The following is a 288,358-nucleotide window of genomic DNA, read 5'->3' as shown; positions in this document are numbered from 1 at the left end:
TCAGCCACTACCCAGGAACATCTTTGAATCAATTTTGATATACCTAGATTAGATAAGCTGTGGTAGACAGATGTGGGACATTTCTGAGGGTTAGTAATAGAAAAAGCATTTCTTCAGAACACACACCCAATCTACTCCTCATACATTTTTGACAGGAAAAACATTATTACAATCAACATGAAAAGTTTGCTAAGGTAGAATATCATGCAAAGCCTACAGATAGACATAGCCAGCAAAGCAAAATAATCAGATTTATTCACAATAATTTATGTGTTAATAACTTGATTCAGGGAAAGGACAGCACCTAAGAGGATGTTAAATTACCTCATAATATGCCTCTGTGATGGGATTTGTGGTTAAGGCTTTAGTTTCCATATTTACCTGGCTATGTGTGCATTTGCCCTTCAAACGTTGGTGCTATCTACTACTATCTATCAGTAAAAGTCTGGCCCTAATAGCAGATGCTGAGAAAGGCTCTACACCTGCTGTTTTACCAAGCCCTGGGTAATTTAAAGCATCTTTGCCTCTAGACTTCCAGATTAAGCTCTTTTGATGCCTCCTGAAGATTTTCAGGCAGGACCAATATTCACCTTGCAAACCAGAGGGAAGGAAGGAGGAGACAGATTTCTGCTGGACCCTGAGAGCTAAAATATACACCCTCAATGACCAAGGCCAATTCTTCTGCCCGCTGTACCCACGAGCAGCTAGTGACTAGGGTGAGTAAGTGGGATGTTTATGGGGAATAAAGCACAGTACTCTTTCTGTAGACTGAACTCCCCTTCCATCAGCCTCAGTGCCTGGTGATCTCCAGAACCCATCTGCAGCCTTCCACCTAATGACGCAGCGTAAATCTTTCTGAAGCAGGTGTAGGAGTTATTCCTGCAGGATGTCCAGTGACTTAATCCTCCTTTTTTTGCAATGAGCTAAACCTCGTTAAATTTTTACTGTGAGCCATCTCCAAGGATCTTCGCTCCACAGGGGCTACCTCAGTCCGGGGGGGGGGGGGTAAAGGGCGGGGGGGGGGCTTAGTGCTGCCATGGGGACCCACCGCATACCACTACAGCCTTCTCCACAGAGCAGCGGGAGCTGCTCTCCTCACGATTAATAAATTTAATATCAGCATTCACCCTGCGGGAGTCGGTAGCAGGGGACACCCCTCACCCTCCTCCGCCAGGGGCTCGCTCCCCTCAGGATGGCTCGCGCCGGAGACCCTCTTCCCCTCACGGCGGGGCGGGGCGGGTCGGGGCCCTGTCCCCCTCACAGTGAGTCTCGGCTTCCCGCCACCCTCCTCCCTCACAACCAGTCGCCCCCCTCACCCTTCGCCGCCAGCTGCCGCCGAACCGCCGCAGAAAGCCCTCCTCTTCCGGGCCAGGCCCCGCCACTTCCCCTTCGCCGCCGGGGCGGTGCCACCTCAAGCCGGCGTCCCCTCAGCGCGCCCCTGCTTAGGCGGTGCCGTCCCGGCGGCGCGGAGGAAGGAGGGTCGTCGAGCTGTAAGGATTGATTCCCTCAAATTAGGATTTGACACAAAAAAATAGTATTGAGATTTGTCGGGGTGCTTTCCTTGGCTCCGACGCGGGTTTTAAGGAGGTTGATACCTGAAATATTTGGATTTTAACAGGAAGGTGCGACTGGAAAGAGTAAAGTCAACGTGGCGCCGTAGCCCCTCTGGCTGTTGATAATGCCATTTAAGTGTATTTCAGGCATAAAAAAGCTCAGGAGTGTGTTGACTGCTGGGTGAGGAGAGTCAGATGACATGAAGCCTTTTTGGCAGCTAAATAATTCTGCGTAAACCGAAGTAATTCTGGTTTGGCGTCTCCCTCAGCTACCTATTTATGCTCCCACCTGCTGCTACAGCTGGTGGTTAGTCCTGTCGCCTTTCATACACATGAAGTTGTGCGTGAGCATCAAAACTTTTCCTAAGCGAGGTCCTGTGCAGTTAAATAGCTGGAGGCAGGGAACCCTACCTGCCCCGCTGTACTTCTACGACCCTGGCTCTTATGACTAATTTATGAAGTGCCACAGCAGTTATTAACAGCTGGCTGCCCAAAGGGTTTCGCAGTACGGGGATGCGGTGTCGTCTCTCTCCTCTGAACGACTGGTGGCATCCAGACCTTCCTGGAGCAGAATGGGTGTTGATGTGTCCCTGTTCCCCTATGCGCCTTGTTTCCACAACACTGACGTCTTTGCCTTGCTGACTGTTTCCCGCAGCACCTAAGCTGATGGGTTTTAAATGGTCTCTCATGTTGTGTATAAGAAATAGATTTTTTGCAGGACCTTTTCAGAAAGCAATGGTTTTTTATAAGCTCTACTAGAGACTCTCTCGCTCGCAGGCACGAGCAACGCATAGACACCAACGATTGAGTACGTCACTTGAAACAAAATCCCCAGTAGCAGCAATAGCAGCATCCAATTGTCCAAAAATATTAGACCAGAATAAGTGCCTTTTGTTTGATATAAACAGAAATAATTACAGTCTGCTCTCCTGCATGACCTATAGCAGTAGTGTTTTGTCACTTGCAAAACAGAAGTGATGACCTCAATCCAGACAGCGTAATGCAAATATTTTAGCCTGGGTAGCTAGTTCTAAGCCAAACAAATTGCCATTGAGGCTGAAAAATAATATATTTTAGCTTACATTTTCCCTATATAATCCTTGTTCTACTGACTGCCCTTTCAAAATGGGCAGACCTAAGTAGGATTTTATTTCTTCCCCAGACACGTTTCATTTTGACCACTGGATATTGCAGTTTCAGGTGTGTCTACAGAGGATTTCATGCATAAAATTCATGAGATGATCCTTAATAAAAGGGAGATACTTCTTTTTTTGAGGCTCTAGTCTGCCTTTTCATGGGTGACATTTTTTATTAAAAGACCAAACTTAATTTAATATTAAACTTTTAATTATAGACTAAAGTAATCCATACATTTAAGCATGTACATAATCTAAGCATATATATAAGTTCTGTTGAAAGCATGGGCCTCCTGTAAATGCTGTGAGCAGTGTACTTCACAAATTACAGTCTTGCTAAGGTGCTCTCATCAGCATATTCTGCATAGAAAAACACTTTCAGGGAATGGCTAAATCAGAGTGGCACATAATTATATATATCATGTTTATTTATATATGATGTTTATGCTTTGAATCTTTTTTCATGACATGTCTTTATGTCTGCTATGAGTTATAATGTCAAGAAGGAGATCATGATCCGGGTGGCAGTTTCCTAAAATTTCTCAGAGATGTTATATTGAAGTTCAGACTATAAAAAAGTTGAAGTGACAGGTGAATTTTAAAGGAGTAAAGGCACTTAAAAATGGATATTGTCACCGAGTAGGACTTTTAATACCCACTAAATGCCTCACACAACACATACCTACATAGTAGGTGCCCGGGTACTTAAAAGGTCTAGCTCCAAGTGTTGTCAAGACTGAGGGCTTGATAATCCACTCTTGCAATCTTTCTGCTCACTTCAAGCCTCTCTGGGTAATTAATGTGTTGTTTTTGTACAAACACAATCTCATAATCAGCATCTCTGAAGTCTACTGTAGTGTGATAAAGCCTCAAAGGGTTTGCCTTTTTTTTTTCCTGTGGATTTTATTTTGTTAAATAATGTACTGTTAGTGAAGTCTTATCTTCTAAATTGTAAACTAAGAATTGTTCCTTTTAGCCTATCCAAAATGAATGGAGCTTTTGTAGAACTGATCTTCCTGACTGAACAAAGGAATATACAGTAAAACTAGCAAAGTCTTGAAACAATGGAAAATGGCAGTTCTTTTTATAATTATTTAGTCTTGATAACTCTTACTGTTCTGTCACAAAACTTTGTATTTGATGTTTTACATAAATCCCCAGCTTCTGGACTCATGCGTTTTCATTATACTCAACTTTCATTTAAAAATTAATTTCTAGCCCTTGTTATTATGGACACTTGGGAAAAGAAGTAAGTCTGCTGTACTTGATAGCCAGCCCATACCCAGAAGCAAAAGGAAAACATTGTTCAAGTTTTATTTGTTTAAAATATTATATTTTTTACAGTTTTACATTTCGGTATGACTAGGTTCATGGCTTTATCTGAGTAGAGGTTGACAGCTGTGGCATTTTTAATGAAAAGTCATCGTGTATCTTGGTAGCAGGAAAAAAAGGAGAACTACATTTTTTGTTCATTTATTTATCTTTAAACAGGAGGGATCCTTCTACTTCAATGTTAATATCTACCTTGAGAAATCAACTAAGGAACTAACATCCCTTGTAATTGAGGGCTGTCTGATCAAGGGAATATTGGTCTATAAACGAATAAGCACAGAAACTTCCGTAGCTTGTTATGGATCCTGCTGGGTTTTTTAACAACAAAATAATATATCAGATAATATTTTAGTGAAAATTTATTTATCTTCAAAACTCTGATTTTTTTTCCCCACTTGCTGAATCTATCCAGTGATTTCCTGTCAGCCTATTTCCCTCTCCCCCCCATTCCTTTTTCAGTGGCTCAGTTACAGTGTAACTGAAAGCCTGGTTTGTTTGTACAACGAAACTCGATTTCCCCAGATAATTTATTCTAGGAAATGGTAATGTCTGGTACTGTTAGAGAGAGCAAGACTGTGTTCTGGCTAATGGCAAGTGCAAAGGGCGTTCGTGGCAGCCTTGTTATTGATTACACACTAAAGGAAAACTATGTTTCTGTGGGCACAAGAAGCCGTAAGACCACCAGGGGACATCTGAGTAACCGATGACCACAAAGTATTTGCTAGATCATTCATTGCGCTGAGAGATATGTAAGCAGAGATACTCTTTAGCCAATCTGCAGAAATATTTGGAGTCGTGCTCTTCCTCTAGGACCTCTTGTGCTCGGAAGATCATTTCTTATCATGAGATATTATTCTTTTTGCTGGAAAGGTTTATTGCCTAGATGAAGCTCACTTAAATAACAAGAAAGCCGGAGATATAACAGCTGTTACTGACAAATGCCTCTGAAGCCCGTGCAGTTATTCTATCAGATCTCTGCCTTGCCTTTGCTGTTACAATATCATCGAGCCGTACAATATCATCGAGCTTCAGAGTGTCTTTCACACACCTCCATATGGTATTGTAAAGTGAAGTCCATAAAGGAACAGACTGCACCATTTCTACCAACTTCACTAAACTTAATACAAGAAATGTTTCCTTCCCGTAACAATGACCTTTAAATGTTAACTGCCCAAAAAAATAACATTGTCCTTTTTTAAGAAGGGGAAAATGCAATTCCTGGTGCTTGATTGTGTTACAGAATAACCATTTTGGTGCTGCGGGGCCCAATTCCTTTGCATTAAGCTTACAACAGGGTAACACTTGATTAGAAGGAATTTATTCCTAATTTATGCCAGTATGAAAGAAGGCCTTTAATTTCCTTAAGAGCTATTTATGTTATCAGTCTTTTAAAACTCAGTCACATTAAATTATATTTCTAGCGTATTGTTCTTAAAATTAGTGCAGAGGTGGTGTTATCTGACTGTCATTTATACATATCTATATACATATATACAAATTAAAAATCACTACATTATAGCTGCCTTCTTTTATTTTCACCTTTTAAACTGACTAAGCCAGCTGTGCCCTTTGGGGTCTATAAGAATGAATCATTTTTATTATTTTTGCTCTCTTAGACAGTAATTACAGAGTAGTATGCTGTCTCTGTTTTTTAATATTATGGTGCCATTTTAATCCATGGTGCAACACTATTAACTTCAGCAGAGTTACACTAGAAATGAATTTGTCCCCAGGAGGCTTTTCCAAATGTTCAGTTCTTTCCTTATGATTACCCAGAGGAACAGAGAAGAAGAAGGCAAGAGAGAGGGCCCTTTGATAGGAGGAATGTAGTTCAAAGCAAAGTCTTGTTTCTGCCATTCACGGTGCTCCATATGTTCCTCATTTGGGGTGGAGGTGGGTTAGACCCCGTGGAGGCATGCATGCTGTGGCTGAAGGGCCAGCAGAGGTTTTTACATAGCACATCTGGTGCACAGGTTATGTGCTTTCCCAGACGTAGGTATTGTACAAACGGGAAAAAAAGTGTGAGGAATATTCGGATAGTTAAAGCGTGCTTCTGTAGAACTGCTTGAAAGCCAGAAAATGGAGTAGCCAAATGCTAAGATATCAAACTCATCATAATCGTCATGCTGTCTAAACTCCAACTCAGATGCTTTTTAGATGTCAAGTAATCCTGCAAGTGGGGATGTATGAATCAGTGCTACCATGGTTTGCCTATTGTAAAGATAGTTGCAAAATATAAAGGAGGTACTTGCAGAAGTTTCTAGGACTAGAGTTTATTCATACTCAATTTTCTTTTGTAGCTGGATATTTAATTTTAGTTTGGGCTCATTTCTTGTGTTCATATCCTGCCTAGTACATTCAAATCTGCTTTATCGAAACACCAACTTGTAAGTTAAATACAAATTAGTAGCACCTAGCTGAGTTTAGAAGGGGAATGTAGAGAATTTCCTCTTTGCTGCCAAGGAGCAGGGAGGGACGGGGAGCTGACAGCACGGCCGGTGGGGTAGGGGGCCCATCCCACAGCCCCGAGCAGAGCTCAGAGGGCCAGACAAGTTCACAGGGATGAAACAAGTCCAAGGCAAGTCAGAAATTCAGTCTGTGGGTCACTGCCCAGACCGACAGGGTCCATGGCCAGGCACAGCATGGCTGGATCTGAAGCCCGGCACAGCCACGGCGGTGCTAGGCAGGGACCCAGGGCTGAGCTTCCCTGAGCCCCTCAGCCCAGGGCAGGCATGTGGGGGAGGCCCCGGGGGGGTGGTCATGGCAATTAAGGCCTGTCAGTGCATTCAGGGCCCTGACGTGCACATCTGGTAACAATTTCTGTTATGTTTAAATCAGAAACTCAGATCCTTGCTAAACCTAGGGTCTAGCAGAAGGAAATGGTTATGCCTTTTTAGCAAACGTCTAGTGATTCTCCTGGGTTGGATGGTTTATGCAGTTTGCATGTTGCACGCCAGTTGGTTGCCTCGGATACAAAGTCAAATATTCAACCTCTAAAGAGGGTACCTAGGTCTCCCATTTACTCCTGGAGTCTCCCTTCTCTGGATGGTGACATTCCCCAGGCCCTGGAACGTCGCCCTGAGGCTCCTCAAATGGGACTCCCATGCCCTCTCTGGGGCCCAGGTTTGAAATCTGCCCTTGCCACCAGCCTTGCAGATGTGCAATGAAGCCCCCGCTCATGCCTCTCCTCCTGCTTCCATGTGCTAAAGCCAATGCAGATGTGTAAGCACGTGTTCAGGTACTGCTAAAGGCAATGAAATAAAACAGTATTTCAGTGTTTTGTTCCCTCTCAAGGCTCAGGTCAGTGAAACCGGTCTAAGTAATGGTCCCTCCATTAGACACTAAACGTGGCTCTCCCCAGATGGCTTTACCAAGAAGCTGTTAGTTAGCACAGGAATTTGTCTGCCTTCTTTCTCTTCTCTGCATGTAAGGAGAGTTCTTGAATGTTCTGTGCAGTTTCTCTTAAGTTTAAGAGCCATTAGAGAAAGCAAGGATTGAACTAGGCTAACTTTGTACTACTTCAACTTTGGAGTGTCTTCTTAATCTGAAGCTTTTTTTTTTTTTTTAATTGTAAGCCCAAATTTTCCAGAGATACCAATCTGTATTGAGACCACACTGTGCTAAAGTGAAATAAGGTATAAGTGAATTAGCTGAGCTGCAGAGAAGCCTGCAGGATTTTGCAAAGCTGGACTGAGCAGTCTGATCCTTATTCTGACAATGCCTTGCTACTGCCGTGCACTCCCCTGTGCATCCCTGCGTTGTCCCTTGCCCTACAGAAAATCTGGAAACTCTTTGGGCAGAGAATGTCTTTTAATTTTATGTTTGTGCTATGCTGGGTCTGGTCCTTGTCTGGGGGTCTAGGTCAGCACTACTCCTAGCAGTAATAACTCTCCCTCTGTTGCTAAATTAGGACTGGAAATCATTCTTTCCAGCAGACAAGGGTTTATAATCTTTCAGGAGATTATGCTGTGGCTGCCACCCCTCTGCGTCCCCTCCTGCCCTCCCCGACACCTCTGCTTCAGATGTCGAGGCACTGCGTCCTTGCCTGCCCCAGCGCTGCTGTAATTCCCTCTCCATCTTTGCCAGGACTCCTGCGGCAGTTTCCTTTCCTGGAACCTTTCCACAGTGCCGCTGTTCCCTTGGCCCTGCTCACGCTCCCAATCTCAGGTCTCTCTCTTCACTGCTTTCTTGAGTTGTGGCTGTTTCTTCCCCACCCATGCACCGCCTGCAGAAGCTGTGCTATGGTGGCAACTGGCTGCTTAGCGTGCTAGTGCTCAGCTGAACACTGCTTTCTAATGTTGGCTGGGAAGCAGTGGAGAAGAACATGCTGACTACTCAACAATCTAAACTTAAAAAAATATAGAGATGTTATCTTGGAAAATGCAAAGTTCTGATGGAGGCTCCGATGGAGGCTTATTGAAAACAAGCTCAGAAAATTTCACATGTAAATGAAAACCACACAGTAATTTTTGGTGATATGTTGAATGTGTTTGTTTCATATTATGCTATGGCTGCTCATTTTAAGAATAATACACAGTTATTTTCTTGGTCTTAAATGCTGCTGTGGGGGTATCACAAACTTCCCAAGTAAAAACTTTAATTAAAAAGCAAACGTTAATCTCCAAGCCATAGCATCTGCAGCATATTGCAAGATAAGACTTTGCCAACCTGAAAAACTAAGCAAGATTCTAATTAAATCAGGGGAAAAAATGATGAACTAGATATACGTTTTATTTAAGGATGGCAGTTACATAAGATACCAAAGATCTCACAGTTGCTATCTGATGGGAAAAGTGCTGCCAGATCTCACAGACTATTTCCAGGGAGAGAAATCCTTGTTCCACTGGTTCCAAGTACTATTGTGATACTGCCTTCAGCAGGGTCAGGACTTTGCAGTGGCTCTCCGTTTGACTCGGAAGTCACGTTGGTCGTGTTGAAAACTGCAGATGATCCGGTAATGAAGCAATGTGTCAGCAAGCTATGAGGAAACACCATACTTCAAGTGCTGCCATCTTTCCAGTGAGGCACAAATACAAAGTCCTGACTATTTATGGCTATTAAAGGTCCCAGCACACCTTTTGAAAATTGAGGCTCTTAATTCCTGTGTGCTGGCCAAAATCTATTTTCAGTGATGCCACTCTGGCTATCAGCATTTCCTGTATTGTTCCAGATGGAGATAGTGTTGGCTATTGCATTGTGCTCCAAACTGTGTGCTGGGCTCCTCTCTGTTTTGGAACAGCTGGCATTTTCCAGAAACAACCATGCTGCAGGGGTGTGTGAAGTGATCTCTATATATCCTTCACTTGTCTCACAGGAATGGAATGAGGATTAATCAATTATGACCGAATCATGATCCCAGTGAAGTCAAAAGAAGGGTTTTTTCCATTTGCATCATGTGGGACATGGTTGACGTCTGTGTGGATATTATTGTTTTGAAAGACACGCACAAATGAAAATGCAAAGCATTACCTTGTTGAAGGTGTCTGTGTACTGAGAATTCCTTTAGGAACATGCATTTTAAAGGCTGTTTCCTCAAGAGTCTAGTTACTTGTCACAACAGGAATTATTCTGCATGAGGAGGAAATTCCAGTTCGTTGAATGTGGCTTTAAGCATGTGGTGTTGGTTGGCTGGCATTTGTGGCTTTGCATGTCCTATGCATTCAAAACATGCTTTGTTCCGCTTTCAGGGCTGGCTTCTGCTCTTTTCCCAATGCAGCTAATGGCATGGAATTGTATCTCAGAAGCCATGTTCCTAAAAGCATCAATAATTCAGCTTTAAATATTGGAAGATAGTTGAATACTGAGTAACAATAGATGCAGGTTATTCTCTTTGACCAAATGTTAAATCTTCTGGGCAAACAGAGGATATAAAAAGAGCAACTCTGGCTAGATTTCTGAGAGACTGCAAAATATTTCCTGCTTAGATCTTCTGTAACATACCACTTACCATGTTGCATCTCAAATTGTAAATCAATTTACAAGTTGGACAAGTGATATCACTGAAAAACATTTTTGCAGGATCACCTAACTTCTTCCATGCAAATATAATAATAGTACATCTCTCATGCAAATATAGGAAAGAGTGGTCATGGACTATTTTGGGAAAAGCGTACTCACCAGGTGGACGTAGAGAGAATATTCAGGCAGCCACTGAGGAGCTGAAGAACAGTAATAAATATTATTAAAGGTGGTTATGGATGAAGATTAGCCTATTCCTGCAGGAAAACTATCAAACTAAACTTAGAAAAACGTTGGTACATTCACAACATAAATCATGTGCTCTTCTGCAAATGAACAGTAAATGAAAAATAGAGGATATGTGTCGTCCATACTTTATAGTGTTGACTTCATTTTCTCAAGTACGTAGAAAAGGTTTTGATGTGTGTATATTAATATTTCTCTATTGGCTAAAGATTAATTTAAAACAAAACATAGCTCAAAGCTTTTCTGAAAGTTGTAAGTGTTCTGCTCCACCTTTCACCAAGTCCTATGGAGTTAAACTGAATTCTGTAACAGTGTGCTTGGTGTCATCTCCCATGGTAGTGCACTGTGATCCCTTCCCTGGCTCTGAAGCCCTAACTGAACAATGGCTGAAAAACTTAATATGATATTAATGCATGGCTACTGCTGCCTGCCATCTTTTCAGTACTTTGTCAAAACCCAGGTAAGCACTCTGGATCTAGAGAGTGCTCCTTCGGGTGCCTGAGCTGCAACCACGTCCCTAAAATGTTTTTTTTTAATATTTGCAAGTGACTAAAAATTTTGCTCTGATTTTTCAAAAAATATGGATTTTATACACTCCCCCAGGACTATGAAATTTCCCCAGAAAAGGGGAATCCGTGTTTACCATTAGATATGAGCACTTTTATAATTTCTGTTAACTATAATTACACAACATTGGATTTAAGAGTGTTGACAGTAAATACTTTCTGAGAAGCAAAATATGGAGCTGAAAAAATCCAGTTGTGTTTGTTTAACTGTTTAGTAGTGTTTATGTATTTTGTCATCCAGCTATTGTTGCAGAACAAAGTTATATAATGTAGAATTCAGAATGCAGAAGCTCCAGGGGAGCTAGTTTTATCCAGGGAAGACACGCAGCCCAACTTGCCATCTAATAGATTCATTTAAAATGCATTTCCTCATCAAAGTATTTCTGGCATCTTTGTTTGTGGGAGCTGTATTCTCGTCATTCTTTTGTCAAATAATTTTTTACTTTTCCAGATTTTAATTACTAGTGTAGGAAAAAGAACAAATTCTCTTTGTGGCCTTCTGGCTTCACTTTTTTATTGATTAATTATTGCATGACTTAGACATAAGGACTGGTATAAGTCAAGGTCTTCAACTTTATTTGGAAGTGGTGTAAATTAAGTCCAGTAGGGTTTTTCGGTCTTGCTTTTTTCGAATACATTTTGGAAGCATAAAAATATTAGCCTACTTCTTAAACGAATCTTATTTGCTTTCCATAGGAGAGTCTGCAGGATGAAAAACTCAACACTTTTTTTCATAGGAATGGTGCAAAATATAGCTTTTGTGGTGACAAATTGTTTCCTTCACAAATGAAAGTTATCCCTGTCTGTGAAAGACACCCACAGTTGGGCACTTCCAACTTCATATCTCTGAGCCAGGTCTGGCTTCCCTGAACTCAAGATATTTTCCTCAACTGGAGGAGGAAATTTGTGCTGTGGTACCACTCATGTCCTTATGACCTTTAGTGAGGATGTTGGGGTGCTCACCACTATACCTCAACCATCAGTTATTGTAATTAGGCTTGAAATTCCATGTGGCTTCTTTCCCACCTGGCACTCTGTCTTTACCGCTCAGTCCTTTGAGAAACTTACCCAGGGGAGAGATCCAGATACCTCTGCCCACAGGGAAACACGTAAGCCTTTATCAAGCCATCGAGCATTTGTGTAAATTAATCAGACCTCCGCTGTACCCGTGGAAATATCTTCCTTTTCCAGTAAGGCAAGCAAGGAGTTGATTAAGGGGAAAAGTCCACTGATGAATAAGTTCTAAAGAAACACAAAGAATGAGGTATTTTGCACCAGTCTGAAGTATGCGTTCCTACAAGCAGCTAAGGCAAGCATTTCTGGAGAACTAAAATGCTCTGAAAGGTCTGGAACCAGCCTCTCTTCCTCTGTCCTATTTTATATGGGAATAGTGTATTTTTGGGGGAGTGAGGGTGCAGATGCAGTGGGGAGTTATCCTTTGGGGAGGGAGCTGGAGGATGGAGACCTTGGGGGAAGGGCGAGGGGGAGGCAGAGTGTCTTGGAGGACGATAGGCTGCAAAAAGAAAAAAAACACTTTCTCATTACAGCCCCTAGGAACATCCCATATTGCCCTCTCATCCTGTCCCTTGGGTCCCACTGCTCTGCACTTCTTTTCTTTCTGCCGTACCCGTCCTGCATCCCCACATGTCCCTGATTACACCCTGAAATTGTACCCACTGCTGTGAAAAGTCAGGTGTGGGGCAGCAAAATTCAGGTTTGCTTACGCTGCTTGAGCTGGCTCTGGTCTCACAGGCAGAATTAATTCTACACTTAACACAGGACCACAGCAGAATCCCAGGCTCGGCCATAAGCCGTTGGCCCCGCAGCCCCTTTGGAGGCCAGACCCCCTTCCTGCTGCATGAGAGCTGGCTGCAATGAGCCTGGGGGGTCTTCTCTGCCTCCCCTCTTCCCTATCCCCCCAGCTCCCTTGGCAGCACGACCCCCTCGCCTGGCTCACCAACCTGCACCCACACCAGACATTGTTCGTGCACCGTAGAGCCCAACACAGCCAGTACAGCGGAATGGGCTAATTAAAAAGGCAGCTTTTAAAATGCCAGACCGTGGTTGCTTGGAAATGTAATCCAACTTTGGTATTATTTTCGAGCTTAGATTTTTGAATCCAAAATTCCATGTGACGGAAGAGATGGGTATTTAAACAGATGTCTGCAATTTCTTTAAAAAATAGAGATTGAGTTACAGATGGTAGAAAGGGCCTGAGAATTAAAAACTCCTGAGCTACAAGGAAATCTACATGTGAGCAAAATGGTTTACTGAAATGAATGGTCGTGCAATTCTGCATGTTTGAAAATTAAGTTTCTTTCACCAAAAATGTGAATATCTTTTCCCTTCCATATTATCTGCTTCTCTACTAGTAGCCTTGGCTGTCACCATCATTGTCACAGCCAAGTTGCAATATGAGGGTCCTGTTTCTAACAGACAAGGCATACAGTTCTTTCCTTCTTCTAGCTCTTGTACAATTTGGCCTGCCAGGACCAAAAATTTTGATAAGAATTAGCTTAAAAAGAAAATTAATCTACCCCATCTGCATAACCAGTGCCTGATTGCTCTAACTTCCATTTTATAAATCACAAATAAATGGATTTTTGTGATGTAAGCCTGGAAGGAAACCAGAGTCATCATCTGTACTCGCAGATGAAATGGAATGTATTTTTTTCTTCTTTGGGGGATTTAAAAAGAAACTGACCAAAATAAACTTTGAGTGAGAAAGCTGATAACTTCTAAAATGACATATGAAATGCAAAGCACTGCATATTGGAAGGGGAAAACTGAACACATTTGATACAGTTTTGAGGAGCAATTCAGGATCCAGCTCATCAGCTGGGAGACCTGTGCATTGCTGTGAGCAGGTTTAGGAAGATCTACACTCATGCATTTGCATTCAAAGAAAAAGCAGTATTAGAATGTATATGAAACAAGTACATAGACTCAAATACAAGCTGTAAGGAGACTTTTAAATGCTCCTTACATACGTACATACATACATGCATACATACTCCTCACCTACTCTGCAGGGTCCCTGTCTGTCCAGTGCAAAACCAGTTCAAATTCACATGATTTCAGAGAAAAGCAGGAAGACCCACTAAGTGCAGAAAAAAGCTGTTATGTGAAGAGTGATCAACCTTATTTACTTTACAGTGGAGCAGACATAATCAAAGTGTCTACGTCAATGAAAAAATTAAGAAGGAGAATGGGGAGTATCTGTTTTCTCTGTCTTACCTTGTAAGTACAGAGAAATAGGTCTGTTAAAGGGAACAAGGTTTGCTCCAAGTATGGAATCACCTTTACAAGTGTTCAGGTTCAGTATGCGCTCCTGGATGTGTCCCAGGCTGGATTTCTAGTAGACCAAAGTACAGAGGATGCCTAGAGGATCTGTCCCAAATTGTTTATTAATGCTGACAGATGCTCTCTGACGATGCCAGTATTATTAGAAATCCATCAACCTCTTACAATTTCGGAGCCTTCAGCACTGAGCTGGGTACTTACATTCAGGGCTTGGAGACCTGTGGTGGCTGGTAGGGCGTTATTCTGGTTTTGCTGGCTTTCTTTATGTGTCTATGTTTTTTCTCTCTAAAATCTTATTTAATATTATTTTTTGTTAGCTGTGTATTTGTCTTCATTGAGAAGGCAGCATATACCACAGTGTGACAATGACAGGTCTTTGCATTTACATAAAAATCTGCGTTGAACTGATATTTGCATATTTTACAGGACAACTTTTTGAAAGTGAGGTAGAATGCTTGCGTACCTTCTATTACTCCACTCAGACAGGAGCTTCCTAGCACAAAGTAATTATCCATATAAGAATAAACTGCAAAGAATAATAAGAGAATGTTCAACCTACTCTTTTAAAGATGATTGACAAAACGCTTTTAAAAATGGGCTTCTCCTTTTTTACTTTTAAAAACACAGAAAGTAATCCTAAATGATTGTTCTTGGATTATTTCTGGAGGAGATTGGAGAGGAAAACTGCTTTTACCTTAGAAATCACATGAATGTCAGCTTTGGAGGTTTTTCTGTCTTGCTGGAGGACTTGTTGAAGGTCTCAGATGTTTATTGTGAGCTCTGACATTTTAATTGAAAGGACAGGAGTGTTGATCTTTTTAAACAAATAGATCCTTTGTCCAAATTGTTTATTAGATATTGGATTAAGTAGGTTTTAACAACAAAAATCTTAAATCAGAGTGTTTCAACAGTCTGTCTTAAAATCCTTTCTTTTCTCAGTTGCTCATTTTTAAAATTTTATATCCAGTGATATTATAATCACATTAATTCTCCATTTGTCAGGGGATTTTGAAAACTAATTCTCTGTTTCAAATGTAAAAATCAAGAATTCCCCAAAGCTTTTACACTTAAACTTCTGGATAACATTTAAAGCTTGAAAATGGTTAGTTATTTGTAAAAAAAAAAAGGGGGGGGGGGGGAATGGCACAGTTCTGTTGGAGTAAAAAAATGCAAATTTCATCAGTCTAGCTGGAAAAAAGAAAATCACAGTATTGAATATTTTATTTAATACTATCTGCCATGGGAAATATGGAGAAGACTGTCTAGGAGTATAACAGTTGAAAAAGACTAAACAGCAGGTTTTCTGAAATAAAATTACAACTAAAGTAAAATAGAGTGGCAAAAGATAACAATAGTGAAAGTCAAACAAAAGGAGAGAACAGAGAAACTGAGAGAGAGGAAGAGACCGGTGAGCTCTTTGCTTTTCAGAATGCAGACTGGGCACATATGCCTGATTACTAGATCAGTTTTCTAAAAAGGATATTCACCCTGTATCTAGGAATCAAAAAAAAAAAAAAATATCTTTAGGAGGGCCATGAGAATAGGAGAAATTTCTCATCTAAAGAAGTTACATCCATTTAAAGCATGTGAATATTTTTATTGCTCAGCTTGAATCATACTGAGGGATCCTGTGCCTTCAGTATTTTGAGTCTTCCTGAACCATGCCACAGTAATAAGAGCACCCTTGTGAATACTAAACAAGGACTGAATTACCATCATGTACACATCCTGCATTGGAGCCAAATCGGAAGTGAAATATCATGTCACATATGAAAGCTTAAGAACTGATTAATTTTGATAGCATATTTATAGTTCTCATTTACAGAGAACTCAAAATACTTCAAGAAAAAATTATGCTAGAATAATGTAAATCAATGGGAACTATACATGAATTAGGACTTTGTGATGGTGGAGGAGTTCAAGATGGAATCGTCTGTAGAGCGATCACTTCATTTAATATTGATAATGTTAAACAGTTTGCATGCGATCTGGGCCTCATTCATATCCATGAGACATTTAACGTTGACTTAAATTGAGGACAGGACTTCATCCTGTGTTTGGCAGAGACAAGAGGACAACAAGAGTGCGCCACTCTTCAGAAACAGGAATATCTCATCCATTTGGAAGAACAGAGGGAATTTCAGATGAAGGGAGTGCACTTACAGAAACCCAAATATGAGCAGAAAACTGGGTTAACTAGCTGTCTGCTGGACTAAATGTCTCAGGGTCCTCGAGAAACAGGACCACAACTCTGTCTTTTCTAGAAGACAGTTCTGAAAAGAGCATAAATCAAATGGGAATACCTTATGAACAAAAGCAATATACAAAATTTTGTATCATGCAAATTTCACAGCCAAATATACTTCCATAAGCTTAAGCTTTTTTATATAATTGGAGATGAAAATACACTCTTTAATTTGTGATTGGAAAAGATTAAAACATTATAAAATGCTAAAGCAACTGCAGTTCCAATTTCCAATTTTAATCTTATCATGACACATGTAGTAAGTGCATTACCCCATTTTCATTCAATTCTGTTAGGTATTTGTAAGCCACATACAGACTGGTCCGTAAAATACAGCTTTCGGATACTCACCAAAATGAGCTAATTTCTCAGAGAGGACTAAGTCAACTCCTCTCTGATGAATGGAGTATGTAAATTAATAAAATGAAGTAAATTGTGTAAAACAGTGATATAAAATCATCTGATTTCTGATGGGAGTTTTTTCCACAGGATTGCCAGACTGCCATTTTTTCCCCTCGGAGAACACTACTCATCGCTGCTTGCCCAAAAAGAGAGAAACGGTCATACCAAAGCACTATTCAAGGCTGCAGCCCATCGTGAACACGAAAGGATTGTCACTTTTGCCATGACTGTCCCGGGAACCTCACCTTCAGCTGATAGAATGGAACATGGGAAGTCTTTAGACATCACTGATTAGGTAAGGAGTTAAGTCTCTCTCCTTCAACATCCACAGTAACCATCTGACCACAGTAAAGAGAGCAGATATGTTGGAGTGGTGTTATCCCACAGCCTTTTGAAAATGTCTATGTAATTCACCCCGCTTTTTCTTTCCCCTCCTATGGCATAGACTTTATTTGAGTGTATGGGATTGAAATTCCATTTCAGTGTTCCAGATATCAAGAAATAGCTGTCTGTCAGAGTGGGAGATGGTTTCATTGTCCAAAGCTGGAGGGTGTTTGGTTGCTGGTTAAGGTTTCCTGTAAGGGTTCCCATGAGGTCCCCAGGTAATACTGGGAACAACCCCAGTTGTTACACACAAAGTTAAAGCAAGCGAACATTAAGTCTTTCCCACAACTTCCAAACTTTCTTTGAAAGAAAGGATAAATCAACACGAGATTAAAAAAAAAGATGAAAATAATCACTCTTGATGGTAGGGTATTAATTATAACTTTGTGTGGGAGAAGTTAAAATCCTCTCTTATGTGTGAACTGGGCGTTTTTTCCTCACAAAAGAATAACTGTGTCTGTGTCCTACGAATACCCGAATGGGCAGGTCGGTGGCTTTCCTATGGATTTGTGCCCTGTGCTTGCTTATCAGATGTCAGTGTCACCCCCGTGGTTGGGCAGCTGTAACACAGCTCTTCCACTCTAGTGCCATTTTTTCTTCCACAGAAAGGAATTGTCCCTCTCTTTATTTTCATGAAACAGAGAGAGAAATGACAGCTTTGGGACCGTGCCTGGCACAGATTTGTGGGGGAGGGCCAAAGAGGGCCAAAAGAGTCAGTCCTCCTGGTGCAATGTGCGCTTCTGGGTTGAGCAGCAGGGTGGTGGCCAGATCAGGACTGGCCCATTGCCCAAACGTGGCTGAAATTGCCCGGTGGCTCGAAAGCTCCTTGGGACGGCCGGGCAGGCACACACACATGGTCTGCGCTCCCTTCGTTTCCCCGGGAAAACGGATTCGAACCGTGAGAAGCCGTGGGGAGGGCTCGATGGCGGCAGAGAACCGCCTACTTGCGTTTCACAAGACATCCCTCGGCGGTGACATCGCCGAGGGGTCTGAAGGGCACCCCCGGGCTCCGCTCCCGGGCTGCAGCCGTGCCCGCGCCGCAGAGCCGGGGCTGTCGGCGGGGCGCGCTCCCGCTGCGGGACAAGCCGGTCCCGGGACAGCCGGTCCGGGAACAGCCGGTCCCGGGACAGCCGGCCTGGGAACAGCCGGTCCGGGAACAGCCGGTCCCAGGACAGCTGGTCCGGGGACGACCGGTCTCCGGGATAGCCGATCCCGGGAAGAGCATGTCCGGGACCGCCGGTCTGGGCTGACCCCACTGTTGCGACAGCGGGCGCGGCCGCTCGAGGGACACCCCCCCCCAACTTCACCCCAAGTTTTCTCGCCGTCCCGTCCCCCCCCAGGCAGGTCGCACATCCACCCCCGGCTCGGGTACCGCGGGGGGTACACGAGATGCTGGAGCCTCCTCCCGGGGCTCCTCGTTCCCCACCCGGGACACAAACCCCCGCAAGTACGACTCTCATCATCATCGCCGCCGCCGCGCCGCCTGCCGGGCCCGGGGCGGGGAGCGGAGGGGCCCCGGGGGCGCGCCCCGCCCCGCCGCCCCCGCGCTGCCGCCTGGCAGGGCGGCGGGTGCGGCGGGAGCTGCTCGGTGCCGCCGCCGCCCGGGAGGGAGGTTATGTAAGGGGGGAGGGAGGCAGCGGGAGGAGGAGCAGGACGCTTCGCCGCCGCCGCCGTCGTCGTCGTGGTGGTGGTGCAGCCGCAGCCAGCCGGGGCTGGTACCGGGGCGGCCGCATGTGCGAAGTGGGGACGCGGCCGCCGCTGGCCGCCGAGCGCGGGGAGCCGCCCGGGGGTGCCGCCGCCGAAAGGTGCCGAGACATGGGGTGAGTCCGCCGAGCCCTGGCCACGCGTGGGCGCCGACCCCAGCCTGAGCGCCACGTCCCGCCCTGGCCCCGCGTGGGCGCCGCCTCCGCTGCCCCGGCCCCGCGCCTCGACCCACGCGTGGGCGCCGCCTCCCGCCGCCCCGGACCCGCCGCAGGTGCGCCCGGCCGCCGGGAAGCGCTTGGCAGAGCCCGGCTGCCCTGTGAACGCTCCCCCAAACCGGTGGTTTATACCGTAATTAATCATTTACCGCCCGCTCGGAGCAACGGCGGGGAGGCTCCCGCCCGAGGCAGCGGCAGAAAAGCACCCCCGGCACGTTACCGGCGGCAAAACCCCCGGTGGAATAAGCGGGGAGGAGCTGGGGGTGTCGTGGCCCAGGGGAGGCTGGTGCGGGGCCGGGGGGTCCGGTCCCTCGGCGGGGAGCTGCGGGCTGTGCTCCGCGCTGAGCAGCGAGTGCATTGTCAGATGTTTCATGCTCTGCTTCAGCGAGAGCTCTCGGCTGCTGGAGGCACACAAAAAACTTGCCTGAACTGTGCCAGTTGTTCGTTGATTTGTGTAAATATTATCCCCCGATCCTTATGGCTTTTTTTGTTTTGTTTGGTTGGGTGTTTTTTTTTTTGTTTGTTTTTGGTTTTTTGTTTTTGTTTTTTTTTTTTTTTTTAACATGCCAGAAGTCTCTGATTACCCGTGATGGCTTCTTGGAAAATTCATCTTGATCTTTCCAAAAATCAGTCCTGCGTTTTTCCTATCCTCTAACTTTAATGAGGGGACAAAAGCCAAATGCTGGCATTGGAGCAGTTTGTGAACAAAGTATCATGAAACAGAGGTTAACGTTATGCTTTTGGGTTGAACTATATATAGGTTTGAGATCCTCTCGACCAGAATGTCTTGGGGGATTCCAAACCCACACATTTAATTTGCTTTATTTTTATCCTATTATGTTCTCTTACATCTTTTCTCTTCCTTGACTCTCCTCACCCCCCTGTGGCAAGGAATTGTTCTCCAGTTTCTGAGCTTTCTCATGCTGCTTCCAACTGTGCAAACTCCTACTATAGATTTGTTTATTGTTGTCAAAGTGATAAAATTTGAGACAATATGGATAAATAATGAATTAAAATGCCATGCACGTGTCTGAATTTGATACCCAGAAGTACTGAGTAGAAGTACAGGGGCAGAGGGAGAAATAAGATCTAAGTCAGTGTTTCACTTCAGGTTTACAAGGGCTTCGTCTGCTTCTTAATTATGTAAAGTTCCACTGGAAAATAAACCAGAAACTTTCCCTGGGGTTGGAGAAAGAAACATCAAAACCTGTCTCGAGCAGCGGTGCCCCGCTGAGTCCAGGATGGTCAGAAACATCCATCCAAGGGAAACTTGCCTCCATCGTTTTACCTGGGTATCTCTAAAGGCAAATATTTTTTTTGTCATAATTTTTAACTGTTTCCATACTGGTAGATCAGTGTAGCTGAAAAGTTCAGCTGTGGCTTGGAGAGAAGTGAGTGGAAGGTCACAGTGGTCCCTCACCCCCTTCTGTAAGTCAGTCGTAGCTGTGGACTTGGTGGGGTCCTGCTCTGCTTCCAGAGCTGTTCTGGCTGTGAAGGACTTGAAGGCCTTTGAGTGCTGTGGTTGTGCTCTCATCTGCGCTGCTACGTACGCTGTGTTGGGTTGTGCAGACACGTACAGGTACAAGGCACGTTCACCAGTCTAGTTCAATATCCTGATTTAATATGTCTCACTTCAAGTTAGTTATTTCTGTCTTAACACTGGTGCACGTGAGATCAAGCTCCCGGCATCATTCATTCCCAGGGTTTCGGCGTGGGTTGTACACGCTTGTACACTCTGTACAGAGTGCAGGCAAGGTGTTCTTTGGATATACATTTTGTCAGTGTCTCAGTCATTATCTTGCCATTCACCTTTCTGATACAGAGAACTTGGAAATACGTTTGTGATAGTGTTATTGCAGCCATGGCTCAGCACATGTGACACAGGAGCAACCTCCCTGGGTTCCTCCCTGCTCCATCTCTGCTTCGTCCTCCAGCTTTTCCTTCTGTGAAATGGGCAGCTCTGTACTCATCTGTGTTTGTGAAGTATGATACTATCAGAGCACAGAGCTCAGTCTTTCTTACTTGAAAGAATATATTTTGTCCCAGTTATTCCAGTGGGATTTGCTTCCTGGGCATGTTTTGGTGTCACATATGGGGCACGTTCTCACAGAAAGTGTGACAATAACTTGACATAGCTCTTAAAATATTTTTTCTTTATCCCCCCCCCCCCCCTTTTTTTTTTTTTTCCTAGGGGTAACCATTGCTAATGATTCATTTAAATGCTGCCTATGGATTTGGCAGTGACTGATGGTGCTATGAAACCTGATATAGCTACTTGAGTTCAGTAAAGCTATTTAAATTGCTTATTAGCTGTGAGCTGAGCTATTTAAACTGTTGTTTTAGTTCAACTTACTAGGCAGCAAGTCAGTGTCAAGTTTTACAGAAGTAATTTAAGTGTTTAAAAAAAAATTAATGCCTGTAATTCAGGGGATGTGAAAACAATGTTGTAAAAAAAAAAAAAAAGTGTCCAGGAAGAAAAAAAAAAAATCTGCTTCAGTGCCTATTAAAGTCAATACGAAGGCTCCTGCTGGCTGAAAACTATTGTCTTTGGGTCAAACCACTGTAAAGAACCTCACTGGAGAAATTTTTACTTTAAAGGGAGCAAATCTTTTCCTAAATCACCACTTTCTTCCACCCAGCGTATCTGATAACTGCTGTTACCTCAATTGTGTCAGAGCTTAAACTTTAGCTACTTGAAAACCACAATGTAATGCATTTCCAGCTGTAGAAATCTTTGTCTGAAAATACCACCTGATTTGTCTCTTGGTGTCACAAGCCAAGGGCTAACACAACCAAGAATGTGGCTCGCTTGTCTATGGCTCTGATTTTAGTGAGCTGTGACTACTCATCTAATAGCCGTGGTCTGATTCAATTTGACCTCAATTTAAGCGGTATAAGCTAACTTTCCAGTTATAAAGATGCTTCAGGTTTAGTTATTAGATGATTTAAGGAGGTATTGGATAGCTGCTTCATCTGTGCTTTCTTTTACTATTTTAATTTCTTTAGTATCTTTGCTTTTCCTTATCTGTCCCTTACAAAATATTTCTTGTTATGGGGTGTGTGACAAATATCCAGTTTGGATTTGACCTGTAAGTCACTTCACTGCTTCTGAAGCTGTTATTTGTATTATCTGTTGCATTAAAACTCAGCTAATTTAAATACCCTCTGGCAATAAGATTGAATTTTAAATCTGCTTTATAAACCATATCAAAATGAAAATCAGGCCTCTGAGTGTTAGAAATTGTTGCAGAAAGCTGTACAACAATGTAGAAGTGTATGCTATAAAGGTTAATGATGAACTAGCTCACAGCACACATTTCTTTTGGCTGATATGAGATGGCTTGTCTGTGCTGCTTCCACAGGTTGTAATGTGGTAAGTTAGTCCCGTCCAGCTGGGATCCATCCATACCTTCCCCAGGTGGGCTTTGAGCCCACACCTTTCTCCAGGAAGGTGAGAAAAGGTGAGTTTCCAAGCCTGGATCAAGCAATGAAGTAATCTTATTGTAAGGTTACTGGATTTGGGAACAACACTCTGCCCCTCCTGTAATATTTTTATGAAAAGGTGCAGTTGGGGGCCTGTATTTCTGAGAGCAGTCATATGTAATGTTTTCATTATGCAGTGACATTTAAGAGCATCAGGAACGTTTGCCTTGAACTCTTCCCTTCTGCTTTTAGCGATAGTAATGTCCATCGGCCAACATACAGCTTTATTTGGGGAATAAAAGGCAAACAAATGGGAAGACAAGGAAAGAAGAAGGAAGCAGGAGATGCGATGAAGCTAGTGTTATAGGAAGACGTTAATTTTGGACGTTGTTCAAGCTGGCCTTTCCTGGTACCAGCAGTACTTTAGATACCATGGTGATAAGCTTCCCTAAGAAGCTCCGTAGCGGGGAACAGCACGTTGCAGAGGAAATTCACCTTGGCTGTCATCCAGCTCCCGCTGAAATCCATGGGAGTCTTACACCAGCTCCCTCCAAAGTTTGTCCGAGCCATCTGTCCATGAGGGAAGGGGGCATCCTGGGACCATGGGAGCGGTGGGCAGATAATGGCACCTGGCTTTCACTGCAAAGCCAGTGTCCCTCAAAGTAGGGCTGGGACAAGTGTATGCCCAAACACAGCTGAGTTTGTACTGTGAGCTCAGGGACTTTTTTTTGAGGTTTTAAGGTCAGCAGCTTCATTTCAGTTCCTAGCATAGCTCAGGAGGGTAAATTCTATCAGGCGTCATCCGACTAGTGATGGTGTTCAAGGAAAGGGACTGAGATTTGATAGATGCTGAGGCTGTTAATCTCATGATTTTTGAAGCAGCTGCCTGGGTGTGCTTGATTCTTCACAGCCTTGGTTCCTTATGTAGCTATTCCCATTTTGCAGAGTGGGTATAACCGTCTGCTGTTCTGACTTGGAGAATTCAGTACCTCTTTGTACAGATACAAATGTGTCTACAAAATCCAGTGGAAAAAACAGGTCCAGAGAACTTTGAGTTCTGGAGCAGTATGTTGGGTTCACTGAAATGGATGGGAAACCCCTATCGACCTCAACAGTATGTATAAAACCTGTTATATATAGTTCCTTTCTTATATTTAACACAGTTTAAATAAGGTTAGAGAGGCAGGGAGCTTGGTGGGGTGGGGAGAAAGGAGGAAAAAAAAGCAAATAGCTAGATTGTCAAGGATATGCGTATGCTTAGGATCTTGGTGTGGTTGCATTCAAGTGGGTGAATGAACCTGTAATGTTGGAGTGTTTCATCCAAGTCTGCCATTAAGTGAGAGACCTTGTTGCCCGTCGCACAATCAGGTGAGACGTTCATAACACTGCACGTAGATGCATGTGTCTGAATTTGGGCAAAAATCTCCTGTGTGAATATGCTCCAAGGAAAACATGGGATTGGGAGAAATTATGAAACAAGCTAATAAAAGAGTAGCAGAAAGAAATGGTGAAGGAATGATTGACATGAAAGACACAGTGGGCTAAGAAAAAAAAATGTAGGGTCTGCTAGAGATAAGTTCAGCAAATTGCAATAGGAAAAATCTGCCAGTACTAGTTTGAGTGCGCTGGTGCAAATTTCACCAAAATTTGCTCACGTAGACAATGCTGTAGATAGAGTGAACAGAAAGAAAACTTCATGCGAAGAGAGTGATTGTAGTCAAGTTGCGTTCAGCTGCTAACCTAATTAATTACCACTGTTAATTCAATTATCACTTGGGAAAAAACTTATAAATAAAATATCCTCCACAAAGTTGGGGTGTCCCTCAAGCCCTTCTTTCAATTTGAAAAGAGGATGGTGAGTGGGTCTCCTGATAACAAAGGCATAATTTGAAATATTAAAAAGAATTATTTAATGTTCAGTTCCTTTAAACTGGAAATGGTTTTAGAGAGGGGCAATGAGTTTGCTGAGAACCCAAGAGCAAAGGCTTCAGCCTGGTTTTGCGTCTAGATTTTCTGCGGTGCTGTGTATTCATTGTATTCATTCATTTGGCTCTCTTAATGCAGTGCCTACGATAAATAGCCTCACCCATGAACATACATTTGGACATGTAAGCATTTTGAATCAGTTGGTTTTCCTGTTGACTTTGTGATAGGGCGTGTGCAGAGTGGGAAGGTCCTCTCGGTCCTGAAGGTCGCTACAGAGTCAGATCTCTGCCTGCTTTCCCCTTGAATGCTGTCCATCGCGTTTGTGCACATTGTGTCATGCAAATACAGCATGTGACTTGTTTATACTGTGTTTTGGTTGTGGCTCTTTAGGATGTAAATGTGCTTAGGGGAACGCATTTCAACTATGTTTCTCTGATAATTCAGCTGTACACTGTAAATAGCTGACAATCCTGTTATTAAATCTCAGAATGTGACAAGGGCACTGCCTTCAAACGAAGACAGGAAGCATTTAAGCTTGAGCATTAAAGAAGCACTTTTAATGGCAAGAGCAATTAGGCGGGGAACAGACCATTAGTATCAGGGAGGGTTACTGCTGTGCCGTAGCCACACATCACCCAGCACGGGTTAGAAATGGTGTGAGTAGGGGTTGTGTAATATGTACTCATGCAAAATGTACAATATGAGATTGGATGATGCAGTTGATCTTTGATTATATTTTTGATGACACATCTTAGCTGCTCTCTGCCTGTTTGTAAGAGAGAAATCTGCCCGCTGCTGCTGGCTTGGATGCTCTGTGCTTAGCTCATGTGTGACACGAGTAGCTGGCTGCTTACTCCTCATTGACGTAGCAACTATGAGCGGCTATTGGACCCTCTTGCATCACTTGGAAATGCTTCGTAATGGTAATTTTGCCACTGGGGTCAGGATTAAAATGAAGATATTTTAAATAATTGATGCTCAAGGCATTTTGGGACTTGTTTGGAAAAAAAAAAGATATTGCTGGATGACATCACCAAGCGGGACGGCCTGCTTAATGACTCATAGGGGAGCAGGAGGCTCTTCTGTGTAGGTGTTTCAGGATTTGTGGGCTTCTGTTGAAGGCTGGCAAGACTGGGAGCTTTAGCTGCAAAACAACTGTGGCTTTATCATCGAGAAGAGTGAGCAGGTTTGACACAGGGGAAAGAGGGCCTGGCAATGGAAGTGTGAGCAGAAGTGACTGCTGGTTACTGTGCAAAGCTTGTTCACTTCAATGGCAACGCAGCCTCCTTGCCTGCCTCCCCCACACACTAGCCTGATTTTATTTTTGACGTGGCTTATCAAAATGCAGGATTGTAAGAATTTCTGAAGTGACAAACTGTTTTCTTTCCGTCTGGAAGTTTCACTGCAGCCTACAGCATTTAGAAACTCCAACCCTGCTGCGGTTCAAAAACAAATTTTCTGTAGAAGTTGCACTTTTCTGCCTACGCATCAAGGGGCCTGAGAGAGCCCTCTGGAGCTACTAGGTGTTATTATAATGCAAATGCTAACAGGGAACAACAGAAGTCCTGCAACTGCATTCGTATCAGGCAAGGTTTAGTACATCAATGCAGCAAGACAAGAAAGGCCTCTATGGAATATGTTTAAAAATATGTAGCCAGCTTGCACAATATTTTTTCCTAAAGCTGCTTCTAGTTGTACTGAGGATCCTTCCTTGTGGACTGTGAAATGGTGTGTATGAGTACTTACTGCATAAATACTTGTTTGCCTCTGCTTAAGACTTTGCAGTAGATTCTCCTCAGATATGGAACACTGTATTTTTGGGGGGAAAAAATAAAATTTAAATCTTGCGTGGCTCTGAAGGGAGATGTTAATTTTGTTATGTGGAGGTGTGAGCATCTTATTTTCAGTATTCATTACTTATTGTTTCATCCCTGGAAGAAGGACAGGTAGTGTAGCCAGTGCTGGGAGTATTCAAGGCTTTTCCTTTTGAAAACGTAATACTTCAACATGCACACTCTCTCTCCTTCATATTAATTGCATTGCAGTGACTGACTCAAGTTCTTCGCTTTTGGTGGGTTGCTCTGTAATCTGTAACAGCAGCACTTTGTTGTTGCCTTTGTTTCATTCCCCGCTTTTATCAGGCTTTTGTATTCCAGCTTCTCCCTATAAATCCGTTGCACACATCTAAAATGTCTCTCTGCAGTTGTTGAAGTGGGAACATGTGATCTGGTTTGTGATATTAGAAATTGTCAGTGAGAGCACCTGGAAAAACTGGGAGAAATTCTCTGAGAGGAGACTTGCCCAACGTCCCCATCCAGCAATCAGGTCTGTGCTGAGGCTCCAGGCTGCTGGGAGGATGCGTGGGAAATGTGGGGAGAGTCTGACACCTTGTTATTGTTTATTTCAGAGATAGTGACGTCTGAAGACCAGGCAGGAGCTCTCTTGTGGTGGGTAGTTCAGATGCTGGCACAAAGATGGCAACAGCGTAGTTGTCCCCCTGTCCCTGTCTTGCCGTCACCCCATCTGTAACTAGGATGTACCTGTGCACTGTTCCGCCAGGTAAAGCCCCCACCTCCTATGCCAAACCCCTGGTGGCCCCAAAGCTGAAATACTCCTCCCTGACCTGCCAAGAGGTTTCTGCCTGGGCAGGGCAGTCCTGAGGTGCTCATGGGCACAACGTACGCCCAAGGGCACAACTGCTGCCCTTGATTATACAAGGAGGGGAGATAAAAGCATCTTTGGACTCTATTTATGTATACGTATAATCCAATGGTTGTCATAATAATCCCCTCTCCTCCAGCTGGGATAAGGAGAAATTTATTATTTTATGAAACAATAAAGGAGATTTAGTTGCCTAAAACTTTACAGCACACAGGTGAATGAGAGCTCTCTCTTTTCATGATTGTTTTGTGTTTGACAGATGGTTGTCACTTACATAGTCCATTACAGGAGATAGCTAATTTTCTGTTGCCTGTTGTTTATAGAGGTGGTCTTTATAAACTTTTATTTAAGGGTTCTTCTAAAAATGCTAATACATAAAAAGGAGTCTAATTTGGTTTATGATTCTATTCAAGATGAACAGAAACTGGCTTGACTGAGAACAGGGATTTGACACTTCACTACACCCACTGAAATTCAAGGAAATTAAATTAAAAGCTTGAATCTCTAATCTCAGTTAGAATGAAACACAATAGCTGTGGAGCAAGGGTCAGATCCCACATTGCAGAAAGGCAGCTGTTGGTTTGGGAGTTATTTGGGGTAGATGGAGAGGCTGCTTAGCCTCTTCCCAGGCAGATCCAGAAGTGTGTATGAGTCTGTGCTTCCTCAGGGAGCTTTCCTTTCCCCTCTGTGCCTCTCTCTTCTACCTTCCTCTGTGCGTTGGAGCAGGGGAATGGGTGTTTGTGCATAATGTGAAATTCCACTTTGCCTTTTGAGAGATCTGAAGGACAAATAATGTCTTTAAAGTTTCCATGTGATCCTCCAAGATGTTCCCTGGACAGAGAGTTCTGAGCATGTGTTTTTTGAGACCTTCAAAATTGCAGATTATGGAAGATGCATCAGCTTTCAAGGATTTAGTCATATGCAGCCTGATGCTCCCAGCAATCTCTCTTGCCCTGCTTTGCCTCCCCAGACTTCTCTGCAAAGCCTGTGGTTGTGCAGAGGGCTGTGGGGAGGGCTTCCTTCTTCGGCTGGACTGAGCTCCTCATGAAGCCCGAGGTAAAAACCTCTCCTGTGGTTGTGGTTACCTGCTTTTCCTTCTACAGAGGAGGTCTGTTCTGAATCTTTCAGTCTTGGAGCAGTAATCCTGCATACATATTGTTCAGATCTTTGCAAGAACTTTTCTCCATCGACTTAGAAATTAGCATTTCAAATTGTATGGGGGAGAAGTTGCCAGAGTTTATATTTTAAACAGAGTTTGGATTGGAATCAAAATATCTAATCCACTTTGCATTCCCTGTTTGGTCTTTCCTCCCTGCCTTGTGAATTGGTGTCCTTATCCTTACAACATAGAGCAATATTGTGTGACTTTAGAAGGCTTCTCCCGTGAAATACTGAAGTAACAGTCACTGATTTGCAACACACTTTCAAATAACTGTTAAATTAGTGTAAGTGACATGAGGCTGTACTGGAAAGTGTTTATGCTCATCAACTGCTTTACAGGATGACCTCCAAATTATTGGCCAGAAGAGAAAATAGACACATGACCACTGGGAACGATTTGGGGTGCTTCAGTGCTGCCTGTTATTCCTTAAAAGAACGGCTGATGTCCAGGAGTTAAGCAGGGTGGTCCAAACTTTGCATCTTGGATCTAAGTTACTTTTCTTCCCTTTCTTTTCTTTTTCTGTCTCCTTTTGGCACTCCTCCTTCCCCTGCAGTGACGTTGGAGCTGCCATGGCTCCCTGTGGGGAGGACAGCCCGAATGGTTCCCTGGGGCAGCAGCAGCTCCCAGCCCGGGTCAAAGCGCTGGCTGGGGAGGCACATGGAAAAACACGGGGCTGATCTGGGTTGTCTGGGGAGAAATGGGCAACTGAAATGCACTTCTGCTGCCTTTCAGGGGTAGTAAAGCTTCCTAAAAGAAAACTGTGTTTAGAGAGATCTGTAATAAAGGCCTTAAAGTCAAATTGATTTAATTCTTAGGGTGCTAAAGTGTGAACGTGCAGAAAGCATAGTAAGAATTTCTCACCAGTTGGCACCTTATCCTCAGTGGCAGAGTGAGTACTTGATCCATTCTGCATACTAACACCAGGCACTAATTTTAGACCACAGGGGCTATGAAGAGTGCAGTTTCTAGCTCTTGTCTTGCTATAATTTACTTACGGCACATAGGGGAAAGTGGTGCATAAACTTTTTTCTGCCCCCAGCAAGGGAGTTGTCTGCTTCCACTAGCAAGGAATCTCCTACCACGTGCACTCAAAAGAAATTACTGCAGAATACAAGGCATGATTTTTAATCCTATTTTAAAACAAATGTTCAAATTTTTTTTCTGAAAATTAAGGAAAAAAAAATATTTGTAATATGGGTTATTATTCTAGCATAAAAATCTGTTTAGAATCTACAAGCTGATTTTGCTCGCATCTGTTTGGTATAAATAAGCAGTAACTTAGAGCAGAAGAGGATCAGGTCTCCTGCTTGTACTCTCCTGTTGTTTTGAAGGGTGAATTCACTGCTGCGTAAATCTCATAAAAGGTTCAAAGCCCCACAGCAAAAGTATTAGTAAAGGACACAGCCATAAGCAGGTTGTGTCGTCTGGGATGCGTTATCAGCCTGACGTATTATCCATCGAGTGCTTTGTTTGCATTTGATAAATACAATGAGCTACCGGCTTTGTGCTGAAGTAGCACTGCAGAACTTAGCAATGGCTTATCCAGTCGGCAGTGAACAGGATGAGCCTCTGGTTGCCATCCAGCCGGTTTGTTTTGTTTCACAGGATTGTTCTGTCCTCTCCCAGTTGATTCCTCTTTTGGGAGCAGACATGGGGACAGCTAAATGCATATAGTGCATGTATAGTCCTACTCCAGAGACCTTCCTATCTATGGTTCGGGCAGTCCTCCACTGCATTTGCATGGGCCAGAGCTGGGTATGTGGCTACCTTTAAAAATAGGACAATAACTTCAATGTGTTTTCAACCAGAGAGCAGAGGATTTAGAAAAAAATACCAGGAAAAGAAAGTACATGTATCAGTGCTGCCAACTCACAGGGCAGCTGGCATATCAAGCAGCAAATAGTGGCAACTAAATAAGGGCAATGCAGAATAGCTAAAATGAGGCATGTTGTCCCCGGCTATCGTAATGGCGCTGTACTCCAGCTGAGGACCCAATACACAGCTGGTTTCATCAATAACTGTGTAATACCCGCAGGCCCTCAAGCCTGCACCGAACGGGAATGCTGGGGGAGAGCCCAGCCCAGGCGTGTTGGCCCATCCGAGCCTATCGTTTTTATCCCAGTTCATGGAAAAATTATTTTAGATCATCTCATCGCTTTAAACATTTTGGTAAGTGTTAATATACTCTCAGCGCAGTGGAAATAATCACCATATGGCTGTAAGATTTGCCATCTGTCCAGAGATGCTGAAATACAATTAGTCCATGTAGTCCATTTATCAATCTATAAGTGACAATATTCACAGTTCTGGCAACTTTGGCTGCTGACAGAATCAGCACTTGTATAGCCTACCTGTCTGGCCTTATTACAATCGATACATAAATGAGATGGAAAAAATCTCATCGTTCAGCTGTGTCCTTCACCCGTGACAGAAAGAAGAAAAAAGTCTATATTGGTGTAAATGAGACTGAGGAAATGTTATGCCTTAATTTTTGTAGCACTAATTGGATTTTGATGTCTAGTAGACCTTAATTTCATAAGGCAAAGCCAGATTTTCTTGCAGTCTTTCAATCAAGAAATACCAGCAGGACAGAGTATGTCACAGGGGGGGAAAAAATAAGTCCTCTCCTGTTGTATTAACTTCCAAGGCACAAAAAGCTACATGTTTGAAGCATGAGAAATGTGATCATTAGCATCATACAGGTAATATTTTATTTTTCCAAGGTTTGTTGTTTGGCTTCAGAAAAGTGAGAAGATGGCTTTTCAGCAGGGTGAATCATTTTTTGAAAAAAGGTCAAGGCCTTTTTATTTTAAAATGACTAATGATCTGACCCTGTAAAGGGTCTGACTTTTGACTGCTCCTGCAAATCTATCACCTGGCGGGTGTCCTAGCTGGGCAGCTCAGGACTCTTGCCTCCTTAAAACTTGGGTTAGATTTGTAATGACTAGTGCATATCCAGAAAATAACTTGAGCTTTTTATTTGGGTTTTACATATTACCTGGACTCATCTTGTGTGATAACTTTATAATAGAGAATGTGTGCTATGTTTTGTTTATTTTACAAATTTTCAGCCAGCCCACACTAATTTTTGAGACTCTGCTGACATGAGACTGTCATTATTTTTTTTTTCATATTTGTGTTATAGCCTGTAGTTATGGAACCTGCATCACATGAAAAAGGATGATACTTGAATTTAAATCCTCCCATAGCCCACACCTTGTATAACCTGTGCCTTGCATAACCCACAAAGTTGGAGGCATTGGCATGCAGAAATCGGAAGTGCTGAGGGAGCAGGACTGTGGGGATGAGAAATACGGGGCTGTTGAGGTTCAGGAATTTCTGGGTTAAGTTTCTCTTTATCACCTGCAAATATGCACAGTTTGCAATGTTAACAAGTTGTAAGGGTTTAGTTTTGTGTTTTTACTGGTATGGTTTGGGTTTTTTTTTGTGGCAAGGGGAGTGGTGGTTTCTTTGTTTTGTAGATACTGTGTTTCTTGTGAATAACCTGTTGGTGAAGTGTTTCAGATTCAGTAGTTTTTCTCTGTGAAACTCAGGAGATTGTCAGAGCATCTTCACTTCTGTGTGGGGTTGCTGACAGTTTTTTATACCAACAAATAATTGTATGTATCTGAGATCTGTACTGTAAATCTGATGGCAACAGATGGTGTTATATTTTTAAATATTAAAGTGAATAACGTTAGCCTCTAAATGTTTGAAATTTCCTTTGTATTTTTAACTCGAAGCAGTAGTGTGTCATTCTGTGGTCTTATTGGCTGGTAGTAAATACGTTAGTTTCAAGAACCATGTCCCCCAGATCCTTGGAGAGGTGCTGCCTGTGTGCTAGCAGCAACCAGAATGCTCTGGTTGTTGATTCTATTAGTCTATTAAAATTGCCAGAAAATGGAAATCTACTTTCTTCCAGGTAGTCTTATTTAAACTGCATTGAGTGGGGAACGATGCTGGCTTTAGCCATGCTTGTTTGTGTCCAACACCTTGCCCTTTTCCACCAGCAGCTGTGGAGTTCCTGGCTGTGCACATGAGGAATGCACTTGCACTGGAACCTCTCTTTGCTGTTCTTTATTGGTGTTCTTGACTACACTTGGTGGGTTTTGTCTTCTAGATGGTTTGCTCTAGAAGGAGGCTGGTAGCAACAAATCTGCTGAAACATGGCAGTGCTGTTGCTAGCCTGGTGCTGTTCTCAGCATGGGCAGGTTGATGCATGTACTGAAAATCCAGTGTGGGCATTGGTTTGCATCTTTCTAATCTCTTACAGAGTAAATTGCTTATTCTTTAATTGCTTTTCATTTTTACAAGCTTAAGCTTCATTAAAGGCGTGCATCCTTGTATTAAACCATCTGTTGGCAGCCTTTTTCTTGCAGTCTAATAAAGCACTCAGACCTGAGTGTTGTATTAGCCCAGGTGCTCTGGCAGCATCTCTGGTCACAGCGTGTACCAGCACAGGGCGCACGCCATGCCCTGCTTGTGGTGGTGGCCACTGGGACAAGCAAAGCCCTATCGTTTGCTTCTGACTTTATGGTTGATAGAATTCCTTGTTTGATCCTTTAGGCAGTAGATCAAAAAGAGTTATACAACTTGTTCTTTAAATTGAACTGATTGGTGCTTTTTTTTTTTCCCTAGTGTAAATGGAAGAAAAGCCTCAGGGGAGAGCATTTGAATAGGGTATGGGGAAAGCATATCGATAATTACATGCATGGATTAGTGCACAAAAGTACTCCTCTCCAAGGATCCTCTTAGTTCTGTGGTGTTTGAAATAATGGAGTGTTTAATCATACTATTTTGCAATAGTGAGGCTTTGATTATGCCACTGATTAAAATCAACTTTTTGGATTTCTTTGTGCAAAGATAACCTCATCTGCCATGCAAATTCTTACAGTATGGGAGAAGAAGTCCTAAACATCAGGATGCCTCCCTGGTGGTGTCAGTGGGTTTTACATGCACAAACACATGCCTGGTTTTTCACTTCAGTCTTCTGTTTGTAGGTATAATGCATTTTGATCATATATGCTCTGAAATTTAATCTCTTTTTAAATAAACACCAAATAGCACTCAGAACCTCACAGTCTCCCCAGCCTTCTGCCACACAGAAGACAGTGCAAAGGATTAATAATAATAATAATAATAAAGACCCCACTAGCATGCTAAAGGATTTTCCTTCTAGTTTACAAATGCAATATGAATTGCTGTCTTCCTCCAGCATTGTGTCTGCATTATTTTCTCCTCTTTGATGGTTTCTCACCAATGCTCCCTCTGGATGTGTATGGTGTCTGATGTGGGCTCAGGTGGCCCAGGAGTGACTGGGGCTGCTGGCACCTCATCTACCCCAGCAAGGCCAGTGCTGGGGGCTTCTGGGCGGCACTTGTGGGGTGGATGAGGGCTCTGAGGAGCGCTGCCTCTCCATTTTGGGTGGTGCTGGGGGAGCTTGGCGCAGTTCAGATCTGCACACTGGCTCCTTATTTCTCTTTTGTAAAACAAACCAACCAACCCCTGTGGTGTTTGACCTGTACATGGGAAAATTCATGGTGGTGCAGAGCTGTGGTTTCGTTTGGGGTCGGCTGGGCTGCTCTGGCAGCAGCAGAGGCTGATGTGTGCCCCATGGGGGTGAGCTGAATGTTTCCCCCACCTGCGGCACCCCTGGGCCAGCTCAGCCCTGCACTGCAGCGAGCTCCTGTGGGATCCATACTGCAGCAGAGGGTCTTGCCCAGAGCTTTCCAGAGCAGTCCCCAACATGCAAAACGCAAGGATAAGTGCATGCTGGTGCTTCATCCTTCCCAACATCAGCTGCCATGGGGTGGATTTTGGTGCCTGCAGGCAGGTGTGTGGGGCAGAGCCCAGGGAGTTGCCACCACCACTGGGTAGGAGCCATGGGCACCAGGCAAGGCGCAGGGGAAGGCTGTGCTCCCTCTCCTACGGGCTTCTGCTCTCCGCTCCAAGATTTACACTTCCAATTTACAATGGCAGTCTCTCGCTGAAATATTACAATGCAAACATTGTGCCACAGCGGAGGCTGTGCTAAAAGCATTAACTCTACTGGAGCTGGGGCGAACCATGAGGATGTAGTTCTTCATTGATCCAGAGAAACAGGAAGGCTTTAGGGGGGTCTGTTTGTGTGCTGGTGCAGCCTCATTGGTCAACATGGGTAGGAGAGGTGCTGGGGGTAAACAGAGTGCAAGTATTTTTTTCCAGTTTAATAGGATTTGAATTTATCCCTATGCAAATGGGAGGCCATGTAAACATTCCTGGGGGTGCAAATTTATGGATCCTCTTTCAGTGTCTTCTCAGGAAAAATCTCTGAAATAATCATAGTAACACAACCAGTTTCACACACACATGCCTCAACTTGTTCTTGTTTTTTTTTTTTTTCTAATAACTAACCTTACCTGTGGTGGATTAGCTCAGGGCCCTCTCAGTTCCTGTCACTTGTATATGAGTGTTTATTCACAGTGTCTTGAAAGGTTAATAGCTGTCTGGAGATAGCCCAAAAATAAAGTGTGAGATTTTTCACTGCCGAAGTTAAGCCTTTTAATTTGTATATTGACTTCATAAAGGCATAATGGTATTGTGAGATCTTGAAGATGTTACAATGATTTTCATACTGAGAGCTTTTGTCCTGAAGATTTATTCTTTTGGACTTACTCAGCCACAAATCAAAAATGACTTTAACATCTGTGCTTTTAACAGAAAACTCCTCTTTATCTAGCTAGTTTTTTTCTTAATTTTTTTTTTTGTCTGAGTAACTGGAACTATTGTTTCCTGCAAATATAAGAGGTACTTTTGTTAATTACATTCTGTCCGTTGAAATAATAATGCCTGTAAAAGAAGGGAGCTAAAAAGATGGGGGATTTTGTATGAAATTCATATATTTCTGCAGGTGAGTTGATATCAAACCTAGTATAAAGTGGGCAGCAGAGAATTCCAACTGTGGTTATTTGAAGGAGGACCTTGCCCTCGATGAGGATGAGCACTGCTGCTGGATTCAGCACTTCTTTTCAGCCTCATCACAGTCACTCACAGGCAGATAGGTCTGCCTACAAAACAGGAATGAAAGACTGAAAAGAAGGACTTTGAGTAAACTGTATTTTAAAAATAGCTGTTTCTTTCTTGTTTTCTCTGTTTTTTTTTTTTTTTTTTTTTTTTTTTTTTTTAAGGACGGTGTAATTTCTTCCCTACTAGTCTGGGTTTTTCGGAAGTAGTTCCCTGTACCTGCAGTTCTACCCTGCAGCAAAACAGCACCCGGCAGCGCAGCATTTGGCCAGCAGAGTACCAACAAAGACAGTTTAAGGGGTGCCTGCGTATTTAGTTTTTTACAGTAAGAAAAAAGATGACCAAAACCTGAGTGCAGTTGTCCCCTGATAGCCCAGCCTATTGCTCTGGACCAGTTCTCCCATCCCTCGTATACAACAACCGATATTAAGCCCTCCCTCTTCCCTCTACGCTCACCTTTCCTGCCCTCTATTGCTCAGAGTTGCTTCTCCATCCTTCCCAGTCATTTTTGCTGTGGAAATCCCTGCGTGAGGAGGGCTGTTTGCTCTGCAAGGACAGCGGGAGCTGCCCAGGTGTGCGGAGCTGAGCAGCTCTGGGCAGACCTGTACCCAGCCACTGGTGCTTGGCTGCCGGCAGGGGATCTGCAGGGCTGGCCTCTGGGCTCACCTGCCTCCGCACTGTGCGGGAGCAACCGGTAAAGCCACCAATAGCTTCTCCCTGGTCTGTAAAGACTGTTAATTTTTACAATAACCCCTTTTATTGAGTGGTGAATATTCAGCTGTTGATTTAGCCTTTTAAATTCGTGTAGTTAAAAACTTCCCTGTGTGGAAGATCTTGTATAAAACTGCCCTGCAATGATAGCAATAGCAATGCTACAGAGAGGAAATGAGGTGATTTAATTTTATTTCCAGGCTTGCTACTGGCTCCGTTATCCTGGGATGCCATCTTGCTCTCAATGGCTGTTTCCTCAGGTGTAAAATGGAGCTGTCACCCACCGGCTTTGCTTCACGCTGTGAGTTCTGCACCCTTGTGAGTTGGGACAGGCTCTCCACTGCTGCTGGTTGTGTGTGCTGGCAGCTGGTATCTGACCCTGCCTGTTGCAGCCGATGAGATCGGGCTGACCCAGATTAATGAGCGTATGCCAATTTGGGAAGGGAGCAAGGTGCTGGTTTGCTGCTACCATGTCTGTAAAATGTGGAGGTTTAGGGTTGGCTTCTCCCCGGCTCTGCATATTGCCCATGCTGATGGCCCAGCCTGCCATCCTGGTCCCTGACCCCAGCTGGGAATGGGACAGTGATGGATGTTGAGTTTACAGTATCTCAGGGAACTGGGCTGAGACAGATGAATTTACTTTGTGGCAAGCGCAAAAGGGATGCGCTTGTCTTGGCTGGAGTGCCTGTAGTGAGGTGAGGAGGGGTCCTCTGACTCTGTCCTCAGTCATCATTAAGAAGCTAATTTATGTGGTTTTCTGCTTCTGAAAAGATTTGGTCCAAGATGGCACAAGCCTTATACATGTAGAGGTAACAGGCTGGAGGATAGCGGAATCTCTGTTTTGCTTTGACCAAAGATCAATTCCGTGTATGCAACCGATGTGCTAATTGCCATGTGCGGCACCATGAACTGTAACTTTGGTGCACAACAGTTACCTCCTCCATCAGAGGTCTGCCTTTACTTGGATTTTGGTGTTTTGGGGAGAGGAGTTGGTTGGTTTTTAAAGTTTGAGATGAGCATGTGTGAACAAGTGAGTAGTGTTAGATGAAACAGTAATTTTCACAGGTAATTTTTAGGCATCATTACTTGCCTGGACTTTCATTGAGATGACTGTTTCAAATAGGAGAACAATCTCCATTTGTGAACTCAGGGGCCACCATGCAACAGTAAAATCTGGAGAGGTGAGGCAGCCACAGCCTGGCAGGACAGCTGTGCACCCTGAGGTGTGGGGACCCCCAATGCTGGCACTGCTCCTGGCTGAAGGGGGACATCTGGTGACTTTGGGGGTCTTGGAGTAGTGACTGGAGAGCTTGCTGCATTCAAGGGGCAGGATATATTTATTCAGTTTTGTTTGGGACCAAAGGCACAAGTTTGCCTTGCTAATGTTGCTTATTTTTGAATTATCATGAATAAATACAAGTGGCACTCCAAACTACATTATATGTGAAGATATACATAAAGGAATAGTTCTTTTTATTGCACTGTCAGGCAGTAGTAGCAATGTTTGATCCAAATAACTATTGGCACCAAGTGTATCATGTTGCACTTAGCAAATCAATTTTTTTTATCACCATGACCAGTGCTGGGGGTTTTGTCACAATCTAGGATTTTGCGTTCGCAGCTACTCTTCTTTCTTGAAAGATCCTCATTATCTAATACTTGTTATAGCAAATCACAGCAGATCTGCTGGCGCTGTCAGGTAGTATAAACCTCAGCATGTGCATGATGCTGGCCTGTAGCAGGAAGCACTGTGTTCCAAACACTCTACGCTGATGTGCTGTCTGCACGCGTGTGCATCCTCCACCAAATGGCAGCTGTATGGGGACATATCATTTTTAAAAATATATTTATTCCAATTGGTAAATTAGACAGTACAAAGCTGTCTAGTACTAGTGTGGGGAGAGCACAGATTATCCTGTCCTGTAAACTAGGAATCATCTTCATGGAGAATTTTATGTGATCTGTTATAAAAGTCTCAGCAAAATGTACAAATAGTGGGTCTGTCTCTGATGGAGTACTAGGCAAAGCTCTTGTCATGGATATGTTTGAAGTTCCAGATCTTACAAGAAGTAAAGGAGCTGCTTTTTTCTATTTACTGCTCGGTCAGCGCGTCCACCTGATGTGCACTGGACACTTTGCACATTTAAAAGAATTTGGGTGCTGATCCCACAGGCACCCACATGAGTCACTATTTTCTATTTACTACCAAAAAAAAAAAAAGATTGCCCCAATACAGAAGTGTTCACATCATCAGTGCCTGGTTCAGAGCTGGAGCTGGCTCCATGCAGCCCTGCGTGTGGCTGGGGCCCGGGGTCCTGGGCTGTCCCAGGTGCTGGCTGGCCACTAGCCAGGGCTCACTGTGCCACGGCTCCATCAGCCATCAATATCCCACAGCCCTTACAGTGCTGGCTGCCAGTCAGCAAAGTCTCTTTACAGCTGAAGTGATTTAAATCACTGGTTGTGCTCATGATTCAAATGATAAACAAGGAACTTGGAATTAAATAATTTGAATTTTTCCTAAGTGAGAGCTCATTCCCGTTGATTAGGAAGAGTAATATAAAACACATGGCTTGCAGCTAATCACACACTTGTAAAATTTGGCATGGTTGTATATTAACCAGAAACTGATATGGTATCTCACACAGCTGTGGATGCAGTTAGTTAGCTCCAGAGTCTTAGATTTTGCTTTTTAAATTCTTCAGGAAAGGTTAATGACATATTTCTACATTAATGGAGAATGATTGCTTTTTACTTGAGATTTGTCTCACATAACACAAGGATGGAAATTAAAAGTCAACTGGAATGCATAAAACCGTGAGTTGAAAATTGCAATCATATTTATAAAACATGCTGGCCATATTTAATAATAAAAAAGCTCATCAAAGTGCATTTTCTGTCTTAATCTGCATTATTAAACAAAGAACTATTAGCTATAATTTAGGTCTCCATTTGCTACCTTTCGAGCAGCTTTAAACAGTGGATGTTATTGTCAAATTGATTTTAAACAGATTTTTTTCTTAAAGAATATTTAATCAATCATTAACAACTTCAGTTAAAATTCATGAGATTATAAAGATTCATAAATTCTCTTTGTTTTCTGATTTATGAGTCTGTAGGCTGGCTGGCTGCTCCCTGCCTCCCCAGGCAAACTGGCAGTCTCCTGTAAAGACTGGCTTATGGGGGCTCTAACGATGCAGGTTGTGCTGCGGGAACTTCAAGTCAGCATTGCTGTTCTTTTAAGCGTAAGACTAGATAAATCTCTGTTAAAATGAAAAGGAGAGGAATCCTGATAAATGAAGTCATTTCTCTATCAGTAAAGTGCTTGCTTTAATGTCAAAAGTTGCAAGTGAGTAATGCAGAATAATCCTTCTCAATTTGGAGCTCTGTAATGCCGTGGTAAGTGTTGTAAAAGTGCCTAATTCAGCGTTTCATTTGAAAATTGAGTACCACAGTTTTATAGCTGCCTGTGTGTGCTTCAGTGGTCAAAGGAGTTTGGGGTGCAACAAAGGAGGATTTTTCCCCTCTGTGTTAAAAGCTGCACCGCTGGAGTTTGTCAATGCTGTTGGCTTTGCTGACCCACCATGGTACGAGGGGAAGCGCGGTGGCACTGGTGGTGCCGGCTCATGGACCCTGCTGGTGGGTTTGGGCTCCTTGGGGTGACCACCGAGCACAGACCTGCAGGTGGACTTGGCAGCAGGGAGTGTGGCAGGGCAGACACGGCCACAGAAATGCATCTTCTTAATTATTACAAGTCAACACTGGGAAATGCTTCTGGGAGGTTGTGTACTGGGGGTGCTTCATTTGCTTCAGGGGGGTCAAAAATAAGTCCTGGGTCTTTGCTGCCTTGTAGAGCCACCTGTGGCAGGAAGATCAAAGGCATTTGTAGAGAGTAACCATCTCCGCTTCCAAATTTGAGACTCAACATAAGGTCAACAGCTGACTTACAAGTTAAAATGCTTAAGTTTACACATTGCTTTTTTTTTTTTTTTTAAATAATTTACCAACTAGCACAGTGTCACTGTGAGTGATAGGGCTGCTGTTTGCACCCAGGAAGACAAAATGCACTTTTTTATGGTTTAGTAACTGTAAGGATTAGAAACATAGTCAGGTTTTGTCTTTACTTTGTAATAAAAGCTCCACGTGAATGGATAGATGGCTATCTCATGCCCTGAGCTTCATTATCCATTAATTTATTCACTTGGATGCATGTTGACAAGAGTAGCTGCTACAAGACTCCTGAAAAAATGCAGACAGATGGTTTTTCCTTTCATTCTACTTTTGCTATCTCCAGATGTACTTTATGTGCTTGCTACTGCAGAGAGGCCAGGCATAATTTTAACAATGTTTTCTGGTATTGTTAAGATGACTTACCAGAGTTAAAGTTGCTTGTGGAATGGGTTTGTGTGAAGGAAAAGCCTGAAACTTCTGAAAGTTTAGACTGCAATATACAGGTTGTATTACCATTAGCAAAATCAATTATTAGCAGAACCCACTAATAATATAGAGCTAAGTAAAAGGTGAAATAAATTCAAAGTTATTCTTCACTCAGGGAAAGTATATATTTTTAGAGTAAAAGAATAACTAGCTTGGGAGGAACTTCCCTTCCCTTCATTCCTTGTTGCAAACAAACCCCATGACCTTCATGGGCGTTACACTGCTAATCCTGTGTAACAGACGATGGAAATATTTTTAAAATATTACAGAACCCTGTCCCTTCTTTCCTCTCAGCTAAAGATGGCATCGATCTTAGCATGTGAAATGAGTCAGGTTCAGTGAGTTACTGACAAGGAACAACTGAAGCAAATGCTACTCTTTCACAGCTGTAACATGACAGTCCCATTGTAATTTCAACTTATTTTGTATAAGTATTTTACAGAGTTCAGCACAGCTGTCCATCCAGAAAACCTGCATGGCAGCTCCTGGAAAAATGTAAAACTTTGCGTATGTCTTGCAAGGAGAAAACCATTGTTTCATGTTCTCCCTCCTGAGGTCTTGCTGGGCTTTGCAAGCTCACTCCATCTTTCCTGAGCTAATTCTACAGGTAGACTGCTTCATCTGTTTGATGTTTGTTATTTTACTCCCCTCAATTTTAATTTAACTGCGGTGGTCAAGATCATGTGTGATGTTTGATACAGTTCCTACATGCAGTACCTGAAGTTGTTCTATTCTAAAAGTCTACAGGTGAATGTATATACAAGGAGCTGAAGATTATAGAAATCGTAATAAAAACATAGTTCCAAAACTATGTGATCGAAAATAATAGAAGATAATTATTTATATGCATAGCAAAGAATAGAATATGAGAGCAAGAGTTCTCTCTGGCCTTTCATCTACCTCTTTTCATTTGCTTTATGCAAAATTCAGCCTGGCATTCTTTTCAGTTTCCATGTGGTAAACATTTTTGGGTGGTAACTCTATTGCAGTACGATTGTTTTTGAATCCTGTCATAATTCTCTCAAGTGTAACTATTCATGAATAATATTTTGTATGTGATAACAATATATTGAGTGACATGCTTAATATAGACTGTTATATACTGTAGCTTTTAAGAACTCAGAGCGTAAGAATGTATATAAAAGCACCATAGAGCTTAATTTTCAGTTCGCTTTTGCTTCTAAACTTGGATTAAAGGTATAGTTGGAAGTTAATTTAGTTTCATGGCCTTTAAGTAAGTCTTAATTCTGATCTTCAACCTAGATGACTTTGCACGTATCACGTTTTGTTCTTTTGGTCCTGCATCTTCTCTGCTTTTCCATGTGATTTGCACTATCATGTGTTCAAGGTAAAACAAAGACCCTCCACTGTATGCACTATTTTCTTGATGAGTAAAAGCATCCGACGAGGGCTGGTGTTTAGGAACCGGGTGTCCAAGACAGTACGTCACCCACTGATAGTTGATCTGAAAAGCAATATATCTCAATACAGGGTTTTGGTTGTTTCTTTTCCCCCTTGTTCCGCAGGATGATTGATTGTTTTTGCATCTGATGAAATTTTCATGCACATCCACAGAACAGTGTGATTCTAAGGACAGAGATTAATATTTCAGTAATCATACCATGCCTGTAGATTGCTGGAATTATTGGTACATCTGCAGAGGAACGCTGGTTGTAGGTAGCGGTTCACAGGAATGCATGGCAGGAGGAAATCCAGCCGAGGCGACTTGTTTCTTTTGGCAAAATATATGGATGGGGAAAGAAAGAATGCATGGGAGTGTCCTTTCCTGGAAATAAATATTCTGAGGAAAAAGTGGGTACTGAGTTAATAAAACATGGGGAGAAAAAAGCCGATTGCTTCCTGAGCTACAGCAGTTAAGTTTAGCACACTGAGTGTCACTTAGCAATGCCAGGGAGAGGTACCCAAGGCTGGATCGTGGCTTAGCAGTGTCACTGCTCTGCCTTTTCACTTGGGGGATTGCCAGGTGCTCTCTGTCTTATGCTTTCAACATGCCTGGTCAAGGCTGGGCTTCTGGGACATTTCATCTTCCGCAGACTCATGCATCCATTTCTCCTGTCCCTCCCTATTCCAGAGAACAGCCCATCTTCACCACCAGAGCCCATGTCTTCCAAATTGACCCCAGCACGAAGAAGAACTGGGTTCCCGCAAGCAAGCAGGCTGTAACTGTTTCCTACTTCTATGACAGCACGAGAAACAGCTATCGGATTATCAGTGTGGATGGAGCCAAGGTAGGAGGCTGATGGTACCCCGGCATGCTTACTGTGCGGAGAGGATCGTGACTGTCAGCCCTGGCTGAAGATAGACATTAGATGGGCTACATTAAGCACTGAAGTTCATAAATACTTGCTTTATTTACATGATCCATTGCGGACACTTGTAGTGATAATTGGAAAAACACAGGGCATCTTAAAAGTGATTTTACCAAACTTAATTGATTTTACCTCTGACTAGTTTGACTTAACAGTCTTAATGAGCCAGGAACTTTAAGTGTCCAAATAGAGACTATAGGACAGTATCTAAAACCTCCACCCATACAAGGTAGATAAGGCTGAGGCCTTTTTGGTGAAAAAGTGTTATTTATAAAGGGAATGAGGAGACAGATATGTGCAGGCTAGAGCTTTTAATGTAAATGCCAACTGCATATTCACTTTTTCCTGGTTGAACTGTTTTACAGGTTAGCACTTAATTTTCTTCAGCTTTTGCACTGGAGTTCATCAGCCTCAGATGACAAATTAGGCATGAAGACTTTCTACCCCTCACTCTTTTTTTTTTTTGTCTTGTTTTGCATTACCAGATAGTTTGCTGAAGTAGTACCCGTAAGAATTCCAATCAGTTGGATTGAATGGGTTGCTCAGATGAGAGTTTTTATTACTTACTAGGTTTATCCCTCTAATTAGTTCCTCTAACTTGTAAGGTGACCGCTTTCCCCTAGGAGACGCCAGTCAGAGGTATAAGTTAAAACATTTCACTCGTACAAAAATCATCAGTCACTTCTGTCAAAGCACAAACCACAGGAAAACAGGACAAGTTTACAGCCTGTTTATCTGTGTTCCTGTTTGGATGAGTATGTTAAAATATCCCTGTCCTGGGAGAGAGAGATCGTAGAAATCATCCCTTAATAAAGCTTTTCTATTTGTCATGCTTATTTCACATGCTTGTTTTTCCAAACATCTCCTGTGCTATATTTGGTTATTTATTGGCTTATAAATCAGCCATACTGCCTGCTTAAATTGATGGTAATGTTTCATTGACATCAGTACAGCATTAATATATCACCATCATTACACTGTTTGTGCCGGTGTGTTCATTTCCACAAATGCCAGTTAACCGCCCCGGCTGCCTCAGTGTGCAGTTGGCGCATACAGCCCCTGGAACTTGCTGGGGAAAGCTGAGCCCCCCAAAATTTGCTTACACCCCACGGATGCTCCTGCTCGGGCGAAGCTGGTGGTGATGGGCTGTTGGCTTTGCAAACCCAGGCGAGCGTGACTTCCAAGCCAAAACTGCTGTACTCACAGCAGTGGGTCGCTTGATTTGTGGATGTGCATGCATGCATTAAGACCAATTAATGAAAAGAAAGTAATTACTGTATGTGGCAGGGGGAAGCTGCAGGGGCAGCATATGCCCGCAGCCAGAGGTCCTGCCCAGAACTGCAAAGTGTGTGCTGAGAACAAGGTGGGCATCCAAGCTTTGCTTTGTAATCTGCCCAAAAGCCATTGAGAAGGAACCACCTCTCCATTTTAGTGTGTCCCAGAAGAAGGTGAACTTTCCATGATTAAAATTCTCCCCTGGGGCTTCCCGAGCAAGAATCAATTGCTGGCCACATGAATTATTCCTCTTGTATTGAACCTCTGCTGATTAAGAAACAGGTTGAGAAGAGATGCTGCCTTCATGCCTCCCTCTGGAGAGTCCCCAGTTACCCTGCCTGTCTGTTTTAAGAGCGCTGATTTGGAAAAAAAAAGGGTGTTTATACCCAAATAAGGTTAAAAGTTGCTTTTCTCCCTCAAACAACTATTGTTTAGTGTTTGACCTACTTTTCTAGCCAAAAATGAAACTGGGTGGGACTGTGAGGAAGAATATAAACAGCATTGGTTGATGTTGTCCTGCTTTCTGTACATCTTTATTAGAATAAAGTCTTCTGTGTATTGGCAAATACCAGATGGATTAGCATCACTGTGGGCAAAAGTTATCCCTGTTTTAAAGACAAAAAAGCTGATGGTCAAGTAAATTAAGGGACTTGGCCCTAGAAGGAAGGTGGTGACGAAGGATATGTATCTCTTACAACTCTCCATTCTTGTCTAAACTGTCAAGGGGCTGTTCTACCAGCTAATTTTAGACAAACATATACGGTGCATACTGGCTTGCAGAGAAATCTCATTTAAATCCCACTTGTATGCAGCAGTTGGATTCGTTTGAGGATTTTTTTTTTACCTTATGTTGACATTACATGGTAACAGTAAAAATATTTTAAAGGGATCAAGAATCCAGGACACCTCACCTAAACATTGTTCATTACTTGGTTGCATAAGCTTTATTTTACTTTTAGCATTCAATGTATCGCTTTGGGCAGAGTGGAGTAGCATAGGGCTGCTGGAACCCGTTAGTGCTGCTGTCATGCAGAGCATGGGGTGGACTGCGTAATGTCCATCTGATGAATATTTAGTTTCCTCCTGATGCACCACCAACCCGATGGGCGGCTGTTCTCACGGGAGTGGCTTCCTCAGGCTGCTGCTGCTGCTGTCCCCAAAGGTCTCAACCTTCCGCAATCCCCTGTCCTTCGTCCCCATCCTCTCTTCTCCCAGCAGGTGTAGCCTGTCCCTTTTCCTTCCTGGCAGGTCCCTGTCCCTTGTCCCCAAGCCCCCTGGGTGCAGGAGGGTGAGGTGGGGTGCTGCAGGGGAGAGGGGAGAAGGATTTAGGAGTGGGCTGAAGGGGGGGATTAAGGGAACCGCTGAGCCCATGCGTTTAAAGGTGTAGATATTGAGAACTCATTTAGTGACCATGGCTGGCAGGGGGTTGCTTGGCTCCGCTGCCAGTGCAGTAGGATGCTGCTTTTGGGTCCGTACGCGTTTGCCAAGTAGTGGGGAAGGACAGAAGGGCCTGGCTAATACCTGTGGAGGTGAAGGTGAACACTGCAGCAAAGAGGAAAATAGAATGGAAAGGGGGTAGGGTAAAGGTAGGGAGCAGAGTGAAGTCAAGGGAGCTTAACTTTTCCCTTGCAGAGGGATATGCAAGAGGCTTGTGCTGAAAACCAGGAGTCCGATATGATGGAGCAAAGCCAGGAGAGAGCATATGCCTTCTGGGGGCCAGGATTTTTCCAAATCTCCTAGCCCAATGACAAAAAACCCCAATGAAGTGCCTGGGGAGTCAAGCACTGAAAAGTGGAGACCCTAGATTCAAAATAGCTTGTATCACTTTAATTTCTTGTGTTTGCAAAGCTCAAAAAACCCAGCTATTATAATTCCTGAGTCTTTCACAGAAAAACAGGTGCTGTGGACATTAGCTTACAATTTATAGCAAAAGATTTCACAGACACCATACAAGTATACACTGGATGATCTTAACCAAGATACCATTACCAAACAAGGGAATAGATTAGTATAGCTTTTAATTACATTGTAATTGACTTGTATGTTGTTGAGAAATTAATTTCAGCATGATGTTTTAAGAAGTTTCTTGCCAGAGGCTGTTTAAACATAACGAATGCTAGAGGAAATGATACAGTAAAATGCAAGGGCACACACTGATTCAGAGTTAATGAGGCAGCCAAGAGACTTCACCATATGAAGGTGCCCAGCGTTGTGGGCAAAAGTCAACCCTGTTGAAAAATGACAAAATACAGTGATGGAGCAGGGAGGACATGAACTCATAAGTGCCCAGTTGCTGTGTAATGTGTGGGGAAAGCCACACACAGGGCTCCTCATTAAAAGTGACCTACATTATTCTGCCTTTTAGAGGAGAAAAAGTTCAAAAGCATGGAAATTACTTAGACTGATATCCTCCGTTGTCATCCTCTGGAATAAGGCATGGTAGTGCCCTGGTTGGTGTGTGTGTTTATTTTTTATAAATTGGAAATATGTGTTATCCAAACAATACAGACAAGGGGAAAAGGATGTTTCTTGTTTCTGTATAGAATTTGAGAAGGAAATACAATCCCTCAGAAAAAAGCTTCTGTCCTAATTTTCAAATGTTTAGATGTTGTATTTCTACAAAACCTGTGATTGCAACAGCATCATTTTTATCTTTTGTGAAAGAAGTTGTTAATAAGGAACATAAAGCTATCTTAAAAATTCATAGCCTGCAATAAAATGTATAGTGAGACATTCTGAGATGACAGCAGCAAAGAAAGTGACACAGGAAGAGTCATCTCAGATGCTGGTCCTAAGTTGTCTGTGTGAGAGGTTTAAACAGATGACTAGAAAAAATTAAAATCGGGGCTTAAAAAGATGACTAGATTGTTAGAGTAATTTTGGTAAATATATGATACAGAAACTACTTTGTGTTTCAGAGAAAAAAAAAAGTTGTCAGCTGACACTCATTCCTAGTTTGCTAGATCACTTAAAAGAGTTTCTCACCTAACAATTACCTTGAATATTGAAGATCAGCAGCTAAGTTGGGCATAAGGGTGTGAAAGTATTGAATAGAGAACAAGAAAAATTGCTGTGCTGGGAAAGCAAAATCGGTGGTTCTAATTCTGAAGTAAATTGCAATTAGTAAGAATAAGAATATGGGCCAAATTTTGCCAATCAGTATTCACATAATGTTCCCCAAAGTGAATACGGTACATTATATAGTACGATGAAGCTGTTTGATTAAGTGGCATATAAGCCCTTATAATGGGATCTATCAGTGAGTGTCCCAGCAGGAACGGACAGTAAGATTTCCAGAGCAGAGTAAAGCTGGCAGGGATAGCGCCCCGGCAGCACACAGTAGCAGATATTTAGGGAGGTAAGAAGGGATGACATGTAGATCTGCTAATATTTGATATATTTCTGGCTTTCTCAGTTCCTGTACTAGTCCTAATTGCTACCTAATTTAATAGCTGCCCACCTCTTTATGACCACGCTTTTTGTGTTCTCACAACTGGAGGCAGGTGTCCTCGGCACACGGAGAGGAAATTCGGAGTTCTTCCAGTGCTGTATTCAGGGACTCAAAACAAATCATTTTCTTTGCCCATGGAAATGGAATTATTTTAAGACATAGCTGTTAAAAATATCCTAGGGTATTTTGCCAAAAGGTGACTCTTGAATTTAAGAAGCTTTCCTTTCACAGGAAAAAAATTGCAGGGTATGGTAGCACGGATGAAATTCCTTCATCTGGCAAGTTCTTTATGTTCTTTTTTTTCATTCATTGACGTAAATTCAGCCTTTAAACCAATAACAACTCTTTCTCAGGAAAAATCTACCAAGTAATTTAGTTATTACAATTTTTTTGGCACCGAATTAAAAAAGGCTTCTGCCAATGCGTATCTCGCCAGGGGTCTGCGTTGGTGTGGCAGCATTTACCTGTGCCTCTAAAACCTCATGGATCTGATTTGCAATAACGAGTAGCAGAACTGATCACAACATCACCTTCCCTCTTGGCATTCAGAGTATTGGTGTGTGTTTGCCTGACCCAGTGCTCAATGAATGAGGTGGAGAGATGTACCATGTTTTGTATTTTTTAAATACCTATTTTTTTAAAAAATAACTGAGTTTTTTAACTACCTAATTTTTCAGGTTTAATAGTTTTGTAGTGAAATGATAGAAGATGTTTTACAGGCTTGGGTGGGAAAAGATAAAGGGATGTAAAAGAACGTGAAAAGTGACCTTACAAAGTGGTGTGTTGCCTTTTCTTGTAATGTATATAGAGAAATTCTGAATTAAATGCTATGATTTTGAAAGGTGTGGGTGAGCATATATGTGTATTTTGTCAAAGGGATGGACGTTCTTTTATTTCCAGTTTTGCCTGCCCTAGTTTTATTTATGGCCATTGCTTGTCAGGAGTGCTGTGTGCTGTTTGCATCCCAGAGGAGCGTGGTGCTGCTGGGGTCCAAACTGGCTGCCCTGTGCCTGCTGAAATGCCAAGTTCCTCACCCTGAAGATTATTTTGTTGACTGCAGCACTGGCAGGACGACGATTTCAGAGACCCCCTGCTGGTAAAGTGTGGTTAAATTAGCAGAAAATATTTTTTTATTCCAGCTTGTCAAAGCTTTTTTCACCGCTGGGTAACTGAGATGGTTATTTCCTTTTTTCAAAACTTTTTCTGCCATGCGCTTTTTTGCCCTTCGTGCTGTTTCTTCCAGGCTGGATGGGAAATCCCTTCTTTTCTGGTCGTCCCAGAAAGAGTGCCAACCATAAAACAGGTGTGGGGAAAGCTCAATTATTATTTATCCTTCTGGCACTGAGAACCAACACGAAAAAGACCTTTCATAAAAAGGCAGCGTGTGACACATGTTACTGTTTGAAGAGCCCAAAAGACATATCCAGCTTAAGGGTGACGGCTCATTAGGGTAAACTGGTGGAAAGGTGACCAGGTTGTGACGTTTGGAGGTCCGAGCTGACTGATCCAGTATTCCTGCGTTCTTGGCCATACCTATCTAGAAAAGAAACCTTCATATGCTGTAAGAAAAGATTTCCAGTACTGGTCTCGCTGATTACTATAACACAAAATTTTAAGTATATTTGATGGCCTTCATCTTCTCTTTATCGTAGTGTTAAGTATTTTGTGAACTATTGGAGCTAATTTCAACATGATTATCAGCACTGGAAATGATACTGGAGCCATAAAAGAGTAATTCCAACAAATGGAACTAATTAACCCCCCACATAAAAAAGAACATCTTTTGAAATACAAGAACAGGGTATAAAATGTAATTTTAATGCATAATGCTGTCTTCCAGCGTGCATAGTTTGTGTGTACGTTATAATAAACATCTCATTGCTTTTACACTAGTGAGATTACTATTAAGGAAAAACATTAGTTGTGGTTTTATGGTCTTTATATATGCATCATATAATAAACAAGTACTTTACCATTGAGACAGAGCAACTGTAATAATATCAGCGTGTATATACTGTGTATCCATACTAGAGCCTTTAAAATAATTTGATGTCATTTAATCTACTCTCATCAGATGAGTTGGCTTCGTAAGGCAGCTGCAGTGTGGGCTTCTCCTCGTTCAGATTTCCACGCCCGTGCTGGAGAATGATGCTCGTCTGATGGAGACATGTTCTAGTACCAATTGTGCTCAACAAAGTATTTTGTAAAAGACACCTGAAGAGTCATTAGCTGCTTTTTGCAGTCCCTTTTGGGCTCGTTGTTGCTGTAAATAATGAAGCTGGATTGGGCTGTTCCCTGAGAGGCAGCTGCTCCTTTTGTTGTGAAGTTCTTCATTTGTATCATGAACAGACTAAGAGCAGAAGAACATTTGTCCTGCCCTCAGTCAGCGCACCAGCCTAATCGAAGCTGGAACTGGTCTCTTTCACTCAGACAGTGAAGCAACTTGCAATGAATAATTAATATTTTTACTGTGCTGATTTTAATAGCTATTTCCTGATTTCATTTAAAGGTGTTGTGGTGATGCAACTTCCAGATTTTTAGCATCCCTTTGAAGAATTCAGGGGGAACTCTGAACTTAAGGAAAAGTTGCCATCAGTGGGTGACACTGGTGCTGTCCAGGCAGAGGTTGCTGCTCCGCGTGCGGGTGCAGGAGGGCATGAGGCAGGAAGGTGTCTGCAGGGGGTGGCGGGTCAGGCACCTTGACGGTGTGGGGTGTGCTCCAAAGTAAGGGGTCCTGTGGAGACAAATCATTCAGCCTGTCAAAGAGAAATGTGAATGTTGGGGTTAGTGGAAGTTGAAGCAGGATAGATGCAAATAGAAAATGAAATGCGCATTTTAAAATGAGAATCAATATCTACGTAGGGTCAACACACCGAGGTGTGCACTGGATCCTTCTGCTATGTAGACCAGGACTTCACATTCTTCTCAAAGACATCTTTGAAATAAGAGTGAATGAAACTAAGGAAAATAACAGTTGCCAATGATCTTAAAATATTTGTGTTGTCTATGTTTGTGGTGTACTCGGCTTGACTAAAGTTACTTGAGTTTTTCACAGAATCACAGAATTTTCAGAGTTGGAAGGGACCTCTAGAGATCATCTAGTCCAACTCCCCTGCTAAAGCAGGATTGCCCAGAGCACATTACTCAGGACTGCATCCAGGCGGGTCTTGAAAATCTCCAGAGAAGGGGACTCCACAACCTCCCTGGGCAGCCTGTGCCAGTGCTCCGTCACCCGAACCGTAAAGAAGTGTTTCTGTGTATTTGAACGGAACTTCCTGTGTTCTAACTTGTGCTGTTCTAACAGCAGCCCATTTTGTTGCTCTCTAGACCTTAAAGTAACTTGAGAACATTTTCTTTGGAATTTGGTGATGAAGAGATACAGCATAGAGGAGAAGCAGAGCTGTCAGCCAAGGATGAGACTACCCACTTGCATCATCCTTTATTTGCTTAAGGTGATATCAAGTATTCAGAAATTCAGGCTGAGGGGAGGTGTAGGGTTTAATAACTGGGAGGATAGTACATTGCCTGGAGTTGTGTCTGCAGGAGAATTTCCAGCAGTTTCTAAGACTGGTTTAGATGGGTAGAGCTAGTAACGTTGGGTGTGCTTGTGTGGACAGGTCCTTGAGTGTTCAGAGAATTAAAAAAAAAATTACTGATAGGGCTTAACTGCAGTGGTAATTTCAGAATTGCTAATACTGGTGGAGATGACCTGGGAATGGAAGGAAAAATTAAAAATGTTTGCAAAAACAAGATCTGGGGCTTCAGGTGAAAGAGAGCTTGTCAAAAGCTGAGAAATGGAACAAAGTAAATGCCGGGAAATTTGGTGGGTTCCTTGCGACTGCATCAACCAGAAATCTTGATCATCTGCTGAGGATGTGTTTTAGTTCTAAAAAAAAAAGAAAAAGAAAGTCTGGAGCTGTAGAACTCATATAGCTTAAATGTTTCTATATTAATCTCTTTCCAAGTTATTAACTTTGAAATGTGAAAAGTCCTCTGTTCGTTGTCTGGATTATTTCTGGAAGTAAATCCTTCAGAAGCCAGTTAGTAAGCTTAGGAGAAAAGATAACAAAGTGCTGGAAACAGCTGTATCCTTGACAGAAGAACAGAAGCACATCTGCCACTGTTTGATCCGATCTGGCTCATTTTTCTGCCTGTGTGTACAGCGCGTTCATGTGTCACTGGCTCTGGAAGAGCCACACACAACTGAATCCAGGATATCAATGTTGTAGAATTTTTTTCAGAAATGCAATTCATTACTTTTTAAAAAGAATAAAAAAAAAAAGAGGACAAGATAAAAATCCATGCTAGAGGATTTCTTGCTGCACCGTTCATCAGCAAGTAGAGAAACTTTGGTCTGGGTAGATTTTTCCTTTTTAAAACCTCGCCATAAAATTTCTTGGAAAAGCTGTGTAGAAGAAAGTGTTTCAGCACGTAACTGCCTCACAGACAGTTGTTTCTGATCACCAGACTCGAGTATGAATGTGGCATCTGAACGTGCCAGAGAGGTTAATTAAACCGTGTGATGTTATAGTAAAGAAATCTGGAGTCAAGCAAAGGATGCCTGTTTTAGGTCATGGTCCTTGAACTTAGCAAAGCTTTTGAAGAATCTTGAACAAATTTTTGGTGAAAATAATTCATTCCTGCAGTTAGGTGAAAATTGAGAAAAAAAAAAAATCTAAGTTTTTAGTAACATCATCAAGACAGGCACAACATGGTAGAGTTTACAGATGCTTGCCCTCGTCTTTCTGATTTCATTAGCTGCTCAAAGCAAAACCTGTGGGATGAGACTCAAATAGGCAAATTTACGGATGGTAAAAACTTCCATACCTTCTCACCAGGCTCCAGGGAGCACAGTGGTTCTTGGCTTTCTTGTGGGTTTTGCATTGTGCTGCCTTTTTCTTCCAAAAGAAATTATAAGAGGGCTGAGGAACCTTGTGCCCAAAGGTGAACTAAGCACATGCTACATCCGCTCAAGCTTTCCACAGCCTCCTTCCAGGGTACTGGGGAGTTCCGTCAAGAATTGCAATAAATGCAACACTGGTTAGCTGTTGGTTTCCTAATCTGGGATTTTTACTCCCTCTCTTTTTAAGTTCAGCTACTGAAAGTAATAAAGAATAATTCCTATAAGCTGTGCTTTATGAAACTCTGAGGATTGCTTATCCACCGAAACAGCTATATAAATTATTTGTTCCCTTCTCCCCCCCTGCTGTAGTGCCAGAGGTATCTAATACTTGGAAATCCCTATTTGGAGAGTTAATGTATCAGACATGCTAATCAAGTCATGCCAGATGGAGTTTATAAATAAGCTAGACTGCATTGTGTATTCTTGAAATTTGAGCATCAAATATAATGCAAGGCAATATTCTCCTAGTTTTACAAAAAAAAAAAAACACCAAAACATCACTTCTTTCTTGATTCTGGATTGTGAAGTCACATCCAATGGCACAGTGGTTTTTAGAAGTAGAATGAGGAATAGCATAGATGACTGCCAACCATTAAATACTAGCTAAAGTCCAAAGCTGATTCTCCCTGAGGAGTGAATAAGATGATCACACGAGCCCCAGCTAACCTCCACCTAGCTTTGTTTTCTAACAGCAACATAAGGGATGAGGGATTTCTGAGGATTGGTATTTTGTGTTCTCATAGATACCTTGTATCTTCAGTTATGTTAGTGTATTGCTTCTAAGTGTTGCTAGATCCTGGTTGCCCTTAATTGTCACGTAAAAGTGACCACTTTGAGCTGCTTTAGAAGATGTCAAGTAGATCCTGTCATCTCCTAAAATAATGTGCCTGCCCTTCTTGGTCATTCCTCATGCCAAGGGACAGTTTTTCCCGGTGTTGGAGAGGACTTGGTAAGCTATCCTATTGCTGACTGCTCCCTGGGGTGTGTAGGTTGTTAAAGAGTAGAGGAGCCTTTAATGATGCCACATGGCCATGCCATTTCTGACCTCTGCAAAGGGACCTTCAGACTTAAGTGAGGCTATTTTCATACAGCTTGAAGGATGCAGAAAATGATCAGTGCTTAAATGATTCATATAGAGATATGGTTATACTCTACACAAAGACTATGCTTTTATTAAATCCTCCAAAGCATGAATGTGATATAACTCTGGGGTTTTTTTAATTGTATCTAATTGTAGATAACACAACCTTCTCCCTCACCTCAATTTTAGTCACTAGGAAAAAGTAGTCTCCAGTGTATTCTTCTCCCTGTCTCTCATAACTTAGAAATCTTATTTCTTGTATGAAAATAACACACAAGCATCTTGGTTTATATATTTTGTAAAATGTTGCATGAAATTCCTGGGTAACAGTTTGTTCCAGCATAGAGGGTTTGAAAATCCTTGCTGTAGATTTTCTTCATGAAACAGCTGCTGGTGCTTTGAATCGTGTGGGTGGGTGGATGTGTGTGCTGTGCCTAAAAGGAAAAAAAATTCTAGTCAGATGTCAAAGCAAAAATAGGAGATTTTAGAGACTTAGACTGGGTGGAGGAGGTGGGAAGCCAACGCTGCAGAGATGTTAATTACCTTGGGAAGAAAAAGAGTGCATGGAGTAGGTGTAGCAGGAGATTTACTTAATAGAATTCACATAATCATGAACCCACTTTCGTTGCATTTAGACAGGTTCTCAGTGTGGTCTTTACAACAGAAATATTTTACCAGAGGAAAAACGGTTATTAGTCTTTTTATTGGGGGGGGGGGGGGGGGCTATTTTTACATCTCTTGTCATGAAGGTGGACAAGAACTGTATGGGGTTTGTTTGATTTGTTGGCTTTTGGGGTTAAAAATGAACCTCACCATTCATTGAATTATCCTGGGGATGCAAGGTGATGCAAGACAAAAAAAATAAAGCTGCGTGCAACTGTAGAAATGGCCCCTTTTCCCATAAAGCAAGCAGCAGCAGCATGTGAGATACGTTACCCATGAAAGGTGAGCCTCCTCTCCGTAGAGGGAGCCCAGGTTGGGAAGTAAATGGTTTGGACTGCAGCAAGTCCTCTGCGGCTTGCAAGGTGTCCTGGCACCTTCCTCTTTGCAAGAGTGCAGATGAATCACTGCGGTTCCCCTTCCACTCCTGCCTTCTGCAGAAATACATGGTGTACCTATGGAAGCTTTTTGAGTCCATTGATGGGTGAAATAGCTACTGTTGTGGTTAACTGTATAGAACAGAAACTCTTGAAAAGCAGAGGCTGGCAAGGCTTACTAGCACTGTAGGGATAAAAGGATGGGTAACCAGAGCAAGAGGCGGTGGTAGATGTCCTGCCAACTGTTGCCTAGCCTGTGCTCTGCCTCCTCTGTCACACAAACGAGGGAGCAGAGCAGGAGGAACTGCAAAATGGAGAAACCCAACACTCTTCTTAACATATGTTTACAGTGCTCTCAATCTAATTAATCCACACCCTCAGCCTGTCACAGGTAGAGCACCACGTACATGTCATGTGCAGCAGATAAAGCAAAGCTAGAACAAGTGTAATTGCTACTTTCAGTTTTCCCAGGCTTTTTTCTTTTTCAGGACCTTCTACCAAGACTTATCAAGAGGGGCACGGAGAAAGATTTGATCACATTTGCTGGCCCTGATTTGTAAAACAACTGTAATTAATCCTCCTGCATTACAGGTTCACTGTTTTGGCCCAAGGCTGTTCTTTCTTTCATCTCCAAGTTCTTGTGCTGCTGTGAGCAGTCTTTGTGCTGCTCCTTCTTTACTGTTAGGTGGCCTCAGCAAGGGACTGTCTTTTTTCCCTTTAATAGTATTGTCTTGATTAACTATGTATGTGTGTGCACTGGTTTTGTAGGACTAGAAATTAGATGATCAGTTTATCACCAGTTGAAAAGATGTTAGATCTAAGTCTAGGAGCTCTCAGCAGAGATAGGAAGGACGGTAGATAGCAAAGGATAGTGCAAATCATGGAAATGTAGGTGGGTTGATTTCACAAGGGAGTTGCTGAACATTTGGGATAGAGAGAGAATTTCTCTGCAAATCCATCCCTGTCTCCTCATCTTCACATCCAGTGTCACAAGCCCTTTGATTCACATCGACTTGATGAGCTGGAAGAACCTGCTGAGCCTGTGATAGCTGTGGCCAGGGGATTAGCAGCTTTTTTCCCTTCTTCAATTCTGTTTTTAGACTGGGATACATCTTTACTGAAGATTAGCAGCCTGGTGGGTTGGGGAAATTAAATTTCACAAGGGCTGCAAACTGGAAAGCACATATTCAGAGGTGTGAAAATGAAATGGTTAGGTTTTAATGTAGTGACTTCTTAATGAGTATATCCTATGGCCTTGAGCCTTGGGGCTTTTCTGGAGGTGAGGTTATTTCAGAGTAACAGGTGATGTGAATTTAAAGGGGAAATTCCATAATAATTCCTAGTCTGACACTCTTGTCCCAGAATAAGCAGCCTTTTTCTGATTTAATTTAACACAGTTCCAAACTGTATTGGCTAATATATTCATTAGTTATTTCATAGCTGTTGTTTCGGTCTTTTCCCAGGTAGAGAAGCTTGTGACAGGGCTCGCTGAGTTGGCTCATCGTCCCCTTTGGCGGGTGTCTCATCAGAGGAGGCGTCCTGGCCAATTCCTGCTGTCGCGTTGGCCTTCCTCCTCAGGGCTGTGCCAGCAGCTCTGCCAAATGCCCACCGCAGTCACTGCTCTCCTGCCCTTGGAGCCGAGCTTGCTCTCATCTCTGCTTTTCCTTCCTGCCAATCTGGCAAGTCGGGGCCGATGCGACCAGGGCGTACGCTGTGAGCCAAGGCAGCAGACCCCCGTGTGCTGCTCCAGCTCTGCTCCCTCTGTACTCCAGCCAGCCGACACGCACCTTCACCTTATGTTAATGAAACGGTGACTTGGGAAAATGTATTTTCAGGAGCCGCATCAGCTTTTCCCCTTCGGTGCACTGTTGTGATAGGGGGGGAGCGTAGGAGGGGAACCCTTTAAATACTTGAAACGTCTCCTAAAAGAAGTGGCAGCTGTATACATGGGCATTTCTCATACATTATGAACAGCATGAGCTGCCAATACATTTTTTTTTTTCCCGTCTATGCACTCAGGTCATCTTGTGACTTCTCTCTGCCTGATTTATTTGGCAGTTTCTCTCTATGGGAAGGCAGCGGCATGGGTGTGTTACAGCCTATGAATGTTCTGCTCTACACCAGCTTATTTGCATTCACTTTTATCTGATGAATATACCTGGTGTGTTTCTAAATGTCTGGAGTCATTTCTGGTTGATGTAGCACTACCTTGTACTATGAACATTCTTCTGTGTCATCTTCAAATAAAAATTTAAATCTGTCAGGACTGTTTTTCTCCCAAAGGAAGTGAAATTAGTACGAGATTTTGTTTGGCTTATGCGGATGTACCAGGAAAGTTTGCCATCTGATATGCTTGCACGTAGATGAGAGCAAAGGCAGATTTTTTTTTAACCGCATGTAGACAACTCAGTCAGTATGATGAATGAGTTTATTATTCTGTAAGGTGCTTATTATATTATGCTCCTCTCTGCCTTTGTCTTTAGGGAGAACTCTTTAACCACTTCAGGGATTGATTGCATCTGATTAGAGAGTAGTTTGTCTTTTGAATCCATTATCCTGGATGAAAGTCCACAAGTTTATTCTGTTTTCTGATGCAGCTGGAATTGCACCATGTCTGTATTCTACAAATAAGGACCAAATGCAAAGTTATTTCATAAGAGCTTATTTGAATTGATGAGCGGCCTTTTCTTATTGAATTATAATACTGGGTTACAGGTAGGGGTGGAAAAGAGCCTGCACGCTCATCCTTCCCACAGCAGCTTTCAAATAGTGCCCTTTCCTTTCTATGCCCTTCTTCTCACATCCTTTTTCCTTTGAAACTTGAAAATTCTGGCTCATACTTTCATGAAAAAAGAAGATTTTCCCGGTTTGGTTGAACATTCCTCTTATGGTGGCCACAAATGCTTTTCCTGCCTACTGCCCTAGCTGGACACCACCTGCCCAGGAGATGGAAGAGTGGTGGGGACTACTTTCCTTCTAGTCTCATGTAGCTGAGGGTGAGCTGGCTTTGGGGGGGGGGATAGGCTGGGTTACCTGGCCGGAGTGCTTGCATTTGCTTTTCATTGTTCTTTGAAATCATAACACCCTTGCGTTCTCCTAAACACAACCAACATGACTGTTCCCTGGCCGATGTAGTGTCTCTGCTCTGAAATGATGATCAGATTTACATGGGAAGTGAATGTACAGGCTGATGGTCCCAAAGTTTAATGTTACAGTGTCTTCCTGCGAGTGTGGCGGGACAATGGGGTAAAGGTGGGGAGGAGGACCCATTGGATAAGTGTGATGTACCTGCAGCATCCAGCTCCTCTGAATGATTTCCATGAGCTCCGATTTAATCTCCAAAGCTTCCACTTAGGTTTTTCAGAACGCAGTGGTTCTGAAGTGCCTGACTGACAGAGGAGGATTTAAGGAAAAAAAAAAAAAAGGTAGAGCTGGCTTCCAGGCAGTTTCACTAATTGCAGCTTATTATAAATTTAACAGATGAACTGTCAGTTTCTTGAAGGTGTGTGATCACCACAACCTTTTCTTGGATTCTGCGCTGTCTATAGAAAAAAAAATTAACTTCTAAGGTGCTAAGCTAATGTAGTGCATTTCATCGCTCAATAAGGTGTTCCTAGGTTTACAATTTGCAGGCTTCGTTATTCTTTTTATCACGTCTTTGATAATATTGGACTGCGGTCTAAAAGATATCTTTGCTGTGTTTTTTTTGTATATTTGTATTTACTCAGTGATTATTGTAGGAGGTGTGGAAGGATTTTATTCTTCTCAGAGTCTGCTTCCAGTAAGTGAAGATTTTGCCTTTCAATAAAATGGGTCATTTTATTAGTTTTTCCCTACAGATGTCTAATTTGATAGGCACAGTAGGACTGAAATAATACTTTTTATCACTTGAAATTTCTGGGTATTTCATAGCTTCTAAAATAAATTCTGTAACTTGAGAACCTAAACATTTGTGAGTAGTTCATCTGTCTGATGTGAGATTTTTTAAAGAAGAAATATACATATAGCACCTTCTTTAAAGTTTTAGAAAGCATTCTGAATTTTCTGGGTTGATGGTAGCTTTTCCTCCTGTTCTTGTGACTCTGTAAAATCCAGTCCTCATATCGTCATACTCCCTTTGCATTGTCAAAACCCTACATAAAATCTTTGATTTTCTTTTAATTTCAATCTCTGAAATTGCACTTAGATTTTATATTGGCTGCGTTTCTGTTGTGTGACTTAGCTGGAGGAGAGCACAGCTGGGCAGCTTTGCTTATACCTCTGCCTGTCAACTGGCCATTTGGAAGGATGTTTCCACCCTGAAAGCTGATGTCTGTGTGGCATGCGATGGCCAGCGCTGGTTGCGGAGTCACCTCTCCCCCTTTCTTCCCTGATCCTTCCCATGCACAAAGCAATTGTAGGAGTATCAGCCACCTAGCCCTCATCTGCTGTGATCCTTTTGGTGAAACTTTCAGTGGTAGGAAATGGGAGAAAATCGTATGTTTATTTGAAAGTGATGGTGCAAAAAGAGAGAATCACTGAAGTTGAGCAATTTCTAAGAAAGCAAATAAAAGCGTTGGCACAGAGGTCAGAAGTTAGGGAGGGGATGGAGGCAAGTAAATATCTTTTTCTGGTAAATTTATTTCACACTTTTTGCTAAATGTAAGTGATAGCTTAGGAAAAAAAACTGCGTGGAATACATAGTAAGTGATGTTGCCAGGATACTTCCTGATCATGTTAATTAAACTGTCCCACAGATTTGGCTTAATTACTGCATAATTTGCATATTGGAAATGATGGTACGCATTACTAAAGAAAGCTCCTATTCTGTTAGCAGAAAGAACATTACACATGAATTAATTTCTAGGGGAAGGAGTCTCTAGACTCATATAATGAAGTATCTTGAAAATAAAGTTAAGGTTTTTGATAATGAACTGACATATATCTCATTCCTTTTTGGAAGATCACATTTTATGCTTGTTCCACTAAGTTCCTTAGAGACCTCATCCCAAAAGCCTTCCTCTTGTTGGCTATTTCTTTAATTACGAGAACTACTGTTGCTTTCAAGGTTGCTGAGGGGGAAGCACATATTAGTTAACTTGTGTAAAATGGCAGAACATTTGTCTCGAGGCCCACATTTGATACTGCACGTGCATTGTTGGTGATGCACTTCACCACCCTCCCAAATTAAACTCACTATTAAGCCATCAGTTTCTCCTTGTCTTGGTTTTGTTGTCTGGGGGGGGGGTGGGGTGGTTGTTTTTTTTTTTTAATTTCTGACATGTCTCTGGCATCCTGCTTGTGGAGGCCCAAGGCCAAATGGAGAAATGCAGAAATATCTCTTTGCTCTTCCAGTCTGAGGGCAAAGTGTTGCTGGTGCATACCTTGCTTGGAGGCCTCAGACCGTCCTGGGTGCCTGGCAGGGTGGTGGGAGTAGCCATGTGCCTCCATGCCTCTGCCTTTGTAATGCTGAAAAAAGTAGATTTTACATCTGTATTTCTGCCAGGGTAATTTTATAGCTCCTGTTCTTGCTGTTGCTTCGAGTTCATTGACATTCCTGCAGACATGTTTAACTGCAGGTCCGTGATAGTGCTTTGGAAAAAGAAGATAAAACGTTGAAATTTCTGCATGAAGTAAGACAAGATAGAAACTGGTTTGTTTTGGGGAAAAAAAAACTCTTCTGAATACAGCAATTTCCCAATTTAGACTGCTAATTACTTTGGATGTATCGTTGCTAGGATATGCATTTCCGATGTGGCTTCTACTTTTTAATTCTTTTTTGATCTGTTTCTAAACAGGTGATCATAAACAGCACAATCACACCTAACATGACCTTCACGAAAACATCGCAGAAGTTTGGCCAGTGGGCGGACAGCAGAGCAAATACTGTCTTTGGTTTGGGCTTTCCCTCTGAGCAGCAGCTGACGAAGGTAGGGGGGCTCATGGAATTTCTGCAAAACCTGTCTCATTTCTTATTAGTGAAGAACTGCGTATACCCATCTGACCTCTTCTGAGCTGTGTCCTTCTGCAAGTCCTCTTCATCTGTACAAGCTGCTCATCCCGTATAATTGCCCAATGTCTGTATATACAGAAGCAGTCAGTATTGCGAAGTTTTTAGTCAAAACTATAAATTAAATCTGACTGCTGACAATGGTACTAGCAAGGTGATCTTGATGGTAGCTTGCCTAGCATGGCTGAAAGTATTTGTGTTTTCAGATGTTTACAGAAACAACCTGAACTCTAGTATTTTTTGGCATCTCCCTGGGCTATGTGCTCCTTTTAGCTGAAAGCAGCACCAGAAGCAAAGGGAACCACTGATATGCCAGGACTGTTGGGTGGCATTAGGGCTGCTTAATGTCTGAAGGAAGAGAGTTGCTCTCCCAGACTCAGAAATGTGCGTTTTGATGACTTGCTGCTGTTGGTAGCTAACCGCGGTTAAGGAGTTGCCAGCCCTCAGGGCTTGCTGGTGCCCTTGTTTTGCAGATACTGCTGGTGGGGCTGTGCTCTTGGAAGGCTCAGTAAACTGATCTGGGTTAAAGCAATACTGCATTTTCTTCATTTTAGCTCAGTTGTGTGATTTGCAGCCCTGACCCAAAGCTGCTTTATCACAGACCTGAGGAGGTGGCAGTGAGTCATGGCAGTGACGGGGGGATGCGTGGCGGGGGGGTTCTGATGCCAGGTTTGCTGTCAGAGCTGCTTCTCTTGGAGGGCAAACCTGGCCGTGGGTTTGGTATTAATGCAACGCTTCCCTGGACCAGGGACTGGCTGCAACAGCAGGCTTGCAAAGTCTAGACCTGCCTCTTGTGAATAACCAGCAGTTTAAAATACGTCCTCTGTCATTAGATTAGTGGTCTTGCCAAGTGCTCATCAAGCAGCTGAGATGTTTGTTTGTCCATGTAGTAAAAACCCCTCTACTTATCTAACACACAGTTGACACCTGAAGCATGGCTACTTGGCACTGGGTTTTGTCAGTTAACTCAACGTTGTGTCCTTGGGCATGGCACAGTCTCTCGTGTTGCTGTCCTCTTGTGTGCTTTGATAAGAAAAGAATTGGGAGAACAAGATGTTTCCTGTAGTGTCTACAATAGCAAAGGCAGACCTTTGCAATAGAAGGACTTCTTCAACAACTCAATTGTTATAGGAATTTATTATACTAAGTCTGTCTTACTGGGATTTTGCAATTTCCAGAGAATTGCAGTTTTTGCAACTGTTTATTAAAGGTAAAGCATATTTTACTTTTCATGTTAAATTATTCTTGGACTTGGGATATCCATAACAGTGCCATGGCAATAATCTGCTCTTCTGGGATGCTAAGGCCACCCAACCAATCACATGCAAAACTGTTTTTAAGAATGAGGTGCTGGTTATGTTTTATGATGCTTACTCGAGTGTAGAGGACTGCTCATATCACCTATGCATATTCTTCCCTCCTGTGGCAAAGAGGTGATCGTAGTAGCTAATAAGTAGTATGAGAATATGGGAGGATTGAGGTGGATGTAGGGGAATAGTTTGTTTTGAGTAACAGGTAAGCATGATACAATGCAACTTTTGGACACCAAATGAAATAATTAGCGGCTTTGGACAGTAGTTTTTGTTATTACTGAAGTTGCACCTCTGCAATATGACAGGTGACCACATGGTACCTCGGTGCAGGTTGGGATTAAACACGCTCCATGCATGGAGCAGATGGTGCTGAGGATGGCTCAGGAGACAAGAGGTATAGCAAGGCAGGAGGTACATTTCGAAGCCCTTGCATCCTACTCAGAGAGGTTTTACCGTATTCTCCAAAACTGTCCAAACATGTACTTAGAATAAATTTAATGCTGGTATCCAAAAGCAGCTCTTTAATGTGCATGTGGCCGGACTAGAACCAATCTGAAAAACATGTTGCGTGGGCACAGGGGCCTCGGCACCAGCTGTGTTACTCTCCAGATCGGTTTGCACATCTGTTTGCACTGTACGATCTGCTGAAGTGCTCACTGCCCACAGTGTTCTACTTGCAGCAAAAGCTTTCCAAATCAGCAGAAAGACTTTTTCCTGGTCAGAATATGGAAGGGGAGCTTAAGGAGAGCACTTCTGAAAATGACTTGAGATGATCTATTTAAAAAAAATAATCTGACAGTTATCTAGCTGGAAGATGTAAGAAAAGGTGGTTTGTTACCACCATGCAAAGCGATGGGACGAGATATCCCGTATCATCTGTGCTCCTTAGTTTAATTATTGAATCATTAGTAAGAAAGATCAGAGATGGTGGAGACATTACAGATGTATAAGTGTATTGGGAATAGTAAAATCAAGTTTCATTTTATGTTGATATCATTAAACTCTTATAAAAGATATAAATTAAATCTTGCCAGTTTTAGTGGAAATAATTGAAGCTTTTAGTCAGGAATTGGAAGAACACACTAAAACGCCACTAAACCAGAGATCAATAGCCCTGGCTTAAAATAAATAAATAAATAAATAAAGCTGAAAAATGTCTGCTGAAAACAATGAATAATAATGAGGCAGGAGAAGATGTTAGCACGCCTAAAAAAGTCTGCATTTTTGAGTATATTGGTTGGCCTAATAAAAGATGTTACCTCTTTCTAATGCCTTGCTTCTCTTGAGATACTTAAGCATTAATCCATACCTATAGGGAAAAGCAATTCAAATTAAACATAAGCCATTAATGAAAACTGCATTCAGTGACCTAGTAACCTAATTACCATTCACATTCATTGGGAGAATCCCAGGGTTTAAAGTTGATGTCCTACTCAGGGTCCTTTTCCCCTCTTGCAGGACTCGCTGACCCTCCTTTCCCCCCTTCCCACCCTGTGCCTCAAGGCATTATTCAAACATTGCTACAGCCAAATCGAGACAGGAATCAGAAGAGAATTAATGGTGTGCCTGGATGTGCTGAAAAGGCAGGGCTGGTGCTGTAAAGGTAGTGATGTCTTTTGCACATGAAGCGGTTAAATAAAATTTCTGCAGTCATTCAGGATGCTTCCAGGCAGGCGTGCTCTCTGAGGAGCTGGGGTAGTCAAGGGCATAGGGACAAAGATTTATACAGGTGAGAAACCCAGTAAACCCAGACTTTGCACATCGTAAAGCAACTGTATCCAGCATCTGGGGAACACCGGACTCTATTTCTCTGCAAGCGTGCACATTATGTGTACGGTATTTGCCAGGCGCTGTGTTGCAGGGGAGGAAGCTGGGAGCAGAGCCTGCCCCTGCCCCAGTGCAGCCCCCCCCGGGTCCAACCGGCATCGCTGCTGGCAGCACACTGTGCAAATTACCGGCCGCTTTCTGGAGTAAATAGTCTTTTTTGCTGCCGATCTGCCCAGTACCGAGGGCTCATCCAGAAAAAAGCAACACGTGCACTGTGGGTCACGGCACAGCAGTGCTCCCCAATGGGAACATGGCATCGCCCAGCCTTCTGCAAACTGAGAGGGCGATGAAATATTTATGAGACTGCTTTGGGTGGGAGCAGCTGTTTCATCTATCTGACACTGGCACAATTTGTCAGTAGGAGATGTAAAATATTATGCTAGATCAGGAGCTTAAAATTTACACATACAAAATAACACTTTCTAATGTATAAAATGTTAGGAAGGTCTATTTAATTATATATATATTTCTCCAGGTGTCAAGCTGGCTGCAGATTTGAACAGCCTTTAAATAATCTGTGCAGCGCACAGTAGCATCCTTGAGTCCCCATTAAATTTCACTGGCCAAGACTCATAATCAGCCAGGGCTCATGGGCTGCAGCAGCCCGAGACTGAAAGGCTTCACAAGCATTGGTAGCAGCAAATCTTTTCCATATTGTAGCTTGGTCTCACAGCTTCCTGCGACATGGGAAGACACGTCAGGTAATCCATGATGGACTGTTGGAGTGGTCTTTAGCTGGCATTTCTCCTACTTCAGTCTTTTTTTTTTTTTTTGCTAATTTTGGGGAACTTTGCCCGAGGACAAGGGTGGAGGAAAGGGAAGATGAAGGGGGTGAAGATGGATGGAGAAGGAGTGTGATGGGTTTCTTTTAGGTTTTTTTTTAGATATTTTTAAATTCATTGTCCCTCGAGACCACATTTACCAAGTTTTCATTTGCTAAATAGAAGATTATTTCACTTTTTAACTAGAAATTTCACATTGAAGAAGCACTCCCTGTTGTTGCAATGGTTAGATAGCTCAAAGCCAACTTAGATCTTGGAGGCAGCACATGATTTTGTAGTATCAGTGATTTGTCCATTATTTGTGTTTGGGACAGAAGAAATCGGTTAGTGGAGAGAAAGCATCTCTACTTTCTGCCAATGATTAGACGCTGTGGCCATGCCGTCACTCTCGGAGATGGCCTTGGGATCTGACTAGCTTCAGAAACGCCTGGTCTGCTGCTGTAGCAATTAGCATTGGTAATGCAAGACAAGTTTGGGCTGTCACCACTGTGTTGCTGTACTCAGAAGACTAATCAAGTGAAAGGCTTTAATTCATAACAAGCCAAGTGATCCTCTGTAGCTTTCAAAAATGGACTGTTAGTAAAATCTAGCAGGTATTAATTAGCTAAGAATTAAAAAGAAGTGGCAGCAGAACTCTTTATGGACTGACTGTTTCCAAGTGTATGGGGTAAACAAAAACCAGAGACAGTCTTTCACCGCCATTTCTGTTACAGCTGTCTTTGTTTGTAATAACAATAAGAATGAAGGGTAATATTTTGACTCTTAAAGCTGAAGATCTGTCACTAAGAGGGGGAAAAAATCAGTTATTTGTACTTGTTTCTAAAAGCGAAAGCGTTAAATACATGTATTGGTAAACTAGAGGCATGGCTGAAATCTATTGTGCGATGAAATCATTATTGGTTTTATATTGAAAATTAGCTTTGCTCAGTCATGTAATTTTTTATTATGGAAATATGGAAAAATGTCCTTTTCTCAGCTCACATAATTTTTCACAGCAGCCTCCTGTGTGCTTTGTGAAGATAGCTGCAAAAATAAAATTTGATAGATCACTTCCAATTCTTTTCGTCTTTTCATGTTTCATATAGGCCATGAAGAACCCTCATAAATTTTTCATACTTGCCCATAAAGATTTATTGTAAAAGAGACTGAAAACAGCCCTTTACTATTTGCGAGAAACCCAAGTGTAGAACTTACTGTTGATACAATATTTTAGAAATAATCAGTTTGTTATAGCTGTTTTGTCACAGCAGGAGATACATTTTGTGTAAAGTTGGAGTTAAATCACTTAAAGCGAAAATGCAATGTAGTTCTTCCTAATGATCTTTATAGCGCGCTGCAAAGGTAATCAAGTCATTTGTGTGTGTAGTGACTGCACATGCCATCAGATAGCACATACTTTGCATATGCAATTTCAGCTGTTGTATAGAAAACAGCTGGATCCGAGAGCTCGATCTTCATTCATAAGCATCATCACAGATCATAGTCTACACCCGTAATTTCACTTGGCTTTGAGAACGTGCTTGTCCATGGGATTTAAGAATGATGTATGTGTGTTTGTTGGAAATTTCCATTTGTGTAGGTTATACAAAACACAGGTGCCTCCACATAAAAATCCAGATTTCTCTTAGACCAGTTGGAGAAGATTTGTTTTATCAGTCTTTATAGCCCCAGTATTTTACTGAGAGAGAGCATACTAAATACCTGCTGTAAATCTAAAAGTTAGACGATAAGATTAGTAAGTGGATAATGATTCTTCCCATTCCTTGACTATAAAATGTGATATTTTTTTAATGCTTTTATTTACAGTTTTGTCATAAGTGTTCTGAATTATCCAAGGATATAATGGCAATCCTTTTATTCGTAAACTGTGCAATAAAATACATCTATTTATATTTTTACATTTCATACGTCTTTCTAGCATTTCAAGTTTCTCAAAACACAGGCAAGCAAGACCAAGGTGCTTTAGCAGAAAGACAAAGTTACTCATTCTTATACTGGATGCATCTTAATTAAAAAAATTAATTATGTATTGTGCCTTTTCTTCCATCTTTGCAATCCTCCTTTTAAAACTTTAAACACCATTTAAAGTGTTTAAAGCCCTGCAACCGTGACTGGCTGTGATAATAGTTGTATTTCAAAAGTGCCAGTCTGGCTTTGGAGCAAATGTCCTACAGCATCTTGTAGAGATTGGGATCGTCACTTTTCATCTTTATCCTTCCTTTCCCCTGCCTCCCCCAGTTTGATGTAACCCTCTTACAGGAAGCATTCAAGTCTTTCCTTGAAGTCTTCTTCCTTTATTTTTGCCAGTAATAAGAAAATGAGACTAGAAAAGCTGTGTTTTCATTTGGCCCCATCGTACATTCAGATCTACATTCTCATTTTTTCTATGTCTTGGTAATTCCTTGCTTGCGTCCTGCAGATGAGCTCATTTGCATTCTTTAATTTAATTGACTTACTCTTAGGAACAGAAGACATTGATAATTTTTTTTATCCAGACATATGTCTTTAATACTTTCGACTTTAATAGACTGTCAACACCAAGTGAAACAGGAGGGGGAGGAAATAAACAAAACCAAATCAAAACAGGAGACACTAATAGCTCCTTTTATTCTCCATGAGTTTTTACTGTGATCGACCAGAGCTACAGAGATGTCCCTCTTTTAGAAACACCCCCGTTCCTTTTGAGAGAACCTCCCTGCCAAAGAATTAAAATGTTTTTTCTTGCCAAAAATTTAAAATTATCAGAATGAGTTGTTCACTTTTGGAGGTCTATGAACCATATAAAGACAAAAATCTGAATGGTTTAATAGGCGATAATAATTTTAATAAATATCTTTCATGCTTTTTCCAGTTTGCAGAGAAATTCCAAGAAGTAAAAGAAGCTGCCAAACTAGCAAGAGACAGATCTCAAGAGAAAACTGAGACCTCAAGCAATCATTCCCAGGTTTGTAATTTAGCTTTAATACCTACATGCATACGGGACAAATAATTTAAAGTTAAATTTTCTAATAGACTGTACCAGCTTCTGGCAGTGAGCTTAAAGTATATAAAATTAAGATTGCTGAAGGTAATTGTCAGCTGCTGGACATTAACGTTGTCAGAGGAATATTTTTCATCTGTCCATGCTCTTTGCCTTCATTTAAGTCCAATTTTTTTCAGCAATTCTTGAGCTGTTATCACTTTTTTAATAACAGGGAAAACTGTACATCCTTTGATTTGTACTGTTATGCATACTTTGGTCACTGGAAAGTAAGACAGTGTAGTGCTTCAGCAGACAGTAAATGAGATACATTGAGATACTTCTTTTTGTCATCTGTCTAATCTACTTTTGTAAGAGTTTGGTTTGCCAATGGAGAGACTGACTTTGTGGCCACAGTGTTTCATTGCCTCGGTGTGACTCATGGAAAGCTGTGGGGTGGGAACAGAGGCAGTGCTTGCGTTGCTAATTTTACAATACACTTTTCTAGACAGTGTGTATAGCCAAGTGCCTCCATGTCCGGGGAGATCCAAATTTCTCACAGATTGGGGAAATTGAGTGTTGTTCCAGTCTATCCATATGTTTGACTAATTTTGTACGCATTGTGGTAGGTAAGAATGAACCCCGTTCAGTGGGAGTTCTTGGCCTTGGCTTATGTTTGGAGGAAAGTTAGATGAATTTTGATCAGAGAGAAATTCAGCTGCATGGTCAGAAAAAAAGTTGTTGAGTGCTCTTAGTCTTGCAACTAACCCCCTTTGTGGGGTCCACAAAGATCAGTCTGAGAAGCTGACTTTGGATACTCATTTTTTGAAGACTTTGGTCATGGTCTTTATGGTACGCCTTGTTTGTTCTCTCTTGGCAAACAGCACCGAGCAGTCTACGAAAGCTATCTCTTTGGAGGAGCAGTATCTTCTTTTTTTTTTATTTATTTTTAGTTTGGACTCTGTATGCTTCCAGGTGCACTGTATTGTTTTATTACCTTAAAAAAAGCAAACAACCTTTAGAAAACACAAGCCTTGTCAGTTAAAACACTTAAAAAAAATTTTTAATGCTTTAAACTTCCATTTTATGTATCATTATCATGTTTTCATTCTTATTAAATAGACCAGGTTTGCAGCCAAGATGTAAATGGTATGTGTTTGTTACCACTATTCTGCCAGGAGAGCATACCCAGCCGAGGTCTCAGCAGGGTGGTGTGGGCTGAAGATTATAAAGAAACTGGTGGTGTGATGTTGCAGGGGATGCCCAGTGTTCATTTGTGTGTTGTGCTGCAGGAATCTGGACGTGAAACACCATCATCCACTCGAGCATCTAGTGTGAATGGGACAGATGACGAGAAAGCATCACACGGTGGTCCTGCTGAGGCACATCTCAAGTCTGAGAATGATAAATTAAAAATTGCTCTAGCCCAGAGGTGAAGTTCCTTTAATATCTAAATTGCATTGGAATAGTATGCTGTAATTATCTGATGGCTAATGTTATTAACAGAAATTATTCAAATGTAATTACACTAATTTAAAATGATGCAGCAGAATGGATGAATGAGCAGATTTTAGCAAGTACATCCCGGTATCCAGTTGGGCAATATTTAACATTTAGTTTTTACCTGATCTAATAAGAACTTTTTCACTCTGCTGATGCTGATTCTTACATCCACTTTCGTTTGTGAAGTTTTAGAGCTACAGAAATAACATTAAAGCCATGGGGGACCAATTGCTACTGATAACATGTGATGCCGATCTCTTCTTCCTCTTTGAGGTTGCTACATTTACTTTGATGAAAATAGATATGGATATTTAAAGTTATAAAAAGGAATGAACTCAATCATAGAAAGTTGAAGTGAGAAATATCATTTCACCGGACTGCTTAGAAGTCTTAGGAGGATGTTTCTAAAGCTGTGGATAACGCCCCTTGAAGTCACATTTTTTGCTATTTGCTTTGATAAATTATTTGAAAATGCCGAGAAGAGTAATTTGCAGCCGTAGTGAAAATACAGGTGTCGGAATATGCAAAGTTACAACATTAAAATAGAATCATTCTCTACTGGGATCTTGCCTTGTCTGCCTCTTGCATGTGAATATATTGGTGAATGGAAAGAAAATCTAACAGGATCAAGCTACTCGTAAAAAGCTATTTAAAAAGTAAGGCAGCAGCACCATAAGCAGAGTTACCCAGTGAGCAATTCTAATGTTGCATATATTATATTTGCAGTACATCATCTCTCTTTATTGACATTTCAATAGCGTAACCTATTTCAAATCATAACATTTGCTCGTTCCTCCTGCTGAAGACACCTCCACAGGCAAGTAGCAACTAGCATGTGGGGACCTTCAAAGCCTTCCTTCCATTCACTATCTCATCTCGTGCTCTGCGCTGCAGCTTGAAGCTTTGGGGAATGAGTAGTTTAATTCTTCAGCATTATGTAACACTTTTATATTTAATGCAGAGCATTAAAAAAAAAAAATCAAATAGAAGTAGTGTCAACCCCCTGACATCTTCTGTTCTGAATTATCATACCATCTGCAAATGTGTAGAGTCGCTTCGTTGCACGGGTACCAGGTCCCCAGGCTGTGCTCAGCAAGGCACAGTTGCCCCGCTCTGGCGGTGAGCACGGACTGTGTACAGCCCTGGAGAAAAACCCTGTTTGCAAACACTGGAGGTTACGTACATCTGAGTATGCTTGATCTTATAACAACAGACTATTGGCAAACATGCACCATGGGTGGATGAGTTTGTAGATAGGTAAAGAGTAATGATCCGCAGGATTATAAGGTGAAGCTTCCTAATGGCACCCTGGTTTTCTTAGTTCATCCAACGTGAAGAAGTGGGAGACGGAGCTGCAGACGCTGCGGGAGAGCAATGCCAGGCTGACCACGGCACTGCAGGAGTCCGCAGCCAGCATCGAGCACTGGAAGAAGCAATTCTCAGCCTGCAAGGAGGAAAATGACCAACTCAGGACCAAGGTAGCAGAGCGTACCCACAGGAGAGCCATCTCTTCCAGTTAGCCACTCCTGCCATTGATCTTTCTCTTGGATTTCTGATGCTTTATCTTCGTGTGTGTTAGGAGATGGATTTTGTCTTTGAAAGGGAGGTGGACAGGGGGTGTTGAGGCAGCTGCTTCCCTCCACACGCAGCGGGCAGGGAAGTTCCAAGGGCTGGGGATCAGCAGGAGGACCGGTGCTACCACATCACGTGAAGCTCCCTGCCTCTTGATTTGGGAGGCTTGGTGTTGGCTGGGGCTGCTGCTGGGGTGATAAAACAGAAAGGTTTTAAACGTGGGAGTACTATTTCATGCCCCTTTCAAAGCTCGTGTTAAACTGCCGGATGATGAATGAGCAGAAAGCAAGGATATGGCCTGGTTACCCATGGGAAACCAGGCTGGAAACCACTTCGAAGCAAATCTTCATGGCGGGCAGGGGAATGAGGATGGGAATTATGTCTTTGGCGCTGTGGGCTGTGAGCTGGGTCCTCCAATGCTAACGCTGGGCACATCTTGTCCAGAAACCTGCCAAGAGGCATCACCCAAAGCCTTTTCCCCTCTGTTACTGAGAACAACGTGTAAGACTGAGGGTGAGGAGCAGCTACAGTAGAGAACAAGTTTCGGTTTAGTCATTGGTATTGTCCCTCAAATAATCCCATGCTATCTGTCATGAGCTGGTAGCAGCCTCACGCAGTGCTGGCACCAACCCGGGCACAGGGGAGCCTGGTTTCCATCAGCACCACTCACGGGCATAATTTCAGGCTATTCGCCTTAAATGAATTTGAAAGAGCTGGACCCTTTCCGAGCTCACTTAGATGGATCATTGGGACGTTTAGTGTAGAGATCAGATTGTATCAGTCTGGTGAGGATTTTTGGGGGGTTTAGCGTTTGCTTTCAAAGAGGGGATGGAATTATATATCTTTTTTTTATGTCAGTATGCTGCAAATAGTATTTCAGCGTTGGAGGTGGCCTGGGTTGCCTGTTGGCACTGAAAATCCACGTGGAGCAACCTTTTTCCCAGGCAGATACTCTCTATCTATTTGCATGTATTTTAGGTGTGGGCAGTGATAATTCAGAGATCAAACCAGAGCTGTATTAACTGATGTTACATTCACAAATTAATTTTTACATGATTTGGGTTCCTATGGCCAGGCTCTTTGGGATAGGGGAGAATTGAGATCCTGGAACAGTATGTTATAAGAATATGGCATAATTTGCTATTTTATGCCTACGACTAGCTACTAATTTGTAGCTTTTTACTTTTCTGTACTGTTGCAGAGAAAAGTTGTTCTCATTAACTGATGAAACATCCCACATCTCAGTAGCTGTAGCCTAGATATGAAGAGATTATCAAAACACTGCCTTACTACAGCTGCACAGTCATCGTACTGGTGACTAGCCAGGCTGTGCAGCAACACTGTCTGTAGAATGCGCTGACTTTTCCTGTGCAGAGAGATTTTTCTGAGCTTTTCCCCCAAGTAGGTTTCTTGTCGGTGTTCACGCTGCGCCGCTGCAGCACCCTAGGAAGTTCCTTCTCCTTTATTAATTGGGTCAGAATTTTTTTGCATATTGCTCTACCTTCAAATGAGGGAAGTTATAATCCCAAAGCAACGTGAAGCTGAGAATTAAAGTACATCTTTTAATGAGCTGGCCCGCCAGCCTGTGGGAAGTGCATCTCCTGGGAGCTAAGTCCAGAGCTGGCAGGAGGAGGTGTGCAGAGAGCAAAGCACCTCCCTGGGCGAGCGAACAAAGCGGCGTACGTTACTCTGAACTGGTTCTCCCCCCAAAGTTTTGATGTTGTGTCCCTTGTACTCTAGCTAGAATAATAAGCAACCCTTGAGGGGGCAAAGCTGGGAGCGCTAGAGAGATTTCTTCTCCTTACTGCATTAAGAAAACCTATCCCTTATAGTCCTGTGTTGGTTTCATAGCAATGAAGTGTGGATTTTATCCACAGCCCCACTTATTTTAGCAGCACATTCTTGAGTAATTAGATGAGATACTGTGCAAGAGAGAATAAACACAGTCCTGGGGCTTCCTAATGGATCTGTAAATTGGCTCTTCTTAAGGAAAGAAGCAATAATTTTTTTACAGTGAATCAAGTGCTATGATCCAGAAACAGATCCATGACAAATTAAAATTGTCCGTGCTTCCCTCTGCTCAGTGGAGCAATGCCCCTTTACATCAGCTGTGGTCTGCCCCAGATTTTCAGAAATTTGAAAAAATTCACCTAATGTCTGACATTTCTTAAAGATTGAAGAACTGGAGGAACAATGCAATGAAATAAATAAAGAGAAGGAAAGAAATGCACAGCTGAGTAGACGTCTCCAGGAACTGGAAACAGAACTTCAGGACAAAGAACTGGTAAGTGCCCTGAATGCAGAAATGTCATGCTTTAGGGTTTGAGAGGGTCTGTCTGCCTCTCGCTTGGGATGTAGATTTATGGACTGGCTCACCTACAGCCAGAATGATTCAGGGTGGGACCCCTTTCTAGATATTCCGTGTACAACTCTAGCAATAGTTCAGTAGAGTTCCTCAGGTTTCAATTTCATGACGTTATGCATTGTGACAGCACACTTTAATTTGACAGTGGTTAACAAACATGATATTTCTAGGTATACCCTTTATTCCTAATAGAAGAGCTGGAGTGGTGAAACAAGTTGCCCAAAGCCAGACAGATGTATGCTGAGAACAGATTCGGTTGCCAGTCCCCATGTGCTGAATTCCTATAGACATCAGGAGTATCATTAAACAGGCATCATTTACAAAAATCGCTTGGCGTTTGTGTAACAATTCCTGTTTCTTGTTGCGGATGGCTTGTAGTCTTCAGCTTTGCCTTTTTACGATCTCCCTCTGATCTCGGGACTAATGCCAAGAGTGAGGAATTCGGATTCATTTAGAGTAACCCGGTTTGTCATTTTTGACATACAGGGTGTTCTTTTTTCTACGGAGAATGATATTGATGGCTTGGAGCCTCTGAACAGTGGGGAAAATAATGGGATCCTTGGTTTTTTCCTTCATTACAGTGACCAAATGCTCTGTGCTGGCTGAAGAGAAAAAGCTGTCAGCAGGTGCAGTAACGTTTGCCATGTGCCATTACAGCATCTCTGCTGGTGCTCTTAAAAGCAGTGCTGTTAAGGGGTTTTAAGATGGCACAAGGAAATAGTTTAGGGAGATGGATTTTGATGCACTGTTATAAATATGTTTTTCAGCCCCATATTTCAAAGGAAAATGTCATGCTTTCTTTCCAACCTTTCTGTGGTAATAGAATGTATAATAACTCTTATTCTCTGCTGGCGTTTTCCTCAAGATTCACATTTTTATGGTACCAAATGAACCAGAAAATTGATTGACTTGTGAATATTACACGCCTGTCTTCCATTTACACTGACAATATACTAAGTTGTTTTCAAACTGCATACTTACATTAGCAGGTTCTTCATTAGGTCTAAACCACCCATAAGTAACCTTTTCATGGTTTTCAATTCAAACCAGCGTGAAGCCTGCTCATGGACATTGCTGTGTAAGAGGAGCTGCTGATACCCTCTTCATGTAGGAAGCAAGGAGAGAGAAATGTAAAGGCATGGGAATCAAGACAAAGCTATCTAGTGAAATAGTTATATTTTTATATATATATATCATATGCCATATACCATATATATACACACATTGTATTATACTTTATATAGTAAGTATACAGCATAGCAGTGTATTTATATAGCAAGTATGTATGGTATAATATATTTATATTTTGAGATGTGAGCCCCCAGCATTATTTATGTATATACAGATATATATGCATGGGAGCTCTAGCTTGTATTTCAAAACAAAGGGTAAGTTATCCATTCTTTCCCCTCTATCAGCAGCTGGGACATTGCCCAGGTATAATTACTCTTACATTAGTTAAATTCTTTGGTGCAGTTTACAAAAAAATCTGTAGTATCATATGATTTGTCTTCTTACATTAATGTTAACTAATGCTGAAAAACTGGGAGGAAACAGTAAAAACAGTTAGAGTTGTTCTGGAATTACAGAATTTCTCAAAAAACCCCCAACTTATTGATGTATTGGTGCTTTTGGAAAACCTCTGGAGAAAGCAAAATGCTCTCTAGGATACACTGGATTCTTGTGACATTTGGGAGAGACTGGAAGTGCTCAATGTTGATGTACTTAAAGCAAGGGAGTGGGGAGGGCTTGAGGAAAAGCATTATTGGGGCCTTGAGGAAAAGCGTTATTGTCTGATTCTGTGGAAGAGCTTGAGTTTGGATTCTGGATTGTGCTGTAAGTTCACCTCTAGGGAAGAAATCCCCTTTTGTAGCCAGGAAATCTCCCTTTCAGATAGGGCCGGTTTTGCTGCCGTGTGTCAGTACAGCTCAGAGAGGATCTACCCCACTTTACTCTTGAGATGGTCACCTACAAGGGCAGGAGGACCTCACACTCTCTTTAAGTCGCAGAGTTTCTCTTAGACCTGCAAACATGCTTTTCAGATGCTCTGACAATCCATCTGTAAAATGTACAGGCTTTCTTTGAGCCTTTCCCTGCTACCCACGTTGGTGGTGTTCACTTGTGGTGTTAATGTCCTCAGCTCTCCCAATTCCCATCAGAGACATGGTCTTCTATCAAGTCACACTGCTCTTTTCGTGAACTCCTTTCAGCCAGTCCTCTCAATTTTGATGTGATGCCAGAATCAAATACAAATTTGGGGGGGGGGAGGGAGTGCCTTAGAGCTGTACAGTGGAGGAGAGCCCATGACGGCTGTGCTCTGTAATGATGCCTCTATATATTCAGCCCATAATGCCATTGGCCTTTTTTTGCTGCCATATATCATTGAAAATTCATGTCTAATTTGCTCTTTGCTACCATCTATAAATTGCTTGTAGCATTACAGCCCTTCAGATGTCTCTCTCTTATTGAATATATCTTTTGCATAGGTATGTGGTTTAGGTTAAGATTTCGTTAATATAATTAATGGCATTCATGCTAGAGATTGGATTACATTGTCTGTTTTAGAAATTCAAGTCAAAAATGTAGTGCAAAAATGTATTCTAGTAGAAAATTAGAATGAGTTTTGGAATACAGACATGCTATTTTGATTATTTTACATCCAAATACTGTGCAGAATACAATAAAATATGCAAAGTAATTTCATATTCTCAAATGTTCATTATGTTTTAAATTGAAGCTTGAATGCTTTTTTTTTTATGTTTTCAAAGGAACTGGAAGAGCTCCGAAAGCAGGGTGAAATTATACCACAGCTAATGTCAGAATGTGAATCTGTATCTCAACAATTACAGGTACAGTTTAGCAATGAAATTAATTTTAAAATAGTTGATACATTTACTTTCTTGTAGCTATATCCTTTTCTCTGTTCAGACTTCAGTGTTTGAAGGCAAAAGAGCTCCAGTTGGTAAAAACAAAAAATGCTAATTACATGCAAAATACACTGTGCCCTTCCCAGCACAGGAGTAATTAAATAGCTCCATTTCTTTGCCTTGCTGTTTGCAGGAATTGGTTTGCCTGGGCTTGTGTTGCATCTGTCTCCTGCAGATCCCGGGCTATCCTGTACCCCGTATTCCCACTGCTCTGGGCTTGTGGAGCCGCACCACAGACGTGTGTCGAGCAGCATTCCAAAACCTGCAGATAATTGCTGCAGTGGCACTAGGGAAAGCTTTTTGGAAAGGAGCAGATGAGCGTAGCTACACACCACCAGGGAAAAAAAGTTCACCTGAGGATGCGTTTACGTGCTGCGTCGTTCCTTCCCAGCAAAGCATGGCTGGCCGGGCTTGGCTTTGCACATGGGGCTCCTGCTGGCAGCTGGGCTCTGGGCTTTCCACTGCCATCACTTGTTAAAGTCAGGGCTTGTTTAAATGTAGGAAATTAATACATGACAGGAGAACAAATATAAGCCATCTCATCAATGGAATCAAATCCGATCCATTGAATAAGCCATCACTCTGATAATCTAAATGATCTAAAAACATTTGGAAGGCTGCTGAGGAGTGCACATGCTGAAAATGATTAAAATATGAGTTTTGTTTGAGTTTTGTTTGATTCCATATGGTAAAGTGTGTTGTCTATGGGTTTTGGTGGGAATAAGCATGTGCTTATATGCATGAAATGGAGAACAACAGAGAGGGGAGGATAGTAGAACAAACTGCAGCAAGGGGAGTGTTACATGGCTGCCCCCTTCCTTGCCTGGGTGCTCACACAAAGCGGAACTTTAAAAAAAGGACCAGTAAATCCAAAGGTGCTGAATAAAGCAATATTATTCCTCAGGCAGTATTTTCTAAGCTTGTTTTTCACCGTAGATAATTCTGTATGTAATTGGTGGCACAGTGTCTAATTCTGCAACTGTAGCAATGACAGAAATATATGCACAGTGCATGATTTAAATCCAGCTGAATTCTAAGATATCAACCCAGTGACAAAATCTGATGCAAAGTGTCTTTTCCAGTTAGTCTCTGTCATTTCCTGCATGGGCCTTCTTTCCTTTTAATTTGACTAGTACATGTCACGTGCTCTCAGAGGTGCTTGTGTTAATCAGTTTGCAAAGTTGAAGCAAACTTTTACAGCCCGGCTGCCATTTGTTGCTTTACCCTATTAAATGCTGTTCATCCTTCTTCTCTATGATTCACCTTATTTGTCTCTTTTGTCTTTAAGGCTGCTGAGGAAAAGAACAAAGATCTTGAAGAGAAAGTCAAAACGCTAAGGACAGAAGTTGAAGAGAGCAAACATAGGCAGACCAACCTTAAAACTGAATTAAAGAATTTTTTAGATGTACTAGACGGGAAGATAGATGAATTACATGATTTCCGACAAGGACTGTCTAAACTTGGGGTTGACAATTAGAAGGCAATAGATTTTTTTGTAATCTAGGGTCTAGATGTTTGATGTTTTGTTGATCCCAAACGTGTGTTTTACAAAATATAACTAGAATGTTCCACTTGTTTGCATTCTTTTTGTACATAGAGGCTGAAAATTTGCTGTGGGGGTTTTTTGGTTTTAGTTTTTTTTTGTTTATTTTCCAAACCAATCGTGCTGCTCACTGAATTCTGTTGAGATTAGAAACTTTCTCTATTGCTGCTCTGGCTTTGTGGGGTTGGGAACAGGTAGAGGGCTCTGTCTCAGGAATCTGGAACTAGATCTACCTTAAAATGAATATGCAGTTAGCTGTTGCAGGGAAATTTATATCTTTCTTAAGGGCTGTTGCAACCATAGAAACAGAAAACAAGTCTTTTTCTTGTCCGGACTATCAGCACTCCTAGCAACATCCACTTTTATTCCTTGGTGGAGCAGAGAGAAGATTAGTTGGAGCTCCTGCAGTTTGTAAAATGTGCCTGTGATGAGCTGCAGTCAAGTGAATCACTTCACACAGATACCGGTATCTGTAGGGACGATGTCAATCATGCCTGATTCACAGAAAAAAAAAAAAAAAAAACAGTGGATTTCAGATAACCTCCGATACAGGTTGTATGTGCTTGCCTGGACCCATACAGCACAAAGTTAACAATGTAGGAATGAATTTCAGCTCTTCAAGTCATGCATCTTACCTTCTTGCTTAGCAAAAGCACCTCTCTTCGGCCTTCAGTTTGGAACCTGTATAGTTCCATCGTTATGTGCATCTCTGAAAAATGCCCACCTGAGTCTTGGGACCAGATATTTATTTTGAAAAGCAATATGTTGCTGGTTTGTACGCAGGGCGCATGCACCTCTGTGCAACTTGATCGCTGTTGATTAACTTCTACAGTAGTGAGGAAGGAGATGTTGATCTGAAGAGCAGTACAAGGTTACTAGAAAGGGGGTTGCTCAGAAGCAAGTTTCTGCTGAGGAGATTGGAAGTGTCATGACCACATGAAATTAAAATCTTTTCCAATGACTTCTGCATTCTCATCTCATGTGTCTTTGACAATAGGGTGGGAATTAGTCACCAAGTTAGTCTGTCCAAAAAAAAACCCAACTCAAAAGGCAGAAGTGCTGTTGTATTCTCAAACTGATAGCTCTAAATATGTTTTGAGAAATGCCAGGTCATGTGGTGGGCTCCAACGAGAAGGGAGTTCACTTCATCACAGACAGGGATGTAAAAAGGGCCAGAGAGGAGAATTCAGCCCAAGTTTTGCTCTTGCCCTTAGGGCCGCCTTCAGCTCCTTTCTCTTCTTTCTCCATAACCTGGTTTGAGAGTCTGTTTACACGGGATCTGAATTAATTCAGGAAAGAACTTTTGTTTATGTGACATTATTATTTGCTTAATTCAGGTAAAAGCTTGGTTAAGCACCACGTTAGTGCATTCCAGCAGTCACTGATATAAAATGGCTGTGCTTTTTTTTTTTTTATTTAGGGGCTTTTTTCTTTTCTCGGCACGTCTCAATTATAAAAGTGACCTTTAAAAGAAAGGTGAGTTATAGATGAGACATGCATTTGATGCTTTTTGCATGTGGATATATAATCCCCATGCTGGAGATAATTTCTGTCTACAATTTTCTCTTGAATTTTCACTTCATCTGTTGCTGTTGCGTTACCTTCATTGCCTGTTTTTTAGACTGAACTTAAAGTAATTTTGCTTTTACTCCTTCTAAACAACGGATGTGAAGCGGGGACCTTTCATAACCATTATGACCATTTAAGTCTCTTTAAAAAAAATTGCTGTAGGCTGTCGATATTTAAAAATAAAAATAAAAATCAGGTACATAGCATGTAGGCGTGTGAAAATTAGGCTTTGCCAGTGTGGAAGATTCAACAGTTGCATAATGTGGGGTTAGATCAGACTTCTCAAAATTGAAAATGACGTCAGAAACTGTGTGGTTGTGCACAAGTAATCTCCATTTTTAGTCTTTTTATTTGATAGCAAGTCAGATAAACACCATCATTTAACAGGCAGGTTGTCCTGCTTCCCCACTCCTCCCATGCTGCTGAGTTCCCTGAACAGCAGCCGGTCCCTGCATCAGCTGGGAACCCGGGAACGACACAGCTCAGAGCTACGAGCACTCCGGGTAGTCAGGGTCCTCCTCGTCACAGTGTTTTATTGCTTTCTCACTGAGGACCCTGCTCCATCTTCTGTTTCCTTTTTGCTTTTGAGCAGTCTTAGGGCTTCCTTCTTGGTTTTAACATGATTCTGGGTAGAGGGATGCAAAAGACTCTGCGAACAAATTATTTTATTGGGGTTAATCCAGATCTTTTTTTCCACTTTAGTCAGGTCTGCCTTGGATCCAGTTCATTAGGAATGTATTAAACCACTCTTATATTGCAGGAAAAGTGTTTCTATGGGATTGCATTGAACTAACAGATGGAGTTTAATACTGGTGCATTAAACCAGTGCACATGGGCAGTTATTTCTGGGTGCTTCGTGCCCACCAGAGGAATGATGGGGGGTGTCCTCAGAGGAATGCCTGCTCTGGCTCTTCTAATCGTGCCCCAAATGTATCTTTTCCTTATCTGCTATAGCTCCGATGTTGAGTTGTTAGGGATGCCTGTGCACGGCTATATGCTATGGGAAACTCCATCCTTCAAGCGTCCAAGGTCTTGCTATAATTACCCCCTTTCTCTCTTTCTTCTTCCCAACAGCAGTGAGTTGAGAGCTTCTATGTATAATCACTTTAAAACCTCCCCTGCACTCCATCTCTTTTAAACTTTCCCTCTCACTGTATTTTTCTTCTTCAAAAGCCAAAAGTGCACCAGGAAGAGGCGGTACATGCTCACAGGAGTGTTTGGATGGCAGCGCAGCTTCTCTCTCCAGTCTCACCCCATCCCTGCCCCAGGACTGGAGCCCCATACGACCACCGAGCAGGAACCGTCGGTGTCACACAGTGCTCGGTAGTGGCCCAGCAATAACCCCTGCATGCCAAACCGAGAGCCCCGTGCTGCTCCTCAGGGCCTTGTCCTGGCGTCGAAACGGCTCCTCCTCCCGGCGGGAGCACCGCTTCCACCACTGAAATGCCTGCACCGTCCTGCGGATGCGTTTGTTCCCCCTTTTGTGCACACTGGGGATTCAGGAGCTGCACTCAGCTGGTGGCTGCCTGCTTAGGGTTGGCCCCAAGTGCTGCCATGGCCAAGAAATACTCATCCCTGTCCAAGAGAGGGTCTGCAGAACTTGTTTTTATTAGTTACTGAAATACAGTGCTGCACAAACCCTGGTTTCCCCATGCCATCGGCAATTAAGTGGGTTATCGCTCCATCTCCATCGTGGCTGAGTGGAGGTGTCTTTGTAGGAGGTTGTATCTCACCTTGGGCGATCATGGGTTCCCTTTCTGGGCACAGGTTTCTCCCTCTGAGTGGTTGATGGCAGGATCTATCCTACCTCAATTACATGGTCTTTCGTTAATAAAGGTCTTGTGCTTGGCACTTCTCGGGCCAGTAGCTGCTGGCCACACTGCCGCGGGTCCCACCACCCTGCCCTGGTGGCATCCACAAGCTGGTGGCTCTGGGAGCAAAAGTCTGTGCTGGCCTCTTGTGACACCGGGTTAGAGAGAGACTGTCTTGCTGCTTTTTGTACTGGGCTTTCCAGGGAGATGCTCCTTTGAGACGATGGTGGAGCTGCTGAATAAAGGGGGGGTGGTGGAGGGGTCTTGGTGGCCAAAATGAGAAATAAGCAGGTCCACTTTGTATTAGCACAAAACCTAAAAACATTCAGTGACATAAAAATATATGGAGAGCATTGTTTTCAAGGGGAAAGAGTGTTTCATTAGATATGTTATTTCATAATTTGGAAAATGACCGTAGCCTCATCTCGGAATAAATTATTTCAAAATGAAAAACTGAAACATTGTTTCACACCCCAAAATAAAACAGGTTAACCTTTTGCTTTTTTCCTATTTGGGTGAACCTTTATTTGCTGATTTTGACTCAAATTCACAATGAGTTTAGTTTCTCCTAAAAGTGCATTTTCAGTGAATTTGGTACTTAACAGTGTTCTTCTGTCTCTGTCTATTTGGTGTCTCCTTTACTAAGTGAGCTCCCTGAAGAAAACTGTCTTTTCTGTAAGAAATTCAGTGCCACCTCTCACTTTCTATATCCTAGTGTTCAAAAGATGTGCTTTTTAAAAACAGTTTTACCCTGGGTGCATCTGTGCCCAGAAAACAAATGGTATTTTTCGAGACAAACACCTGATTTTTTTTTTATGTGAGCAATTTAGGGTGAATAGTTTTTAAAGCTGCTTGATGAATTAAGGCGAGTGGGAAGGGTTTCTGCTGTTTCTCCTGCTGTCCCTGCCACTGCCATGGCTTTCAAAGCACGTGAGCAGAAGTGTCTGTGGCATCATGGCTGGTGCTCGCTGTGTGCTCGTCCCACCTTTGCTCGGTGGCCCCTGTCCCCCTCTCAGCAGGGCACAAATGATCCATAGGCTTCTGCGCTCTTCTGTAGTGCTGTTGTTTGTTTTTCTTCCCAAGCATTCATTTTCACCCTTATTAATTTCTTGCCACTTTTGGCTGCTTCATAAATGACTGAAGGCAAACTCCCTGTTACTGTCACCGCCTCGTAGTGGTGGGAGCTTCTCGTCTCCGAGACAGGGTCTTCCAAATAGTTATCTCTGCAAAACCCTTCAAAGCATCCGTGGCTTGTAAGGAATGTAGCGCGGTCTTCCTGAGCCTGTGGATTAGCGAAGATAAAACCGCTCTCAGGGTGAGCCACCCCGCTCAGTGTGTGCCTGATGCTGAATCCAAAGGGAAGGGGTGGACGCGGCAACCGGCAGCAGCTAATTTTGATGATTTCTTCAGCAGAAGCTTCAGTGAAAGATGTGCTCTGCCCACAAGCTGTGGCTGTGCCAAAGGTCTAGGGTGGCCACGCTGATCCATCACCTCATCCGCCTTTGTCCGGGCAGTTCTGGGCCTTGTCAAGCCTGTAAATATCCAAAAGTCCTCAGCATATCGCAGACGTGGCAATGTGAGGGATGGAAGGTGAATGTCCCCACACAGAGCTGAGCAGCACTGGTTTACGGCCAGACATTTTCAGTCAAAAATAGGAAAAGCTGTTGCCGCCCTACGCGGGCCCAGCAGTACCAGAGACCTTGTGGAAGGGCAGGCTCAGCTTTCGGGGGGCTGTGAGGCAGCGAGGACTCCCGGCTGGGCTGCCGGGCTCTCGTTGTGGGCACTAGTTAGCAAAAGTAAGGCACAGAGCTACCCTAAAGTAATTTTTCTTCCCACGGATTATGTTCAACAAGCACCTGTGTGTCGAGCAAAGCAATACGTAGCCACAAGCCGTTTAATCCAGACAGACCTCCGAGCGGAGAGCCCCAGCGAGCCGACACAGCCTGGCTGGGGATGCCGCGCCTGGAGCCCTGCGCCCGGGGAGCTCGGCAGGGCTTTAGGCTCATTATTGGAATGTAAACTTGGCAGTTGCATGGTATTCACGTCTTAAATACTGTTCTCTGCGATAAGTGCTAAGGTACCTGAAGTGGAATGCAGAGTCAGGAGGTGAATGACAAATGTGACGAAGGTGCTTCCCAAACGAAGGCTGTCCTGCAGGCTGCAGGCAGAGCTGGTCCTGGCCAGGAGGGCTTGGCTTGTGACCCTGGGGGATGTCGGGTGTCTAACCAGTTGGACTTCTCTGCTGTGTTTCTTCTTACCTCTTTTTCTTTTTCTTTTTTTTTTTTCTTTTTTTTTCCTCTTTTTCTTTTTCAACAGATAGCCTAGACATACAGTCTTCGGATGAAGGTGCCTATACCTCCAAAAAATTTTATATGCACATTTGAAATAGATTTCTTTTTCCTTTCTGGTCATTTAGTTACCTAATAATAATGGCACTTACAAGAAAGGCACTTGAGAAAAGTCTGTCTGCTGTTGTATTTTTGGGGGGGGTTGGTTTTGTTTGGTTTTATTTTAACACTGGTCAGCAATAATTATTTTAGCCATATACTAGCTAAAAGACTGATAATGTAAGATTTGTGAACTAAGCTTCTAAATTTGCAGTACGTTGGTTTACTTGGGTATGTGAAGAGGGAGCTATGCTCAATAAAAGAGTATTTTGCAGCATTTAGATGTTTTCCTTTGATTGCCTAACAGTGATCATGAACATACTGTTCTATAAAACTCATCATGAGTGACAAACAAAGCACATCATTTTTAACATGAATATACCCCTTGTAGTTGAAAGTTCTGAGAGTGTTTTAGTGTGGTCTGCTATACCAAAATATTTAGATTATTATGAGATTTTAGTACTAAAGCTAAACATACACCCTGTTTTTACTGTTTCAAGTAAAGTTTAGTGAATGACTGACAACTTGTTGATATGCAACTGTGGGAAAACACTGCAGTGTTCTAAATGTATATTTTATTTGGGTTTATTATATTTAGTATATGGTTTAATGAAAACTGAAGTGTTTACTACAGTTGGGTCATTGTAAAAACATCTCTTACCTCATCATTTTGTCTGCTGTGAAAAAGTACTTTCTCTTCCTTTTTTTCTTTTCTTTTTTTTTTTTTTTTCAACTTGACCATAGGCAGTCAATGTTAACATTTAGACTCCTAGTAGCAGTAAATGCTGGGTTTTATATATATAAAAGGAAAACTTGATTTTTTTCTTTATGAACTTATTATATAACTTTGTGATTTTTATCTGATTTTATTGTAACATAAAGTTGTTTTATGTAAAAATATATAGTTTAAGTAAAATCTCTTGTCTCGCTGTCTTCATTGACTTCAGAAAATGAACACACTTTCCCTCTTGCAGTTGCAAATCTGAACTCCAAGGTACTGCTGGCCTTTGGTAAGAGGAGTGGGATTTTGATCTATAGATGTGATATAATGCCTTAAATAAGCTTAAAATCTCCTTTTCAGGAGGAGAAGTTGTAAAACAATTGTTTTGCTTCACTTCAGTACTGTTAGATGGGAGTGCCAGATTGTGTTGGGTACATACATACTAAACTGGAAAAGCAGTATCTAGAAATATCTTGGCATGAAATTTTGGACTTACTGGACACCTGTCGCTCAGAGAAGGCTTTCTGCAGCCCTGTTTGGAGGATGCTCAGGATGGAAAACCCTCCTGTGATTCCTGTAACTGGTGTAGCAGCCCCTGGTGGTAGCTAGACCTGGAATTTTCTCTGGAGGAGCTAAATGGGACTCAGAAGTAACCCTCTGTATTGAAATTAGAGAGGTTTTGACACCAATCTCCTGCATCAGCACATCATGGTTAGTAAGAGCCCTCTCCAAGGAGGCTGTTTCCCGCGGTCCCCGCTGGTGGCTGGCAACACAGTCCACACTCGACAACGCAGCAGTGGTAGTGGATAACACTGAAATCCATCTACAGATAGCACATAATGCTGCTCTCAGCATCGTCACGGTCATCATACAGAAGCTGTGTTTGCTGTCTTTGCACCGAACCAGGATTCCCCGAAGGAAATGAGAAAGTTTGAAGACTGTTAAATGGCCGAGGCTCATCGTGCCTTTGTTACTCTGGGCTGCAAACGTCAGCTTTGGGGTGAGCGACAAACCCGCCTGCCCCCGACCTTTCACCAGAGCTCTTCTACCAGGAGCCATCAACAGTTCTGACAAGCAGTTCAGCAAATTTTGACAATCCCTGAATAACCAGTGGCTGTAAAAGCAGCTTATATGTACTCTGGTAAAATGCAAGCAATATGTTCTCTATTTCTTGGCACACACACACAAAAAAGCATTTATCTCTTTGGATTTGCATAATTATAAAGCTTAGCATAATAGACGTACCTGTCTGTACATCCCATCAGCTAGAGTTATCAGAACCAAGCCTCATCCGCTGGTACCGAGCCAGCTGATGACCCCGCGGTGGGCATTGCCGTGTAGCGCCGATAGCACCCCTCTCCAGTCACACATGGGGACGTGCCACCGGTCACGTGGGGGTGCCTGTTCGGTACAGGCACATTGGACACTTCTGTAGGCTAATTGCCTCATTAAGTCCAGGTTATATTTTTAGCGTCAAGAAAGTCACTGGTCTGTGTGAAAGGCGGTTCCTCACCGGCTGTTCATAACGCAGGTGACCAGAAGAGACAGTTGAGTGACGCTGCCGTCAGGGAAATCTGCTGCTGCCTGTCTGCGATCCTTCCATTTTCACGTTTGACTGGTTTCATACCAGCAAGCTCAGGGAACCTCCTAACTGGGGTTTGTGCTTCTGAAGTTATCCATTAAACAGCTTTTTACCTTGCTGTGTGATAGTGAGCTGTGATGTGCCACCTTGGGGTGTCTGGTGAAAATATGAGCTAAGGTGAGATGAAGTTTAAGTTTAATGTTTGACACCTAAGCAGAGGAAATACCCTGTGATTTCTCCTCCTTTTGGTTAGCTTGCATTTCTTCAACAGCATAGGAAAAGCTAATTTCCTTCCATTTGCAGAAAAAAACCCACCAGGCCACTGCAGGGGGCCCAGTATAAAAGCAGTATAGCGGATGAGCTCCCTGAGCAGGAACAGGCTTGCTCTCTCTGTAACACGGGGAGCGGGTGACAGGGCTGACCTTACATAAAATTCAACATTATTCTGTCCCACGCGCTCCAAACGCTTTTAATGTTCCGCACTTTTCATCTGAAGGCATGTCTGCACCAACAAGGGAAGAAAAGAGGATGTGTTAATTATATATTATTCTCTTAACTGCCTCCCCACTTCCTAGGAGACTTCAGCATTCGTGCACAAACCCACTGATACATAGAGAAATGTGCATCCATTTTTCTTTTATTTCTTTTTATCTCCTAAGAAGTATGCAAAAGCTTGTAAATAATTTTAATGATTAAACATCCTTTACATAATCGGCATTGCCAACCGGAGCAGACCAGCAGCACCAGTGAGCCTAATACGTACGGGGCTAACCTTCTCCTGGGAAGAACTGAAACGCGCGTGGTTGTTGGCTATGAAAACCCGGCAGCAGCAGCTGAGGAAGCCAAGCCGGGCAGCGGCCATAGCTCGGACTCTGACCCGCGGGGGTGGTACAGCCGTGCTCCGGCCATCCGACCCACTGGAGCAAAGTCCAACCATCCTTCAAAAGCAGGAAAAAAAAAAAAACCCTGCCAAGTTTGAGCCCAGTGAGCGACGCTACAAACAGCCATCCGAAGACTCATAAAGCGGCTCTGCAAAGGCCGTGCCGGTAACCTGCAACGCAACGTCCCCTTCTATCATTTAACACACGTCAGCGTAGCGCCGCCGCGTACCTGTCCCAGGCTGTGAACATCCAAGACCTGGCGAATTTTAAAAGCGTGGCCAACCTTTGCAAGGCAAACCTCTCCGATCTCATTGCAACAATGCAGCGCTGGGAACGTTTGACGGATCATCGCAGCCGAGTGGTACTTAACTCCGACCTCTGCCTGTGAAGTTTTGCAAGACAGATCTCCGTGCTATGAAATTCCCTTTGGGTCTTAACACTTTCCTTGAAAATTGAATATATTTCAATAACTTTTCAGAACTGTTAGATTTTTCTCAGAAGCACCATCTGAAATGATCTCTAGATGGAAAACTGTGGGCTTTCATTTGGGTTGAAAATAAGAAAATTTTGCGTGCCGACATGGGGTGCAGCTTCTGGCTTTAAGGCAGGCACCCCAGGGAACAGGCACAGCACCTAGAAACATTTTCCTGAACCAGTCCTGCTCGAGCAGAGCTTTGGGGACCAACTGTTCTCCACCATAAAATGGCTCTGTTCATAAACACGTGCGTCCCTGTGCTGGTCTGCAGTGGTGGTTTGTGTCCAGTGTCCCAGACGTAAACCCCACGCAGCCTTGTGGGACCGTGCTTCCACACATGGCTGGATGCTGCAGCCTGAGAGAGGACTTAAATACCCTGAACAGCATTTCTTGACAACGGTTTGCATTTAATTAGTCAAATTTATGAGCAGATACATCTATTGGTACATGAAGCACATTGATTTGAGTATTTTTGTTTTCCTTTCATGTCCTCTTCATTCATTAGCACTGGCAGTCTATGAAAAATAAATTTGTGGCTGCTGTAATCAAGAGAGATTGAGCTCTTGCTTTTCTCCCAACTTTCCATCATTGAGGATGATTTGTTGCATATGCCCTGGTTTGTGTTTAATGTATGCTGGCTGGAGGGGATTCAGACGTTCAGGGAATTGCGGATAATACCAGCACAGGGAACCTTTTTGCATTATCATGTCACACTGAAGTGTATCAGTTTTCAAAGCTATTTACTTTTAGGCTTTTGCCGTTTTTTTCGTTGCTACCATTAGCCATGGCTTTCATTTTCCTGCAGATGCAGGTTTGCACTGTTCGTTAGCCTGCAGATGAATGATGCAAAACGAGATCCCGGAGTTCCCTGAAGAACAAAGAAGCCAGGAAAGAAACAAAGTATTTACGTCTTTCAAATCCTGCTTATCCATAGCAGTGTTGGGTGCGTTTATAAAGATAATCCCTGGCTCTGAAACCTGAGAAATTGCAGTGATTCACTTTCTCCTTACGCTGCGGAGGTCCTGCAGTCATCAGCGCAGTCATTTCAGTGGGAGGGGAATGGCTTTAGGGCAGGGATGAGAGACACACACGAATGCTGCTTAAAAAACAAGCAGGAAAAGAGGCACGGGTGTCTTGACGGCAGCCCAGCGCTTCTAAATCATCGGGTTTAACATTTTGCGTGCCTTGTTGGTTCAGATGGAAGATGACTGGAGTCCTGTGTCCTGGTCCCTCCCTAAGGTGAGCTGCAGCATCCCTTGGCAACCCACAGCTTCAGCTGCTCTACTTTGGTGTCTCGTAACTGGGCACTGGAGACGGAAGGTGAAACCTCTGACCTGCAGAGGGTTTTGAACAAACTCTGGGCAATTTTCTTCAGGTATGGTTGCTGTAATGGATTTTATTTTTTTATATATATACTTTCTGGGTAAACCGACATTGCTGATCACAGTTAGCTCCTCTTTAGAAAAGAACCGTAAAGGCACGGAGAGGCTATTACTGATGTACAACTCCCTGTTTCTGCGTGTGATAAATTCATGTAAAAGCCAACTCTAGCACTGATGGGAGTGTGCAAACAGGGACTGAGAAGCACAATGTTTCAGCAAATTAATTTGGACTCCCCTTGTCTTGCAGAACAGCTCATTTTGTGCAAAATGTGAAGCAGTACCAGCATGCCTCGTCCCGAAGCCTCCTTTGGGTCACACCAGGTGACTGCGGTGGAGCCTGGCGGGCTCAGCAGACCTGCATCGAGAGGAAACGTTGCTTGTCTCTAGATGCCTGCATCACCTCTGGTCCAGATGTCTCCTTGCCCAATTTAAAGCTAATTACAGTGGTACAGATGACTGCAGCCCTGCTAGGCCGCCTTTCGTGTGGCCGTGGGGAACACCGCCGCTGCTGCCAGCAGTCATCCCCAGGGCTGGAGGCTGGTCCGCAGAGCCACCCCCATTTCTGCCAGCGGCTATGGCGTGGGGCGACCCTGCCCTTAGGGCAGTGTCTCACACACGGAGGCTGTGTTTCCCTGGCGTGCGGCCCTTTTCCCTGCAGCAGATGCTTCCCGGAGCATCTACACGTGCAAAGTGCTCCTTTTGGCAGCGTAGACAAGATGCACTTCTGCTTCACCACTCTGTGCACACTTTTCAGTATTTTCATTCCAAAATAGAGGGCCTGCTGGCTCGGGAGGGAGGGACAGAGCAGAGCTCTCCGTGTAGGCGGGGGGGAGCGTAGGTCCTTCATCCTATTTTGCTGTCACCTCTGCTTCGCAGGAAGAGACCGTGGGCAGGGCAATGACTCACTGCTGATGAATAGAGATTCCAGCAGGTCTCCAGGAGTGGGACAGATTCATTTCATCACCCCCCAGCGTCTGCGCTGCCCACCGCCATGGTGCCAAGACGCGCCGATACCCCACTGCTGACGTCGGAGCTGGCTGCTTTCAACCCCTTCTGGGCGAGAAGAAGATGGAAACCAGGGGCAGAGCAGAGGCTGCTGCCGGAGCTCAGAGAAATACCTTTTGGTTCTGCAAAGATGCCCATGATCCCATGGTGCTTAGACTGTTGCCTTGGTATAGAAGGGAGCTGCAAACATCTTTATGACACTGAGAGGGATTAACTGAGTCTTTCAAGGGGGCATGAGCCCTATCTCCCGGTAGGACACTGAGTTTCTTCCCCAGGCTGCAGCCATGCCAGCGTTTCCCCAGGCTTCTCCCCCTTCGGCTACCAGCAGGTACAACGCTGCTGTGGGGCAGGGGGGGTGTGTGCCCCCTTTCCCTCGGGATGCCCTTGTTCAGAGCTGGCCACGAGCTACAGCCACACGACCCCGCTTACCCGGGAAGGGGGCTGCTTTTCACCCATCCTCAGTGCTTGGCTGGGGATCCGGGGGCAGGAGGGGGATGAAGTGGAAAATGGGCAACTCTAATTTTGCAAAACACATATTCTGAGCAGTTTGTGGCTCGTTCTTACTGCCAGAGCAATGGCCTGCTGAACACGGCTTGTTTTACAAAGCATTTTCACAAGTAGCTGAGCTGTTCATGTCAGTGCTACCTGAGCAGATTTAATTGTGCTGCTTCTTGCTTTCAGCTTAGCATGACATGCTGAGAATGAAAATCACATACCTTTTCGCCAGGAAAAAAAAAATGCCATGTTCTGGAGCAGTTTTGAGTGTGTGTTTCCCCCAGGGATTCGTTCACATATTGTTCTGAGCTGCTTTTGCTGCCAAGGTTTGCTGTGGCATTTATTAAAAGATGCCTTCAATACCATTCCCATTTTATCATCGCCACGGGTTTAATTGAAACGGTGTGTCCCTCTTTCCTGCCAATATCACGTTATTGTGGTGTGTAGTGCACAGATGTGTTCTCAGATGCAAACAGGAAGTTTTGGAATTAAAACCATGCTTTTCAAGTGAGGGCATGCATAGACTTAAAGCTCATTTCCTCCAAAGGGTGCACACTCATCTACAAACCTCTTCTTTGTCAAGGAGGACTGAAAGAAAAGCAGCATTTCCCATCTTTTTGTTAGGCCCTATGAGTACCTTCATACTGATTATCTTCCTCCTGCTTGCTCCTGGTGTCCTGGCGGACGTATGCAATTTTTATTTTAAGTGAGTAGAAGTGATCGAAGGATGGATCGGGGGTGCTGACCTGCAAACCTTCACGGGCACCGCTTCAAACCCAGGCACGTTCAGTAGCCCCCATAGTCCCACAGGGTTTCTGTGGCCTCTTGGACACGAGAGGTGGCACGTCTGGGATTCCAGCCCTGGCCGGGGTGGGCTGGAGGGCGGCAGGCGATGGTACTCCTGGGCTGGGGTGCCATTTCCCCTTCTGCCAGGGAAGAGGAGGAAAGGCCCTGTAAAAAACAGGTTAAACCTGTTAAAACAGGTTAAACAGGTTAAACCCGCAGAGCTCTAGCGGTTTGTGGGTTTTTTTTCTTGGTTTTAACAGGAAGGCAAATGCCTGCAGCGTCCTGGCACGGTGTGGCTGGCACAGGCGAGCAGGCTGCGCGTGCGGCACACCCGCCGCTTCCAACCGTGCGTCTTCGCAAAAAGCCAAGGAGAAGGAAGCACATGTGGTTTGCATGGAGATACGCATTGGAGTTTTTAACACGAGTGGATATTAGGTGAAGTACTTTCATAGCATGTTTATAGCTCTCTATACAGAAATGCCCGCAGTCCCCAAGCGCTGGTGGTGAGGATGGGGCATCTCCCAGCTCCAGGCACATTCCCCATCCCTTGTGCAAACAGCAGTGATTCCATGACCCGCAGACATGGGTGATGTGTTCCCTGTTGCTGAGAAGCCTGTAGGGGACGACAGGCCATCTTTGTGCAAGCGCATTATATAAATCAGCATCAATTTCCAAATAGTATTAAATTAGTTCAGAGAGGCTCTTTGAACAAGTGAAGTGACATATTTGCTCGAGCCCCTGTAAGATCAAAGTCTGGATCACTCCACAGTGTTCACACGCAGACTTGATTTGCTTGAGTCTTTTTGCAGCCATTTTGCAGGGGAAAAACCCCAAAAAGCTCATTATCCAGCCTGTGAGTCAGCCCCATGTACTGAACTGGGGGGGCTGGTTTTGGAGGAGCTTCATAAATCGCAAAAAGTGGCACGTTGACAGAAATGCTGACAAATCCATAGCTGCACTGGTATTACTGGCTACGGCCAGAGCTCTGCGTGCCGGGTAACACTGCCGCCACTCTTCTCTTGCTGTGATCAAAGCGCTGGGATTTCAAAGTGAAATTCTTTTAGTCAGACCAAGTCGTCTTTGAATACATTAACTTTAAACCTCCCTAAAAGTACTGGCAGCTGCTGTCTGGACTGCCCATGTCTAGTTAGAGAGATCACAAGCCACAGCGATACTGATTTATAGAAAATGACCTCTTTACCTCATTACCGGGGTTTCCAGCAAATCCGTGCATTATTAACTCTTTAAAGCCAGACAACTGTATTTTTTGCAATTTAAACAAAGCAATTTCTGCAGCTGGACAGTCAGGGCAGACTATTCCCATCAAGGGATTCATTTACTAGCCCAGGGTCAGATGATACTCTAAGGGCATTAAATGTCAGAAAGCTGTCGCAGCAGTTTTGCAGGTTAATGTTAAGCTAATTCGGTAGAGCCGGTCATCAGGGAGCCAGCCCACCACTCCAGTTTCTCCTATTTTGCCATCAGCCCGTGCGCGCTTTGCTGAAAGCGAGTGGCACCAGGAGCCGCACCGAGCCTGCCGGCACACGCCGTGGTGGGAAGGCACCTGCTGAAGCCTGAACGCAAAGCCAGACTAAGGCCTCTCTCCTCTTGTCACTTGCCGGTGGCTTCTCTCGCGTGCCCCATCAACCAGGGGTCAACCAGGCTCGGGGCACCAGGGCCATGCCCTACATGCCATTGCCCGGTGCCAGCGGCGCAGGACAGGTCACAGTCACGCAGAGCCAGAAGAAAAACCTGAGGGTGGTTCAGTAAGGGTTGGGGTTTTTTTTCAGTCTTCTTACATTTGGGCGTCTCTCAGAAAACAAGCTGTGGCTTCCCCCCGCGGAGCCCCAGGGCAGCGCAGCAGCGAGCTCGCGTCCATCGGCGCCGCAGGCTGCAGTCCTCTCCCTGCCACAGCGCGTCAGCAACTCCAGCAGCACCTCGGAGGCCGTTTGTCTAACCTGCCTTTAAAGATGGCCAATGACAGAAACTCCACCACCTTCCCAGGCAATCTGTCCCTGCACCTCTCTGCTCTCACTGCCCGTTAGGAAGGTTTTCCCACCGTTAACCTGATCCTTCTGGCTGTAATTTACACCCATTATCTCCCTGAGAACACGCAGAACAAATTACTCCCCTCCTCTTTGCAGCAGCCTCTTAGGTATTGGAAAAGTGCTCTCTCGCCTTCTCTTCTGTAGGCTAATGCTGGTGCTCTTGGTGTTTTCCCTGCTCATGTTTCTGACATCCAGGAGCACTGGTGCTCCGGCAGCACCCGCAGGCATGGCCGGGACCCCGCCATCGTCTCCGGGCACTATGGCTCTGCGAGGGCTGCTCTGCGTCCTGGGAGCCCCGTTCCCATCAGGGCTCATCTCTGCCGAGTAGCATCCTTCAAATTCTGGCGGTGAACCAAGGGACAAGGATATTTGATAGAGGTGGACTCTTCCACACCAACTAGAAAGTTGCTGCAGCCCATTTTTCACAGAGCAGGCCCATTGGCCATACTGCAAATGAAGTGGCCTTCAGAAAAACAGGTGGGTTTGGATGGTGTCTGAGCAAGCTTTTAAGAAGTTTTTCAGCCTGGGATGTGGAGTGCTCTGTTGAACACCCGAGATAGCCCCTGGCTGAGCTCCAGGTGCAGTTGCAAAACTCCAGGGAGAAGATATCACTCTCCAGTGCCACTGTTACTCCGGTGGCCTCTCCTGGGTAAAGCTGCTGCTGTTAAGACACACAAAAGCTGAAGATTTGTTGGAGAAATTGCAACTCACTCACTCCCTGCGTACTTTAAACCGCTGCATTTAACTCCCCAGCACAATAGCTGAGAATTCAGCCATAGTAATAAAACGGCAAGGGGCTCTGCCCTGGACTCTGAGCGGTGTTTTGGCAGGAGGGACCGGGCACGGGAAGGCAGCCCACACCCTGCGCCCTTTCCCTCGGCTTTAAATAACCACCACCCTACTAAAGGGCACGGCACGCATGGGGGCAGCTCCCAGCCCCCTCCGCCCTCCCCACGCCGCTCCCCGCTGCTGGCCGAGCACCCCCTCTGCCCAGGGCATCCTTGGGCAAGGGATCTCCACTCTCAAAGGACCACATTTTGTCCTCGGTTCCGGTCTACGAGAGGAATTCAGCACTTGGGATGCTGAAGGCTGAATGGACAAAACCGACCTGTGCTGCTGGTGCTGCCGCTTTTGTCTCTGATGGCAGTGGACAAAAAAAAGAGGTCTTTTTTTTCTGACTTCCAAATAGCAGTAGGTGCTGAAACAGTAAAAAATGAGCCCCCAGCTCCTGCTTCTTGCATGAAAACTTTTGCATGCATATTTGCTGTGCTGTTAAACAGATTTGCTACTTTGCAGTATAACGGGGAATTAAGGCACCGTGTTTGCAATTCTGTTACCAAATTACAGTTCATAAATATTTGAGAAAATAAGGGCATTTACATATCCGGTTAGTGACAGAGCACAGTTGCTGTGTGGCTGCCACTTGCTATCAAAAGCCAGAGTACCCCGGTGTAAGTAAAGCTCACTACACAGCAGCATCCTAAAATGAGGGCACTCTGAATCCACTGCTTCTGTCAGGATATATTTTTATTAAGGGTCAGTATATGCTCCAAAAGAAACTTTGAACCATTTTTGTCACTATCTACCCAAAATAGAAACAGCCTCTAAATTGAATGTAGCTGAATTTTTAAATAGTCAGCTTCCAGGCACAATGCAAATATCTGCCATTTATAAGGCTATCAGGTAATTTAAATTCATGAAAGTAGCTATAAACACACATTGATGTTCTCAGTGGAGAAATGCAGCTCTGTATTACAGAGCTAGATCCCAGAAAATACTATATACAATATTTTGGCTTGCTCTTTCATGCTGACAGTTCATTGTAAATGTAGATGTATGAAAAACATTTAGCATTTAAAAACCCTCTATATTTAAGGTTCCAGCTAAAAAGTAAACTTTTCAGCAATTACTACAGTAGTGTGTATTTCAAACTTGATAGTAATTTTTCCAATCAGCATTACCAAGCCCGTTCATAAGTGCGCATTTTATAACATAATGATAAATAGAGTATCCATATAGTTATTTGAGCATGAGCTGTATTAGACAAGAGAAATGTTAAAAAATTTTCTGGACAATGGAGGTAGGAATGAGAGGTTCCAGATTATGCTAAGTTTTCTGGTCTGCCTCTGTCACTACGGGTTTGGTTCTACTTTCATCTGACAAAATAGATTTTCAGTTAGTTTTTAACTCCTTGAACTTTCTTGTGATAGCATTACCTACTGTGTAGTACCAACCTAAATAAGGTATGTTCAATCCAGCATTTTAGCTGTCTTCAGATGTGGTGAAAACTCTATGTGGTTGAGCCAGAGATACCTATTAATGCAAGCATAATTTGGAGTATGATTTCTCATGCAAAAATAAGAATCTGCAGCTCCTATAGAAAATCATCAGAATTCTTTTACGAGACATTTTGGCCATAAGAACACACACGATCACACTGTTCTTTCATTTTGAAAGGGACAGACTTCTACAACACGCAAAATGAGATACACGCTCTGTTCCAGTCAGTAAATCTGTCACTCTGAATTGGTTAGCCGTCCCATTCTCCATTATTCTGATCATTGTTCTCCTCTTCTTCAGAATCAGCAGACACTTTCTTAATTCTCTGGATGACTGCCTTAATGCTTCTCTCTAGCTCATTAGTGGATCCTTTACTGACATCTTTCTCAGCATCTCGATTCACCTTTCTTAGTTTAACTCCTTGCCTGATGGCAGAGAGGAGGTTGTCTTTTACAGAGGCATACGGATTCGGCTGTTCCACTTTGCGAAGATGAACTTCACCGCGTTTTAGAGAAGCCAAAACCTCATCCATGGAACCTGCAACAGATAAATCTATTGTTACCATAAGAATGAACAATACAACCACACTTAGAGGTATAAAACCCTACCCAAGCGTTCAGGCTTCTTCCTTTCATCTCTGCTGGAGAAAGGAAAAAAGACTGCTCTGTTCTGGCACAGCCGCTTTCAAGCTTCTGCAACACCAGGCTCTGGAACTGCTTTTAAAAAGCAGTTACAGCTTTTATATCTTGAACTGAGAATCCAACACCTCTTCAACATTATACAAGGTTGTGCACTAAGGAAGAAATTATACACAAAGGAGGATGCTTCTTTTTCATTACAACTTTATGGGCTTTCAAAAAAATTTCACTGAACCAAAAAATCTCTTGTATTCTGTATTAGAAACAATCTACCATTCTTCCTAGCTTGCTCAGATGCCCGCTGAGACTGTCAATTGCATTTTTGCTCAGCCAAGAGAAAAATGAAAGGATTTGAGCAGAAGGGCTTGAAACTGCACCACTGAAGTCAGTGGGAGCCAGATCAGGCCCTAAGCAGGCGGCTCTTTTCTGTATGGACTTAAAAAATAATTCCCATTTTAAATCTCAGGTGTACGTTTCTGAACTTCAGATCGTAAAGGACACCGTATTGAGAGAGCTTCCACTAGTTCTCTTGACACGCGCTGTAATTTGTGTTTTACCCCTTCCGTGGGACTCTCTGTTGCTACCTTCAGACTGTCGGACAGGGAGGCAGTTTCCCTGGACAGCAGTCGACTCCTACAGCCACAGGTTCAGACCATCTGTGCCTCACAGCTAGAAGTGGTTTTGCCATGCGCGGTGCACGGAAGGTTACGTGATTAACATCAAGCACTTGAAATGTAACATTCTGCTAAATCCTGTGGTACCTTCAGAGACTGAGATGCCAGAAAAGGATTAAGCGAAGATCCCCCAAGTTGTCTTACAAAGCCTTCAAGTAAGGAAGTCTTAAGTCTATTAATCAAATGGGCTGCCTCGTAAAAGACTAGTCAGACTAACAAGTTCTGTTATTATATTATATATTATTCATATTATAAAAGAAGTTCCCCTTGGAAAGTATATTAACACGTTACAGACAATATTTGCAACACCAGAATATGAACCTCTCCTGGCTTTTCATGTGCAAAGACATGAGTAGTCCACGTGTGACTAAAACCAACCTGTTTATGAAGCTGTTTCAGTAAGTTCTTGTGGCAGTATTTTATCAACTACTGTTACAGCAATTAGCATGCTGGTTTTCTTCATGAAATAGGTGTGAACAATCAATCGGATCTCTCCAATAAACAAACAAGGATTATTCTTATCCAAAAATAATGAAAGGACATCAACGCTAGGCTGTGAATGGTAGTAAATATTAGCTACTAGCAAGGCCATTCCAGTAGCACTTGGACTACTCTGGTGTACGACTCCTGCTGCTAATCAAAGCTGCTTCAGAGTATCTGTGGTAGAGTCATCCCGTGGACCTCCCAGACTGAAGTCCGCACTGGATCCACTGGATGTACAGCAGTTTGTCACAGTAACTTGACTGCCTCTCAGCCCTTCTGCTGCTCCCACCTCCGCACACCTGGGAAGAACTGAAAATGCTGAACTTTCCTTGGTACGTTTGCCTGTGGTTTGCCTCTTAAATGAGAGGATACAAAGGCTGCTTAGATGTATTGTGAATAGTCTGAAAAGGAAAAGGAATGTACCACATTTAAAGACATGCTTCATTTTAGCATAAGCTCCACTGCAAAAAATTACAACAAAAAATTGCTGCCTTCCAACTTAGATCAATCTCCCTGACATAGTGAAAATATCTGCTTGCTTTAGAGATAAAAATAAGCCCGTTAGCAGGATGTAACCAGCGGCCTCGGGAAGCTGCTGAGCTCTATTCTCATTCAAACTACTGTTTCGATTGCCGAGTTCAGCCTTCAATTACACCTGCATGACCTTGCTAACAAAGCAGAGGTGTAACAGAGCAGAATTTTTGCCCTAGGAATGTTAGTACGCCAAAGCTATCCATCTGCCTTTCAAATCCTGGTTGAATTCTGCATGCGTGCTCTGAAGAAACCTTTATTTAGAAACCAAGCAAATTGTAAGAGGACACAGGCTGTGCGTACCTTAGAAATGCAAGCAGCCCAGCTGCTAGCTCTGGAGTACATACATCATAAACGCCGACGTCCAGCCTTAGTACAACCACAGATTTACTCACAGTGGTCTTCTGACTGGACAGGTGATTCATCCTCACTCAAAATATCACATTCGGTTCAAAAGTTGCAAAATTGCAGCAAGAACAAACCCGGTAATAAAAGTTGCTTCTCACCAAACAACACGAATAAATCCCTTCTCCTTAGAATTTCTTCTGATACCTTCCTACCTATTACAGCAGTGGGATTTTCAGTGTCACGAGAAACACAGGTCCTCAATTAAGATCTCCACAGAACTTGCAGCGCTGTGATTAAGCATGGTGTCACGGTTTCAGCTGGGATAGAGCCGAATTTCTTACTAGGAGCTGGTATAGTGCCGTTTTGGATTTGGGATGGGAAATAGTGTTGATAGTGCACTGGTGGTTTTGGTCGTTGCTAAGCGGTCCAGGTCTTTTCTGCTCCTCGCATTCCCGCACCACTGAGCAGGCTGGGAGAAGACACAGCTGGGACAGCTGACCCCAACTGACGAAAGGAATATTCTGTGCCATGCAATGTCATGCTCAGTGTATAAAGCTGGGGGAAGAGGGAGGAAGGGGGGGACATTCAGAGTTATGGCATTTGTCTTCCCGAGTAATGGTTACGCATGCTGAAGCCCTGCTTTGCTGGAGATGGCTGAACACCTGTCTGCCCATGGGATGTAGTGAATGAATTCCTTGTTTTGCTTTACCTATTAGACTGTCTTTATCTCAATCCACAATTTTTCTCACTTTTACTCTTCTGATTCCCTCCCCCATCCCACCAGAGCAGAGTGAGTAAGCAGCTGTGTGGTGCTTGGTTGGCAGCAAGGGTTAAACCATGACACATGGTTTAAGCTAACTTGTAAGGCTGTACTTAATAAATGTAGGATTCCAGCAGATTCAAGTTCAAATGTCCTAACAGATTGGTCTGTCCAATTTGACAGCATTTCCCCCAAAACGCTGAGTCACACACTCTGAGCATCAGGACCTTGTGAACTGCATCAAACGGAATATGCAAATCATTGTTACTCATTTAACTTCCTGAGCTATGGTCAGTGCCATTGTATGAGGTTTCTTAGACTCAGCTTTCCAAGAGCTCCATTCTCTTGAGCAAGACTGCACACTATTCCTGTCCAGAACCAGAGAGAGGAAGAACAGAAAAATACAGGAAATGAAGGATAAAAAACCAAAACAGTCGATGCGAGCCTTCTTACCTATGTAATTATTTATAGACCTCCTGGATGAGTCATCCTGTTTGTGCGGTGTAGTGCTTTCTGTGGGGCCATCGGAGCTAAGGGGAAGTGGCTTATCCTCTGTTGCTGATGGTGTCTTTAACTGGAGAGGTAAGGAGGGAGGTTGGGAAGGAGGAGGTAAAGGAGGAGCGGGGGGAGGAGGTGGTGGTGGTGGTGGTGAGGATGGAGAGACCATCGGTCCCGGAGGTGGTGGTGGTGGGGAGGAAGATGGTGAGATCATCAGTCCCGGAGGTGGTGGTGATGGGGAGGAGGATGGTGAGACCATCAGTCCTGGAGGTGGTGGTGGTGGGGAGGAGGATGGTGAGACCATCAGTCCTGGAGGTGGTGGTGGTGGGGAGGAGGATGGAGAGATCATCAATCCCTCACTGTGCTTTTGTTGCTCTGTGTCACCATCAGTAACAAAAATCTGGACAGGGATATCTGTTGGGGTATTCTGATGTGAAGCTTTTGATCCTTTGGTTTCTACTAGCAGTATGCTCTTTGGCTGCTCTAGAGCCACCCTTGCTCTCGAAGAAGGTGGAGGGGACAGTACTGCAACCTGCTGAGTGATGCTTCGTGGCAACTTGGGACTGAGAGGCTGAGGACGAGATGTTTTCAGAACAACATGAGCTGGACACTTCTGAAAAACAAAACATAAGGCAGAAGGTCACATCTCCATTGGACTGGCAAAACATCAACCCCAAAGAGACAAAAAGCCACAGAGTACAGACCTGTCCCACTCACCCATTCAAGCAGAAAATTAAACCCCAAACAGATTTAAATGAATATCAAGGTATTTCTTTCAACGCCATTTCCTCACTTGCATTCTTTGAAACAGGTTCTGCATGTAGAAACTGTATCTTTAGCGGATTTAATCGTCTTGACTCATTACACACAATCCTCTTTTTAGGCTATCCAGACAGTGGTCTCTGGTTTGGACCACGCTCACACGTGAGCTATGGCTAATTTCTGATGCTGTGTTTTGACACTATTTAGGACTACTGTGGTTCACAGTACTTGCCTCCCTGAATGATTTCAGCCTCTCCAGTGTTTTCTGACGTTCCTGGCTTATCCAAGCTTTTTTCTTTTTCTCCTCCTCCTTTTGCTTATCTCTCTTCTGCATTAAAATACAAGTAAGTGAGCATTAGTGTGTGAAAACTAGCAGCTGCCAGATTCTCCAAGGCTGCTATGCGGTACTCACTATCTGTATGCTGTGATGCTGCTGGAAGCGTTTTTTGCTCTCTTCTGCCTGTTGCAGTCTCTGCCGATGGCTTGCTTCACACCGATCCTGGTAGAACAGCAAAATTAACGCAACCCTTGGTTAGTTCACATTTACTGTGCACCATCTGTGCCATTAACTCCTGTGCAGAAGCCGCTAAACAGTGACCAAGGCCAAGTGCTTGGCTGTGCCAAGAAGTATGGCTAAGCTTAGTGGCAGATGTGAGACCCTGAAGGTGAAGCCTGAGGGACTCCTTCATGGCTAAAGCCAATGGGATCTTTTGTTCTCCTAATTAGCGATAGGATTATTCATGCTGCAGAAGAAATATACCCAGATCTGAAGTGATCCCTCTGTATTACATTTAGGTTAAAAAAAAAAAAAGAAGGTAAAAAAAAAAAAAGGCACATAGAAGCTCTGAAATTTATTTTCACACAGGTACCTGATGGAGGAAAGGGGTGCAAAGACATGAGGAGGAAGGCAAGAGGGAAGCTGGCAGGGCATTACAAAAAATATAAGGCTACTTTCTCCCTGTCCCTTATTTGCCATAGCTCACAAGTACAAAAGCCCGGGAAGCAAAGGTACAGGAAGCACAATAAATGCCTAACAAGGGGACCTTCTGTTAGTAACAAAGTGCCGCAGAGAAGCTGCAGGCTTCAATATTTTCTCTGGGAGTCGCTATTTGTCACTGTACCGAGGGGGATTATCCACATGGCTGGGTAAGCATTTGCAAATCATCTGGCATTTGGCTTTAGTCTTATATAACCGACAGACAGCAATTAAGTGAATGAAAACAGAAGCAAAGGAAGCGTCTGCTGAGGAAGCAGTTGCAAGCAAGAGACAATGATGGCTCACAAAACATTTCCAATGGCATTCCCATTTTGTCCAGGCTAGTGAGGGGCAAAAGGCCAGACAGGCTTGAGCTTAATCTCTGGTCTCTGCCCCAGCAGGACTGTGCAGGTGTAAGGTAAGCTCAGCTCACTGGGAAGGTGCACAAGAGTCAACTGTGACCTCACTTGTGTCTTCCTAGTGTTCTGCTCTGAATGGGAAACAAAGGAAAAAAATGCCCTTTGCACAGAACTGAGAGGCTGGAGAGAGAATTCCAGCAGTTCAATTTCTCCCCCCTCCCATTCAAAGGTAAAATATCACTGTGTGGGTTCTGTCACTGCAGCTTCCTTCATTGCAGGCCAGGTTTCCTCCTGTCCTGCAGCTGCTTTGTAAAAGGCTGCCAGGGCAGAGCTCCAGCTGGTCACAGCAGGGCTCTGGTAAGGTTTAGCTGACAGGGGAACACCTCCTGGGTCATCCATGTAAGTTTGTGCTCTCTTAATAAACTAGAGGCACTTGCACCACACAGTGGAGTGTAAAGCTGCCTTAAAATCACATTGCCCCTCTTTCTGTTTGGTGGCCTCAGCACTGAGTCACATATCATCTTGTCCGCTCCACCCAAAGCTTCCCTAGTTGTTTCCTGTCCATCCCTTGTGAGTCAAGACATCAGCTAAAGAAAATGCACATCTCCAGGACTGCATTTACTTTTTTGTTCCTGAGGTAGGCTCTCCTCGCACAGACAGTCCCACGCTTTGTCTCCAACTGCTTAGTCTTCTGCCTCAGCATCGTCATTTCTGACAAGTTAGCGTAATGTTGTCCCATTGTCTGTTCAATGACCTTGAGCTCCTCAGGATTTTCACATGTATCATAGTAAACAACTTCATCCTGTTTCTCTAAAAAGGCATTTGGCATTTTTTTAAAAACCCAAAAATTGCCACAGTTATTTAAACATTTAAAGAACTAATGACATTTTAAAAGCCACTGAAGGCAGTGAGTGAGTTAGTAGAAAGTCTAACGCTCCAGAGCCGAGCTTGGTCCTTCAAAGTCTTACGCAAACATGTGATGTTACTCACAGGGGTGCTCTGCAGGATCAAATTTATGCTGTTAGCATTTGTTGTTGTTTAGCTTCCTCTTTCAAATGTCTCTGTGCTTTAACTCCTACCTTCACTGACTGGAGTTTTCCTGGAAAACTGAAGACTGTTCTGATCAACACTGGGTGACTTATTTTACTATTTACCAGGTTTCAATTACACAACAAGCAGGAGCAGTGTTTACTTCACAGTGTACACAATAATAGAGAATTCATAAGCACAGATAAGCATAAACAAGACTGGTGCATAATCTGGTCATAAATATGTTACGAAGAGACGAACCAGAATATAGCAGTACTCAAGTACCATCTAGCTATAATCACCTCTTTTTGTCATTACAGGATGCTTCAATTTCTACATGTCAAATTACAACAGCTTTGTGAGGAATTTCAGGACCCATTTCAGCAGGTCACAATATCCACAGTTTCTATGCATAGATGGGTAACTACGAGAGCAGTTAAGTATTCTCAATATAAGTTATTCCATATGCTAAATTAGTGCATGCACACATCAGAGTTGCTGTCAAGCTAACAGTGTGGCTTTTTTTTTTTAACTTGTGTTATCAAATTAGTGTCTAATTAGTCAGAAGACAAAATATCAGCTGGTGCCATGGCATCAGTGTTTTCCAATGACGTTTTCTACTATCGAGACCTGAGCAGTGATAATCATCCTTTTTTTTTTTTTAAATGAAAACAGAGCAGGCTATCTCACTCCTGTGTTTTGGATATGTGCTTAAATATTTGTTTATTCTTACCTTTAATATGTCTCCTTAAAATGTCCAACTGTACAATAAGCAGCATCTCTTCATGTTTCAATACTTCAAGCTGTACATTATATAATTCCAGCTGCGTTTCATAATAATGTATTTCCAGCTCCTCCACTACAGTTAGGTTCTCTTCTTGTTCACTGAGGTTCTCCATCTGTATAGCCCCAAATAGAAAACAAAAAGCATTAATAACAAAATATGCACACATGAAACGCGCATGGATGCACAAATACCTGTACAGAGCCTGGGCCAACTGGCAGCTGCTTTGGTATGGAAAGCACAGAACTTTAGAAATGGCTTGAAGCAGAAACTCGGAGGCGCAGAGAGCCGTATTAACCTACAGTATAAATTTACACTATACCTACCAGGAAAGACTTCATTATAATTTGCATGAATAATACTGCTCCTGAAAACAATTATGTATGGTGCAGTACACTGCTCTTGGAAAATAAACATCAGGTACTCTTAGCAGCAGTTAGATGGCATCAAATCAAGAAGATCAGAAGATTAAAATTAAATTAACATATCTTTATTTTGCAGTGTCCTCTGAAAATAATATCTGATTTTTATCTCCCTAAAACTAACAATTTTAAAGGTTAGTATCACAAATGCACTGTAAAAACATGCATCTTAACCTTCCTGAATGTCCTCATATGTGCAAGAGGCATTTTAAAACACTGGAGACATGCATTTTTCCACAACTTAAAACCGTGTTGAAAACCTACACTGTTCCATAGACGACGACTTTGTCAGTCTACTCCCATGACCATGTCAGTAGGTTTTGATCAGCCCTTCACAAACCAGTGACAGAAAAGGAGGCATTTCAAGGTCTTACGTTTTTCTGAATGCCAGCTCTCTTCTGTTTCAGGCACAACTCCCTTGCCCTCAGATGCTGAAGGGTTTCTTTAGCTAACATGCATTTCAGGTTTTCTAGTCGTGGCAAAGCCGATGCCCAGGTGGTTTTACCAAATCTTTCCTGATCTTGTTCCATCTGTTTGTGCATTGCTGCGGATTAAAACATTGCAGTAAGAGATGAGAAATGCACCGTGCTTAAAGCCCTTGCATGTTTCTACTATAGCTGCAGTACTAAAAAGTGCTGATTCTACTAAACAATTTCTGAAGCTTCTTTAGAAATTACAAGACTAAAAGGTGAAATTTATGATTTTATATATGTAAGTAAAATACCTGCCACCGCCTTTACAGTTTCCTTGAAGTAGTTCACAGTGATATCCTGAATGGAGCACACAGCATTCTCAGCTCGCTTAGTCCATTCCTCAGCATCTTTCTGCAAAGCTGCTACTCTTTTAGGCCCCAAGTTATCATACTGCAAAGATTTCTGCAAGGAGACAAAACTCTCAGGTGCCAAATGGTTACCACAGTGGTGCAGCCCACGTTATGCTACACTTGGCGACATTTCAAGCAAGGCAAAGCACAGTGGCAAACATGACCTCCCGCTCACCTGACACCAAATGAATCACTGCTCATGCCTGTGTATTGCCTTGTTCTTCATTCTCCGGGGTAACTCAGAACCTTTGCTCCCCAATTATGACTTTACACTTAACTTTGGATTAATTTATTTCTTAAAATATTTTTAAACTATCATCTTAAGAATCACGTCCAACACAAGTGGTTTTAGTTGTTACTAAAAGTAACTCAAAATCACTCTTCTACGTGCAATGTTCTCTTCTATTTTTCCCCACGTGTTGACAGCACATTGCACTGTCAGGTTCTCCAGTTTGGCAGTTCTTTCACGCAGGAACAGGGGTACAGAAAAGAAACATAAGAGAGTATTCCAAGTCCACAAAGTGTACATGGGTACAAGACTAGTATTCAAATTTATATTTTTTTTTAGAGAATTAATTTCAAGTGAGGTTTTTTATACATAAAAAAACTTTCTGTTTCATCCGTTCCAATTTTCACTTAAATTTTCAGTACAGCACACTGGATATTTTATTGTCACAGATTTAGACCTTCAGTATCCAAGAACCTTAGTCTAAACTTAAAACCATTCTGCTCTTTTTGAGAACATTAACAACTCACTTTAATTTTCACAAACTATTTAAGGAAAAACGAAAGTAGTAGATGGCTGTCTTTTCCAAGGACATCATAGCTGTCAATATGTGCTTCCAGTTTAAGATGCACATAAAATTAAATGAACACAGTGACAACTGACACGTTTTATCTGTACTCCTAGCAGATTGCAGCAGCAAGAGAAAATTGCTTTGTGTGGTAAGGTGCCCTCTGCCTTCTGTTCTACCACCACAACCGAGTTAAGTCAGTGCATCAGCACTGCTGGGGGATGGCATGCACAATGTCACAAATCCTACTGAAGGTGGCACAACAAAGACTACTTAAATCTCTGTAAATTCAGCCTACCAGAGAGTAAACCCCAGAGAAGTGGAGCTCAGGGATGTTTTCCCTTTAATTCCTCAAAACAGAGGGAGGTGGGACACTGGTAGGAAGACAGCTGTTCTATTCAAGCCAATACCATGGACTCCGACATCCTCTGAGAATAGTTCTGCCCTAACTCGGAATTTCTCAGTCACGTTTTGTGGCTTGGCAGGGGAAAAAAAAAAGGCAGGTACAGACAGAAATAGGGAATGTGAAGTGATTTGAGTCTAAACTGCTGAAAGAGCAGCTGATGCCCTACTATATACCTTGGCCTTTCACTATGTAAAGGCAGACCTACCAGGATTTCCAGTTTGTAGAGTGTCGCCAGCTCTCGCATATCTCTGAAGGGCTGCAGTAAATACTGGTAGAATTGTGTTGCCATGGTGACCAAATCCTGATAAGCTTCGTCTTCTTCTTCGTAAACCTTCATCAAAGCCACCATTGTATCAGCACTTTTATGCTGCTGAAGAACCTAGTGGGATAAAAGGCAAATCAGACTTGGCTGCTTTGCATCTGTGTGCGCTGAGGAGCTTTGGCAGAAAGGACCTGCCCTTTGTCGTGTGCGTACGCCACGCATTCAGCAGCCACCCCTAGCTGGAAATACTGTTAACACTGCACTGGTAAAGGCACTAATTGCTGCATATTGCATTGGAAGACTGCAAGGAGAATCACACCTAGGGCTTCCACCACAGAAATTCTAATAGCTGCATGCAGATGACTCGGTCCCTGCTACTTATAAACACAAATGGGAAACTGGGGAAGTCTGTGTACTGGAAGAACAAGTAAGGTATTCTTAAACTAGCTCTTGCATTGCTGCCACAATTGCTAAACACCTGCTAAAATGAAATGAGTTTCTGGATCCAGAATTTCTGACTTCGGGCACAGAAAAATGAGATTGCCATTTAAAAATAAGAATTCAGAAACAGATTTCTACTCCTGATATACCCTGCAGGTAAACTCCTTTAACATTTGTGTAATTTACAATAGTTTATTCTAATCTTAGCTCCAGTGATATTACACTTTGTAACTTGTAATTCTTCCATGGAACAACCACCTTTCTGACACACTAGTCTTTACTTAAGGTCTTTATTTGCTTCTACAAAAAAATACAAAGTTGGAAACTTCCCCTCAGTTGTATTTATTTACTGGCACCAAACAAAGCATCAAAGATTCTTCTTTGTCAGCAACTAGCTTAGACCACCGTGTGCTCCATGTGCCAGGACAGAGTGAGCCAGCTGAGAGAACAGAGCTAACTTCCACTGAGAAACACAGACCTTCCTGCAAGGACATTGTTTGCTCTTCAGCTCTGTAAGGAGGGAAGGGAATAGGGGATGTTTGGTGCTACAACAACAAAAATAATTAGAAACATCAGCTTGATTGTGTTGCAACTGAAGACACTGGAATTAAACCACCACCTTTGCTCTTGCCAGCTGAGCCTGGGTAAGACAACAGGAGCAAAGTTCCCAGATGTGGAGGCACTTCCCCAGGGGAAATCTGTGGAAGTCAGCCCAAGGGCATTTCCCACCCATCCTCCCTCCAGGCCTGGCACAGACAGGACAGGGGAACAAGAAGATCTGAACTGCACCATTTCTGATAATCCCAGAAGTCCCGTGGCCCCTTATGCTTCCCCAGGAACTCACGGTAGCTCACAGTCCTAGGCCCTACCTGCAGCAATTTAACAGTTTGCTTTTTCCCCACTATTAAAGCCAAATGGAAACACAACATTTCACTTTCTGGTTCCCATGTGAAAGCAAGGGTCATGCTGCTCCTGGAGGATGTTTATAGTGAGTGGAGGGGAAGCATTAGCGAAATTTAAAGTCAACTCATGAGAAAATTATTCATTACAAGGGTTTGGGGGTTTTTGTTTTCTATTTTAGTGTAAAATCCTTGATTTTAAACAACCTGATATTCTTTTCACAGAATTCTGGTTCGCCATTAGCACAACTGACTCCTGTGGCTGTTGTAACAGTATCGCTCTCGGGTTTTTCCCTTTGTCTTTGAACACACACAAGAAGTATTTATACAATACTACTCTCCTCCATCTGGTACTAGCATCTTCCGCATTCTTCAAAATTAATTTCCTGGTCCAGTAGATGAAGTATTTGAGAAGGACATGGATGCAAAAAGGGACACCTAAGGCTAGTTTAGTGACAGAAGCAGCACATTTTATTTCTTAAGCCTTGTGTAACTTGGTCTAGAGTGCAATATAATGAATCTGTGTCCCTGTTAGGCCTGCAAATACAACAACTCTCTATAGCATGTTTAGCCATATCTAAAATGTAGTTGGAAATATCAGAGTAACTGCTCTTGAGTTATCCTTAACCACCAAACCCCAAACTGCCACATGGCTGTACACGCTTGTGCTGCCTGCAAAAGAATATGGTGGCTAGAAAATATTTTTAACTGGGCCATGAAACGTTATGGTGAGTTACAGACACAAAAGCCTTTGTATAAAACATTATGCATGAACTTCATGTAAACTAAAGTTGTGTTTAGGAAACAGAGGGGTAAAGCCAACTTTCTTAACTTTCCCCCAAAGCATGATCATTTTCATACACCTTTCAACTTACTTTGCCAGGAAATAGACTGCAAACAGATACAGCAAGAAAAGTATAGTAGCAACACACCGGTGCTCTTGAAGTATCCATAACCCTTGTTTTAACACACCAATGTCCTAATTGCAACCGTGTTACTAGATACCATCCTTTAAAGTAATGCTTACTACAGGGAGAAAAAAAAAAACCCAGGAACGCATCTACAGCAAGAAGAAACTTATGGTACTAAAGGGAGAAATGGCTAATATCATCACTAGTTCATACAATGATTAGGCCAGAATTTGACACTTAAAAAAAAATAACACAATTTTAGGTCCGTGGCTAAGTTTGGTTTTAATAAAAAACTTTACTGAGAATCCCCCACTTGGTGACACTGCCAACAGGCAGTTTAAGACCTTCATAGGGAGGTTAGAAAATTAGAGCATGATTGTACTCTCCCTTTCAGTTACCACTTCACCCATTGCACAACACTGCTGGATATTTTTAGCAAGGTGTTTTTGTAGGAGCACTTGCAGCTTAAGTAAGCACCCCAATGTCTTACACCAACTGCCCACCCGGAGCTGGCTTATTCCCCACTTAATAAAGTAGCACTTACAAAGACTGATGACACTCAGTACTTGAGAAAGTTGACTTAGCGGTTTTCAGACAATCAAAAAAAGTGTTTGTGTCAGCACTAATCTGAACATTGGACAATACTACAAGCAAGATGATATTAGTGGTCACCCTTGCTCACATTACCCCAATGGGAGTCTGGCCTGAGTGAGCGAAGCTCTTGCAGCAGAGGCTGCCAGCCTCATGCATGCAACTCCCAGGTGAGCAGGGGCTGCTAAAGCCGAGGCTCAGGCAGGAGCACCTGCGAGCCATGCTGCTGCACCAACAGTGCAGGCGATCCTACACCGAGGGGAACCTCCCTCTGCGTGCGGGGAGAGCAGGGGGTGGCCCTGCGGCACTCCCACCCCACAGGGACAGCCTCAGCCCAGCCCAGCCTCGGGAAGCCCCGAGGAACCTGCTGGCCCAGGCCACTGGCCCCCTCAGGCCCCGCCGGCGCTGCGGGGCGTCCCCTCCGCCCCCCCGCCCGGCCCCGGGGCCCGTACCCGCCGCAGGGCCTCCTTGGCCCGGGCCAGGTGGCCGTGCAGGGCCCTCCCGCGGAGCTCGTGGAGGCTCTCGAAGTACTCGTCGTCGCGGCGGCGGTCGGCGGCGAAAAGGGCGTCCAGCACCACACGGCCGCCACAGAGCTCCAGGGCCCAGCCCAGGTAGCGCTCCAGCTCCCGGCACAGCTCCTGCACCTCGGCCTCGCCCGGCGCCGCGCCGCCGGGGAACAACACGGCCCAGAGCCCGCCGGCTGCGGCAGCACCGGGCAGCGTGGGCGGCAGGGCGGGGAAGGCGGGCTCCAGGCGCGGGCAAACGGCCGCCAGCTGCTGGTGGACGCCGCGCAGGGCCGGTGCCGAGAAGAGGCCGGCCCAGCTCTGCGGGGCCTGGGCCTGCGCCGCCGTCGCCTCCGCCCGGCCGTGGCAGGTCACGGCGAAGGCGCCCTCCACGCCGTTCCAGCCCACGAGGAAGCGGAGCCGCGGTGGCTGAGGCTCGGCGAAGGCGGTGTCGCGCACGGCCACCCACCCCTCCAGGCTGTCGGGCTGCGGCTCCATGATGACGACGGCAGCGCAGCCCCCGACCTACCAAAACAGAAACCGACAGGCCTTAAAGGCGCCGCGCGCACCCGGCGAGGGGGCGGGACCCTCGCGGCGCGTCACCGGCAGCTCGAGGACCCATTGGCAAGGCGTCCCCGGGGGGCGGGGACAGGGCGTGGCCGCCGGAGGGGGGCGGGGCGGGCGGCCCTCACAGGGCTGGCACGAAAAGAGATAATGAAATTAAAAGGGTGGGAGGCGGGGCCTGTGCCAAGCACGCATAAAGGCAAAAAAAAAAACCAAAACCGAAATACATTTTTTTTTTTGTGAAATACAAGTTATTTCTGTGAAGAGCAGTGGGAAGGGTGCACTAGACACAGCTGTGTGGGAAGGAGGATAGGTGTTACCTCAGGGCCTCCGCCATGCCATAGAATCATAGAATGGTTTGGATTGGAAGGGACCTTGAAGATCATCTCGTTCCAACCCCCTGCCATGGGCAGGGACACCTCCCACTAGACCAGGTTACTCAAAGCCCCCTCCAGCCTGGCCATGAACACCTCCAGGGGTGGGGCCTCCACAGCTTCTCTGGGCAACCTGGACCAGTGCCTCACCACTCTCAGAGTAAAGAATTTCTTCCTAATATCTAATCTGAATCTATCCTCTTTCAGTTTAAACCGTTACCCCTCGTCCTATTGCTACGCCCCCTGATAAAGAGTCCCTCCCCATCTTTCCTGTAGGCCGCCTTTAGGTACTGGCAGGCTGCTATAAGGTCTCCCTGCAGCCTTCTCTTCTCCAGGCTGATCAATCCTGACTCTCTCAGCCTGTCTTCATAGGAGAAGTGCCTCCAGCCCTCTGATCATCTTCGTGGCCTCCTCTGGACCCGTTCCAACAGGTCCATGTCCTTCTTGTGCTGAGGGCACCAGAGCTGGACACAGTATTCCAGGTCAGGGCTCACCAGAGCCGAGTAGAGGGGCAGAATCACCTCCCTCGACCTGCTGGCCATGCTGCTTTTGATGCAACCCAGGATACGGTTGGCTTTCTGGGCTGCGAGCACACATTACTGGCTTATGTTGAGCTTCTCATCAACCAACCCCCCTAAGTCCTTCTCCTCAGGGCTGCTCTCAATCCATTCTCCCCCCAGCTTGTATTTGTGCTTGAGATTGCCCCGACCCACATGCAGGACCTTGCACTTGGCCTTGGTGAACTTCATGAGGTTCACACAGGCCCACTTTTTGAGCCTGTCCAGGTCCCTCTGGATGGCATCCCTTCCCTCCAGCGTGTCGACCACTCCACACAGCTTGGTGTCCTCGGCAAACTTGCTGAGGGTGCACTCAATCCCAACATCCATGTCACCGACAAAGATGTTAAACAGTACTGGTCCCAATACCAAACCCTGAGGAATGCCACTGGTTGCCACTTGGACATTGAGCCATTGACCGCAACTCCTTTGAGTGCAAATTTTCCTGTGCCCGCTGGGTTTGAGCTGCGGACTGCTGTGGCTGCCAGCCGAGGGAGAGCAGCCATGTGCGAGCAGTTTTCCAGCCATCATTCCCATGGGCCCGGCAAAATTTCACAGGTTGTTGCCAGCTGAAACCCCACACTCCTTCCCTGTGCTGCGAAATGGAGACGCTGTCCTGTGCCAGCACTGGGTGGGTGGCCCCAGGCCCTAGTGCCCGCCATGCTGCGGGCCCAGAGGCCGTGGCCCCAAACCACCACACCATGAAATGGTGCTCATCCTTAAATCAAATGCAGTCCTAAGGTCATCATGCTTATTACACTGCCTAAATACCACCTCTGAGGGGAGAGGGGAGCAAAGTGGGGGTTATATAGCACATATCTCTTATTTAGGCCTTGTGTGCAAGGCTGAATTTAAGTCAAGGTAGATAGAATATTAAACTCTAGTCTTTGGAAGCAAAGCTGACACTATTGATTTTTCAATAAATTAAGGCCTGCAAGATAGTGCAGCTTAACAGTATAAGGGCAAAAATAAGTTCTCAATTGAAAAATTAATAAAATCTGTCTGACAGCATAAATGTTAACACTTCAGCAAAGGCTGCATCATTTATGTGAAAACATTTCTGCTCTGGTCTTACAGATGATAGAGGCACTGTCAGCAATAATGAGATCAGGACTACATGGGTAATTAACTTGTAATTCCTTACTGAAACAGCAAACAATTGCACTGCTAGAAATGTGAGGAAATGACACCAAGTTTAATTGGAAAAGGAGGAAAAAGCAGACCTGTGTCAAGATCCAACAGATGTTTCCTCTTGTGCTGTCCCCTGAGCTCAAGACATATATAATGCAGTGTCCTCAAACGTACTTAGAAACCTCTTGGCAGCAAGGCTGGCTCAGTAGTGTGTTCACAAGCAGAAGATTGTGTATGCTGGACAACTGGGGGTTTGAGTGGATACATAAAGCTTAATGCTACAGTAGTCACAATAATTAGGGGTAGTATACAGCCTGTTTTTACCAGGTGAACCACTACTGAGCACAGACTGAAGGGATATGTTCCCTTGAAAACCTTCCCTAGCTGGGCCATCAGCCACTTTCTTCACTATAATTAGCTTTCCAGTGCTCTAGCATACACATACAGGGTGGGGATGTACCTATATGAATAAGTGTATGCAACATTATGATTTCTGATTTTTTCTAAATTCTGATTAATAGTTTATTCTAGAATCTGATCTTGATTCCAACTCAACCCCACAGTAAAGCTTCTGCTAATTTAATAGGGAGAGGGACCTTGCCATGAAACTTTTTCAAAGAACAGAAACTTACATTTAAATATGCAGCAATGCTGTAAGTATGCATCTGGCTGTTTGAGTTCATTTGTGCAGAGTGCACATTTTGTGTGTCCCACACACGATACTCTGCCTAGCACCACAGCCTTGGAAATCACGCCTGGAGTTGATGACTGCACTCTGCTGCGTTTATTAATACCAGCTCAGAAAGTGAGAGGGTGCTCTGGCTTTAGAAAGGGGTCTGTATAATTGTTCCAAGTACTTCAGATCCAGGAATCAACCTTCAGAGCCTTTTCTTGGGGTATGACATTCATCCTGGTGACACTCAAGTAGCACGCTGCTGAAGGACAGCCGGGGCACATCTATATTTGTTCCATTGCTCATTGCTGGCATGTCCCCTGAGCAAAGAGGCGGTCTAGGGTTACGGTAATAAGTCTTCCAACTGCAGTCATAGGAAAGTGGCAGAGAATTGCATTCATGTGAATTAGTTTTTACTAGGGGAAATAAATGCGAAGTTTGATGCCATCTGAGCTATCTGAAGAATTTATGACGTCTTAAGATAGAAGGCAAGTTTTTAGGTAGTAACATTCTTTGTTGTATATTTTCGATAATTGATGGTCATGGACTTAAATATTCTTCACTGTAACTGTATCTGTGCCTGTAAACTGAGAAAACACTGAGCAATCATCTGAAAATCTTATTTAGGCAGCAGGGTTCCAGGCGAGCTTAATTATGTTCATTTTAATTTATGTAATTTAATTTCATTTTGGTAGGAATAATACTTGTTAATTCACTTTTCTAATTAGTAGTAGCTTCTAAAGCAAGCCTTATTGTTACAATTATGGGGAGAAAAGTCTTTGCGGGAGCCAGACAACATTTTCTGGTATGTGTCCTTTTCTCTGTTTAGTATGTTAAAATTTGCATGATTTATTTTATCGCCTTTAGCATAAATAGTGTTTCTGCCTAACTTGAGGGGTTTTGTCTATACTAAGATAGAGCTGGCTGTAGAATCCACACGCGTGTCTGCAGTGCCAGAAGACAAACGGTGAACTTCTGTGTGTGTTTTCTTGCAGATCTGGTAGGCTGGGCTGTTCTCAGTCGTTGATACAGAACTGGAGAGTTGGAAGTTTCTTAGCATTTTTCACTGGTTCAAGAAGTTGCTTTCTAATAAGTCACTGGCTCTGTTGACTTTGTTAACTAAGTAATCCTTAGGAATATTAGTAAAATATTGATGAAATACACTTGAAGTGATGACAAGTACTCAAAACTACAAAGACCATAAAAAGTAGTTTGAAAGCAAAGCTTATGTGAAAGTTTCTGCAGAAGCCCTGATAACCTTGATGTCTGACTGACCTTTTGGCTTTTTTCTGTGAGAAAGTGGTTTTAAAGCTTTTATATGCTTCACTGAGCTAGGACTAGATGTAACCATAGGTTCATTAATATTCAGCTGAAATCTTTCTATGAACTCTTTTGATTGCAGCAGTAAACTGCTGAGAAAATTAACCTGAGTAGTTTTGTAGCCCTGATTTTGTTTGTGCTGATGAACAATGGAGGGCTGCGGGCACGTTGCAGCTCTGACAGAGCGCTGCCTCTGTACTGGCATTATTTCATGTGCTATTGTTAATACAGACTGGTTGGAAAGCGGGCTTGGGGAGTAAGCATTAAGATTGCCCTTGCACCTTTAATGTTGTCCCACATACATCTGCTTTATCATACAGCTTTGCAATGTGCATCCACGTGCTCTTTTCACACCTCCCACGTTGCACAGAATGGACAAAGTGTGCAAGTTCGAGGTCAGAGCGGACTTCTCTCAATTCAGGGGTCAATGACCTGCCTTGCTTCGTAGTTGCTGTATGCTTTATCATTGGAATCATCATCAATCTTTTTTTCTGAGCTTCATTTATGTTAAAATGTATATTTTCACAGCACCTGAGAACCCCCAAAAGGCAATATTTTTCCCTGTTTTATAGAAAGGACCTGAGACCTGGACTGAGAATAATGTTAAAAGAAACCTCAAGCTTCGGTATCAAGAATGGCAACTTGAAAAATCCAGAACAAGATTTTTCAGGGCATTTACTAGTGTGTTACATGGCATCAGTGGTCACAAGAGAGGGCATCCTACAGTATGCCTGACTGACAGTTCAGAAAGAGTGCTTGACAGCAGCTGAAGGGTGAGCAGACTTCAAACCAGGCCATCTCCAATTGCACAGAACAGCACTAAGTGTGCCTGAAGCACGGTGCCATGTTGAGCTGAGGACAGGACTACTCCACAGTTTGGAAACCAGACATCAGGAGTCACAGATGAGCCACTCAAGAAAACATAGGATGCACACCAGGGACAGCTCTCTGCTGTGCTTTGCATGGAGGCAAGAAACAAGCTTCCTGTGGCTTCACTTCCTAAGTGAAGACGAGCTTTGATCTTTCTTGTGCCTGCCTCCAGGCCCTGAGCAGTCCTCAGCCAAATACGTTCCATCTATATATTTTTAAGCAAGAAAACTCATGCTTGATATCTGAGTATGTAGCTAAGGATCTTTCTTATCTTTTACAGGTTTGAGTCTCGTCATCTCAAAAGCCTCACTGAGGATAGCAATGTCATCCAGATCTGGCAGTGCAAGACAGTATGAAACTAGTGACCAGTTGTGCGGTCATTCAGCTTCCCCACCAGTCCCAGAGCCTAGTGAGACTGAGGCTGGAGGCTTGATATTTTATCACATGGATCTTTATGGATCAAAGGAGAGGTTTGATATCTTTCCTGAAGAGCCATCTGGTCAAGGAGACAGATCTCTGGGGGATACCAGAAGGGAATCTGCACTGAGTAGCAACAAATTTCAGCATTCACAAGAAGCTGGATATGACTGGGAAAAGGAGGTTGCAGAGTTGGCTAAGATGTATGGACTTGATGAGGACAGAGAAAAAGAGCTTGAGCTTCTTGGAGGACATCGGGAAATGGTGCAGAGCAGATGGCGACCTGCTCGCACAGAAAAAGCAGGATCACAAGGCTCCGTACATAATGCATCAAAAAGCAGCTCTCCAGTGAAAGACCAAAGTCAAAGCACAAAGCAACAGGGAATCCCTGGTGAGGCTTCTCAAGATGAAGATCAGAACAAAGCCAGAGCAGAGGATGAGGCTGACAGCCACACATGGTCCAGAGAGGGACTTAGCAGTGGTGGCGTGTCGGATGAGTGGAGCAGTCAGGCCATCAGTGAGGAGGAGGAAGCAGCAGATGTTTTTTGCTCTACCTGCAAGATGCCAATCCGAGCTTTTGACAAACTGTTCGGTGAGCACAAGGATCATGAGGTGGCTCAGCTCCCCAGTGCTGTGGAAAGCGAAAAGGTAAGACTAGTATAAGGGTACTGCGGTGCCTCAAATCCAGTGTTCAGACATACTAAGAATCACGCTGGGTGTTTTTGTAGGAGGAGATTCATAAAAATATGTGCAAGTTGGAGGAGCAGATTGCTCAGATGGAAAACTTTGCCAGTCACTTGGAGGAAATCTTCATCACCGTAGAGGTAAGGCATTTTTTTCTTGGGCTAACTTTGTGGTACAGGGGTTAGAACAGTTTTGACAGCCATAGTGCTCAGTTGTTAATGAGATAATTATGCTAACAGAGCACAGAGTTATCTTGGGGTTTGTCTAGACTAAGGTATTCAGGAAAATTCATGCTAATGAATATTGTAAGTGGGCTAGTAAAACCACATTAAGCATTTGCACAGACACTTGCATTCAGAAATAAAGTGACTGCCCCCCCCTCGGGTTATCTTAGTTTTAAATGGCCAAGGACCTGTGATCTAACCAGTCCATCCAGAGTGTACCCCTTTTGTTCACTCGGTTTCATTCACAGAAGTGCCAGATACGTGCAAACCCTCAGACCAGCTGCACCGAGCTACAGCATTTCAAGGGTTGTGCTCCTGCTCACGTGATGTCAACTTGGCCCTGGGGGAAGGGGCCCAGCAGGCAGCAAGTCAAACTGAAGCAGTCACTCAAGGCACATACTGTCTTTTCTCTGCTGCATGTGGCACAGGAGGATATCGGTACCTGAACAGTAGGCAGCTGCTGGCAATAAAGCCTTGCCTGCTCCTTAAATCTTCTTTCCTAATGCTTTCTCCAGCAGTGAGTGAGGATACCAACATTAGCTGCTCAGCTCCCCGAGAGCGAGTCCATGGATCCCACTGGGTTGCCATGGTTTCTCTCATGGAAGGATGTGCTTGACTGTGTTGGTGGAAATACTTGTGAGATTATGGCTAGGATACATCTCTAGTTGTGCTCCCTGGGCTTAGGTTGGAGACAATTTCCTTGCATCGTCATTTTTATTATAATTTCTGATGCTCTTATTATGCCTGGAACCAAATCCAACACTCTCTTTTGCCTCAGTGGGGGGTGAGTGATTAGAATAACCCCCTAAAAATGAAAATTAGTCAATTTACAGCTTCTGTGTACTGGCATTGCCTCCCTGGCAAGGAGAATTTAGGCAGCCCTGAGTAAGATTTTTCTCTGGCTGAGGTATGGATCAGGCCTGACACCAAAGAACAAACCCCCAAATGCCTTGCAGGAAAACTTTGGGAAGCAGGAGAAGAACTTTGAGGAGCATTACAATGATGCAGTGCAAGTGCTTGCTCAGAAGTATGAAGAACAGTTGGAAGCACTAGGGGAAGAGAAGAGGCAGAAGCTGGAAGCTTTATATGGACAGTTGGTCAGTTGTGGGGAACATCTCGACACCTGCAAGGAGCTGACAGATGCAACCCAGGAGCTTTACCTGGAAAATGACAAAGCCACTTTTTTGAAGGTAAAGAGCTTTAACTGGCAAGACCCCTTCTAAATGCTTTTTGCCGCTTGCAAGTAGTCCCCAGCTGGGCAGTCCCAAGTAGCTTTATTTCTAGAGAGCATTTGGGGTGCTCAGTCCATGGTGCTGTCACTGCTCCAGGTGCTTGACATGGTGGCATTGACTTAGTGGGGCAACGCAACGGGGCCAAAATGCAGAAGCAGCAGCAGAAGTTTGTAACTTGGATGCTCAGTGATTTATGAGTCTCACTGGGGTTCAGAGGGAAGACACCCCTCTAAAAAGCTTATCTCAGGAAACTCTGGAAGCACTTAGTGTTCATTGCCTCATGCAGGCTCAGCTCTCTTGCTCTATTCTGGGCTCACAGCAGGCAGGCTGATGCAACCACTTTGGAAGATGTTTCTTTTTCTTGCTCATTTTGTTGGAAAGTTCAGCTAAACAGGAGGCTCCAAACTAAATACATCAGGAGCTCCTGCAAAGTGATGGATGAATCCCACTGTTGAGGAGGTGTCGAGAAGTTATTTTTCTTCAGCAAGTAGAAAAATAATTGGAAAAAAATGAGAATTTTCACTGCTGATGAGTGATTGCTGTAATCTGAGCTGGCCTGTGACTCAGGTGGGTGGAAGCATTGCTATGGCACAGCCACAGTAACTTTTGAACTGGACAGTACACAAATCTCCCAACACCTTCAGTCTGCTCCAATGGATCAGCTTGCTGTACCAGTCCAGCCTGCTGAGTTGTTTGCATAAGCTGACTTTTCCCATTCCTCTACATCTCTGGAATAACCTTATTTTATTTTGTCCTTAGCTCATAAGCAGTTTAACATCACTCCTAGGAACCATTATTCACCAAGAAGTGAATAGCTGTTGGTCACGAGTTCTCAGCTGCTTAGGTTTCTCCAGGGACAGTATGTCTGTCTTCCAGTAACATGCACTGCTCAGATATTACTGATAATTTCATTAAGTTATTTTCCCCAGCTGTTGTTATTTTTTGTTCGTGAAGGATCTGTTGACACTTTGGACACTTGAGGATGGACACAGTCTAGAGTCTAGATGGGTAGACACTGGTCATGCTCTGATATTGCATGTTATCTTACTGCAAATTGAGCCAAGATCTGTCCATTTGAAAGGACAGTTAGGCACGACTTTGTTCTTAGAGTTGGGTGAGAGCCAATTAGTTCACTCTAAGGGCTGCTTTTGGGACAATTCATGTAAGACAGGTCAACAGCATGATGTAGTCTGACTTCAGACTAATGCAAGAAATTTGTCTTTTCTGTCTTTGACACTCACTCTCTTTTTTTTTTTACAGGCAGCAGTAACCATGGTTGACAGGTAGTATCACAGTCTGGGATTTTGTGTCACATTCCTTCCTGCTAATTGGGCCCGTTACTGGAGACACTTGCATGTTCTGGACTCCATTCAGGCACACAAATGTTACCTAAGCTATGAAAGCTATTGAAATCTTTAGTATTGCTGGTTCAAACTGGCAGAGAAAAAGTTGCTTTTATAAGTTTAATGCTCAAAACTAGTTTTGAGCCAATTTTAAAAAACCCAAAGGGAGAGTTAGAGCATGAATAAATCACTGTTTTCAGCTTAGTCATAAGGAACTAATTTCAGTGACTGGGAAACAGGATTGCTAAAGATCTTGAAAGAAATGCCCTGGATACAAATCTGCCTAAAACTGAGCTCCCCAAATAGATCAGTAACAGGCTTATTTATGCATTAGTATAACAGGTTAGCAAGCCAAGCTCAAAACAGATACTGAAAGATCTTGGAGCAGTCGGAAGAAATCTTAAGGTACACTAAATCAATTGCAAAAATATACATTTAAACTGACTGTCATAATTTATGAAAACACAGAGAAAAGGTACCCCTTTGTTTCAAATTTATAACACCTAGAACCATGAGGGCCTGAATTGGTAATGGTGTCATAAATTCTAGATAATGAATGTCACGGCACTAATAGCTTGCTTCCCCCAGAGGGGTGCTGGGGAAATCTCACTCACCTGCTCAGCGGGAGCACGGTGTGCAGCAGCCAGCTTGCTGCATGAGCGGGGCACACAAAGCATGGTCCCTCAGTCCCATCAGCATCCAGCTCTGTTTGGCGTCTTGGAGCACTGATCCGATGTATGGCTGAGTATCTCCAAACAAAGGGCACGGGGAGGCTGAGCTTTGTACAACTATGAAAACATTATTTTAAGGAAAGAGCTGTTATTTTAGAGTTTGCTGTTCTTTTCCTCTTACTAATAGGTATTCTAGAAAGGTATCTCGAATGCTATGGTACTTCCAATTAGACTTTCCCCCCCCCCTACAATTACAGGCTGAAAGAATTCTTGAAGAAAGAAGTGGATTTAGAGCTTTCAACACGGCCAGAGTTTGAAGAGCGGGTCATAGATTTCTCTGAAGTTGAACAACTAATGAATTCCATTAATACTATTCCAGGTACTCTTCCTATCTGATCATTATTTTAGCCCTATTTACATTTAATTGAGGATATGTATTAAACAGAAGTCCATTAGTTCTTTTAAAGAAGAACTGCAAAGGCAGAATTATCTAGTTTTCCCTCTAGACATTTTCGTTTGCTTATATATACAGAAGCACTGAAAGCTATTTTGGAGGATTTTTGTTTGTTTGTTTGGGTTTTTTTTTAATTTATTTTTAGTATAAAATTACCAGAACTGTGAAGTTTGGTCTTCCCTGCTTCTGCTGGATGATTTCCCGGAAGACTCACGAAGACTCCCTTCTTCTGCTGAGGCGTCAGGCATGCTTTGCTGGTGATAACTTCTCTTACCTTGTAGTTGCTTGAACAAAGTAGAGAGGGACATTAGACTGCTTTAAACAACCTGCATAGTTTCTCTTGAAACCAGATTTCAGTGGCTTGTTCCTCTGCTATTTAGTAAACATTTTTCCTATTATCCACAGGAAACAGAGCAAAACCCAAACAAATTTCTAATAATTAAAAAAATAAAAATACAGAAAATTTTAACTCTTTTCTGACACACCACAAATGGTCAGAAAGAACAATATGCATTTTTTATGCCCATATATTGTGTTTTCTTAAAATAAAATAGCATTTGGTACTTGTTTGCTTGTGCTGCTGACCCCATGTTGGACAGCTTTTTCCCCTCATCTTTCCTCCAGAGGCTGGTCTGCAGCAGGGCAATGTGTGTCAGATGTTGCCCCTGCAGGGCTGTACTAGCTCACTGGGGAACAGCAGCCTCAGAGGCAGGGGAGGTCAAGTTTACAGAGAAGGGTTAGGCTGAGGGTTATGTGTTTTGTTGTTTTGATTTTGATTTGAAGCAAGGACTAGTTCATACACCAGTGACAAGATTATTAGCTGCAACTATTTACAGGATCAGCTCCTAACTTTTCTCCATGTAGGAGGAATATGACTCTATTCAATGTCTAGGCTTTGTGCGAACACCTTTGTGAGAGAAGAGGTGTCTGCCTGTGAAAAACATATCATAGAATTATAGAATGGTTTAGGTTGGAAGGGACCTTGAAGATCATCAAATTCCAAACCCCCTGCCATAGGCAGGGACACCTCTCACTAGACCAGGTTGCCCAAGGCCACATCCAGCCTGTCCATGAACACCTCCAGGGATGGGGCCTCAACAACTTCTATGGGCAACCTGTTCCATTGCCTTACCACCCTCAAAGTGAAAAATTTCTTTCTAATGTTTAATCTGAACCTGTCCTCTTCCAGCTTAAAGCCATTCCCTCTCGTCCTATCACTACGTGTCCTAGTAAAAAGTCCTTCCCCGGCTCTCCTGTAGGCCCCCTTTAGGTACTGGAAGGCCACAATAAGGTCTCCCCGGAGCATTCTCTTCTCCAGGCTGAACAGCCCCAACTCTTTCAGCCTGTCCTCATAGGAGAGGTGCTCCAGCCCTCGGATCATCCTTGTGGCCCTCCTCTGGATGCCCTTCAGCAGGTCCATATCCTTCTTATGTTGGGGACTCCAGAACTGGATGCAGTACTCCAGGTGGGGTCTCATGAGAGTGGAGTAGAGGGGCAGAATCACCTCCTTTGACCTGCTGGCCACACTTCTGATGCAGCCAAGGATACGGTTGGCCTTACATTCACAGACTGACCTGTTTTCCCCTCTGCAGCTCCTTGTGCCCCTGTGATCAATCCCCAGGCTCCCAATGCAGCAACTGGTGCCTCACTGAGGGTTTGCTGGGGCCTCTTCTCAGATGACACTGTTGAGTGCTACCAACTGTGCTATAAACCAGTGAGCAACGAGAGGCGCAGTGATGAACAAGCAGGTAAGGAGGTCTGGACCCAAGGGGACATCCCAGCCCTCCATTGGCAAAACCAGCTGGTTCCAAAGTGCCTCTGGACTTGCTGTGGCAACCCGTGCCCTTTCTGTGCACTCTCTGCCACCAAAACTGTCATATGCCACCACATTTCCTGCTTCTGGTTTCGTCAGTCTTCCCCTGCCAGGTCTGCCATGCTGCGGGCTGCAGCAGGACCCGTCACATGAGCAAAGACAGGATGGGTCAGCAGCTAGGATAGCAGGAGTGGGAAGGGAAGAGTGGATGGAGTCAGATGTCAACAGGAGCATTTCCTTTCCTGGAGGGCGGGCACTGCATTAGACGTACATGTGCTGCATCCACTGCAAAGCACAGTCTTTTTAAGGAGCAAATCATCATATTATTGGCACGCCCACTGAAACCCTCACAGTCATTTTACAGTTTATCTCAGTGCTAATAATAGGCTGTAACTCCCCATCACCCACATGCACAAAAAAAGAACCACAGAACCATCCTAAAACGTCCCAGCCTTGTGACAGAACTGCCTCTGCTAATAATATTCTTGCAGAACCTTTTACTGAAAACACCCAGTCACTTCTCAAGCAAAAGTAGAAGCCAGTAGAGCACCAAATAGCCTGTTCAGAAAGAAAAGCTGAATCTATCCAAATTGTATAAGATGAAGAACAAGAAATAAGTAGTGAAACAGCTTTGACTCTTGTCCCACTAATGTCCCACTCTTGTCCCACTGACGAGCTAATCAGACAGCATCCCTGAAGTGGGAACATGCAGGGTCTTTTTAGAAAAAAAAAAAATCAGTGACAGGTGGGTGAGCTTTCTTTCTGTTTTGGTTTGATTTTTTTTTTTTTCCTGCGTGACATGGCTCCTTTGGAAACAGATGCATTACCTGATTTATGCCTCCTTAGAGGAACGCATGGTGAAATGGCTGACAGCTAATCAAAGGGTATGGAGCACAAGGAGCTCTCTTGAACTCAGCATACAAAACAATCCACCTCAGCTCCATTATTTGAGGCAGCTTTGGGGAAGGATGGGTAACTCTGTAAAGGCACTGTAAATGCTTTGTTGTTTTCATTTCAGAGCATACGCTAAAAGTCAAAGAAACATACTGCACCATTACTAATCTGTTGCCGAATACACAGTATGAATTTTGGGTCAGTGCTTTAAATGCCTCTGGTATCAGTCCACCAAGTGAAAGAGCAGTTTATGTAACAGGTAAAAATATTTTATTCATGTGACTATGTGACCTTCATAGTGAAATTCACTGTCCTCTCTGAATTGTATGCCAGTAATGCTTTCTGGGCACTTTGTTTCTTCTAATGTAAATCTACTGACTGCATGGGAATTCCCTACTTTCATTTGGAGAACCTATCAGGCCAATTGTCCCTGTTTTAGAGTTGAAGAAACAGAAGCACAGAGACAAAATAACTTATTTAAATGCAAGCATGTAAAAGAGCTGGGAATAAGGCTCAAGTCTCCCAGTTCTGCCAGGTGAATGGCAGCCCTCCTTTTATTGGCCTGTAGGTATATTGTGGATTCACCTGCTATGCTGCCCTTTGTAACTGCAGTTCAGTCAAGCACATTTTGTGAAATCCTGACATCAAATTGAGTAAGCCAGAGTGAGACCTTCAAGCACTCGTTCCAGATGTCTTTGACACTGTAGAGCAGAGAAGACATGCACTTTTATGACAAAGATAAAACCAATGATAGAAAGAAAACAGTTGTGTAATCAGTCTCTATCTATGTTACTTCTCTGATTAATTCTCTTGGGACCTTTATAATCCAAATTAAGTCTTTGAATAGTACTGTTAATTGTTCTGCCTGCTGTTTATTGTCCATTGGGGAAGCAGGTTTCTTTTAACTATATAGTATTAGTAAACAACTTTGTTCTATTTTTTTAAGTCTTCAAAGAAAGTTTGTTGCTAACATCTTCCAGCAACAGCTTAGAATTGTTCTTTTGCCTACTTTTTAGCTCCTTCACCACCTACCATAAAGAGTAAAAAGATCCGAAGCTGTGAAAATGCAGCACTAGTGTGCTGGGAATCCAGAGACGTTAACCCCGTTGATTCCTACATGGTTGAATTGTCCAAGCTGACAGATGAAGAAAATGGTGATATTATTACCGAGTGAGTCCTTGACCTGCAGAGATGAAACCATTTCAAGTCATGTGGCATCAGACAGCACTAAGAAAGGACCCATGACCCCTTGGTGAACTCACCTTTATAAACATTCCTCTTAGTAAAATTAAATGTTAATCAAAAATTATTATACAGGGTATAGGAAAAGGGGAGAAGCAAATGTAAAAATCTGTCACAGACTATCTCTTGCCCCCACTACTGACAACTGTACAAGGTAAAGTGCTGTTGATGGGTTACAAGAGAAGGTGATCATGTAATTTCTTCTTTGTTGTTCAGAAAAATTATCTCAAAGGCCTACCTTTGTTCTCTACCCTATCATTTTCCATGGATTTATTTTCTCTAGATCTATTGTTGGGATTCCTAACTGCGAAGTCCTAATTCACCTCCAGCCAACACAAAGCTATCGTATCTGTGTTAGAGCCCTAAACCTGGGCGGTTCCAGTGAAAGAAGTGAACCGGTCCTGATACGCACCACAGGTACTGTACAGCTCGGAACAACTCCAGCAGCCTGTCGTAGCATCTATTATCTCAACAGAAAGATTCCTGCTGGTTTCAATGGCCTCTGGATCAGGTCCTAATCTCTTGCATCTAATTACACGCCTGGTAACCTTTTAGGAATGAAAAAAACACTTTTTGTAACAATAATTGCATTGCTTTAGCTCTGTAATTTAAAGTTATTTCTGTCCAGTACACTTGATACTTGAAAGTTACTAATTTCTGAACATTTTAAAAGACAGTATCAACCCAACACCCCCAGATGTTGCCAGCTTGCCAAGTACTGACACACCAATGAAGAAAGTTGCAGTGTGATTTTACTTTACTTCAGAGATTACCTTGTAATGCTGCTGCTGCTGCTGTTGGAAAGTATGGCTGAGAGCCAATAAACACTTTCCAGAGTCATTTGGATATGCAGCCTCTTCCTCTGTATCTATTAGAACGTCTCCAGCTTGGCAGAGGAAGCTTTGAGGGCTGGTTCCCTTTATTCAGCAGGAGAGAGGCAGCCTAGCTTTCAGCTGGAAGCTTTGCTTTTGATAACTGACATAGCATTATCATCTCTGCTCTCAGTGCCACACTGGGCAAGAATTAACCTTCTCCCCCAAAAGGAAGCTGGAAGTCCTCCCAACCATCTAATCAAAGCTCGTTTTAATGATTTATAGGCAGACACCTGTTTTTATCTTTACCACTGCTATGATAAAGCTGCAGCTTCATTGGGGTGTCTCAAACCTCCCACATTACTTACAGATGCATTCACACCATACCTGTGTCTTTTCTGCCCTTACCTGCTGAGAGAGATCTGCAAATTGTGCTTATTCAGCAAGCTGACTTCACACACATTAATCTGTGAAAGGCCATGTTGCAGTAAGAAACCTGTCACATCAGTGAGAGTGCAGAAAAGAAATGGTCATTCTTAAATCCCTGGAGAGGAAGACTGTCATTGTGTTACCATTGTTTGTGTGTATTTCAACTCCTTAAATCAAACTCAATATTTGAAATTGCCAATTCTGCTTGCACAGCATGTGTTTGTTTTCAGCAGCACATGCCTGTAATTGCCCTGTCATTGTTTGTATTGTATTTGCATTGAAGTAACTTGCAGTTTGATTATAATGATTTCATTTGGGATTAGCATGGAGAGATTTATCTTCTCTGAGTCTATATTATGCAAACAGCTGATGCAAATTGATCTGTCAGCTGCAAGTGCTCACCTCCAACACTGGGAATGACCTTTGATTCTTACTTACTGGGATGGATACACAAATACGAACTACAAACAGCAGCTGTGACGCACGTGGCCGCTCATCAGAGTGCAGTGCGTCAGACCTGCTTTGTGAAGTCTCCAAAGGGAGAAAGGCAGAAGTACTTTTATCCTGGGCTGGCTTAGCTGACTTACGTCTCTGAGGGCTGATCTGAAGATGAGGTGCTGAAGCATGAGGGATGCTGCGTGTCACACCTTTGTAGAGGTTCATTCTCTTCAAACTCTGCCCAGCATTTATGTGGAAGTGTGAGGCCATGGAGAGGCATTAAAGCCCCCCTTCTCCTTTCAATGATTAAAAATAGATCACTTCAGTTCTGAGGAAGATGACGTGAAACCGGACAGTCCATTGCAGGGAGGACCCCTCGTCTTTGAATAGCTACTTCCTGCACAATGCCTGCAGCTTTGAGTGCTGGCTGGGTTCAAAACCAGGTTAAGGCCCCTTTTCTGCTTTTTCACAAGGCTGTAATGAAACAGCGTTAAGCTGTAAAACACCTATTTACATGAAAAACTCCAAATGGAAAACCTTGTCCTCTCAATGTCAGCCACAGATTCCTTCCAGAGCACTGGTTAATCTTTTTGTGGATCCAAACAACATTTCACCACACTCTTGCTGAAATCCTAATGCCATCAGGAGATGCTAGAGTTACCCTCAGGCATTCTTTTCTCTTGCAGGCACCCGCTTCTGCCTTAATGAGGACACAGCCCATCCTTTACTGGCGATTCTAGATGATGGATTTACAATTGCATGTGATGAACTGGAAAATCCAGAGTGTGATCTGCCCGTCTATGATAACAGCTTTACAAGGTATACAGAAGAATTTCAGTTGCAACTAATGCGTGTGGTTTGTGGCTGCTTCGCCCACGACACACCCCGACCATGAATTTAAATCCACTAAAAGGGTTTACTGGTATTGCAGCTCTCCTCACCTCCAAGCCAGGCACCGACCAAGTACAACTTCCAGACTCTGTGTGTCTGTGTATAATGTATAGTGTTTTTTTCCATGTTGGTTTTTGCATAAGTGACTATGATTGTCTTCAGTTTTAGACAACTGCAAACATCTTTGTCAGTCCTTTTAAAATGTGGATTACTTATCAGATTTATTTTAAGGTATTTTGAGTTGGGCTCCTAAGATAACTATTCAGTTTGAAATGGTAGGCTTTCCTCATAGCTCCTTGGAGAGTAAAACTCCACTTCCATTTACCCAGGCCCATAGTTTCACTGGGCTTATAATTCCTGAGCATCATTACAGAACTCCCTGTGGATGGCTGCTCTTTTCTGAGAATTTCTAGGGTGATAATGCATATTATCTATAACATCTCCCTTTGCATGATCTGTGCACTGACACCTATTAAATTCCAAAACTTTCTTCTTATTTAATTATTTACAGGCCCCCAAAACCCCAGAAAAACATCACAAGAAAAAAACTAAATCAAATCCCGTATACTCTTAATACAGCACTAGTGGGATTAAAAAAAAAAGCATAATTATTAGGTTCTCTTTTAATTACAGTGATCCAGCGCTTTCACACTTCCAAGACTTGAGGAGCTTCTGGCTGTTGCTCCCTCTCTCCTGCCCCTTCCTCTGCAAGCTGTCGAGGTGATAGAGCCTTGTGCATAACGTGCAGGAGGCTCTGCCCATCCTTTCTTGGTCTCGGTTTCACACATGGAGATTTGGGGGCTGTTTTTATATTGCTCTGTCCAGTGGAAACCACCAAACACTCATCATATGTAAAACTTGCTCACTACAGCAAATGCTACAGAATTGGAAAAAAAAATGTATTGCTGCTTTGGGCACCTGACTCTTCTTTGAAAGAGGCTTGTGTAGTTCAAAGCACAATTGGTTTGCTTTTTGGTTTTTTTCTTTGTTGTTGTTGTTTTTTAAATAGATGCTAGGAAGTGTCTAATGGGGCTTTCAGCAGCTGTCATTGATTTCGTGAATTTAAATCTCTCTCTCTAGCTGCTTTTTGGAACTTAAGCATCACTTGGAAGTTAATCCAAGTTCATAAAGAGGATTGCAGATGAAGCCAGCCACAAACCTGCTTACACACTGGGCACCTTAAGCTAAATTTGAACAGATATTTAAGTGCCAAAGCAAATGCTAAGGAAAGGAGAGGGATCTGAATACTTACCTTTTGCTGAAAGATTTAGCTGATATTATTTGGGCCTGCAGATTTTACTTTCAAAACAGAATTAAGCCCTTTGCCATTGAAATGAGAGACTTAGCTTGCCAAAATGCATGTTTCCAGTCAGAACCATGGAAATGACATATAACCAGGACAGGCAGCTGCAGACTCAGAATAATATAAGCCCACAACTTACTCCCTCCCTCTTCATTAAAGTCATCATGATAAGCCTAAATGGGATTTCATCCCACTTCCACAGGGTGCTTTTCTGTTTCACATAAACAGCCAGAGCTGGCACTCACCTCATTCTGAACTCTGAGGCTGCATTTTTGATGCCGCTGTGAACTCTCAGAAGCCTCTTTTATGCCAAGATACTGGGGGGGAGGAAGCTCCCAAGCTGAAATGACTAAGACTCATACTACAAGGAAATTACATTGCAAACTCTTCTTTCTGAAGTTTGTGTGATCTCTGAAAGACTAATATGTTTCCTAACCACAGGAGCTCCTATGGTCTGACTCAGGTTTGCCTTGGTGGCTTTGCAACTCTCATTACTATGGTAATATTTTGTTCACAGATGTTTACCCATCCATTTTGCATCATTCCTTTTCCTTCTCAAGCTGTCGCAGCACAGCTTCTCTGAGTCCAGATTTCAGCAGCCTTTAAGATATTCCCAAGACATCTACATGCACTTGTAATGAAGTGTACACTTGCTTTAAGTGATTGCTGCTGAGGTGGCACAGAGTACAGCTATCTTGCTGTGCGTGCCTGTCCCTACATATCAGGCGCTCCAAATGCTGAATGCAGCTCTTTCTCAGCATTACCTAGAGCTAGGTGAGCCCAGAGTGTCTGCTAGCAACATCTTTTGCCTTTGTAATTTACAACTTTAGACAACCCTAACAGAGAAATGTACAGGTTGTGTGTGACTCCATCCAAAACTGAAGGTGTGTTTAGAAACCTGCTGTCCCCTGAGATGCAGCAATGACAGCTAATACATCGTGTACTTTTCCTGAGAAAAAGCTGGAGTGTAGTCTTACAGGATTCATGTTGCCTTCTTAAATCAAGTTAGGGTGTTTCAGAAGCATTTGGCATGGGTTATTTAGCCCAACTTTCTAGCTTCAGAACCTATGTTTTTCAAGCCTTACATCTTCAAAGTGCCCAGCACCCTTTGACTCTGAAACTGTGCCTGTAAATCAAGCTGAAGGGTCTCTCTGTGGTGTATTGTCTTTGTCTGTCTCTCTTACACATCTTGTTAAAGAGTTATCTTCTACATGGTTCCTATCATAAAGGCTAGGAACCACAGTCTACTGCTAAAACCTTTCATGGCCCAGGTACCTAAACATTTTCCAAGCTCTCCTACCGTGTTCAATTCTTGATGGTCTCTCCGAAGACAGAATAAGCAGGTCTCCTCCTCCCCAACTGCCCCAGGAGTTTCATGCTGCTACAGTGCTCCATTCCTGATGGTGAGTGCCATGTAAAGCCCTGGGCTGTTTGCGAAGAAAATACAAAATCTGCAGCTTTTTTCCCCTGCTGTACTGGGGTTTACCAGAACACTCTTTTCTAGCAAGTAATAATTTTCCCAGAAAACCCAGGCAGCACGGAACGCTGTTCTCCCCATTCCTGAAAGTGCCCAGGGCACTCATTTATACAACGCTACCCACAGGTAGAAACAGGGTAGGTGTCACAAAGAAACCTGCAGGTTCTGTGTCAGGTCCCCAGCACACAGACTTCGCTGTAGTCAAAAATCCATACTGCACTGCTAAGGAGGCGGCAAAGGTGTTTTTTGTGTATGGATATGTAATGTCCAGGTACGTTACATACCTAAACATTTTAAATAGCATTGCAGAGAGTCCCTGCCAAAGCACATATTCCGGTCTGTCTCCCACAGGTGTATTGGGATCCTGGGCAGTCTGATCCCATTTCCAGGAAAGCATTACTGGGAGGTGGAAGTTGAGGAAGATACGGAGTACAGAATCGGCGTGGCTTTTGAAAATACTCCAAGACATGGTTATCTGGGGGCAAACAACTCATCCTGGTGCATGAGGCATATCATCACACCATCAAGGTAAGGGCTGTGGAGGCTACAGATCTACAGGAACACTTCCTACATGTACACCTGCATCAGAGCAGCAGGGAGCGCAGGGAGCTCCTATTGCAGGGAGCAGCCAGAGGTTTTATGTCGAAGCCCAGACCAAGCACTTAACCAGGTACCTGTGGCATTCCACCGTTGGCACTGTGAACCAGCGTTAGATGTATGCCATAACCTTTAAGCAAATCCTACTGCTTAATGACATTGTCACATTGAAACAGGCAGTCCCAGGAACAAATCTGAATAAAACCTGCATTACAGAAGTTAGCTGTAAAGGCCTTGGTTTAGGTCACCAAAACGGCAGTGGGAAGAGAGAGTAACAGATCCATGTAACCTAGAAACTAGGTATCTGGCTAAACCCAGTTGTATGCAACTGTTTTTGATTGGTCTCCTTCCGATGGAAGTACTTAACAGCCATACCTGCGTGCAGAAATGCCAGCTTCCTTTATGCCTCAGCTGAACTTTCCAGCTCTCCCCCAGACACTTATATTAGCAACGTTGCCTTTGGCTCCCATGTGAGATTCGGGCACCCTGTGAAGCATCCCAGAGCAAGAAAACAAGTCACATCCCCAGGCATCCCCAAGTATTGTCCACTGCCTGCTCAGCCTGCAAGAGTTGCCAGGGTGCTGCTGTGTCCCCTTGAACAGGGAGCCTGGACACCACCCGAGCATCCCCAGCATGCACAGTCAGCAAACAATAAGGATGGCATAGCATGGGCCCAAATCTGCCTGTCTTCTGGCTGCTGGTACACAGGGAGAGGTTCTAGATGCTGGAACCAGTTGGCTGGAGCACACTCTCCTCCCCAGGCACCTGCTCCCCTCGGCTCCCCAGCAGTTGGCCCGCTGCATAGCCAGTCTTTAGCAGTGCTGGCATTTGCCTCCCACACAGCAAGAAATGCTGCTTAATGAGGGAGACCAAACCCACTAAAGCTAATGACGCTCTTATACGCTGCAGACAGGCTAATTTGATTTCCTTGCTATGTTGAGCTAAGAGGTATATTGAGGTTTGTTCTCATTCTTCTGGAGCAATGAGCATGGACTCCAGAGAGAAAAGGGAGCTGGGCCATTGCTCAGTTTGAGTCATTGTCATACCCATTTCTGCAGGGAAATTTTCTCAGGTTTGAGTGGTGTGGGTGGAGGAGGTGGTTAGTGAAGAAGCTGGCCCTTATGAAATGCCAGATAACTCACTTCAGCTGAATAAATCTTCTCATTTCTGCTCAGAAAGACACATGTTCCCATAAAAGTCTTATATTTTTGGTTGCAGCGTGCCACACTAGGGAGAGCTGTTTGAGTAACTGTTGAAGGACCTCAGCATTACTTGAACAGTGACTACATGGGGAAGAGTTGGGCTACCCTCATGACAAAGTTGCTTATGACCTTCCTGGCCTCCAATATTCCACAGTCTAGCAATCATAATCAAAAGAAATCACCCTCTAGTAAATAAGCATGAAGACTGGAACTTCCCCATCAACACTGCCCTGGCTGAGCAGGGTGGTCTTGTAGGAAAAACACCCAGAAATGTCATTTGAGAGCGGGGTTTGAAAAATAATGTCAAATAGTCTGGAGGACACTTAACCATACTGTGAGTCAGGCAGCCTCTGCCCAAGGGATTACACTCCCTCACTGCTGCTGTGGAGGTGGGCATAAGCAGTTCCGTGACTTCGGCACGGAAGGGGGCTCAGTGCCACAGGCCCTCAGAGAGCGGGTGGGGAGCATGGCGGGGCCTGGAAGGACAGGGCTGATTCATCTTGCCAGCTCCCTCCTCGGCAGTGCTGCAGGGATGACAAGTGTTGTTCTGGGCCAAGCCTAGCTGGCCTGAGAGAGCACACACAGCTCCTTCATGGAGGAACAACTTCAGCCTAAGCCTAGTGGCAAGGGTGCATCCTCTGATTTACAGAACACCCACATTGCCCTCTGAGACAGAAAAAATTGGAAATTCTCACATTGCGCTCTGACCTTGTGCATATCTCAGGGCTACCATTCATCCATCCACAGCCAGACTGGGATGTGAAACAAGAGGCCCGTTACCCAGGTTAGACAGGCAGGTCTGAGCACTGCAGGATAAGGTCGTGTGAAAGCACAAAGCACCACCATTCCTCGGCAAACCCAGCCACTGCTTGGCAAAGCAAATGGAACTGGGGCAAGACTAGGAGGGACGGGACTGTGAAGCAGGAAGCATACCCTGGAACACACCCAAGTGCACAAGGCACTTCCCTTTGACAGCACCCAGTGTGCCCTCTGGTTTTTGTCTGTTTCTTGCCTACAGGCACAAGTACGAATTCCTGCACAGCGGAATGACACCAGACATCAGAATTACTATTCCCCCCAGAAGGATTGGCATCCTGCTGGACTATGAGAACTACAGACTGTCATTTTTCAATGCAGATATCGCCCAGCACCTTTACACGTTCAACTCGCACTTCCAGCATTATGTCCACCCCTGCTTTGCTTTGGAAACACCTGGTATCCTACGGATACGTACTGGAATTACAATACCCCCAGAGACTGCCCTCCCGTAACCTGCATTCTGCAGCTGCACACCTACGTGTAACCTGCACTAAGCAATGCCTCCCTGCAGCGTTAGGTGCTCCGCCACACTCCCTATAAACCAGCTCTCCCAAAAAAGAGAACAAAGCAACCCTGACCCAAACCAGCTGCTAGGCCTGAGCCCTTAAGACAGTTTCTGTCCTCTTCAGCAGGATCTTAGCACCAAAGCATTACAGTCGCAAGATCCATCAACATCCCAGAAATTCATCAGTTAGCAATGGATACCATCCTTCCCAGAGGGGACACTGTCACCAAGCAGCAATGGCAGCTGGATCACTGGTTCTCCCAGGACCCATCTGATGCCTAGGGAACTTACCTGTTCCAGAGCAATCATTAATTCAACTCTTGTGTCTGCAGAGGAGCTAAAAATTCAAGAAAAATAAAAATAGCAAAAGGCGCATCACTGCACAGCTGCTAGACAGAGCTGAAAACACTCCAACGATGAAGCTGATCTCATAATCAAGTATTCTTGCCGCTACATGAAGTCTGTGACACAAGATAATCAAATACGCCTCCCTTGTGTGTGAACTGTTAGTGCCTAGCATACACAGTGAGGCTTTTTGAAATACCCAAGCATGCACCACAGTCTCAAATATTAAAAGACATTTTTACAGAATGCCCATGCTTCTCATTCATCCATCCAGGGGGGAAAAAAAAAAAAAAAACAAACAACAAAACAAACCGAGGCCTTTTGCAGCATTTGATTGCCCCTATAGAGAAATCTAAGTAATTTTTCACTTGTTCTGTTTTGCCATGCTCATCACCACTTGGGTATATCCTCTACACTCACAGACCGGTTCTCCCCCTCAGCACTAAAGATGTCTCACCCCTGATGCTGTGCCCTTGAAGCTCTGGGTGTCCAAGTGGGGGCTGGAAGCACTCTGGCCCAGCACTGAGCTGAAATGTCCTTCTTTAGGCTTCATTTCCAGACACCAGGCAATCAGACAGGCAGGCTTGTCTAGCGCTAAACAGCCTTATCTGTGTATATCAAAACTACCTGAATTCAATCAAGAGTCATTAACAGAGAAGCTTTTCCACAGATTTATTGTACATTCATTACAAAAATCATTGGTTCAAGTTTCCATTCTAGCAAATACTTAGGAACAGACGGCAGCCTCTACAATATACAGGGTCCCTACAAATAAACAGAGCCTGGCAAAACTGAAGAGATTTGACCTAGAACCATGTTCCAAAAGCTTGCCTGTTCTTCCCCAAATATCTTAAAAAATCTCCCCAAAACAGGCTTTGCAGAAACCATAAAAACAGGAGCTGAATGTCATTACAGCAGTGATTAGTAACATCTTCTCTTGGATATCTATTGGCCAGACCAGAGAACAGCAGCTAAAGCATACAGCTCCTCTGCCAGGAAACGAAGTGGTGAGATAGCACCACCCAAGTTGTTTTAACACCTTTTGTTTTTACTTTGCTTAAAAATGTATGCCTTGATTCAGGGTCCAACTTCCACCCATTGGAACATGTTTTACCTTTATCTGCCAAAAACTGAGAGCCACACTCTTCTTTTCAAGGAGATATCTGAAGGAGTAAGACACGCAAGTGCCGAGCAGAGGTATGAGGATGTCTGAACCTCCCAAGAAAGCCTTTAATGCAGAAACACTGCTGGTGAACCCAATGATTCTGATTAAAGCAGATGTTCTGTTGTGAACAGCCCCACCACTCCCCACCAACAGCTTTCACCTCAAGTGTTTAAACCATACCTGTATCCTGGTGCCAGGGTTGGCCATTCACCTCAGATGATACAAGAACCCATTCAAAATATTTTTCAACTGGTGAACTGCCCTGGGAGTCCCCAGGACTTCGCAACCCTCTCACAGGAGTGCTGCAGGGACAGATTTTCTAAGCCAAATGCAAGGTGTTCGGATGCCCTTGGAGTGGGACTCTACAGGTACCAAACAGCTCCGTCATTACGTTGCCAGCTAGATGAATTTTTTGGAGAACACAAGCCTGATGGCTGAGTACGGAGCAGCCTGCTCAGCAGAATATGACTCAGTAGTCATTGCCGGACACGGTATAGGACAACCTAGGCAGCAACAGAACTATCTGAAAAAGAAAAAATAAACAATAATTGGCTACTAGGTTAAAATCAATATGGGAAATGAGTTTGCATGTTTCTGTTTAATAAACGCTTCACCTGTCAGCAATAACCCAAGCATTTCCTCTCTTAGGAATTCCAACCCTGTCACTTGAATATTTATACAGCAAAGGAGAAGGCATGAACAATCTGAAATTTTTAAAACCAACTGTCACTGTGGATTACCCTTATATAAATCCTTTACAGGGAGGCCACCATTGCAACTAATCAGACCAGTACAGCACCCAAACTGGAAGTTCACATCAACCTCATCCTTCTGGGTAAGTCCACCAGACAGGGAAGTGCAGTATATCAGTAAGACTGTGACTAAGGGCCAAACGCTGTATACAACCGGAAGCTCTATTTGACAGTAAAAGGGGAGTCTCCTACTGAAGTTAAATGGCACTAACAGGTTCCACACAGCACACGACAGCAGACCAACACCAAGGGTATTTTGTTTATCTGGAATCCTGGGTATAGCACTCATCTTGGAGAACCGTGTTGCACTGTCAATGAGCGCTACGTCTTTGCTTTGAAAGGTGTCTCAGATGAAGCAAAACGAGTTCTCATCTCTGTCCTGTCCACAGGAACTCTGGCTCGCTGCTGAACTAGATCATGTGAAAAGACAACAGTCAGTTAAAACCAAGTTGTCCTCGTCTCTAACAGCGAGTTGTGTGCTGCAAGATGCATTTCTCCTGCTACCTGTTGGAGGTTTTCTTCCTGTTCCTTTTCACTACATGCATTTACTGGTACACTGCAAAATTCATCTTCTGTGAAGGACAGGAGCTCATGCCTAAAGCTCTGGTATTGGGCACCTGAACCGTAGAGGCTGCCCTGATTTGCAGCAGTGATCTATGCATCCCTGCAGAGCTTACAGCAGTGGGAACTGCCAAAGGACGGGATATTCCCAACCACGCCTCACCCAGCAGCTACCTGTGGACTTTGCCAGGGCTGCCCAAAGGCCCTTCGGCTCAGGAGGAGTTACCTTCAAACCCCTTTAGGTGGGCAAAAAGGGATCCCCTTTTCCAATTCCCTTCTGTTCCCTCCTGATTTAAAATACCAGTACGCGTTGTTGCCACTGGAGGGCATCACACGAAGCTCTTTCACAACGCTGCACCGGTTAACAGACAGGTTTACACAAACCGTCTATGGCTAACCAGGCGGTTACAACTGATTACCGTAATCCTGCAGCGCGTCCAGTGTCCTTCCTCGACCAGCCCTGGAGCCGGGAACAAAGGGACCCACGGGCCTGTGAACAAAAACACACGGGTCAGGCAACGTCAAAAGCACAAATACAACAACAGGCAACACAACAGCCCTGAAAGACGGTTTAGTGTGTTTGATTCAAATGGAACACACCCACCGTTTTCTACAGAAACACCTGCCTTTTTAACTTGCTCCCTCCAATTGCCATTAAAACCTTGTAGGTAGAGGAAGTAGGTCCTGACTTTATCTCACAGGCAGGCCTTGTTCTTCCACCGTTTAATTTAGGAGGACAGTATCAGTAGAGTCAGTATAACGTCACCGGCTCCACCTTCTTAGTCCTCCAGATGAATCTCCACAAGAAACTCCTAGGAAGTCTCAGGAACTGACTGTGCTTTCCTAAAGCAGTCTGCAGAGCCCAGCCACCCCGCCTGCCTTTCTGGCCTGGCAGGCTATTCCCTATTCCTGCCCTCAAACTCAGCTGTACCTTTGCAACCGCCCACTTCTGCCTTCCGACAGTACCCGGTATTATTCATCGGCAACGCACAGGCAAGCGGCCAGGGACCAGGCAAAGGTGAGGCTCTGCTTCCCGTTCAGCTCAGCACCTGGACTCCACTGACCCCCTGCACAGCCCAAGCTACAACGCTGTTTGTTAAACTTTCTCTCCGTGGCGTTTACGCTGGTGTGCTCACCCGCCAGCATACACCGGGCCCAGCTGTCCCGGCCCCAGCTGACGTAAACCTTTTCCAAGCGGTTTTAAGCTTTGCATACACAAACGATACCGGGGCCACGAACCGCTTCACGAAAGGGCCGTAAGGGGCTGCGCTCTCTGCCAGAAAGGGTGGTTATCCCACAGCTGGAGCCGAGTAAAAGTGATTGGGGTTTTTTGGGTGTCTTTTTTTTTTTATTTTTTTTTTTTTTCCTGCAAACGCAAAGCAGGAGTTTAAACACAGCACCAGAAAGACCGCAGCAGCAGCGGAGCCGACCACGCTGCAGGCACTGCCCTAACCAAACCCAGCACTACAGGCAGCAGGGCCCGGTGACCGTCGCAAAGGGCCGGACAGCGCTTACCTGCCTCTCCGCGTGCGAGCGGAGGGAGGGCGAAAAACACCCTTCCTCACGAGACGTCCCCAGCCGCCATAAGAGCTCGCCTCGTGCCGCCGCCATTTTCTGAAGGCGGAGGCCGCGTGACGAGCCCCCGCCCCGGCCGGGGCGGGGGCTCGTCACGCGGCCTCCGCCCTCAGATAATGGCGGGGAAGCGGCGGGCCTTCGTTTCCTGGGCTGGGCCGGGCCTAGCCAAAAGTTCCCTCTGGTTGGAGATATTTCGCAGCCGGTTGGATACGCGTAAGTTTTCTCTCAAGCTCTAAACAAGATTTCTTACGTTCCGTCGACAGGGTGGGAAAGCACATAGTCAGGAAATGCCTGGGGCCACCCCCAGCGCCTCCTGCCTTGTCCTGAAAGCTGCAGGTAGGCTGCTGGAGTAAACCTATTTAATATAGGTTTGATAGCCCTGTGTAACAAAATGCACGATGAAGCGAATATTGAGTAGCCCTGCTGTTTATAATCTTGAGCTTGTAAAGCTTTGTTGTAGCAAGAGTAGGCAGCAGCCCTGCTTGCCTTGGCTCATTTAGTGTGGCTTTTCTTGTCTCTAGGAAAGCAGCTGGTGCGTTTAGTATGGGCCAAGGCTTTGGGGAGAGCTTCGTTATCCTCACTCTAAATCATTTTGTGTCTTACGGGTTGGCCCACCACCAGTCAGGCTGGCCAGCCCAACCTGAAGCCGTATGTCCATGTTTGCCTCTTTGTGCCACAGTGCATGGTTAGGGAGGGCTCAGCTAGTCATGAAGCTGCAGGTCCCTCTCCCCTCTGGGCCAGGTGCATCCCAGGGTTTCACCACACTGGTAATTCCTCGGGGCCTCCCAGGACAGCCAAAGGCAGGAAAAACAGCCATGGGTGGGAAAGCTGGGGAGCATACGGGTGCTAAGCCTCAGCACAGAGGCAGCTGTCACACGTAGAGACAGGCTGCTGGGCTTCATTCATAACTTTTTATTCTTGCACAAGGCAAAGAAATAGCCAGAGGTAAAGAGCAGTAGCCATAAACCACCTCTGCAGTCTCTGTATTCTGGAGGTAACAAAGCTGTGCTCGGCCTCAGCAAAAGCAAAGCAAATTGCTCATCAGACTCCTCTTCCAAGCAAAGTAAACACTTTGCCTCTTGCCCTTGAAATGGCTTATCAAAGAGCAATATCTCATCAAAGCCTCTTTCAAATCTGGGCTAACTACTGTTCATGCTATTATTAACTGGAGGCAATTTGGGAAGGGGAGGTAGGGGGCTTTGATTCCTCTGACATGAAAGCTTTAAAGAAGAGAAGGATCTCATACTATCGACCTGTGATGCCGTGGCATACAGATAAAAGCCTAGCTGTCATTTTTGCCTGCAGAGCCTCACTGTGACTTCAATGGACTGACTTTGGGGTAGCTCAAGCCTGATTTATGAACTGTAGTTTTCCCCCTTGGATCCCACAGACCATGACCTTTCCTCCTCCAATGGCCCACAAAGGCAGGGAGAAGTCATGTCGCTTCCCATACATGGAAGCACATGGTCTACAGTGATGATTTAAGTCCAAAATTTCTGAACATGCCCAAAGAGATCACTGGTATTGACATACAGGAAAGGACACTTAAGAAGCAGTCTGACTTCTCACAGCCCGTCAGATGTAAAAGAAAACCTTTGTTCTTGGTGGAGAATTTAAAATTCAGTATCATCATTGTTACAACTTGTTCTCTTGCTTTGCATTCCTCTGTCTGTGCATTAACCCTAGGGTTAATATCTGGCTCTTAAGAGAGTTAAATAAGTCGAAAGGTCAAAGGATAGACAGAAATAAAAATACATACACAAAGATCTGATTAAATTAGAAATTTACGTTACTTTTTTTCTTTTTCTGCACATGGAAAAACAACCATTAGCTTTTAGGCTGTGCGGTGCCCTCTTAGTCCCTCAGTTGCTTTCTGTGTATTGCTGGTGTATCTCGGCTGACACTGGGTCAGCTCAGTTGTAAAGCTCTGAAGAGCAGGTCTGTGCTGGGCAGGCTCTCTGTGCTTAGAGCACTAGTATCAAACTGAAGAAAATCTAAGCTCAGGGAGCAGTGGATCACAAGAGGTGGGAATAGGTCTGAGCTTTGCTCAGTGACAGCACTGTGGCATTTCAGGTACAGACTATGATAATGTGACCATGTATTTGCAACTGGTCTGGAGGCAGAATTTCTTCAGAAAGCCAAAATGATCCAAGATGTGGATCAGTGGGTAAAAAATAACACTTAAGAGGTAGATTATGAACTAAACTAAGCCAATGAAAGTGAAGTATAACTTCCACCAAAACTGGTGCGTTGGGAAGTTTTTTTACTTGAAAGTCCTGAGGTGGGGCTACTGGTGGGCAGATGTTTCTCTGTGGGATGCTAAGTGGGAAAAAAACCCCGAAAGTCCCTTTTTTCGGACCACCTCCTAGAAACACTATTGACTCTTGTTACAACAAAAGCAACACAAATATCACTTTGCTGATACATACTGAGCCAGACTTAAACATGTCACTGATATTTACTGAACAAATATTGTTAGGTATGTACTCTGATGTGGTTCAAAGAACACTTGTTTATTTAAACCAGCTTATTTTAAAACAAGGCTTTATGTTTTCTTTCTTTTTTTGTTCCTGGCATGATAGAGCAGCTAAAACTTTATGCTTTCTGACCTTGGCTTGTCAGAGATTTGTCATAACAGGGGACAGCATATTTGTACCGAGTCTGCCAGCACGGATTTTCAGGGGCTGAGAGAGGCTGCTCACTTTTAGGGCTGGGTTGTATGGTGAGGATAATTTCATTCTGCTCTCACAATGTCCTGAAAACTGTCTATTCATCCAGTTGGGAGTTATTCTCCCTAAGGATCCCCAAAAGCTGTGCCTGATGTTATGCATGCCATTCCCAGCCCTGTCTTGGTGGGGTGGCTGGGCATCTTGCCTGTTTCTCAGCGCTTATATTCATGCTATATCATTGCAGTCTGTCTTAGTTACGGTAAGCGGTGTCTGAAATAGCTGGCACCATTCACTGCTGGGGACAGGTTCTGGGACTCTGTGTGCACATGCAGATGGCATTCGGCACTCCCACGAGTCTCACTGAGGTCAAGACAAAGTGGAGAGGGAGGACAGATTTCTGGCTTCTCAGGAGCTCTGACCAGTATCTGTGTAAAGCAGCAGTGACAAACCATTACAAAAGCACCTACTTTCTAAATTTCTCTTCCCACTGTTTTTGAGGGTCAGCATGGTTCAATCCAGAGCCCTCAGCAGCAGCCTGGCAGCCCCCGGGTCTAGGCCAGGGTTCCCCACAGTATGGACACCGACAAGTCACTGTGCTTCCCTGCAACCTGTTTTACCCACCTGCAAAGGGCTCTGTGGTTTTTCTGGTAAAGCACTTGGGGATCTGTAAAGGAAAAATTTCATTTTCTGTAAAGGAAAATATTGCAAGCCAAGTAACGTATTTTTTTATTTAAGCCAAAAAGGGACAGCTCTTGCTGGAGGTGCGAAGCAATATTCCTCACACATTCCACACTGCAAATACCAAGGGAATCTCATCAAACATATTGCATTTCATCTTTAGGCTAAGACAAAGCTGTACCTCCTCCCAAGGAACTACGGAGCTGCAGGATCACTAGGATGACATCATTCTACTGGGTTATAAAATATGATGCATGCTGAACTTGGCGCTCAGCATGCTCAGGTTGAGCTAAGAGCTATTTGACAGTAAAAGGGGAGTCTCCTACTGAAGTTAAATGGCACTAACAGGTTCCACACAGCACACCACAGCAGACCAACACCAAGGGTATTTTGTTTATCTGGAATGCTGGGTATAGCACTCATCTTGGAGAACCGTGTTGCACTGTCAATCTGAGCGCTACGTCTTTGCTTTGAAAGGTGTCTCAGATGAAGCAAAACGAGTTCTCATCTCTGTCCTGTCCACAGGAACTCTGGCTCGCTGCTGAACTAGATCATGTGAAAAGACAACAGTCAGTTAAAACCAAGTTGTCCTCGTCTCTAACAGCGAGTTATGTGCTGCAAGATGCATTTCTCCTGCTACCTGTTGGAGGTTTTCTTCCTGTTCCTTTTCACTACATGCATTTACTGGTACACTGCAAAATTCATCTTCTGTGAAGGACAGGAGCTCATGCCTAAAGCTCTGGTATTGGGCACCTGAACCGTAGAGGCTGCCCTGATTTGCAGCAGTGATCTATGCATCCCTGCAGAGCTTACAGCAGTGGGAACTGCCAAAGGACGGGATATTCCCAACCACGCCTCACCCAGCAGCTACCTGTGGACTTTGCCAGGGCTGCCCAAAGGCCCTTCGGCTCAGGAGGAGTTACCTTCAAACCCCTTTAGGTGGGCAAAAAGGGATCCCCTTTTCCAATTCCCTTCTGTTCCCTCTTGATTTAAAATACCAGTACGCGTTGTTGCCACTGGAGGGCATCACACGAAGCTCTTTCACAACGCTGCGCCGATTAACAGACAGGTTTACACAAACCGTCTATGGCTAACCAGGCGGTTACAACTGATTACCGTAATCCTGCAGCGCGTCCAGTGTCCTTCCTCGACCAGCCCTGGAGCCGGGAACAAAGGGACCCACGGGCCTGTGAACAAAAACACACGGGTCAGGCAACGTCAAAAGCACAAATACAACAACAGGCAACACAACAGCCCTGAAAGACGGTTTAGTGTGTTTGATTCAAATGGAACACACCCACCGTTTTCTACAGAAACACCTGCCTTTTTAACTTGCTCCCTCCAATTGCCATTAAAACCTTGTAGGTAGAGGAAGTAGGTCCTGACTTTATCTCACAGGCAGGCCTTGTTCTTCCACCATTTAATTTAGGAGGACAGTATCAGTAGAGTCAATATAACGTCACCGGCTCCACCTTCTTAGTCCTCCAGATGAATCTCCACAAGAAACTCCTAGGAAGTCTCAGGAACTGACTGTGCTTTCCTAAAGCAGTCTGCAGAGCCCAGCCACCCCGCCTGCCTTTCTGGCCTGGCAGGCTATTCCCTATTCCTGCCCTCAAACTCAGCTGTACCTTTGCAACCGCCCACTTCTGCCTTCCGACAGTACCCGGTATTATTCATCGGCAACGCACAGGCAAGCGGCCAGGGACCAGGCAAAGGTGAGGCTCTGCTTCCCGTTCAGCTCAGCACCTGGACTCCACTGACCCCCTGCACAGCCCAAGCTACAACGCTGTTTGTTAAACTTTCTCTCCGTGGCGTTTACGCTGGTGTGCTCACCCGCCAGCATACACCGGGCCCAGCTGTCCCGGCCCCAGCTGACGTAAACCTTTTCCAAGCGGTTTTAAGCTTTGCATACACAAACGATACCGGGGCCACGAACCGCTTCACGAAAGGGCCGTAAGGGGCTGCGCTCTCTGCCAGAAAGGGTGGTTATCCCACAGCTGGAGCCGAGTAAAAGTGATTGGGGTTTTTTGGGTGTCTTTTTTTTTTTTTTTTTTTTTTTTTTTTCCTGCAAACGCAAAGCAGGAGTTTAAACACAGCACCAGAAAGACCGCAGCAGCAGCGGAGCCGACCACGCTGCACGCACTGCCCTAACCAAACCCAGCACTACAGGCAGCAGGGCCCGGTGACCGTCGCAAAGGTCCGGACAGCGCTTACCTGCCTCTCCGCGTGCGAGCGGAGGGAGGGCGAAAAACACCCTTCCTCACGAGACGTCCCCAGCCGCCATAAGAGCTCGCCTCGTGCCGCCGCCATTTTCTGAAGGCGGAGGCCGCGTGACGAGCCCCCGCCCCGGCCGGGGGCGTGACGAGCCTCCGCCCTCAGATAATGGCGGGGAAGCGGCGGGCCTTCGTTTCCTTGGGCTGGGCCGGGCCTAGCCAAAAGTTCCCTCTGGTTGGAGATATTTCGCAGCCGGTTGGATACGCGTAAGTTTTCTCTCAAGCTCTAAACAAGATTTCTTACGTTCCGTCGACAGGGTGGGAAAGCACATAGTCAGGAAATGCCTGGGGCCACCCCCAGCGCCTCCTGCCTTGTCCTGAAAGCTGCAGGTAGGCTGCTGGAGTAAACCTATTTAATATAGGTTTGATAGCCCTGTGTAACAAAATGCACGATGAAGCGAATATTGAGTAGCCCTGCTGTTTATAATCTTGAGCTTGTAAAGCTTTGTTGTAGCAAGAGTAGGCAGCAGCCCTGCTTGCCTTGGCTCATTTAGTGTGGCTTTTCTTGTCTCTAGGAAAGCAGCTGGTGTGTTTAGTATGGGCCAAGGCTTTGGGGAGAGCTTCGTTATCCTCACTCTAAATCATTTTGTGTCTTACGGGTTGGCCCACCACCAGTCAGGCTGGCCAGCCCAACCTGAAGCCGTATGTCCATGTTTGCCTCTTTGTGCCACAGTGCATGGTTAGGGAGGGCTCAGCTAGTCATGAAGCTGCAGGTCCCTCTCCCCTCTGGGCCAGGTGCATCCCAGGGTTTCACCACACTGGTAATTCCTCGGGGCCTCCCAGGACAGCCAAAGGCAGGAAAAACAGCCATGGGTGGGAAAGCTGGGGAGCGTACGGGTGCTAAGCCTCAGCACAGAGGCAGCTGTCACATGTAGAGACAGGCTGCTGGGCTTCATTCATAACTTTTTATTCTTGCACAAGGCAAAGAAATAGCCAGAGGTAAAGAGCAGTAGCCATAAACCACCTCTGCAGTCTCTGTATTCTGGAGGTAACAAAGCTGTGCTCGGCCTCAGCAAAAGCAAAGCAAATTGCTCATCAGACTCCTCTTCCAAGCAAAGTAAACACTTTGCCTCTTGCCCTTGAAATGGCTTATCAAAGAGCAATATCTCATCAAAGCCTCTTTCAAATCTGGGCTAACTACTGTTCATGCTATTATTAACTGGAGGCAATTTGGGAAGGGGAGGTAGGGGGCTTTGATTCCTCTGACATGAAAGCTTTAAAGAAGAGAAGGATCTCATACTATCGACCTGTGATGCCGTGGCATACAGATAAAAGCCTAGCTGTCATTTTTGCCTGCAGAGCCTCACTGTGACTTCAATGGACTGACTTTGGGGTAGCTCAAGCCTGATTTATGAACTGTAGTTTTCCCCCTTGGATCCCACAGACCATGACCTTTCCTCCTCCAATGGCCCACAAAGGCAGGGAGAAGTCATGTCGCTTCCCATACATGGAAGCACATGGTCTACAGTGATGATTTAAGTCCAAAATTTCTGAACATGCCCAAAGAGATCACTGGTATTGACATACAGGAAAGGACACTTAAGAAGCAGTCTGACTTCTCACAGCCCGTCAGATATAAAAGAAAACCTTTGTTCTTGGTGGAGAATTTAAAATTCAGTATCATCATTGTTACAACTTGTTCTCTTGCTTTGCATTCCTCTGTCTGTGCATTAACCCTAGGGTTAATATCTGGCTCTTAAGAGAGTTAAATAAGTCGAAAGGTCAAAGGATAGACAGAAATAAAAATACATACACAAAGATCTGATTAAATTAGAAATTTACGTTACTTTTTTTCTTTTTCTGCACATGGAAAAACAACCATTAGCTTTTAGGCTGTGCGGTGCCCTCTTAGTCCCTCAGTTGCTTTCTGTGTATTGCTGGTGTATCTCGGCTGACACTGGGTCAGCTCAGTTGTAAAGCTCTGAAGAGCAGGTCTGTGCTGGGCGGGCTCTCTGTGCTTAGAGCACTAGTATCAAACTGAAGAAAATCTAAGCTCAGGGAGCAGTGGATCACAAGAGGTGGGAATAGGTCTGAGCTTTGCTCAGTGACAGCACTGTGGCATTTCAGGTACAGACTATGATAATGTGACCATGTATTTGCAACTGGTCTGGAGGCAGAATTTCTTCAGAAAGCCAAAATGATCCAAGATGTGGATCAGTGGGTAAAAAATAACACTTAAGAGGTAGATTATGAACTAAACTAAGCCAATGAAAGTGAAGTATAACTTCCACCAAAACTGGTGCGTTGGGAAGTTTTTTTACTTGAAAGTCCTGAGGTGGGGCTACTGGTGGGCAGATGTTTCTCTGTGGGATGCTAAGTGGGAAAAAAACCCCGAAAGTCCCTTTTTTCGGACCACCTCCTAGAAACACTATTGACTCTTGTTACAACAAAAGCAACACAAATATCACTTTGCTGATACATACTGAGCCAGACTTAAACATGTCACTGATATTTACTGAACAAATATTGTTAGGTATGTACTCTGATGTGGTTCAAAGAACACTTGTTTATTTAAACCAGCTTATTTTAAAACAAGGCTTTATGTTTTCTTTCTTTTTTTGTTCCTGGCATGATAGAGCAGCTAAAACTTTATGCTTTCTGACCTTGGCTTGTCAGAGATTTGTCATAACAGGGGACAGCATATTTGTACCGAGTCTGCCAGCACGGATTTTCAGGGGCTGAGAGAGGCTGCTCACTTTTAGGGCTGGGTTGTATGGTGAGGATAATTTCATTCTGCTCTCACAATGTCCTGAAAACTGTCTATTCATCCAGTTGGGAGTTATTCTCCCTAAGGATCCCCAAAAGCTGTGCCTGATGTTATGCATGCCATTCCCAGCCCTGTCTTGGTGGGGTGGCTGGGCATCTTGCCTGTTTCTCAGTGCTTATATTCATGCTATATCATTGCAGTCTGTCTTAGTTACGGTAAGCGGTGTCTGAAATAGCTGGCACCATTCACTGCTGGGGACAGGTTCTGGGACTCTGTGTGCACATGCAGATGGCATTCGGCACTCCCACGAGTCTCACTGAGGTCAAGACAAAGTGGAGAGGGAGGACAGATTTCTGGCTTCTCAGGAGCTCTGACCAGTATCTGTGTAAAGCAGCAGTGACAAACCATTACAAAAGCACCTACTTTCTAAATTTCTCTTCCCACTGTTTTTGAGGGTCAGCATGGTTCAATCCAGAGCCCTCAGCAGCAGCCTGGCAGCCCCCGGGTCTAGGCCAGGGTTTCCCACAGTATGGACACCGACAAGTCACTGTGCTTCCCTGCAACCTGTTTTACCCACCTGCAAAGGGCTCTGTGGTTTTTCTGGTAAAGCACTTGGGGATCTGTAAAGGAAAAATTTCATTTTCTGTAAAGGAAAATATTGCAAGCCAAGTAACGTATTTTTTTATTTAAGCCAAAAAGGGACAGCTCTTGCTGGAGGTGCGAAGCAATATTCCTCACACATTCCACACTGCAAATACCAAGGGAATCTCATCAAACATATTGCATTTCATCTTTAGGCTAAGACAAAGCTGTACCTCCTCCCAAGGAACTACGGAGCTGCAGGATCACTAGGATGACATCATTCTACTGGGTTATAAAATATGATGCATGCTGAACTTGGCGCTCAGCATGCTCAGGTTGAGCTAAGAGCTATTTGACAGTAAAAGGGGAGTCTCCTGCTGAAGTTAAATGGCACTAACAGGTTCCACACAGCACACCACAGCAGACCAACACCAAGGGTATTTTGTTTATCTGGAATGCTGGGTATAGCACTCATCTTGGAGAACCGTGTTGCACTGTCAATCTGAGCGCTACGTCTTTGCTTTGAAAGGTGTCTCAGATGAAGCAAAACGAGTTCTCATCTCTGTCCTGCCCACAGGAACTCTGGCTCGCTGCTGAACTAGATCATGTGAAAAGACAACAGTCAGTTAAAACCAAGTTGTCCTCGTCTCTAACAGCGAGTTGTGTGCTGCAAGATGCATTTCTCCTGCTACCTGTTGGAGGTTTTCTTCCTGTTCCTTTTCACTACATGCATTTACTGGTACACTGCAAAATTCATCTTCTGTGAAGGACAGGAGCTCATGCCTAAAGCTCTGGTATTGGGCACCTGAACCGTAGAGGCTGCCCTGATTTGCAGCAGTGATCTATGCATCCCTGCAGAGCTTACAGCAGTGGGAACTGCCAAAGGACGGGATATTCCCAACCACGCCTCACCCAGCAGCTACCTGTGGACTTTGCCAGGGCTGCCCAAAGGCCCTTCGGCTCAGGAGGAGTTACCTTCAAACCCCTTTAGGTGGGCAAAAAGGGATCCCCTTTTCCAATTCCCTTCTGTTCCCTCTTGATTTAAAATACCAGTACGCGTTGTAGCCACTGGAGGGCATCACACGAAGCTCTTTCACAACGCTGCACCGGTTAACAGACAGGTTTACACAAACCGTCTATGGCTAACCAGGCGGTTACAACTGATTACCGTAATCCTGCAGCGCGTCCAGTGTCCTTCCTCGACCAGCCCTGGAGCCGGGAACAAAGGGACCCACGGGCCTGTGAACAAAAACACACGGGTCAGGCAACGTCAAAAGCACAAATACAACAACAGGCAACACAACAGCCCTGAAAGACGGTTTAGTGTGTTTGATTCAAATGGAACACACCCACCGTTTTCTACAGAAACACCTGCCTTTTTAACTTGCTCCCTCCAATTGCCATTAAAACCTTGTAGGTAGAGGAAGTAGGTCCTGACTTTATCTCACAGGCAGGCCTTGTTCTTCCACCGTTTAATTTAGGAGGACAGTATCAGTAGAGTCAGTATAACGTCACCGGCTCCACCTTCTTAGTCCTCCAGATGAATCTCCACAAGAAACTCCTAGGAAGTCTCAGGAACTGACTGTGCTTTCCTAAAGCAGTCTGCAGAGCCCAGCCACCCCGCCTGCCTTTCTGGCCTGGCAGGCTATTCCCTATTCCTGCCCTCAAACTCAGCTGTACCTTTGCAACCGCCCACTTCTGCCTTCCGACAGTACCCGGTATTATTCATCGGCAACGCACAGGCAAGCGGCCAGGGACCAGGCAAAGGTGAGGCTCTGCTTCCCGTTCAGCTCAGCACCTGGACTCCACTGACCCCCTGCACAGCCCAAGCTACAACGCTGTTTGTTAAACTTTCTCTCCGTGGCGTTTACGCTGGTGTGCTCACCCGCCAGCATACACCGGGCCCAGCTGTCCCGGCCCCAGCTGACGTAAACCTTTTCCAAGCGGTTTTAAGCTTTGCATACACAAACGATACCGGGGCCACGAACCGCTTCACGAAAGGGCCGTAAGGGGCTGCGCTCTCTGCCAGAAAGGGTGGTTATCCCACAGCTGGAGCCGAGTAAAAGTGATTGGGGTTTTTTGGGTGTCTTTTTTTTTTTTTTTTTTTTTTTTTCCTGCAAACGCAAAGCAGGAGTTTAAACACAGCACCAGAAAGACCGCAGCAGCAGCGGAGCCGACCACGCTGCAGGCGCTGCCCTAACCAAACCCAGCACTACAGGCAGCAGGGCCCGGTGACCGTCGCAAAGGGCCGGACAGCGCTTACCTGCCTCTCCGCGTGCGAGCGGAGGGAGGGCGAAAAACACCCTTCCTCACGAGACGTCCCCAGCCGCCATAAGAGCTCGCCTCGTGCCGCCGCCATTTTCTGAAGGCGGAGGCCGCGTGACGAGCCCCCGCCCCGGCCGGGGCGGGGGCTCGTCACGCGGCCTCCGCCCTCAGATAATGGCGGGGAAGCGGCGGGCCTTCGTTTCCTTGGGCTGGGCCGGGCCTAGCCAAAAGTTCCCTCTGGTTGGAGATATTTCGCAGCCGGTTGGATACGCGTAAGTTTTCTCTCAAGCTCTAAACAAGATTTCTTACGTTCCGTCGACAGGGTGGGAAAGCACATAGTCAGGAAATGCCTGGGGCCACCCCCAGCGCCTCCTGCCTTGTCCTGAAAGCTGCAAGTAGGCTGCTGGAGTAAACCTATTTAATATAGGTTTGATAGCCCTGTGTAACAAAATGCACGATGAAGCGAATATTGAGTAGCCCTGCTGTTTATAATCTTGAGTTTGTAAAGCTTTGTTGTAGCAAGAGTAGGCAGCAGCCCTGCTTGCCTTGGCTCATTTAGTGTGGCTTTTCTTGTCTCTAGGAAAGCAGCTGGTGCGTTTAGTATGGGCCAAGGCTTTGGGGAGAGCTTCGTTATCCTCACTCTAAATCATTTTGTGTCTTACGGGTTGGCCCACCACCAGTCAGGCTGGCCAGCCCAACCTGAAGCCGTATGTCCATGTTTGCCTCTTTGTGCCACAGTGCATGGTTAGGGAGGGCTCAGCTAGTCATGAAGCTGCAGGTCCCTCTCCCCTCTGGGCCAGGTGCATCCCAGGGTTTCACCACACTGGTAATTCCTCGGGGCCTCCCAGGACAGCCAAAGGCAGGAAAAACAGCCATGGGTGGGAAAGCTGGGGAGCGTACGGGTGCTAAGCCTCAGCACAGAGGCAGCTGTCACACGTAGAGACAGGCTGCTGGGCTTCATTCATAACTTTTTATTCTTGCACAAGGCAAAGAAATAGCCAGAGGTAAAGAGCAGTAGCCATAAACCACCTCTGCAGTCTCTGTATTCTGGAGGTAACAAAGCTGTGCTCGGCCTCAGCAAAAGCAAAGCAAATTGCTCATCAGACTCCTCTTCCAAGCAAAGTAAACACTCCCAAGGAACTAGGGAGCTGCAGGATCACTAGGATGACATCATTCTACTGGGTTATAAAATATGCTGCATGCTGAACTTGGCGCTCAGCATGCTCAGGTTGAGCTAAGAGCTAATGTAATGAACTCTGGGGAAGGATTTACATCAAATACCACTTTGGAATATTAAAGACAGACAGGACCGACTTCTCACTTGAATAATTACACACTGGCTAAATTCCTCCTTTCATTTCAAAACCAGGCAATTGCCTTTTTCACTTCCTCTCTAAAACTGTGTGTATTGCTGTGCTATTTCAGTAGCTCAAGAGATACGTATGTGATTAAAGGATGAGGATGAAATAACTTCTGTTAATTACCATGGGCTGAACTACGATTAGTTTTAGCTCTAGCAATGACTCTTGCCACTCGAGGGGGGGAGCAAGCAAACCAAGAAAAGAGATTCAAATTTCAACAAGTGTCCACAGCTGCTTGTCTTTGCTACTATAACCTCAAAGGCAGAGGTGCCTGTGAACATTCCTCAACTTCAATATAAAAGACCTTGCATACATATTCATACCGCATGCAGTAGCAATGCAGTGCTCACAAGCTGCGTTTGTATTTTTCTATCTGTAGATACCAGTGTAAGGCTTTCCGCCATTATAGGGTATTTTTCCAGGCTCATTTTAACTGGAATCAGAAAAAGACAACTTTCTCATGGTAAAAGTTTTTGTAAGCAGCATGAATCAGTTTGAAAGGCAGGATTTAGTCCCAGCATTCTGGCTGTGAGTTTGAGGGAGATCCACAGACCATGGTATGCAAGGGAAGGACTCCTAGCAAATGGGATCAGAAGAAAAATGGAAGACAGAAGCTGAAGGGGAAAAAGTGGAACATCAGAAGACTGTTTCCTGGCCTTAGAAAGACTTACTGGTAAACTACAGGCAGGGCTTGAAGGTCCAGGACTTCAAAGGTGTTTAGAAGCCTCAAACCCATTTTGCTTAGTGGCACTAGGCCCTCTGGCCTTTTCTAACTCAGTTGCCTTGCTTGTTAAAGAGGATGCTAACACATAGCTTCACAGGGTTTGCAAAGCGAAGTTCACTGAGGTTTGCGTGGGAAGTGTGGGAGGAGATTCTTAAAGATGTTAAACAAGGGAAAAAAAAAAAGGAAAACATGAGACACTTTGCCCTAGTAATGTTCAAAGCAGGCACTGAAAGAAAGCATTCAGTGGGGTTACAACACAGAAGTTCTTTGCCCACAGAGCCACAGCTTCAGCAGAACAAAAATATCTGAAGCACCTGGACACCCCCTTTGTTCTGAACCAGCAGTACAGACTGCACAGGGATACGTCAGTAATTTAAAAACTCGTTTTCTGCATCCAAACATCATGTCAGGATTAAATGCAATCCATCCTACTATCACTTAACGAGCACCCCTGGGACCACTGTACCTTGAGGGCATGATGTCACACGTCAGCAGAGAGATTATTTGTTTTGAAGCTTGTGAATAGCTCTGAGACTTCATTTCAAAGTGCTCCATGCAGAGTCATGACTCAAACCCTTCTGGTCTCACAGAAGGGCACAACTGACTACAGTTCTCCCATGCTGTTTCTGAGCATCCTGTAAGGGATTAGTAGATATTTAATTTTATTATTCTTCTCTTTTATGTAGAAATGGCTTTGTCATTGCTTCAATTCCTTCATGTTCATGACACATTTTCTTCAGTGTCATATCAATGATGTCTCTACCGAGACAAGCAGACGCAGCCACAGCAAAAAGCACTGGAACAAAAACTAAGGCATTCATTCCATTTCAGGTGATTTTTAATTTATATATAGCCATTGGGAAAATCATAGTATGAAAGCCATCTTCAGACCCATGGCAACACTTATCTGGTTTCTCCTTTTGTAAGAACGAGCAATTATTACCCAGAATTTTATACCTGTCCCTTGAAGGGACCAAGATATTCATCTAGGGTAATTTGCTGAGAAACCAGCACTTTTTTACCAGATCATAATAGTTCATACTCACCTGGAAGCAACTAAAGTGATACCCAGCTTTACCTGATTGAAAATACACAGCATGGAAAATAGAGCCAATCATTCTGAATGGGTCATTTAATGCTGAATTGCTGAACCTTATTCAGTTTTAAAACACAAAGCTTACGATTAAAACCCTGGGTGTGCACAAAGGACCTCTCCTTCATCGTGTCTACATTGGAATTTACTCTTGTATTAGCATTAAAGCAAGAACAAATGAGAAGTGTAGACACTGTGTAAGACTCCCAGCCTGTCTGACATGGGGAATAATTTCAATGATACTCTTCCAGTTTATACATGTTCTCCCTTTCCATGGTGAAGGACCATCAGTAAAGCCATGGTTTCTGTCCCAAGCAGAGCTCCATCACTGAGTGACAGTTCAAAAAGCACGGGAAGAGATAAAAAACTGGAAAAGGTTCAGAGCACTGTTGCTGTGTAATCGTGGAGAAGAAAGGAAGGAGATTTGGAAAGGCTGAAGAATTTGCAATGGTATCTAGAGACATTTGGATACTGGAGCAATGACTGTCACATTAGAGCTGGTACTGCTCCACAGCAAGGCCCTTTCTGCTGCATGGGCAGCAGCGTGGAATCGGCCCCGCTGAACCCCCACAGCCTCGCACTGCACAGAAAGCTGAAGAGGTGTAGCTTGTAGAGAGAAGCTTGGTGGGAAGAGGTCTTCAGTGAGGATCAGGCATGGTGGTTCCAGACTTTAATTATAATCTGTTCCTGGCAACAGCGAAATTTAGATGGATAACAGAATGAACAGAGCTGCATTCAGTGGCTGCAAATCAGTGTTTTATGTTAAGTGAAATTATTGTACATCAATATGGACATAAATCTGGCTGATACAGAGGGTTGATTAGCGCAGCTCTACACTCCAAGTAATGACATTAAAGATGCAATGTGAATTTCAGGGAATTAATTATATTGATCACATCTTTTCAATGATAATGCATCAGGCATTTTTATAGCAGATTAAATTAACTGGTTTTACCATTCATTAATACATCCCAGAATATTAACTATGCTTATGAAGAAATATTTTTACCCCCTTCCTGCAGACATTCTCTGGACCCCTATGCTGTTACTTTTCCTCTCCTTTTTGCAGCAGATAAGCGGAGTAGGTATTGATAGTGTGATGCTGTTTCCCTTTAATGGAGCCAGAGTAGCTTTTCCTTGAACTAGGCACAGGAGCGTGCATGAAATAGAAGAGATTAATGCCAGGTGGCAAATTACAGCCAAAAGGTGCAGCAATAGGTGCATGTATACAGAAACACAATGTAATACTGCCAGGAAGACAATATATTTGGCATCCAACTCTCCTTGCGTGTTCCCTTTGAAAATAGGATACTTGATTTTTTCACTCCAATGGAAATATATCTGCTCCTTCAGTATTGATTGCAGAACCCCTGGAAGATCAACAAGGACCCCACGCCCTCTGTCCTATGATTATCACTGAGGCAGGGGTATGGCCTGGGTGCTCCTGGGCAGGATCTGAGCCTCACCGGATTAGGCAATACACACGCATTGATGAACTAAAGGAAATTACAAAAGGGAATTCCCTGCCCTGACAGCAGGGGCTGGGCCCCAATACTATGTAGGAAGGGAGAGCACTAACCCAAATACTACATAGGAAGGGAGAGCACACAAGCAGGGTAAGGACAGCAGTGACAAAAGGCATGACACAAAGACGAACCATGGTGAGCTACAAATGGTGGTGGCCCATGAGCTTCATCAGTTTGGAGATGAAGGAGGAACACACAAACAGGTGACAAATGGAGAGGTCACCTGTTCCTTTCTTACCTGCTTTAAGGCTCCTACTGCTGCAGTTCCTGAACTGCTCCATCATCCACCTCTCCTCTGCTTGTGCTTCTTCAGGAATGGTTCAAAAAGTCTTGGAAGTCAATTGCCTCTACATTGACAATACCCAGCAATTCTTCAGTGCTTTTGGAGTGCCTTTCTGCCTACCAGGAAGGCTGACAGGATACTCTTCTAGTCCTTCAGTGGAATAAGTATGGCACTGCTTTTAAGCTGTGAAGAGACTTGTCCGAGGGCACACAAGGGTTTGATGGGCTTGCCAAGGTCAGGCCACAAACACAGGGGCTTGCCAGCCATATACCACCTTTCACCACCCTTATGCCAGTCCAACCCCCTCAACTCTTCCCTTCCTCAGACAGCAAGTATCTTAGTTATTTTTAAAATAATTTAATGTATCTGTTAGTCTTCAAACTACAAAGTAAATATGCATTGCAAATGAAATGGCTAGGACTTTGACACTTCTTAAAATATACATTTTATTATTTTCTGGTGTTTGCTATGAAGGTTTCATTCAAATTGTGAAGGTACACAGCCTTTACAAACTTCTTGAGTTAAAGTTTTTTGTTGGTGGTTTTATGTTCTGTTTCTTTCATGGCAGAGGAAAATACATAGGCTATAAAATGTTGAAATTCATTAGATGTTTAGTATTACCTCTTCGTATATGCTGTGGAATGCTTTGTAGAAATACTATATAAAATAAGGCAGACTTTGACAGGGAATTCAGTCATAAAATTTCATGGGAGAAAACAAAAAGTTCCAACAAGTTCCGTGCCGAATTCCCACCCCACAGTGAGGCGCGGGACATGTGGTGTACAGAAGCCCCCTTCCCCAGCGGTGCTCTCGGGGGACCTAAGTCCTTGTGATCTAGGCTGCGACCTCAGATCAGATGTGGCAACCTGCTGAATTTAACATATTTTTTTGTAGCCAAGGGAAGATCACGTGGTCGTCACTGGTTTGTGGGAGAACTACTGCAGTTCTGGTGCTTAGACAGTATACATGTCTTGTTTATTCTACTATTCTCAAGTGAGACCTTTTCAATAAAACTTATTTTAATTAACATAAATCAGACAATATTTAAACATACACATCTATCCTTACAGTGCAATAAAAATGTATCATTGTATAGTATTTTGTATTTGCATTATGAAAATAAAAGGTCTGTACATCAATTAAATGTATATTAATGAGTATGAATCATGTAAATTTGTAATGCATCTAAAGTTGGCTTTGGCTTTTAAGTATTTATAAATTCATAGAAAATATTGAACATCTAACAAAATAAATAAAACATCATTTTAATCATAGATGCTAACGATCAACCTCAAAAATTGTGTTATTTTTTACATTTGCTACTAAATTTCTTAAAGAGAACTCACTTTCAGTAGTGCTCAGAAGTGAATGATTGCACCTTCTGTGATGTGAAAAAATAGAGTACATCTATTTTTCATAGATCAAAAATTCCTTCATAGAGAGTTGCATTTTAAATGTCTGATTGTTCTACATAACTGTCTTAAGTGCTTATAAAAAGCATGTAGCTTTCTCATAAAAGCTGTGAGTCTCTATTAATAGATATTTCTTTTTCACTTGCAGGATTGAGGATTAAGTAAAATCTTCTAGTGAATGTCCTTTTTATGAGGATTCTTCAAGGTCTTCCAGCATCACATACTGGTATGAAGACATCGCAAAAATATGTTCACTAATAAACCCTCTTCAGTACAAGTACTGCAGCAATCCAGTGTAATTCCACTTGATAGGCTTATTTCATTGGAGTCCACACATGGTAGTTTGTGGAAGTCAACCGCTGACCTCATGTTCTCTTGAATTTGAAAGTCCCCCAAGCGCATGGGCTAGCCTTACTGTAATACTGAAGAGACCAAAACAAATCTGAAATCACATGAATAAAAGTGAGCTTGAATAAATATGCATCTGGTTAGTAAATTACACACCATGGTCTAATTGCTACTCTGGTGGTGGTCGAAGGCTCCGCAGCTTCCTTTCATCTAGTCCTTTCCAGTATTTAAAGTTATTATCCAGATGCTGCATCAAATTTGGCAGGTCTGCAAATGCTAGGGAAGAGAGGGCAGAGTGTATTTAGTTTGCAGAATTGAAACAGTCACATGATTTTCTCTGCTTAAATATCACTTGAAATGTCTGGGCAACTGTGTTAAGTAGGAAAGCTTAAATCTGTCATACTGATACTTGAAATGGTTTTGGCTGTACAGCTCTCATCACTCAGGCCACTGAGAACAGTTCTGTAAGTCTACTTAATACTGGTATTGCAAGTCCCAGCAAAGGGACCCATGTTTCCAGGAGGGGCATAGATAATTATGCTTGTAATTACTCTACTTCATCAAATCTCTGTCACATGTCATGATCTGGCATTCAGGAGAGTCACATTTCTGACCACTTTTACCACAGAAGCAGCACTTGGAAGGAAACAGCTGCTCCCCCAAGCAGTTTCCAGACTGTAGAAATTTGTCTTGAAGAATAACTGATATTAACATGGACAAAATGACTGTGCCTAAAGTGCCATCAAGGAGAATATCTTCTGTTCTCCATTTACAGAGAAGCAAGTTTAAAATGAAGAAAGTTAAACATTGCCTGAATCTAATATATTAGAGAGAAGCCACAAGAATGGCTTGTAGCAGTGTCAAAATAGTTCTAAGCAATAATGAAGTTATTAAGCTTACTTGAACTGCAGAAATCTCCCCTTTTCTCCCCCTTTCTTTGGGAGCCATAAGAAAGCAATTTTATATATCGCAGTAGTTTCAAATGTTCACAAAATATTTATTGTCAGGAAATACAGCAGAGTTTTGCTTACCGTCCCAGGCATCAAACATATCAGTGATGAAGTAATCGATGAATGATATTTGGGATTTGGGGATGCTGCAAGTATTTCTGTCAAAAACTGGCATCACAACAGGTAAACCTTGCCTCTTTTCTTCATCAGTCTGCAAAAAACACTCTTGTGATTATTCATCTAAGACACATTCTGTTAATGGACTTCTTTTACCAGCAGATTGTTTGGCACTGACAAGAGCACGCAACTGCTAAATAAACAGAGGAACGTGAATAAACCTGAAGAAGCAGCAATTTCATCTTAAGCACCTACTCGTCTAGGTTTCAGCCAAACAGCAGATGACTAGTGCCTTCCAGTGTTTCCCACAAAATGATACATTTACCTTCTGCATCTGCACACAAAGCTGACCCTAAGTAACTTCACACATTACTGATAAATTTATGACTGCTTCAGAGCTAAAAGATGCTCAGCCATTCTCAATCTCTGATGGAAGCGACATTCTGCACAACTCAGAGATAGCAAAGTATCTTTTTTATCCCCTTTTCCCCCCCTTGAGGTACCAAGTCTCAGTTGCAGTATGTGGTCTATCTGTAATAATGACTGCCCTCTCCTTTTCCCTATCTGTCTAAAACCTTTTTTCAGCACAGCGTACTAAGTTCTTACAGCACTTCTTGGAGGGAGTGCTGTTCCCATGCAAACGCTAGGACCTGAATATTCTATCCTTGAGGCATAGCCAGGACATGGGTACACAGAAGGCACCCTTCCTCTTCTTCTTGTGATGGGAACACACTTGCAGGCAAAACTGAAAAAGCCCAGCTCCAAACCGAACAAGTGGAAAGCTTAAATTTTCCAAAAACAGCACTGTAGAAGTTGTCAACTTTTCGTCTGAAGGCATCAGTCTCGTATTGGTATGAATAATATCCCATCACTTAAAATAAAAAAGTTATTTTTCACATTACGTAATGCAGCCTTAAATGTTCTGGGACACTGGCAGTGTATATACACTTCTCTTCCCTGTTAAAGAGATGCTCACCTGGAATTTCATCAGTGTATTTTAGCTGCCTTACCTGTGCAAAGTACTCCTCGGAGATGCGTCCAGCCCACTCTATACACTGTTCTATGGGTCTGCATGGATTGGAAATGTCAGCACACTTTATCAACATGCGTTTGATAAGGATACGGTTTTCAGGAGACGTGAGTACAGTTTTGATTGACTCTCCATCACCATTATTCTGTAACATTTAAGAATTAAAAAAAATCAATTAGCAAGGTCTCTGGGCACTTACTCAAAAGCTTTGTGCCTTGGGAATGCTTTCAGCAGATCCTACAGGGATCAGTCCTGCTACTGGCTACCATATTTGATGTCCAACTGAATTTATATGGGGATTATGAATGTTAGGCACAGCTCTGAACAAGCACTGAACTCATTTCTGGATTCAGTCACTGTCATTGTGACAGATCTCTTGGGCATCTTTGGGCAAGTCATCTAATCTTTGTGTGCCTTATCTGCCTCCTTAAAAGTGTGGAGAGGATCCACTCAACACTACACACACCGTGTAGGTAGAAAAATGTAATTCTATGCTGAAATCCAAGGATTAATGGACTTGCACATTAAGAGTGGAATAGCTGGTTTAAAAAAAAGGACTGACCGGAGATGCACGGTCATCCTCTGCACGCAAACCTCATCAGCGTGAGCATCAATCATTCTGACAGCACTGCTGCTTATTAGGAGAGTCAGATCATCCCACATTGCCTCCCAGGCATGCTCCTCATTCCCTTCCACTGGAGCCATGTTAGTCCATCAGTCTCTGACCCGACTGGGAATTTTGCTTTCTGAGAGTTTATCAGTATTAAAGCGATATATTAGAAGCATGCTTCCAAACAGCCTCATCTTTCCCCTGCAAGTCTAGGAAAGTTTTCAGCCCACACATGGCTTATATTTGGTTCCCAGGCTGCACATATAAGCACATCAATGGTACTCTATATTTGGAGCCGGTATACAGCTAATATGAGCAAAGACTCCAATGATCCAGATTGGAAGCTATTTTCTGTGGAGCTCTGATGAAGTAAGTTGCCAAAGGACAGAGATTCAGGATTAAAATCTCTTAAAAAATACCTATAATTACAATATTATTACTTGACCGTTTAGGGATGGGTAGGTACAGAAATTTACAACACCGTCTACTCAGAATAGAAACTCTTTGAAGCAAGGAATATACGTCTCTGGCACCTAACAAAGTCTTCGTCTATAGTCAGAGCAGTGAGGAAGTAAGAGTAATAATGATGATAATGATGATGATAATAATAATAACGGGCCACCAGTTCCTGCAGTACAAAGAGGGAGATACAAAGCAGCAGAAACATTCTGATCTTTTATTACGACATATTTTTCAGAAGAAAGTTCTTGTGGGGAAGAAAGTTCTTCCTAAGGGAAGGGACTGACAATAATAAAAAAAATATTATTTGGTAGTATGCTGGCTCATAAACACCAGCTCCACAATTTCTACCAAAATGAGACTCCCAAACCAATTCTTTCCCCTCATTTTTAGATACATAGAAGGGAAGATACACCAGAAACACAAGTAAGGTGCATATATCTCCAAATGCACAGCAAAATTATGTAAGAGAAAGCCAAAGTAAAGTGATGGAAGCTCCAGAAATGTGAGTAGTGTGTAATAATTAAGCATGAAAAATTATTAGAGATTATTCAGTTAAGGATAGTAGAGAATATCCTAGTAGGTAAACCACCAGGAATCAAGAAAGGATGTTCACTTCCGTGATCTGTTCAAACCAAGGGCACAGTTCTACTTGCTGGATGCGGATGTCTTGGGAATAAAATGTGCTAACTGTGCTTAGTCCCAGCATCCTGCTCAGAGTGCAGAGGTGTCTCTGCATGTCAGATGTTGGCTTCCTGTCATAGGCTTAGGTGACATCATGAAGGGAAATGGGAGGATAAAGGATGCTGGAGCTGGAAAGGATTTTTTTCAGTTTATGAAACAAAAGAAGAAAGGAAACAAACAGAGCAGCTTCTCAGCATGGCTCTTTGAACAAATATGTATAAAAATAATAAATTAAAAAAAAAAGTGGAACTGTCCCATTTGGAACACATGGTTGGCAGCTCAGCCTGCAAACACTACACTGAGTCACTGCCATGACTGGAAACCAGGCCAGGAAACACACGCTGCCACTGCAACCAGATATACAACCAGACTTGAAAGAGTATCTGCCAGTGGCGTTCTGCTAGTAACAAGCACAGCAAATGATTAGGTTTACCCACTGACACATTACAGGCTGTTTAATAGGAACCTGCTGAACTGAGAAACTCCCAACCAAAAGAAGGGAAACATTTTGCTTCTTGTTTTCAATAAAATTTATATAGTCTCTGTCTTTCTTCCCATCCTTGGGTAGAATTTGCTGTGAATCACAAATGCCTTGTGGGGCAGATTATTTCCCTGCAGCCCCAGGGGCTCAGGGGCAGAATGAAACTTTTGCTTGATTTCTGTATGTCACTGTATTTGTTTTTACTGTCTGACTGTACAGGTCCAAGCCCCATTCTTCAGCACCAATAGCGATTCAGCTCTCCATAACAGGCAAGAAACGGAGTTTGGCTCTTTGGATGGATGCTTCTGCTCAAAAAACTGCTGCATCCCAATTCTTGGGGCTGTAAGGAAGGGCTCTGCACACTGAGCCAGGCCAGTATAGGGCCCTCCAGCAGGACCAGCCAGGACCAGGTGCCCTAGAGAGTTACACACCCCACAAGGTCAGCTGGTGCAGTGCACTACACACCCAGCTGCAGCAGCTCCCTCATTCTCCTCCATCTCTTCCCCTCCTATACTGAATGCTGCTATGCTCATCCAGAGAGGCTGCCCAACTGCATCCCTGCAGATTTTCAAGAGCTATAAAGACAAGCCATTTTACAGGAGTACTGAGAGGTCCTCTAGTGAGCCTACATGCCAGACTACACTAAGGGGTAAGCAGGGATGCGGTATGGTAGCACTGGGATGAGTAAAGGAGCTGCCATCAAGGAGCTCCTTCATCTGCAGACTCTCGTGCATAGACAGCGAAGTGCCCTGGCTTTTCCTGGGTAGCTCACTTGCTTGTAATCTACCAAGAACTGCTACCCCTTCTTTACTTATTGTTTGTTACAATCAAGGAACTGGGCAGAGAAATGTTTAGTCTCATATTTTCCCATCCATTTTGCTGGCCTTACGTTTCCATTAAAATATCCTGAAACAAAAAAAAAGTGTATCGGGTATTCAAATAAATGCAGGTGTTATTTCTTAAAATTGTTCTAAGCAAAAGTGGTTGTGTGGAAAATTCCACAATCATAAATTAATACACATACATGTTTTAAAAAAAGGTCTACAGTGAAACAGCTTGATCATCTACAGCTATGGTTGTAGACTAGCCTGCAGGCTGACGCTTCACATTAAAAGATTTTGATTAATACTGTTCATAACTGCCAATTTAAATTGTTTGGTTGAAGTTTCCCCACCAGGTGTCTGTCTCAGGCAAAGATTTCTTCCCCCTGAAAACTGCAGTTAAAAATGTTTTGGTGGCTTCTAAACATAAGGTTGGGGAAAATAAGCTCTTCATGCTGATGTTAAAAATTATTGCTGTTTTTCTCTTTTTTATTACCCTCACATCTTTATGAGTGAGGACCTGGAATTGAGTTGGAGGGATGGTTTGGGGATAAACCAGTCACCATCCCTGTGGAAATCTGCAGGACAAGTTACAAACTTTGGCAAAAAACACTGTGGTTTGTGTAGACTCAATAGGGATTGCCGGTGCCTGGGACTGAACAGGACTCTCCCTGCAACTGTTCTTGGCTGTGCTGGAGCAGGCACTGTCCAGGCCCCAGTTTTGTAGCTAAGAACAGGGAGTCTGTCTCTACCGTACTTGCAGTAAAGAAACACCTGAAGAAAAACAGCAGCAGGGAAAAGAAGGTTGTTGCCTGATTTGAATGCAAAAAAGGTGAAGAGAAGGAATAGAGTGGCACAGGAGTCCTGGGAACTGTGAAGGAGAAAGGACACTGGCAAGCAAACAGAAGTGCAAGAGGGGAGGAAGGCTGAAAAAAGAGGGACTTGTTGAGTGAGGAAGCTAGTGCTGGAGAATGGAGGAGGAAGAGAGGCAGAGCTAGTGAGAAGCTAAGGAGCACAATGGTGGGTGAGAAGTGAAAACAGCACAACAAGACAGTGGGCAGCAAAGGGGCTTCAAAGTCAGAACAAAGTCAGTGTGAACCAGAATCTGACGATACAATTAAGGGCTGACTGCATCATAACACATGCATATAAATGGAGTCATTAGGTTGAAAAGATGGTGGTAGTCCTGTCACTTGGTAACCTTAGACAACAGCTTTACAATTTAAGCCTGTTTTTTCACCATTCTTCCTTTATTTGTAATATGTAGGAGACCAACTGTGCTAAGCCTTTGTTACGGCTTAGCTATTAAATGATCAATCTAAGGACAAATGTGCACACAAACCAGTTCTGGTCTTCTCTAGGTTCTGGTAGCAGTGAACAGGCACTTGTAACAAAGTGCAGATATGTCCTGGGCAGTGAACTTCATAATTTCACAAGGTCCAATACAGCACCCACAAAAATCAAGAGTATTAGTCTGTCTGTGACTTTAAGCCACATTCTGCACCGTGAGGCTGTCTGGGAAAAATACTTCATAGCCACAGACTTAACAGCCTTTCTCCTAGTTTAGTCAGTAAAACCAGTATCCTACTGGGACTTTGGCTTCACATTCACATAGTTCTCATTAGCATCACTGGGTGCCAAGAACAAAGCTAATTCTAGCACATACTCCTGTCGAAGGTACTCTCCTCCATTTAAGCTCCAATCTGCTTCTGATGGGTGAAGGAACAAGACCTGTTCCTCTCCCACCTTCGGACAATAAAAAGACTTCACCCCCTGCCATTACACACAACAGTCATAAATGTGGCTTTCTGAAAAACATGGTAAGAAAAAACAAAACCATTACAGCTCCTGCAGGACGTTGCCACCAATGCAAACTTTATTATAACTGTTTCTGAAAATCTTTTTGCAAAAAACATTCCAACAAAATTATACACTGCTCTTACTGGCAACAAAACTGCTGGTTGAAGCTGTTATTGAAACTGGTGTGGTTTTTCAGAATGAGTTCTTAACAGGCAATTTCATTGTGTCCATGGGGTTCCAGATGGCTATTGATTATGTCTATATGATACATAATGCCACCATCATCTATTTTAAAGATTAAAAAAGAAAGTAGACAGAAAACCTATGAATGCTGCCAGGCAGCACTGAAGGCTGAGGGCCCTCATTTCCAGAGAATGTGCCATATGGCAGTCAATATACCTGCCCTTATGTTGCACCACCAGCGGTTCCCGTTGTGAGAGAGGGAGTAATTCAGCTTCTGTTCTGAGGCAAATCTTGGCCTTTTTGCAGAAATGGCCAACAACAATGCCAGGTCTTGCCGCTAGCGCTCTCTCCATGGGAGTGAATGGGTTCATCAAAATGGCATTTTTAACAGGAAAATACACAACTCAAGCTTCTGGTCCCAAGTACAACATCATAGCACTGCAATATTAATAGGATCCAAGTGAGTCCCACTCAGCCTCAAAATGCGTGACGACCATGTTAAGCAGAAGGGCATTGAAACCCAGAGGTGAAAGACACATTTCTAGTCTCTCTTGCTCCACATTTCTGATGAACTTTCTCAGAACACCATGTGGGGATTTCCTGCTGCCAAGGTTTCCCAGTCCCTGCCTAGTCATTTCAAGGAGGACTTGCAGTGTTGCTTACCCCATTTTCTTCTAGCGCTGCCAAGGGTTTATTAATGCTGTTGACAAACTTGTTGACATGCTCAAAGTGCTTTGTCATTTCTGTTGCTAAGACCATGTCAATAATGGCTTGGCGAAGGGTTCGATACTCATTCCTGTGTAAAGAAGGAAACAATTAAGAATGCTGGCTAGTTCACAAAGGGCTGCTTGCTAAAACAAGTCTAACAAAAATGCTACGGACCATTTCCGTTGAAGAGAAGTGCTGGGGGGAGAAAGAACAGTAATAAAGGCTTGGACAGCTGCGTCTATGCTGGGTGAAGTACCCTTTGGTGTTAGAGACATATGCTAGAGGCATGACTGGTTGTCTAAGAGGAACAGTGCAAGAGCTGGTCAGAAGCAGAGGCACCAGCTAGCTACTCAGGAGGGCTGCCAGGACATGCCACACTGGCATGTTCCCCAAGGCTTTTAGCACAGACACTTGGCAGTGGCTCATACTCCAGCCAAGTTTTCAGCAATACTTTTCTGCTGTATCTTGAGAGGGGCTAAGGCAATGGTCACATCCTCACCCTAAATGCCTTTCTAGGGCTGTAAGAAGAACCACAGTTTTTCCACTATCCTCCCCGTTGCAACAAGGCATTTAATTTTTGACTGATGCTCTGTGACTCTTTCTACCCTTGTTCTACCCAACAAACATCTACCCACTCAGCCATAGCTTGTCCTCTACATCCAATGATACAAAATTATGAGTCTAGACTTGTTAACAACAGGATTTTCCCTAAGTTCCTTAGATAGGGTCCACCTTTTTATCCAAAGGAGGAACTGAAACCGTGGGGTTAGCCCTAAGTCTGTGCAGGACAGGCAGCAGCACTGCTGTTCTAGAAGCAAACTTCCACAAAGGCTATAGACAGTTACCCACAAGGTGCTGCCTTCCTCTAGGATGCTTGTTTGCATTATCTTACGTTACAGAGAAGAAAGTGAGAGATGTCAGTGGGAAGACAAGGACCCTGGGTTTTAAGCTTACCTCTCCATGTTTTTAAATATATTGCATTTGTCATCCCGGGTGGTGAGCTGGAAAGCCAGGGCAGCATGATGGCTCTCCAGCACTGCAGTGTCGTTGTAGAGGATTGCCAGCTCACTGCCAGCATTGCACAGGAAAGAATTTGTTCTTCCTGGGTGATCCACGTCATGGACTGTGGCAGCAATGAGTGCGGCAACCTCATCAATCGGATCCAAAGTTTGCTGAAAATAGAAGGATGCTTAGTTTTCCTGGCAGACTCATTAGAAACCCTACTCTGTCCATAAAATTAAGCCAAGTTGCTGAGGAATAAAGGCCAGAACTCTGTAGATCAGTAAGGGTCAGATGTTCTAGACAGAGCAACAGAAAATTCATTATAAGCTTCAATGAGCACTGCATGACTTTTTTGGCCATTTTATGCCGCTTGAATTTTGCCTTAGACACACCTTTGACAAAACACATCAAATTAAAGAAATGCAAAGTAATAAATTAGTTTGTGTTTTCTAACAAGACAGAAACCACCTTCACTTGGAGATAGGGTATTTGTCTTGGAAAATAGACCAATGCTGCTAAAAATTATTCTATTTCCACCAGACCCCTTCATTTCTTTTGGAAACTTAATGTGTCCTAATCACATTCCACTTACATGCTGGCTAGGTTTACAATTCGTAAGGAATGTTTCCCATGTATCTATTTCATAATAACAGTGTCCTGGGGCTACAGCTAATATGAATTCTCTGAAGAATACTTGATGGTTTACATCCATGGAAAAATTACATGACACTCTGTTCTATACTTTTTGTATCAGATTCTGATTCTCTTAGCACACTGCACTCCATGCTTTATGTCTACTTACGTTGGTCATTACTTTATGTCTAATTATATCTACTCTATAATGAAATACAAAACTATCTGAGTATTAAGGTTTTAATACTGTATTAATAGCATAAAGGAGAAAAAGAGCCAAGCATCTCAGAAATATATTGTATAAATTTGGAAACTAGCCTTTATGCTGTGTTTATGCTGGGTTTTTTGTGAAGGATCACAGATACAGAACAATTATGTTAAAAATTTTCATAAAATGAAAGAGATGGAAGAGCAGAAACGTTCCCAGTTGAATCTGGGAGCAGGGCAGATAATTTGCTTTCCAATTAGCTTGAATTTAAGGTCCAAATTTTCTACTGGCTTTGACAGTATAATTCAGAATGGTTAGATTTGGTAGATGAAAAGAAAATCCCTACCCTACTTTACACCTCCTGAAATTAATGCGGTGACTTGACTGTGGTGGAGCTAGGATATTATTCATTGAGGACTGTCAAGAAGGTCTTGTGGACAACAAGAAAAGGCAAAGAATTATTTCTACTCTAGGTTCATAGTTAACATTGTCTGAAATACTATCTACCACGTGTTAGCTTCTTCCTTCTTTCAGCTGCTGCTCATGGGATTTTATTTTTGTGGTATGAAGTTAGGAGAGAGAGATTTTTAGAACAGGCTCTCCTTAGAGAGACACACTGACCAGTGCTCAGTCTGGCTGAGAAAGACCTGTGCAGATGAGAAGTGGCCAAAAACTGGAGAACACATGACCTGTAGGACCACAGTAGTGTATCGCACGCTTATTTCCTGAGCCTGACATAAACAACTTTGCAGGGATTTACAGCACCTTTACCCCCAACTTCAGGATTCTAACTTTGTCATCTTAACTCCTGTGGCCCAGAAGTGGAAATGATTCTGAGAATACTTGTGCAATTTTGGAGCCAGAAAATTTTCCCAGGCAAGAACCGAGTTCAATTTACTGAAAAAAAAAAAATCTCACTGAGAACTTGAGTGGCAGAATCTGGCCTTCTGTATTTAGATTAAGTTGAACTCTGGACAACACAAAGGCAGTTGTGCTGTAACTTTAAAAAGATAGAGAATTTCAAACTTTGATGCTGCTGCAACATTTTTTCTCTTCCTATGCCTACAGAGGAATGGAAATAACATTCTGGAAAAGGAGGCGGCAGTCATGCTTCTGTGGTATTGAAATGAGTCCAGATCTTGTCTATTTTTCGTAGGTATTCTTGGGAAGACCAGCTAACCCTCTGGCAAATCAGGGGTTGAAAATATCCAGTGAAATTCTATTCCCACTTGGCATACAGTATTTGTAAGTCAGCCTCTGGAGACCACAGTAATGAGCTGCAGCTCCACGTTAAGGGACTTACTACAGTTTTAATGAGCTGTCAGAAGCTTGTTTACAGTCACAAATGTCTCAGCCAGGTGCCCATCACTCGCAGTATCCTTAGGCAGGCCAATTCAGGGTAGAAATTTCTATCCAAAAGTGCAACTCAGAAATACGTACTGCCACTCCACTGCATACACATGTAAGCACTGTTTTAATTCCCCTTCTCCAGTCTGCCCTCTAGGCATGTGAGAACAAAGGTTGCTCTGATTTATTCTGGTTGTCAGTGGCTCTAATATGCCAGTGGGTGTTATGGTACAAGGAACTTCAACAAGAAATCTTTTTCAATGCTCTCCTCCAATGCAGTCTCTTTAGGCCTAAGGGCATCTCATCCAGTGGTTGATAAAGCTTTGGAAACACTAAACCTATTTTATGGCCTGTATTGTCCTGGGAGTCTTCTGCAAAATTACCATCACGAGGTGATTTATTACAGTAAATCTGTATTTGGCATCTACTGTCACGAAAGTAATCATGTCATTAGCTCACCTATCTGAGAAAGTTTAACTATACGAAGAAGTTTTGTTTTAAAAGGTTTTCTTATTCTCCCATCAAGAATAGCTCAATTCCTGTAATATTAGAATCACAGAAACACAGAATGGTAGGGGTTGGGAGGGACCTCTGGAGATCATCTAGTCCAACCCCCCTGCCAGAGCAGGGTCACCTACAACAGGCTGCACAGGATGGTGTCCAGGCGGGTTTTGAACATCTCCAGAGTCACTGCCTCTCTGGGCAGCCCGTGCCAGTGCTCTGCCACCCTCAAAGCAAAGAAGTTCCTCCTCACGTTTAGATGGAACTTCCTGTGTTCAAGTTTGTGCCCGTTACCTCTTGTTCTATCACTGGGCACCACTGAAAAAAGACTGGTCCCATCCTCCTGGCACCCTCCCTTTAAGTATTTATAAGTATATATACTGTAAGAGAGATCCTAGAACTCATGCAAAGCAGACAAGTTCTTTGACCTTGGAGTTACTAAACTGGTTGGCACTAGGTAGACGTTTGGCTCTTGGCACCTTTTTTTGAGAGATCTTCCTTTGATAACACCTGTACTTCCCACCTACACTGTTTCTTATAAATGTGGACTCACCTTTACTCTTTCTTTAGACAAGAAATAAGCAGTGGCATGTAGTACATCTGCTGAATGAGTAGAATTATGGTAGGAGTTGGAGGAGTGGTAGTTAGCTTCAATAACTTGTAACCACGACCTCAGAGTTGATTCTGAACAGTTTAAGAATTCACAGATTCCAAAGCGAGCAAATATTTTGAGACCCAGATAAACCAAAGGCCTGTGGAGAAAAACAAACACAAAGTTTTAAAACAAATGAAGTTGAAAGAATATTACATAGCATAAATAGTATGAATCTATACAGCTTTTTTAACCAATGACATGTCAGATCAGGTGTAAGGACTTGTTACAGAATTACAATCCAGACGAGCAGAAATGTTCTGCCTACCCATCACATGCACACACTCAGAATCACGCCAGTTCCCGACACTTCCAGGAATATTAAAAAGGCTCTACATTGCTGCTGCACTACATGTAGCAGTATTTTGGGGCTAGGGGAGTGTACATTGGATAAATGTAGACTGCAGTCAAAATGAGATAAATTAGCAAGTACTAAACTCTGTGCATGAGAGGAGGGAGGCAATCTTGCTGCCACAGATTCCTAAACTAGCTTGTTTACAGTTATCTATACTACACAGTGCTGCAGTCGCTATTCTTTCTGCACTCTAGATCTGCTCCATTTCTTTTACGCCCACCCTTGCAGGCTTCCATTGCTCATTGACTTTGCATGCAACAGAGGGTGGGAGATGGAAGTGTTCTGGAAGCAAATGACCGGGCCAGAGCATGCCATTTCTAGAAGACTATAAAGGCCACATGAACTTTCAGGCTAATCCAGCCGGAGACCTGTCTCCAAAACCAGCCAGCATCACCGTATTCCAGCACTCTTGCCTCTCCCAGGTCAAACCACACAATTTAAACCCAGATGACTGGCAGCTGAATGAAGATCAGAACAGCAGTACAGAATATTTCTAATCGGAAAGCTGTGAAAGTGCAATATGTTTAATAGGGCAAATGAAAAAAAATCTAGTTTTAGTCCACTAGCCCTTTTTGGAATCCAGTTAATACCGCTGTTTTCTTGGTTTTTGCTTAAGAAGAACAGGTATAGTGGTAAATATTTTCAAACATGGATTCTTAAAAATAGATCTTAAACCTTTATTTTGGCATCTCACTTTGCTGCTTGATTCCAGGTGCATCAAGCACTCTGATTTCTCGCTGCACCTGACAGGTGAGGAGAGGTCATTTAGAGTCGCTGAGGTCATTTAGAGTTGGATGTACAACTTTTGGCAAAAGCACTCAACAATACTGTGTCATATATAAGAATAAAAATATACTAAAGTTAAATCCCCCCCACGTAGCACCGTCAGACAAAGGTCTCTCCAGGTTTCTGTGTCCAGGAACCGTAATGCACTAAAGCTTAGATTTAATGAATTATCTTGGCTTCACTACCATATGTCTGCTTGGACTTGAAGACAATGCTAATAACGTATTCATAGTTGTGATTCATTCATTGAACATCACTTTAATTTTCTTAATAAATGAATTGCCTTTATTTAAGCACAGCAGGAAGCAATAATAATTATAATACCTTCAATAAGTGGACAGGCAACAAAATACCTTCTTTGTCCCTCTGCGGTCTCTCCAAATCAATAAGAACAGAGAAACCTATCTGGTGATCTCATGCACGTTGGCTGGGATAATTAATTTATAAGTTACTGCAATGTGTGTATTAAATGTAAATCACACAGCTGACTACATTTTGACTTTTTTTTTTCAATTGCTGTAGCTATAGCACTTCATTAGAAATGTAAATGTAACAAAGCAAAAAAACCCGAAAGTAACTGGATGCAAATTCCTTCACTTACAATAAAATCACTTTAAAGAAGAATAAAAACCCAATTTTTTCCACTTTTTTTGGCTCATAAAATACGGTCTGAAAATGAAGTGCATATATGTTAACTAAATGCCTGATATCTTTCTTAGACATTGTTTTTGAATACCTTTCAAAGCTCTTACGGATCTGGGATTTTGACGAGGGCTTTAGATAGTCAATTCATTGCAGGATCTAGCCTCCAAATTAGTGTCTCATAGAAGCTTTATGCTAAGACAAAGCACGATACATGAAACTAGACCCAAAGGAGAACTTTTGATAGGCATCAGCAAATAAAAAACAGGATTTAAACAGAAAGATCAATTTACAGTCTTAGTTGGAGCGTTTGCTACTAATGAAATACAGTCTATCAGAACTGCTTTTGGAAACTTCTGTGATGGAAATTGGTATGCCCTACTTTTTATCAGTAAATATTCTTCAGTTAATCTTATACATAAAATGTAGCCTGCCAAGATTTTAGAATAAAGACTCTAATCCCAGAGAAAGGCGATGGGAATTCTGCTGAAAAGCTGTATTTGAACTGTTTAGGAATAAAAATTACCCAACTACATGGAGAGAAAATCAAACATGATCTGTATCAACTGATTAAGACCAGCATGTTGACTCTGTGTGTAGTTGGCCATAATTTGAATTTGAATCCCCACAAGACAACAATTTTATTTGTAGAACTTCTCTATTATTGAGAACAGAAAAGGAAGGCTTTTAAAATGATGTTGATTTGTTATGATACCATATCAAAGATATATAATCTTCACTTACATCCACTGGGAATCTGGATGAAATAGTGTATGATGAAACAGAAGATATTTAATGGGTTTATACACAACTAGAAATGACAATGAAAATATTTCAAACATTTGACTTTGAAAATAAAAGTAATTCCATTTTAAAAGCACAGGTAGAGAAATTAAAAAGCTGATTACAGAATGACATTTAAGTCAGTCTTCAGCAACTTCAATTTATGAGCTCTTGTGTTTACTGACCTTTTATGGGTGGCAGCCTCAAGTTCAAAGATATCAAAATCCCAGTGTTCCTCGTTTTCCATTGCCTGTGTTATCCGTGGGGGTATGTCATTGAGGGAGATTGGAGATATCAAACTGCCAGCGACCTGATGAGTTTCTGTTGAGGAATATATTTGGAGATCACTATTAATGACCCTGAGATAGGCTTTTACTTAATGTACATGTTCTCTTTTCTGTAGTAAAGCCTGACAACTCTCATTTCTATAAAGCTCAGTAATGCTGCAGAACAATGCTTGTACATAAAATAAAAGAAAACCAAACAATACTTATAGAAAAGAACATCTGATCACATTTCCTCTGTTTCTTAAATTTCTTAACATGTTTTAATATCTCAGTAACTGCCAAATTAAAACTTACGTTTTGCTGACAATATGTATTCGTTCCCTGATAATCTTCGTAAACCATCCTGTTCAATAAAAGTTGAGAGTTAAATGCAGGGTATTGTACAAACGGTCTATAAGATGATGACACCAAATAGTAGCACAATGACTTTAGAGAAGCCTGACTGTAACCTGTCACAGTCATCAAGGCTGCCTCTCCCTTTTTGTGTGTACTGTTAAGATTTGTCTGGTTTACATATAGTTCATAAAGGATGAGAAACTGCAAGATATGGGATGCAATATAAACTCAGATAGGTGCAAACTCAAATTTCTCAGGTGCAGATGGAGGTCTGGAATTACAGCCTCACATCCATCTTTGTCTGGACAACACAGACACAGGTTCTGGATGTGTGCTGCAAACCAGACGCGGTATGTCCACGTACTTCCCATCAACAAGCAAAGGTGAGTGGTGGGAGGGGATGGATGAAGACATGCTTCTGCTCTGCTCCCCCTGGTATTGGCAGATCAGGTCACCTCAGCAGTATAACAATCTCGTGATTTGTGGCTGGGACTGCAGAGTGACAAATTACTCTGAGGCCTCCCTTCGATCAAGAAGAACGTATGCTTGTTTATTCTCCAACTCAGTGCCTCCTAGGCTTAATTCTGGCATGATGCCAAGACGCGCAAACTGAGACAAAGGATTAAAGCTAAGAGAATATTTACTTTTCAGCTCATAATTCTAAATGCTGTTGCCCAAATCCTGCTTGGTCTTTTGATGTATATAGCTATTAGTTACTGCACATTATTAAGAAAAAATCTTTCTGAATGCACCTTACTAAAAATGTTATGCACCCAAAGTATAGCAGAAGTGAATGTGGATGCTATATCTCGACATGCAATATCTGCACTTAAAAAAAATTGTTACATCTCATTTTTATTTTCACACTTGTAGGTAAATTATTCTGGAGTTTTGTGATTTAAAAGGAAAGGGAGTACAACTCCTATAACTGGCTCAGTGACTCTTCAATAGCACTGCTATGACACAAATATGTAGGACACCATATGCTGTTTATTGTTTAGAATCAAAGATTAGTTTTTTAATAGTTGAAATAGCAGGTGTAATTGTATCTGGCAAATCCATCTTTGAACTCCAAATGCCCTTCCCATCATGAATTCTGCTTGAGAGTTCAAATCCAATAACCTACTTGTTTCCTACTCAGACATAACTTCTGAACATGAAATAGAATAATATGATTCTGTTTTCAGCAGACCCTTTGCTGGAAAAATGTTCCTCCCGGATCATTTTAAAACTCAGAATATACCATATACCCTCATGCTCTGAAATGGAATTTCTCAGCTTTTCTATCACTCCATAAAATAGCCTTTAGTTTTATTTTTAATAAGGATTTTGTGTTCTGCAATATTGTTACCTACATGTTCTGAGACCATGGACTGCATACAGTCAGAATACAAATGTATGTAAGAATCAACAATCCACAAAAAGGAGAAAACAGCTGAGTTTATGGACTGTGTGTATTCAGCAGGAGAAAAGATTAACTTTGAGACTCTAATGATTATATGTGTCAATATTCTTCCTATATTTTTATAGTTAAGGTAATAATATATTTTGTCTACTGAGTTAGTAAATTCAACCCTATAAGAACCATTCAGGTCTTCTCCTGGAATTCTTGAACTCTCATGCGTTTCTCCTGAATAGATATTTGCTGTGGTATTTTAAAAGGCAAAAATATATGTAAACTGTTTAAACATTCTGATGGATTCTGCAAAGGCATCTTGATAGCTACAGCATGAAATGATAATAGCCCAGAGACATCTCTGAAAAGCTAACATCTTGTGAGCCTTTTTGCATCCAACACACTGCCAAATTTTTTCTTGAGGTAGCCTTTTAGATGCAACCTACAGACTAATGGGAACACGTATCCTTAAGGCACAGGTAACATTCATCCAAGTTCATGTAGTTATTATCAGGAGGGTCAGACTCCAGGCTCTGAAGGTTTGGGTTCAGTTCTTGCTGTGCTACGTGCCCTTTGTTCAACTTTGGGCACAATGCTTCTTTTTCCAATACCCCTGTTCCTCCTTCATTACATAACAACATAATACATGCCTTCTTCAGTCTTTTTCTTCTTACTTATTTAAATTATGAGTTCTGTGGAGGCATGATTGTGGTTTAATATTTGAACATTCATGTTTCAAGCTCAAATCGCTCTGATCTTTCTATGGGTCTCTACAGGTACAAATATAATACAAGAAATAGCAATAAAAATACATATTTTGCAATCGCTTGAAAGCGCATTCTTTCTATACACTGAAAAGCCCCCAAAACATGCCATGTTAATCCTAATTAAGAAATACAAGTGTCTAACTATCTTTCTGACTTCCTCTCCCATCTATACCTTTCTAACATGAATCACATTGAAAAAAGAATTGGTTTTCCTTTCCATTTCTAGCAAAACTAATGCTTCAAAAGGACTGGTCAATTTTCTTCCCATTTTCAGAGCTACATTATAAATGTAGGGGGAAAAAAAGGTGTACAGTTTTTCCCGAAACTTTGGCATTGTAGAGGTAAAGCACATGCCAGATGATAAAGATCGAGTAACCAGGAAAATCAGGCAGTGGAACATTAATCAATAGCTGTTTGCTGGCAGTATGTACTTACTGTCATTAACCCTCCAACGAGGTCACTTGTATGTGGATCCTCATCTTTTGTCCCCAGTTGTGGAGAGTACAATTCAGTGGTTCTTAAAATCTCCAGCACCCGGTCTAAAGCTTCTGCAACTGGCATGGGACTGCTTTCTTGTGCAGCATTGATGATGTTTATTACCTAGTTTAGCATTAGACATGTTTTGAATTCAGAAGTGACTTAAGAAAGAACAGAGACATTCATCAATTACTATGGAAAACTCATAGCAAATAAATGAGATCTACAACTTTAATCCACATGGGGGAGAATCAAAATGAAAGGGGTGTTACTGAAACACTGATGTTTGCTACCGACTCTGGGAACAAGATCGTGGCCTTAAAGACAGCAGTCTTATTAATGACTTTCCCGTTCAAGGCACAGCCTCAAAATGTCTCTGAATGGATTTATCATAACCTTCTCCCATTTGCCTCTCAATTTATTAAAGAGCTGATTTCTGCCAAATTCTTGAATGGTTTCGGAAGGCAGTTTGCAATGCGTAAGAAGGAGGAACTCTCAGTCCCTCCGTCACATAGGCAAACGTCCTTAGAAAGGGTCACGCAATGGCCGACCACATGGAGGGCACTCCACTAAGCAGACCTGGGAGAACTTTGTTCAGAGCACATGGCTTTTTGGAGCTCCACCGGTGGGCAGGTGGAATGGAGGAAGAAGTTGCACCAGAGGCCAGGCTGCCTTGCTCCGCGGTCTGGATGCTGTACAGGAGCCTCGTGCCCCAGTACTCCAGCAGAGTACAGCACAACTGACAACAGCTAGTGACAGTGCACATTACCTTGGTGATGGGTGCTTCAATAGTCATGGAATGTATCCTGGCCATAGAAGAGTGCCGCCTTTGTGAGCTGCCTGTGTGGAAAATAAAGCAGAATTTGTATCCTGATTTCAGCGACAAGGCATGACAGGAGGATCCAGCCAAGAAATCTCGATTCATTTTCTGAACTGCTTACCCTGCTGTGCCCTTCAGAGGCAATCTACTGCAGAACGCATACACATGCTTGTTATGCTGGGGGGACACAGGTGCAAAGAGATGCTTGCTGAACCACTGACACCCCTGATTAGAGATAAGTAGCTGTAACAGCCTGGCAAAACCATAGCTTTGTTTTTTATTTTAACTAAGTAAAATATTAAATTAAAAACTCAGTTAAAAGACTATACAGATGTATGTGTGTATAAAGTGGCAGGCACAGGTAGGTAACTATTGCACTTAGGTTATTACAGGATATATCTACTTTTGCTGCCTGACGCAACGTGACAAGTCATGAGTCAGCTTCCAAGCTGAGGTAAATCAGTGAAGCTCCTTTGAAGTGAAGATAGCTATGCCAAATTAAAACAGCAGAGGTTCTGGCCTATTATTCATTGGAAATTTAAAAAACAAATGTTTTCTATCAGCTGGCAATTTTGGTTCTGTAGAGAAAAGGCCAAGATGGGATTTTTCTGGATAATTATGTTATGCTACCTAAAAAATGTGCAGAAACACCTCTGTTACTCTCTGTGCTGAGCAGCTCTTAAGAACAAGAATCAATGCTATTTTTGCTATACTGGAGTATGACTGTATTCTTGCTGCCACAGACCTACTTCTATGTTTCACTAGTGTATGCTGCCTAGACTGTAATGACGTACACTTTAACAAAGTCACTTAAGTATCAGCAAAAGTTTTGAATATGTGGCTCATCTACCAAGTTTGGGGTGATCTAATGCAGCAAAATACAGCACAGTGAAAAGAAAACAAAATTTGTAAGAAAATGATCTTCATATTTTTATGAAAAGTTTTACCTCATGAGAAGAGGTAAGAAATGTAATAATTTGTTAGGTTTAGAGGTTGCCATTTGTACTTGAAAATATCTGTGTTGAATCTCACGAGGTCTTCCATGCGGAATGGTAGACAATAGCCTTCCATTCTGCATTGGTTCAAAAAAAAAGACTCAAAGTAGTTTAAGAGAAGAAAATGGGGCTATGACAAATGTAAAGTTGTTCATGAATTAGACTTGATATTTTCTTTGTGTGTGTACATGTATATATACACATACATACTTACCTATATTTGTATGTGCATGTATGTATACACACAAAAATCTGAATATATCTAGAAATCAGAAAAATCTACTTATTTCACATACCATCGCTCCCTCGTGATGTTGTGGATCTGACATCTAGTGATCCTTTCCTCCTGTCTTTGTGTCTGCAAGTCTGAATATCTGTGGAGAAAATGATAGTGTATAATGACACTAAGTTGTGCCTAAAATGTATGTTAAAGGAACTGAAACTCAGAGAAAGCCTGGTAGTAGCTGAGTGACATTTACCACAATGCTTCAGCAGATGAGAGCCAATGAAAGGTCCTTTTTGAACTCTCAGCATTTACACTGTTGTGAACCCAGTCATGCTCCCTGGCAGAACATGCCTAACTGTTTTTGCAGAAGGGATCTAACAGTGTGGAGGGAAAAGTTCCTCTCTTGACACAGCGACACAATTGTAGTTGTGAATACAACTTGTGCCATACCCCTGAGTTCACTCAAGGAACAACTGCCACAAGGAACTGGTGGACCAAAGCAGACTACACGCTTGCAAACCAGGCGTTGTACCCTAGGTCCCTTATGGGCTCCAACAGACACAAACTGTGCTACCAAGGCTACAATTAACAAGTACGCGCAGCATGGATGCCACGGATGTCTTAACTGAGGTGCTGATACGTGGGATGAGGGTGAATGGTAGTGTTGGTCATCCTCATTTCCACCCACGTGCAAATACCCCACAATACAGTTAAAGGCAATGCAACCATACATGCCACTAGCTATAGACCAGCCACAGCAACATGACGACTACACGGCATCCTTCTTATTTCTAGTTTTGTCTCAGGGATCCACTACCTGCAAGTGAAGCGTGGCACTGTATCCAGCAATACCACAGTCCCAACTTGGGGCCCTATTACTGCATTTTCAAGGGTGGGTTGCTTTGTATCACTTCTAAAACAAATGAAGGAGGTAGAGAGGGCCTGTATTTATTTTCCTGCCTTTTGAGCTGATTCCCAGCTTATTGCTAGCTGAATAGTACTGTTCAGACCGTCCTGCGCAACTGTGGTTTTCAGTCAGATCACTAACGATGGGCTTTATTCTTGCCCCAGGTACAGAAGGAGAGATGTGTCATACCTGTCTGAGATTCAGCCTGAACACGTTCACATGTCTTCTCTGCCTACAAATCAGTATGAGAAATCCAGTTAGTCAGAACTTTCCCATTATTTTGTAATATTTAGGGCTCAAACTAAAGCAAGCATAGCACTATTTTCACTTACCTTATTGTTGTCATTGCACAGTCTACTAATTGACACATAGTGTCTAATCTTTCTGTAGGCAAAAAACAGCGTGTTAATTCCCATCCAAACCTCAGCTGTAATTCAGTGCTTATACACAAAATGGGTAAGAGCAACAAATTAATATAGGACAAATCCTGTTCTGGCAGTAAGGCTCAACTGGGAATGGAAAAACCCCTCAGTTCTGCACGTGATGGAGAATGCAAAATGGAAGCATCTTTTGCAAAGACCGTCTCCTCCTCCCTCTGCCCCACCCCCAGCTTCTTCTGGGCTACTGTAGGATGTTTCAGGCGTGATATAAATGCAAAACATGCAACAGTGCAGTCTGACAATCAAAACCTGCTATAGGATTTAGGGATAGAGCAATCAAACTGCAAACTACGCCCTTGATTACCAGGGAACATTCTAAGCCAGCGTCAAATGGACTTAGATTGTTCCATAAGTAGCAATGTATGTAATACACATTGGTCTTACAAGTTTGGCATCTTAAGCTGAAAATATGTTTTCACTCTGTTGATGGAGAGTAGAGAATATGAATTACTTCCAGGGATGAAATCAACCCAAACCACCTTTTTTAGGAAGTAACTGCATGAAGAAGCTGCATTCGGCCTTTCCTTCATAAAGACACACTTTTCTAAATAATTGTCTCAGCCAAGTCTGGAAGATAATGTGCCATGCTTTTAATTAATGTTTGTGTTGCCTTAGAGGGCTTTGAAACTACTACTGCATGCAATCTGGTCCACTTTTTTTCTTAATATAGTATAGAAGGACTCATCATAAATGTACCAATAACTAACATTTGTGTGCTCCAAATGCTCTATTTGGGGACAAATTAAAAGTTGCATAAAAATCAAGACATGCTCGAATTTTGACCAGGATCAAAGCATCACAGAAAGAGACTCGGCAAAGCCATGACTTGGCGATCATGGAGGGACATGGTAGAGGTGCACGACGGAACAGGACGTAGGTCCTGGTGGTGCCAACACAACGCACAGGAAAAGCAGAGGGTGCACTCACACTTCAGGGAGTGTTAGAAGAGTAAGAGTCACAAGTAAGCACATCTGGATCTTTGGCTCCTTTTGGGGAGAATTAGGAGAATTGCACTTTCCCTGCACACAGCACGTAAAATTGATTTTGCCACAAGGAATTAAATGCAGAGGCCTCAGGCTCCCTTCCTTGCATAAGTTTCCTTTATACTCAGTAACAGGATAATCCAATCTCTGCTTGAAGCTGAACTCTAAACTAAGCCTCGATTCAGACCTAAATCATGGCTTTAGCTTTCATACTTACCCTCCCTGTCCGACGACAGGTAGTATCTTCACATTTTGTTGTATGCTATCTCCATTTTTCTTTTTCGCATAGTACATTCCTTGCCATTCCTGAAAAAGGAATTCAAGTGTGAGGAAGCTCACATAAAACAGGAAGAGAAGCTGAAGCTTCATTGTAAACTGTCTTACAATACAAAACGAGTCAGGACTGGTTAAACTGTGCCTACCCTCAAGTTTCTCCCCTGTAACTAACCTGTCGGTCACTGTGTTGCTGCCAATGCACAGAGAACTTCCAGAGGGGCAGCCTGTCAGTGCCCTGACAGCAAGAGCCGAACCTCAGGTGCTGTGGGAATCAGAACCACATGTTCTCTTCCCAATCCTACACCAACGGTGCTGGGGGTCACCGAGCCGAGCTGGGAAAGACCTCCGCAACAGTGAGAGCTCGGACCAGCCCCTGCCTGGAGCGAGAGTCCCCCAGAAGCTCTAGGAGCGCCTGCAGGCTCTGAGAGTGGGGGGCACCCCTCTCCCTGCCCCAGGGTCAGCCCCCTACGCTGACCTGCCTGCCTTTCTCCCTGACTGCACTGGCTCCTCCCAGGACAGGAAGACTGGTGAGAAACCATTATGCTGACCTGTCCGCCTTCACTTCTGCACTGCACCGTCTCTCCCACAGAGTTGGGAAGTCCTATCGCTGGTTAACATTAAATATATCTGTGACTAAAAGTGCTTTGGTATTCTAGTACATTTGCTTTCCACACTGTCAGTTCAGTCTCAAAAAGAGGCAGAGATTTATCCTGGCTTTTTTAAAGCAAAAGAGAGCCTAGTAGAATCGCTACTGGATACTGCTTCCCATCTGCTGACCTCCCCCTCAAAGCATTCTGGTTTGAGGATCACATTTAAGTAGACAATTTTTGAAGTATCAGATTGTCACTGCCAGTATCATTGGTTTTTGATAAAATTCATAAACGGGAAAATAAAAGAGTGGAAAGGAATTTTTCATTTTGCAGTGAGAAATCTTTTTCTTTCTCTGGAAATGAGACGTTTCTTTCTAGTGCAGAGCCTCATTTTCTCTTTCAATGAGACTCAGGAAATGTCCCTTCTCCCTTGTTTAAGACACGCTTTTAAATGAGATACTGTTAAAACAATCACTTTTGTTATTTAGAGATTTAAAAACCAGAAAGCCCCACCATGGTCTCACACCCAGCCCCAAACCACCTCCCTGCAGCGGAGCCCCCACCCGCGCTGAGAAGCAGGAGAGCTCCCACGCTGACGCACACCGACATGGCTGAACGCGGCTCCAGCACACGCCGGGGCATCGGCCCCGTACCTGCTGCTCCCTCCCCATTCCCTCCCCATGCTGCTCCTGCTTCTCAAACTCAAAGACGTATACCACAACACTGACGGACCTCCCCACGTCTCCCCTTGCGTGCAGTGCCTGGACTAGAGTTGCCCCCTCACAGGGCTATTTAGGAAAACTCAGGGAAAGCAACATTTGGGAGCCCTGGGTCTCCCCCTTTCATTTCTGGCAGCAGCGCAGAGGCCTGTAACCTTCCAACAGAGCCGGCCCTTTGTAACCTGGCAGCTGACAAGATTTACAATCTTCCCTACACGTTTCCATCCTTAAAATTCTTGCTGGTGGTCTTTTTTAATAGATGCGTATTTTGAGCCGGGCTAAGTGATGATAAATAATTGCTTCCATATCGCACATTCACTTAATACAAACTACCTATGCCAACTGCTGTCTTTCAGTTGAGTTCAACAGACTTTAGACCAGATCTTACAAACCTATGTGAAAATACCTTCATGAGGCACATGACAGATATTTATGTATGTTAGACTGACAGATCTCGCAGTCAAGCAGGCCACAGCACAGGTACAGAAAGAACAGTTCTGCATTTATGTTGATGGAGCCAGCAAATAAAGACTCCAGCCCGCAGAGAGCTGCACGGTGACAGGCTGTGCAGAAAAAAATACGAAAGGCTTTTCCAAGGATCTGTCGGAGACAAGAACTGTGCATAACAAATTGGGAAGCGAGCATAATATCTTCTTCTGTGAGCCGCATGAGGAATACAAATGAAGGTAAAGCAAACATCACAAAATTCAATGCTGTTATAATTAAAAGTATGCATATCAATAGTTTCCTGACAACCAGGATGAAGCAGAGATGAGTAATCGATCTCTAACCCAGGTAATAAACCCGGAATGTGCACAAAGAAGTGAAGTCATGAGGTACAGACTGGATAATTCTCGCATTGAAAGTGCATCCTTTTCAAGACAGGTTATTCACTAATGTGTTCTTAGTCAACAGATCGATTTTTCAACTTGCGAATTTCTAAAACCTGTGAAACCGTGGCAGGAAATGTGTGAGGGAAAAGGTCAGCAGCATTCTGAGAAATAGGAGGTCCAAGCCAAACTCCTACTGGTAGGTAAGGTTCTCCCAGGGATGTCACTTAAACGTATTTTAAGAACACCATATGCTCTCTCACAGAGCCTCTGTCAGCAATCCAACAGAGAAGAGCTACTTCACAAGACGTGCTGGCAGTCAGGCTCTCCGTTATGTCTCCATTACGGCCGCACAAGTACAGGGATCAGTCACTGCTGCACGGCCTGGCGTGCTGGGATCGAATGCAGAGTACAAACCATACACAGTAAGAAAAACTGGTTTCAGCCTTTACAGAGTGAATCAACGCTGAGGTTTCAAACATCATGAAGGCAGCCATGGCATGCATCTGCCTGCTGAGCACCCACACGCACCCAGTAAGTAATCCCCCAATTCAGCCTTCCCTTTAGACTGGGGCTTCTTGCCTCGACAGCGAAGTTCAGCAAGCTACGTGTGGAAACAGAGCAATCCAAAATAAATACAAAACAATCTCACAGAAAGTAAGGCCGACTTAGGAAGGAATTGCCACAGACCTTTATCAGAGCTCGATGGCTCTCCCACCCCCTCTGCAAAGACAGCTGTCTTGCAAATAATTCCCAGGGAGGGAGAGGAATTGCACGTCCCGTCTGATTTATCAGTAGCTGTCCATCTCAGTTCAGAAAAAGCAAAACTAAGATACAGAGCTTTGTGTCAAACTGCAGAGATCAGAGGCAGCAAAGATTCTAGGCGGAATTGCACATTTCATCTTAATGGCTGTAATTTGAATCATGAAACAGAAGAATGAAGAAAGTACAACTTGTTTTTTAACTCCTCAAGTATGGATGGGTGAAAATGCCTTTCAATAACGCTGGCTTGCAAATTACAGCCAGCTGTAGTAACAAAAAATGAACTTCCAGATATTTTATTTTTTTTTTGCTAAGAGAAATAACATGCTGACCCAAGAATCCCTATGTAACATGCAATTAGCAATTTTTGTGTATAATGCCTATGAACTTTTGTTCGGATGTACTGAATTTGCTCACAGCGCTGTTTGTCAGCACAAGAGGGGAAATGCTGCAAGAGTTCATCTTGCTAAATTCTGTTTAAAGACTAGCGGTAGATTTTGTACCGCTTACAATTTTCTAAAGATCAGAAAACCTTCCTTTCTATTATTTTTGTTGTATAACCATGTTTGTTCAAACCAGAAAAGCCAAATCTGTTGACAGGAGAATATGGTAACAGACAGTTGGCTTTTTTGGGTGGTATGACCTACAGTAGCCAATATATAGCCTATTGTGATGGGAAGCAGTCTTTTAAATTCAGGATATAAAAAACTCACAAGTCTGCAAACAACATACAGAACATCTCAGAATGATCCAGACACAAGTTAGACACCTGTGAAAATGCTGTAACATCTTGACACAAATGATTTCAAACTAAAGCACCTCCAAAGGGCTGCAGCATTTCAAAGGTTGCTCTGCACAGTTAACCTCTACTCACGAATACTTCCTGTAAGAATTTTTTGCAATTCATTTTTCTATTAATATGTAAATATAAGGCTACATAGATTGCATTCTATAAAATGTTCCAAAGGAAATACAAAAAATATGTAAACAGAACATATCCACCTAAACCAGCTTAAGCTGTTCCAGACAGACAGGTTTAAATAAGTGGTATTTCATTAGCCGTCACGGTTGGAAGCCCTAGAGGCAGGAGTAAAATAAGTGCAAAGAAAGAGATGGATTGGGGTTAGATTTCTATCATTCATAGAGTAAAATATATTTCCATTATTAAAGACATTTTTATCAGCACACTAAAATATTAAAAATCTGATCACTTCATATCTCGAGAATTGATGTTGTAGATTTAAAGCCTGACACGTCTAATGGATCTGAATTATAACTTAATAAATACTCCCTCATAACATCAGTTCTGTATTACACATGTTTACTGAAATAATTTCAGTCAGGCAACAGGGGCGTGAAGCACCATAATCCAAGCTATTGTCTGTTGCTGGGATCTCTTCCAAAAGGCCAATACAAGCAGAAATGAGTGACCCATTCTTGTTGAAATGCACATGCAATCCGCACCCAGCTAGAGCGCAGCTTTTGTTGATGAACGCTTGTGTTGGTAGCCTGATTTACACAGTATGACTCATCACAACCTTGCATGGGTGCTTTTGCATCACTGCCTGGATACTCAGAGCGCCATGATTCATTCTAGCATCTCCCTGCTCCGTGTCAGTAACGTGGTGCTTCCCTGCAGACAGTCAGGATGACCCAACCAGCTATCCTGACTCAGGTCCAAGCACGGGCTGTGACGCAGCTACAACCACACCAATTCCCAAATCTCTTTGCGTTACCTCCATGACCTTCTGCCTATAAGGTACTACTGATGTTCAATGACATCAGAAGCATTTACACCTCATTGTCAAAATGCAAATGAAAGCTCCTAGATGGATCCTCACACTACTGCCACAACAGTCCCAAAGGACCATCGTGGAGCTACCAGGCAAACAGCAATGTCTCTCTGTAAGACCTCCCTTGAAGCCAGCTGCACTCCCTCATGCGCTTCCTTGGTGCAACACACATTTCTAATGGAAATCCATTAGACAGCTCCCATGTCATTAGAGAATAAGAGATATTGGCAGCTGACACTGCTGATGACTCGCAAATGTCTACTCCTGATATTTTTACATTCTAAACTTGCAAATCAACTTCTGCATTTCAGGCTGAAATGCTTCAACATGGTTCTTTTCTCATTTACTTCACACTGGATAACATGTGCATCCATCCTATTTCTCTTTGTCATTCCCATACCTTTTACTGCCTACAGCATATATTACAAAGAAATACACAAGTCACTTATTTTCATAAAACATGTACCTCTTCCAAGCAAGAAAAGAGAAATAACCCCTTAAAAATGAGCATTTTTTACTTCCTCTTCTTGTTTGAGTAAGAAAGCTGCAAATGCTATGTGTCTGTGAAGATGCAAGTTACATCATGCGTCATCCCTAGACAATAATAACTTTTTGTAGGCAGGAAATGATAAGCGATATAATGCCATTACTCACCTTTCCTATCTTTATGCAGGAATTAATAGTATCTAGGAAATCAGCTTTTTTTTCATTTATAGGCACTTCTGTTAATTCCTTTCCTATTAGTTCACCTATTTGATAGCCCATCACTGTTTCAAAAGCAGGATTGACGTACTGTTAAATAAAAACAAACAAAAAACCATTCAACAGAATACTTAAAGCACAACAGAATCCCCTTTTTTTCTGTTTGCTAAAGCTAGGGATCTCTTTCACAGCCTGAAATAGGTATCCGTATGTATTGCTCCTGAGAGAGATGCCTACACGTTTTAGTTTGTGAAGCCAAACAGGAATGTCCATGCTAGAAGAGTCGTGTAGAGTGTGCACATTTGGGTAAAGAGAGGGAAAGTATAGAAACAGCTGAGTATTACATATCCACAGAGTTTATACAGACAACATAAATTCCTGATAAACGAGCTCTGTCAGCTCTCAAACCTGTAAACCTCAAACCTACCTCAGTGTTCCTAAAAATCACAAATTAGATGGTGGGATACCGTAGGAATGTTTACCTTATCTATTGACAAATTCAACATATTATTGTGCGTAAGGGCCAACCATCACTATTGCCCTGTCCAGGCAAAGCCCAGCCACGCAGACTGGAACAAGTGGAATCTACTAAAGCAACTTTCTCTCCGAACTGAATGTTGCATTTTGCTGCAGCTCTGCGGCCCTTGCCCTACAAAACTGAAGACTGGTACCCGTAGCCCACACCTTCATGACCCTCTTGCTGAGTTACAGACACAGGTCCCATAATAACAGCACCTGAATGCCTCACAACTCGCGATCTTTCAATAGGAGAGAAATGAAAAGGGTGCCACTGGATGCCCTCTGCTCCTAAAGGTTCCCCCCAAAGGGCTCCCCTGCTGTGTGAGAACGCCCTGCCTGCTGCAGCTCCAGGACTCTTGCGCATGTCGGTTGTCTCATGTTCTGGGGCCCTCTGCAGAGGGACAAAATTTGGTCTGACAAAACATACTTAAAAAAACTTCAGGATGTGTTCTATTATTTTTGTAAAAGCAATGAAGAAGGCACCTCCTTCAATGAAATTGTCAAGATCTGGGTCAAGAGGGTACAATTTATATGCATGTTATACCTCCCAGAGGGTTAGACTCAAGCTCTTTACTGATAAAATCATTCCTCACAGCCTTCATAGCTAGGGATGGAACTAACTCCCTGCTAAAGATGATGTTTTTCAGGACTGCAAACCTAAGCACAATTTCTTTTCCCTTTCTTAAAGAAATTTTTAATTGAGGATTACATTCAAAAATAGGTGGCTCAGGAATCCCAATGCATCAAACAGTATCAGATTTATGAGAAAAAAAAAAAAAAAAAAGTGTACTACCTTTATTAGATTTACCTTTCAGAGCATCAAATTAACATACAATATTTTTGCAAAAGAATGCATACAAACCAGTGGCTGCATTCATTCATGATATAAAAGAATCATCACAAAAAAATAAAAACAAGAGAGTAAATCCTTATTCACTCAGAAACAAGAATCTCCCTTAAAACTGACTTGATTTAGGCACGAAATTTTAAATGGAGAAAATTCTACTCTACAGCTAAACTCACTCTAGTCATTTTGGAACCATTAAGTTATGTTAGATTCTTGTACTATAAGAAAGAGTAAATGTAATCATGGGTTAAATAAAATACAGTTAGTCCACAGAGCAATTTTCTGTACTTATAAAAATAACTGGAACAAACCTGTATTACATGGTCTTCACTTGTGATCTCAATGGCTTCTTGACTTTTCTCTAATGCTGTAAATAATGAATTGCATGCCCTGGAGACCAAAAAAAAAAAAAAAAGTATCTGATTAAAGTTAATCCATATAATTCTTATTGTATATAACAATAAGGTATTGCAACTTCATACTGAATAAAATTGTACTTTTAACATATTTTCTTCAGCTAACTGAAATTTTATAATTAACTGCAGTACAGTAAAATAAGTACTTTTTTAAGGATGTGGCTGAATCGGCATTGTTTTGTTGATAATTGTTTTGGTAAAATTACCTTAGTTTGAATTGTGCTCGCACCTCTCCAAATTCCAGCTGAATCAACTCATTGTAACAGGCCATTATATTAGAATTTTCCACATATCTCTGCAAATAAAAGGTTAGAAATATTTCATTAATGCACATTTCCATATTCAAGTGTATGAAGTTTTGTCTTCTTTGGCTTGATAAAGAACAAAAAAGTAGATATGCCAAATATGAACATGTTGTAACACAAACAACATGAGAAGATTATTTTTTAGGACTGGTAAAATTCTTCAGGTTACTGCATTTTGAAAAGGTGACAGATCCTCATGGCAATGAGGTTCAACGAACCTGTTTATTCTCTGTGACTGTCAGCGTGGTCAATATATAACATGAACTACTTTTAATGATGTTATATGCTTTGATGCTACTTATTTAAAAGAACACTGAAAAAATAAAGTTGTGTCTCAAATCATCAAAGTTTGAGATTAGTATGAGGTTCCAATTGGTAATACCCCAAATTGTATGCATAGAAGAAAGCAAAACTTCCCGACAAATATACCTACCATTGGATACAATTATTCATTTAGGGGCTTGTTTAGGAACGACCTCAGGATCTTTGATGATTTTTAAAAACATACCATGTTTACCAGGTATGAGCCTGAATGTTAAATCTTTGTGCATAGTAAACTGCCACAGGCACTGATAGTTTTGGGGGGAGGACTGATGATCAAAGGTAACCCACCACATCAGGGCTGCTAAGCAAAATTTTCTACGCTTTGCCATTAGTCCCATCTCCAAGGCTCTGATCCATAAATAATTCAGAACCTGTGTCGGATTACTTATGTGCCTGCTGGAACGACTCTGTACATATAAGTACAGTTTTTTTCAGGCTCTAGCATTTCCTGTATTAGGACTTTACTACAAATAAGCAAATAGGTGCAAATGGATTGTGATGGGATAGCAAAAAATCTGGTGAGCATGCAACCAAAGACTCTGAATCACACTGTAAACCGTGCACATTTTTGTTCCATTGTCAGCTTAATGCAATGAGGAATCCATTTAACTGACGCACTAATAAGCACCTTTCCTGCTTAATTGGAATAGTTGCCAAGGAACAGATTCAATGTAGTGCTTTTCAGGTGCCTTTAAACAATAGATAATAGCACTTGACAGTGTCTGAAGCCTGTTTACAGGTGAGAATTGGCATTTGATAGAAGAGACTTCCCACAGCACATTCTGTTGTTCATTGCAAGCTGCTCTCTGGCTCTGCTACAGTCACTAGTCAATTTTGTCAATGTCAACTTTTCAAGCAGAGCATCACGCACTTACTCTAAAATATATGTATAAAGTAGAAAAGTCCCAGCACCGCTTCTTGTATGCCTGAGAATGTCCACCTACTTAGTCAGCATTATTCTCATTCCACTGGTGTATGGTAGCTCGGAACGAACACGCATGAGCAGCATGAACAAGTTTTACAGGTTGGATTACTGACACAAACAGTCACTGGGTGGTTTCTTGCATGACAATTTTGGAATGTCAGAGCAACCTAGTAGAGCGTAAAACATACATACCCTCGTGAAGCCAGCAGAGATCAGGGGCAATATTGATGACTCTTCACGATCAGCATGCCTTTTAAAAAAGGATGATAAAGTTAGAGATTATTTTTGTAATCAACTGAGACCCAATCTCACAAGCCATTGACATGCCTGTATCCCAGATATACCTGTACCCCAGATCCTTATAGGATCTATGCATAAAACATACATTTTGCAGGTTTTATAAGCTTTCGCCTTTGGCATGGATAAGCCAAAAATGTTATTTTTTCTTTTTGCATGTAATGAGCTGCTTAAATCACACAAAAAAAAATCCCTAATGCTTCAAGAAAACCAGTTAATTAGTTAGATCGTTAGACTACTCCTTCTTTTTTTGGTACTGGATTCTTTGCTGTTTATGCTGTCCCTAGTCAAAGATGCACTTGAAAGTCTACATGGCTAAAGTTTTATGAAATGACTTGTTATCCTGTGTGTACCAAATCTTAGGTGGGCAACTCAGGATGCCCAAATGAGGATGGATTTTCTAGTGTTGCCTACCCCGTGCCTTCTGATAGGTGACTTGGGGATGACATAGTCCTAAAATGAGGTATCTGAATCATTTTGAAAAACTTGGCTATACTAACTGTTAAAAGACACTCCAACATATGTGAATGTATGGCTGGAATCTGGAAGAATGGCCGTTACGTTAAGTTTCTGTAAATGAGCAGATGGAAGCTGGTCAAGTTTAGCAAATGGCACAATAGCTTTTACTTATGTGTTAAATTTTGGATCTTATGGCACCTCTTGTTTTTGTTTTCTGTGCACTTATTTCTTATGCACGAAGAGAATGATGCCTACTACAGTACAAGGTTTGCCCAAGATTAAGCAGAGAGAAGGGCAGCTGTCAGAAAAATCTCCGCATTCCTCATGCCAGCCATCTGGAAATGCTGCCTCCCAGAAGCACAAAGAAAGAGGACAGGCATTCTGCAGGGAAAAAAACCCTGAAAAACAACAACCGAACTGCAGGAAAATGAAGGAGAAGACCCTACATATGTTATTGGCTAAAAGTCAGGCTTTTTCACAAATATGTTTCTTGCAGCAAGAAAGGAAATGTGTGAAAGTTCTCTGTCTGTGAAATCCTAAATGGCGACTCGAGAATGCTTGTGTTTAGCACATGGGAACTTGTCACAGTCAACTCAGTCCCCGTGGAAGGCAAACTCACTTCTGAAGTTTCCCGTAGCCAGGGATACTAGACACATCTGCAAAGTCTGAGAACTCAAGCTGCTGAGATATTGTCACCACACGGGGCTATTATCTTGTCCCAACACTCAATGTGAACATTTTGAAAAGATAAAAATGAATTGCAGGGAAACCCCCCTTTTGAGCAACTTTCTAATAGTGAGTCAGCAAGCCCAGCTTCCAAGCTGTCCTCACTTTTGAGGGGAACAGCCGGCCCACAGAACCACAGGTGTCTTTGTCGCTGATGTACATGAAGAAGCTGTTGAGTTACTGTTTGCTCTTCCACTCCTTTTTTTCTCTTTTCTTTTGTATTAGTTCAATGAGAGACAATTCTGAGTGTAGAAGCAGCCTACCATAGTCAGGAGACCTCCTGGCACAAAACCATCAAAGACGATTTTCACAATGGAATCCCTTGAAATATTTAATTAGGGTCTTTTGTTCACTAGAGATGTTGGCGGAAAAGAGGATTTTTAATGGGAAACTTCAACACCTCAGAATTGGTTTTCAGAATAAATGTTTTCTGAGAAATGGACGTTCCCAAAATTGTACTTTGAGGAAATTTTCTTCCATTTATTTCATTTCACATAAAACATATTGCATTTTCATTACTTTTACATTATTTTATGACATATAAGTAATGTTTTCAGAGGGAGGAGGAGGAAAAAAGTATATGCACTGCTTTACTGAGATATCATAATATAGTCTATTTTATTTTTAAATCTTCTATGGTCAGATGCTACTTTAAACTGATCAAATTCTTCCACGTCTTTTTTTGTAACTCAACAGATCTCCTGTTTGCTCTGAGATTAATCAGACTGAAACACAGATCAAGAAATGTTCAAAGTGTTATTTTTATTAACACCAGAATACAGATCTATGAGGCAGTTCCACAGTTCTGTACATGATGTGTCAGAAGTAATTTGAAACATACTCCTAAAGCCTCCAGTGATCAGGAAATGGGAACAAAACAAAACAAAACAAAACAATCCAAAGTGAGACCACTTTAGTAAAAACTAGAAATCAAAAATCCTGTCCCAGTCCTGTCGTCAAAGAAGGTGAAAACTCTATATGGTATAACACATTACCAGGAGCACAGTAAGAAGTTCTAATTCAAGTTTTTTAATGTAGTATTTGCTTTTCCAAAGCTAGGATTTACATTTTGTTCATCACCTGAAAGTAAAGATATGAGTATTTACCTTCGTACTACACCAATAATGACTGTATTTTCTGAGGGTTTCGTTGTTCTGATAGACCTTTAAATAAAAAGCAAGATCATTTAACTTTTTTTTTTTTAAGTTCACATTACAGAAAACATGACTTTACAGAATCTTCACACAATACTTTTCTTAAAATGTCTCTTTTAAAGGGTTTAACAACAAAACAAAGATAAAATCCTGAGCCTGCTGGACCACTAAGAAAAGAGAATAAATTTAGCAGTGCCTGAGACTCCATGAAAAAAAGACAGAGAGAATGTACATTAATCTAAACCTCAAATACTCTCAGTGGGGGAATAGCAAAAGTTCTCCACTCTGAAACGACTTGTTTGAAGGACTTGGCCTCACTCATTTAAGGAGCATTTTACTTTATCCTGGGGCAGAATGGTAAAAATGTAACAAGGGGAACAGCGCTGATATCTAGTCTTTTCCTGACAAAGATCTTATCTAGTTTCTCTCCTTCAGAGAGGAGAAGAGCCTTTGTCCCAGTGCCCTGGACCCACCACACTCGCCCAGGGTACATAACCTGACCCCGCCACCCCCACCCCACAGACTGTTGCTTGGTCTAGACACATTCCCAAGGGGTATTTCACTGGAAAGTCACTGGAGCAAGGCACCACCGCCTGTCACGTCTCTGTGGAGGGCCTCAGAAAGGCAAATCCTTTCCCCCTTTTTTCATACATTACAGCAGTTTGTGAAAGCGCTTTTGGAATCAGTTTGCAACTTTGCTCTTCATAACGGATTTTCAAATGTTGTAGGTATGGAAACGTGCACACCAAACATTGCCTATTTGCATCTGGAGTTACTCAACAGCAAGTGACATTTCAAAAAATTCAGAACACTAACGAAGTGAATGTATTCACTAAATTGCTTGGTGGCACACGCACTTTTTGCAGTTAATTTAATGTGCGAACAAGGAACCAGGTATTTGAAAAAACCCCAAACAGTTCACTAGGACAAGAAATTTGTACGCTGTGGCTCCAAGCCAGATCGAGCCTCGGACATCCTAGCACACAACTAGGAATGCTGCGGCTATCAGATGTAAAGCACTGAGACAATATTATTTGATGCTGCCAGTGGACATCTGTCCAAAAAACAACAGTGTTTGATAGATTTTATAAAAGGGTCATATAAAAGCAAAAAAACTTTGATGATGTGTTAACTATATAGTTAAGCATTAATTACACTGAAATGGTGCTTACCTGCATAATGCTTCTGCATCAAAGTATCTGGAATGTCTGTGGTCAATAATGATAATGTCATGGTGTTTATCAAGGAAACATTCTAGTGCAGACTCGGGTGTCCTGGCAATATTACATCGAAATCCAGCTTTCTCACATGCCCAACAGAACCCATTACTCTGGTTATCTTCTTTGGCAAACACTAAAAGTACCTGGGTTAAAGACAGACAGGGAATCACTACAAACAACTCTTACATATATAGGCGATTCTGTGACTTTTGCCTCTTCCTAACACGTTTTTAAAGCTACTTCCAAGGCTTAATCCATTGTTTTTAACAGAACTGCTTTCTACAGAGTTTTTATAATTGCCTGTATACAGAGGTGTTTCAAGTGGATAAAATAGTCTGCTAGAGCCATTTACATCCACACGGGACGAACAAGTTTGAGAAGTGACTCTCTCATCATTAGTGACAAAGAGAGCTTAGGCAATCAGCTGAGACTAGATGCCTACGTTTCAGAAAACGTATGTGAAACAACAGTGAGTCTCCTTTTCTTCACTGAAATTGTCTCACATACAACTGTTTTCTTGGGGTTTATTTTTCTTGCCAGGATCATATTCCAGGAAAAAAACATGCCACAGTTCACCTCATGTGAATTAATATTTAACAGTGCTTCAGTGGCATGATGAAAAACGTGCTCTCCTTTTCAACTCATTCTAGGTCCCTGAAGTACTGGATGAAGCCCACTCTGCGGGGTTTCTGGAATCTACAGACAGGCTGGTCAAGATGAACTCAAGCAAGACTGAAAGCATAAGCAGTACCTCTGTATATGGAGCACGTCCCCATGTGACTCCTATGCAAAGCTTGCCATGGGATTTACATCACAGAAGGAGATTACCGTGGTTGAAATCCAGAACTGGAAGTCAGATCTATGAGGCAGTATTTGCTCTGTCCTAACCTACTGCGTAATTGCCAATAACATTAACCTCACAGACCCTTTTTAAAATCAACACAATGCCTGCATACTCAAAGTAAGATAAGGCCCAATTCCTTCTAAAATGCATTTCAAATTTGAGGATTGAAGATAAACAAAGTCTGCTAAGGAAGACTCTCACTGATGTGATTGTGCTTTGTGTCAGGTTATTTTGTAGAAGAGAACTTCTTTTGCCTGAAAGAATACACAGAATGGCAGACTATAGATCTATGTTAGAGTTGATTTTGCGGATGACTCAGTATATGCAGCCTTTTAGGAAAGATGGATAACTAAACCAGCATTTGGTCTATTGTCCCAAGACACCAATCTTTCAGTAATTTAATCAAACCACACTTAGATATATGCTTTGGTCAGACAATAATGTGAAGCATGTGTAACTCGCACCACATCCCACTGCCATTTATCTTCTGGGTGATTTTAGGAATTCCAGTGCTGGTTACACTTTGGACCAGGTTGGTGGAATGTCTACCGGTAAATCTTGACATTTCCATGTAGTGCATATTTTTGTAAGAATGAAGGACTTTGTACTCATTTAGTTCAGATTACTTTTACAGCAAGCTGCAAAACTGTTTGCAAAAGCGTGTCATAGTTTGGGCTATATTTAGTGAAGTTAATTTATAACACTAGGTGGAAGAACGGTTTTCAGCAATAGCACAGAACGTCAGCAGATCTGAGTTGTATGATTGACTCTGGCACAACGGGATGTTGTCTAACTTCTCCTTCCCTCATACCTGCCAGCTATATTACCGGGATAAATTGGGAGAATTTTAGAGTGGGCCATGACTGGACAAAAGCAATACAGTTATTAATAACAACAAAGGAGGCAGAAATGTTTGAGGAATGTTTTTGACTTATATTTGGGGAACAGCTGGATGAGGCTGCCCGAAGAACTGATGATCGATGTTAATACTGTCTGTTCTGACAATAGCTTGGGAAGACGTTGAACTGCAGTTCTTGAAGACAGACGTTTTCAAATTATCAGGTCCAGATTACTTTCACGCTGGAGTTTTGTAATTACTGACTGAGGAACTCTTAGATTATTAATGGCTTAGCATGCCTTGGGATACAGGAGAATTTTCAGAGGAAGTTCAAAGGAGTCCTGTATCTGCAAACCTCATACCCATCCCAGGCAAAGTAAGGGGACAACTGACATATGACCTTTATTAATAAAGAGATAAATGAGGATGCATTAAGGCCAGTCAACAACAAATAACAAAAACCATACTTTGCCAAGCATACTTCAGATCTTTTGTGATGATACTGGAAGTTTGGTTGATGCTAGTAATAATGCTGGTGTAAGAGACCTTGACAGGACATTTGGCTTAGTATCATTTTGATGAGATTTTGACTAAGACTTGACTACCATTAAAATACAAAACAAGGGCACACTAAGTTGATTACAAGCTAACTGATAGCAGAAAGAACTACAGATAGCTGAGAGACATTTGGAGAAAAGAGTTAGGCAGGATTTTCAGGATATCACACAGAATGTCATGATAAAAATCTGCTAGATGCACATTATCACTTGACAAAAATGTTCTGCGAAGATCTCTATACCCCAAAAATTCCATTCATGAATTTTAAGCTAACTTCTGTGATGTTAAGACTTCAGTTTGAACGGTTGTATTACCTGAAGTTGATCTTGATGAAGTCTCATAGGGCCAAACTGCACATCTGTTACGGGTGCCTGGAAGAAATAAGAAGGAATCTTTTTAATACATATACACCTAGGGAAGAAGAAAAATTAGCTCTGTTAGAGAAGACATTTCTTATTTACCACTGTCTCACAGACATATTGCTATCATTATGAGGCTGCTTCTTCACGAGGGTCTTATTCTGCTTTTGTAAATTTATGTGCTAAGCTGCATTAACACAGTTAGAAATCAACAAGCTATTCTTCAAGTCATTTTTTTTTATTGTCATGTTAAACATAAAGTAATGGATTAGTCATGAAAGTTTGGTAGAGAGACTCTTATTTTTCTGTATCTTCTGTACCACTCCAGCTGTTCTGCAAAACACGGAAGTGTTTTAAAGTCAAAAAAAGCATTAAATGTCCAGGAGAAAGGCAAAATTACGTAACTCTGCTCTTAGAATTTCACATGTAACAGGTGCCCAAGAGTACTACAAAACCACACTAATTTCATTTCTCCAAGGGCTTTTTGCTGCATTCCCTCCTTCCCGCCCAGCCCCTCCAGGGAAGGTTTCAGAACTCAGATACTTCTACTTGACAATGCCTGTATTCAGCATGTAAATTTGCTTTGAAAAACCCTGCAAAAATGCTGTCACACGTCATGCTTTCTGCGTGCCCGCGATTCCCACATTAGATTGTGTTCAACAAACACGGGCAAACAGTTCAGCTTAGGATGCACGAACTGAGCTTCCTTCTCGTGTCGCACTTCAAGCCATGGAGGTCAATGACCAGAAGGGCTGTTTATCACAACTGATTCTCTTTGATACGATTAATCATTAATCATGCTTGAACATGAATGACTTCAATTGGCATGGGATGGACTTTCTAAAGCAGTTAAATACATAAGTACAGAGGGAGACTCTAACAGGATTGCACAGGTTAGGTTCTTTGGGAATTCCCACGTGGCAAGTATCCGCACTCTCATGTGCTTAAATATTTTTTCACCTCTTGTCTCAGAAATGAAAACTAAAAAACGGGAAACAGAGTTCAACGAATGGTCCTTAGAGTTACATAGACTTTTCAAAGGTAACTGGAGTAAAAAAGCAGAAGAAAATTATTTTTAGCAATGCAGTAAGCGAAAGGCATCTCTGGATTCGTATGTACAAAGAAAAGATCCGATAAGCACAAAGGTGGCATTTTTACACTGTTGTTTTTCAAAGTAAAACCACACTTGAAGATCAGATTTACTGCTTTGCAGCCTAAAATTTTTCCAATAAGTAATTTTAAAGAATCATCAGCACGTCCCACAGAACAGTCTTGTAGAATTACACGCTCCATTCTTTCTGTGACCTTACTGCTCCATTGCTCAGCCCTCAGAGTTTCTCATGTGCGATTTTATTTATTTATCAACTTGCAAATCATCACTGCAACACTAAATAAGCAGCAAGAGTCAAGGAAAAACGGCAACGTAGCCACTGCAAAAACAAGCCAAGAGCCAGTGTTTGCCTGTGTTATTTAAGAGGGCCTCTAAAAGCTGATGTTAAAATGACGTGGAGGGGTTTCAGATTTACTCTCAGTCATTCTGGCCAGATCAGCTTAGTTTAAATACTCTCCAGTCAATTTTTTCTAATTTTGAGACCAAAAATCTTTCTTCGGTTGGAAAAATCAAGCTGCTTTATTCTCCCTTGTGGCCCATCATCCAATTTATTCAAAATCTGCACTAGAAATAGCAAACACTTTTGCTGATGATGCACATAGCAGGAGGGAATCCAGCTTTTTGCACCGGTGTTACTGGTTTTGCAGCACTGGCAGTAGTAACTACTTGCCCTGAATCAGGAAGATGAGCAGAAATGCCCGAAGGACACAGAGGGAGCATATCTACCGAGCAAGAGATGCCTTTTTACAGCCGCTTCTCTGACCATAACCACACTTCAAATTAAATTTGGAAGCATTTATTTTGTACGCTCCAGCTGCCAGCGTAAAGCAGCAGGTGTTTCCAGTTTCACCAAGGGATGGGCCTGAGCTGTGAGGTTCAGCCCCAGAGCTGAACTTCACTGGCGTTGGGGCGAATGTAAAACCCCAGCTATCAGGTCAGCGTACCCCTGGTCCCAGTCCGAGGGGAATTTTAACACGTAAGATAAACCCGGTATTGCCAGTTATTGCTTTTCGGATGCTTCTTTCTTTTAAAAAGGTTGTGAATGAATAGTCATCAAAGTATTTAAAGGACTGAGCCTGAAAAACACTTTTCTGCCAGAAACCTGTGGCCATTTCTACACTAAAAATACCTGTCCGTGCACCATTTAAGCTTAAGTTACAAGGACTGCCCAAATGAGATAAACTGTCTTGTTACACGTTAACTCGCTGTCCTGAGTAGAAGAAAAACTCCGTTCCGCATCTCAGCTGGAAAATTTTGGTGAACTCCAGTTAATTCTTAGTCCTGTTGAAATCTGCTCAAATAACTTGCTTAATCACTTCAACTTTTTGCATGCTGCTGGCAGCACTGAGAAGTAACATGCTGATTAAGTACTGTGTCAAAAATCAAGGCTTCAGCAAGGATTAGCAGCAACTCTCACCTATCGGGGAACTAAATGAGCTTCAGAAATACCTCTAAAGCTGCAAGCTGACAAGCAAACCAAACCCAGCCAAAGCTCACATGTATAGTAACTGCGCAAACACAACTTCTGCTGCTTCTTCCTTGAAGTTTCTGTCCTACTTGAAAAACAAAGCCTCAAGTACCTTTCCAGATTGACAGACATGACTCGTGCACGTGACAGCCTTGCAGGCAGGCACAAACCTGTAAGAAAGTGTAGGAGAAGGCAGAGAGGTAGAACTAGTTGCGGATTCCCGGAATTGATAGAGACAGAGCCAGGTCCCTTGCCAAAGAGCCGCTGATGCAAACTTCATGAGTAAGTACAGCATATGTGACCGTGGCAAGACCTGAGCATGGACACTTTGGGCACCCTGACTATCAATGCAAGTCTTTTGAAAGTCCTTCCTTGGCCAAACAACCTCAGAGGCCAGCCTACAACTTGGGACCAAATCCAACAGATGGCAGGAAGGGGTCCTGCTGCAGATTTCTGACAGCACAGCCTGCTCTCATCGCAGCCCCAGAGTTAAACCACCCCAGGAGCGCAGGCTGGCACCAGGGCTCACGGTCTCAAAGGCATCTAAATGCCAGAAGGGCTTGCAACGGTACCTAATTCTCAGGGGCTTGAAAACGCGAAGCATTTTGGCTCATCTGTGCTCGTGCAAACTTCCACAATAGCGGCAGCTCAGTTCCGCAGGTCTGGGGAGCGAGAGGAGGCTGTAACAGCAGGCTGCAGGGCAGCAACTACTAGTTAGCTCTAATTGCAGACAGCAGCTCAGTTACTGCAGCAGCGTTTACAGCCTCTGCCTGGAGACACAGCCGATAATCAACTCCAGGCTACTCCAAACGCTTACACACGGCTACTGCAGCCATTTTACACTCTCTGACCCACTGAACTACTGCTGGTAGCGCCTATTTTCCCCCAAATTTGCCTTCCGTATTTGAACACCGTACATTCTGTCCCGTCGAACCAGGCCTGGCCTCGGCACAAAGTGAGATCTGCCCAAGGCAACGGCATTAGCCACACGTATGATGGCTGTCAACGGGGAGGTCTTCTCCTGCCTGCTGTGTGCAGCCACCGCTCGCTGGAGGCGAGCTGCACCTTGTAGCAGCTCAGTTGCAAACACAGAAATTGCTGACAGAAATACTTCCATGTTTCCAATCTCCAGAGAAAAGTGAATGTTTGGTAAATAAAAACAACTGAAATAAGCTTTAAAAAGACAAACCCAAACAACTGTGACCGATGTGATTAAAGTACAACAAACTCAACGCTGACCTGATATAACCCGGTAAAGTACTTCTCGCTATGAGTCATGCTTCATATTTTACCAGAACAGAATCTAGAGGAATGGTCTGTTCACGGTTGCCGGGTTGGTTTTTTTTTCGTCCTACAGCGAGGAAAACTTTAAATGAACTCGCTCGATGAATAAATGTAGAACGGAATAATGAGTGGAAAGAAAGCCAGCTTGATCCACATGCTCCCTATGGTGATAAACTGCCTGGCTGGCGTGTGGGACACATCAAAGCAGCCCACAGGTCTCCTATTTGCTAGAGGTCTCATATCATGGCTTTCTCCAAAATGCCTCTCTTACCATTACCAATTGGAGAGGAGAGCAAACCTCCTAAAAGGGCAGAGTCAGCCCCAAAAAACCCTTTGACTATTAACTCCCATGCAATACCCCTGCTATGCAGGGGCAAAACCATTCCTTCGGGAGGCTGATTTTCTTAAGTCACTTTTTTTATGAAGCTTTTGTGGGATGTTTTAAAGCAGAGCCCCGTGCAGCCCAAGGTAACCCTCGTCAGAGCGGGGACGGCCGGCTGCTGCAGCACTACCCGCTCCGGAGGAGGGCTGGCCGGGGAGCTGCGGGCGTCCTGGGGAGCAGGAGCGCTCGCCCGAAACCCTCCTCCGCAATCCACAACCGCCCCGTTGCTTCCTTTCTGCCACAGATGGGGCTGCGCGGATGAGAGGAATGATTGTCTGGGCACGTAATGGCCATGCACAGGCCTGGCCCCCTGCTAGTATCCCTCCCAAAAGGGCAGCTGGAAGCATTTCTGCTCCTGCTGTTCCTCTCACCTTTTCCAGGTTAGTTTGCGGGAGATATGAGAGCTTATTTTCCCTACAACTAACTTGAACAAAGAAGCGACAAAAACTTTTGCTGAATGGACTGCAGACGGAAATTGCTACTGTATGGCGGGCGTCCGGGTTTAGAAAGCAGGTAATGAGAAGAGAACTTCTGTTAATAGTTTAACACTAAGTAACTGCCTCTTCAAATAAAGACTTCAACCTCAAGGCGCTGACTCATTATAATATATGAGACAGATAACTACAGTGATTAGACATAAGACTTTATCACTGGTCCTAATGGACTACAGCCAGCAAAATTAATCACTTTACTCAGATCAGTATTTTAACACATCACAAAAATAAGTTTTATCTCATTTTAAAATATATACTTAAGTTTTCTACATACACTGTATACATGATATAAATCATCATGAGTTTACTCATTAAGTAAGATTCGACAGTCTTGATCATCAAGATATGCTAAGAGCATTAGGACTATTAACATAAACTGAATTTTGGTAATTTTAAGAAAAACAAAGGGATGAATTTTACAAAGGAAAAAAATATCCTTTTTTATTTACCCGCTGTTTTAAGCATAGATTTATCACCCCAGAAAATGAAAGCTCAAATGAATTCACAGATTTGTACCACACCTTAAACTTTAACTAATTCAGGATCTACTAATGGCAGAAATCTGAATTCTACATGATAATACCCGTTCTCAGAAACCTTAGGCAAATCCTCCTGGATGCTGAAAGCTAGGAAACAACCCAGTTGGTATAAACTGGCATGACAAAGTCCAGGATCCCGTCCACCCAGGTCACACCAGTGCGGTGCTTCTATCTGAAGAGAGAAGAGCTTTGTGACTCGGTGTGGCTAACATTTCTGGGCAAGAAAGCCTCCACGGTCAGGATCAGTTATAGGTTTTCACTATTCACCTTTTCCTTTGTTTATAACAACCCTTATTACCTTCTGAAAAATATGAATCCTAATCCAATCCAAGGTCATTTACCTATTTCTTTCTCAGTGGAAATCTTCCTAAGTGGAGAATTTAAGACTTAGCTTCCTACCTTCCATGCACTTTCTTCTAAACACTGAACATCATTGTTCACACCTTCCTTGCAGACCTTGACAGCACTATTTTATTACAAACTTAACATTGGCGCAAGTTACATACATGCTGGCTGAGCAGATCTTCCAAACACACACAACTGTTCAGAGCATAAAATGTATTTTATAGTCCACGGGCTGAATCCCGACGTGGTCAGCAATGGTGAAAATTCAGAGTAATTCCACCAAACACAAAGAGAATATGCCGGATTTACTTCAGTGTAAATGAAGTGGGAGTCTGGCCCCATGCAGCTACTCCTTCGCTGTTTGGAGGCCACAACAGTTTGAATAAAGAACAAGAGGGAACAAAGTGTCCAAGGTTTCTGCCTTTGCTCAACAGATTCAAGGACAAAGGCAAACCCGGCTCTCAGAGACCCTACGCCGCGTGCAGCCAGTTTATTCTTTGCTGAAATACAAAAACAACAGTTCTGAAATTTACCCAAACTGCTGTTCAACCTAGATGAAACCTGTTAATTCCAGCCCTCGATATTTTTTCCTATTTCTGTTCCATAAATGATGTAGACAAATGTCACAGACTCGGTAATTTACATAATGTAGCATTCTGAGTCAGTGCAATTTGCTTTGATAAAATCTAGCATTTACATTAATCTAAATCAGGTTCCCACTGATGCATCTCTATCAGCAAAACAGTACAGATTTAGATCTGCATTTCAAGGTCTGAAGATCACCTGAGGTTCTGTTCCAGTATCTGTTTCCTTTTATCTATTTTCTGCTTTAAATTGATTCCTAGAAGAACTATCCGTAATGCTGCCGTTACAACAGACAGTGTAAGCGATGGGGTAACACCCTCCATTTCTTAAGATTCAGTACCCGTTGTGAACCAGTTTTACATAAATTACCTCTTGAGAGCCAAACTCTAGCGTCTGATTCACATCATTAGCAACACAGAATTTGGACAGCTTGCAGTTTTTGTAAGAAGAAAAGCTTTATCGAGCGTAATGAGCTGCCAGAGCTCTCGAGCCAGGCAGCTGAGAGACCCACCCTCTTATTCCCCACTTCCCGACAACAGCTTTACTGCTCCTAAAATCCAGCCCCTCTTCCACGGCTCGGTCCAGAGTTGAGTTTTGGGATAACCCGTGTCCCGAGGAAGCCACCCAGACGGTACCAACCCCCGGCTGGGACCGGGACTGCTCGCGGCTGTGCCAGCAGACAGCGCCGGCCTCTCCTGGCCCTCAGGAGGACCCTGCTGATATTTGGCTACGTGTTCGGCTTGCCACACATGCCAACCATTATTATATATGTTTGTTTGTTTGTTTGTATTCTGGGCCTAATTCCCCACTGCATTTCTTCAGCGTTATTCCACTGCAATAAGTAAAGTCAAATTAGAACGAAACTGCAGTAATACTGTTGTGAAATGGCGCTCGCTGCCTTCTCGCACACTTTAGACACAACCAAGAACTCCCATTTTGCACCATTTATAAATTCTCCCCTTATTCCTTATAGGAAACTTTGGTTATTGAGCTGCAAGCATGGCACTAGCAAAAGTGAATCATTCCATTTTGTTGGGAATAACCAATGATGCTGCCCCAAAGTGACTTTCATTATTATCTGTAATGCGGTAAGGCCTGGGCGGCCTCTGGCCCAGACGAGTGCCCACTGTGGTAATGTTGTACAACGACAGGGCAAAAAGGCAGTCAGCAGTGCCTGCCATTGTTAAAGGTCAGAACTTTTACACAGAACATGCTAACAATTTAGGGGATTTTTTTAGCTCTTGATAGGGTATTCAAGAGAGAAAATGTCATTCTCGCTTAGCGTGCCTACAGCACTATTACACAGACCTCAAAACTTGTGGCGGGAGGAAATGGCTGCTCTTCCCATTTCCACACTCAGAGGAATTCGGTCCCAGCACACCTTGTGCCAAGTCCCGGCATCCCTCGGCGCGGTGTCAGCTCCCCCCGCTGCCCAGCCCACCTCCAGCAGCTCACACTGGTGATAGTGGGACCACTTGACAATAGCCCGTATCTGGAAAACACCCACTGATTTCTAAAATTCAAAACAATAGTTTCTCAGAATTCAAACACAATGTACATTACAACTTGGTAACTGCAGTGTTACCGTCAGTTTCTACGGTAAGCGGATACAATTCCAGCAAAGCGATGATGCAAATCTCGTACTACGTCCTCCACAAGAGTCCTCACTCTCAATGAACCGCACACCAAAAAAAGGACGGAATAAATCACAGAGTCAGAAAAAGAAAGCCATCTACTCATTAATCCGCACTGACTTTTTCTGTCCAAAGAGAACAAAGTTGAATGGAAATCAGTTCTCACATCCTAAGTTGCTCAAATCCAGCAAGTTGTATTTGCTGCAGCATCTACCCAATTTAGAGATTCCTTATAGACCCGTATGCTATGCACAAGTACACCAGGCTTGACATTTCATCTATTCGCCTGTTTACAAAAGAAAAAATGTGATTCATATGCTCTGCAACAACCCTGGAGATGTGAATACCCTTATCACTAGTCTGCACCCCGTGGTCATAATTTTGCCAAATGCTTTTATGACCAACCAGCACTGAATTTAAAATGCTCTAGGCCTTCACCATCTTAAGATTTGAGATGGCTCACTGGGGTCTTCATTAAGATCCCCACTTCTCAACTGACAGTTTTTCAAGAAATCCTCCACTCAGGCCACATGCACACAGATCTTTGTCTGGAGGCCGTAAGCTCTCCCCATGTCGGATCCCTGGGCTGCTCACTAAACTACAGCCAAGTATTTCTGTGTGGTGAGGGCATGCTGTAAAGCATTTGTAGTTATATTCTGCACTAAGAGAAAAACAGCAGCTTAAATGATCTAGCTTGTACTTTAGAAGAATTTTTTAAACCCTATAATAATGGCTTTCTATACATAAGTTGCAGAAATGGATGCCTTTATCAATGCAAAAAAAAAAAAAAAAAAAGTAGTATGAACATTTTCAGCTGTTCAAAGTAAAATGTAGTTTTTAAATGTTTATCTTTTTGGAGAGTCCAGCTTAAGGGTAACAGGAATAGAATGTGCAACATGCAGAAACTGAATTGCTTCAAATGAAAAAAAGGGACCATCTTTAAGGTACCAGCAACTAATTCCATGTTTTATTTGTTTTTGACAAAATTCAAGGGTCAGCTAGAATACCCTGCACTTCAGAGCGAATGTCCTCTCAAGTCAGGCATCCCTGGTATTCTGGGGTTACTCACAAATACGGGTTGTGATTGCCTTTGTGAGACGTTACCTCACGGGCAGCTGAACAGTGCGTACGTGTGGATATGACACCTCTCTGAGTTTCATCAGCTATTCCCTTGCACTCCAGCAACTCTGAGACCGCTCTGTTTTCCCCTTTGCAACCAGGACAAGCCACGCTATCTCACAAAAGGCAGCCATGTAAAAACGGTGCATCTAGCAATTCCCAAAAGTTTGAGACCTATTTCCTCTCTCCTTTTCCCCTTACCTGACACAAGTCTGGTTACTGCACTGGCTAGGAGAGCTATAACTGAGCTCTGGGGACCAGCTAACGCCGGCATCAATATAAAAGTTTCAGTGTGCTATCCTCTCTCATCTGTTGGCAGAAACAACCTCTACCCAGATGTAAAGGCTAGCCAAGAAGACAGAGAAGAAATTGGTCTTTAAGTCTTGCAGGTCATCAGCCAAGACACACTTGAAACTTGAGCATTGAGCATGTTGGAGTTTGCATCACTCCAAACAAATAAATCCAGCCTTGGCTTTACCAACACCTTTGTCTAACTGAAAAGGAACTTATTCGCCTACTGCTGCCTCAGGTGTATTAATTTTGCAGGCTGTCTGTAGCTGACTTTCCATCCCCCCACTTGAGCAGATGCTTTAGTACAAATACTACATTCTTCTGGCCCAGAGGGAAATTCTTGCTGCCTGCACTTTAACAGTTGAGCGGCACGGCACTCTGGGAGACTTAAATATGGCACAGTAGTTCTATTGTTTAATATTATTAAAACTGGTTGCTCTCTTGTGATTCTGCAAGATCCTGGAGTATAGCAATAGGCGCTAATCAGTTTAACATCTATCAGCTAGTTCTCTTCTTTCTGGTGGATACCACTTGCTAGTTTTATTTTAGAGATGATTACAGATGCAGCAGGGTACAATAGACCCCCACCACTATCTGTTTTATTTTTTTCCTTTATGCACGTGAATTTCAGCGGCAGTTTTCTTGAACCATCTGGATTTGAACCATCAGCTGACTAAAAGGAAATACCAGTCTATCAGGAAGACTTCCAGTTACCTTCTTTATGTCAAACAAACTTTTCATGCCTTGATCTACCAACACTGCAATCACCACACACAAAGAGAGCAAGAAAGTACAGCACAAAAATGGCATAAACCAGACAGAGGATCTGCTAGGCTTCCTAGAAGACCTCTATTTTGTCCTAAGCCTTCCCTTTTCTAAGGAATAAACTTGCTTTTTCTATTGTCATTAATAACCCATGACACAGTTCAGGCTTTAATGACCACAATACTTTTTTCTATCTGCTGCCATCCATTACCATAAAAGCATACATTTCCCAAGCAGTGTGTAATGGCCTGCAGCCAACTGCTGTCAGACCACAGTGGGCAGGTAGCAAGATGAGACTACCCCTCCTGTGCAACTGAGACCTCCACACGAGCTCCTGCGATTGCCACTTTATCTCACACATCTCCAGCCTTCGCATGTGCGGGCATCCTAGATGAGCCAGTTGATGACAGTCCTCGAGACTGGATGAGGACAGTATGGAGCTGCCTCGTCCTCCTCCTTCTTCCCCATTCTCCCAGCCATCTGCCACACAGCTTACCCAGGTGTCTGTGAACCTGCTGGACACCGCCGGCATGTGGTTTTCTGCCTGCTCCAAAAGGTGTGCTCTGCCCACCTTAAGTAAGCACAAAGCCATTTGTGCTCTCTCCAGTACCCTGCCTGGAACAGCAGAGATGCAGGCTCCGAGATGCAATTTCACAGGCAGAATAAATGCTAAGTCAGTGGGACAGAGGTTGGTACAGTGAAAGGGAAGTGTTCGATATGGATTATAAACATTTCAGTATTTTTGTTTGTTGAACACAGGTTTCCCAGTGCAACTGGCTACTGATACTTGAGAAAACCAAAAGAGAAGTTCTCAGCATTCAAACCTTTTCTATATAGAGAATTCTCTCTCCAGTAAATGGAGGAAGACTTGAGACTGCAGGCATATTCAAGATGTCTTTTTAAAAAACACAAGGAAATTCACAGTAGTACATCCTTTTTTTCACTCTAAGATTCAGCATTAAGTTTGCTTGTTCACACCAATGACCAACCCAACAGGTTAACTCCAGGTTTTATCAAAAGGAGGAAAACAGACAAATGGATTTAAGAGCGCTGGGGATCCCGTCTTTCTTTTGACCACTAGGAACTTGGCTGGCTGAGGGGATGAGTGACTGGTTTCCTCTAATACAGATGCCTCTTCATTTCTGAGGACCTACAGGGTAGTTTGAAACCTGACACTGGTTTTCTGCTTGAGTCTGGTTCAGTAACGCACAGTGCTTCTGCCAGCCCACAGGGCTCGTTAAATATTACACGCTCAGTAGATGGGATCCTTACGTACAGTAGAACCTTTTTACAGTTATGCCGATCCCCCTAAACTTTGCATGTCTTTAATAAAGTTATAATAAAGTTATATATTATAAAGTATATAATAAAGTTAATAAAGTTATAATCAGAATTGCAATTAAGTAGAATTTGGTGCAGCAAAGCAACTTTTCATTCTAGTTCTCTTGTAAACAGAATTTTACTCTATCTGGATTTGTGGTAGGCACACTCCATATTATTTAACTTAACTGAAAAAAAAATGTTTAAAAATATTATCTTTGACACAAGGCAATCTCTGCCTACGAGTACCATTTCCTTTACAGAAGAACTGCTAGATATGCCGCAGAAGACACTGCTGGTGTAAAACGAATTAATACGGAGCACGAATTTCGCTCTAGAAATGCACAAGCGATCAACGTGTTACCACCTCCTAGTAAAGTTTCACAGGCCTAAAGCTGTGGCAACCGAGGTCTCAGCAGTGCAGTCTCCCACGAGGCAGCTCCTTTTTAACAAACAAGCCCTCAGCAAGGAAGCCCATAAAGCACTCTGCCGCTGTAGTCATTAACTGGGAAACAAATTCAGCTGGGTATCAAATAGCCACTTAAGATGAAATCCTGCCCACGGTGAAGTTCATTGACATCAGTACTGTCTAGATATACTCTCTCCAGCTAAAATGTTTGTATTTCTCAAATAAACTATGAGGGCCATAATTATGCAGATAATAATCTATAGACGTTGAATAGTCTCATATAAATTATTTAACCTTGAGATCTCCAGGAAAGAGACATCATCTGGAGATACTTGCACCAGATACTTCTACCAGTTATATGAGGGCAGTGAAACTTTCACAGAGAGTCTTGCTGCAGTTACAAAGTCTGAAGGCAAGATCTGTAACGTGCAGGGATAAGAACATGGGGTTAAGAAGAGAAGATGCAAAAACACTGAATAAATCTATAATGCAAACACGTGCAGTCAGCTACAAACTGCATAGACAGATAACTGCTGTATCAGATCATGAACACTGCTGAGCACACAGCCAGCAGCGGATGAAAGATGCATTTGGTCAAGCAGATGTGGACTTTTCATGTGTCATTCGGACAGTCATTTTAAAATGGTGCTTGCTGTCCTAAAATGTGGGTAGGATGTCAGGAAATGCTTTTTTCCGAAGCCTTATCAGTCTCCTCAAGTTACAAGTCCTCAGCCCCTGCACTGAGCCCATCTGAACCCCAGCACCATGTGCGATCCCCGGAACAAGCAGGTCCTCTGCTCCCCTGGCGAGGACTGCACAATGTGAGCAGGGTAGAGTCCAGAGCAAAACAGCTTCTCAAGGATTGGGATCACCAGGTACCTGCCACGTTCTGCACGATTTTATAGACACCTAAATCTATCTGGCTCATCTAAGACGGTCTGATGTTGTAGCTGAGACTTGCACAACCATCCTACGGCTGGAATCAGTGCTGGAGCGGTGCGCCCGTGAGGAGCCCGGGCTGTGCTGTCACAGGCCACAGGGCTCCATGCTGTGTCCTTCAGGCAGCGACACCCTCGTTCCACTCAGTAACAACAATGAATTTGAAGAAGGAGCTATAGGAAAGAAAGAGGCTCCACTTTTAGTCATTTGATAATGAAATGGTGTCAACCTATGCAAAAAAAAAAAAAAACCAAAAAAACAACAACAAACCAAACCTGATTAGTTGCAAGGAAAACTGGCATCCATCCAAAAATCAATCTCCCTTGAGATACAAACGCCGGCATCTGACAAGATGGAAGCGCGTTTAATTTGTTTCACAACTATCCAGAATCTGTTCCCACCCTGAACATTTTTGCTTTCTCACTCTGCTGGTGTCTGTAAGAAAGGATGCAATGGGCCTAGACCTTCTGCTGCGAGCACGAAAGCTTCATGCCAAAGAACAAACAAGAGAAAATAGACATTAAAGTCCTGTCTGGCGACACCATTAATAAGTTCACAGTCACCATTTCCTTCTTCCTCCCCTGCACCAAGTGTTTCTTCCCAGACAGTGATCCAGACTGCTGATAGCTCTGGCAGGGAGCTTTTACCAGAAATTTTAGCAGGAAATGTTAATTTGCAAGCCTCGGTGTCCTCCCTCGGGGAGGACAGACGCTGTATCGGCACCACCAGACCGTGGGGACTCGGAGCTCCTCAGACCTGCCTCCAACACGCAGAAGAGAAGCTCCTCTGTATCTCTAGCAAAGCTGAGTAAAAAACCAACTGTACTCATTTGTTTTCTTTTGCCTTTCCCCCCCCAAGCAATGAAATACTAGAAGAATGTCCAAAGCAAACAGAAAAATTCTATTAATGAAATATCCAATTTAGTGTAGTTTCATGGAATAACTCTGAGCTCAGCCTGACTTCTAGGACACACAACCTGGCTAGAAAGTTGTAGGACTAGAATAAACCCAAACTATTGCTTTGTGTAAAAATTCTACTGCGTTTCTATAAACCAGTTTAATGGTAAAGGTAGCCTGTGTGAAACAGTAAATATTACACATACATTACAAATAAATTAGATATCGGGGATAAATAGTTTTGTAGTATAAAGTCTAACATCTCACGTAAGAGACAGAAAGGAAAAGCTAGACTCACTTTATGAACTCTTCCAACAAAGCTGCGGTAAAACTACAGGTCACTTGGAGAATTAAAAAAATTAAAATAAACCTATAAACTCATTGAAGAACGATGTAGATCAGACTCTTGAAAAGTTTTATTACTCAGATAGATGACCTGATTTCTTCTTCTTCCTCTATGAACTTTGAACATAAGGCTGTAATTACTGAGTATAGATGCAGGAGAGAACAGTGTTCTTGATTAGGAAAGCTTTTATCAATCATGGGAAGTTTCATTTGATTTGTTTTATGTGTTTGCATGTTCCTTTGAGCCAGGACAAATGTTCTTGCCACATTCATAGTTGTGTGGTTAGCAGATTTTTCTGCATCTCTTTTGCCCTTATCCTCCAAAGACAAAACAAATGGCGTGCTGCTAAATGTTGAACTTTGCAATTTTAGTACTAGGTTGCGACAGGAATATATTTTGACTAACTGTATGAACTATTAACATGTACAGTCTAGGCAGCTACCACCAAACACCAAAGTTCTACTTTTTTTCTTCACTGCTTAATTTGAACCAATATGTCGTACTCTGGATGACTTCAGAATATACTATGAGGTGCATAATTTAATCCAGCTATATTTTGTAATCTAATTTTGCTAAGAACGCTCAAATGTATTCCAACAAAACAAACCTTCTGTGAAACAGCAGGAAAATATTAGAGACGACATCAAACCACTACTCCATTAGCCATAAATTACTCACAGTACGTTCCCCACAAAACAGAGTAACAAAATTTGCAGGCCACAATATGAGGTTGTACCCAGAAATACTTTCCAGATGAAGCAAGCAAGATTTGCAGTGGTTTTGTGACACAATCGACAATTTCCTGCTATTGGAAGAGAGACCATCTAGTGCATTTGCTGCATGGATTCTGTCTCCTTGTAGACCTCCTTTTCTGAGTTCAGTGAGCAATGAAAGCTAAAAAGGACACTTGCAAAATTGGAAGGTCCCTCACGGCTCTCTGTCCTTCCTTCTCTGTGCAGCTGGCCCTGAACCCTGAATAACTGATCATCTATCAATTCTTGTGTCAGACAAACCTAACAAATACATTGCCTACCAAGCGTGTGTGATGTTTCAGCCTCATGCCCCTTTCTGTAATCCTAAATAATGCAGCCCTGCCATTGCTACACATGTACTCTTTGGGAAGAATCACAAACTAATACTACTTAAAGCATCTAAGACTGATTTTTATTTTTATTTTTTTTTAATAAGAGAAACATGTCTACGTTGGGAATAATACTACATATTACATTTCTACTTCAGACCGAGTCTAAGACAGAGTTTTGCAGTGTTTATGACAACTTAATAGCTTCACTGATGATTTTGCTTTGCAATTTGCCTTTGTATTTTTAGCCCATTCTATTATTTTTTCACATCTGCATGGCATATAGAATTCCCAGGACTACCATTTGACTGGTTTGCTGTTTTTTCTAGAGTAGGAAGAATCTGTTGGCTCTGCCAATCAAGAAAAAACACTTCTGCCCCAAAGTTCAACTTCGAGATTTCAGTTACAGCCTTTACAAGCAGCGCTATGCAAATCAACATTTCCCACGTAAGAAGCTTTTCACATAGTCTGCAGCAAGAAACACCTTCTGGTGAGTATAGATCTATTTTTTACAGTACATGATAGCATATTTTCTTCCTGAAGTGTTCCATTATTTCCAGTATTTCTGTCATACAAGATTATTTTTATTTTCTTCTTAATCTAGTTATTACTGTTCCGCCACTGCAGTGCCTACCAGTTGTTTTCTCGACACGACTCTCCCAGTTTCATCTGGTTGGAAAAACTGCGTCCCTTTGACTGCAAGCCACTGGCAATGGTGACAGCATTCATTTCACTCTGTTCTGTCATCTAGCACAAGACTGAACGACTGGAACCTCAAGCCGATTATATCAGCACTCCAGGAGTCAGAGGCAAACATCTGGAATTTATTTGTTAGGAATAAAATGAATGACATCTTTTCAGGAGTTTTAGCTTGTACCTGTACTTATAAATCTCCACGAGGGCAAGTTATGAATAAATTTAATCAGGAGCAGGATGCAGAAGGCTCTGATTTTGAGCCCTTTGCCTCAGCCCCTGCCAAGGGCCCCAGGAAGAAGGTCGGTACTGAGATGCCCGGGAGGCACAATTTGTTCAGAGCTCTCCTCTTCCACCGGAGGATAAGGAATACACTATATTGGGCCTCCTGGGCCCACCGTGCTTTCAGCGCATGCGTCCAGCCAGCTCTGCAGAGCAGGTTGGGTGGCAGAGCACGCTCCCGTGGTTCCCTCTCCCCAATGATGGAGTGCTCTACCCAGTCTTACAGTCCACACAGGCAACGGGGAGTTTTGTCCAGCTTTGCCAAGGGGGAAATGTAGCCCTGAAGGTTATTTTTGTGGTCTGTAACACCACGAGTGGTTCAGACTTCAGCAGAAGCTGCAAAGGAGAATGTAAAAGAGGAGAAGAGGATTTTAAGAGGACAGTACTGCAAACAGAGTAGTGATGGGGGGGGCAGAGGTCAAAGGAATCAAACAGCACGGCTGTTATCTGATGGCAGGGCACAAAGGTACAGGATGAACCTCTGAAAATATGTAGAGGAGGGAACAGGGAATACACAGAGAGGAAGAAGGGCAGGGGAGAAACAAAGAGAGAGAAGTCCCTGCCAATTGTTTGGATGAAGTGTTACCTTTGCCTAGGCACTGAACTCATTGTCTGCAGCCGTCTCCTTTCCTGCATCTTTCCTGAGCCTCCCTCAGCACAGACAGTGCTTGTTCCAAATCGGAAGGTGACTGATGTGGGTCCTGTGCTATGGGCAGGTCTACACCACGGACTAGATCAACTTCTTTATTTTCACTTTTGCAAAGTGCAAGGCTTTCACTGCAAGGGTTTAACTGCCTGAAGTGCAAGTTGACCACATCTTATCCAACTTGGCAGCCTTTCTCGGAGAATGTTCATACGTAGGGATTGGTATGATCTTAATGAGACAATCCCATTGCAAATGCAACCAAAGAGAAGAAGAGAAGCAAAGGAAATTCACATGGGTACCCATGGCTGGGTACTGCATCCCCTTCATTTCTCTATAAACTGACTATGGGCCCCATTAGGGATGCAGGATGCTGGGAGAACAGGAACTCTGCATTGGGGCAGAATCCATTATATTCCTTTCTGATCATAAAGGAAGATACTCTGAGGGAAACAGCATTTTTGTTTCTGCACAGACCCGAACATGAAGAAGTCAGAAGAGACAAAGAGAACTCAGCATTTCAATGAGGTGACAGCCCACGTGCTCCACACTCAGTACTTCACACGCTCAGACTATTTCCAGTTACTGAAAACATCACTGAGGCAGTGCAGCAAAACTGAAATTAGTAGAGAAAGGCACTGGGTGAAATGTTCTGGCTGTATGTTAATAAAAACCTTAAAAAAATAAAGACAAACTCAACCCCCCCAGTGATGGGCCGGTTCCTATATTCCACTCCAGCACACCCTGTTGGTCTGTCTGTCATCAGACGTTCCCTGACTTTTTCACTGCTCTGCAGGGCAACTCCGAATGTTCCGAGTTGTGGGCTTTTTCCTTTTTCTGGTTTTCTTTTGGTTGATTGCTTTTTGTTTTTTTCTTTTAAATAAAGGACCTTAGAAGATGCATTAGAAGAACTGCTTTCATGAAGTGATCAACTGCTCTTTGCAAATGCACAGGCTCTTTGGAGAAAGGACAAATAGGTTTGGAGACAGAGTAATGCTGAGCTGGGGGGAACCATTTGGAGCATGACAGACCTACAGAAGAGACAGGGAAGCACAAGCCTCAAGTACCATGAGGCACACAGTGTGCCCTATTTTTACAAAGGCTGTTTCTTTTTTCCGAGCGCTTCCTCTTGCTATGGATGACAGGAGGCTAATATGATGATGATGTTAGTATTACCGACTAAAGCTGCCCTAAGCTTTGTCTGGAAGAACTGTTGAACTAAGGTCTGCTCTGCTCATCGCTGGTTTTTGTCCAAGTGGAAGTTAATAACCCTGTGGCACTGGCCAAAAACCAAGCAAACCAAAAACGTAAGGGGATCAGACCCCTGGCAGAGTTTCAGTACTCCTGATCTCAGCACCCGGCCTCTGCCGCGCTGGCCAGGAGAGGAACTATTGATGAATGTGTTGTTGACAGTTCCTCTGTCTACAGAATTACAGCACTAGCAGCTTCACAGTCAACAGCTTCCAGAATGTTTTGCAATACCTGGATGGAGGCGTTTTCACATATACATCATACAGCCCCACGTTATTGGGGCTATTTCAGGCTGCTTCAGGAAGCTGCTAATATAATTTTGCAAGAGAACGCACTCACAGAAAACAAAAATCCAAAAGCCATTAGAAAAAAACCCAAACCACAACCTGAAACAAATACAGGTTTTTATCTCTGCTCGATATTGAAGCTGTCAGCTTTATCCTCCTGGTAAGTAGGCAGCTCCAGTTCACAACTGAACACCTACTTTATTTATTTAGCTACGCTGCATTTAACCTTACATCCTGTCTGCTGGGTGCATCCGGCTCCACAGATCTCCACGCAGCAAAGCTTTAGCATAAGGTGGGGGAGCTACTTTCCACAAGCCAAAAAACAGGAAATTTGATGACATTGTTCAGTGAGCAGACGTCAGCAGAGAGTGACACAAAAGAGTAAACAACTTCCTAGCAGCAGCAGACAAATGGGCCGGAACTACTGGAATCCTGTGATGTCTGGTGTGTTTTGCATGAAAATTACCGTCTCAATGAAATAGGGAGAGATCTTTGGCTGCTGCAAATTGGAGCTGCTCCCTGGAAATCTAGGAACTACACCAATTTGGTCTGTTTAAGATCTGACTCAAGCCTTTACCTTTGAGATCCTGAAAACATAATTTTCAAGAATTCATGTTGTTGATATTCTAAATATTTTGTAAATGTTCTCATTATTTTAAAACACACATAAAAGTTGATTTGAATAAAAAGGATAAACTTCAGTGAACATACAGAAGGCGGTGTCAGAAATGCAGGTGCCATTTAATTCTGATCATACTACCATCAGTTTTACACATATATATGATGTATATATACATATAATATATAATATAATATTCTTGTTAAAATACTTCAATATGAAGGAAGCTCAGCACTCTGCCTGTGGAACCAAACAGTAGGTATGACATCCCCTTTTTGGATTTCAGTGTTGGCTTTGTATTCCACAAAGCTCTCATATTTTCCAGCTATGGGCAAATGTCAAATGTGATCCAAAAAAATAACCTCTCAGCTAGGCGTTCAATGAGTCAAAGCCAGGTTATAGCAGGCAGAAAGGAAACATAGGGGAAGACATTTTCGTTCTACTTGAATGTCATTCTGCCCATCTCTGTCCAATTTAAAGATCTCTTAACTGCAAAAAGTAGTATCTGACCATTGACCACAAATACGGAGCTTCACTATTGCATCCCAATCAACTGAATCAAGAAAAATGGTATCCTCTGGAAAAACTCTCTTCCCTACTCATCTACTTCTAAAAAGACCACTGAGGCGTACCGTTTTGGACATCCTTTATATTGGCTTTTGAGCTACCCCTCTCAAAGGGATGCTGAGAATTAAGTCCTATCCTTGACAAACAGTCAGAATAGGACCTTGCTGCGGCTTCAGGATCTGGCAAAATCTGGGGGCTTTACAGAAAATATACAGGGATGTTCCCCAGGGGGATGCAATTCAGTAGGTACAATCCCAGGCCTCTCCTCTCACCCAGGTATCCCTCCTAGCCAAAATCTAAGCAGAACAGACTCCTAAGATTAAAATTAGCAGCTAAATTTATAGCTGTCCACAAGACTGCCCTACTCTCGGTAACGGAGGGAGAGAACAACAGGAAGAAGCCAGATGCTTCTCAGTTCTCCTCGCCAAATTCTCCTCTCCTCGGAGACAAAAAATGTAGTATGTAATCCAGGGGAGGAAGACACACCAATAACCATGTCAACGCTGCAGCCAAGTGACAAGGCAAACATACGGGGCCAAATCTATCTGCAATATAACTCTAGTGACTTGAGCAGACTTTGTTCTTCCTAAATACTGGCAAGTAGCCATAGGCTAACAAATAGCCAGACAAAAATAAATAAATAAAAACACACACACCCGAAGAGCAACAAATGCCTATAAAAAACAGCAGGTCCATTTAAAAAAAAAAAAAAAAAATCAAAACTGCTTCTCATTCCTTGCTTTACCTACATCAGAATTTTCCTGGTTTCAATTAATCTGTCATTTCAGCAGAGTATGAGTTTGCACCAGTTCTGTCATTCTTCCCTGACTCCTCAGTTTGAACATACGAACTAAGGGTTTAGAAAACAACCTCCTGCCTGAAGCTGATCATTCTCAATCCTCCTCTATCGCTGGTTAAAAAATTAAAAATATATACATCACTAGCAAAAACTTCCAAGAGTAAGCAAATCCATCTGGAAGAACTCCAAAGTATTTATCAGAGAATGACATTCACCTGGGTGTGCCAACAATGTCAAGAAGTTAATCTTATCAGAAGACTGGTTTTCTGCAAAACTCCCATGGCTTCAGGATGAAAACATTATTTTACTACAACTCCCTTTCCAAAGTTTCTTTCCATTAAGTTTTATGGCTAATGCATGGCTAGGGAAAGAGACCTTGCTCTGACCTGCAGCAACAGCGACAACGGTGTTGTGACACGACCCGAGTGGAGATACATGACTGTACAAGTCTGTCATCTACATGGCATGCTTATTTAGGGCCTTCCATTGTTAAGTTCTGATTTATATCAATAGAGGTGAACATGGTGACCAAAAGCAGATAGCACGCAGTTTTAAATATAAATGAAAGTATGGAATCCTATTGTGTGCAAGCACAGAAGCGAGGACAGCATAGGAAGGGTGGGTGGCTGTGCTGAGCGATCTGCTGACAGAGGTTACTATCTCTTCTTGATAGGGTCTGGCAAAAAGGATAGTAACTTCTACAGGATTTCCCTCCCCTTTTCAACAGCCTGAGGCCCCAGACTAGCAGGTATGACACAAGACGCAAAACGTTTTCCAGTTATCTCTACAGTGCCATACCACTGAGACTGATTTTGCAAGCCAAGCCACCGTTTCCTGCTTTTTCCCGTGCAGCTAAACAGAGAACTCCTTTTAACTTTCCGTGTCTGGAATATCTGTCGTTATCACCTCCGTGCAAGTAAATTTTTACATATGATTTTGTTTCACGGAAGTATATTCTGAAATTTTACTTCTGTGATGCAATGTAAAAACACCTTCTAATCAGATTAAATGAGGAATAAAAACCTAGCCTAGGTTTATGGGGGAGTTAACCTGGAGACCACTAACTACGGTATTTCCTATATTTGACACCTATTTTGGGTCACTTCACATTAAATTAGCAAATGGACTAAACTGAAATGTTTTCTGATATAAAAAGAGTGCTTGTCAGGAAAAACGAGAGCTCCAAGGGTTCGATGCACCTACCATTCGCCCATCCACAAAGGGGAATGTGTTTCTTACGGGATCACTGCACAGTGCTAAGCTTTGTTTCTGTACAGATTTTGACATATGGCTGAAGTTGGACCTTAAATTAGAATATTCCTCTTTGACTTGAGAAATGATCTTTCTGTGCAAATGAATAGTGTATTCAGTGTGAATAAAGCTTCTGCTATTGCACAGTTCATCTTATCTACTGATGTCATTTCCTCTTAGCTGCTTCTGTAATATTAATAATCACCATATAGCCAAAGAGGTCATATACTAGGAATGTATACTTTAAAATTCTTCGACATTGCAGAAGAGCTTGAACAAAAAAATCTATGTTTCTGGCTAGACGGACACACTGAATGACTTGCAAGCAGCTGATGTTACATCATTTAAAGGTGGGGATAAAGAAACCTGTCTACTTAGGGGAAGAAGATTCCAGATTGCAAGAGAAATGCAAGAGTTGAACGCAGAAGGGAAAATCCCTAATGAACAGTGTACCTCACCTTCCTTAATAAGCAAAAAAGGGTCATAAACAAAGTCATCACGCTGATATAACCAAAGGATCACACAAAAATCATGACGATTTGATTTATAGGTTCAGGACATTTCTGATGCAATTCTTGATAAGATAATTCTTGTTCTAAACTGACTTTCAGCTGCAGCTTCTCTTTTCCTGAACACAGTAGAAGCAGCTTCCTGAACACAACATTTTCAGCAGTGAATTCCTAGCTGCACAGACACCTCAAGGATGCCCACTCACCCACACAGCTGAAGAGCAGAAGAAAGAAAAAATGCAGGTGCAGAAAGGAGACTGGTACCTTTAAAGGTAACTGCCTGGTATGAACTTCTCAGAAAATCTCAGCCTAGAAAGCTGGAGTATCATCTTTGTGATGAGTGCTCTGCTTGCTGGGACTGTGGCTCTCTCCGGGTGTTATGAAGAAGTTCAGCTCTTTGTACATAACCGGGAGCAAAAATGGAAAATGAACCTCTGCCACATACATCGAGGGAAATGAAGGCCCAGGTCCATCCTGCCTCGGCTTAGTCAGATAACCAAGGTGCCAGCACTAAAAAGCTGGAAATCCTGGTCACCCCACTAACTCATGGGCAAACGCAGGAACCTGAGTTTCAGATACAAAGGGGCTTAGGAGACAGAAGAGCTCACAGGACCGTCTGCCTTAGAGCCAACCAGAGCTGCTGGCAGTAGAGTGGGATTTGGGAGGATCTGCCCCTTCTGAATGACCCACTGCTCGCCCTTTGAGCATTACTAGGATACCACTGCTGATACAGCAAGGGAAATTAATAAGTGTATTTGAAAAATGAAGTTGATGCTTAAGAAAGAGAATTAAGACATTCTTTAACATCTTTGATTTAGAAAAGCCCTTCATGTCACCATTTATCATTTTGAATGAAGCACTTTTCTCCTTTAAAAAAAATGAAAATTACTTTCTAGTAAAAAGCAATTGTTTCTACACAGAAAATTTAAAAACTGGATAAAATGCTACATAAAAAATGTAAATTTAAGGAGACAAGTTCTAGGGCACATTGGAGTGAAGTGACATTAAGAGCTGAAAAATTAGCTCTCAAGAAATGGTGTCAGAACACAGTAGCTGGGAGCTTTCAAGATGGGCTGACAAAGAAAAACTATGACATAGTAAGATCTAGTTAGAGACAGCAGTGATTCCTCAGAATATTGCAGAAGCAGCAATATCTCACAAATAAGTGGGGGAGGTTCTTCAGGGTGAATATAGGTCTATGACATAGACACTGCTCTTTTATGTATTGGAAATCATTCTTTTAAGTATTTCAGAGCATGGAAATACTGCTCTGGGAGAGATCCAAGTACTGATTTGACAAGGTCTTTAAACCAAGTAATTTTGGATCGAATTTTCTTCCTAATAGTACTTTGGCTTTATCTCTTCCCAGAATGTTTTCTTTTTTTCTTCACTTGTAAGTACCAATGTTACCAGGTCTAGAATCCCTTCAAGGGATCTCAAAATAGTTGATCTTTCCCTGAAAGCCAGAGTTCCAGTTCCTGGGGTGACGTGACTGCATGAGATCGTGGGGTTTCCTGGCAAAAAGGTGACTTCTGCCTCTTGCAGTTGCAGAAAAGAGCTTGAACCCTAAATGTTCAAACACTAGAATGTCAGCAGAGAGAACCAAAATGTGCCATAATTAAAAAAAAAAAAAAACAAAACCAAAACCAAACCCAAAATATTCTCAAGCTTAGTGCATTTTTTTGGTCTGCAATAGTGATTTTTAATCCCCTGGAGCTGGCAGTACTGCATCAGTGCAGCAGAAACGGGTCACAACTTCTGCAGGACTTTGATCTGAGCAAGAAGGGCATTAAGCACAAAGCAAAACAAGGTGAAAGGGCAAGGATCAGCCTGATTAAGTCTTGTGCCCAAACGCAGACCCTCGATCAATATTCAGACAGCTGTCTTCAGCACCCAATTCCCAAATACAGGACTGCCGCTTTTTAGAGGAGACATGCAATAGGAAAACCAGCATTTAGATTATCACACGTCTAATAGTCCCAGACCAACAGAAATAACCTGGGCTACCATGTATTACAAATAAAGGGCCAAAGGTGGAAAGAGCTGGTTCCGGTGCATGCCCTAGTAGAGCAGCAAGCACAGAAACAGGTAAATCAGAACAAAATATAGCCAAAGACAAGAGATCATCTTGCACAGGGCAAAGAAGTCAGTCAATAATTTACACTACAAGAAAAGCTTATACTTTCACAGGGCAGAACATAAAATCACAGAGCTAGAAGGCATCTGCAGAGGTTATCGAGATCATCTTCTATCCCAAGGCAGGATTAATATAGTTATGTCACCCTTAACACACATTTGCCTAAGCTTCTCTTAAGCTCCATGGCTCTCTCAGCAACCTACTGAATTGCCTCACTGTCCTCTCTCTTTGGAGGTTTTTCCAACTTATCAAACTTGAATATTCTCTATATTTAGGGCTGAATATAATATTTCTTGCCCTTTTCACCACGGAAATGAAAAATGTACTATTCCTTCCCGCTGTGTAGCAGCCTTTTTCAGATTTGAAGGCTAGTTAGTTTGTAGAAGTAAAGGACTTGCTATTTTCCTTTAAGTCAAGGCATTTAAAAACTAAAAAAAAAAACCACCCAAAAAAGGTTGTAAACACTGTTATGGAGCTGTATAAGCTGCAATTTGTGAGCAGTAGGTCAAAATAGTACAACTTATGGGAGGCATTGCAGAGGGATGCAGGCACACACAGATAAGCAGCTGGACATAGAAAGTGTATCTGCTGATCCTTACCAGTCGAATCCCAATTTCTAGGAAATGCCTAGAAAGAGTACAGGCACCAACTTCCATGGAAACTATTCTGTTGAATAGTTGCACCTCCACTAAAAAAGGACCATGCCCAGGGCAACACACAAACATAATCAAGAGAATTCTAAGCTAAGCTTGTGCTTGAGTGCTTGCTGTATCATGGCTTGATGTTATACATAAGGAAGTTGATAACACACATTCATTTTCAATCAGACAACCTAGATATTATAGGAATTACATCCTGCTGTTAGGATTGCACTTGGACTGATTTTGTCAGTCCCCAAAGACAGAATTTCACTGTTTATTACAACAGCTGGGATTAACTATGTACTCTAGTAAAGACACTAGAAATCCCAGCAGAAGGTAACTGTATAATCACATTTCTCATAGATATCTCAGAATGAAATACAAATCTCAGTTTGTGCTTACTGACATCTCCAGAGCACATGAGCTCATAAAAGAAGTTTTCATAGATTTATAAAAGGAAAGCAAAAAAAGCTTACTGGAAAACAACAGCCTGGCCACACTTATCTTACTTAATTTAAATGAGGCTCTAGCAAACCAGAAAGTATAAAGGAAATAGTTGTGTAATGCTTAATGCTTAGAATGGAGAAATGTTTCTTCTTTTATCTTGGCTTGTTATAAGGGGATGGGTCAAACTACAACACAGCTTAAATAGGAAATTATGCCTAGAATCAACAGAGGTTTTTAAAAGCTGTATGCAGATATTGTACAGTAACAGGTTAGCTTTGAACTATGTTGAAAATAGAATCATTTCTATTTGCTAGGAAGTTGTGGGTTTAACTTTATAGCACAAAAGCAATAAATTGACTTTTCTTGCAACTAAGCCAAGGAGAATGGAGTAAGTATTCTCACAAGACTACAAAATAAATGCAGCTACATCTATTTGATACTGATAAATCGATATCCCATCTCTTTGTTCTCTGACTCTCCATACATTAACCAACTATTGCAAATTACCAGGAAATTGTCATGATGATACACTTCCAAAGCTTCCCGTTTTCATGTATCTCAGCTTCTGAAAGGTGCTAGCACTGAAGCACACCATGCAGGCAATGAACAAGGACCGTGTTTCACCAGTCGCAGAGGCGAGAACACTCTGCTCTCTTTTACAGTCCCTTCAGCATCTAGCATCTCATCCCAAACGAACCGGGTCACGGCACTTGAGGAGGTTTCTGTTCTGAGCTTTGCCTCTGGTCTCGGCCCCGCTCGGGTGACGCAAGACGTGCACTGTTCCTCAGCGCAGCTTCCCTGAGTGTTGCAGCGGGTGTGCTCCCACAGATGCAACAGAAGCCAAAAGGTAAACCTAGTCCTGGCCGAAGCAGGCGCAGCTCTCGCAGTCCTGTCCCTCAGCTGTCCCAGCAGGAAACTATGTTCTGTACCATATAAATAGGCTTTGAGATTTTAGAAACAATATGTTCATTTTTCCATTGCGATATCATGCCTTATACTGCATATGCCAGGCATAAAATTCAGGCTAACATATATCAAGATTTTTACAATTCCATGCCAAGAAAAACACCTCCAGTACTTGTGGTCTTGAATCCTGCATTTCGTGTACCTTTTGTGCACTAAGAGTTGCTGTTACCATCATCCAAACAGACCTTATGAAGGAGCACTAGAATATCACAGTAATGAATATGAGTCAGGAGCAGTAAAAATGCCCCAGGTGAGGATCTGACCCTTTTGGCTATTGTTTAGGAAGTTGCACTTTTCACAGCTGCAACTGATTGAAGTACATTTCATTGCCAACAGCTTTCTAGATGTGTTATTACCGTGGTTATAGAACTAAAAGCTCAAGAATCCCTAACAGATTCTATTAAAATCACAGTCCTTAAAAACAAGAAAGGCAACAATGGCTACACAAAGGCTTAGCACCAGTCTCGTTGTCAGTTTACACTGGACATCTATCAAGTCACTGGTCATTATTCCACTGGTTTGGGGGTTATTAATCCAAAGAATCCAAATTCATTTTAACATGGATGACTAGATTTTGATACTTTAGCTCCTGCTGTGCAGCACCTTACTCCTTGAAAAGTCTGGACAAAATAAAAATGTTGGCAATCTGACTTAAACTTAAACCAAACCTGGGAAGATTAATTCTGAGTGCAACTGTAGTAAAAATCCTTCACGTGTAACACTACGCTCCCCCCAGCATTTCTAACTGATATGAATGAGCAGTCAGCAAATACCCTATCTGACGGCCAGATCCTCAGGAAAGCATAATCAGCTGTCACTGCAGCAGACTCCAGTGAGCTGCACGGATTTACACCAGCAAGAAGCCACGCTTTGAATATAACTTCCAGTAACTGTTGGTTTTTTTCTTGTTAAACTCTACACATGACTTAGCAATTACATTTTCTAAAGTGCCCCCAGACCAGCAGGCGGCAGTTCCATTGTGTCGGGACTGTGCAAACCCATAGCAAAGCCCGTGCTGCAAAGCGCTCGCTCAGCGGGGTCCCTGGGAACTTGTGATCTGGGAGTCCCCCAGTACCATCTGCACCCCTACCCCCACCCCCCCCAACTGAGTGCAACGAGTCCAGTGGTGATACTGCCCTTCCTGCTGGGGGGAACGCAGCAGCTCAGGAGGAGAGTGGGGAGGAGCTGCTGAGAACTGGAATCTCTCAGGGAGGTAAAACAATGCGAGGAGTTAAGTCCAACCAACATTTTACAGATGACAATTAATTCCTACAGAAACAGAGTTGTGGGCCAGAACAGCTCAGACTCCAGGACACAATAATAGCAACCAAGTCTGGATCTTCATTCCAACATTTTCTGGACAGCTTTTTGGGCCCCAGGGCTATGTCGCAGGTACCAAAGGTCTAAGGCTGTCCTAGGGTTAATGCATCCCTTCCCAATTCAGCATATTCTCCACCTGGATATTGTTCTTGTGACAGATGAAATCCATCCCTTTCTTTTGTTGTTTGTCCTCAGACAACAAAGAAATCTCACAGAGGGTCAAAATGCATCATCTCTGTTGCCAGCTAACAATTCCTTATCGCCATTACTCATTTATATGTTTATGTTTTCCTATCGCCATAGTAACAACACAGACAGCTAAAAAGAGCTTGCATGAAATAAATCAATGGAGTCTGCAGACCTGAAAGCTGCTCAATTAAACAACGGTTCATATCGAGGGGAGAAGGTGAGGGAAAAAACCTGCAACACATTAATATCAGACAGTTTTTTATCACTCGCGTGCTAGTAACTGGCAAACATAGTGTCTAAAGAAAACTGGCTAGTATAAAATCTAATCAGGAATATAATAAAAGGAGGAGGACTTCAATGAGATGTTCATGATAATTCATCACTGTTGTAACATATTAATTAGGTGTTGATATTATATGCAAACATCAGAAATTTGGCCTCTACCGCAATGACTCTGCAGTCTAAGAGACAAAGCCCTCAATTCTTCCAGATACTAGTGTCCTTTTTTTATATGAACAGCCTCACTGCATGAGATGCGAGACTCGCACAATCAAAACTTCACACGATAGACAACACGCATTCAGAAAAAAATTCTATTAATGGTGATCTGCAAAACGCTTTAGAGGGAGTATGGAGGGGGGCTATTGTATAAAGGACATCCAGGCAAGTTCTGTTCAGTTTGTTTTAGCGTTTTTAACCTGTCTTCTCTCTTCCCAAAGCAGCAACCTTTACTACAATTCTCAAAATATATTTACTCTTGGTCTTTGTACTTGGATTAAGTACATCAGATTGCTGATACACTAACAAAGATGCCCAGAAAGAGAACTTTTAAGATCCACAGATGTTTTAATCTAAACACAGGTGTTTTGTGTCATTTGAGTTGCTCTGGTATCTCCCACATGGACTCCTCTGCTGGTGCAGGTCGTGTGTTACGTACACTGTGTAGCAGCCCAGGAGGATCATCCGAGATTCTGCAGGGCATCACAGTGAGCACGCACCAGGCATCTATGTTTATGCAACAGAGTAAGTCCCCACGTGCCTCCACACTATCGTCTAACCACGTGGTTTAAGGATCACAGTCTTAGATGAGGAGACCTGAATCAAGTCTCGCTTTGCTGGATTTGGCTCCTTCTAACAATCTTTACCGCCGTTATTGCAATAGGAAAGCCTCAAGTGCCTTTTCAGCTTTGCTTTCCTATCAGCTCCACTATTCATGTTTATTTGTACCACCCGTATATCCAAGAGCCGTTTTCATAGACTGGGATGCTGTTGTGCTGTATCAGCAAAACACAACGATGGGCAACATCTTACGGATAATTATATGACATGGAGCAAACGATGGACATGGATGGATGGGGTGTAACACGAGGAAACAGCACTGCCATAGCGGAAGGCAGTGCTTTCAACAGACCAGAGACATAGCCATAGTCAACAGGGTCTAGCATGGCGGCTTCTAACGCTGCATCTGCCAGCAACACCGGCAAGCTTTTCAGAGCAGTAAATAAGCCCAAAGAATATCTAGTGACAGAGGTACCTGAATTTCTTATGTGAAATGTGTCTCTTCTCTGCCCTTTTCCTACTATTCACAGTGTAAGCCTGGGTATGAACAAATGTGAAAAACGAAGGCTGAAACATGACTGCTCTCTATGAAAACGCTGGACCAGAAAAGGGGCAAGCAGAGAAAGGAACTACTGAAGCTAAAGGAAAACCTTGGCACAAGAAGAAGTAAGTATCTCACCATAAGTAAGCTTAGAAAAACTCACCATAAATAAGTTTAGACTTGAAAAAAGGAGGATTAGAAACCCTCAGAAGAGGAAGGATCTGGAACAACCTTCTCATAGGAACAGGGAAAGGCTGAAAAGTAATTAGCTTTGAGACAGTACAGGATGCATTTATGAAAGACATTTAATGCTGTGGCTGCCCATAATAGCAGAGGACTGACCTTCATGACCCAGGTCATCCCTCCTACTCCAGTACTGCATATGTCCCCAACACACAGAAATGACCACAACCCCTCTGCTGCCTATATGCTTGTTTTGTGCTTAATCCAGTGCTACAGCAGCCAGTGGAACAGTGAACAAGTGGTATGGGAAAAAACTGTTAGTCCAAGAAAACGCATTAAGCAAAAATAGAGTAAGTCAGGATATCAAAAACCTGAATGTGTTATATTGGAAATTCAGCTTTTTAAATCTTCCATTCCCAACTCCAAAGCAGAAAAACACAAAAGTGATTGTGGAATCGAATCTTCTGGTTTCATGTTTGGCATTAAACAGGTCATAAAAATTATTGACTTTGGCTCTTTACGCCTTTAATACATTAAAAATAATTATAACCATGCCCCGACTGAAAAGTAATCTCAGAAGTCAGCATGTGAATTTAGGGTTTTGAAGAAAAGCAACCGCTTAGCAGCACACAGAGCTCATCCCAGGGAAGAGGAGAGGGCAGCCTGCACAGCCATGTGACTGCCAGTGCAATCATACGACACAGGCTTGTGTAGACCTCTGGCCAGGGTCAAAATCCTTCATTACTACCATTACCTCCACAGTTAGTTAATCCTAGAAACTACAAGAGAGTTGCTTAAATTCTAAAGAAAAAGGGAAGAAAGAAGGTGTGATTGTTTTGCAGCCACTTGGGAGGAAACGTGGCCACAGAGACACCACGCACAGTGTAAAGAAAAGCTGAATTTCCTTCAAGAAGTGCATTTACAGCATGCTGTAAGTGCTCCACTTGCTCCTGCTCCATACAGACTTCCCAAATGTACTAAAGGGGGAATGGGACTGAGTCAAGCATTGAGACAAAACTTCAGAAATTACTTCCAGTTCTGGGTGCCTCCCATTTTGAGAGCCTCGGGTGACAGTCCTACAGCTGATACTCAAAAGGGCTTCAAATTCACTGTTTATTTTCTTACCTGGCCAGGCAGTGTGATTCTCAATTTTGCTGCTTCTCACGCATGGCACTGCGCTCGCAGTGAGAGTCTGTTACACCTGCTCTGGCAAAGCGAAGCAAAACTCACAGACCTCAAGCTCCCTTTCTCCATGCCCATGTAGAAGAGGGTGCCTGGCTTTACAGCTGCTCTCCTTAACGCTGCAGTGACTAAAGACAAAATCTATCTTAATGAAAGATTCCACAGAAATGAAAGAATTTGGCACCAACCTTCAGCACGAGAAGCTTCATTTTTTTCTGTTTACAAGTTCTGTAAAGCCTAGTTGAAAGTCAGCTTCTGAATTCATGTAAAGGCACCCAAATCCTATGGTTCTATGAAATGACATTTCAAAGCTAAAATAGGAACACAGTCTTTGGTGCAGTCAGCGCACTCAGTGACAATGGGGTAATTCAGAACCTATATAAACCTTACAGTATTTTTAGTTAAAACAAAAATCATAAATCACATCTTCAAAATCACCTCATCCACCCTGGAGTTAATGCCACATCAAAGTCTGTCTTTATTCCCTCTTAATATTTCATTCAGAGTGCCTAAGTGCAGGTTTAGAAGCTCTTCCATCAGCACGCAGTTTTGAGAATTGTAGTAATTAATTTCAACTGAGATCATACATAGTATTCTGCTTGTTACCTCTTTGTTACAGTGTCCCAGTGTGAATACATCAGCTGCATGAGGTATTGCAGCTCTCCTTCCCATCTCAGGCATTTGCAATTTTACCCGCTTTTGAAAGAGAAGTTCAGCTGGGTTTTGGCACTGAAGCAGGAGAGAGGCTGACTTTGAAGGACTCCCAGTATGAAAAAATTTGCCACTTTTTGTCGGTAAAAGTCTAGTCAGGGATGTGGCCATTTAAGGTCTTTGAAATATGTAGTTACAAAACCTCTCTGTTTACTTTTAGGGTTCTTGCGTTCTCTTCCAATAGCTGTTTGGATGGTTCAGTATCTGGACCATACAGCAGATAAGATACGATCTATTCAGCAAGGATACCCATCGATGCTATTCCTTTGTTGTAAGTACACTGATATGATCATAAAACCTTATCAGTGATACCAGATCAAAGATGTACATTTGCTCATAGCACAAAACTACCTGTGTCTCATTTTACTACGGAACAAAGATGTCAGTATTACTAAGCAGTATAAACATTCTTCTTCACTTGTCAAGCAAGGTTAAAGGGAGATCTCCATGGCATTGCATCACTCAGACCACAGCCAATTAAGAGAGGAACCTTCCTGCTCCTCATCTTTCATTTCTGGCTGCAGGCACTTGAAGGCTGGAGCCTCTGGGTGCCCAGAAGCAGCATCCATCTCCATGGGGCATGGCGTGTGCCATAGTGTCTCTGCAAGCCACTTTCAGTCCCGCAGTTCTGCGGCCCCGGACCCCACTCCACTAGAGCCCCAGCACCTTTTTCTCCCCCCTCCTTCCGGACAGATGAAAGTCCCGGTAACAGGCCCACTCAGGCTCCAACTACACAGATAGGAACTCCTTCCTTTAGCCCTTTAATCCACCTCAACTCCCCCCCCCCCCCCATATTACTTGCATTGACTCATTCTTTTGTTCTTCTCTGAAAAATGATTGCCTGCAAACTGCTGTAACCGGGTCACAACTTCCCATCTGGCAGAAAAGCAAAGCAGCTTTCCGGCACAGGTATAGCTAGTGCTGCTCCTTCTGTCTGCCTGGAGTTTCGAGCAGCCCGGGCTCTCCAGTGACTTCAGTTAAATTAAGTCTGCCTGGTTAGCTTCAGTCTCTCCTGTCCTATTTTACAAGAGACTCTCCCCGGCCTCAAGCAGCGTGCCATCCAAATGACAAGTCCCTTCAGGAGAAAAAACAGGTTTTCCAGTTAAAGGCTGAAAACTAATTTAGGGTGGAACACAAAAATTCCTTCTCTTGCAGCACAAGGAACAAACCACACTCTATAGGGTGCATGGAAAGCTTCACAGGGTTCACAACTTTTTTGGCCATGAACATGCATCCAATTAATGGTCTCTGGCAAAATATAGCTCGAACACCATGATGCAGTTTTACAAAGATTATTAGGTTGTTGTTTGGCAAAGCTTTTTACTGACCGTTAGATAATTTTTAATGAGTAGGAAGTAAGAAGGAGTTTGCCACTGAATTTTACTTTGAAAGACATTTTTCTTAACACAGTGGTATGTTTAATTGGCACATGGTGCTCGGCGCAAAGGCACGCACACAGCAACGTACACCTTTCCCACTAGCAACTGCAGTTATCTCAGTGCATACGGTCATAAGTTTCCAGAAAAAAAGGGCACAACAGGACAGGAAGGAGACAGCCATGAGATGTAGGGCCCCGCTCTGAGACCAGGCAGTAAGATCCATACTTAGCGTAGCACGGCCTGCCAGGAAGGGGAAAGCAACAGGTAAGGGATCACAAATTGGTGCGGGGGGAGAGCGGAAAACAAAACCAAGAAAAGCGCTTTGGCCTGGTTCCTTTCTAACCCTGTCATAACTGAAGCAAAGTCCACGTTGCCAGGCCAGGGGAGCAATGGGAGGAGTCCGACACTACTGCAAGGCAAGTCAGGAGCTCAGACATCCACGGACCTTGGAACTACTTGCAAAATCCTTTAGCGCTGCAAACCCTCTGTCCCATACTGAGAAGCACGGTCTTTGAACCCATTCACACCTTGTCCATCCTTACCGCAATTAGTGCCAGCACTGACTTGCCATCCTAAGCACATCTGTGCTGGCAGTGTGAAACGGTACATCTGCTAGCACAGACGTCTCCCTTCCCCTCCCTCAGTTTTGGGTTATTCACACTGGGAAACAACACATACACAAACCCAAACTTTCCCTTGAAGGAGATGACTTTTGCTAAGGAGACCCAAGAGTATGAAACAGAAGGAACCGATGCTGTGAAGGATCAGTCTTTTCAGAAAGCAGGCAGGAGCAGACAGACGGGGAGGGCTCCTGTCCCTGCTCCCGCAGACCTTGCCCTCCGAAGGACAGGTGAGGGTTAGGCTCTGCTGTAGAAGAACAGGGAAAAGTCAGGCACGGTGCCCTGGGGTGGGACAGTTCATAGGGAGATGATGAGAAGAGCTCGGCCAGCAGGGTCGGGGCCACAGAGGAAGCAAGCACTCCTGCTCACTGTTTGCCATACTTTTGTTTCCCCTTTTCCTCACTATCTGCCTTTTTCCCCCTTGCTGCCTCATATTTCAGTGGTTTTTCCTCCCTCAATCTCAGAGTCTTCTCTCCCCCTGCACTTCCAGCCCTATGTGTTCATTCCCCTTCTCAAACACCCACTTGTCCCCTTGTTTCCGTTAAGCAGAGATGGATGGAGTCCCCAGTCAGACCAGTAGCGCCCTCAACAGCCAGTGGCAGAGGGCTGTCGGCCTGTCCCACGGCCACCCACAGCTCAGTGTCACCCAAGTCCCCATGGCGAGGGAGACAGCACAGTGCCCGCCTGTCCCCACAGCACCGGGCAGCCAGCTGTGCCACAGGGAAGCAGCTGCTCTCCTGTAAACCCGTTGCATTTCACTGTTTTAACATTTTGCCTGCCTTCGTTCCTCAGCTCCATCCCTACAGCCAGGGATGACCCTTGGTCACCCTCCCTCTACTTCCCAGGGACGTTCTGGCACTACAGGCAGAGCCCAGGAAGGAGGATCCACCATGCTCAAGAGGGCATTTCCCTCCATTTTCGGTGGAGCTTGCTCCCCTTTCCCGACCCACGGCTGGTGATGCTGGTGGACATATCGGAGATCTGTCACCCCCTCCAGCACATAGTCCCCATCACCCTGCTTTAGCAGGGGAGTTGGACTAGATGATCTCTAGAGGTCCCTTCCAACTCTGATGATTCTGTGACAGCACACAGAGCCCCCATCCTGGCCAGCAGCCCCCGTGCCGGTTGAGCTGCACACACAGACCAACGTAAAACCTACGGACTCCACGTCAGCAGCCACAGTGGACTGCGGTTCCCTTAACCTATAAAAGACCACGATATTTGTGCCCTCTTTAAGCTCAAAACCGAAACCTTCCCCTGTGCATGCTTCTCAGCTCATTATCAAGACCAAGGTTTGTTTTGTGGAAAAGACTTTTTTAGTTATTCTCAGACAACACTAAAATCCTGAAAGATTTGACTCTGAAGAAGTCTCTGGGAAACACAACCTTTGGAAATGGCAGAACATAGACTTTTCCAGTTTCCTCCATATGTACAAGGCATCTGCCCCGCTGGACATCAAAGAAAGCCACCAGGGTGATAGGAATCTTTACTTTGGCAGAAAATGGCATGTAGCATATAAACAACACGAAGACTAAGACGGGAGTTGGCCTGCTGGGGTTACGTGTGCTGTCCGTGACTCCCATTAATGACTGTGTGCTATCTTGGTTTTGATTAAGTTACTTTTGCCTCATTTCTATGGATTTCTTTAGAAAATTCTATAAAGCAATAAATAACTAAATATCTAAGGGACCTGAAGAAAACTGCACACAGAATGCCTCATTTACACCACATATTCAGACTCCTGCTGTCTACTAGATATGATTTGTTGTTCAACAGGAGAGACTCTGAAAACTTCTGCTCTGATATTTAATTTGTCCGACAGCGCCTGTTTTGCTGACCTCCGGGGCTCCCTGCAAGGCCTGTTTTCCCAGACTCTCAGAGGGGTGGACTGGGTTGGCTCGAATGAGGAGTGTCACATTTACTGCGGGCTGGGAAAAGATGAGGGCTCTGCTTAGTGCTGACATGTGTCAACTTTAAACCTGTAATAAGTGCATTTTTAGAAACAGAATTGTCTGCGTGCTTTTGTCTGGAGCTGACTGCGTTGTTTCGCCTGGACGAAGGAGGCACAAGAGGATTGTGAGGTCACATAAAACTGGATTATGACAGTGAATCAACGGGGCATTAAGAATAGGCTAATTAGAAAGGAAGAATCTGCATGTACACACACATCTTGCTAATCGGTGATTATGGGAAAGAAAGGATCGAGAAAATACATGGCAGCTAAACAGGATTTTAACACGATACTAAAGAGTCAGAAAGACCCTTCCCTCAAGGACAAGCAAGCATAAAAGTGGCAGATATGGTTCGTAAGAACAGCCCTGTCCCACTGTGCTGCAGATGGCCTTCACATCAACAGCATGGTTGGGCTCATCCGAAGTACAGGAGAGGTAACAGACCTCAGTCACCTCAGACCCCAAGAACAGCCACCCTCATGGCAAGAGCCCTCAGAAATCTGTGTGATTTCAGATGCAATTCCCACGAGAAGACACTGCCCCATTAGTAGACGTAACTTCACGTTCATAGGGGATAACTCCTGGGGAGAGCTAGGGATCCACCACGAGCTCCAGAGAGCCACTGGCACTGCATATTCCTGAGTGGACCATACCAACACATTAAGTACAAAGAGGAAAAGGATTACATCTCTGCACAAGTATCCCAGCCAGGGAGCTCCACCCAGATTTCCCTGCGAGTCTTCCGACATCCATGGTGTTTATACACTGGCTTTAGCTTTTTCCACAAGGCCACCAAGTTCTCCCCTCAGATGGACAATGTCTTTGAAGTGGTGTACAATAAACCGTGTAAAATTGTCCTTATTTTTCATTTTTTGGTGAGGGAGGACAACAGATCCGTAAAGCACAGAATTAGACCTTAAAAAAAAAAAATTGTTCCATGCTACAAAAGGGGGCTTCTTAGAGTGCAAAACAGCTCTAATAGCATGCTCCTGCACATAACAAAACCTGAAGCACAGGTGAAAAACAACAGAGCTAACACACAACGTAATTAAGCAACAGAAAAATTTAGCACTGGTGAAAGCAGTAAAAACTTTTAAATTGACATCTTACACTAAGTAGCTGAAGTTACCTCCCTAAACTAGAGTCGAAGCGTATGGTTGCAGGGCTTGTATTGCAATAACAAGAATTGTCCCAGGAGAAGACACAGACTCCTGGCTCTGTACCGTTCACAACCCACTTGTGCAGTATTCTTAAGGTTTACAGTGTCAGCCGAGACCCAGGAGTATACTCACTCCAGGGGCCATCTGTTATCTTCTGCACAACAACCACTATTAACTCATTGTCACTGGGAAATCATTTACTTAATAATATATTGAGTTGGCTGTTCTTCCTGCAGAAGAAAGCTGTTCCATAAACATAAGGATATATTTCCAAACCTCAGCATTTAACACTCACTTCCCTGCCTATTCCAGACCCTCATTTTTAAAATCTCTTCTTGTGATACAGACTTTCATGAAGAAATGGTTTCAATAGTTTTCTTGTGGTCTTGAATAGCCCCGATTAATAAAAAGATCAAATTAGTGTTTCCCAAACTACTTCTCAAAGGGGACAAGGTAAATAAAAACGTTCCCATGTTATTCCAATGACTGGGGAGAACTGCTTTCATTTTAATGGCAGAGATTTGCTCTCCACCCTGCTCCCTGTAAGGTTATTTACTCATGATGCATTTTTTACAGATTGGGCCCCTTGATCCTGCAAACACTTGTGCACCGAGTAGCACCCTTTATCTCTGTAGGACTCATTCAGAGATACAAGTCTGCAGAAACCAGGGCCATAGCTATATTTCTGAATGCTGCTAGAGTATGAAGACTGCAAAACCAAAAACACGCAGTGTCGACAAAACCTCAAGGTAGAGCAGCTCCCTGGCTGTTGACTGAACTGTGTGTCTCTAAAGGACTATAAATGATGCAACTGTGGCATTTCCATTACTTTACGGCAGCACTTAAAACTGGAAGGACACAGTGGCAAAACCAGCTTTAACGTAAGCCATGTTCCTCAGCACCCCTTTCAAAAACAAAACAAAGCCAAGTAAACAATTTGAGACAAAATAATAATCTGAGCTGACTTTGCAGTATTTGACTTGCTTTCAAAACCATTTTGTGTTTTTAGAAAATACTGCGGGTTCTGTACTCTCTGTGGTATTTCCAGCGGACACAGCTCTTCCTGTGGTCTTAGACCTGGCACTGCCACAAGAACTTTGCCCCTGATTGTCTCAATGAAAACACCACAAAAAGGAACACTTTTCACCACTGGCTGAAAACATCTAAAATATACATATGTTCAGGGATACATTTATAGATATAATCAGGAAGGGGAAAAAGGAGAGAAAAATCTGGAAAACAGATGAAAATGCAATGAATTAGTTTACCAAAAGAACTAAAAAAAAAGACAACTAGGATTTGGGGAAGGATTTTTGTTTGTTTGTTTGTTTTTTGAGAGATTCCAGTCAGGCTCAAAAGCTTTGCTCATTTTTAGCTGGTGGATTTGAGCCAGCGCCTTTCCTTGGCTCTGACTCAACTCTACTCTATAGCTTTGATTAACTGAAATCTCGGCCTCAGCTGGGGGAAGGGAGACGTGCCGGTGCTGCTCCTGCGAGGGCAGGCAGGAATCGGAGGTGCCGGCTCACCCACCTCCATCCCTCTCCCTCCCACGGTCGCGTGGGGTCCCCTGTTCCTGGAACCCACTCAACTATCCTTCTTTCCAGACAGAGTTCCCGGATCATCTAGCCTCACCAGGTCGTTTTTGATGTGTGAAAGCAGAGTCGAAGGGAATGCACCAGATTATATATAGACTATTACATGGGCTTCAAACGGGTCTTGATAATGTCGCACCTCTCTGGGTGCCAGTGAGGACGCCCTGCAGCCACGAGACAGATACCTTCCATACGCTGGCAGGGAGCAGGGTACTCACACCCATTTCCAGACTAAAGGCAGGCTTTTTCTGTCAAGTACAAAACAGTGCTTGGCAGCACCAGGTCCCCGGCACAGCCCTGGCAAAACGCCCCCTCCTCCCCCAAGGAGAGGCCACCTCCATGGATGAGTGGGTCTTTTCTTCGCCGCCCATGTTCACGTATTCAGCCGTGGCCCTCTCCGCTGAGGCTCCCAGCACAAACCCAGCAGGACGGCGGTGGGTTACCTGCCTTCAAAGAACTGCTCTGAGTTCTCTGGCTTATTACACATTACTCTAACGAGCCAGGAGATGACAGCGACTTCGCAGCACAGTCAGGTCTAAACTGATGATCTAAAGTCTTCATTCAGGTCACACAATTCCCCGTGTAAGCTCAAAAAATACATTATAGAGAAATAAAATTGTAAAGGGAAGCAGGTCAGGCTTAGACAGACATGTAGTCTCTGGGACACGTGGCAGGGAGGCGAGGAAAGACACACAGCTAATTGCAAATTGCTGCCATTGCCATATTAGTCATGCAACATAAATGCTGTCAAGTAACAAGCTTTGTGGGAACAGACTCTGATTTTGACTGTAAATTAAGTATTGTCGGGGTTGATAGAAACACGCCAAGATCTGTCAGCTGTACCTAGCTGGGAAACGGGCTGTATTTAAGAAGACCCGGCTAGTTCTGCAAGTATGGCTGACCGCTGCTTGGGATGCCACGGAGGAAAGACAGCAGGAGGCAAAGAGATCCAGCTTGGCGGTGAAAGCACACACATACAGTCTCAGACCGACTCTGCTTGCAGGAGCCCTGAAGAGCTTTTCCTCCAGGTCAGAGTAACCAAAATGTAACACTTCTTGGCCAAGTATTTTCCTCATTTTGGCGCAAACAGAATCCACGGTCTTTAACCACAGGGGGATTTTTTCTGCACTGATACTCTTCATTGAGGGAACCCTCTTTTCTTCCCTTATGCCCCAGTGCTGCATAAAAAGGGTAAAGGTACAAGCTGGGGCATTAGGCATGCCCGCTTTCCTTCAACGGAAATGATTTAGAGATTTTTTCAGATTTGTTTCTGACAGCATAAACAGTTGAGCTAGCTCCATTTTGCTGTGCTCTGCAATAATTAGTATCATGACTCCAAAATGCCAATTTAAAGTTCTTCAGTCAAAAAGTCTTGCAGAAGATGGGAGTCAGATATTCTGCTTTCTGGTATTTATCGTCATCCAAAACGAATCTATTCTTAACACAGAGCCATGTGGTAATGGCAAAGAAATACAGACCCTTTCACCCAAAGCAAGGGATTTCATCAGAGTAAGTATTATCCCTGAACCTACAGTAAACTCAGTTTTTCATTGCTGTCGGGTTCCTGGTGCGGGACCTTTCCCGGACCCCCCAGCCAGGCTCCTTTCTCTAGTTTTAAGCCAGCAGTACGCAGCCATCCCACTCCAGCAGATGAAAAAGTTCCAGAAGTGTCTGTGTAAGACACCAGCCAGTAAAAATAGACTCTAACAAGCGAAAAATGCAACAGTGAGATTAGAGAGTTGCAAAACGGTGAGAGACCATCACTCCAGAGGGGTAGCTAAGCAACAACTGCTTTGTTTTGTTTTGAAATCTATATGAGGAATAAAAATACCACCAAGCATACAGTCAGCCCAGAAAAAAACATTCCCTTCCCTGAAGAAGAGCTGGGGCAATGTCAACTAGTCTACTTGCATGCAATGCATGAAAAAGCGTCATCTTTGTTTAAAACCTGTCATCTCAAAGCTTCTTTTGACAACCTTGCAACTGACTGTTCAATGTCTCAGATAATGACGGGATGGCTTTATTGAGGGTTTCCTTGGTTTTATTTGAAAACAACGTATTTAAGGTAGGTGTGCTATTCTTGAATAACCTGACAGTAATTCTGAAAGCCCAGAGTTCATTTGCTAACAGAAATAAAGCCTCTCTTGGAAGTGATACGAGCTTATACGCCCTGAGTGGCTTAACCAAGGCAGAGGGTTAATTAACCTAATGAGCACTACATTAAAACCCTATTAAACCCGGAAGTTCCAAATACCTGTCAAAGGGAACACTGTCCTTTCCACACAGCCATATGTACTCTTAAATTCAAGAAAAGCCAAAATAAATCAGTCGCCTGGTAGACTCTGCTGGATGAACTCTAAAACTCAGGCTGAGATAGGATAAGACACTTAAAATATCATACAACAAAGAAATGAAAAGTGCTGTGTAACTGTTTAAGACAGTACTGAAAACTTCTACCATTTCAAAGGAGAGACTCTTCCCCAAGTCCAGGAGAAAGCACTGGCCACCATCAGAGCAACACTCCCTGCCCCTTGAGCCTTGACCTCTTTAAATGCCGATTAGAATGACAAAGGACATGAGGAAAGCCTGCAGCTCTAACCAAAAGCATACTAAATCCTCACCAGTCCAAGTAGGACTCATTTCTACTATTAAAAACAACTAGCAACAACTCAAAAGGAAGATGAATCCCAAGGGATGAAGATCCCTTATCGTTAGGAAGAAGAAATGACCAAGCAGTCTGCAAAGGCTGCTGCTGCTGTCCCAGCCCCATGGGACTCCTCTGCCGGGCACCCACAGGGCGATCCGGAGGAGCCAGGATCTGCAGCAGCGACCAAGCTGCCGCCTCAACCAGCCACAGCTACAGCCACATCACCAGCCAGGAGCCACAGCACATCCACCGCCACGCAGCAGCAAGTTCTCTCACAGAAGGGAAAAACTCAGCAAAAGATAACACACAGAAGAAAGTGGGTTTAGCCTACTGAAGTGAAATTCCCAGATCTCTAGTGATGTTGAGTTAGATGACCAACACAGTTGATTTTGAGGTAGCTTCAAACCAGGCTGAAATTTTCTTACTGAACCAATACAGCGACAGTCTTTATAGGTGTTTAAGCACATAAAGACAGAGAGGTGACTCATAATTTCCCAAAGCATCCAAGCAAATTGCTCCTGCGTAAGAGCAAGATCCTAGTTGGTGCCCACAAGCATTTTGGGAACCTGTCATAAACCTGTCCTTTAATCCCTCAAAGAGTAACGTTCGCTTTCAGGCATTTACTGAAATCCTTTTTATGGCTTGACTGTTTTGAATCTCTTGATGTGATATAAGGATACCTGACAACTGAATGAGCTTACTTCTTCTCTCACTTTCTTGACCTTTTACGTGGTTGTAACTGTATCAGCAACACTGGAAGAAAAGACCCTGTCCCAACATTTACAAATAGTACTCTCCCTTTGTCACGTGAGCAGAAAAATATTATGACATACTCTGTTAACATTTATAAACACACTTTATCCAAATCACAGAATAAGGTTCCAACAGACTGGCAACGAAAACTTCCTTCTATACCAACACAACGTGCAATGCCACCCCTGTCCTACCGAAGCAACAGCGCAAGGTCGGAGGTGGGACTCCTCGGCAGGCAGGCACAGAGGAGGTGCGTGCAGGCATTGCGGAGAGTTGCCCAATTCCTGGTGACTCCTTCGGTGTCCCTGGCGTCACTCCTCGCACACCAGGAAAGGTGGAGGTAGAGAACTCTCCAGTGAACAAGCTCTAGGGGTCAGGAGGGAAATGTCTCCGAGGAGGAAAATTCTGAACAACCAGCTTCTGAACAGAGCTCCCGGGGGGATTACGCACCTCTTTACACTCAAGCCCCTGGCAGGGATGTACGGCCTGTAGATCGGTTAAAGTTGGATAGAAACTTCACCTGTTTCTAAGGCCCAGGTCTGTTTCTTACTGAGGTCAGACAGTGATCCCTCTGATCTTTAAGGTATTTGGACTGGATCCTAAGTAATTTATATCACACACATTTCTAAGTACTTCAGCCTGTCTTTAAGGAACCAGAATCTATGTCTTGGTACCTTAAGGGGTCTTGGCATTTTCCAGCGAAGACAAACTTTCTGCCCTCATAGGACAGCAGACCATCAAGTCGCTGCTGTTGCTAATGTTGGCTAGGCTGAAAGTAGTGGAAGAGGACACAGTTAAAATGAAATTACAATTTCATTGTGGTGAGTCCAAACAAGCAGCCATTGGGGTTATGCCCTTCTCATTCCAACAGATGGAGACAGAGACCTTTGGGTTTAAGCATCATGCCTCAATCTCAAAATCTACAAATTTAGGTATTACCCTAGTTTACCCATGCACATTCCCAAAAGCTTTAAAGTCTCATGTAACTTTCTACCAGAGCAACAACAATAATAAGGGAAACAGATCAGTTAACAGGATTATGTATAAAAATAAAATGAAGAAGTAAACTTAAAAAAAAAAATCTTTTTTTCCTCTCCTAGACTACATTACATCCGTAGTCCCAAAAGCAGTGTTAGGATGAGAAGCAAATAGGTTTCTTAAATTCTATTTAACCTACTTCAGTAATAATACTCTCTTGAGTTCCAGGAAACAGTCTGATAGTTGGTAGGAAAAAACACGAGTTAAACATTTTCACTGCTTATGGTACTCTAAAGGTGTGGATGCTCTTTGTGCTTCATAACTGCTGACTAAGCAACTGAAGCCAGTGAGGGTTCTGAGCTGCTCCGTACTTCGGAAGAGCATGTCACATCCCCAGAATATGCTGGGTTCCCAAAAATAACCTTGGGAAGTTGTGTCTTTGCATTTCAGCAAACCAGGGAAATGTTGCAGTAGGTCCTGTTGACATTGACGTCTAACGGACTCCAAGGAGACTTTCTTTTTGAGCAATGCAGAATTCAGAAGAAACTGTTTGTCTGGGTCATGTAAGGTTATTGAACTCAAGATACCTTTTAAAACATATTATCTGATATATTTGGTTTTAATATAACCCCCTCTCCTTTTTCTGGGAATACGTAGCGAATGTACTATCACTTGAACCATGACATCTCCCTATCCTACCTCCATCCTAAAGTCATCTGTCTAAGCATTTTCTGAGGAGTTGCAATTCACTGTTACTGCAACGTGCACTTTTTTTCCCCCCCCCAATATGCTCTTTATGCTTCCACCTCACGACATTCACTGCAGCAGTTGGCACTCTTTCCTCCCTCAAGCTCAAGTGTTTCACCTTCAGGAAACGTCCCAGCTCCTCTGGCCAACAGGATAAGAAGCTGGAGCTGGTTTCTGTACGTGGTTTTACTGAAACAACCGACAACACTGTCAAGTTTCTAGGCTGACCAAATCTCAAATCTAGTACTTTACATACTACATCGTTCTGACCTATACAACGACTTGTACCATAAAGAAGCAAACAGAGACAGTTCTCCTTTGAAACATGTATTACTTTACCTTCTGAACATTTGCTGGATTTCGTCTGAAAATGGCAGCATTAATTAAAACAAACAAAAACTTGTTTTGACTATTTAAGGCAGGAGGGCCCTGCTTAAAAACTGTTTGCCTTGAAGATAAAAGCACAACTTATGGGTGTTTACCCTATTGGTTTTACAAACAACTTGCAAAGCCAGACAATAAATTCAGTGTCTAGGTACGTCCTGTCTCTCTTTTCTCCTCAGCAGCTCCAAGCTCTGCACTTGCCTTACTGCTAAAACTCTTCGTCACTAGTTCCCCGTCTCGGCTGTTCCAGCTTCCTTACCTCCAACTCTTCCCCTCCACTCCTCCCTAAAGTGAGCTGCTAAAATCCCCTCTGAATTTCTCCAGTGGTTTCCTGTTATTACTGCAAACTCAAAAAGCTTCTTCCTCACTTACAGTACTTTATGTTTTTCACACCATCTACATCTTTGCTTCCCTCCAGCTCTTCTCATACCATTGTCCCCACAAGTATTTTCTCAGCTTTCTATCTTTCCCTCGCACCCAGAGCAGTTTCTCACTCCTCTTCAGCCACCTTTGCCTCTGAGCCTCATCGGCAGGTCAGTTTATGCAAGACCTCTTTATTTTCTTTTTGCTCTTTACTCATTAACCACCAATACTCTAATTCTCCCCTAAAGTATTTCTTCATAGCTTGATTTTGCCTCTCTCTATATTAACTTCTAACCTCTTCAACACAAGAATCCTATCTTGCTGTTTGCTTCCTGAGCGTAATTGCAACATTTCTTCACAGGGAAGAAAAGGTTGGAACAAATGACCCAAATGCTGTAGGAGTTTCTTGAAGATAAATGTATTGAATCCAATGGGGAGTTCAAGTTTTACATTAGAACATACAAGCAGCTCAAAAGAAAAAAAAAGAAGTTACACTGTAAAGGCAATCACTGGTGTAGTTACACAGTTACAAGAACAAATTGTGCGTGCGGAAGATTTTATTTAATTGTAAGCAAATCAGAGATGCGCATCTCATATATTCATTAGTTGGCATGACTTTGCTGTGGTTTTTTGCTCAGTTGGAAAGGGCACGGCTCTAGACGGGCACACGAGACAGCTCCACCTCCTGAACAAAGGAGCGTTGCCACCCTTGAAGCTGACCACGCTACTGGGAAAAGAACGAATATACTTCAATAGCTTTGGCGTAAAAGTAGTTCCTTATTTTCAATTTCTAACACGAAAGTGTTGTTTCATTTGGCAAATGTTACCCAATTTGATGCTCCTTTTTATGGAGTGACCGCAGAAAGCCAAAGCGATGGAAAATGGCTCAAGCAAGATTCATCACTCTCATGAAGAAAGATACTTAGTCTGGAAGCTCACTCTACTGTCTTTGTCCAGCAACTGTCTAGTTGTTAACCAGACTATGATTTCACTTGCAAGTCTTTCTTACTTCTGAAGACATAGATGAAAACTGAAGCAGCAGAGGTTAGTGAAAGTCAAGTTCTGCGCTTCATGAGGGACAGCTGCAGCTGGTCTAAACCTGCACTTGTTCTACCGCAGTTGATGGAGCGATGACTGTTCACTGAGGCTGAGGCTTTGCCTCCAAAGACGTATATAGGCTTTTTTCTGCACTTTGTTTCATTCCAGAAGTGTTGATTTAGGCAAATCACCCAGAGCACAGTTGTCCCCTTCTAAAACTAACGTCAACTGCTGAAGGAACAGATCCGACAGGAAAACAACCAAAGCCGAGACTAACACCGTACGACCAATCCCCTGCCAAACAGAACCAGCAAAGATTACGCACAGCAACGCTGTAAAATGTGCACGATAATAAGCGTGACGCAGCATGCTGAAGACCTAGCTGCAACACATGAATAGGATGTAATGTGCTAACTTCAAACACCCCATAGAAGAATGAACCATAATCGGTTCCATGCAACCATTCATGTACAGAGACCACAGTAATATTAAGCTTTCATAAACCCTTTGAAAGTACCCGGAAAACAACTCAGGCAATATTTGAGTAAGGTTATAAAGTAAATAAGTAAATCAGTAAGTAGTATCGAGCTGTCACACACACACAATAAAGACTCTGAAAATACACTCACAGACAACTTTCTAAAAAGATGACAACGACCGAAACCAGCACTTTGTATTTTACTCAAATAGATATCAAATTGTACAAGTTAGGAACACAGATGTCGGAATCCACTTTTTTTTTTTTTTGCTAATCATAAAATACCCCGCTGTTTCTGCACAGGAGGGAATAGACAGAAACAGCGTTACCCATGTCCAGAGGCCAAATGCTGTATTGTTGAGGCTGGAAAGATGAAAGAGGATCCTCCAGCCCTCAACAGAAGCCCCTGGCTTCCTGACAAACCCCAGAACGACAGGAAAATAGAGCCACAATCTGTGCCCCAGCGCCGAAGCCCAGCCTGTCTCCCATGCAGCCCGTAACGTGGACACTCTCTGGCACGACGGACTCCGAAGGCAGCAGGGCTGGGCTGGGGCAGCACCAGCCTTCTTGGCCCCGAGAAGCAGGACCTTCTGCTTCCCAACCGCTTACTGTGCGGCCAACGCGCCTGCGGAGAGCCGGGCTGCGGAGCAGACCCTCGGGGCTGCGAGTAACACACACGCCACGCCAACGACTAAGCAAGCACCAAGTGACGCACGTTTGACTTTTGCAGTAAGAAAAGTGAGCTTAAAAAAGTAAGAAAAAGAGCGGTCGGGGAGCTGAGGAAGCCAGGGTTCAAGTTCTCGGTCTACCACAGAGTTTTTGTGACCCCAGATGAGTTGTTTATTCCCCGCACGCCTGAGCAATAGCTCCGTGGGTGGCGCAGAGGAGAAGTACGTTAAAGACTGGGAGGTATTTGGATACAGGAATACCCAAGAGCTCTAGGACTGGCATATTTATACACACAGAAACCACTCAGAGACAATAACTCAGAAAGCGGTAAGTTACAAAATAATAAATGCATTAATCTTGACAGCAAATGTTAAATTAAGCATAAACAGAGGAAAATATTAGGGGACACAAGAACAGCGACGATTTCCCTCAGCTAATTACGTGGTCGTAGAACTCAAGAAAGAGAAGGTATTTTCTTACGAATGTAACTTTGGTTCTTTGTGAGGGATTACAGCTGCCCAAAAAAAAACGATGAGCAGAAACACGCCTGTGTGTTGTGTCCCGTCTGACCTGAAACAACTGGAGGCAGCTGCAGAACTGCAGTGTAAATCACGGTCCCTTCTGCAGATGCAGCCAGCTTCATGCAGACTGTCAAATATTGCTGTGAAACTACAGAGCGCGAGTTTAACTCGCTTCTTAGTTGAAATAGGAGCTGGCTTGTATAACCTCTGCCCAGCAGTTAACAAGAAATCATCATTAATCGGAGAAAATACGACTCTCATCTGAGAGTTCACTAGCTTTTCTTGGGACATTTCAGTTGAAAAAGCAAGACAGCTATATTTTACAGAGACATACCAAGGGTTTTAACTTTCCACAGCTTTTCTTTTAAATGGCCAAAATATTTGTTTGACGATTTTTAAATGTGAGCTAGATTCTGAGTTTAAATACTGTAACTTGCCATAGCACAAACAAACCGTAAATAACTTGTTTAAAAAGTAAATTCTAACTGAAAAGTGGAATGTTCATTCTTTGAAGTGCATTTCCTTTCACGCCTCCTATTAGGCTGATAGGGCAGTTTTAAAAGAAAAATCCCAATAGAGAAAAATAGCGTGTGACTAACTTTTGCACCTTGCAAAAGAGTTAAAGATTTTTTTTCTGTTAAAATATATACTCTGGTGCTAAAGAAAGGATATTTTCCTTGATATCTTCATCTTTGCTCTTAAGCCAAAGGAACACGATGTTAAATTCTGCGCAAATATAGCACAAACCACAGTCCTTTGTGTGTGTTCTTGAACTGTTTCAAGAAGCCCTAGAGATATCACACATTATCCCATGATTCAAAGCTTTAACCTTGAGGGAAAATACACAAAACAGCTTCAGATTTTTTCCAACTCAATACAGCATTGTAAATACTATAACAGCTATTTGATAAACACAACAGAAGGGCCTTTAAAATGAATACATCTCATTTGCCATGTTTATAGTAAATGTCTCAGTAAAGACTGCTTTAAAATGCAAAACATGATTAACTACTCCAATATTTTTACTGTATCTACTTCTCTGTGTTGTCTGATTTCATCTGCTTTAAGAGAAATCCGGGCACGTCTCCATTTTGAGGCACAGAGTATCACCCTTGTTTACTAAAAAGGTGATTGGCAATTTCTAAAACTAAACAAACTTGGGTTTGATCACTTTCGCCTGATACAAAGAATATTTTAAACAAAATACATTTGTCCTAACTACCTGAAATAATTCTAAGGGCTAATAAAGTGGAAAATCTCCTGCAGCATGAAGAAAGTGGGGTGCACACAAACGCACTCCCTCTGTGCTCATGCATCTCGTACCAGATGGTATGGATTTACGTTAGTAGCAACCATTCCATAGCACACAACCTCTTACTAATATTTAACAAAATATCACACTTAGTAACAAAGTTTCCAGTGTAAAACTATAGTGAGATTCCTGCAAATAGAATATTAGACTATTTCTAGTCACGGTGCCTCATGTTTTATAAACGAGAGTCTTAAAAATTAAAAAGGTCAAATATTTCCCCTCTTATTATACCACTTTCCAATTCACTCTTATTGGTTAGCAAATATACCTGATTCTTCAAGAATCTTAAGGAAATTAATTTTTCAATTTTCATTTCATTATGATTCAATCAGGCCAGAAACAGCAAAATAGCAAATTCCCTTTTCCTGCCTTATTCTGCAAATTGCCTTTCAAAAGAATTACAGAGGTTATGGTAAAGACACAACATCATGCACTTGAAAAAATTAAAAAAAAAAACCAACAGTGGTAGCCTGACATCATCATTGCCATCACATTTCTATGGGACTGTGAATTCTATGGGACTACTGACACAGAAAGACACCTCGGCAGAATATTTTTAGACAGCTGTTATTCCTGTAAATGTTGAAAAATCAACCTGAAGTTTTAAGCTCTTTTTTGGTGTGAGATACAGGAGCCAAAATATGGCAGCATGACAATAACTTTTAAGAAACTCTTGTTTCTGCATCATTTTTTCACTACACCAAATAAACATCTACGCTCCGCATGAAGAGGAGTTGGCTACCTCAGAGAAAAGGGAAGGCAGTTCTACCAGCCCAAAGCCCACCAAGCCAGCATGCAATCCCAGTCTTTTGAGGCCCCAGTGCCACCAACGGCACGCTCCAGCCACGCTTAGCCACCTCCAGGCTGGGACAGCGGCAAACACGTTTGGTTGGTTGCACGTCTTCACCAGATAAGAGATTCTGCTGTATGAGATACAGACCCTCCACTGGCAAGGAAGGATGGCTGCCTACAAAATTTCTTCTCCTGCAACATTGGTCTCCCGCACCAGTGACATTCCAGCAAAACAGGGAAACTGCCGACCCGTGTGCCAGCATGCTGGTGAGTTCCCAGCGGGGACATGTAACTCAGGAGCAAAGATCTGGTATAGTAACTTTGGCTCGGCAGCACTGGGGAAGAAGCCTGCATAAATACATTACATTTCAGAACAAGCCAGAGATTGCAGAACTACTACCATATTCATTTCCTCCTAGAAGTATTAATAATTTACCATCTTTTTTAAAAAGCAGCACTGGGGCTGCATCACTGCATTCCGAGCAAAGTCTAGGTATTCATACAGTTGTTTGTTTTCCTTTGTCTCTTAGTTCAGTCCTGTGTTTCAGCCCCACTGGCCTTCTGTAAATCCCCGAAGACAGCTAGACGGAATGAAACCCAGGATTTTATTAAGCTACAAAAGAAAATAAATTATGCTGAAGCTTATGTGAATATTTAGAAATTTTTCCAAACATGAGGATAAATGTGCAGCTCTCGTGATGAGATACAGGAAAAAACAATTCCATTAAAGGGCCACTTATGTCCAGAAAGAACATTCAGAATGTGATGGGAAAAAAAATAAAGGGGATAACTTAATGTCAGGGCCTTAAATACTCCCTTGCCTGTCCACCAGGGACAGGACAGAGCTTTCCTGGGAAGCGCTGTCACCTTTTGCACAAATTGAAGTATTTCTGTCTCTCTCAGATCCAAGCTATCTCCTTCTGGATTGTACAGCTAGCACAATCTTCAGTCACAAATGGTAACCAGATGCAGTGCTGGTTTCCAAGCCTGCACACAAGAAACCTCGCTCCCTCGGCTGCCCCGAGCTGAGTGTGCGGAGGGCTCAGTGCCGTCAGTCTTTGGTGGGCACTTCTGCAGTCTGCCAGAATTGTCCCCACCGCGGTCCCACCACGACCTGGAAAGACTCTTTGCAGAGGAGAGGCACCTTCCCAGAGCGAAGCATGCGGGCGCGTGGGAGGGGGGAGGCAGAACAGACCCGTCATCGCGAGGAAGCAGAGGCAGGCAGCAGGACCTGGACAATACTCCTCCTTTCTGTCCTGCGGCAGCCTGGGAAATGGGAAGATAATGAGGGCAGGGGAGGGAGCAGAGCTTAAAGCATTTTATAGTCTAGGGGTGTTTTTAAAAACGGTGCTGCTAGAAGGAGACAGTCATCACCTTAGCAGTTATTTAATGAGGTAACTACCAAAACCAGCCAGTGAAGGCTCTTCTTGCACCTCACCAAGCTCCTTCTTCCGTCCACCCTGGGAGGCACTAAAACACCCCTTGTGGTTAAAAGCCATGAGATCTGGTATGTGGCTTCACAGTCCTGACGTTTCCTCTCCACTGCTTCAGAAGGAATCCTGACCTTACTGAAGAAAATGGCAAAGCTCCCATTAGGCTTTAGCTGGGAAACTGGGCTCTTACACCCTGGTGTGTGAAGGGTGGCAGCCCTGCAAACACCAAGAGGAAATGCCTGCACCTTACTGCTCCCTCCCTGCTAAATCCTGCGGAGAAGAGCCGGTGTTTGCAAGGCTGGGAGCAGTGTATAACGTTTCTCTAGTGCAGACAACGATTAAAAGTCTCAGCTGTGAAGGAGAGATTCCTCCAAACGAATTCTTTCCTGTTGTGAGATATTTCTTTTTTTTTTTTCTTAGCAGACATCAGAACTATCTCATTTGCAAATACATGTACAATTCTCCAGAGGGAGGCTTGAACTTATCCTTAAATTACTGAAAGTTTATTATTATTTTCTCATGGAAAAAGTCACGGATGTCTTGTAACCCCTCATGTTCCCATATTCTAAAGTTGAATGCATCTTGACCCAGAGAAAAGCTCGGGAGCCCGCTAAAATAGGAGGTAAAACAGACAATTCTGAAACAATTTACAAGATGTTCTTTCCTCCCAGACTTTAATGTTATGACTCACAACTGGGTGCTGAAAGTCCCCTGAGAGTAGTAAGAAATCTATACATTCACTTGATCTAGAGCAAGAATGGGCTGTTTCTGTGTTTGGTGAAGTGATGCAAAATATTTTGTGTCAACAGAGCTAACCCGCCTGGAATCTTGGTATGGCTGCCCAGTCTGGGATACTGACCCTCACAGCGCCTTCTTATTTTGGAATCAAAATACCTCTACATTTTTAGGGGACGGAAAGGAAAAGGGTAGAGGTTGGAAGGCTAGTGGTGTGCCAAAAAAAATTAAGGATGATTTTAGTCTGTTCTGTAAAGTGTCTTGTGTGCTTTTTTAGGGCCTTCTCCAAAGCCCGTTGAAACCAATGGGAATCCCTCCAAGCCAAGGCTTTAGCCTTTACACTACCGTATACATTTTTATCACTAACTACAACTATAATAGCAATTATATTCTTGTAACATCTGTGAGCAAAATGGCCGGGAGATGCTCTGATACATAAAACACACCCACGATAGTTCTGCTATAGGACTCTTCCAAGTTTGTTTTCCTGACTTCTACCCAGTTGCGGTCAATGCCTTGGTTAAGAAAGCAAAGAAAATTCTCGCTTTTGGTCTCTTAAAATGATTTGAGAGAGAAATTAATAAACAAGTAATAGGATTACAGTTAATCGCTAAATTTGGTCATGCCAGCCATATTCTGTGCCTGGACGGCAAATAATTTTGCTCACCTTCCTATAAAACAGCTCGTTAGTCCCATCAGCTGCACTGTTGTCCTAGAGCTATTGCATCGCTCTGCAGTGTAAGGGCCAAGTTATCCATCACCCTGCAGAGAAAGTGTCTCCTGCCTCTAACACTTGTGAGATGGCTGGCAGCAGGTACCACAAACCAGTTCAAAGACCAGACCCTTAGAGAAAACAGACAAAGACACCCAAGATCATGGGCTGTTGCACTTCTGCACTCGAAGAATGCCCTCCGCTTGGGGCAATCCACCGACCGGGGTACCTGCCAGAACCTCACACTAAGAAAGATTACTTCATTCTGTGCATTGATTTTAAGACAGTGCATGATTTACTGGGTTCGGAAATGCATGGCCGACTCACGTAAGCTGGGTTTTTTGGATCTCAGCCAGTACAGTCTGTAGAAGAGCTGAATATTGGGTTCCAGTGCAGTTCTAGCAATACAAAGGCAGACATGACTGCATTTGTTTGGGGGTTGCTGTGGTTAAAGGAGAAGCCTATTTAGAGGCTCAGAATTAGCATCAGAGTTTATGGGTACTATGTAGGTGAGATCTTATCTCAGCGATATTACATCTTGTGGAAAATATGTAAATATATCAAGTTACATGTGCATACAAAAGCATTTCACAATTACACTAGATATTTAGACAGCTGATCCCTCATACAACAAATACAAGTGATACAAGCTCTTAAAACTGCATGAAACAAGACTGCTTTTTTTTTTGCCAAATTAGCTGGTAAACTAGCTCAACAAGCCTTATCTTGCTCTTATCAGCCCACCTGTCTTTGCCCCTTTAATGTCAGACTTAAAAGAGGAAATGGGTACTTAACTGATAGTGCTTCTTCAAAGGAAATATTTGCTTCAGTTACCTTGCGTTTTTAATGAGATTGTTTAGTCACAGCTTGGCATCAGTTCATAGCATGCGCCATGTCAAAGCTTTCAGGTTTTCGAAGCACAAAAACACATGAAGTAGTTTGAGCCAGCAAAAATGACATTGTTCCTGGTTGGCATAAAATCACGGAGAAGATATTTACCTCCCTCCCTTGGTCAGAGCAGAGACAAAATTAACAGAACAAAGTTATTCCTTTAATTGTAATCCCTGTGCCATCTCGTGGGGCCTGTTTACACAAAATTCTCTGCGATCCAGATTCAGCTAAGGGAGGAAGCACCCAACCAACTGCAATTTGCTCACGTTTAAAATGAGCGTAGGAGCTGCTGAAGTGGCCTCAGCACACCGATGATCCCTAATTTACTATCGTGTCATGCTAGTGAAAACTTAATAATACTGTACCTCTGTGTCTGGGTGGCTTCTTTTGTTGAAGGGGTGGATAAAAGATGCTAGAATATATTTTTATTAGCTCTTTGTTTTCTTATAGGCCCCAGATCAAACATCTTACTTTGCACGGCTCTGAGTCAGCACACAGTATAGGCATTTTTGACAAGGAGGGCATCTATCATGCACAAAGACAAAAGCCCTGAGAACACTTACAGACTTAAAACAAAAGTACAGCTCCCACCACCATCTCAAACCATCTCACAGCGCACAAGTCAAGGAAGTAACCTGCAGCTGAAATGGTAAGTCTTGCAGTCAAACTCTGGGGTTTTTTTTAGAAAAAGAAACCACTCATTAATATTTTAGATCAATACCCAAGTTCAAAATATATTTCTTCTAAGTTTTGCTCTTCAGTGAACACCAGAATGGTTTTATAAGGCAAATGGCAAAAATCACTGGAGCTGTATAGCATGACAAAAGCACACCCCTGCCTTTACACCTGGCCCTTCGAGGGACAAAAGCTACGCCAGCAGCGGAAAGGGGACCTTCCCTAATAATGCACATTTTCACCTTTTTTGTTCTACCCCCACCTCCACCCTAATCTTTTTTTAATCCCAGAACAGTGAAAATGTTGGGGACAGCACTGAAATTGTTACTTATAACAGAACTTAAAAAAAAAAAAAATAAAAAATGAACCCCAGCTCTGCAGGGCATCCTGCCTTCCACCGCGGTGGCACAAAAGTGGATACTTTCTCGTTTATATAAACTAACTACCCTTGAGCCTCTCAGGAAGCTGGTCTGTGGCTTGGGTCTTGTTTGCCCCTTCTCAGCAGCCAAAACCATTCAAACAATGGACGGCACCTTTATGTTTTTACTGCTCATCCAAATCAGAAGAGGGGGGAGACAGGAGTAGAAGAAAGAGCAAAGCAATGTCCAGGAAGTGCCATTCCTCTTTAGCTTTAATCAGTATAGATGTCACGGTGCTACTGTCTAGAAGGACAGCAAACAGGAGAAAACCGATCAAAAATTACCACCTGCAGAGGGAATGAGGAAAGCAAGTTACTGCAGCAGGATGCTGGGCACCTCTTTGAGAGCAGCTGGAGATGCAGTTACACAGCACCCACCAGAAAGCATCCAGTCATGTGTGGAATAAAGCACTTGACAAGAAACGATTTCTCAAACTCAAAATAGATTTGACCTTAGGATTCTCTTCCGAATGCCCAGAACAAATGAAGTCACCATATATAAATTCTTCCGCCTTGTGAATGCCTCAAACTCTATGCTGGTGCAAGGCTAAGTATGTGGAGCAAACGCTTTGCCTCCCTCATCCTAAAATGCAGCTTAGAAATCAGACTCAAAGACAACCACCAAAAGACACCATCAAACTCCACGGCTCCTCACCACGCAAGCCGAGTCACCCTGCAAACGGACGGGCAGCGCCGTGGGGCAGAAGGAGAGAGGGCAGAGGCTGGGACCCGCTGCCTGGGGAGCCAGAGAACGCCGAGTTCCCGTCCTGCAGCAAGTGAGCACCCGTGTCTGTCCGGCTGGGCTGCCTGCGCAGAGGCGCTGAGCAGAAATACTAACGTCGGGAGTGATTCTTTCAATCACAGACTGCTTTAGAAAGAGGGAAAAGCTGCAACGCAACTGGCACTACCAAGGGCTTGTACTGGTGCCGTAAGAGAGTACTGCGAAGATGCACAACAAAACACCTGTACTATCGAGGAGAATTTATCGGGATCCTTCCAGTACAGTAAAGTGTTGGCCCAAGGCTTTCTGTACCAGCACCTGCCCCCAGGTACTACCTTCTGTCATGCTTCAACAACATCTGATTCCACAAATTATCAAAGCAAAAGTCCTAACGTCTTTTTTTTTAATATGTAATTTCTCAATCTGTGTTAATTTTCAGGCCATGATCCAGCTGTCCTTTTTCGTTTCCCAAATACTGAAATAAAACTAGTGGCTAATAAAAAAAAATAAAGAATGTATCTGAAAGCTCCCCTCATACTGCTGGAGGATTATTTTTCTTATGTTTTATCCAGGTGTCCCATTTTGGAAAAGGTGGGAGTAGGTTTTGCTTTTCAAGAAAAATAAACTTCTCTAACTTCTGTATATAGTTTCTGTGGCAAACAAACACACAGCTCGAAGAGCCACCCCCAGTCTCAATTCCTCTGGAGAAATACTTAACAATATTCTTCCTCCGCTGACTGAATGGATTCATTCATCGGAATGGGCTGTGGATCAAGCAATATTTAAGAGGGAACTGCAAAGGAACTTTCAACAACAAAATGAGCGTACAGGTAGAAAAGCAAACACCACTCCTTTAGACACAGACCTGGAGAAGGAACCTGGAGGCTCTACTGAGCCACACGAGTTACAGCCGCCACTGCAGACCTGGGGGTTCTGAGAAGCTTCATTTTGTTCACTGTCACAAGTGCTGGGAAGAAATGTATCCTGACTTCCCCTTTCCTGGTAGGGAAGGCAATATTCTCAGCAACTGTTATGTTAGAAAGGGTGTAAGAACGAATAAACAATAAACTACTAGCATACAAATAAGTACATTCCCTGAAAGAACAGTTACGTCTAAAAATTCTATAGAGTGGCCAAACTGCTAAAAGATGACAGAACTGCTAACAAAAATAAGAGGTTTCTCTGTAAAAAGCAGCCACAATTCCAGGGGACTAGAGTATAATAATTATGGTAAATGTATATTTTTTTAAAATCTATGGGCAACCCAGGAAACTTAGACCAACGAGCCCTGCAGTTATGCCCAGCAAAGAAGTTGCAATGGTAAAACCAAAATAGCATCAGGCCTGGAAAAAGATGACAAAAAATAAGAAAGTGTTCTGCAAAGGACCCATGTCCCCACTCTACTCAGGTTCTTTAAACAGGTCAGTAAATCAGTGTATAAAAAAAAAAACAAACCCTGGATACTGTAGTTTAGACCTCCAAACTGACAAGACCCCCAACAAAAAAGATGCACTAGAAAATAACCATGGGCTAAGTGGAGGCACCACCATAGATCAAAAGGGAAAGAACCAAAAAAGAGGATAAAACGCACAATTTTCCTTATCTAAACAAAAATGCATTGCATGTCATTTCATGCCAGTTTGTTTCCAATATTCCACTCCCCAGTGGCACCATCAATACCAACCTGGCTCTACCGGAAGGAGCAGTTTGCCTACGCCAGCCCATAGAGCGGCTCCTCTCCCTTCCTCTGCCCACATATAACCTGGCCCGCGGGAAGAGGGACGCAGCGGCCCGCAGGTACGGCCATTCCCATGTAGGTCAAGACACTTTCAGTAGCCTCTCAAAGCTGCATTAGCAGTAAACTCCTAAAGCTCCTTCAATTTGTTTAATGGCATGTGATGGAAAAACAGGGAAAACAGCAGTCGGGAAGATTCTCATTAAATACAGTATAACCTGACCTGCAGGTGAGTTCAGCTCAGCCATGTGGCTGTGTCTTAATCAGTAGAATCAGGATTTCAAATTCCTACCTGTTGTATAACCTTTTTTTCATTTTATTCTTAAGGCTGAACCAAATAAAGTTTTACCGTTCATCTTACGAGTTATGTTAAAAAGCGAAGGCAAATATCTTTGGGGCTTATTTTAGCATGTATTTTTGTAAATGCGTGGAATTAAAAGTAATAATGTGTAGCAAATCCTGAAGATCCCGAAGAAAAACACAATAAGGTACAGAAAACATTTTGCACCAATTTATAAATCTAGGCTTAGATTTCTAATCAGTTTAGTGGTAATCGCAGCATTGTTAACTTCCAAAGCCAGCTCTTACAAACAACACGCTTGTGTGCAGCCTCTGGAGGATCTCGGCCTTATATACTGTAAGGAACTGAAGCAGAACTCCTTCAGGCAAACAGAAGTACTTCATTTTGAGGCTGATGCCAAAGAAATTCCAGAATATATGTCCATAAAAGAGAGTTAAGATCTCCCGGGGCAGCCAACCAATACAACTGCCGCTTACTTACTTATTATTCATTACTTATACTGCGATTGAGCCCAAGGACTCCAATCATATGCCAGAGCTCATTCTGCTAGATGCTGTACAAACACATAAGAAAGAGTCTTTAGCCTGAGGAGTTCACAATCTGATCCTTAGTTAGTAAAATCACTCAGCCAGAGACACTGCTGTATAATCTTCCTTGACCATAAACTCACCTTTTATCTCACTCTAACAGCACTACCCATGTAACAACTAAAATAAGGGACTTCTGGACTGCAATTTGGAAAAAGAAAATCAAGAGAAAATTAAAGCCTTGCTAAGTCACCAATCAACACAAATGTGTAACTGTAAGCACAAAAGAAGTACCACCTCAAAACCCTTTGATAGACTAGTCCTTGCAAAATCCCATTCTCTGGCTGTCCTTGGGCTACTCACTTTTTTAAAATGCAAATAAATTAGCATCAATCAGCATGACAAAGAGCAGGAGACAGTAGGCTTTACTCAAGCCTCTGATTCTTGGTGACATTCTTAAAGAATGATATATCAGATGGCTATAAGTCTTCCTAAGACTCTGTTCACATTAAATCATTCAGCGATCACATTTTTGCAATGCTGCTGCATTTCTAGCAACACAGGCTCATGAGCACACTAAATCCACTTCAGTCCACCCACCTGTTAGACCTACCCTCCACGATCTAAGCACACTTATTTGAACTTTTTTGAAAAAACTTTTCTCACCAGATAACTCATCTCTTCAGCTTAAAAAATTGTTTTCATCCCTCATCAAACAGAACCCTTTTTATCTCTACGTTGAAGAGTTTATTCCACTGTTTTTCTATACAAGCAGATTCAGACCTGAAAAAAAAAAAAAAGCAGCCACATTTCCTAAAGTTTTGATCTGTTTTGAAATTAATCTCCACAGCTGCCAGTCCACAAAGAGGAAAAAAAGGTTACCCATGGCAAATATTCAAAAAAGTGTACACACTCTGCCGTATTCAAAGGAGACAGAGCTTGAGGTCTCCCCTCAACCAAAGCTGAGACAGAATTGTTCAGATTTTTTCTTTCAGCAACTGCGAAATCCCTGGTTCCTTATTTTTCATGTGGGTGTACTGCACATATGATAAACTCCAGTTTTTCTCCATTCTCTCGATCCACTTTCCTTAGTATTTCTGTTCATTTTCTGGTCTCCATTTTCTCCAGCCTCACGTTCCTGTTTTCATTTTCCTTTCCCGCAGATTCTTTCTCATCTTTCAGAATACATTGCCTTTTGGTTTCTTTCCTTTTTATAACCACAGAGTTCTCTCTTCACTGTCCCTGCCCACATTGCCAAGCTCTTCTCTCCATTTATACCCCCATTTTTACCTGGTCAGCCTGGCACAGGAGCCCTGGGAGATCCAAACATCTTCCAAAGGAAGAGATGACAGCGTTTTGGTGGCTGATCTGCTGAACGAACAAGGTTGAGAGTGTCACTCTCCAGGCATGAGCTGACTCTGCTTGAAGTGCTGGCTTCCCATTTCCCCAGTTTCCCTGTGCACTGGTCAGCCTCCTGCAAAGCTGAAATCTGCATCTTGTAGGGTTGTATAGACTGAAAAACCTCAAATATTTTTTGTGGGATAGAGCCCTAACTAAGGGCTCTATTCACCTGAAACATGATGCCACGGGCTTCCACGACCCAGCATGTAGGCAGACTGCACTTGATAAATGTCTGTTTATCATAACTGCAGAAGTCAGCTCTGCTTTTCCAACCTCCTTCTCCCTCGAGATTAGGAAGGTAAAGGTCACGTTTTAAAAGGACAAGCCTTTGAAACTGATTTTTTTTTAAGTGCTAGCGACTAAACTCTCGGTGTGAAAATATCCCATCCTTTTCCACAAAATTAGGCTGCACTAAATAACCGTATTCTTCTTTAAAGAGCTGATACATTACTGACAATGGCTTAAGAACTACTTAGTTACATTGACACACAGAGGGTAAAAGAAACCTCCTGAGAAAGCAAGCCCTGAAATACAGAACTGCAAATACCACCACGGGAATGCATTCAGATCATATTCCAACCAAAATTCTTACACTAATTAGAGATTGATTTTTACAAGGCTTCAAATCCTCTGTGCCTCAGGGCTGGGTTACAGAACTACCAGTTTTATCACTTTCACTCTTTAGACAAAGATTCATTTTCTGCTCAAATCAGTACAAAGCATCTGTTGCGCTCCAGCCATTACTACACCCTTCAAAGACACAGTCATACTCTCTTTAAAAAAAGGACACACAAGTCCTCACCGACACCCTTTTTCATCTCAGCAGAGACAGCCCTTTGGAGAGGCACAGAGGCGAAGCCCTCCTCAGCCCCGGGGGATGGAGCGGAACCTGCACTGTCCCCACTCTGTGCCTGACAGGAGGATCTGGCTTATTTTCACCACCTATGCTGCACCTTTTACTAACACAAAGTGTGTTTCTTAACATTTAAAATATGCTCACAGATTTCCTTTATTTGCTACTTATTCCAAAATCTGGAAGGCTAAAAATGCTACTGTTAGGCAAGAGGCAATTTTTTAGTTTCTTAAGAGCATATTTGCGCAGTTAAAATGCCATCCTAATCTGCTATCACTCTCTGTTCCGCTGTATCTCTCCTGACTTTCCAGGCAAGGAAGACACAGCCAGTAACTCCATCCTCCTGACTATGCCTTGGGCTCTGGCAAAGAGCAGCTGAGAAGAAAGACGTTTTACATATTTATGATTAACAGATAACCGATAACCAGGATCCAGATGTTGGTCTCTGCTGGCCAGTGCACAGAGCAATTATTATTCCATTTATAGAAAGAGATGTTGTCCTGCCTTTTCCAGCCAACCAAAAAGGTCTTCCATAAAACGCTCAAATACTCTGAAGAGAGGCATTCAAAACAAGGAACGATAAGGGAACAAATTATATTTGCTCCACAATTATAGCATTATATAAATTTGACATGGCCTCAATCCTACAGCATCACCCATCCCCACAAACCCCTAGGCTCACTCTCTCAGGGCCAGCTTGGATTTCCCTCTGCGGCTCGGCACCGGCTCCCGCACGGGTGCGTACAGACAGCACCATGCACCCAAGTAAAAAGCAAAATGTGGGCTAGAAGGGAGGCGAGATCAGCCTCGTCACACCCACAGCCCAGGGCAGCTTCTCATGAGGTCAGTGGGAACAGGCAGAAATTGTTTAAGCCAAATGAAGTCTGATAGTGTTAATAAAGCACTTCTCTCTCTGAGCTTGATCTTGGAAAAACTTCTGAATTTGTTTAAAGAACCTAATAGTATTCTAATTCCCTGCGTTCCTGGCAAAGAGCAATCCAGCCAAATCCTAGGGTCTCTTTGGGGGTTTTTGGTTGGTGAGACTTTGGGTTGGGGGAAAGGGATGGAATAAAAGTAAGTAGGGCTGAAAGGCGGGAGGTTTTCAAAATAATGAATGTATAAAAATGAGTTACCAGGCTGAGGAACAGCCCACAGCTTCAACAAACATATTAAGATAATTTTAACTGTTTGACATCTGGCATCTGACTATAATATTTTAATGACTTATCTTAACAAATTGTCAGCTCAATAAACCCACTTGCCATTTATACCAGTAAACGATACATTTTGGCAAAAAGTGTCCACAATTCAATAAAGGAAAAATGGGATAGAAAGGTTAGGAGTACTTGGGAAAGATATGACAATCACTACAACTGAAAGTCTGTGAAATGAATAACCTTACACCAAGTGCTCAGATTCTGCACACCAGTACATTATTAATTTTTTTTTTTTTTAGCTGTGGACAGGAAAATGTATAAACTGTTAATCCGTTATATACAGCCATTTCCTTTGGGTATTTCTAAACAATGGAAAAACAGAACTTAGTGAAGTTTAAAAATAACTTTCTGTCTACCAACACTTCAGTTTACTTTTAAAATATGCTGCTTGCAGCCTTAGAATCACTATATATGTAGTGGTCATTTGTTTACCAATTGTCATAAAAAAATAATAAAGACTAAGTTATGTGTTTCCTATTAACATCACATTTTTATAATTATACTGTGCGTGTCATTCTCAAGCATTAGTGGAACTTGACACAAATGTGATTTCTTCCAATTCTTTTGCATTTTCTACCTTTTCGATGAACAGCTTATTTCCTGAAATGTACAACATGCAGTTATTTCTGCCTTGATTAAATAATCTTATATTAATTCTCTCCTCCCATTGTAAACACTGCTTGTTCCCATATAAAGTCAACATCATTTATATGATAGAATAATATTTGCAGTCAGATAATTAAAACAAACAAAACCAATAAAGAGAGCTACCCATCAAGAAGTTGTTCCTCCTCAAACTATTTATTTCTTCCACAAAGCTTCAAATCAGATTTGATTCTTAAGGACAGCACATATCCACCAAACTCCAGATAATTACCAAGTTCCTCGTCCCAAACGACTACAGATTTTAACAGAGACCATTTCCAGGGGTTTAGCATGGCTCAAATACGTATTTTTTATGGTACCACTCTTAGAAACAATGGCACCATTTCGGCTGAAGATTTCACACACACAAGCACACATTACCCCTGAGGCAGACCCCTGAGTGACAAATTTAAGTCAGTGCTTGAAGTCTGATGAAATAACAATAAAACAAACAAAAAAAAACCCAGAGCTTGCTAGTGTACTGTGTCGGGAAACATTTACAGCAAGTGACTCTACAAACCCCACCACAAAATAAATTCCTCCAAAATTACGTCTGAGTTGGCCTCAGTTAATTTAATGCAATTTCAGTTGAACCTTACTGGTTTCAGCTCGGTAAGCTCTAGCAGGCTTTCACGCGGGGCCAGAAACCAGGTTGACTTGGATGAGGTGCAGAGGAGCAGTACTGGGCAAACACGGGCTGCCGACCCAGCGACACTGCCACGAGCTCAGGGTGCTTCCCACACGCGTATTGCATGAGCAAAATTCTCTTAGTTCAGGGAAAACCCTAAGCCAAGCAATATGTACTAGATAGAAAGATTATATGAAGAAAAGCAAGGATGTCACCCTTTCATTGTTCTAATTTTAAAAGAATAAAAAGCATAAAAGGACAAAAATCATTACCCACATCACAGTTCTCTGACAGAGCAGAAGCTTCTGGTACCGCAAAAGCATCTCAGAAATTATAGTTTAAGAAATAAAGCTCATTCATTAACTCATTTCCTAAAGGCAATATTTTCTGAATATCTCCCTTTTCCCCTTTTTACTAACACCACACTATATGATTACTTTATTATTGTTTTTATTTAAGACTTCGAAAGCAAAGTTCTGGACAGCAATGCAGGTACTATTAGCTAATTTAATGGCGAACTGTTCCAAGACTACAGTTTCAGCTGGTTTGCAAATTCACTGCTTTGTTATTGTCTGCAGCTGAAGAATTATAATTTTAAAAACTATTTTTCACTTTCATAATATTCCTATGGGAATGATTATGTAATATCCCTATTTAAAAAAAAAGCTAAAAATCCAGATTTTTAAGTCAGAAAACTCATCCAGATATTCGAGCCATCGATATTATTATTTTAATGGTGTATTACTGGATAGCTCTAAAGTCTTTACGATAAACAGAACAGCTCAAAACATCAGAAGGAAAAATTTAACAATTTAAAAATAGATGCCATAAGTAGCACTACGATTAAAAATTATAGTTCGGTTGTCTACACAAGACTTCTAAGGTAGTTAAAGAATATCACAAACTTCTATAAATCTCAGAGTTTTGTATACTAAGACGTTACATTGCCATTCTCAAAAATGCTCTGTTAATATTAAAAAGGGGGTAATAAATAGTCTGGACTTTTGTTACAAAGCAGCAGCAAATCTTACATTACATAAACAACTGGATAGCTGCGATGTTTATAGAAAGGCAGGCATTTAAACCTCCACTGAAAGTTCTTAAATCTTTGTTGCTGACAGTTCAGAGCACAAGTAAGAAAAGGCTTGTGCCAGAATCCACTGGTTTAAGAAAGCAAGACATTCAACTGGTCCAATTTTTGCTAGAACGCTGCTTGAGTTTGTGTAGAAATATTTATGATTATACAACAGAAAACATGCAACAAAAGGTGGGGGTGATTAGAAATACCCAGAAAATTAATGCAGAAACGGCCTTCTCAGGCAGGTAGTGTTAGCTTCTGTTTCTGATTTCATACTCCTTAAAGAAACATTCCTTTTCCAAAGGAAAAACAACACTGGGTTTGAGGATATACCTCAAACACAGAGACGTGAGAAAACTCAGTTGTCCCAGGGTTCCGTTAAATTGCAAAAAGTTCAGTTATTTGTACTCTCCCAAGGACTTCATCCTTAAATGTAAACGTTTCTGCACAGATCAAAATTCCCTGTAAGCCTCTACTGCTCACCTGCAGAGGTAGCTACTGTTTCTCAGGAGTAGCTTCTCTTTTACTTAAAAACGTAAGAAGTAGCTTTGTCACAATTCTAGCCTGACTTTGCCAGCTGCCAACAGCCTCCTTGGTGGCCCAGAGCCCTTGCACGCCCGCGGGGACGCAGCCGGTGCCCCCAGCCAGGCCGGCTCCCGAGCACCGACGCCGTGGTACCCACGGGGTCCCCTCGCCGGAGGGAGGCTCTGAGCAGCGCCCGGTGCTCACAAGGCCATCGCCATATGCTCTAACTCCGAGCTCTCTCTAACAACCGTGGGACACGGGTGGCCATACGGGTGGCACGGAGGAGATCCCCCTCAGCCTGCCCAGCTCCGTCTCCCACGCCTTGTCCCCAGGCCACCTCCCTCGCCCCACGGCCTGGGCCTCCCTTCCTCCTCCCTCCCCTGACCCGCTCCTGCTGATGGTTTTCTGAAGGTTATCTCAACATGAGGATTGTCTACAGACATTTCTCCCAAATAATCAGTATTTTTAAACTGCAAATTATCTGCAGTGCAGCTTACATGCATGAAGACTGACGTGCTGTTGTTTAAATCCCTTTGTCAATAAGATGCATTAGCAAACAAATGTATATTCACATAAGGAAATTGTGATCGTTCTTATTTTAGAAATAAACCCAGTATTTTATCAACAATAGCTTCATTTAAACCTTACTAACACTGAATGATTGTGAAAAAAAAAAAAATATTTTTTTTAAGCGTAAGAGATTTACATCCTTATAAAACTATTTTGCTTTAAAATTGTTTTGCTTTAAATCTCAGGCCTGGCATAGAATAAATTTCTACTCTGCTTGGTTAGAAAAAATATCAGCTTAACATTTCTTCTTCTGGGTACAATAATTTCAACACAAAATTCAGTTTATGTTAAGAGCAAAGCTTGAATGACTTTAAGACAAGAAAAGGGACACATTTCACAGCCTCAGATAATCTTTTTTCCTATGAGTTAACTTTTTTCTTAAACCGGTTTCTTATTAAACAGCACACTGACATTTCGCATCTCTTCTTTGTGTACGTAAGAACTTGACCAAACTGGATACACTTACAAATTGCTTTATTTTTCTTAGTGACATTTCTTTAAAGTAATATTTTTTCATGGCATGCTCTTAAAAAGCAAGCTTATTATCTAGAAAATATGCCATATTTGCAAACTCTTTTGCTCCACTTGCTTTATGGAAAGGAAAAGAGCCCTATTTTCCACAAACGGCTGTGGTTTCCATGTCACTGAAGGGCACAGAGCTTGGCTGTACACCCTACCCGCTGAGTCATCAGAAACTGGACTTGGCTGCAGAATGCCATTTTTCGTTAGACCCACATGTGATTGACACAGACCAACAATCCTGGGTAGAGGGCTCATGCTAATCAGCCACAGGCACAAACAAGAGCACTCAACCCACACAAGTTTATCCAGTTTGCATGGGCCAGAAAATGGCTTTTCATGTGCAGAATGTTGATTTTTAGGCCTACTAACTATTCCTTCTTTCTCTTTTTTCCAAATGGCTCAAGAGCCATGTTTATGTCCCTGACTAGAAGCATCAAAGCAGTTTTCATTGAACAATTTAACAAACCCATCTTCTTTTAATACCTAGCCTCTAACACCACCTGATCAAGGAGGGTTTGCCCTCCAGGGCAGCTAAGACACCAGCTACCTTCTTCCACTCTGCTGCAGATGACCCTAATTCTGACAGAAAAGCAGAAAGTCTATCGCATCTCACTAGCAGCGTGTATATGCCTGAAGTTACCAAAGGCTGTACAGCAGAATTTTCAAAATTTACCTGTTGCTCATTTCCTTAACTTCTCTGTATTTGAAGGATAGTGAGAGCATCAATGTGTCAGCTGAAAGGTTAATGCTGCATCAAAAGGAAGAGCCAAGGTAGTCATTCAGAGCATGTGTACACTGATACGGATCATCAAAAGTGGCACTTCGCTGCTGTTTTATTCAGGAAATTTTACCTACTAAATCAGCATTGGGTACTCAGGTTTTAATTTAGCAAGTGAAAAAAAATTAGGTGATCTTGAATAGAAGAGATACATATCACCACGCACATCAAAAAGTAAGAGAATTTTTCAATACAGCAAGTAGTGGGAGCCTGTAGAGCTTCTCCAGAAGTATTTTATAATGATTTAGGATGTGGGTAAGAGGTATCCACCCTTGCAGCTACTGAAAAATCTTTCAAAGCGCTTTCGTTTTCCAGGGGAAGGGTATCAGTAAATTGAGTGTCATGGAGGGACAGTTTGCACAGAAGCATGAAGCAGTCTGAGCCAGAAAGTTTCACTGAACTCTCGGCTTTAGTTAAACTATGCCAGAAATATATGGGAATAAACAAACAGATTAGGAAAAGAAGGCAGAAGAAAGTAATAATCTTCACTGTGAGGAATGGGGCAAATGTAAACTGAAAGGGCCTCTGTGTGTAACAGAGACTATAAAAGGAAGACTGTTTAGTGCTAAATCTGTTTTGTGTAGGCTTCTTAAGAAAAAAAAAATCACACTAGCCATCCAAAAACTTTACACCTGGCACATGAACATGTTTGGGCCAAGGAAGAGAAAGAAACAAAACCCCTAAACCTCCCCTAGAGCTTGGAAACGAGGGCCTTTGGCGTTGCTAACTGTGCAGGAACACCGAGCGATGCTAGAAGGATCACAGCGGATGCCGTTCCTCTGCCGGGCTCTCAGCAATGGCCGTGCCGGGTCTCGGGAGCTCACCCTTTGCCACGGGATAAACTGTGGCAGCACAGTCGCCTCCTTTCACAGCTTGAGCCCAGGAACCACAAGGGCCCCGCAGAGGGGGAAACCTCAAACTGGCAGTGTCTAATTTGGTGTTGTTTATGTTCCTGTGTTCCCCATTGATCTGCATAGGGCTTAGAATCAACAGCAAAGACCAGCAACCTCCCCAGTACAAATTGCAGAGGCAAAATAATCTCAGAACGGTGCTTCCTGCCCCAAATCAGAAGAGACAGACGGATCCAGCAGCCGGCAGTTGGGAAGCGGCCCCAAAGTCTGCTCGGTACAAGGCTCCTCACACAGATCAGTGTCTGTTTCAATTTACCTCAATGCTGTGAGCTGGGCTTTCTCTTGGACACCGTAGTCTTTGCAATAAAGCGAAACGAGCAGTGGCCATGGAGGTAGGACGTAAACCCCACGAAGAGGTGAAAACAGGTTCTCAGTAGAACAAATGTAATGGGGAGGAGAAAGAGCAGAAGAAAAACAACGTTGGAAATAATCCTGTGGGAATGGTTTAACCCTCAAGTGACTATTACCAGAGTGTCTAATGGATACACTGACTCCAAAACAAGACATGGGTGTCTGTCCTTTAACAAGGATAGAGACTGAATAGTTTGAACACTCCACATGATAAATACTTGACGGTCACTGCCCCACTGGAGAAGCCTTCACAAGAGAAGAGAGTCTTTGTAGACTGAGGAGCGCACAGCATCTGCATAGTAAGACACAGTCCTGCTCTCACCACAAATTAACAACAGCTTGTTTTTTCCACACATCTCAGACTCTTAACTGCTCTCCATAAATTACAATACAGAAGGCACAGCGCATCCAGCTGTTAGAAAAGCCCCTCTGCATTTGGTTAAAGTGGAAACAAATGAGTTAGGGAAGGCAAACCAAAAGAGACTGCTTGCTGATTTTCCGTAAGATACTCATGGGACTATCCCCCATCGGTGACCAGGCAGCACGTCCACCAAAAGATGCACTACATTTCAGAAGTGGTTTCCCTTCTAAATAAGGATACCGCAGATTTCAATACTGTCAGCAGAATTTGCAAGATAGAGGTGTTGGTTATGCTTTAAAACAAGAGCCCTTCATATCCAGGGTGCCCCCGCCCCCTTTCAGCCTCCAGAGAAACCAGACTACGTACAGACCACATTGCCTTTATGGAGCCCCTGGAAGGCTCTATTTTGTCTCCTGTCACATACGCAGAAATTCATTCATCACTGATCAAAACACTAGCATCAAATAACGTCCTTTTCAAGCATGTGACACGTGCATTTCCAGCTGCAGTGTAAGAAGTGCCAGCATCTACCAATGCACCAAGGTATGACCATCCTTTAACAGATGAATGTCCAGTTTTTGCACATGAGCTGGGATACTTCACGCCACGGAATAACAAATGGACTTTAGCCCCTTCAGAAAAGAGAGCAATGAAGTAACAGAACAATTCAATTAGTCCACAGTTTGCTGCCTGCAGATGTCTGAGATCCATGACAGCAGGTGAAAGGCAGCATGCCCTGCCATGGACGCAGGATGCTGCAGCCTTGCTCCAGGCCAAGGCCCAGCACTAGCCTGAGTCTGTATGCAGAGCTTCTGAAAGTAATTCTCCTCCCCCGGTTCCAAGTTGTACATTCAGGATTCAGAAGTGTTAATTTACAATATTGTAATCGATCCCGTTTGTTCTTAACGCTCACAGCAATTTATTTTCAACAGTAGTGGTAACGTAGGATAGTTTGCACAGGCGCTGCTCTTGCATGGGTTGGCATGACCAATTCCAGTCCTTTCAGCACCACCAGGAGAGAGTGTTGGTTAAACAGCTGGGAGACATCTCTGTTAGTAGCTGGAAAAACCTATCACACAAAACTACTCTTAAACGGAAGATCATGGTAATTATCAAAGAGGGACTGCATCACTTTACTGCAGCAACCGCCTCTTCCACAATTGATAAGTTTCTTCCGTACCTTCAAAAGACACTATCTCAAATCTCAAATTCTGTTTTACGAGAAAATACTTGCCTTGGTCATATCTAAAAGTTAGGAGTGAAAGGAAAGAACAGAACAGATTCTTGTTATAGGACTGATGCACCCAAGATTTTGAAATTACTTTCTTACTTCAAAGGGGCATTTGTATGTTGATAACAATCTCCGTAACAGCAAGAGAACGACAAACAGCAGGAGGCTGGGAAGACAGAGAATTCTGGTGACTGCAAAGTAAACAGATAAAAATTAAGCAGATATCTTCATTTTTCTTGAAACCAGAGACTCATCTTTTCTTTTTCAAAATGAAGTTGTCACCTCTATGAAGGATTAATCATAACAGATTGTATGATCTCATTGAAGTAAGGAAGCAATAGTAAAGAGAGAACATACAAGATGAATGGAGCCTATCAGCATTTAAATAGAGCTTTAAAAATTCTAGGAGAAAAAAAGTTCTAGTTGATAGTATATGGTTTAACTGCAGAGATTCAAATATTGGTACTAAAACCAAGAAAGGAGAGGAAATATGTCCTATAACATGGAATATTTTTGTTGGAACAGTCAGTAATACATAGCAAGTGCATAAGCCTCATCAATACTTCCAAAGTAAGATCTCCTTTACCTAGGCAAGGGAATGCACAAAGGCTGATGATGGTAAAACAAGCGCTTAGTTGTTTCAGTAGTATTTGGTCAAAGCTAAGCCACAAATAAAAAAAGAGCACTTTCCTATACATCTGTTGTCTAGGTGACGTTTCTCTGGGACCTAATCTGCTAACTTTGCGGACAAAAACAAGCTTTTACTACTGTTAGCTCTGCAAAACCAATATAACCGTGGCTGAGCAAGCTGGAATTTTTATTACTGGCAATGAAGTAAGATTCAGACAGAAAACAGCTTGATTGTCAAACCCAAATGTGAGAGTTTGACATATTGGCTGTTAGAAAAAATCACCTTTTGACTTGTAAACTAAGCAAAGTTTTATCTGAAAGCGATTGAGAGAGAACAAGTGCAGAACCTCCTGCTGTTGTTTTTACACAGTCACTTCTGGAAACAATTCTGCTGTAGGATAACAACCCTCTGCCCCCTTCCCGTTCTGCCAGCCTGCATACACCACTCGCACATGCAAATGGAGGAGCAAGCTAAAGAGTGCTACAAAGCTCCAAGTACTGCTGAGGTATGTCAAAATCATATGGGAACAATCAAAGAGGTAACAGACGTGGAAGAAAAGGTATGCAGCTTCCTGGACGGCTGAAGTTCTGCCCTGCTGTACTCTGGGCTCTGCCACAGCCCCACTGTGAGACAGTTTTCCCATCTGCCCAAGGCCAAAATGTGCAACCATTGAAAAATCCCTTATTGACTTGCTGACCTCCCATTCCTGCACAATGGACTCCCAAACCCTTGGGCTTTGGTCTGCTCCTAGGAGGGACTGTATAGGCAGACCCTATTGCACTCCTGGGAGGCTGCTGTCCTCCTTCGTCCAGACCCCCATGCTCTGCCACAGCCACAGTCCTGGGCCAGGCTGCGCCCAACAAAAAGGACAACCCTGGGCTCCTTTCCCCATCTTGTTAAAGGCTTGATCTCCTCAGCTGTTTGTGAGATCTACAGCAGTGAGACTGGAAACACTACAGCTGTACCACCACAGTACATCAGCCCTCACGTTCACACAGCTCCCCTACCGCTGCTACCCGCCTGGCCCGGTCAGTCAAAACTAATTCACATTCCTTTACATATTATTACTCTACCTCTGCCCTTTAGATACACTGAGAGATTTCTTTCCTGGTTCGGATGAGGAAGAAGCAAATTGGAAAAAACAGATCCCATGAACAAGATCCTCTACACCTGGCTGTGAGACACAAGTCTCTCCTGCCTCCCTGCAAACAGAGAATACTGCCACTTGGCCCGTATTATGACTTCTTTCTGCATCCCAGTTATTTAATCTCCATGCAGCATCAGATTGAGTCAAGAACTTGAATGTAATGATGGTCGTTTACACATCTGACTTAACCCCAATTTAATAATTTAAAACCTAAAGAAATAACATTTTTTTTTCAGGGCATTAGTCCATTCTAAGGCCAGCACTCCATTCCAGAAGCAGCTGCCAGCCACTGTACCTATCCTTTGGGGACTGCTTTCTCAGAACATGTGTTGACATTGCCCATTCAGACAGGAAAGAAAAAATTGTTACAAGAAGCTGAAGTCCCAACTTAGACCACATTGCTTGAGACCATACTTTTGGCTGTCTTACTATGAGGAATTATTTCAGGTGATTCTAGCACCTCACTTAGGGTCTAAGATCTTACCAAAGAAACCCCAAGTACTCTAATTATTTTCTAACTACTAGACCTACCATGTCAAATACTGAGGCTACCCTGGGAAGCAGCTGTGCCAGGGCACCAGTCCCGCAGCAGAGCCCCAAGGAGAAAGGTGGAGGCCGGGAGGAGGGACGGACAGCGGATTGCTCCAGCCAACATCAGACAGGAGAATGCTATGGTTAACTGGTCCCCTGGTTTTGTTTCTGAAGGAGTATTAGCCTGTGTTTGTTATCCAGTTCTAGTTTAGTATATTCCCAAGAGAAACCCTGTTCAGCAGTCACCAAAAAAATGCTTTGGTTTAACATGTCAGAATACATTTTATTCTGATAGACCTATTCAATTTCCCTCGGGCTTAATGCAACAGTTTAAGAAAAATCACTTTCTATGAAGAGATAAATTAATCTGCCTGGGTAGCTCTCAGCCACCCATAGAACCTGGTGTTCTTCCAGGGGAGGGCTCCACCTCTGTCCCCCCATCAGCACCAGCAGCCCTGACGTCAGGCAGGGCAACCACAGGCAGAACAACGCCGCTGACCAAAGACTGCGGTTGCAAAGTCAGACGCAGAATACAACTCGACATAGCCAGCTTGGTTGTCTTGACACTTTCATCTTTTTGTTGTTGTTGGTTTTTTTTTTACTTTAAGACATCAGGGATTAAAATTCATTCCAAATACATTTAATTATAAAAACATAGCTTTGCAGATATATGGAAATGCACAATATGTTCTTTTGATATAGTAAGATTGATTTTTTTCCTCCAGTTGGTTAACTCAGTCTCATAACTTTAGTGTTAATTTTCTTTTTTTACTGTAAATAACTGGGACACTGGATACCAATGCTATCATTAATTATGCCAGCAGACAAACAAGTCATCTATTACTGGACTAAATTACCTAATTGCACATGCAACTCTTGCACTCTCCTTATGCATAAATAAGGAGGGGTTTATGCCTTTTTAAAAAGCATATGTCATTATAGAGAGTGAATTAACAGAGAATTCACTTCCTAACATCATCACTGTTTTTTTTTATTTTTACATTTGTACGATGTAAGCATTGAGGTGCACAACAGCCCTATAAACAAATATGATCCCTGTCCCAATGAGTCTACATTCTCAGACGGAATTTCTTGTTAGCGCTAATTTTTTCCACTTTTTCAGACTGATTATCAAAAACAATTACAAAGACCTGTACAAACTATGTATACTACTGCCTTTTAACACAAATAAGAAGGCAGCATCATTACTTGTTTTTATTCCTAAATCCCCTTTCCTCAATGCAGCACGACCCTCTCCTCTCTGCCCTCCCCAACAATGCACTCACAACACAAGCCACTGAACTGAGCCAAATATACTCAACTCACAGCCAGTCATTCCTGAACATTAGCAATGACACCTGAAATCCTCAAGCTATTGGAATGAGAAACAGTTTTCAGATACTTTATATATATTTCCACTTTTTTTTCAAATATCACATTGATTAAGCCTTTAACACATCAATTCAGCAAAACTGTGTATCATTTGTATCCAGAAAAAAAAAAAAAACCACAGAAAAATAAATAACCCCAGCTTCAGTCACAGAAAAAAAGCTCCTACAGTTTAGACAGAGCTAAATAAGAATTTTTAAACTAACAGCCATGTGTAGTCCTTGCACCACTGTTGCTTATCTGTCACAAAGCAGACAAGCTACACAATGGCCTTGACTGTCCATTATACATCTTTCAAAGTTAACATTTTTCTATTTGACCATCTTCCTGCCTCGGCGGTGAAACCCACAAGTCACTATGTAAAATATCATTCTAGATCCCAAAAGTCTTTGCCAAGGCACAAAGTGATCAATCTCAAGGATTTTTAGAAGCGGAATCTGGTGGTTGCAAAACGATCACGGAAAATACTGAAGGCCTCTCCCAGGCAACTCTCTTATTTTATCTGTGCTATATTTGCTGTTGCTAAGTTTCTTTTGGGTAATTTCTAATTCTATGAGGCTAGCCTTCACTTGGAAAGGAGTTGTAAAGTTTAGAAATACCTATTCATGAGCCCTAAAAAGCTGCTATTTTAGTAAGAGCGGCTAGAATCAAGCAATTGCTTTCTCTAAAAAGAGAAGTATTTTCAAAAAGCGAGGAAGTGCTGACCCAAAGATGTACTCCAAGTGTGAAACGACATCATGTGAGCGACATGAAAACAGGCTGGGGACTCCTGATCCCGGGGCACACGAGGACTGAGCGTACCAGAGACCAAGCTTGCTTAGTTTTGGTTGGAGGGTGTTTACCCAGCAAATGCCAGCCAACGTGCAATCTGTGGAACATTGTCATGAGCTTCAAAAATTTAATAGCCCAATGTTTATAGAAGGCAAGGCAATTTGGAAAGATGCTATGAAAAATGCAAAGAAAAATTAAAGAACAAAAAATAAAATATGCACAATAATTAGATTTTAGGCTTATTTTCCATGGACTGAACTGGAAGATCATAAAGTATAAAAGAAAAGACTGCTGAGATTCAATAAAGAGCTTCCCCACGACATGCAAACCTATCTCCAGCCTACATAAAGATACTGTACCAATACACGCTAGCATTTTTTTGTGCTAAGCCTAACTTTACAGACTTTTTTATGACAACATTACAAATCTATATAAATTACTTCATTTTATTATATATTTTCTGTCATTTCTGCACTTGGGCCTCTGTTATATTCATGACGACTATTACCATTCCAGCCACTGACGCAGAGTTGACTTCAAATAGGCTAGAAAGTTTTGTTCGGCACCAAATCGCCCAAGTCTGCAGGGTTCACTCAACTGTGCTCTACCACACATGCACGCTGGAGCTCTACCACAGCACCAAGAGTCCTCAGTAGGCTAAAGGCAGTACAGACCACCCTCCGTTTTTTGGCAGTGATATATCAGACAGGAAAAGAGCAGACAAACCCAGCTAATAACATAATGGCTCTGAGAAAAGCAGCCTTTCCATTAACTCTATGGGCTTCAAGCACCAGCGTGGTCCAGAACGTGGGTACAAGACAGAAGCAAGAGGCTTGGTCTCAGAGGCCGGCACATTGCTCTGCTTTACTTGCATAATACCACTTAAATGGAATCTCACCCCAGCCTCAATGCACTCAAGATGAGAGTCAGGCCTCTCTCAGTCTATTCGCACTGCTCTCAAGAATCCAAGGAGGAACCGCTGGTGGCCCAAAACCAGATTGCAGAGCAGGGAATTACTGGATGCAGCTCCGTCACCGCTTTCCAGTCATCTCTGTAATAGTCACCAACTCTGCAATCACAAAAGAGACTGGGAAGCTCTGAAGGGTATTGAAAGATGTAAAATAGTGGTATATTACATTAGAGACACAATGAACATGACCCTTCAAAAAAAATGGAAAAGATGGCAGTTGTTGGGAGTGTATCTGGAGGAAATGTAACATCCTCTTCCCTGTCAAAAAGAAAGCTGTCACAAAACTAGCTTCAGCCTCAGTACTTTGGGAAGCCATTTCAAGATCCCTAGTAAGGGGAAAATTCAATTTCCATTTCAGACCAAAGTTCAGTCTGATCATAACTATTCGTGCAGATATAACCTTTTTACAGCAAGTATCTGAACTGACATGGTTACAAAAATAGATGGAAAATGTCTAATGTTTATTATGAAATTGTGTCAGCACCAGCTGAATCATACAAGACTAGGAGTCCATGCTTAATGTCATTTATGACAGTCTCTATTCATATTTAAATAACTAAAATTCATATCCACAAACTATAATTAAGTAATTTACACATCAACTAATTATTTATGGTTTGTGCTATTAAAAACAGACTTTTTTTTCCCCACAATGTTACTTCTCTTGGTTAAGCAACACAAGAACATACCTACAATTTAAAATGTCAGTGAGGAAAACATTTTAAGCATAGAACAGCATTGCAATTTTGAAAGCTGATGAAAAAACATTTTTCTAGTATGGCAGATTAGAAATAAGTTTACTGCATTTTAGATGAGGTTAGAGAAAAAAATATTTTTGTTTATTTGAGTTTGTGTACACATCTATGAAAATACTCCTCTAATAACAGACTGATTTATAATAATGGCATTTTAAGGGCTATTGACCTTGGTGCAAATGATTAACAGCACACTGTGCGTACTAAATAAAGATTTTCAGGGAGAGATCTGTTTACTAGCTATACTTCTTTGTAAACAAAAGGATTCTATCATTTCTAGGATAGTGTTGTATGCCAGTGGGTGGGAAGAAGCTGGACCTTCCTCCAAGATCTTCACCCAACATAAGGACTTCATTTAAAAAAAAAAAAAAAAAAAAAAAAAAAAGTACTAAGCGAGAGGAACTGATACGAGTTTCACCAGGGAGATGACATATACTATTTGTGACCAAAAAGAAATTATAGATGCACATATATATGAGCATTAGAAACATGAAAATGGCAGTCAAAGGTAGAACACAATGGCAAAAGGAAGAAGAGAGGCTGCAGGAAGGAACCTCTGCTATGTATAACTGAACAAGTTAAAGAAAAACTACAGACCACCACAGATGCCAAAGTAACAAGGTCAAGCAGAAACAGGCAGTAAAATGGTGGTTCTGCTGCAGAAGCAGCTGTGGTGTGACAACATCTGTATCGCAAGTTGCCTTCTGCATTACCATCACAATGTCACCAAATCACACCTGGGAATTCAGTATCTTCCGTACAATAATAATTTGTCCCATACTCAAACATAAATCTAGAATAGCTTCATGAGACAATTATGAATATTAAATCGGTTCTAAACAATGCAATTAATTACCGAGAGTTCAACTTTTCCTTAATAACCTTAAGTTGCAGAACACAGCCACATCCTTACAGCCCGTTCTGAAGAGCAGTGTCCTACACTGGAAGGCACACAGACAGCAACAGAGGACAAAGGCCGTTAACAATCACTTATTTGTCCGAATTCAAGGACTGTTCCCCTCTGTTTGTTCTACTGCCTGGTCTAGTCTACAAAGCCTCGCTGACAAAAAATGCTTTTTCTTACCAAAGGTTTGCAAATGCCGACATTATAATTTCATACCTCGGCCAAACTATTGCCTGTTAAATCTACCTGTGCAAAAGAGGAAGAATTCCAAGGAAGTGCCGGTGTTGTGGCAGCACTCAGCGTGCTAGCAGAGCTCCCTGGAGCTCTCACTGCTACAAATTCTTGCCGCAAAGGCATCGTAAAAGCAGGCAAGTGGCTTACAGACATCAGCTGCCAGAAACTATCACAGCGCAAAGGCTCGACAGGGAGGAAAAGGGCTCCATGTGCTGACTCTGTACGAGGTTTTCACTTCACTTCCATTTCACTTCTACAGTCCTTAAATCCTGGCAGAGGTATAACACAAGTGGCCTGGGAAACTTTCTTACTGCAAACGGAGCTAACATTAGCAAAACTGGTTTTGCTGGTATACTTTATACCAGTTCCTCAAACGAAACAAGCTATCCTAACAAAAGCATGTTTCCCCTCCTCCCCCCATCACTACATCCATAATAGAGATTTTTCCAGTATAAAATATTATTAAAAATCAAAATCCCTCACTGACATTTCACTGACATTTCTAGGCTAGGTAACATTCCTCATACAGTCCTGGCCTTGACTTTGCCTAAATTATAAATGTGTCCTAAGTATAATTCCACAAGTCAAGAAATACAGGAAACTTTCTACTGCGGAAGAAGCTATACCATTGTATTTGTACTCTCAAACGGCACAAACTATGCTGTCACAAGCACAGTAGTATCAGTATTGCTGTGATTAGAGCAGAGCTTTACCCCAGCCACGTCAGTAAGAAATCACCAACGTAAACAGACTATTGCAATATTAACATAAGAGGTGAGAGGAGGATGCCTCATCACCTAAGGGACTTGTTTCTGTAACATATGATGGGGTCTTTCAGGGTCATGGGCAGCAGAGGTTTGCAAACTTCTTTGAAACAGTTTTTACTCTTTCTCCAAGGCCAAGTTGAAGTAACCCAGCTAGCCAAACTGCAGTCAGCAAGCTCAGTCTCCATTGCCTTCAGCAGGTGTTTTAACAGCTCTCAGAGACACAAAATTTTCTATACTATCAGGGGAGAAAAGGGGAAGGACAAAGCACAAAAATAAACCAGATCAATTCATTTATAAAGAAATTTGTTATCTAACAATGAACTATTCTCTATTTTTAAGTGAGCTGAGCAACAAGGAATTACATATGTATTTATTACATATATGTAATAAATTTGTAACACATATATTACATATATGTAATATGGTGGGTTTTTTTAAAGTGAAAAAATTACTGTAGACCTTCAGTCAGTATCATACAGGAGCTGCAAGCCATGCAGCTCACCCCAACACCACTATCAGCTTTACATATGCTGCCAAACAGCATTGGCTTTAACATGCCAAGTGCTGTATGTAGGCAGCGCTATGTAGGACTGTGCAACAGATCAAAGTATTTTCAGTATCTGTTAAAGGAGGCCTTAACTGGTTTTAGAAGAAGCAGGACAGCAGTAATAAATCTGATCTCTCAAAGCATGAGTTGGAAGTTGTACCCTCCTGTCAGCAGGTTCACTGTATGATGTATTGTGGAGCTCTGGCTGCAAAGAAGCTGTAGCCTGCAGTTAATGAGCTGTTCAAAGTAGCTGTGAAATTGTCAACTTAATTAAGCCAAGTTTAGTTAACAGTCATCTTTCAAAAATTTTGTGTGAAGCAGGCAGCTCTGGAAGTGCCCTGCTACACACTGTAGGAAACTGCTGTGTACTTTTCTGAACCGAGAAATTAGGAACTCACGTGATGAGAAATAGTGCTATTTTACGAAATGTTTAAAGAAAGCCCCCTGGCTGTCCCAGCATGTCGGGGAACTTCACAATTTTTTCTATTTTTAGAAAGTTAAGAAACATAAGCACTTGAGAACAGTCAGTGATGGTTTCTTAAGATAGCCTGACCTCCAGAAAGACACGTATGACTTGGAGAGAGGAAGGAGAGCCTCCCAAGAAAACCTTCTTCTGAAGGTCCAAGTTCTCAGCGCTCAGTATTGAGTTCTGCAGATGGGTGCATTGACACGGCAGCCACAATCTGAGAGCTTTCTCCTACTTAGATGAAGGCAGACAACTTCAGAGAGCATCAGGAAGACCAAGCTGCTCTATACTCCCTGCATATATTTCCATCCTTGTTCATGGTTTTGAATAAAGCACTTCAACATGCACCACTGTTTTTCCTGTACCTTAGCCAGGTTAGCACATGTTAAAGACCCTGTCCAAGCTAGGTTAAAAAATAAGACTGTAGGGTATACCAAGTCAGGGGTTTGTATTCTATTTAAATTAACTGCAAGCTAATTGGCTAACATCCTGTACATACGTAATCCTCTGGACAGTCTGCTCATGTCTGTTCTAGGACAAAAATATCTGTAGTAACCAAACTGAGTTACAGCAATCAATTAGTCTGGGTTTCAACAAACCATTACCACTGGCCTCAGTTCATTCCTCAGTACAGAGGCTGAGGTTCCCCCAAACCTAACTCAGACTCTTAAGGATATGAGGACCTCTTGGAGCACCCAGCAACAGCAGAGGTGCAGTGCTCTTAGCCCTTCACCCTGGCAGTCCTCTCTCATGCGTTTCCCTCTAAATGAAATGTCTTGTTGGTTTACCTTAAAAATCATTAAACTGTTTTAGAGGGGGTTGCGGAGACCCTTTCTTTAGGAGAATCTCCTAGAAATTCTGACTGCTGGCTTGGGACCTCCTGATGTTGGGAAAGGTAATGAAAAAAAACACGAAGTCCTTCACCCACACCCACCTCTCTGCAAAATGGGGGGGGGGGGGGGAGAAGCCCAACAATGAGGTACTTTAGAGGTCCCTGTCACTCTTTCACTCTTACAAAGTGGCACGAAGCTAATTGTAGTCAAGCATTTAAAGATTCCCAGGTAGCATTTCACATGTGTATTTAATGTTACTGAGCGTATTGTTACAGGGGTAAAGGGAAACCAGATCCGAAAGCAGTTAAAGCGATTGGCCGCAGCCAGGGAAGCGCCGCTTTCAGATACGCTCAACAGAAAGCACTTCCTTGGTACCTTTATCCTGACACAGAATGGCACAGGCACAGTGAATCCTGACAAGTGGATGCAACTGGGTACTTCTCTGATCAGTCAGCCAGGGAAAAAATGTAAGAGGCCATTGACCAAAAGTATCAGGTTTCCTGAGGGGGGATGATAGTGCTTCTCTGCAGGTCATGCATGGAGAAAGGGCAAGAGACCACATGGCCCTGTTGCTAAACACACACTTTAGGCAACAACTGAGGGAGACAGCTCCAACTGATGATGGAAAAATTTAGGAGGTTTCTCAACCTTTTAGGACAAATCACTCTTCCATAACTAGATGAAGATCCCTGTGGAGACCACTGAGACTTCTCCAACCTACAAGCAAAACTGTTCCCCATAGCGACCTCAGAGTCAAGCATTGGACCCCACCACTTACACTCTACGCTGGCCTCTGGTCTTGATCTCATGATAAAATTTAGGAGGCAATGACAGAGCAGTGCAACGTATCAGGGACACACCTCCTAACCCACAGAACTCCTGTCCATAGCATAAAGGATTGAACATCACAGCTACCTCTTAACACCCACAGCCTGCACTTCCTAGCACAGCTCGAGGGCTCACAGAAGAAAAGGGAGGAAAAGATTTTCATTCCCTAAACCTGCACCAAGTGTATTTCACTTCTGCAGTCCTTAAAATTCTCTAGTTTACTCAAATTTAGCATACCAACAAGGAAGGGTACCCCCAAAGCAAAATTTACCCCGTGAACAGTGTCCCACAACCTTAGCAGAGCACTGAAGAAGAGAGTTTACATTGCCCAAAGAGCACAAGAGAGCCTTGTAAGAGCTCTTAGCAATCAGAAGAGCCAAGATAAAGTTAGGAGAAAACTTCAGAGCTATGTAACCTCCAAAAAAGTCCTTTTTAGTTTAATTGGCAAAATAAGCGATGGTAATTTCAGCTCACTTTTCTGACAGTGCAGCTATGAATCTCACTGTAAGAAATTCATGAGAGAGTTTACCTTTTTAGAAAATGGGAACTTCAATCACGCTCCTCTGAAAATTTGGTGCCTGGCAATTTTCCCACAGTCACCCCATGGCTAGGGGCTAAGTCTGGGGCTCAGACAAGCCATTAAGACCTCCCATACCTCTCGCCAACCACTAGCAGGGCTTGCTCCCTCTGCCCCACTCCCGCTCTGGCTTTGAGGCTTTGCATGGATACAAAAAAAAAACCCAAACAAACAAACAAAAAACCCCACCAAAACAAACAAACAAACAAAATCTTCTAAATGTTATAACATAAACAGCGACAGCAGAATTATGTTTTTCAGTAAAATATCATAAGCTGATACATTAATATTTAGCTCTAGGAATCAACAGTAAAGAATGCCCACCAGAATTCCATTTTAAATATTCGCTACCAAGACAGCAGGCTGACACTACTGCCTGTCCTTCAGGGACAAGTCTTTGCCCTTCTCACCAAAGCCAGGGGTGAGAGGGACAGATCAGCTTCCTCACCGAGCAGTTTCATCAGTTTCATGAGGTTTTATTATTATTAACAAGGATCATAAAAGCTAAACCTCTCTTACCCCCAAGAAGCTGCTTCTTGCTACTCAGTACCCCTGCCAGGGGCAGGGCACTGTGAAAGGCGATGCAAGCTGCTGCTGGGAGAAAACCTGGCTCCCAACAAGCCACTGCTCTAACACATTCATTTTAAAGAGCTGTAACATGCAATAATATTTCAGAAAAAATTACCCCATCCTAAAAAGTAAGCAGCTGCCCCAAAGTAAAAGATTCCATACATTGGTAAAGGTAAAATGTTAGATTATTCACTGAGGCAAAAAGTATCATTGCTAGGCTCAGGGGCTGTGACTGACAGCACTACCACCGAATTCGACTGGACTGCTCTCGTGACGGATCTCAGCTCCATGGCATTAAACAGCAAGGAACAAGACGCATCATTTCCAGAACAGAGGACATACGATAACATAACTAATTGACAGTATAAGCAGATCAGCCCTTCCATCTGAAATTCCGCAGAAAGTAGATCATTTCCATGGCAAAAGACAAAAAGAAAACAAATATTAAGTAAATTAAAAGTTAGAGAAGAATCAGTGGAAGCATGAAGCAGTGTTTGAGTTCGCAGAACTTGCTCTTCCTTGCAGTGCGGTTATAAACAAAACAAAAGCTGTTTGGGTTTCCAAAACCCTCTTTGCCTGGCTTTGAAGTGTTTCGTTCCTCTAAAATATCAACATTACCCTCAGCTTTTTTTCATCTGCAGGATACTCTGCCTCATGTATGAAAAAAAAAAAAAAAAAAAAAAAAAAAAAGACTAGCTTCTCTGGTCATGAAGTCCTCTTCAAAATGCAAACTGCAAACCCATATTTAGTTACAATTTATCCCCCTTGCTTTCTTTTAAACATGTTCATCAGTTGTTCTTGGCCCCTGCAACAGCATTTGCAGAAACAAATACATAAACTATCCCCATTGATCGTGTTTCAGTGCTAAGTATGTGCTAACACTGGTTTGGAAATTAATTCTCCATTCAAAAATTCCACTAAGAGTACAATTTTTCTATTGCACTTGTCAACTTAGCAACCAAACTTTAAGGAGATAAAACTACAATATCATTATCACATTACATGCCAAAATTGTGAAAAACGAGAAGTAAATCAGTATGTCCAGACTAAAGCCAGAAGAGGAACATGAAAACTCTTCTCATTTTTGTACCTTTAAATAGATTCCTTGCATCTTTCTCCAAAGCGTACTCTGCTGACTGCTGTTAGAGACAAAGCACTGCATCACATGGACACTGATCTGAGTGCAACTCTTGTGCTCCTGGGTATGTGATGGCCCTGATCCTGCACGACACATAATTAAGATAAAGCACTCAAGTAGAAACACCGCGCAAGTTGGCCAAAGAGCCACACACGGACCAGTGGCAGCCTGGTTCTTCTGACTCCAGCCCAGTATCTCTAGCCTCGGCCACACTGCTGCACCATGACTTACAGAATGATTACCTGCAACCACAAAACACCAGGCAACGTAACACATCAACACACTTCAGATGCAAGTGGAGAACTACACAGGTACAAATACACAGAAGTCCTTTTGAATGCCGAGAAATTTGAAGTTTTGACTTTGAGAGTCACCACTCTCAAGAACAGCAACAGACGCAGAGATTTCATTTATGATCTGAAGCCACAGCAACTTATATTCTTTATGCAGCTAATGCTTGAGAACAGCCCCCACTGCTACATGAAGCTGAGACACATGAAAAAAAAAGAAAAAAAAAATCAATTTGCTATCCCATTACTTTCATCATTAGAGAGTTAATAATAGCAGTAATTGGTAGTTTTTTGCATTAGTTATGGACTAAGCAATCATAAAACACAGGACCCGGCCATAAGGGCTGATACCCCAGTTGCACTTGAGAGAAGCCAGGTAAGTTTGGCTTCCAGACCAGAGATCAAATTCTGGCTGTTCTGAAAATTCTAAGAACTTTGCCACTAGCTTCAGTACAGCCAGGAACTTGCTCACTGGAGCTATACCGACACCTTTCTGGAACGACAGAAAATGACTTTGCCCTTAATGCAAATGTTATTGCCACTATTTTTGTTTTCAAATTACGTATCCAACAGGGAGCTATTTTCTACCATAGTGAGAGTTAAATACAGCAGTCCAAGTTCTGCCTCAGGCATACCCCTCAAGCCCACAGATTTTAATGGGGTCGAAGGACTGTCATTTTAGACAGAATTTGGCCCACCAATAAACCTCTTCAGTATTTTAAAATAATTCTTTGCTTTGTTTTGAAACATAAAATGTGGATAGCTTGCCAGCCATCCCAGTGCCATCCACACTCCACAGTGTGTAAGCAGAGCTCTGGATTCCGGTACTTACAGACTTAACACCCTGATATCCATCCTATGCTGAGATATTTATCACTGAGTTACAGCTCATGGAATAGTGCAGTTTCACCAGGCAGTTAAACTGCAGCAGCGTGCAGGGCAAGTCATTTCTGCTTCAAGTTACCAAAGTAGTAGGTGTGGTTGTCCTCAACCATTTGTGGAATTTCTCACCAAGCTTTTATGGGGAGAAAAAAAAACAAAACAAAACAAAAAACTTAAAATTGAGAGAAATGGCAGACAGTATTCCAGAAAGAAGAAATACACATCTGCAGACTTAGTTGTCGTGGCTGAACACTGATCTTGACCAATCTACCTATCACACGGATATCCCTGTGCATTCAAAAACTTGAAATTAAAACCACTGCTGTAAAACAGAGTTCTATACCTCAATGCCAGAAGAGGCATAACCTTGATAATTTGGTATGAACGAGGAAAATCACCTATCTGGCGATGCAAAAGTGTAGATACTCCTAAGTACAGGAAGATTGTATCCAATGTAGATCGAAGTTCTTTTGTTGTACTTTAATTAAAACATTAGCATAGCTTTTCCAAACAAAATCCCTATAAAGAAGGTTTACTTTGCCGATCGCTTACTGAGGTTATTTGTCTGATTAAATTTTATTAGAGATAACAGAACCTCAAACTGAAAGACAGAAAGAGATGGTAAATGTGTAACTTTAAAAATACGTTGTCTTTTAGTGGCAAGTAAGATGGGGCCTCAGAAAGTTTCCACCACATCCCAGTACGGAGCTAAAGGTCATTGCTAACTCAAAGTTAAAAACAATGGGAAGCAGAGGATGTCATTCTTTCATATTTGCCCAGTGATTCTGTGTTTTCTTTGTATGGATTTACTTAGGAAACTAGGAAATCCAAAAAACAACGAAAAGATTTCAACGTTATCATTTTTCCCTTAACAGTATCAGAAAGCTGTTCATGTCACTATGTAAGATGTTTGATTTACAAAGGAAAATACCTCTTACTTGAAAAGGTTTGAACTTTTCAGGCATATAAAATGTTTGAAGTTTCCTGTGCAACTTTCAAATGAACGTGCAAAATAATTCTGCTTTTGCAAAAAGATTAAATTTCCATTTCCAATAAAGAACAAGGCGCGACTTAAATCTGTTAAAGATATTATTTAACAGATTAATTTGTATCCTGATTAAAAAAAATATTTCCTTGAAACAGTATCTATTTAGTTCACTCAGGAATGAAAGACACATCTGGTCAACAAGGAGATTGCCTTTACACCAACAAAAATATGTCATCCTAATTTCTAGGGATCTAGTGCTCAAAAATTGGCTGTCATGTAATAAAGTAGCAAAACCGAAAGCGGTATTTCCTCCTTCTCCAAGCAAAGATGGGAATCCTAATTTGAGTCCCTCATATTGGAATCATAATCTTTTTCATTAACAGCAGTATTTTATTCCCAAAACTGCTGTTAAATCTTGACTATTCCTTTTTTATTCCAAGTTCTTTTGCTTTGCAGGGACATTAACTCTCTACATACATATGCAGACTACCTTTAATTTAAAATATTTAAAGTATTTAAAATATTTAAAATAAGCAAAAACCATCTCAAATTACCTCATCAACCACATTCGAAATAGATAACTTAATTCACATCAATGTATTTCCACGTCAGAAAGTAAGTTCTAGCCCTTGTCCTTTCTCCTGAACAAAGCGGTACGCATGGGAGCTGGCTTACAGAATGCTAAGCTTTTTACTTTACGCAGAGTGACAGACTTAAGATTTTACAAGGAGGAGGAGAAAAGGGCCTGGGAGTTTGATCTGAGGCCAACAGTTCAACCCATAGTAAAAGGCGACGGTCTGGAAGAATGCACAAATTAGAGACTCCGCTATTTAATTTCACAGCGTGTGTACCAACATCATTTATTACATTTTGGCCTTAAGAGTGATTTTAAGAAATAACCTAAAAGAGGCCAGATGCCAAAATTGTTTTGAAAGACAGAAGGCTTTAACAACATCACTTTGAAAACTTAAAAATCTGACTCTGAGCAATAAAACTATTTAGTATGTCATGCTCATTAAAGCTATTCAATTTGCATCTTGTCATCCTGTGCCAATTTAAATTAAGGTTAAACAAAGATACCTAATTATTTTACCCAACAGACTGATAGCAATGCGTAGAATGTCCCAGGGCCAAGCAAATTCCTAGTGAACCTCCACTGGATGAATGGCTCTGACGTATAAAACACTGCAATCACATGGAAAACTGCGCTTTGCACATGAAATCACGCTCTATGTGCAATCTCGGAAACTTTGCTAGCGATGTTTTAATTCCATCCGTGGCTGGTAAAGCAGTTTACAATGTGGGTATATTTTATCCAAACACACCACCAAAATAGAACACAATGCTAAATTGTTCTCCTATGCGTGCAGGTGCTTCTGAGGTCCCCTGACAAAATGACAACTTACGTAAAGCTTGTATTGAAACAATTTCACCTTGGGGCCAGTCTGCTCATTACCATATTTGCTTTAGGTTTCTTTCACTTTTCTGCTGAGAGCTAATAAGAGCTTTAGCTGTCCAGATCTCTAAACATTTATTTCCTCTTTGAGGACTCATTTGAAAGTCTTTGGCATTCCCACTGTTCAAAAAGTGAAATATTTTCAGTCTATTGTTGCTATTGATTAAGAAACCCAATTCTGGGGTCCCTTCTCAAGGTGACAGCCAAGAGAGGTGAACAAAAGTTCATATAATAACTAAAGGAAAACAGCAGTTTATCACAGTTGGTAGTGGCAACTCCTGGATATAACAATTTCAATGGAAGTTACAAATTATTCCCATTCAAATACGTCTCGTTTTCTTAATATGGACTTTTACTTGAACACAAGGAACAGATATTAAAGCATGCGATAAGGGCAGCAAAACAGTTTCCAAACAGTATTTTTTCCAAATCTGAAATGAACTATGAGCAACTTTCTTAATGAGACAGTCTTCATATTCTCATAGACTGTAAGCATCTTCTAATCTAAAATTCATTGAACATGAAGTATCTGCAAATGGGTGTAACCATTTCACCGTTTCATATCTTTATATTTAGATTTAGCATTTTGGATGTAAAATCTGAATTGCTGGCACCTTAAATAGCAAGGCAATGCTGGCACCCCGCCCTGGAATTTCACACCACATGTGATACTGGAAATGGTAGAAAAGGAGGGAGAACTAATAAGTTTATCACCTCCCATTTTTCTGCCTGGTTTATACATACGTTCTAGAACTAGAAAAATTCTCATTGTCAATGTACTTACACTTCACTCTGTGTGGCTACGGAGAATTAAGAATACAAAGGGTACAACACAGTAAGATAAATACCTAGAACTGTAGAAATAAAGGCTTGTTTTTAATACTTCCTCTATTGACACATTCAGATGGCAGAAAAGGAAAAGCTTAGAAATTAACTACCTAAAATGGCCAGGGAAGAGACATAAAGCAAGCTCAGACCGGGGCAGTGAAGAACAATGCAAAGGGCAGAGAGAAGTCAGTGTTTGGTCTCTGGCAGACAAATTTACAGCTGAAAGGAGTTTCGGTGAAGTTCTTATTTATCAACAGTAAGTACTCCAAAAATTCAGGGTCTAACCTTGCTCATCTCAGTCACACAAAGAATTGCCATCAGATGCAGTGACACATTTTGCATGAGTTGGTTTGCGTGACCAGGTGGTGTGGTTTGGGTACCAGGAGGGGTACCAGTAATAATGTTTTAAAAATTGAAAACACAGCTTATGCTTAGTAGTGTAGCGATCTGTATGATGCGAGTTATTTACAGTTTGTTTTTTTCCAGTTTAAATTACAAACAACAGGAAATTAAAAGGTAAAGACAAGAAATAGACTTAAATATGAACCCAGTTCACATGTTACTGCACCAGTTCATATCATTTAAAAATTAGACTCCCGTTCCCTGGAGAAAAGGGTTCATGCCTCGCAACAACAGCAGAAGAAACATCAGCCTGAAAGTCTGGAACCGTCAAGACTGAGGAAAGTTTGCGTATCTCAGCGTGGGAAGGATCCTGTCAGTGGGAGCGAGGATCTCTGTGCAGGAGGGCTGACGTCAGTGGAAGCGGGAGGGAAGCGGTGATGGGAGGCTCGTCGGGGAAACGATCGAGGATGGTCTCAGTGGGAACAGGGAGGAATCAAGAGAGGGTGGATGGCCTCAGTGGAAGCATGGACACTACATGTGGGAGTTTCAAAGGGAGGGAGAGTTCGTGTGTTCCAAGGGGGAAGGAATTACCAGACAGACAGGAAAAGAGCAGACAGCTTAATGGACTAAATAATGTGCTGTTAAATGCTGAAACAAGATCCACTTCAGCGCTGCAGGTACAACATAGCATACAGCCTCCTATATGCAGAATTATGCAACCATTGGTTTGCAGTGACTGTAAAATTCTCAGGTAATTTCACTGGGTTTGAATGAAGAAAACTTACTAGCTGCAGGGCCATGGATTTGAACTGGCTGTCCCGTATCAGCTGATAAATTAAAAGGCTATTTCACATTTAGCCCTGCTGGCTTAGGACTACTTTTAATTTAAAATAAAGGAAGTTTGGATTTACTCTCCAATCCCCTTGCACCCAAACGCACATATTTCTGTGTTAGATATACATGACAGGGAGAGTTACACAAGAGCAGAGGAAGGAAATCTCAAATACGTAAAAGAATGACAGGGCAAAATAAATGTGCAATGTATGTGCCACAGTGTATATTAGTGCACTACGGAAGAGTGACACACTCACATGATGTTTGGACACCATATGCTTATGAATACCCAAGTAAATTTTAAAATAAATGCCCATTAAGTCCTTACACTGTTCCAGCATTTACTCCACTTACGCTATAGATTAAACAGAGATATTATTCTAAAGGTGTTTAAGCAGGTTCCTATAAAGCCAAGTACCTTTACCACAAACTCAACACCACAAATGTCTGATGAAAAAAAAATCATATGAAAAGACAGACTATCACGATTTTGAGTCCACTTTCTTGACATTTTTTAGAGCATGGAAAAAAAAAAAAACAAAAAAAAAAAACCAAAACCAGGAAAACTCTCCTTTGCAACACTACTGGGTAAGTGTCATTTGCTATTCTTAATGTAGCACTGGATAATCAAATCTCAGTCACTGGTTCTAAGTCTTGCTAGTCTTTCACTGGGAAAAGTACAGAGTTTAAGATGTGGAGTTGATAAATGGAAAATTAAGGGAAGGTTTTCATGGCTCATTCACTTTTTAGATATGGCACTTGGATTCCAAGTTGCTAGTGAATTTTCAAATTAAAGCCACATACAAAATTATTAATTAAGGAGGAAGATACAGGTGTCATGACCAAATATAATTTATTAAAATTGCTCCTCCATTTCTCATATACTACCACCACACTCCTATATACCAGAAATAGGTATTATGGCATTTATCACTGCCCACACAGACTTTCAGGACTGCTCTGCAAATTTGTTAGGGATAAACTTGGGTTTTTCCATATTAGTAAAGAACAGGTTAACTTTTTTAGCTACAGTTTGTAAACTGATGCAAATCACAAAATATAGTATGCTTACACCACACATCCAGAAAATTATCCTCTGCTATTTGGCAAGAAAAAAGACATAATAAGACATAAACATAAAGCCAGAATAAGTCTGGGGGCTAACTGGCAATATATATAATGCCATTTTACAGTTAGCATAAGTTATTTCTTTTTATTACACTTTCTGACTTGAAAAATGTGCACTATAGCTAACAAACTGATTCAATAAAAGTTATTGCACTGTTATACATATTTTAATAAATTTAATGCTAATGCCAGCCAAAGTGAAAATATGAGATTTACATAGTGGCCAAACTTTGTTCTTAGCTCTCACATAGGACTTTCTTGGCTTTAATCTGTGCATATACAACAAAAGAATGTGAATGAGTTTCAACTAAAGTGCCCTGAAAACAAGTGAAAGTGCCATTCAGGCAGGTTGCTGGATATTCACACAAATTCTGATGATACCACCATTGGCCAAAGCACAAAAGGTTTGTAGCATCTTCTGTTCACGTGAGGGTATCCCAGGGGCCATAAAGGGTGTTCTACGCACTCTGAAGAACAGCAATAGTTCTTAGTAGCACCCTAATTCTTACAGTTCTTCCTCAAATCAGAAATCCTTTTAACTCCAAAACAGCACAACATCCTGCCCAATGGTCCTTTTGACTTCAGTGATTTCAGCCTCCTGTCCCTTATCTTCAATGTTCTCACACTTTGCTTCTTTCCAAACAACTTCACTGTACTGCAAAAACTGCCCTCCAGTGATAGTGTAGCCCTCTCTCCAGCACAGTCTCTGAGACAACGCTGTTATCTAGCACCCTAAGAACTGTAAATCTGATGATCCTGTACACACTAATGATAAAAGCAGAGAATGAAATACCATGCTGCTTTATAGCTCTGAAGCGTATTATAGGATTTTGCACATGAAAATCATGCAGATGTGGTGTCCAATGGATTTTGTATTCAGCTGATCACAAACAGAATCCCATTCTCATTTCTCAAAACCCATCGTTTCACATCAGTGTGCTCAGAGTGATGACAAGGGCAGAAAATATGACTGAGTGATAAAAATCAGAAAGACTGCCAATGTATATGAACCAACATCAACCATATAGCATCTGGCTGAATTATCCAAACCTAGTAACAAGGATTTTTGCAAAGTTCTTGAAATCAAACAACAAAATTTAACAAAACTAAGACTGCTTCCCACGCATGCTTCTGGAAACAGATTTTGGAGTTGTTTTTTCCCCCCCTAAGCAAGCACACAGAAGACAAATTCACAGAATTTAAATTTCAAGAATATTCTTTGTTTAGATTTTGTAATGTGCAATTATAATCAGAATTAAAAACTCAGCTAGGAAAACAAGGGTCAGGATTCTGATGACAACTTAAGTTTCCTTACTGTGGTTAGTGCGTTAAACAAACATACCGTAAGCATGTCTATCATGTGTGAACAGGGCCGTAAAGTTCAGTTTCCTGTACAGTGTTATTAACACAGAAATTTAGTTTAGTGTAACACTATTCATCTTTAAGTTCTGCCTTAGGTATTGTTAATTCCTCCTCCGACTCACTACTTGCAAACTATCTTCTCCTTTTCTATACCTTTTTTAGACTCCTATGAACTGAGATTACTGTATCTGGAGGAAAACAATTGAAGAAAATCACTCACAGGACTGAAAAAAATTATTCCAGGTCAATACTCTAAAAGCCATCTTAACGAGCACATACAAATTCTAAGAAAACTACAAACCATTAGAGTTTCTGCAAGTCTGCAAAACGCTTGACATTTAGCTAGTTCTTGCCTGCATCTCGAGCCTGTATCTTATATTTACAGCATGTGTATCTCAATTCTTATCATGGAAACCCAGGGCAGATCAGCCATGTTATATAATATTCCCCAGGCTGCTACAATTTGATTATTTTTTTTTAATATATTTGCAATTACTTATTTTTACGAAATGGAGATAGTTCCCCCCCACAAATAGCAAAGATACAGAATAATCAAAACCTATAGCATTAGAACTAAAGTACAACCCAAAACCAAACAGGCCATCAACAGAAAGTAAACAGACAAGCAAACACACCACTAACTCTCTCACTTTAAAAAAAAAAAAAATTAATGGCAAATTACAATTTTTTTAGGTATGTGTCTGCCGATTTCATACAGCCATGTGTTATATCTTGATACAAAAGCCTGTACGCTAACACACATGCAAAAAAAACCTCCAAAAAATACCCTATTTACAGCAACAGACAAGGTCAACAAGTTGTTAATGTAAATCAGTACCCAGAGCAAAAACCGCTGTCGCTCTCGTTTCAACTTTCTGAATGGAAGAGGTATGCAAATTGATGAGCCCAGCGAGCAGATGGCTTCAGACTGTGATTTGCCTCTGCTTCCAAAGGAGACAAGCACAAACAGCAACACTGGAGGACTCAGCACAAACAAACATATAAAGCACAGGAGTCGGTGGCAGCTCCCATGCACGGCAGAGTCCCACCGCAGACGGACAGATGGACGGGCCCTCCACGTTCAGAAGCGAGCCCTGCACCCCTGGCCCTAACGACTGATGAGGACAATTACACCGCTCTCCTTCCCGGCATTAGCAAAACTCATTTTGCGGAATGAAGAAAGAGGCTTGGGTACATCTGCAAAGTCGTTTCATGAGACTGATTAGTTTATAAACGAAAGTAATAGCTCAAGCCAGGAAAAGCTCCCCCACAACGTATCACTTCGGCAGGGAAACTCCTTGGGTTAAACCGCTACAGCCAACTCCTGTTCTGAGAGAAACAGTGCTTATGTTTAGCACCCTTTTTACCTTAACACTGGATCTGCTGGTCTGGGTCTCTGCCTCCATGCTCTGGCTGTTCTCCCTCTTGTCTTTCTTAGAGGAATTAGTCCTCACCTTATAAGTGGATGTGTTGGAGGATTTAATGAATAATCCTGGGACGGGGTTGCCTTGCTGCTGTTGAGACATGGTTGTGTTGGTCTGGTGAGGGGAATTGCACTCCTCAGACTCTTTGCTACTGTGATAGACCACTCTGCTGTCAGAGATGTGGATGCTTGGAGCACAGCCCATGCTTTGTGGCCACCTGGGGAATACTTCTAAATTGTATATATATATATATATATATGTGTATATATATATCTCTTTCCTTCCCGTTGGTATTTTCCCCCTGCTTAATTTTTTGTTAACAGGTTGAATCTATTTCCTGCGTCTCCGCTACACTCTGAAGCATTGCCATCGGTCCCTTCTACACCACCAGAAACGTGTCTGTTCTCCTCGTCCTCCAGGAAACGGGTCCTTTTAATCTCAATCTCAGCAGTGGGTTGGGGAGCTGGACGAGAGGGAAGGCGGGAAGGGGGGGGGGAAAATTAAAAAAAAAAATAAAAAAATCAAGAACTGGTCGACTTCATATTTTCACAGATTGTTATTAATTTTTCTAAGCCATCTGAGAATCTTGGTAAGGTTTTCTTTCCTTCTGGGGAAGAGGAATAAAAAAAAAAAGGGGGGGGGGGCAAAAATAAGAAAGAACAAAAAAAGACCCCCAAGCCCCAAAGCACACGCACACACACCCCAGCGTCTTCTCGCCGGGCGCTCAGAGCGGCCGGGGGCACTGCACCATCTCCTCCCGCCTAGTCCGGAGCACGGCGCATTTTCCACCTGGGTTTGCACAGCGTTACCGATTAACCCGGGCAGGGGCCGGGGGGGCCGCTCCCCACCTCCTCTTCGGGCAGCGCTCGCTCCTCGCCGTCCCGCTCGGGGCTGCGCTCTGGGGTTGAGCTGGGGGGGAAGGGGGGCAAAATAAATATTAAAAAATAAAATAAAATAATAATAATGGAGAATCGCCCCGCCGCCCCGAGGAGCCGGCTGCGCCCCTCACGCCGCGCTGGGCATGTCCCGCGGGGGTGACATGCAGGTTCCCGTCGTCGGAAGGAGGAGCCCCCCCTCAGGCGGCAGCCGGGCTCTCCGGCCGCCGCAGCAGCATCCCGCTGCCGGCTCAGCGCCGCGGGACCGGAGGGCAGCGGGCCGGGCGGCGGGGAGCTCCCCCTCAGCGCCCGGGGGCGGCCCGCGGGAAAGCGGGGCACGGCCCGGAGGGCTTCCCAGAGCCGCGGGAGGCGCCGGCTGGGCGGGCGGAGGCATCAAAGGGCCTCCATGTTGGGGGGAAATTTTTTTTTGGTCAGAAAATTATGCGGAGAGGGAGGAAAAAAAATTAAAAAAAAAAAAAGGGGAAAAAAATTAAAGAGAGGGAGAAGTAGAAGGAAAACGATCCTAGCGTCCCATCCCGGCGGAAAGGGTTGCAGCGGCGAGAGCTCTAATTCCCGGGGCCGTAGTGTCCGCGTCCCTTGCAGCAGGGGAAATGCCTCTCTCCTCGCAGCCGCCTTCCCTCGCTCTGCGCCCGCCTTGTTATTATTGATGTTCCTCAGCAGCACCGGCGGCGGCGGCGGCGGCGGCAGGAGCAGCAGCAGCGGCGGCGGCGGCCCCCTCACGGCCCGCCCCGCCCCCGCCGGCGCTGCCCCGGCGCTTGACAGCGGCGCAGCCAATAGAAGCCCCCGCCGGCGCTGACCTCCGGCCTGCGCTGGCGTCAATGCAAATCAGCTGCCGAGGGCCAATGGCTCACCGCCCCTCGGCTCCGCCCGCGCGAGCCAACTTCAAACGGCCGCCCCGGCGCGCGCCCGGTGCCGGCTCAACGGCGGGCGCGCGGCCCCGCCCTCAGCCACCGGCCGCACACGGCCCCGCTCGCTCGGTGCCGGCCGGCTCCGCCCGCCTCCGCTCCTCGCGAGCGGCAGAGGCGCCTCTCCCGCCGGCACGGCCTGTTTTCACTGGCTGAGGAACAGCTCGGAGGCGACAGCCGCTCAGGGAGGGCTTTGGGTTGAGGAGCAGATGTCGGAGACGTGACTTTCGTCAATAAGCTGCAGCGTCTGAGGAAGGAAAAAGACGTATCACAGGAGGGAACTATTTAAATAGCGTGGCCAGCAGGACTAGGGCATCTCCCCCTGTCCTCGGCACTGGTGAGGCCCCCACCTCAAGTGCTGTGTTCAGTTTTGGGCTCCTCACTGTAAAAGAGACATTGAGGTGCTGGAGCATGTCCAGAGAAGGGCAGTGAAGCTGGTGAGGGGTCTGGAGCACATGTCTTACGAGGAGCAGCTGAGGGAACTGGGGTTGTTTAGCCTGGAGAAAAGGAGACTGGGGGAGACCTTATCACTCTCTACAAGTACCTGAAAGGAGGTTGTAGTGAGGTGGGGATCAGTCTCTTTTCCCGAGTAACAGGTGATAGGACAAGAGGAAATGGCCTCAAGTTGCACCAGAGTAGATTTAGGATGGATACTAGCAAAAATTTCTTTACAGAAAGGGTTATTGAGCATTGGAACAGGCTGCCCAGGGAAGTGGTTGAGTCACCATCCCTGGAGGTATTTAAAAGACAGGTAGATGTGGCACTTACGGACATGGTTTAGTGGTGGACTTGGCAGTGTTAGGTTAATGGTCAGACCTGATGATCTTAAAGGTCCCTTCCAACCTAGACAGTTCTATGATTCTAAATTACTCCATATTTGTATCATGAATACTTTTGTGCTCCCCTGTCAGAATCACACTGTTTCAGAAGCAGCCAATTCAGCATGAGCACTTCTGTGCTTTCAGAACAAGACAGTCGCTGAACCGTACCTTAGCTGCACGACAAATGCCATCAGGTTGTAATTAAAAGCGAAATGTGCAGATAAGTGATGCCTATGACAGCAAGAATGGCAAAAAGAAGCTCTTCATTCATACACATAACAGCATCAAAAACAGCATGGCCAGCAGGTCGAGGGAGGTGATTCTGCCCCTCTGCTCTGGTGAGACCCCACCTGCAGTACTGTGTCCAGCTCGGGCCACCAACATAAGAAGGACATGGACCTGTTGGAGCAGGTCCAGAGGAGGGCCACAAAGATGATCAGAGGGCTGGGGCACCTCTCCTGTGAGGACAGACTGAGAAAGTTGGGGTTGCTCAGCCTGGATATGAGAAGGTTCCAGGGAGACCTTATAGCCCCTTCCAGTACCTACAGGCAGCCTCCAGGGGAGGGACTCTTATCAGGGAGTGTAGTGATAGGATGAGGAGTAACAGTTTTAAACTGAAAGAGGATAGATTCAGATTAGATATCAGGAAGAAATCCTTTACTCTGAGGGTGGTGAGAGACTGGCACAGGTTGCCTGGAGAAGCTGTGGATCCCCCATCCCTGGAGGTGTTCAAGGCCAAGCTGGTTGGAGCTTTGAGCAACCTGGTCTAGTGGGAGGTGTCCCTTCCCATGTCAGGGGGGTTGGAACTAGATCTTTAAGGTCCCTTCCAACCTAAACCATTCTGTGATTCTATGATCACTTGATGCAGATGAGAGCACCTTATAAAGTTAGGAGATGCAAAGCCAAAAGTCAGTGCTTTTGAGAAATGTGGGTTTTGAGGATAACCCCAGTGCTTGCACTGTCAAAATGCTTTTCTTTACATCTTATAATTGCTAGGGTTAAAGGCTGGAAAATCAAGTCTTTCTTTCCTCGATTTCTCTGCTACTGTGCAGTTTCAAGCATAAGCAATAGTCCCAAAAACTTCATCCACCCCATTAATTCAGCTGATCTATATAGCCTGTTAGAACCAGAAAAAGACACTGCTACCACATCACTTTGGATACCCACTTAAGATAAGCACTTAACAGTAAATGAAGGGAAAGGCTTAACATACCTGCTTTAAACAGTGGCCACTGTTTGGAGAGGGATCTTGTCCTCATTCTTTCCTTTATGTTAAAAATCATTTACTAGACCCCATTAACAAGAACACACTTAAGTGCAGCTAGAAAGAGGCTGCGTAAGTAGAGAATGCTGCAATTCCTACTTGTGCCATTAACCACAGGTGTGGGCTCTCCTCTTCTTCAGCTTTAATGGATCTGTCAGCAAAACTGCTGCTGCACTTTATTTCTGGTGGCACTGGAAGGAGTCAGAGACAGCAAAACTTCATTTTCAGAGTTCCACATTCAGTTTGCAGTACTGACACCTAGAGTTAAGCTTTCTACTTTGTAAAATAAATGGGTTTGATTTGCAGCTACACAAAGACGGAATGTACATGTCATGGTGTCATTTAAAAAAAAATATCAATATTAAAACATCTCTCCATTTTGGAGGCAAACAAATTCCCATTCAACCAATACTTCCGTTTATCCAAAGGACAGACAAACAAATACTGGGGTGTGGAGAAAGGCTTCATTCAACATTATATAATAATAGCCTGACAAAACCACAAAGTGTACATGCAGATAGGACGTGCATGAACTCTTTGCCCTTTTTCAAAAGGTTTTCCACTCTAACCCTAGTATTTCAATCTACAGCCTAACTTTGGACAACAAAAAAAAAAGCCTCCATTTGCAAGTTTTTCAGATGGGAATTCACGCTGCCTTGAACCTGGAGGATGAGGTGAGCACAAAATGCCTGAATGATCCCCTAGTAGTCTAATAAAAGCCACTGAGAAATCACTAGAGTTGTTGCTACACTGATGAAAATCCAGCTAAAGACAAAAACTTCTGTTTGAGCAAGACACTGGCACAGGCATTGGCTTGTTTCTCTTAAATTTGCAAACATCGGTGCTGTTTTTTACTGCCAATAGGAAAATACAGCTGAAAGTATAGATTTGCCCACAGCCTAGAATCAGGGAGAAGGGGTGAAAACATCAAAATCATTGCCAACGGTAGTAATTTGTCACTGCACTATATGAACCGTGTGGATAAAGGGGCTTGTTCAAGCTTATTTGCTGAAGTGCAGCTCAGGAAATGGTGGACCCTATTACTCAAAAAAATGAAATAGTGCAAAAGAGCAGAGGAAGAATAGGAGCGTAGACACTGGCAGATTAGGGCTGTGGGGGAAGTGCAAGGTCAGTACAGAGTCAGTAAGTGAGAGGTCAGAAGAGAACTAGCTCTAGGAGACAGCTGGGGAATGAGAAAGGTTATTTATGGAGAATACGGTTGAATTTCATTCAGGATTGCAGAATAAGAAAGAAGGCTAGGAAAGAGCTTGAAATGATTGTTATCAGCTTCGTCTGTAGACAAGTGGGAAGATCAAAGTATTTAGAGAACAAATACATAAGCTTAGACTTTAAAAGGGATTGGAAATTACAGTATTCACCCACTTCCCCCTCCATCTCATAAACCAATTATATTGGATCTTGCCATTTTTGACAAAAGACTGAACAACACACAGACTCCCAGATCTCCCTCAAATTTCCATAAGCAAAAGCATTTCCCCTTGATGTATCAGCACTATGCATCCATTTCACACAGCCCTTGACCATTTCCCATTGCACATTATAAGAGCTTGTGCACGAGCACTGGGACAATTCATTCCTGTCTAATTACACAAAAATGCATATGAAGGCCCGGAGAAGTTTTGTGCCAAAATCCGATTCTGATATTTCAGTGCCCAGGACACTGACAGGCAGAATTATGCAGAAGAAATGATGGACTAACACCTGCATGAGCAACAAGTATCAGCGTGCCTTGGAAAAAATGTTTGTTGAGTGATGGCAGAGCAAGTGTGCCTGCAGTCCTGTGAGCACAAGGCAGCAATCTTGATATGAGATTACTCGATGTGGTTTAATTCCTTCTCCCTCCAAGTCAGCTGTATGTTCCAACTGTGCCTTCTGGCCTTCTGAAAAGTTAGGCAATCCTGCTGGTCTCTAGGCCAGCGAAGGAGGCAGCAGGGAGAAGGAGCTGTGGAAAATGTGCCAGGACACAAACAGCTGAATGGACTCTACACTGCTAACTACTGACACATGCAAGCTGTGACAGAGCTCGTCTCTCCAGCCCCAAGATATTCTAGAAGAGAAAACAGAGACCACATTCTGCCTTAGGCACACGTTAGTATCAGCATGACACCCCACAAGCAGGTCAGAGAACTTCTGCTTGCTTGTGTAGAAGTGACAGGTATCCTGGAACCGGCCATTTTCAGATGACGCAGGGCAAGTGTAAAATTTGTCCTGAGACAGATCATCCCCAGCTCCTGGAATGTAGAGAAGTACAATGGATTTGTTTTCTGCATCACTTTCCTGATGTCCTGAAAAATCCCAAAGCAATCGACAGAATCGCCACTCTGAAGGCC

At 43.0% G+C, this 288,358-nt stretch overlaps 6 protein-coding genes and 1 long non-coding RNA gene across 14 annotated transcripts in view; 2 read left to right on the top strand and 5 right to left on the bottom strand.

Moving 5' to 3' along the window:
• Nucleotides 1-1,343, bottom strand: part of RAMAC (RNA guanine-7 methyltransferase activating subunit) — a gene marked incomplete at its 5' end in the record, with an annotated part of 3,977 nt that extends 2,634 nt beyond the window's left edge. The window contains one exon of one of the 2 annotated variants that reach the window (XM_082489084.1): nt 1,317-1,343. Of the gene's footprint in view, nt 1-324; nt 403-1,316 lie in introns of those variants that run through there. The other variant, XM_082489085.1, reaches the window with a different exon arrangement.
• Nucleotides 1,344-18,753: 17,410 nt separating this feature from the next.
• Nucleotides 18,754-77,246, top strand: HOMER2 (homer scaffold protein 2). Its single transcript, XM_082489035.1, has 9 exons — nt 18,754-18,945; nt 42,456-42,612; nt 60,218-60,349; nt 67,203-67,295; nt 68,603-68,742; nt 70,135-70,291; nt 72,559-72,669; nt 75,519-75,599; nt 76,966-77,246. The coding sequence occupies exons 1-9, from the start codon at nt 18,857-18,859 to the stop codon at nt 77,152-77,154; spliced, it is 1,149 nt and encodes a 382-aa protein (XP_082345161.1). The 5' UTR covers nt 18,754-18,856; the 3' UTR covers nt 77,155-77,246.
• Nucleotides 77,247-86,604: 9,358 nt separating this feature from the next.
• On the bottom strand, nt 86,605-90,181 carry LOC309676083. The gene is made up of 3 exons (XR_014269563.1): nt 90,166-90,181; nt 87,391-87,514; nt 86,605-86,615 (listed from the first exon to the last, which is right to left on the bottom strand). It is a non-coding gene; the product is annotated as an uncharacterized lncRNA (long non-coding RNA).
• Nucleotides 90,182-93,877: 3,696 nt separating this feature from the next.
• Nucleotides 93,878-109,046, bottom strand: WHAMM (WASP homolog associated with actin, golgi membranes and microtubules). Its single transcript, XM_082488641.1, has 10 exons — nt 108,486-109,046; nt 105,135-105,308; nt 103,631-103,781; nt 103,281-103,450; nt 102,434-102,599; nt 101,294-101,481; nt 99,749-99,835; nt 99,569-99,664; nt 98,530-99,187; nt 93,878-95,179 (listed from the first exon to the last, which is right to left on the bottom strand). The coding sequence occupies exons 1-10, from the start codon at nt 109,032-109,034 to the stop codon at nt 94,893-94,895; spliced, it is 2,526 nt and encodes an 841-aa protein (XP_082344767.1). The 5' UTR covers nt 109,035-109,046; the 3' UTR covers nt 93,878-94,892.
• Nucleotides 109,047-112,263: 3,217 nt separating this feature from the next.
• On the top strand, nt 112,264-132,063 carry FSD2 (fibronectin type III and SPRY domain containing 2). 2 transcript variants are annotated; one of them, XM_082488583.1, is made up of 13 exons: nt 112,264-112,323; nt 114,306-115,090; nt 115,171-115,266; nt 116,307-116,540; nt 117,843-117,865; nt 118,854-118,975; nt 120,643-120,798; nt 121,882-122,016; nt 122,774-122,927; nt 123,283-123,416; nt 125,365-125,497; nt 128,701-128,877; nt 131,167-132,063. In XM_082488583.1, exons 2-13 carry the CDS (start codon nt 114,347-114,349, stop codon nt 131,417-131,419), a joined length of 2,361 nt encoding a protein of 786 aa, XP_082344709.1. In that variant the 5' UTR covers nt 112,264-112,323; nt 114,306-114,346; the 3' UTR covers nt 131,420-132,063. The 2 variants fall into 2 exon arrangements, with proteins under 2 accessions (XP_082344709.1, XP_082344708.1); XM_082488582.1 differs by lacking the exon at nt 112,264-112,323 and adding an exon at nt 112,375-112,640.
• Nucleotides 132,064-132,475: 412 nt separating this feature from the next.
• LOC309676110 (uncharacterized protein) lies at nt 132,476-147,163 on the bottom strand. 6 transcript variants are annotated; one of them, XM_082488586.1, is made up of 7 exons: nt 147,043-147,163; nt 145,948-146,018; nt 144,775-144,817; nt 140,334-140,404; nt 139,161-139,203; nt 134,715-134,785; nt 132,476-133,505 (listed from the first exon to the last, which is right to left on the bottom strand). In XM_082488586.1, the coding sequence occupies exons 1-7, from the start codon at nt 147,136-147,138 to the stop codon at nt 133,502-133,504; spliced, it is 399 nt and encodes a 132-aa protein (XP_082344712.1). In that variant the 5' UTR covers nt 147,139-147,163; the 3' UTR covers nt 132,476-133,501. The 6 variants fall into 6 exon arrangements, with proteins under 6 accessions (XP_082344712.1, XP_082344711.1, XP_082344714.1 ...); XM_082488585.1 differs by lacking the exon at nt 132,476-133,505 and adding an exon at nt 133,925-134,144; XM_082488584.1 differs by lacking the exons at nt 132,476-133,505; nt 134,715-134,785 and adding an exon at nt 138,373-138,964.
• A 6,585-nt stretch (nt 147,164-153,748) lies between these two features.
• Nucleotides 153,749-282,417, bottom strand: PDE8A (phosphodiesterase 8A). Its single transcript, XM_082488590.1, has 23 exons — nt 282,065-282,417; nt 191,596-191,652; nt 188,994-189,184; nt 187,774-187,830; nt 185,378-185,435; nt 183,838-183,926; nt 183,527-183,605; nt 181,802-181,939; nt 176,395-176,483; nt 175,087-175,138; nt 174,944-174,986; nt 173,914-173,995; nt 172,576-172,642; nt 171,765-171,929; nt 169,125-169,173; nt 168,729-168,864; nt 165,879-166,077; nt 162,589-162,806; nt 161,590-161,722; nt 155,869-156,033; nt 154,823-154,952; nt 153,948-154,067; nt 153,749-153,865 (listed from the first exon to the last, which is right to left on the bottom strand). The coding sequence occupies exons 1-22, from the start codon at nt 282,323-282,325 to the stop codon at nt 153,961-153,963; spliced, it is 2,565 nt and encodes an 854-aa protein (XP_082344716.1). The 5' UTR covers nt 282,326-282,417; the 3' UTR covers nt 153,749-153,865; nt 153,948-153,960.
• Between the last annotated feature and the right edge of the window lie 5,941 nt (nt 282,418-288,358).

This window comes from Vanellus vanellus (assembly GCF_965231255.1).
Source record: "Vanellus vanellus genome assembly, chromosome: 11".
NCBI classification, from domain to species: Eukaryota; Metazoa; Chordata; class Aves; order Charadriiformes; family Charadriidae; genus Vanellus; species Vanellus vanellus.
This window is presented reverse-complemented; position numbering and strand designations above follow the sequence as displayed.

Excerpts from the sequence above, each read along its gene's own strand:
- FSD2 (XM_082488583.1), top strand. The coding sequence starts at position 114,347 with ATGTCATCCAGATCTGGCAGTGCAAGACAGTATGAAACTAGTGACCAG. Across the intron at positions 118,976-120,642 it reads TTCCATTAATACTATTCCAG|CTCCTTGTGCCCCTGTGATC; the intron begins GTACTCTTCCTA and ends TCCCCTCTGCAG. Across the intron at positions 128,878-131,166 it reads CATATCATCACACCATCAAG|GCACAAGTACGAATTCCTGC; the intron begins GTAAGGGCTGTG and ends TCTTGCCTACAG.
- PDE8A (XM_082488590.1), bottom strand. The coding sequence starts at position 282,325 with ATGGGCTGTGCTCCAAGCATCCACATCTCTGACAGCAGAGTGGTCTAT. Across the intron at positions 191,653-282,064 it reads CCAGCAGATCCAGTGTTAAG|GCACCCGTAACAGATGTGCA; the intron begins GTAAAAAGGGTG and ends TATTTCTTCCAG. Across the intron at positions 189,185-191,595 it reads TTCATCAAGATCAACTTCAG|GTACTTTTAGTGTTTGCCAA; the intron begins GTAATACAACCG and ends TCTTTAACCCAG.
- WHAMM (XM_082488641.1), bottom strand. The coding sequence starts at position 109,034 with ATGGAGCCGCAGCCCGACAGCCTGGAGGGGTGGGTGGCCGTGCGCGAC. Across the intron at positions 103,451-103,630 it reads AACTGTAAAGGCGGTGGCAG|CAATGCACAAACAGATGGAA; the intron begins GTATTTTACTTA and ends TTTAATCCGCAG. Across the intron at positions 99,665-99,748 it reads AGCATCACAGCATACAGATA|AAGAGAGATAAGCAAAAGGA; the intron begins GTGAGTACCGCA and ends ATTTTAATGCAG.
- HOMER2 (XM_082489035.1), top strand. The coding sequence starts at position 18,857 with ATGTGCGAAGTGGGGACGCGGCCGCCGCTGGCCGCCGAGCGCGGGGAG. Across the intron at positions 72,670-75,518 it reads AACTTCAGGACAAAGAACTG|GAACTGGAAGAGCTCCGAAA; the intron begins GTAAGTGCCCTG and ends ATGTTTTCAAAG. Across the intron at positions 75,600-76,965 it reads CTGTATCTCAACAATTACAG|GCTGCTGAGGAAAAGAACAA; the intron begins GTACAGTTTAGC and ends TTTGTCTTTAAG.
- LOC309676110 (XM_082488584.1), bottom strand. The coding sequence starts at position 147,138 with ATGGCGGCGGCACGAGGCGAGCTCTTATGGCGGCTGGGGACGTCTCGT. Across the intron at positions 140,405-144,774 it reads AACCACAGAGCCCTTTGCAG|GCCCGTGGGTCCCTTTGTTC; the intron begins GTGGGTAAAACA and ends TTTTGTTCACAG. Across the intron at positions 138,965-139,160 it reads AACCACAGAGCCCTTTGCAG|ATACTGGTCAGAGCTCCTGA; the intron begins GTGGGTAAAACA and ends TGCTTTACACAG.